Below are 288,358 nucleotides of genomic sequence, written 5' to 3'. Positions count from 1 at the left end.
TATTTAAATTCAATTAATTAACATAAAGTATATTATTGTGATTCATCAGTTGTGTATAACACCCAGTGCTCATTATATCATGTGCCCTCCTTAATGCCCCTCACCCAGTTACCCCTACTCATTTATACCAAGGAGAGAGAGAGAGAGAGCACATGAGTGGGGGAAGGGTTGGAGGGAAAGAGAGGGAGAGAGAGGGACAGGGAACAAAGTAGATTCCCCACTGAGCACAGAGCCTGATGCAGGGCTTGCTCTCATGACCCTGAGATCAAAACCTGAGCCGAAATCAAGAGTTGGACACACTTAACTGCCTGAGACCCAGATGCCCCTCAGATATATAATTTATAAATATTTTCTCCAATTCAATAGAGCAAGTCTATCTATAATAAACTTATGATCCCCATAGAAACAACATTAATAAATAGCTCCTTACCTGAAGATAACCAATAAAGATACTTCAAATGTGAAAACAGCAATATAGTAACACAAGGAATTTCAAACTAAGAAAATGTGCCATAGTCGAAAGCTATCAGTGTTTCTCTGGCAACTGGAAAAACAACAAATCTGTGATCCAGCTGATAAAAAAAATTCAAAAGAGCGACTGAAGAAACTCAACAAGCTACAAGTAAACTCAGAAAGACAGTTAATAAAATTCATAAGAAAGTATATGAATAGGGGCGCCTGGGTGGCTCAGTGGGTTAAGCCTCTGCCTTCGGCTCAGGTCATGATCTCAGGGTCCTGGGATCGAGGCCTGCATCGGGCTCTCTGCTCAGCAGGGAGCCTGCTTCTTCTTCTCTTTCTGCCTGCCTCTCTGTCTACTTGTGATCTCTGTCTGTCAAATAAATAAATAAACAAAATCTTTAAAAAAAAAAAAAAAAGAAGGTATATGAACATGTATTTTGAAGTTGTAAATCTTGTGACATCTTTGAAATGTAAATGCCCCAGCAGATAATCACAACATTGCGCACTGAGACTGAAGAAAATAAAAGTGGGTTAGAGGAAGTCTCGTTAACACTGTGCCTTGTCAATTGCATTATAACTATGTCTCATAAGATCTTTAACTCTGGCCATTTTTAAGTCTTCCCTGAAATGTTTGCTGTTGCTATTCTGATGCTTTGGTAAAAAAAAAAAAAAAAAAAAAAAAAAAAATTCTCTGCAAAACTGCTTCATCTTTTAGGACATCCATAGAAAAGACTGGTGAGTACAGGTCTGATAGCTAAGATCAGTCTGCCTTCATGTGGAAGGGACCATGATGAGCTTTCAAATCCCCTCTCTCCCCACACCAAGGAACCTGAATAGCAAACTGCATATGTCGTGGATGGTGTCTGGGGTTCTATCTCTGTTCTCCTTTCCCACATCGGGGAGATGGGACCATTATGTTTATGATATAATTCTAACATGCAAAGATTTACCTCTCCTCCAGGACACCTTGCAGTGGACTGAAACATCTGCAAGAGAAAGGATGTAAAATAAATCCATGGAAAATTCAAGGCACAGCCCCTACATTAGGGTTTTAGCTAGACAAGACTCATATTATTTCAGAAGATGTAATTAATAAGATGCAAGCCTACCCAAACTCTAAGAGGTATGAGCTTTTGTAGGGATTTGGGGGTTTTGGATGAGTTTTATTCATCACCTGGCACAGTGCCTCCATATTTTATATCACCCGACTTTAAAAAAAAAAAAAATTATGGGATGGGGAATCAGTCCAGCAAGCCACATTTCAGAAAGTAAAAATAATAGTAAAGCTCTGGGTTCTGTCAAGCAATGCTTCTATTTGAGTTAGATATTTCTTTGACTCCAGAAGGCATGGGTTGGGCGTTGTGGCGGGGACGAATAAGGAAGGAGTACCTTTAGGACTTTGGTCAAAATCCTACATACCACCATAGAGCAACAGTTTCTAGCAGTGTTCACAGCACTCCTCCAGATGGAGTCTCTCACTAAAAAATGCATTGGGATGAGAATTTCCATGACTTTCAAGGAGAGGACTAAAAATATGTTCCACCAATCCATATTTTGACTAAGTGGCACGCCCATTCTCAGCAGAGGAGCACCCTGTCCCACAGCCCACTCTCTCTAGACATACAGGCACCACCAGGCCCTATGGAGTATATAGAACCTCCAAGTGTTCCCGCACCTAGACCTTTACTAGCCTGTAAAGAGTGGGTAGGGGAAAGTTCCACTGATCCTTGGTAGACTGATGGATCTAGTCAAGGGAAGCCACCTACAAGGCCTGCAACCACTACTCAGCCCACTACTGACACCATCTGGATGGAAACAGGAAAAAACCATAATGCACAGGGTGGACAGCAGCCCTCTGGCTGTTAACCCTTTGCGCTGATAGTTGGGCTTTCCTAAAGAGATGAACGATATGGCTCAGACAATGGAAAGCTGTTCCGATGATTATTAATAAACACGTATGGAATCGAGATATGTGGAAAGATATCTGGGTCTGTCTGCAGGAGCCTAAGGCAGTCTTCGCTGTTTTTATTTCATTATAAGACACTGACATCTCCTGACAATCAGAAAGGTAATGCCCTAGCTTGGCTACAAGCTTTAACTACTGGCCCTTCAGTAGTACATCGGATTGGGTACATAGAAGGAATGGCCACTCCAATACCCAGATGAAATGGCATTTTGCCAGGCATGCTGAATTACCCTTGAAGTACATGGACTTGCTTAATGCAGTAACAGTCTGTCCGGCCTATCCCCTGAGTTCTAAACAATGCCCAAAGAAACTGCTGAAAACATCTGGAGCCATTCCCTGAAATTCCTAACAGGTAAGAGATTGCAGTGCAGACTGATCGTCCTCTGAGTGAGTGTTCTAAATGGGCCCTGGTTTCTGGGGTTACTGCATCTGGCCGAACCCAAGCTTTCCCTTGCTGTCGTGCAATCCAGGTGACCACCATTAGGGAATTAGAGAAACTGAATGCTATATATCGATACCTTCACAAAATAGACAGTGATGGGGGAGGGTCACATTTCAAAGGTATAATATAAGAATGGGCAAAAGAACATGGCATTGAATGGATGTTGTACCTCCCCTATAACCCACAAATGGCAGGGTTGGTAGAAAATTAAAAAAAAAAAAAAGAATATTAAGGTAAGAAATTAAATTACTAATGAGAACACTGATCTTGGCTGGTGTGCTAAAGCACCATTTTGGGCTTTAATACATTTGGAGAATGAATCAGGAAGGCATACTGCTCCATAGACCAAACTTCCCCCCTCCCATGAAATATCCAGCAAATAAAGGAGTAAAAATTGTGGGAAACAGCCTTTACCCTGACTCTCACTTATGATCAACATGTTATGCTGTTGAGAATACCCAGCCCTATCACACCTGGAAAAGGAATTATCTGTTGAAATTTACAATGGGACATCTCTCTGGGATGGATAAGCTACTTTGCACCCTTGGGTAGAGGAGAACTACTCAACTTCCGCTTGGATCTCATCACCCATCAGCAAGCTGGACTTGTTGAAATAACCTATGCTTGAAAAGGAAGAAACACCTTGAAAGAAAGAGGGGAGAACATGGGCATCTCAGACTGGCAGAGCCCATCCCTCTTATCTTGTTAAGCTTGCCAATCTTCACTAGCCTGGCCAGCACGCATTGTAAGAGAGAGAGCAGATGAGATGGTAAGAGCCAGTCGTGAGGACTGGCGTTCTGGGGAACATAACAAAACTGACCGGTGAGCCAGACCCAGGCTTCTCATTCCATCTCCTCTCCCTAAGTGTGGCTTCCATCTACTTTTACCACTCCTAGAGACCACTCCAAGAACATAGCCATGAAACGGTGATGCAGTGTTGAAAATACCTGCGTGGGATATGGACTGAGGTTTAGGAGGGCCTCTTTTTAACTTCTAAAATTTGGTAGACAGGTGTGGGGATTCGTTCTTCTTGTTGCCACTGGAGACAAGCCTTATATATATGTTCACTTTGCTTACTGAAACAGCCACCTACCAACCTGGAGTGGCCTGTCTCTTCCTTTGACCTCTTCCTGCCCTCTGCTAATGGTGGCCATTCTCATATTGCAAATGGGACACTCTTGAAAGGTTCTCAAGGATAGGCCATATGCCACGTCACAAATTAAATCTTAATAGATTTAGAAAGATGCTATCATGATATCTTTGACATTTATGGGGTGAGTTAGAAATGAATAACAACAACAACAACAAAACCAACCATGGAATGTTCACAAAATTTTGGAAATTAGACAAGAAACTTTTAAATAATTGAAGGAATGAAGAAGAAATCACAAGGGAAATTTGAATAGACTTAGAGATAAATGAAAAGGAAAACAGAACATTACCAGAACTTATGGTTGCAGCAGTGTTGCTGACAAGGGGAACTTTATAGCCATAAGGCTTATATTAATAAATAAGAACTGACAATGAATTATATGTCGGCTAATTGAATTTAAATTAAAAAAATAAATCTATATAAAATAAGTAAATAAGGAAGATTTCAAGAAACAACAAGTGTTGGCGAGGTTGTGGAGAAAAGGAAGCCCTCTCACACTGTTGATGGGAATGCAAGCTGGTGTAGCCACTTTGGAAAACAGTGAGGAAGTCCCTCAAAAAGTTGAAAATAGAGATACCCTACAACCCAGCAACTGTACTCCTGGGTATTTACCCCTAAGATACAGATATAGAGCCAAGAAGGGCCATATGCACCCCAGTGTTCATAGCAGCAATGTCCACAATAGCCAAACTGTGGAAAGAGCCGAGATGCCCTTCAGCAGACGAATGGATAAAGAAGACGTGGTCCATACGCACAATGGAATATTACTCAGCCATCAGAAAGGGTGAATACTGACCATCTGCTTCAACATGGATGGAACTAGAGGAGATTATGCTGAGTGAAGTAAGTCAAGCAGAGAAAGACAATTATCATACCGTTTCACTCATATGTGGAACAAAAGGAATAGCATGGAAGACACTAGGAGAAGGAAGGGAAAACTGAAGGAGGGGGATCAGAAGGGGAGACCAACCATGAGAGACTATGGACTCTGGGAAACAAACTCAGGGCTTCAGAGGGGAGGGTGGTGGGGTGATGGGTGAGCCCAGAGATGCGTATTAAGGAGGGCACGTACTGTATGGAGCACTGGGTATTATATGTAAGCAACGAATCATGGAACACCTCATCAAAAATTAACGACATACTGTATGGTGGCTAACATAACATAGTAAAATTTTTAAAAAATGAAAGATTTCAAATTAATTATTACTTTACAATGTACTTTTTTTAAGTTTTAATTTAAATTGTAGTTACTTAACATATACTGTAATATTGGTTTCAGGAGTAAAATTCTGTGATTCATCACATATATATAAAAACAAGTGTTCATCACCAGTACCCGCCTTAATACCCATAGTCCATTTATTTTTTCCAGTTTTTAAAATTTAACTTCAATTTACTTTACCTACACTGTGTTATTATTTTCAGAGGTAGAATTTAGTTGCATACTGATGCTATAAACATTGGGTTTAGTTGAAAAATGCTTTCAACACAATGTTGTTTCATTGAGTATAAGGCATTTTCCTTATGAATCCACACATACCTTTGAACACTTGGTCGTCATGAAAGAAGATGTTAGTTGAAAGATGCTTTTACACAGTATTGTTTCACTAAGTATAGGGCATTTTCCTTTAGTTTCCATGCATACATTAGAAAACACCTGTATCTTCATATAAGAACGTGTGTGAAAACATACCTATATCATGAGAGAACAGGTTAGTTGAAAGATCCTTCCTACACAGTGTTGTTTCACTGAGTATAGAGCATTTTTCTTCTGCATACACATAAACTTTTGAAAAACACATCTATCATCATAACATCAAGATGTTAGTTGAGAGATACTTTGTAAACAATGTTCTTTCATTGAGTTAATTATAGGGAGTCCCAGTTTTGAACCCCGCATCCAGGGGTTCAGCTGGGAGTCTGCTCCTCCCTCTGCCCTTCACCTGGCTTGTTTTGTGTTCTCTCTATCTCTCTCTCAAATAAATAAATAAATAAGGGGCACCTGGGTGGCTCCGTGGATTAAAGTCTCTGCCTTCAGCTCAGGTCGTGATCTCAGGGTCCTGGGATTGAGCCCCACATCGGGCTCTCTGCTCAGCACAGACCCTGCTTCCCCCTCTCTCTCTGCCTGCCTCTCTTGCCTACTTGTGACTTCTGTCTGTCAAATAAATAAATAAATAAAATCTTTAAATATAAATAAATAAATAAAATCCATATGTATATTAGAAATCACTTCCATCATTTTTTAAAAATTTTAACATATGTATTTTTGTTTATTAATACATAATACATTTTATTTATTAATACATAAAATGTATTATTTGTTTCAGGGGTACAGGTCTGTGATTCATCAGTCTTACACAATTCACAGCACTCGTCATAGCACATACCCTCCCCAAAGTCCATCATGAAGCCACCCTATCCCTCCCATCCCTCTCCCTTTCAGCCACCCTCGGTTTCCTGAGATTAAGAGTCTCTTATGGTTTGTCTCCCTCTCTGGTTCCATCTTGTTTCATTTTCCCCTCCCTTCCCCTATGATCCTCTGTCTTGTTGCTTGAATACCTCATATCAATGAGATTATATGATAATTGTCTTTCTTTGATTTATTTCACTCCAGTTCCATCCACTTCATTGCAAAACCACAATTGCAAGGTTGTGGTTTTTTGATGGCTTTATAGTATTCCATTGTATGTATGTATATATATATATATATATATATATATATATATATATATATATATATATATATATATATATATACCACATATTTATCCATTCATTTGTTGATGAACATCTAGGCTCTTTCCATAGTTTGGCTATTGTGGACATAGCTGCTATAAACATTCAGGTGCCCATGCCCCTTCGGATCATTAGGGTATCTTAAGGGTAAATACCAAATAGTGCAATTGCTGGGTTGTAGGGTAGCTCTATTTTCAACTCTTTGAGGAACCTTCATACTGTTTTCCAGAGTGGCTGCACCAGCTTGCATTCCCACCAACAGTGTAGGAGTGTTTCCCTTTCTCCATATCCTCGCCAACACCTGTCGTTTCCTGCCTGGTTAATTTTATCCATTCTGACTGGTGAGAGGTGGTATCTCACTGGTTTTGATTTGTATTTCCCTGATGCTGAGTGATGTTGAGCACTTTTTCATGTCTCTGTTGGCCATTTGGATGTTTTCTTTTGCAGAAATGTCTGTTCATGTCCTCTATCCATTTCTTCACTGGAGCTTCGTTTTTGGTGTTGAGTTTGAAAAGTTCTTTATAGATGCTGAGTACTATCCCTTTATCTGATAAGATATTTGCAACTATCTTATCCCATTGCTGCCTTTTAGTTTTGTTGACTTTTTCCTTTGCTGTACAAAAGCTGTTTCTCTTGCTGAAGTCCAAATAGTTCAATTTTGCTTTTGTTTCTCTTCCTTTGGAAACGTGTCTTGCAAGAAGTTGCTGCAGGTCTCTGCAGGTCAGAGGCTCTGCTTGTGTTCATCCCAGGGAATTTGATAGATTCCTGTGACACATTTAGCTCTGCCATCCATTTTGAGTTTGTTTCTGTGTATGGTGTAAGAAAGTGGACTATTTTCATTCTTTATTTTTATAATTTTAAAATCCAATTAGCCAACACATAGTACATAGTTTCAGATGTAGTGTTAATAATGTATCAGTTCTGTATAACATCCAGTGTTCAACACACAACATACCCTCTCTAATGCCCATTACTCAGTTACCCCATTCCTCCACCAACCTCACCTACAGCAACCCTTGTTTTGTTCCCTATATTTGAGTCTCTCATGGTTTTTTCCCCTTCCAATAACTTTCCATTCAGTCCTCCCTCCTTTCCCCTATTGTCCTCTGAGCTGTTTCTTATATTCCACATATGAGTGAAACCATATGGTAATTGTCTTTCTCTGATTGACTTATTGTGTTCAGCACAATACCCTCTAGTTCCATCCATGTTGGTATAAATATTTGTCTTTTTTATTGGCTGAGTAACAATCCACTGTATGTATGTGTGCATGTGTGTATATATATATATATATATATATATGTATATATATATGTGTGTGTGTGTATATATATGTGTGTGTGTGTGTGTATATATACATACATACGCACACATACATACCACCTTCATCTGTCAAAGGACAGATTAATTCTTCTGCATGTGGCTTTCCAATTTTCCCAGCACCATTTATTGAAGAGACTGTCTTTTTTCCTCTGGATATTTTTCCTGCTTTGTTGAAGATTAGTTGACCATAGCATTGAGGGTCCATTTCTGGGTTCTCTACTCTGTTCTTTTCCTCTACGTGTCTGTTTTTGTGCCATTACCATATTCTCTTGATGATTATAGCTTGTAATATACATTGAAGTCTGAAATTCTGATGCCACCAGTTTTGGTTTTCTTTTTCAACATTCCTTTGGCTATTCAGGGTCTTTTCTGGTTGCCTACAAATTTTAGGATTATTTGTACTAGCTCTGTGAAAAAGTTGTTGGTATTTTGTTGGTATTTTGATGGGTATTGCACTGAATGTGTAGATTGTCTAGGGAGCATAGATATTTTAGCATTGTTTGTTCTTCCAATTCATGAACATGGAATGTTTTTTTTCCATTTCCTTGTGTCTTCCTCATTCTCTATAGTGTTCTATAGTCTTTAGAGTATGGACCCTTTACCTCTTTGGTTAGGTTTATTCCTAGGTATCTTATGGTTTTTGTTGCAATTGTAAACAGGATTGATTCCTTAATTCCTCTTTCTTCAGTCACACTGTTAGTGTATAGAAGTGTAACTGATTTCTGTGCATTGATTTTATATCCTGACACTTTGCTGAATTCCTGTATGAGTTCTAGCAATTTTGGGATGGAGTATTTAGGGTTTTCAGCATAGTATCATGTCATCTGTCATTCACTTTGATAGCAAATAAGTGAGAGTTTGATTTCTTCTTTACTGATTTGGATGCCTCTGTCACAGTGGACATTCCTGTCATGTTCCTGATCTTAGGGGAAAAGTTCTCAGGTTTTCCCCATTGAGAGTGATATTGGCTGTGGGCTTTTCATAGATGGCTTTTATGATATTGAAGTATGTTCCCTGTATCCCTACACTGTGGAGAATTAGTCAAGAAAGAAGGATGTATTTTGTCAAATGCTTTTTCTACATCAGTTGAGAGGGTATTATGGTTCTAGTCCTTTTTAGGTTATTTTACACTTTTAATTCAACTAGCCAACATCTACTATATCATAATTTTTTTTGTAGTGTTCAATGATTCATTAGTTGGGTATAATACCCAGTGCTCATCACATCATGTGCCTCCTTTTTTTTTTTTTTTTTAAGATTTTATTTATTTATTTGACAGACAGAGATCACAAGTAGGCAGAGAGAGAGAGGAGGAAGCAGGGTCCCTGCTGAGCAGAGAGCCTGATGCGGGGCTCGATCCTGGGACCCTGGGATCATGACCTGAGCCGAAGGTGGAGGCTTTAATGCCCTGAACCACCCAGGCGCTCCCATCATGTGCCTCCTTAATGCTCATCACCAGTTACACCACTTTTGTCAATTTGGTGTATCACATTGGTTGATTTGTGGATGTTGAACCACTCTTGCATCACAAGGATAAATCCCACTTGGTCATGATGAATAATCCTTTTAATGTACTGTTGGATCTTATTTAAGAGTTTATCTATTTGTTCCAGATTGCTTAATTTCTTTGGTGTTGGTTGTGATCTCTCCTCTTTTGTTCATGATTTTATTTATTTGGGTCCTTTCCCTTTTCTTTTTGATAAGTCCAGCTAGGGACTTAGGGATCTTATTAATTCTTTCAAAGAATCAGTTCCTAGTTTCATTGATCTGTTCTATTGTTCTTTTGGCTTCTATTTCATTAATTTCTGCTTTAATCTTTATTTCTCTTCTCCTCTAAGACTGAGGCTTTATTTGCTGTTCTTTCTGAAGCTCCCTGACCTCTAAGGTCAGGTTATGTTTTGAGACTCTTCCTGGTTCTTAAGAAAGGCTTGTATTGCTATATGCTTTGTTGCATCCCAGTGGTTGAATTGTCATGTTTCCACTTTCATTTGTTTCCATGAATTTAATTCTTCCTTGATTTCCTGGTTGACCCATTCATCCTTTAGCAGGGTGTTGTTTAACCTCCAAGTGTTTGAGTTCCTTCTGAATTTCCTCTTGTGATTAAGTTCAAGTTTTAAAGCATTGTGATCTGCAAATATGCAGGGGATAATCCACTCTTTTAGTACCAACTGAGACCTGATTTGTGATCCAATATATGATCTCCTATCCTGGAGAATGTTCCATGTGCACTCAAGAAGAATGTATATTCTGTTGCTTTAGGATGAAATGCTCTGAATATATCTGGGAGTCCATCTGGTCTAGTGTGTTATTCAAAGCCCTTGTCTCCTTGTTCATCTTCAGCTTAGATCATTTGTCCATTGCTGTGCATGTATATTACAGTCTTCTACTATTGCTATATTATTATCAATGTGTTTCTTTAATTTTATTATTAATTAGTGGATGTAATTGGCTACTCCTAAGTTCGGCATAAGTATTTACAGTTCTTAGATCTTCTAATTGGATAGACCCAGTATGATATGCTGTCCCTCTTCATCCCTTACTACACTCTTTGGCTTAATATCTAATTTGTCTGATATGAGGATTGTTACCCTAGCTTTCTTTTGAGGTCCATCAGTATGGTAAACTGGTTCTTTATCCCCTCACTTTCGATCTGGAGGTGTCTTTAGGTCTAAAATGAGTCTCTTCTCGACAGCATATGGATGGGTCTTGCTTTTTATCCAGTCCGAAACCCTGTGTCTTTTGATAGGAAGATTAAGCCCATGTAAATGAGCTGAATGTAAATTCAGAGTAACATTGAGAGTAATGACTTTAGTGCCATTGTATTGCCTATAAAGTCCCTGTTCCTATAGATTGTCTCTGTTTCTTTCTGGTCTATGTGACTCTTGGACTCTTTCTTCACTTACAGGATCCTCCTTAGTATTTCTTACAGGGCTTTGTTGTCCTATATTCTTTCAATTTCTGTCTGTCCTGGAAGCTCTTTATCTCTGAATGTCAGCCTTTCTGGATAAAGTATTATTGGATGCATGTTCTTCTCATAGAATACCCTGAAAATATCATGTCAGCACTTTCTGGCCTGCAGGTTTCTTTGGATAGGTCTGATGTTAGTCTGATGTTCCTCCCTCTGTAGGTAAGGAGCCTCCTGTCTTGAGCTGCTCTCAGTATTATCTTGTTTTCTCTAAAATTTACAAGCTTCACTATTATATATTTGCCTGTTGTTGATCTATTTTTGTTGATTTGGGGAGGGGTGTTAGACAGGAATGCTTGTTTCTTTCCCCAGATTAGGGAAGTTCTCAACCATGATTTGCTCAAATACACCTTCTAGCCCCCTCTCTCTCCACTCCCTTTAGGATCCCAATAATTCTGACATTGTTTCATTTTAATTGTTTCATTTAATTTCATCATTAAACTCTCAAAGCCTTTCTTCATGGGCTCTGAGTTGTCTTTCTCTCTTTTCCTCAGCTTCCTTCCTTTACATCAGCCTGTACTCTAGATCATTAATTCTTTCTTCTGCCTATTGACCCTAGCTGTTAGAGAACCCAATTTAGACTTCATCTCATCCATAGCCTTTTTAAGTTCAGCCTGAGTAGATCTTATTTCCACCCTTAGAGATTCTCTACTATCACTTATGTTTTTTCAAGCCCAGCTATTAACTTTATAATTGCTATCCTGAATTCCATCTCTGACATCATACTTCTATCCATATAGATTAGCTCTGTGGCAAAGAACATCGCCTCTGGTTCTTTCCTTTGTTGTGAATTCCTCCTTCTAGTCATTCTGCCCAGAGAATGATGTGTGAGTGGGTGAGCAGAGTCCAAAATATCAATCATAAACCAAGCAAAATACACCCCATACAATCTGAAGCAGTTGGAAACTACAACAGAAAAGCACACCAAACCAAACCAAAAAACAAAAACAAAACAACAACAACAACAACAAAAAAAAAACAAAATAAAAGGGGTTGGGAAAGAGAGATTATAATCTCACAAAGCAGAGTGATCCATTTGTTCCTGATTGAATTTTGGTCTCTGTGTTAAAAGACACTATATCTGAAAATTGCAAAGAAAGCAAAACTTACCTATCTATCTATAAAATTAAATAGAGTGAAAAAGAAAAAGACTAGGATGAAGCATAAATCTATAAAATGTAGATGTGAAAAAATGAAAGTTAAAAAGCAACAAAATCACAAGTTGGTAAAATAAGAATTCAGTTGAAATGGGGAAAAGCTTTAAAAAAAAAGAAATGGAAAATTTGAGACTGAAGGAAAATGAGTCATGAGGTAACATCTGGAGCTCAATATACTATTTTCCCCTGGTGCTGGAGTTTTGCAGTCTTGTGGGATGCCTAAGTTTGTCATTCACCTGTTCTTCCAGTCTGTCTTCTGAGGGAGGGGTCTGCTCTGCTGCTTCTCAGTGTCTCTGCCTGGGCAGAGTTGCTTCACCCCTTGTTAGGGGGATGGGCCCAAGGTAAGTGGTTCCTCTGTGTGGCTTTTGCTCTGGAGGCTTTCCATGCCACTTCGGAGGGTCAGAGCAAACACTCTGAGGGTTTGTGTCTGTATCTCTAGCGCAGAGGCTCAAGATCACAGTTCCCCTCTGCAATACACCCTCCAGGTCAAACAGTCTCTATTTCTGTGTGCACCAAACCCTGCAGACTCCCGTGGTTCATGTCCACAGCAATCCTCCTGGGGGAGTCCCAGAGACCAGCAAAGGTCACTGTGCTTTGGGTCTTTGAGATTGTGTGCAGTTGTGGGTTCGCACTTGCACCCTTCTCCACTGCTCCCAGGTCCTGGCTAGGTGCCACCCTACTGTCATTTCCAGGGCTACTGCCACCCTGAGTGTTGCTGCCCAGTAGTGGGTGCAGCCATTTCATCCCTCTCAGTGGATGGTAAATGGCCTGCATGTTCAAGTCCTTTTCAGGGTGCTGAGGCAAAGAGCAGTCTCCCTACTGGCCTGGCTCATGGTTTATGGCAACCCAAGCAGAGTGTCCCCTCCTGGGCTTGCTGAACATAACCGGTTTCCCCACTCCACTGCTTGGGCACTACACCGGTTCAGGCATCCCCATTTGTTCTGTGTCTCCCAGAATCCTGAGACCACAATAACCCACCAAGAATTCTGCCCTTTTCATCCCCTGAACCTTTTTCAGAAAGGGACGACTCTCACTGGAGCAGATTTCTAAGGGTTCCAAAATTGCACTCTGGTGTTATATCACTTTCTGGTAGCCAGCTTATGGACGGCCACTCCCACCTCCATTTATCTTCCAATATCTCCCCGCTGATTTATGATTCTGCACCTCTTACCTTGCAAAAAGCAGTCATTTTTCTGCTTGTAGAGTTTCAGATATATTTTCTTACAACTCAGGGTGAATCCGTGGATATTCAGAATGGTTTTATAGATAACCAGCCAAATTTGAGGGACCAGATGAATGAGGTTCCCTTATCTGCCATTGCACCTTCCTCAGATCTGTATTTTTTAATTATTAAACTTATCTTTGTCACATTAAAAAGCAGGGCAGTATGTTATTATTTGAAAATAACAGTAATTTTTCTGTGTAAGGCAGTTTATGCCAAAACATTTTTATATGTTCGCAAGTATAATTTGCAGTGTTATCAGGTCTATATGCAGCTGAAGAAAGAAGAGAAATGTTATAAGATTTCAAAGGAATTTAGGAAGTTGAGTTCATATTAATGTCTTGCATTTGATTAGTCTTTTAAAGTTCAGAAGCCCTTTCACAAACCTGTAGATCAGGCCTTCAGTGCATTCTTTAGGGAAGGCTTTCCGAACTTCTTGCCTAGAAAAACTCTCCCTAGCACAAGATTTTAAAATCCACTTTTTAGCATTCTTCATTGTTGTGCTTTAACATTTATTATCTGAGTCACATTTTTCTTCCTTACTTGTCCACAAGCGCCAAGAGACTGATATGCACATGAATCACTATTAAAATTGAATCCTATTAAAATGAAGATTCTGGTTCAGTAGGTCTGAGGTGGGTGGGCCTGAGATTTGCATTTCTAACAAGTTTCTAGGCCAAGCCAAAGCCAAGGGTGCTGGTCAGCATCCCACATTTTGAGTATCAAGGAGTCAGTTGCCTTGGGCCTTATTCCCCTCTTCCCATTAAATTCCTGTTAATTACTTTTGCAGAGAGATGTGTCTATTTTTTTCTTTTCCTTTCTACCCATCAACCTAGGTCCCCAAGGCTTTCTCTTCTATTACAGTCTCTCCTTCTATCCCCCTCCATCTGCAAAATCAACATTCTTAATAGACTGGCTTAGCGCACTTTTCCAAAAGAAGCCTCCTCTTGAGGAACTCTAGTGTCATTGACTAAGATGTTTTCTTTTTTTCTTTTTCCTTTTCCCACTTGATTCCTTCAGGCAATGGACCATGGGATTTAAGGGACCAGCAAGGAACATTCCTTATTCTCCCTTGCAGTTCTGGGGACCAATTCAGTTACAAATGCAGAACAAAGATGCTGTTGTAATTTTTTTTCCAGTTTTATTATGATAAAGCTGGTTGGGCAATGTGGCTGGGATCTATAGCCAGAAAAGTTTGCTACTCTGCCCTCTCTTAGAGTAACTTCAGTTTCTTTTAAAGCATCAGGCCACCCCACTGCAGAGGAAGAGCCTACCCCTGTCATCTACCACATGGACAAACAAGACTCAGGGGCACCTAGAGGGTGACTGGGTTTTGCTGCCTAGTCTTTTTCTCAGCTTTACCACTAAGGCAGATTGCTCCTACCACAGAACTGGGTCAGGAGCAGAGAGGGCTTGAGGGCACTACTGTTATTTTCTTCCTGGAAGACCCCCTAACACTTACAAACACAGTGGGATCAAGTACAGGTACAGTACAAGACCTCCTAGCACATACAAGTACAGTGGTATAAAGGGCTTTTTCTAGTTGGACAGAAAGCCAAATGTGTTCTGAAATCTCAGACCCCAAAACCCCTTTTTCCCACTAACCTTCCAAGGAAGTCAAGATACCCTTAAAGCAAAGGAGAAAGCGAAGGTCACCAACTTTTGGGTCCTTTATACAAATGGAACAGATGCTTGTGGCTTCTTCAGTGAAACCCTGGAAGAGAGTTAGGCTTGGAGATGTGGTGGGGGGGCGGTGACCGGAGGAAGGAGTATTCGGAGTAGAGCCAGGATGGCCCAGTAGCCCCAAAGGAAGACGAAGGCAGTTGTAAACAGCAGAGTACGAAGGCCTGCTGATCCCCAACATGGATGGAACTAGAGGGTATTAGGCTGAGCAAAATATGTCGGAGAAAGCCAAGTACCATATTTCACTTATATGTGGAATGTGAGAAACAAAACAGGTAAACATAGGGGAAGGGAAGGAAAAAGAAAATAAGATTAAAATAGAGAGGGAGGCAAACCTGAAGAGACTTTTAAATATAAGGAACAAATTGAGGGTTGCTGGAGGGGAGACGGTGGGCAAATAGACAAAATGGAGGGCCCTTGATGTGATGAGCACTGGGTGTTAGATGCAACCAGTGAGTCACTAAATTCTACCCCTGAAACTATAATACAGTAGATGTTAACTAAGTTGAATTTAAATTAAAAAAAAATTTTTTTAAGGGACGGCTGCACCATCTCTCTGGCGTTCTCCTCTCTCCCCTCCCTTCTCCTTCTGCCATCCTTGCCAATTCGTAACACTGATGGTTGTTTCCATTTTCAATCTCTTGACCATGCATGAAACGAGCTTGAGATGAGTTGTCATCAACTGGTAACCACATATCCCGTGACAAAGACTATGAGCAAACTTCCGTCAGGCTTCTCCGAACCCTCTTCTCAACGAGGCCTTGACCTTCGGACTTCCATGTCTGTCTTTGTAGTGCCTAATGTAGCAGAAATCCTACTAAGTCAGTTCTGTAAGAATCCCTCATTCTCCCCCCCTGCAATCCGATCATGCTGGCCGGCCTTTAGCAAGAGCCTTATCAAGCTCATTTAGACAGAATCCCCCTACCCCTGATGTTTCCTCTTAGTAATTTTCCATCCTGACCCCCACCCTGCCCCTTGGCTATGTTATGGCCCACTTGCCCATGTTGCATTTGGAACTGAGCCTGGTTCTGTACTGGGGTCTGTTTTCCGCTACTGCAGGAGTCTTGAATAAACCCAGCTTGTACCACTCTCCTGTAAGCTCTGGTTTTGACACCCATCCCCACCTCTAGTATCAAATATGGCCAACATTTTTGAAGCAGCAGAATTATCAGGCCCAAAGGGGAGTTGCTATTGCACTACATTTTAATCATATTTGATGTTTACCTCATGCTAGATGCTATATAGCACACAAAAATAGATATAGTATTTCCTGGCCTCAAGGAATATTTGATGTGAATAATAAAACAAGAGAACTAATTGGCCAATAGTCATCAAATTATTTTACATGGCAAAGAAAGGAATACCATAAAGGATTTTTGGTTTTTTACATTTAAATTAATATATATATATATATATATATATATATATATGTATATGTCTGCTTTATCTTATGGTATATGGTGAGAATAATGGAGATCGAGGTAGAAAATCAATGACTGCCTAGCTCTAGAACCAGTCAAACCTCACAATGGGGTGGTAGTAGGCAAAAAGCAAGAGGGAGACACTTACAAAGGCAAGAAATCTAACACAACCTTTGAAGGAAATGCAACAGGACCACCACTGAAAGGAAAAGGCAGCCTCTTGGGAATCAGCTCTGCCTCAAGGTCAGCAGTCTCACAACAGGAGCAATGAGTGTAGACAAGCCAAGGACTGCAAATATGAACACGTTTGTTGGGTATCTACTGGCTGCCTCCTCCTTGGTCTCAACTTCATTTCCTCCTGGCAGCCTTCTGAGTGCTTTACCTACATTGGAAACCTGACCCACCACTCGCCTTTTAAACAGCACTCTTCAGTGCCTCTGCACAAGACCCCAGCTCCTTCTGCTGGCTTCCTGGGATCCCACGATCAGACTGACCCCTCTGGACTCCCTCCTCCAGACACAATGCTCTGGCAACACTGCTCCAGGGACTCACCAGGCCGCCTCTCATATCCTTTACTTTGCTCGGGTCAGTCCTCTGCCGGAAAAGCCCTCCTACGCGTAATCTAGTTGTCAAGATCGATTTGGAGGCTTTCCCTGAACCTTCCTGCAGATGACGGGGGGCGTATCTCCTTTCCTAGACCCATGACTTTACAGTGACTGGTTGGCATGACTTGTTTCCTTTAGACACTGTGAGTTATCGAGGGCAGCGTCTAGCTCTTACTCATTTTCAGGATCCCCAGCACCTACCTTACTGACCCAGTGAAAGTTTGTTGGGGGAAATAAAATTCCTTCAAGCAGGGAGGCTCCAACACACTCCTCTGCAGTGGTTTCCAGGCATGAGTGGGGTTGAAAGGCTGGTTCTGCTTTTTCCTGTCTGGGTGACTTCAGACAAGGTTTTCCAAGGTACTACTGAAAACAAACCTGGCCACACCCATCTGGCAGGGCTGTCGGGAAGAGTGAATGAAATTAGGTGAAGCATTTAGCCCAGTTTGACCAAGCATGGTTCCTTCTTCACCCCTCCAACACGTGCCCCCAACTTGCAAATCTCCCTCCCAACACAGCTCGGGACAGTAAACAAAAAGCCTGTTTACCCAAGACACGTTTAATTGTCAGACTCGAGATGAAGGCCAGCTCTTTGTAAAGAGGAAACTGTGGTCCCGCGTGTGTCCTCGGCTCACTTCTTGGAGGAGCAGTGCTTCTGGATTTCTTCTGCGAGCCAGAGGCAGTGCAGGATGCGCTTCTGCTCAGCCGCCAGCTCCTTTTCAGAGAACTGGCCCAAGAGTTTCTGGACAAATATATTTTGATCTTTCAGAAAAATATTCTTATTGACTCCGACATTCGGCATATTCTCCAGAGACCCAGATTTAAAATGGAAGCTCAAGTGTCGGTTTCGTTTTAGACCAGGCCCTTTCTCCTCGATCCAGGTGAGTGGACTGTGAAGAAAAAAGAATCACAAACGTCAGGTCACAAGGGAGAGCCAGCGGATGCTCACGGGCACCTGAGGCCCTGGTGACAGGCTTTCATTTTGCTCCCATCTACCTGGGAGCTGCTGCTCGACAGAGTGGCCCCAGGGGGCATCTGGACCTCCACCGGCCTCCCCAAGGCCTCAGGCGATTGTTCCCAACTTTGCTGCCCAACGTCCTCCGCTGAATTTTGCCACCAGGCAAGGGAATTCGTTCAGTGATTTCTGTGTGAACATCACTTTGGCTTTTCCTTTTGTGACTGGCTTATCCGTAACTCTTTAAGGCAGTTTTTAACTCCAGTTAGCTAATCGACAGTATTAGATTAGCTTCCGTGTACAATATAGTGATTCAACAATTCTGCACATCACCCCGTGCCCGTCACAGGTTCGCGCCTTCATCCCCATCACCTGTTTCACCCATCCCCCGCCCACCTCCCCTTCGCTCGCTCTCCCTTCCTTTCTCTCTTTCTCATTTGTCTTTATCCTGAATCTCATACATAAAGGGATCCAGATAAGGGCTACAGGAAATGTATATACCACCTGAGATGGTGTGCAAAACTGTTTTCTCCCTTTGTGCATTTTAATGGAAAGCAGTGCTTTGGTCACATTCTCAAAGAAGTCTATGAGCCCAGCGCACACTCCAGAAAGCACCTGCCTGCTGACTAACAAAGCACCTGTTTCTGTTTCAAATCTGCCTCCCCCCAGCTTCCTGCTACGGTCAGCAGTCACAAAACCTAAAATCCAAATAGGACAGACTCCACTTCTCCAAAGTCCCTCCTTTCTCTAGGATTAACCTTTCTGTCTTTGTAGTAGATTAAAGCTGTGTTATCTGCTTAATGAAACACAGAGAAATCTCCTAGGTAGGCTCTGACCTAAAGTAGTTCCACTGAATAAAATGACAGTAAAAGACACAAAATCTGCTTTTTAAAAATATATTCTAGGGGCACCTGGATGGCTCAGTGGGTTAAGCCTCTGCCTTCGACTCGGGTTATGATCCCAGAGTTCTGGGATCGAGCCCTACATCGGGCTCTCTGCTCAGCAGGGAGTCTGTTTCCCCCTCTCTCTCTGCCTGCCTCTCTGCCTACTTGTGATCTCTGCCAAATAAATAAATAAAGTTTAAAATATATATATATATATATGTATATATATATATATATATTCTAAAAACAATATGGTACTGATTTAGGGATATTTTGAATGGGAAAAAAAATTCATGGTTCTTTCACCTAAATAAAACAATCTTCAACTTGAGATAATCCTTCCAAATCTTTGCCTATATGCAGATGGCATACAAATCATCAAGTGAAAATACTTTTTGATTATGCTGCTTCTACTTGTTTTACAATATTTGTATGATCCTATGGTGGTGTTTTGATTATTTTTTCGACACATCATGCACAACTGATAATATTTTAATACTGCCAAATATTTAAGCCTCTTCAATTTTAAATTAACACGAACGCTCTGCATTCAACATCGTCGCACATATACATGCATATATAGTTTTCCCTTCTTTTTCTTAAAACAAAGTTCTGGGAATGAGATGGCTTGTGGTTGGCCTCTGGCTACTTCTTTTTGCTTTCCCCTCCCTTTTCTTTTCCTAAAGCAATGAGTCAGGGTGAAGGACAAAGCAATTTTGTTGGACAACTGTGCTGACAGTTTTCAGTGTGAATAGGGAAGGTGTTAAATCTTGAGTACACTTCAAGTTCTCTAGCCTTTTCCTCTCCTGTCACCATTCCCCAGATGTCCTCTCTCTCCTTCCTTTGCGCTGCAATAGGTCAGGCCTGGGGTGGGCAGATTAGACCAGTGTCACTAAGGAAGAAGGGAAGCTACCTTTTGGGTTTTTCTGCCTCCAGACTGATGGTCCCTGGTACAGTTTAAGATTTAGGTGTGAGGTTATAGGAAAAGGAAAAGGACCCAAGCAGGTCACTCAAGAATGTTTTGGGTGTTGGACAGAACTCAAGGCCGCCTTTGAGCTGGGAAAAGGGGCCCTCCCCTTCAGCTAACCTAGCTGCCCAAGGCCTACACTACAGTGTGGAGGTGTGTGTTTAAGAGGAAGTACATAAAGGGGGAGCCAAGCCAATACCTATGTATGTAGGGAGACATCAGGAGAGATGTTGACAGAAAAACTTCCTTATTCTGTGGTCCTGTCCGTGAAGAACTTGAAAAGTCCTGGTTTCCTAATCTCCTACTCACGTTTAAGTGAGAATACTGAATGTTGGCACTTTACTGCCAGCTGAGGATGGGACGTGGTCCGCTCAAGCTCTGAGCCCAGACAACAGTTAGCTCCAGACATCCCAAACAAAAACGCAAGCTTTAAACTCACAGACAGCTTCTCCATGCTTCCTCTCGGTGAAACCTTCATTTGCAAATATCTGCATTTGTCAACGTGGGCATGGACTCCCTACAAAAATGCTTCCTACTTCTCACCCTCTCCAGGAAGGTGTTCAACCACATCCACATCCCCAGTATCAGCACAGGTCTGCCGGCCCAGCAGAGGTGGTGATTTTTAACGGTGCTCTCCCCCAAGGCCCGGAAGGACGAGCAGGCAGGGAAATGCACAGCTTCCATAGCACTCCTGCCGGCTGGTCTCGACAGGACAGATGAAACCTGTAACTGCTGTACGCTGACTATCCACATAGGGTTTGGATTAAAGAAGTATTTTGTGTCTTTTTACAAAGTGTGAAAACCACTGGCAAGATGGAAAGAACATGGGCTTGAGAATCAGCTGCACTGGGGGTTCCTGGATGACCTTGGGATCTAAGACGGTGACATCTGCCCCGCTGCTGGGTGAGGACTGCCATAAGGGAAAGACAAGGTCTGATGACGTTTTGTAGGGTGTAACTTTCTTGTGCCCTTCCCATGCATTTTTGGGGAGAAGGTGTGACAACTTGGGGACAGGAGATAGGCTGCCTAAGTGTGACTCTCACACAATCACTTAGTTCTGTGCCCTTAGCAAGTTTCTTAACCGCTCTGAGACTCAGTTTCCCAGGTGTGAGTAATAAGGCCACTTCAGAGAGTTGGTATAAAGATTATATGAGAAACTCTTTGTTAAAGGGCCATGTGCCTCACACATATAGTAACTGCTGTAAACAGTAAACATCCACTAGCACTGGCACAATGGGGATTCAAGTAATGATCTGTCTTGCTTGTCTGTCCTTTTACTTTAATTTTTCAAGATCATGCCTCGTCTCCTAATGTGTAGTAACAACCCTGGAAGGACATTTTTTGCAGCTTTAGGAAGCTCTGGCCTGCAGACTGGGACAAGCTTACTTGACAAGGTACGGTCAGCAGCCAAGACCGCATTCACGGGATAAGCCGGCTTCTCTTTGTCACAGGGCACGCTCTACCAAGGGCCATGTAAGCTGAGCAGAAACCCATGTGCTTTGAAGAGCTGCAGGTCAGCCGAGATTTCTATTCTGAAAGTTACTGAAATGATTCACGTATGAATCAATGATAGCCTATAAATCAAAAATTCATATTCAGGTCAGACAGAGAATCTAAGAGACAGAAGTTAAATTAAGGTGTTAAGTTAAAACTAAGGTGTTGAACCGCTCACCTAAAAAAAATTTGGTTATGGGGCGCCTGGGTGGCTCAGTGGGTTAAGCCGCTGCCTTCGGCTCGGGTCATGATCTCGGGGTCCTAGGATCAAGTCCCGCATCAGGCTCTCTGCTCAGCGGGAAGCCTGCTTCCTTCTCTCTCTCTCTGCCTGCCTCTCTGCCTACTTGTGATCTCTCTCTGTCAAATAAATAAATAAAATCTTAAAAAAAAAATTTGGTTATGCCTCAGACTTTTAAAAATAAATAATTCTTATAAACTCTTACAAAAAGTTGGTCTCCCTTTTTAAACATTAATTTCCATGGCCAGTTTTGTTGGTTTTAACTGAGGTTGACATTTAACATGATATGAGTTTCAGCCCCCAGCTAGTTCTTGTTTTTTTTGTTTTGTTTTGTTTTTAAGAGTTTTATTTATTGATTTGAGAGAGAGTGTGTGTGAGCAGGGGAGAGACAGAGGGAAAGGGAGAAGCAGGTTCCCCACTGAGCAGGGAGCCCAATCCGGGTCTCCATCCCAGGACCCTGGAATCACAACCTGAGCCAAAGGCAGACACTTAACCCACTGACGCCCAGCCCATGGCTAGTTTTAAAAGCACACAGGCTTTAAAACATTTCATAGTGTGATGACAAAAATTAACATTAATGCTGTTTATTTACTGCTTTAACACTGGATACAAACAAATTAGAGATATTCAAACCATTCTGATCCACCTACAAAAACTTATGTCCTTCCATATAACGTGAAGTTTAAGGAAATACAAAACCTCAGATGTTACCTCCACCATAATTTCCTAATCAGTGAACATGAATATGGAGTATTCATGGATTGTAAAATATTTAAAACAGCACGTGTTTTGTACTGTTTCTAGTATGTGTTTCCAGGTAGCTGGGTCTCTTGGTAATAAGAGTATCACTCTACCTCCGCAGTTGTGGTGGTGTGAGATTAAAAGTACAGTCCATGAAGTACAAAGTATTCTACGAAACTAAGAATTTATTATAATACGGCGTTTGCCATCTGCCCCAGGCCCTCGCATGATGCTTGCCTCCCTTTGCAATAATGACATCTTATTCCCTGACTCCTACTCAGATTTCGAGGCTGAGCAAAGCAACTTTTCCTCTGAGAAGCGTCCCCTGGCCTCTCCAGGTTCCCCTTTCCTGAGTTCTTGCAGCACCCATGTGACCTCTAGCTCTTGCTACACTTGCTGCGGGGACGCTCAGACCACAGCCACCATTCTAACACTCACAACGTCGGCGTCAGGGCCAGGCCCCACCAGTGTGATTACCCCAAATGTGGTACTTCGAAGCTCTGCCTACTTTACTTGCATCTATGACCTCTGCCTTTCCCTTCCTTGCCAAGAGGAAACTCCTCAAACGGACACAGACCAGACTTCATTCAGGAACTCAAATACTTTTCTCATTTTGTCAAAACCCACCTGTTTCTCTTATTACCAAGAGACCCAGCTACCTGGAAACACATACTAGAAACAGTACAAAACACGTGCTGTTTTAAATATTTTACAAAGCCTCAATGCTTTTCAAGGAAAACTATGAATGTGCTTTTTTTAAAAAAAAAAAAACAAAAACACTTGGTATAAAAAAAATAAAGAATTAGAACATTTTGGGAACAGTATGGCAGTATGATATAAAGCTGAGAAACAAAACTTTAAATTTTGGTCACACTGAGGGATGCCATAGGAAGCAAGCAGGGTAAAATGTCAAGGGCAAGATCTAGGTTGTAGTTTTGGGAATTCACTGCAAAATTCGTCCAACTTCACCATATGTCTGAAACTTTCACAATAAGATGTTGGAAAAAAAAGTTCAGGTCACAGAGGTCACTGGATTTCTGCCACTGGCTGTGTGTGGCAAGTACTGCTTACTTGTGTGGCTTACACAACCTGCCCGAACTCTGTAAGCCTCTAGTTCCTTCCTGGCAAAGGGGCTCACGTCTGTCTTACTTACCTTACTTACAAGGCTGCTGTGAGGATGAAAGGAGGCAACCGAAGTGAAACCCCAGCACCTGTTCTACCTACAAATGCAGACAGCCCTTCTGGAGTCGGGGGTCGGGGGCTTAGGCCCGCCCAGGCTTTGTCTAGATTCACCTTTGTGGACACACAACAAGTTTCCTGCCCCTCAGTTTCCCACAACCTACCGTTTGTTCTCTGTCTCCAAGCACACAGTCATTTTCATATACTGATCTTCCTTTCGTTCTTCCAAAGTGGCAGAGACGAGAGAAAGCTCCCCGAAGAGGGAGACCAGCCAGGTCAGGCGAGAAATGCCACTGAACGCAGGGAAGCCAAACCGCTCTTCTTCCAACGGGCTAGCTGTGGGGAACGACAGGTACCGTGGGACTGGGAAGGAAGGTGGACAGCAAAGTGGGCTTGTGGGCAGGGGCCGCAGTGGGGCAAAGCAACCTCACCTCCCGGAGTGCTGCACAACGTGACCACTGATATTTAGTGCCCAAATGAAAACTCTTTCCTAGAAGCGTCTCTCTTCTGCCTTCTTTACTCAACTCCATTGTGTTAGGAGGAGAAGACATTTTATTGGAAACAGTCATTCATCTAGCCCACGGGATAATAAAAATATTTCAGGCTTCTAATATATATATGTGTGTGTGTGTATATATATATATATATATATATATTCGATATCTCCAGATATGGATATGGATGTATAGCTTGCAGACAGAACATATACACACTTACATTTACAAACATCTACACCCTCTTCAGTTAGTGACTTAAAGGTTTGTAAAAGAAGAGGAATCAAGGTATTTTAGCCCAGGTCTATATTCCTATAAATACCATATAACTACCAGTATAAATGACAATAGGGTAAAGGCACCAAGATACCTATGAAGAAAACAGCAATACTTATAAATATGTCAAAAATCAAGAAAATTGATATAATGTTAAGTGTTTCCTTAGTCTTCATAATCTCCTATATAAAAGTACATTCAAAAGAATATTTGTGTGAGGGGCGCCTGGGTGGCTCAGTGGGTTAAATCCTCTGCTTTCGGCTCAGGTCATGATCCCAGGGTCCTCGGATCGAGTCCCACATTGGGCTTTCTGCTCAGCAAGGAGCCTGCTTCCCTTCTTCTCTCTCTGCCTGCCTCTCTGCTTGCTTGTGACCTCTGTCTGTCAAATAAATAAAATCTTTAAAAAAAAAAAAAGAATATTTGTGTTAGAAATATGTGTGGCCAAGATAGTGTTCCTGACTATCCCTGGCCCAAATTTTAAACATAATCCAAAGCTAAAAGGCTACAGACCTGCTATAATGCTTACAAACCACTGATTTCTTATAAATTTGAAACTGACTTGAAATCTCTAATTATGACTATGCTTTAAAAAAGGTAAGTTATAAGTAAAAGCCAACAAATTTATCTGTTTCATAGACAACACAGTTTGAAAACATGAGGACGTAAGCATCAAACTCATAAAAGCAAGACTTCCCCTCCTCAGTGGGTCACTCTCTGGTCTTATGCTTTGGAAAGGATGAGAGCAGCCGTCAGATGTCTGAGCCATGAAGTCAGAGGCCTGAGCCCTGGTCTGGCTCCACCACTAGGCTCCCCTTGTCAACTCTGTGAAGCTACTCACATCTCTGATCTTCCTTTTTTCCTGTATAATGCAGGTATTAATACCCCCTTTATAGGATTTTCATATGAATTAACATGAACTAATGCATATCACATACTTAGCACAGTGCCTTGTATAGATGAATGGTTATTATTTGTTACGACTCTATTGTTAGTTAAACAATGAAGGTGGATTTCGAAATGATGTCCCACTGTTATTTTCTGGACGTGGACGTTCATAAGGAGATGAATGGTTTTACCACTTAACGCCTGGCCACATCAGGGTTTTGCTTCCATAAGGAGAGCCCTCAGGAGAGGTGGCCCTGTTACCTTAGGGTAGAGCCAGATAAGGAGTCCATACAAAGGAGCCTCAAGGATGCTCATTTCCTATTGCTAATGGAGCTACTCAAGTAATGACCAACTTTATGTAATCAAATATACAGTGGATCACATAGTCTGGCTGCAGCCAATGTCCTTGTAACTTTAAATTAGAGGCAGAAAGGGGCCATGCATATTCTAATTGCTCTGCAGAGAGAATAAAAATGTTCTCCTCCCCAAGAACCTGTCTCAGTCCCTTTTGAACCTCCTATGGAAAAATCACCTCCAATTCGTTAGGATTTAACAAGGAAAATTCTACACCTAATAGATTCGGACGGTAGCATTGGTCAGTTTAAGATTTCTAACATACTTTTTCACCTAAGGCCTACCAAGCACTTCAGTCTCATTTGAAGAAAGAAGAAAAACAGGTATTTCTATTGTTTGTGGCCACGTGGGCAGATAACATTAAGTGGCCTTCAGTCAGAGAGTCTTTAGCGAAAATGAATCCAAACACGAGAGAGAACTAGGTAAGAGCCCAGTTAGCCTGCGGGCCTCACCGGTTCCACATGACCTGTGACCCCACCTTGAACTGACCTGTGAAGAGAAGAGACCCTTTCAGCAGATCCTTCCCCACCACTTCTTTTTTCAGGAACGCAAACTCCTCCATCAAGAGTTCAACGTGCTCCTCATGCAAGACCTTCCCTGTCATGACAAGAACGGGCGTAAAAAAGGCAGTCATCATCAGCTGTCGTACGTGCATCCCAGATTCTAGGTCTGTCTTTCCCCAGCGCAGGACACAGAGACCGCAGAACCAGCCGGGGGACCCCGGTACCCTTACATACCCCAGCTGAAGGCGGTGCAAGTTCTAGGCTTGCCACAGAAATGGCAACCTAAGAAACCAAGATGGTACCCACCTGTCCCAAAGGCAAGATTAAGATCCGGGAAGCACTAACTTCACTTCTAGCCAGAAGGGGGCAGCACAGCATAAAAATATAAGAAACACAGAGCCAACTAGGATCTGGCTTATTTACTACTTGTTGCAACTTCGTACACTGAAACTTGAATATTACCCCACACACATCCTATCCCTTGTTAATCACCATTTCACTGGGTCTTTTTACAGGTTTGCCTCTCTGGGCTCCACAAAATAGTGATATCATATAGTGCTTATCTTCCTCTAACTTATCTTATGTAGCATATTTTGCTCAAATATTGTAAATGGCAGGACATCCTTCTTTCCCGTAACTGAATATTCCATTTCGTGCACGGACCACACCTTTGTAAAATATTCATCTGTTACTGGGCATTTGAGCTGTTGCTATTGGGAATAATGTGATAAATACGGGAGGGCAGAGACTATCTATAGAAACAATGACTTCACTGGCAACATGATGGCAATAAAATCATATTTTTCAAAGTGAATGACCTAAATGCTTCCATGAAAAGGTAAGGGTTAGCAGCCTGAATAAAAGGACATGACCCATCTATATGCTGTCTACAACAGACTCATTTTGAACCTAATGATATATCAAGACTGAAAGTGAGGGGATGGAGAACCATTTTTCATGACAACAGACCTCAAAAGAAAGCTGTGGTAGCAATTCTCATATCAGACATCTTAGATTTTAAGCTAATCACTGTAGTAAGAGATACAGAAAGACACTATGTCATTCTTAAAGAGATCCAACAAGAAGATATAACAATTATAAATATCTATGCCCCCAACATGGGAGCAGCCAAACTACATAAGCCAACTGTTAACCAAAATAAAGAAACATATTGAGAATACTACCTTCACAGAAGGAAACCACAACACTCACTCTCAGCAATGGGCAGATCATCTAAGCAGAAGATCAACAAAGAAACAAGAGCTTTGAATGACACACTGGACGAGATGGACTTCATAGATATATAGAGAGAGAATATTCCTCCCTAAAACAATAGAATAGTCATTCTTCTCAAATGGACATGGAACTTTCTTCAGAATAGACCACATACTGAGTCACAAATCAGGTCTCAATTGATACCAAAAGACTGAGATTATTCCCTGCCTATTTTCAGACCACAATGCTTTGAAACTGGAACTCAATCACAAGAAAAAATATGGAAAGAATTCAAATACTTGGAAGCTAAAGACCATCTGCTAAAGAATGTCTGGGTCAACTAGGAAATTAAAGAAGAACTGAAACATTCATGAAAACCAATGAGAATGAAAACACATCGGTCCATAACCTGTGAGATACAGCAAAGGCAGTACTAAAGGGGAAATACATAGCCATCCAAGCCTCACTCAAAAAAGCAGAAAAGGGGGTATAGCTCAGTGGTAGAGCATTTGACTGCAAAAAAGCAGAAAAATCCTGAATATACAAGCTAACCTTACATTTAAAGGAACTGGAGAAAGAACAACAAATAAAACCTAAACTATGCAGGATGAGAGAAATAATAAAGATTAGAGCAGAAATCAATGAATTAGAAACCAGAAATACAGTAGAGCAGATCAACAAAACTAGAAGCTGGTTTTCTGAAAGAATTAAGAAGATTGATAAACCACTGGCCAGACTTATCCAAAAGAAAAGAGAAAGGACCCAAATTAATATAATTATGAATGAAAGGGGGACTATGACTAACCACAACTAACACCAAGGAAATAGAACAATTATTAGAAATTATTATCAACAACTATATGCCAATAAATTAAGCAACCTGGAAGAAATGGATGCCTTCCCGGAAACCTATAAACTACCAAGACTGAAACAGGAAGAAATTGACAATCTGAATAGACCAATAACCAGCAAGGAAACTGAAGCAATGATCAAAAACCTCCTAAAAAACAAGAGTCCAGGATCTGATGGATTTCCCAGGGGAATTCTACCAAACATTTAAAAAATAAATAATACCTATCCTCCTGAAGCTGTTTCAAAAAACAGAAAGAGAAAGAAAATTTACAAATTTGTGCTAGGAGGCCAGCAGTACCCTGATACCAAACCAGCTAAAGACCCCATCAAAAAGGAGAATTTCAGACCAATATCCCTCATGAATATGGATGCCAAAATTCTCAACAAGATCCTAGCTAACAGGATCCAACACACAGGATTTCCCATCACGACCAGGTGGGATTTATTCCTGGGATGCAAGGGTGGTTCAACATTCACAAATCAATGTGACAAAAAACATTATTAAAAGAAGAGACAAGAACCATATGATCCTCTCAATTGATGCAGAAAAGGCATTTGACAAAATACAACATCCTTTCCTCATTAAAACTCTTCCGAGTGTAGGGATAGAGGGAACATTACTCAATTTCATAAAAACCATCTATGAAAAGCTCACAGTGAATGTCATTCTCAACAGGGAAAAGCTGAGAGCATTTTCCTTAAGATCAGAAACCTGACAAGGATGTCCACTCTGGCCATTATTGTCCAACATAGTATACCATAAGACACCTAGGAATAAACCTAACCAAAGAGGTAAAGAATCTATACTCTAGAAACTACAGAATATTTATGAAAGAAATCGAAGAAGACACAAAAATTTGGAAAAAAATTCCATGCTCACGGAGTAGAAGAAAAAACATTGTTAAAATGTCAATGCTACCCAGAGCAATGTATACTTTCAATGCCATCCCGATCAAAATACCAATGGGATTTTTCAATCTCATTGGAACAACTGGAACAGCTGGATCAAACAATCCTAAAATTTGTATTGAACTGGAAAAGACACTGTATTGTTAGGGAAATGTTGAAAAAGAAAACCAAAGCTGGGGGCATCACAATGCCTGACTTCAAGCTATAATAAAAAGTTGTGATCATCAAGAGAGCTTGGTACTGGCACAAAAACAAACTCATAGATCAATGAAACAGAATAGAGAGCCCAGATGTGGAACCTCAATTTTATTGTCAACTACTCTTCGACAAAGCAGGAAAAAATATCCAATGGAAAAAAGACAGTCTCTTCAATAAATAGTGCTGGGCAAACTGGACAGCTATGTACAGAAGAATGAAATCGACCATTCTCTTATTCCATATAAAAAGATAAACTCTAAATGGGTGAAAGATCCAAATGTGAGATGGGAATCCATCAGAATCCTAGAGGAGAACATAGGCAGTAACTTTTTCAACACTGGCCACAGCAACTTCTTTCAAGGCATGTCTTCAAAGGCAAAGGAAACAAAAGCGAAAATGAGCTTTTGGGACTTTGTGAAGATCAAATACTTCTGCACAGCAAAGTAAAGGTCAACAACACAAAGAGGCAACCCACAGAATGGGAGAAGATCTTCACAAAGGACATTACAGATAAAGTGCTGGTATCTAAGATTTATAAAGAACTCAATCTCAACACTCAAAAAACATAATCACATCAAAAATGGGCAGAAGACATGAACAGACACTTATCCAAAGAAGACATACAAATGGCTAACAGACACATGAAAAAATGTTCAACATCATCAGCCATCAGGGTTTCAAACCACTTTACACAGTGATTCGAACCACTTTACACTGGTTAGAATGGTAAAAATTAACAAGGCAGGAAACAACAAATGTTGGAGAGGATGTGGAGAGAGGGGAACCTTCTTACACTGTTGGTGGGAATGCAAGTTGGTGCAGCCACTTTGGAAAATGGTATGGAGGTTCCTCAAAAAGTTGAAAACAGAGCTACCCTATGACCCTGCAATTACACTACTGGGTATTTACACTAAAGATACAAATTTACCTAAGGAATTATGTAACATTCCTTTACATAAGCTTGAGAAAATACCTACCTCCAAGGGTTTCTAGGAAAATTAAATAAAATGACTTATAAAGTGCCTAGCAGAGTGCCAAGTTGCTGGGATATAGTAAGTATTTAATAAATGACACTCCTCTTGAGAAACAGCACAAACTACAAAGTATGCAGATAAGACAATCACTCTGATTTGGACATTTTTCCATTAGCAATGTAAATATCGCATGAATAACAGTGGAATAATATGACACTAGCGTAAGTCGAAGCTAATTCATGCTTCTCATTAGAGTAAAAGCTGTAAGTCTCTGACAAAAGTTTGCAAATCCCCACTCATCTCTCCACCTTCTTAGCCCTCCACACACATCCATTATGTCCACAGGACAGGGGATGGCTAGGGGACTGGGAGCCCATGGGACATAGCTGGCATAGGGTTGAGTTTTGAAGGCATAATAAAGATGGTACCAAAGACATTTTACCTGCAGAAACTCTAAAAGAGGGTCCATGTTCCACAGACTATACATTACCTTTCTGCTCTGCCAGCTTCCACAGGTCCCGAGCTGCTGCCCAAGACAGCGTCATGGGATATTCCACAAGGACATGCTTGCCAGCATTGAGGAACTGCCTTTGGAAAAAAGAGAGAGACAGAGAGAAAATACACTGCAAGTAAGCGTCAATAAAACACCCTGCATGACAGAGAACGGGCTGTGAAAAATACATGTAAGTCTCTGGGTCACGAAGGAATGCAGATGAGAGTGGGGGCCAGAGCCTAACCTGTACTTCCTGTCCCTTTCTCCTAAGCTGGAAGAGGCGTTCCGGTTATGTGTTCATTTGAACATTCATTCGTTCACTGACTATACTCATCATTCATGACTACACTCATATAGTCAACTAGGTACTATTTGCCAGTGTAAGGAGAAACAAATGACATTAACCTGTAAATTGCCTATTATCCCGTGGGAGCCATACACACAGCCTACCACACCCATGAACAGCCAGCGCTGCCTTGGTCAGTATGAAAAGGCTTCAATCATCTGACATGTAAGGAGGGATTTTCCAGGTGTGACCTACAAGATGAGGGTACGGAGATTTGTCCACTGGGGTCATGGCATGAGTTTCAGCACAGCTGGGGAGTAGACTACTGGCGGGAGAGGGAAACAAAGTCATAAAAGTAGCTGAGAGCCTGACTGTGCAGAACCTAGAATGCTCTGCTCAGAAGTTTGGATTTTATTCTCCAGATACTCCTAAGGTGCAAACATTTATAAACTACAAAATCACCTTTTTAAGGAAATACACTCTGGTGCCAAAGTAGGGTAAAGGGAACCAAGGAAAGGTATTTCTTTCTACACTGGAGCTGAAGCGGCCAGGAGGGAGCAGCCTATCCTGGGGAACAGCACGCTGGCAGCTGTGATTTAATGTAAGGACCGAAAAGGGAAGTGAGACTCAGGGGCGTGGCTGTCAGGTCGTGCGTGGGGCTCCCCCTTCCAGGCGCATTCCCCCCAAAGGCTCGAAGGGCTCTAGGCTTCACATCTGAAGGTACGGCAGGGGGACGTGTCACTTCTCTTGCTTTATAATGTCATCTGCCCTCTCCGATGTCACCACTACCTTCTTTCTGTCCCTCTCTCATGGCAAAAGCCGTTCCTGTTAAAGGAATTCTTGGAGATACTTAAAATGTTAAAAGCAACAAAGGATACAATGGTGACAGCTGATCCAAACTTAGAAAGGATTACGACAATTTGCCAAAGTGCCATGAAGATACTGGCTCCACTTCCCAGTATGACAAGAGGAAGCACTATTCAATCTGCTGTCAATGAATTCTTTTATAAAGAACACCCTTCGATTCTTTGTATTGTTTTAAATTATAGTATACCAAATAAATATTAGTTTGACGTAGTTTTCATTTTCTTCCACATTTGTAACTCATAGTTAGAGTTTTTAGCATTTTGACCATTTTTTTAAATGGATTTTATATATTTATTTGACAGACAGAGATCACAAGTAGGCAGAGAGGCAGGCAGAGAGAGAGGAGGAAGCAGGCTCCCTGATGAGCAGAGAGTCCAATGTGGGGCTCGATCCCAGGACCCTGAGACCATGACCTGAGCCAAAGGAAGAGGCTTTAACCTACTGAGCCACCCAGGTGCCCCTAGCATTTTGACAATTTTTAAAGGTGATGGCTCCACTGTGAATTTCCCCTTCAGTTATTAAAATTTCTTTAAGAGATTTCAGTTTGCCCCGTCATTTTTATGCTCCTGCTCTGCTGTGCAAGGTAAGGACCACCGACATTGAAAACCCACCTGATATAGTCTTCGTGGCTAGAGCTCTCACTGCAGATAAAAGCAACCTCAACCTCTTCACTGGAAAGAGCATCTTCCAAGGAAATCTGCCGGACTTCGTCAATGTTCCCAAGCTCTCGTCTATTTGAGAATAACAAAAATGCTACCCAAAAGTCCACAGCATATCCGATAAGTGAGCACCATCCTTTTCCTTGCCTCCCAACTATGTCCTGGTAACCAGCTTTTGGAAATGAAGAAATTAATTCCCTCCCTCCCTCCCACTTCCAGGACATTACCCGCCACAGAGTGAGAAATACAGGTTTAAGTCAAGACACCTGGCATTGAGTGCCGACACTACTGCTAACAGCTTGTAGGACCTGGCAGTCTTTGAATTAGTCCGTCTCTAAAATGAAAACAACTGCTCTCCTTTTATCACAGGAGAAGTGGTCTCGAGGACCACTAAGCATTAGGACTACCAGACTTCACTCACAGTCTAAGAGAAGAAGGAAGACACACATGTAAATATGTAAGCTCAACACTACACGAACATGAGAGCTGTCGTGCTTGGCGGTTCAGGTGGGAAGTTCAATTAAGGTGAGGAACATCTAATCTAGGGTTTTGGAGGAGGCTTCCTGGGGGGATGGTAGGACTTAGCAGGTAGCATGTGAGAAACAGAGCATGTGAGAAGGGGAACAGTGTGATAAAGGTAGGGGTGCAGTAAAGCAGGGGGTGTGAGCTGGCCATCTTCCCATATGACTTGAGTAGCTTAGAAGTCGTCACTATATCAGGCACGGCAGCCAGCTAGCAGAGGACTGGGGTTTCAGGGACAAGGAGAGGCCCCACTTCAGCCTTGAACCCAACTATTGTGTTCAATCCAGCTTTATGTAGGGCTGTAATGGGAGTACAGCGCTGGTGAATAGTCATTTTGATCTCCCGTTTATGTGCAAGTCCCTTCGACTCTTACTGAGGGGAGAAGACTGACCAAGGGCAGATTCCTACCACTTCCAGGTCTCTCTAGTGCCCTGGATGGTCTGTGTGGACCATCACAGCAGTTAACCACGCTTTGTTCGATTTCTCTAAAGCATTAAAAAGCAGAGAGAGGTATCTAGGTTGCTCCCCATCCTCTCTCCTCAGCCAACACAGTGTCTACATCTTGTTCACAATTAACACGCATAAATGACCTTATACCGTGTGAGTTCGGTGACTGGCGTATGTAAGGAAGTGGTGAGTGGTGGAGGAAGGGACTGCGTGAGTGTGGGTCAGAGAAGAAACACAGTGAGAAGTTTGGTTTTGACTGAGTTACAGGGGATAAAAGTGAGGCTCAAAATTACCAAAGGGAAAAAAATACATGTTGCTTAGATGATGGGCTTTGGAATCAAACAGACGTGTATTCAAAGTTAGGCCTTAGACTTTCTAGCTGTGTGTCCATAGGCAAATTACATAACCTCTCTGTGGCTCAGTTTCTTTATCTGTAAAGCGGGGTTCATAATGCTATCTGTATCAAATAGCTGGTAAGGCTTGTAAAGCCCAGGGCCACTGCATGGATGGCTATGACGATAACTGATACAATGATTAAATGGCACACACCGATGGCCTTCTTTCAGGCCAAGCCACCATGTGTTCACTGTGCCCCTTGTGTCACCATCAGGCCCTACTCTCATCTTCCCTGCCTTTGTCTTCGCTGTATATCCTCACTGCAGGTCCAGGACTCCGGCTCCCAGACTCATCCCAACTTGCGATCTAGTGGGGTTGACCCTGAGCACGGTTCCCTGGAATGACCCCAGAGCTGGCTCTCTCTCTTCCTGGGTCTGGAGAATCTCTATGTCCCAAGCCCTAATTCACCTCATTGGTTTTGCCACGAATTACAAGGCACAGGATAAATGCCAGCCACCTGGACACGAAGCCAATCAGGTTCAGGAATGCTGAGGAAGGATGCGGATTCCGCAAGTCCCTGATCCGCACAGAGCCGGCTCTGCCAACGCCAACCACCACCACTCCGAACTTCCTCTCAGGCTGAAACACAAGGACCAAGGAAGGATTTTTAAAAACAGTCAAAGCCTCCAGCAGAGAGCAGCAAAACAAAGACACATCAGCAGGACCAGTAGAGTCCAGACAAGGGAGAAAAGGAGCCGACCCAGAACACACATGAAGCCATAGCATATGAGGGGGGGGGACTAAGACACTCCCTGAGCCGAGAGCCTGGGGAGCAGTGAGCTCCACCCAGCATATATTTCTTTCCTTTTTTTTTTTTTTTTAAGATTTTATTTATTTATTTGACAGACAAAGATCACAAGTAGGCAGAGAGGCAGGCAGAGAGAGAGGAGGAAGCAGGCTCCCTGCTGAGCAGAGAGCCCAACGCGGGGCTCCATCCCTGGACCCTGAGATCATGACCTGAGCCGAAGGCAGAGGCTTTAATCCACTGAGCCACCAGGCATCCCCCAGCACATATTTCTAGAGACGCTCTGACGGTGTCATCCGCAGAGAAGGCTCCTCACGCTTGGCGTTCCATTTCCACCACCTCCTCTCCAACGATGAGAGATTTCCCTCTTTAAGACGTACCTCTGTACTCCCTGAATCCTTCCTCCAGGGGGCATGCAATCTGATACAGGAGGGCTCATTCTTAGAGAGATGCAGCCACCCAGGACACGGGGCAAGCCATGAGCGGTCGGTCACCTTATTCAGATGCCCCACTACAGCTTCTGACTTCCAGACAATTTCACTCCCACTCTCCGGGGAAAGCTTCCCCAGTATTCGGGTGGACTGTGAAGGGCGGTATGCAAATAGTACCAGAGTGAAAAATCAAGTCGATTCTTAAAGTTACAGAGCCTCTCAATTTATCCAAACTGATAGAAATGACCTCTACCTCGAACCCAGTCCTCCTAGGGTGTCTCCGAGTGTAGAAATGGGAATGTCATCTTGGATTCACCCATTCCTGCCACCCGTGATATGTGTCTGTCACCATTTCCCACTGATTCTGCCCCTCCCTGTGTCCGCAGCTCTAGGGCTGGCCCAGGATTTCTTGGCCTAAGTCACCTGGTCTCACTCCTTCCAAGCCCATCCTTCCCACGCATCGCCCACAGGCTTCCCAGAGCAGCTGCTTAAGATAAAACTGCAGTCCCTCCCCTGATTAAAGCCCTTCATTTCCCAGCTGTTACTGGCTGATGGTGTCCTCCCAAAATTCATATATTGAAACCCTAATCCCTAGTATGATGGTATTAGGAGATGGGGCTTTTGGGGAGGTAACTGGGTTTAAATGGGGTCACGAGGCAGAAGCCCTCATGAATGGGATTAGTGCCCTTAGACGAGTCACAAGAGACCTTGCTGCTTCTCTCTATGCTCTGCCCAGGTGTCAGCAGTCTGTAACCAGAAGAGAGCCCTCAACCAGAACTTGACCATGGAACCTGATCTCAGACTTCCAGCCTCTGGAACTGGAAGAAATAAATTTCTGTTTTTTATAAGCCATCCGGTCTATGGTACTTTATCGGCTTTGATAGCAGCCCAAACTAAGATACCGGCTAAAGACAGAAAAATACTTAAGTCCAAGTTCTTTAAAAAAAAAAAAAAAAATGCTGAATCATTATGCTGTATACCTGAAACTAATATATTATTCTATGTCAATTAAATCACAATTAAAAACATACTTTAAGATAGAAAAAAAAAAAACCCTCTGCCCCTGGGTGTTCATGGAACAAAAACATTAAAAATATTTCATTCTCTACTCCAGCCCCTCACCCAAGGTGTAGTTCCCTCAGATTCTCCCATCTCGGTAAATGCCACACCATTCACTTAGCTGCTCGGGTCCCTAAACTTGGGAATTATCCTTGCTTTTTTCCTCTGTCCCCCATTCCATACCCAATTCATCAACAAGTTGTCAAGATCCATCCATAAGCCTTCTATCTACTTCTGTCCATCTTCATTGCTACTCCCTCTCCCAAGTCACAATCTCATCCATTCGACGTTCCAGCAAACTTTCTAACTGGTTCCTTTGCTTTACTCTTTGCCCTATTCTGTCTACTCTTCATACAGGAGCAAAATGATCTTTAGACTAAATATAATCAGTTAATTATCTGCCCCTCCCCACCCAGGTTTCAACTCTCAGGAAGCCACCTGTTATACTCAGAATTAAGCCCAAACCACTTGCTGTGGTCTACAAAGGCCTTTGTGATCTGGCCCCTGCCTATTTCTCTAAGCTCATCTCCTAGCCCTCTCCTTCTTGTCACATTGGCCGTCTTAAGTAAACCATACATGCAAAGGCCCTCTTTTAGCATGTCACCGTCATTTTGCACCTCAGGGCCTTTGCATGTATGGTTTACTTTGAAAAAGTATCAGACTCCAGGGATGTATTGTGGACAGACCCTGCTCTTTTTTTTTTTTTTTTTAAAGATTTTATTTATTTATTTGACAGAGAGAGATCACAAGCAGGCAGAGAGGCAGGCAGAGAGGAGGAAGCAGGCTCCCTGCTGAGCAGAGAGCCCGATGTGGGACTCAATCCCAGGACTCCGAGATCATGACCTGAGCGGAAAGCAGCGGCTTAACCCACTGAGCCACCCAGGCGCCCCGACAGACCCTGCTCTTAACAGAGATCTTAAAGAAGGAAGAGAGCAAACAAGTCAACACATGAATAAATGTCAAGTGATAGTGTGCACTGCCAAGATAATGAAGTGGGGTAAAGGGCATAGAGGGAGATTATAGGAGGGGGTGCTTTGGTTTTGAAGGGGTGGTGAAGGAAGGCCTCTCTGAGGAGGCAGCTTTGAACAAAGACCTGTATATACTGAGTAAATGACCCACACAGTTACATGGGGGCAAATGAGGCAGAAGGAGGCATTCTTTCAAAGGCTTCAAGGGAGGCAGATACCTGCAGGGCTTGGAAATAGTGGATATAATCATAAAACATGCAACAACATATGTCTTGTACTTAAATATGAAAGTCTTAGGGTAACTGGGTGATGGACATTAAGGAGGACAGGGGATGTAATGAGCACTGGGTGTTATAAGACTGATGAATCACTGAACTCCACCTCTGAAACTAATAATACATTATATGTTAATTAATTGAATTTAAATTTTTTTAAAAAGGCAATTTAAAAACAAGCAAGCAGAAAGGCCCGAGTATTAAAATGAAAACAACCATTTTGGTTGACTGCATTAAAAAAAAGAAGAAAACATAAAGCTGTCTGGTATCTCCCATCTCTCTCTTCTCTTAAAACTTTTCTTCTTTATATAATACTTATCACTTAAATATTTTAAAACCACTTTTGTCTATAAAATTTAAAAACAGATATTTAATAAATAAATAAATAAGAGGGTAGGAAAATCTTTACCAAAGACTTCTTTACCAAACATTGAGGACTTCCAAACTTGGCTCTACTTCTGGTCACCTCTCCCACTGCGTACCTTTAGACTTCTAACTTTCCAAACAACTGGAAAGTACGTAAAACTTTGTACGTTTGCTACCTTTAAGCCTTTGCAAATCCTGTGTCCCTTGAGCTCCTCCCTACTGCCCACCTGTAAGTCTTCAAAGCTTTGAAGACCTGGGCATCTTATGAAGTCCTTTCTGATGCTATTGGTTAGATTATTTATTTTTTTGCATCCTTTAAAATTCACCCATTTTAGTAAATGTCTATGAGTTTTGACCAACATACAGTCATATTACCACCACAAATCAAGATATAAAATAGCTCTATCATCCTCCTCCAAAATTACTTATGCTCCTTTGTAGTCAAACCTGACTCCCACTCCAGGCAACCGCTGTTTGCTTACTCTCTCAATAGTTTTGGCTTTTCCAGAAAGTCATATAAATGAAGTCATACAATATGTAGTGCATAAAAAATGCATTTTTTATCTACGTTGTTACATGTACCAGTAATTTCTTTCTTTCTTCTTCTTCTTCTTCTTTTTTTACTAAGTAGCAGTACTTTACTGTATGAATATACAGATATGTTTATCCATTTGACAAATGAAGAGCATTTCTCCTGCTCCCAGTTTGAATGAATTCATAATTTATTCTATTATGAATAAAGCTGCTATAGTCGTCATTGACTAGTTTTTGTGTAAATTAAACATGGTTCTTATTTAACTTGGGTAAATACCTGGGTATGAGTGCTGGGTCATATATTTAAGAGATTTGTTTGAGACTTACAGTAAATCATATGTTATGTTTGCTGGGTTTTATGTCACGCGTAGATTTAACTTTATGAGAAATTGCCAAACTGTTTACCACAGTGAATCCTGGAATGACTCTATGTACTATTGTGCATTCTCATGGCATTCCACCAACATCTAGTTCTATCAGGTTTTCTTCTCACCAACATCTAGTACTATCAGGTTTTTCTCCTCCTTTTCATTCTAGCCATTTTAACTGGTATGTTGTGGTATCTGTGGCTTCTACTTACATTTCCATAATGACTAGTGATGTTAAGGGCTGTTTCATGTGCTTATCTGCCATCTGTATATCTACACTGGCGCTGTGTCTATCCAAATCATTTGCGAACCTCTATTCGGTTGTTTTCTTATAGTGAGTTTTTAGAGTTCTTCATATATTTTTGATACTGAATTCATTTGTCAAATTTGTAATTTCCAGTCTGTAGCACGTCTTTTCATTTTCTTAAGAATGTCTTTCTAGGAGCTTGAAGTCTTAATTTTGATGAAGTCCAAATTATCAAAAAAATTTAATGTATCATTCTTCTGGCTAACACAAAGACACAAAGACTTTCTCCTATGCGTTCTCTCAGAGATTTAACAGTTGAAGGCTTAAAGTTTCAGTTACTTTATGTTCTCATTCGAATTAGTTTTTGTATATGGTGTAAGGTATGAATCAAGGTTCTTCTAAAAACATTTTTAGGTAGAGAGGCAGCCTCTCGAATGTGTATTCCACAGGCTGAATCAATTGCCCACAGTGAGGCAGAGGTATGCCAGGCTTGTATGTAAATATACCCAGACTTCACGCCCAGCTAATGTACCATCTGCTCTGGAAGCCATAATGAGCTTTTCCCCCTCTTTGCATATGATATCCAATTGTTCCAACAAAAATTTATTGAGAATAACTTTTTTTCCCACTGAAATCCCTTTGTACCTTTGTGATATTGTCTCAATTGTTGCAGTTTTATAGTAAGTTTTAAAATCAGCTACTGTCAACCTTCCAATTTTTTTCCCTTCTTTTCCAAAACTGTAGTTCTGCCTTTACATAAAAGTTTTACCATAAACTTGTCAATTTCTAACAAAAAGAAAAAATCTGCCAGGATTTTGAATGGGATTACATTGACTCTATAGATTAGTTTGGGAAAAAAAAGAAACAACTTGGGATAGTGAATCTTCACATTCATGAACATGATATATATCTTCATGTGTTATTCTTTGATTTCTTTTATTCTGTCATTTTCAGTGTATGAATCTTGTTTTGTTAAATTTATACCTAAGTATTTTGTGATTTTTAGTGCTGCTGTAAATAGTATTTATTTTTTAGCTTCCACTTTTAAACTGTTTATTGCAAATATATAATTGATTTTTGTATATTGAGTCAGATTTTCTACATAGACCATAAGTCAAACATAAATAGAGATGGTTTCAATTCTTCCTTCTCAATCTAAAGTGCTTTATTCAACTTCCTTGCCTTATTGCACTGGTAGGTCTTCTGCTATGATTCTGACTTAGATTAGTGGGAACAGACATTCTTGCCTCATTTTTAATCTCAGGGAGAAAACACTGGGTCTTTAATATGAAAAATGATGTTAAATGTAGATTTTTTTTTGCAGATACCCTTTATCGGGATGTGAATATTTTCTCCTATTCATATTTTGCTGAGATTTTTAAAAAATTATAAATGGTCTAGTTTTATCAAATGCCTTTTCTGAGTCTACTGATGTGATCATTTAAACTTTTCTTAAACTCTATTAATACAGTAATACCTTTCATTCCTAGGATAAACCTCACTTGGCCTTGCATTATCTTTTTTATATACTGATGATTCTAGTTGCTAAAATCTTATTAAAAATGTTTGCATTTATGCTCATGAAAGTTATTGGTAATTTTCTTATAATATGAAATGATTCCTAGCATAACTAATTTTATAAAAGTATTGTCTTTTTTTTTTTAAGATTTTTATTGCTAGAGAGAGCGCATGCACGCAGGCTCAAGCAGTGGGGAGAGGCAGAGGGAGGAGACTCCCCACTAAGCAGGGAGTCTGATACAGGACTTGATCCCAGGACCCTGAGAGCATGAACCAAGCTGAAATCAGACCCTTAACTGACTGAGCCACCCTGGCACTACATTGAGTATTCCATGCTCATGGATTGGAAGAATAAATATTGTTAAAATGTGTATACAGCCCAGAACAATCTATACTTTCAATGCCATCCTGATCAAAATTCCACCGGCATTTTTCTAAGTGCTAGAACAAACAATCCTAAAATTTGTGTGGAATCAGAAAGGACCCCAAATTGCTAAGGAAATGTTGAAAAAGAAAAACAAAACTGGGGCATCACATTGCCTAATTTCAAGCTTTACTACAAAGTTGTGATCACCAAGACAGCATGGTACTGGCACAAAAACACACACATAGACCAGTGGAACAGAGTAGAGAGCCCAGATATGGACCTGCAACTCTATGGTAAAATAATGTTCGATAAAGCAGGAAAAAATATCCAACAGAAAAAAGACAGTCTCTTCAATAAATGATGCTGGGAAAAATTGGACTCAACCATTCTCTTACACCATGCACAAAGATAAACTCAAACTGGAAGAAACACCTCAACATGAGGCAGGAATCTATCAAAACCCTAGAGAAGAACATACGCAGTAACCTCTTCTACATCAGCCACAGCAACTTCTTTCAAGATGTGTCTCCAAAGGCAAAGGAAACAAAAGCTAGAATGAACTTTTGGGACTTCATCAAGATCAAAAGCTTTTGCACAGCAAAGGAAATAGTCAACAACACAAAGAGACAATCCACATAATGGGAGAAGATATTCGCAAATGACACTAAAGACAAAGGGCTGATATCCAAGATCTATAAAGAACTCCTCAAACTCAACACTCAAAAAACAGATAAATCACGTCAAAAAATGGGCAGAAGACAGGAACAGACACTTCTCCAAAGAAGACATACAAATGGCTAACAGACACATGAAAAAATGTTCATCATCACTAGCCATCAGGGAGATTAAAATCAAAACCACATTGAGATACCACCTTACACCAGTCAGAATCGCCAAAATCAACAAGACAGTAAACAGCAAGTGTGGTAGAGGATGTGGAGAAAGGGGAACCCTTTTACACTGTTGGTGGGAATGCAAGTTGGTGCAGCCATTTTGGAAAACAGTGTGGAGATTCCTTAAGAAATTAAAAATAGAGCTACCCTGTGACCCTGCAATTGCACTACTGGGTATTTACCCCAAAGAAACAGATGTAGTAAAAAGAAAGGCCATCTTTCTTACCCCAATGTTCATAGCACCAACGGCCACAGTCACCAAACTGTGGATAGAAACAAGATGCCCTTCAACAGATGAATCGATAAAGAAGATATGGTCCATATATACAATGGAGTATTATGCCTCCATCAGAAAGGATGAATACCCAACTTTTTGTATCAACATGGACAGGACTGAAGGAGATTATGCTGAGTGAAATAAGTCAAGCAGAGAGAGTCAATTATCACACGGTTTCACTTACTTATGGAACATAAGGAATAACATGGAAGACATTAGGAGAAGGAAAGGAAAAGTGAAGTGGGGGAAATGGGAGAGGGAGACAAACCATGAGAGACTGTGGACTCTGAGAAACAAACTGAGGATTTTGGAGGGCAGAGACATGGGGAGTTAGGTGAGCCTGGTGGTGAATATTAAGGAAGGCACGTATTGCATGGAGCACTGGGTGTGGTGCATAAACAATGAATCTTGGAACACTGAAAAAATAAAATTAAATTTAAAAATAAAAATAAATAAATTAAGTAAAGTAAACATAAAATAAGTTAAATAAACTAAAAAATAAAATAAAATAATTTTGGAGGAACTTCAGGGGGTAAGGACATGAGGACGAGTGATGGACCACCACTCTGGGAGGGGAAAAGGAGATTCCAAATAGGAAGAATAACCTAATGTTTTTTAACCACTGTTTACAAGGATCAAAAAATTTAACAACACATTGGTGAGTATGGAAAAACAGGTGTATTCATACAATGCAAGAGGGAGAGAAAAACGGGCAACTTTTGTGGAGAACAACTTGGAAAGTATTTATGCAAATACTCTGTGGTCTAGTAAATCTGTTTCTAAGAATGCATCCTACATAAATACACAATGAAAAGACTTAGGTTTACTGCAGCCTTACCTGTAATAGCAGAAAACCGCAAATAAGATACATATTGTTAATGCCTGGCTATGTACACTATGGTATGTCCTTACAATGAAATATCACACCACTATAGAAAAGAATAAGGAAGTTCTTTATGTATTTAAAGGGACTGAGCTCCAAGATAGATTTGTTAGGTGAGAAAAGCAAGACACAGATCAGTGTAACACAGTTTGTGCAAAAGAAGGAGGGGACAGCTGGAGAGAAAAGAAATATTTGTGGTATACATTTAGAATCTCTCTAAAAGGACAGCCAATAAACTAGTTAACTCTGTTTGCCTGGGAGCATGAGAACCGGAATAGCTGGGAGGGAAGAGGACTTTTCAGAAATCTTCTCCCCTACCACCAAATTCTTTAAAATTTTGAATCATGTGGATATATTAGTTATCCAAAATAAAAACACTTAAACTAGATACATATATCCAAGGGATGCTCCAAGCAGACTGGAACTCTACAGCTTGTGGACTCTTTGCTTACTCCTATCTCCGTACCTGGGGGTCTCTCTACAGTGCCCAGAATCTTCTGCTGCCCCACCCTGAGGACCTCCTGCCCCTGACTGTCCAGTCCACTGACCCTAATCGTTTGACTCCTCACCCCTCCAGGCTACAACTCCTGCTTCCACTCCCACTTTCTGGCCAAGCTATAATCCGGTTTCCACTGCCACGACTCTCTGCTTCATCACAGACCATCTTTTCATTGATAAATTCAAGGCCTTTTTCCCAGCCGCATTCCCCTGGACCTCAGACATATTTAAAACTTAATTGGACTTTCCCTCCTTTCTTGGCTTCTCTCATCTCATACTGAGGTTTTCTTTCTTTCTTTCTTTTAATTAAAAGATTTTATTTATTTATTTGACAGAGAGGTCACAAGTAGGCAGAGAGACAGGCAGAGAGAGAGGGGGAAGCAGGCTCCCTGCTGAGCAGAGAGCCCAATGCAGGGCTCGATCTCAGGGTCCTGGGATCATGACCTGAGCTGACAGATGTTTAACCCACTGAGCCACCCAGGCGCCCAAGGTTTTCTTTTCACACTTCACCACTTTCCTTCTTCACTCTGCCCTCTGGATGTACGTACTTCCCAGGATCAATCCTTGTCCCTCTGTTCTTTTCTCTTCCCCATATCCCTGGATTTCAGGGAAAGGGGATCCCTTCATTCCTAAGGTTTCCATGACCACCTTTATGCTGAGGACTCCAAAATCCCGAGCTGTGAGCCATCCTTTCCTCCAAGCTCCAGCTAAGAAGAAATGCCAGCTGGTCATTTTCAATTGCCACCTGGCCATCTCACTGTGACCTGGATCACAATCTTCTGTGCCAGGTGCCAACCATCCACCCCACCTGGCTGGCTCTGCTTTGATCTTCTGGGCAAAGGCCAGTGGCTCCACGAATTCCCTAAGGGACCCAGCTTGAAAGGCTAGAAGTCCTTGGAGTTGTTCATGTATTCAACAGACTTCCTCTGAGATCAGACTAGCTGAGGCTGAAAATCCCTCCCCACCCTTCTACTCCAGCTAGACTCTGACCCACAGCAAGTCTTCCCTGAAATTTTCTGGTGTGTGATTTCCTTCCTCTGTATTTTAACTAGTCCGTCTAAGTTCTGGATTGCATGACAAGACTACTAAACAGTTTCTGAACCATCCGCTCACTTCACTAAATGATGACCACCATTTGCTGAGTACAAACAAGGTATGAGGCATCACACCAGGTGCTGCGGGTATGCTAAGATGAGTAAGATACAGAGAGAGCTATATTAGATGTCAGAGAATGGCAAGTAACAAAAAAAGAGGAGTTAATGAGAAGGAGGTATCACTTCCAGAAAGAAAGACCTGAGAAACTTTTCATGTCTTAGAAATGAACTGCATTGACAACATTAGCTGAGCTGGGCACCTGGGTGGCTCCATTGGTTAAGCCATTGCCTTTGGCTCAGGTCATGATCCTGGAGTCCTGGGATTGAGTCCCGCATTGGGCTTCCAGTTCTGTGGGGAGTCTGCTTCTCCCTCTGACCGTCTCCCCTCTCATGCTCTCTCTCTCACTCTCTCTCTTTAATAAATAAAGTCTTAAAAAAAAAAAAAAAAGATTGGCTGAACTTCTTATGCACAAGAAGACGGGCATTAAGAGAGTCAGACATCAGCGCTCACACAACCATTCTGCCCCCAATACCCCATGCCTTGAACAAGCTACTTAACCCTCATTTCCTTCACCTACAAAACAGAGGTGATAATAGCATCTTGCTCATAGGTGTCTTGTGAGGATTCAATTATGCACAGCGTGGGGTACTGTGCAGCAGATTAACTCTATGTTTTATCTTGAAAATGTAGTCCTGAGTGGAAAAAATAAGAACGAGAACAAGCTAAAACCATAACACAGTAATACAATTAGTGAATTTAAAAGTATACTACACTGTGGTTGCCAGGGGCTCACGGTGAGGAGCAACAAAAGCAAGGAGTATTTCGGAGTGAGGGTCTAAATGCTGATTGTGGTAATGGCTATGCAAACTGATACATGTGCTTTAATTCACACAACTTGTGCACCAAAAAAAAACCAAAAACAAAAACAAAAAACACATTTTATGAAATGTAAATGTAAAGAGTATTTGTACAAAAACAGTAACATATACTTTCATGAATACACGGAAACAAGAAGGTAATCATTTAATCCAATAGGACAATAGCATAGTTGTCTTGGGAAGGGGAGAACAAGGATAAAGACCACAAGGAAATCAGAAAATAAATACAAGAGAGGAGCCCTGCACACACCAGCAAGGACCTCACGTCACAAATCGGGGCTGAGGAGTACCTTCTATGCTTGAGGTGTCCTCCTCTGCCCCCCAAGAGGGAGAGAGAATGACCTAGAGGAGGGTAAGGAAAGGAAAGGAGAGTAAGTACTACAAGTGAAGAAGGGACAAGGAGGCAGGAAGTCAAGCAAGAAAAAGAAAAATTTGGAAGGTATTATGGTCTCACTTACCGGTAAATCCCATGAGTACAAGTACCGTATCTATAATTTTTTTTGCCATTAAAGCCATCAAGCTGAGTCTAAAGTCTGGTACAGTGTACTGTTACACTTCCACTTTAGTGATTAAATCAAGAAAACAGGATTTACAGCTTGGAGCTTGGGAAAGGAGGGAGGAGGAGGTCAAGCTTCCAGGCCACACACACAGGTGACTGTGGTGCCATTCCTGAGAAGCCTATTTGGGGCAGCCGAAAAATAGCAGGTCTACTTGTTTTGGAAAGAGTTGGAGCACCTGGAGAACCTCTCAGTGGAGACGAGCAATCCAGGCTTCTCATGTGCAGATCTGGAGGTGGGGAGTAGGATGTGGTCGAACAAATCCACTGGGGACATTCCTGAGCATACGACTAACAAAAACTGTGGGATCAGATGAGCAGCCCGGGACGATGGGCGGGAGGAGGAGTATCCTGGGAAACACAAAGTTTTCAAAAGCAGACAGAACACAAGCCTAAAAGTCTGAGAAGTGAGTAGAGAGCTAGGCAGAAACCCTGGGACGACATGGGAACTACTTGAAGAACACGGCCAACAGGGTCAAATGCTTCAAAAGGGAACTTTCCACCAAATATGGCAATAGGGATGCTACTGGTGACCCTTCCTTGCAAAGTTTTGGTGGAACAGTGAGAACCAAGTCGGACTGCAATGAAGCTGACATAAAAGGGAAGTGAGAAAGTGGTCTCAGACACTGAAGGATGGGTGTATAAGGCAGAAGAGGAGTCGGGACAGTTAAAGGGGAACCCAAGGCCTAGCGACGTTTTCAAAGGTTGAGAGGAAAAAGCCATCCAAGAAGGAAGGGTCAAAGTGACAGGAAAGAAGGGGTAACTGATGAGTGGGGGGACTGTTACCAGGCCAGGCTGTATAAGCTTCTATCAATGCAAAGTTTCTAATTTTTCTTCAGAACTCCTAAGACCATGAGAATTTGAGTGAGTCACAAGGCCCTTCACATAAGGGGTCAGAGGCACCAGAAAGTGCTTAAAAGAAGTCAGCCCTAAAGTGGGGAAGGCCAGTAGGCTAGTTGGATCAGTCAGTAGGAGACTCACTTTGGACTTTTACCATTTTGTGGCTTTTGAGCTTTGTACTATGTATGTGTATTGAGATTATTACAAAAATAATTTTTTAAAAAATTATTATTTAAGATGAATTTCACTAAGAAAGATACCTGACTGCAGTAGTTTGAGAATGACTTGGAGAGAGGAAGATATGGAGAAATTACCTACGGACATCTCTTTCAAGAAGCCTCCCTTTGAAAGACACGAGAAAAACAGGATTATAGTAGCTTGACAAAATGTCACGTGTGGTTTTTTCTGAAGAAAGTAAGAACTAAAGCATTTTGAGGGGAGCCTGCATGGCTCAGTTGGTTAAGCAGCCGACTCTTGGTTTTAGCTCAGGTCAGGATCTCAGGGTCCGGGGATCAAGCCCCACGTCCGGCTCTGTGCTCAGTGGGGAGTCTGCTCGAGAATTCTCCCTCTCCCTCTTCCCCCACCTGTGCTCTCTCTCTATAAATAAATAAATCTTTAAAAAAAAGAAAATAAAGCCTTTGGAAATAAGAGTCAGAATGAGTCCGCAAAAATGAGGCTAACAATGCAGCTGGTAAAGGAGATAATTAGGGAGGCAGGGTGAGGTCTGCAGAGGCAACAGAATTTGCCATTCAGAGTATGGACAGGGGTTTCTAGGGACACTGGATACGACAGGCCTACTCTCCTTTCTTCTTCCTCTATCCAGCCCAGGCATGGGGGTAAGGTGCTTCAAGGGCGACCTGATTAGTCCAAGCCAATTGGTAAAATCTTAGCTCCTCTAACCCAATAACTAGTCCAGGAGTGGGCATGTGGCATAATTCTTGCCCCTAAGACCTATGCCACTAAGACCTAAGGAGGCAGTAGGTGTTACTTCACAAAACAGAGGTCCCTGCTTATCTAGGAGAGCTGCAGGAAGCTGTCTTCTTCTCCTGCTCAAAGTGAATGAGGAAGCACGTTGCCTCAACTGTGGCTGGCAGCCATCCTATAGCCATCAGGGGCATCGTCTCCAGAGGAAAGCTAACATCTGGCCGAAGAGCAGAGAGATGACATGATCCTAGATCATGAGGATCGCCGGGCCAGTGGATCAGCCGGCCCTGAAGCCTGCCCTCCACTGGGACTTCCCAGATGAAAAACACATGATGTTGGGTTTTTCTACACTCACATCCTGGAGCTCTCTCACTAATAAACATCCCTTTCACTGTGACAAGAGGAGTAAGGCGAATGGGAAGGCAGGAATTGAGAGAGATGATGTCTGATGGTTCTCATTTTTCTCTGTAAAGTAGGAAGTGGTCCAGGTACTAAGAGTGAGGAAGGAGCAGGGAGGAATGAGAAGACGGGAGCTGGCCGTTCAGGGCAATGGGAAAGGGGGCCGCCTGCAGCTCCGCGGAGGCCGGGGATGCTGTGCTGAGCACCCCACGAGGGTCTGGACACATTCGCCAGCTGTCAACAGCATGAAGCTGTGCCACTCACCCAAGACCCCTGTCCTGGGTCCGCCATGTGGCTCAACAGAAGAGGAAAAGCAGTTGGGGACATCAGACCAAGGGTGATCCTCTCCTCTTGGAGAGGAGTAAAGGCAAGAAGGAGCTGATCAGTCAGGGAAAAACAGAAGGGCAAAGTGACTGGAAATCTCAGCAGATCAAAGAACAGGGATAGTACAACTGAGAGCCCCTAGGAGACAATGCAGAGAAATGTCGTAGTAAGCAGACGTTAAATGTCCCCAGAATAACACAAAGTAAGGCTCTAGGCCCAGCACCCTTACACCCTGCTGCCCACTCAAGCCCCAGCCCTTCAGTGTTATTTCAGCTTGAGGTACAATCAGTAAATTCCAATCTAACTGAAGCCGGTCAGACACAGATAAGAACGCAGAAGGGCCCAATTTTTCCATATCGCCCAGAGCCATGTACATGTTGGCAGGCGGGAAGGGAAACGTTTTCAAGTCTGTGCCAATGTTTTTGAAAGTTGTGTAGGGAGAGAAGAAACTCAGTGAAGGAAGAGGAAAAATGCAAGAAAAGCATTCCGTACACCGGTCCTTTGAAAGCACTCACCTCTGCATTCATCTTGTTCTCCTACTTCCGTGGCTGTGAAGACAAAAGCAGAGGTTAGGACACCTGCCCCAGACTCCATGCAGACACTCCCTTTGCCATCCCACTTTCTCCCACACCTTGTTTTTTTTTTTTTTTTTAAAGATTTCATTTATTTTAGAGAGAAAAAGAGCGCACGAGTGGGAGGGGGAGGGGGAAAGAGAGGGAGAGAAGGAGAATCTCAAGCAGACTCACAACTGAGTACAAAGCCTACCATAGAGCTTGATCCCATGACCCTGAGATCATGACCCCAGCCAAAACAAAGAGCTGGACGCTTAACCCACTGAGCCACTCAGGCGCCCATCTCCCACACTACCTATCATCCCACTGGCCCTATCGTCCCCAAATGCCTCCACCACGTTTACCCCGCCAGTAATGGTACCCAGGCCAGTGTCTGATTCTGAGGCTGGTGGAGGCTGGGATGTCATATGCCAATGATGTTTCTAAAGAAGGACATTTCCAACCCTGAAGGTCTGTCCCCTATATTGGAAGAGTGACTGTAACTATAATGCCTATGTGTACTTAAAAGAATGGTGCTTGTCCCAAAGTTGGTGCTTGGAAGGGATAGCTTTGGATCTGCCTTTCTTTTTTTTTTTTCCCCCCCATGAGGCTCAAACTCATGACCTCCTGAGATCAAGAGTTGAATGTTTAACTGACTGAGCCACCCAGGAGCCCCAGATCTGCCTTTCTTGTATAGAGACAAGCAAGGCAGTAGGAAAAACATCTTTTTCTTCCTCCTAGCTGACTTTCCAGAGGACTTAAATGTATTATGTTAAAAGAACAGTTTAACAGGCTACTTTGAACCCACAGCATGAAGGAGGAGGAAAGAAGGAGCAAACAGGCACATAGGAGAGACATGAGAACTCAGAGTAGAACTGAGAGGCCTATAAAAATGAGCCTTCTCATTCACTTGTCAGCGCTGTTAGAACTGCCCCTTTATTTCAACTAAGACTCGGGCAGGCAATGGCAGGGTGACTGCATGACTAGAGGTGACAGAGAAAGAACTAAAGCTTCTCCAGCCCCTCCATCAGAGTGGGATGTCTAGGAAGCCGACACACAGGATGCCCAGAGCTGGAGGGGAGGGAAGAGGGCCCTCCAGGTCCTCTGGGAAGGGAAGGCAGTGGTGGCCTCGGTCCTTGGACCTATCCTTGCATTTGATCTTATTCTGCTTCAAAATATAGAAAGGGTTGGACATCCTGATGATAACCACAAATGAGAAGAATAAAATCAAGAACACCCTTTATTAAAAATAACAAACACAAACAAACAAAGAAATTGACTCCTGACAGCCCTAGGAACATTTGGGATGGTCACCTGGGCTGTGTGTTGAAAATAACCCATTTTCAGTTATTCCCTTCCCTTCCCTCTTCTCGTTCCTCCTTTGTGCTTTGAGATGGGGCCTCATGACCTAACCGACCCGGCACGCATGCCGTCTTTCCGTTAATAACCTAGAGCCTTTTCATGATTCCTGAAAAACATGAAAAGGGAACCTGTAGAAGACAGACCTAAAAAGGAGGGAGTTACAAAGCAGGTAAGCTTTCCTCTCAGATCTCAGGAAGTCAGGATGCATGTAATGTCTTCCTATGCATTAAATATCTCAGAAGGACAATGAAGACACTAATAGCAAAGTTGGGGGGGGGGGGGCTAGAACTAGGTGAGGATGTGTGTTAAGCAGCAGCCTGGACTATAGGGTGTCCCCAAAAAACACCCCCCTGGTTGCTCTCTCCTGCAGATGCCCTACCCAAAAGTCTATAGTGTTTTACTCATATTCTTAAGAACTTAAAGCTTCCCTTAGAGCTTACATGTGGGTGGTAAAGTCAGGTAACAAAATGCACAAATCCAAGGAGGATAATAACAGCTGTGAGCCTACTTGTATCAAACTACTTGATATCAACACTAACCCACAGACCCTCTGCAAAAAAGCTAACACCAATTCTATTTTCCAGATGGGATCCCTGAAGTTCAGCGTGGGTAAAAGCATTTGGTCTTCCAGTCTCAGCACTGCAGCACTGCACTGTAATTTTTCAGACTTTCTGGTTCTAGAGCCAAACCGCCGAGTACTCCAGAGACCTCTACAGACAGGTCTTACACTCCCTCAGACAGTGACTATGACAAACAGGAGAACTGGTGTTGGTCCTGCTAAGGGACCAGTCCAAACAGCTTCCTCATCTGTAGGCTGAATGACTGGATTTTGTCCCTAAGGTCCGTTTCAGCTCTAAAATGTTCTCTGATTTCCACAAAAGGGAATTCAGGAGACTCTTAAAACAAGAACAACGCTCAACCTCATTTATGATCGCAGAATGCAAATTATTATTTCACAAAGACGCTCCCATCAGACTTCCAGAGATCGAAATGTTAGCCACGGTGCGGCGGTGGTGAAAGGGTGGGGAAGAACACGCTCTCTGACATTATTGGGAGCCTACAGATGGAGATCGGCTCTGTAAGAGGGCAGTCTGCATCTATGACAATTCCAAATGCACACAACCCCTGACCCAGCAATTCTGCTGCTTCCAATTATCTCCAGTGCCCGCATCACATTCAAGAGAAATCATTAAATTGTCCTGAGTCCTTTGTCCTTGTTGAAACATTGCTACTTGCCTTTCCTTTGAAATGAGAACTTCCAGGAGAGTTTTCCTATCAAAAACGTCTACAAAACACTGTTTATAAACTGCTTCCCCACAGAATCCGGGAAAGCGAAACAAAAGAAGACATAGAATGACCTGGAGAAATGCGCGTGAGACAGAAGCTCACTGAGAAATCCTATCTCACAATCATCATATGATCTCTCTGATATGAGGAATTTGAGAGGTGGGTGGGGGGTTGTGGGGGGTAGGGAAGGGAAAAATGAAACAAGATGGGATTGGGAGGGAGACGAACCATAAGAGACTTAATCTCACAAAACAAACTGAGGGTTGCTGGGGGGTGGGGGGTAGGGATGGGGTGGCTGGGTGGTGGGACATTGGGGAGGGTATGTGCTATGGTGAGTGCTGTGAAATGTGTAAGCCTGATGATTCACAGACCTGTTTCCCTGGGGCAAATAACACATTATATGTTAATAAAAATAATTTTTAAAAGTAAATTAAAAAAAAAAAAAGAAATCCTATCTCATTAGGCATCAGTGGTCTACTACCTAGGATCAATTACTCTCATGTATAAAGCACATTCAACTGAGGTATCCTGGCCAGATCCTTCAGCTGGGGTATCCTTCCCATGCTCCTTCCCCTCCAGCTTTCAATTCCCCTTATAATAAGATGGCACTGCCAAGAGGTACAACCCCCCCCACCTCACCCCCCCACCCCCGCCAGGAAAGAGCTGGCTCTGCCTTTCTACACTCTCCCAGCTCATCACACCGTTCTCCTCCTCCCCACTGTCCTGCCAAGACTAATTAAAGTTTGAAAAGAACCCAGGGAGAATTTTATTCTATATTTTAATATATTCTTAAATATCTAAGACCTGGGGCGCCTGGGTGGCTCAGTGGTTTAAAGCCTCTGCCTTCAGCTCAGTTCATGATCCCAGAGTCCTGGGATTGAGCCTCGAGTCGGGGTCTCTGCTTAGCAGGGAGCCTGCTTCCTCCTCTCTCTCTCTCTGCCTGCTTGTGATCTCCATCAAAAAATAAATAAAATCTTTTTAAAAAATTAATTTAAATATTTAAGACCTAATCCTATAGCAAGAAATTTAGGTTTGTTTGTTTCAAGGGTTTAATATTTAAATGGTCAAACACTAAAAACCTTTACGTTTCTGACTGTTGATATTATGTTTAGAAACATTTATAGATACACTTTTATTTTTTAGATTTTTAACCTTTTTATTTTTGTATTTTAATCCATCTAAGTTGTATTTTGGTGTATGGCATGAGATAAGACTTCATCTGTATTTTTTTCCCTTTTCCCTCAAATAGTTGAGTTGTTCCCAAATTATTAATGGACTATTTCACCATTTCCCCCATGACTCATTCATAAGATCTTATGATCTTATTCTTTTTTTTTTTTTTTTTCACTTTTTCTGCTGTGTCATTGACCTTTAGTCCCATGCCTATAATACATTGTTTATATGACTATGGCTTAACAATGTGTTTTTGTTTTCCGGTAGCTCAAGTTCTCTCATTAACTTGTGGAGTATTCCTATCTATTCTTGCTTGCTCGGGCTTCCAGATTAATTTTAGAACATCTTTGTCAAGTTAAAAAAAAATAAAAGCAAAAAAATCCAGTTTTACTGGGACTGTGCCTATAACTGTATCAAACTTGTATATTAATGTGAATTCATTGGTCTTCCCATCCAGAAATATATGGTATTTCTGTCTAGGATCAAGTACGTAAAAAAATGAAAAACAAAAAACAAAAAACCAGAATAATCTTGAGTGAGTTCCTGAATTACCACATAATGACAAATGATAGTTCAGGCTGCAGTGGTTCACTAGACAGCTAAAGAAAAAGAATCAACACTTTTGCATAAAAACCCTGCTTAAAGCAATTTAAAGTAGGTTTCTCCTTTCCCCACATCTACTGCAGCAGATCTACCAAACAGTACTGGAGTTTGAGCTTTGACCCCAAAATATGATGCACTAAGGTCTCTTCAGACAAGCTATCATTCTGGGAGATAACAGCCTGCCCATGACTCAAGAACCCAGAATCCTATACCTGGCATGGGCACCCACCACCAACCTGACCAAGGCCAAGGTACATGCGTTGGTTTCTGCACCACAAAAAGAAAAAAAAGAAAGGGCACAGATGAACTTAGACATAGTTAGATGACCCCTAGGCTCTTTTTTGGTGCTGACATGCTGTAATTCTAACCCACTTTACTTCTCCTTTTTTGTTCTCCTTTGGTTTAGCTTTCTCAGTGTTTATCTTGGTTCACTGGAGGTTATTAACTTTTCTGGTTCTCTCAGGGGCACCGACACAAGGAAACTGGGACAAGGCTGGAGTTGTCAGAGCCAGGGAAGCAGCTGCCATTGAAACTAAAACATACAAAAGGGCTGAAGAGGGAAAGCTTTCCTGGATACTCTCTCCAAATCTAAGCTACTCTCTTCCCCTCCCAACCTTCCTGCCACTACTACTTGCTCTGTTCCTCTTTATCAGCATTTTGAAACATTCTCCCTTTTCTTGAAAGTACCACTTTTCAACATTGTAGTCATGATGACTAATACAGATTATTTGTGGTGTTTTAAGATTTTATTTTTAAGTCATCTTTACACCCAACATGAAGCTTGGGCTCACAATCCCAAGATCAAGTCACATGTTCCACTGACCAGACCAGCAAGGAGCCCTTATTTGTGGTTTTCTATGATCCGCAATTCTGTTTTCTATTGGAATTCATGATAAATGATAAAGCATTAATTACCGAAAAAAAAAAAAAGAAAGTGATCTTGATGTTGATAGATATGATAGGAAAAAATGAGATAACAGGAGTCAAAAATATTCTTATTAAGGAACAAATCTCTAGTGTACTCAAATTTATAAGGGTATGCTTCTGGGTTTTTTTAAAGCAACTTAATTAATTCAAATAATTACAAACAGTATGCAACTCCGCTTCAAAACTGGGTTGAGATCAGAACATTCTGGGGCCCATAGGTGTTGTTAGACATTGATCTCCCAGAAAGACCAGAACCGTGGTTCCCTGTTACTGAAAGACTGGTTCTTCCTGCTGGAGAGCTACAGGAACCCATGAACTCCACAGCATGACTAACAAGTCAGGGAGGAGAACTGAACACAAACCTTCCACACAAGAAGAATGTGTAGGAGTAACCTGTGTTTCTAACATGTTAAAAGCTCTTATAAACAGAGAATAAAGTGATGGTAGCCAGAGGGGAGGTGGGGAGAAGTCTCTAGCATGCCCTACTTTCCAGATGACCAAACTATGTAACTAACCAAGTTTACCTTCCTAAAAACAAATATGAGACCCATAGAAACCTGTGCTGTGCTGTCAGATAGCCACAGACACATATGGTTATGGATGCTAGTTAATTAAATATAGAACGTTTCCACTATCACAGAAAGTTCTGTCGGACAGCACTGACACACTCTTTTTTGCGCCCAGACTTATTTTCTGTTCTTACATTCTCTGTTCCCAGTAACTAGACAGGTATATGTATATGTATATGTATGTATTTCTGACTATTCTACGCGGTTTTGTTGTGAACTTAATTCCTTCGTCCAACAACTCAGGGTTATCAGCACCTGGAAAGATCTTTGTATATATTTAACCTTGCTGTTGCTGGGAGCTCAGCCTTAGTTTTTTAGTGTCCTTAATTCATGCAACTCTCACAAGGGTCTATGAAATACCCGTACTTTCCGGCTTCCCAAGAGGAAAGCGCGGCCAGGAGAGGTTCAGGGTCTTGCGCATGATTCGTACTCAAGGAGCAGAACCCCGGCCACGCCGAGTCGCGTGGACCGAGCTGTCAGCCCACGTTCGCGCTACCGCGACAGAACCACGGGCTCAGCCCTGGCCCTTTAGACTACGCTGTGCACTTACACAGCTCCGGCCGACGTACGTCTACATTGCAACTGAAACCATAAACACTTTTAAAATAAAATAGATTTAATTTTTTTGAACAGTCTGCTTTTTGGCTATTTGAGGGAGGCCCTTCCCGGGAGGGCTTGCCCCGATGCCCGGCCAGCCAAGCCTCGGGACGGCCCGCTCCCCTCCGGACCCAGTGGAGCTGGAGAGGAGGCGCCCAGGAGGCGCCTGGGGGTTTGGGCCTTAGGCCTTGGGCCCGAGACCGCAGGGCGGAGCCCGATCTCTCGCTGGCCAAGTTTTCCAAGCTCCTGCTCAAAGGTTTTCTTAAAAGCTGCCCGCGACCCCCATTCCCTCCTCCGCCGCGCGCCTTACCTGCCGCTGGGCACAACGCTTGGCTCCCCGCAGTCTCCGAGCTGCCGCCAGCCCGGCCCCTGAGGCAGGCGCGCGCTCCGATTGGGCGAGGCGCGCGAGGCAGGAAGAATCGCAGAGGGGCGGGGAGAGCGCAGGTGGGGGGTGGAGAGAGGAGAGCCCCGCCCCAGAGCCCGGCGCCGCAGGGCTGGCTGTGAAGCGGCCTGGCGGCGGAGGGACTCTTCTTGCTCCCCCATGGGGAATCTGGGAAAGACTGTACACCCAGATTTGTGAGGCCTCCGCGCTGGGGTCCGGGGAGGCGGGGTGGTTGGGCCCTCTGTGCTCTGCGCCTTTTCTGGGCCGCACCCCCAACAGGCGAATCCGCGCGGTCCTCTTTGGCTCCAGATCAAAGAGCAGGCAAAACATTTTTTTGTTTTTGTTTTTAATTTCTTTTTCTGTCGGTGTGGTAATACACATAACATAAAATTTACCATCTTAATAATTTTAAGCGCACAGTTCAGTGATATCAAGTACATTCACATTGTTGTGCACTGATCACCACGATCCCTCCATCGTGTTCATTTTGTGAAACTGAAACTCTCCACTCGTTAAACAGTAAGTGCCCCTTATCCCCTGGCAAAGTATAGTTTTTTCCTTTACGATCCCATTGCTCTTAAGGACCTCCTATAAGTGGAATCACACAGTATATGTCTTTTAATGACTGGTTAATTTTAATGACTGGCAAAATTCATCCATATCACCTAGTTGCAGAATTTCCTCCCTTTTAAAGGCTAAACATTTAAGGTTTATCCGTTCATCCACTGATGGACACTTGAATTGCTTCCACAGTTTAGCTGTTGTGAATAATATTGCTATGAAAAGGGGTGTGCAAACACCTGAGACCCTACTGTTTTCCATGACTCTACCACTTGACATTTCCACCAGTAACGCACAAAGAGTTCCCATTTCCCCGAGAAAACACTCCTTACACTCATTTTCCCTTTTCTTGATGGTAACCATCCCGATGGGTATGAGGTTGCATCTCACAATAGCTTTAATTTGCATTTCCCTGATAATGTTGGACACCTTTTTGTGACCATGTTGGTTATTTGTATCTCTTTTGGAGAATCTTCAAGTCATTTTGAATCAAATTGGATGGTGTTGAGTTCTAGGAGTTCTCTATATATTCTGGATATTAATCCGCTATTAGATATATGATTTGCAATATTTTGTCCCATTCTGTGAGTTACGTTTTTACCCTGATAATAGTGTCTTTTTTTTTTTTTTAAGATTTTATTTATTTATTTGACAGAGAGAGATCACAAGTAGGCAGAGAGGCAGGCAGAGAAAGAGAGGGAGAAGCAGGCTCTCTGCTGAGCAGAGAGCCCGATGCGGGACTCGATCCCAGGACTCTGAGATCATAACCTGAGCGAAGGCAGCAGCTTAACCCACTGAGCCACCCAGGCACCCGATAATAGTGTCTTCTGAAACAAAATATTTTTACATTTTCATGGAGTCGATTTCTCTAATTTTCCTTTTGTTACCTTTACCTGTAATGTCATATCAGAAATCATTGCCAAATCTGATATCACAAAACTTCTCTCCTATTTTCTTCTAGAAATTTTATTGTATTAGGTCTTGGTCCTTGACCCATTTTGAGTTAATGTGGATATCCCATTTTCCCAGCACCATTTGTTGAACAGACTATCCTTTCTCCATGGAATGGACTTGGCATTTTTGCCAAAAATCATTTGACCATATATGTGAGGGTTTATTTCTGGGGTTCCTATTTTATTCCATCAGTCGATATATCTGTCTTTTGGCCAGTACCACAGTTTCAGTTGCCTATAGCTTTGTAATTGAGTTTTGAAATCAGGAAGTGTTAGTCCATCTCCTCTCTTATTCTTATTGTTTTGGCAATTCATGGTCCCTTGAAAATCTATGAATTTTAGGATGAGTTTTGTTATTTCCCTAAAAAAAAAAAAAAAAAGCCATTGGAATTTTTGTGGGGACCGAATTGAATCTGTATATTAGTTTGGGTGGTATATAATGATATTAGGTCTTCTAATACATGAACATGGGATGCATTTTTATTTATTTATGTCTTCATTAATTTCTTTTGGCAAGGTTTTAAAGTATTCACTGTGCAAGTTTTTCACCTCCGTAGTTAAGTTAAAGTCTAAGTATTTTATTCTATTTAATGCTGCTGTAAAATTACATTTTTTGTCATTCTTTGCAGATTATCCATTGTTAGTGTATAGAAAGTGATTTTTTTGTGTGTGTATAGAAAGTGATTTTATCCTGCTACCTTCCTGAATTCACTTATTAGTTCTCATAGTTTTCTGTAGGATTTAAAATTTTCTACATATTTAATCATATCATCCATGAACAGAGATAATTTTACTTCTTCTTTTCCAATTTGGATTTTTATTTCTTTTCCTTGTCTAAATGCATTGGCTGCCACTTTGGACTCTGTGCTGGATATGGAACCTGCTTGGGATTTCCTCTCCCTCTGTTTCTCTCTCTCTCTCTCTACAATAAATTTTAAAATAATAATAATAATAAATAAATAAATAAATAAAATATAAATAAATGCACTGGCTAGATCTTCCAGTACTATTTCAAAGAGAAGTGGTGAAAGTAGGCATCATTTCCTTGCTCCTGATCTTACAAGAAAAGCTTTCAGTCTTTCACCATTGAGTATGATGTTTGCTATGAATTTTTCATGTATGACCTTTATGAAGACGAGGTAGTTTCCTTCTGTTCCTAGTTTTTATCATGAAAATGTTTTGAATTTTGTCAAATGCTTTTCCTACATTAATTTGAAGTGATCATATAGTTTTTTTCCTTTAATCTCTTAATTTGGTACATTAAATTTACCAATTTTTATGTTGAACCATCCTACTTGATCATGGTGTATATGCTTTCAGTATGCTGCTGAATTATTTTCTAGTGTTTGGGTGAGTATTTTTTCATCAAGGCTAATGGGGATTTTCATCTGTATTTTCCTTTCTTATAGTGTCTATGTGTGGCTTTGGCATCAGGGTAATATAGGCCTCAAAATGACTCAGGAAACATTCCCTCCTCTTCAATTTTTTGAAAAATTTGAGGATTGGTACTAGTCCTCTTTTAATGTTTGGTAGAATTCACAAAGTGTAGCCAGCAAGTCCATGGTTTTTCTTTCTGTGGGGATTTTTGATTATTGGTTCAATTCAATCTCCTTACTAGTTATAGTTCGCTTCAGATTTTCTATTTTTCCATGATTTAGTCTTTTTAGCTTTTGTGTTTCTAAGAATCCGTCCATTTCATCCAGGTTATCCAATTTGTTACTGTACAGCTGTCCCTTAGTCTTAGAGTCCTTTTTATTTCTGCAGAATAGATAGTAATGTCCCTACTTTCATTTCTGATTTTAGTTATTTGCATCTTTTTTATTTTTTTCCTTAGTTCATCTACCTAAAGGTTTGTCACTTTGCTGATGTTTTTAAAGAATAAACTTTAGGTATTCATTTCCTTTATTATTTTTCCTCTCTCTCATTTATTTCTGCTCTAATCTTTTATTATCTCCTTCTTTCTTCTAGCTTTGAATTTAGTTTGTTGTTTTTTTCTATTTCCTTAGGTTGTAAAGTTAGGTTGTTGACTTAAAATCTTTCTTTTTTAAATTTTTATATATTATTTATTTATTAGAGAGATGCAAAGTATGCAAGCAGAACAAGCAGGGAAAGCAGCAGGCAGAAGGAAAGAGAGAGGCAGGATCCCCACTGAGCAGGGGACCCGATGTGGGGCTGAATCCCTGGATCCTGGGATCATGACCTAAGCCAAAGCCACACACTTAAAACAACTGAGCCACCAGGTGCCCCTCTTTCCTTTTTTAAAATATAAGTTTCTTTAGCTATAAATTTCCACCTTAGTACCATTTTTTGTTGTGTACCATAAATGTTTTGTTTTTGTTTTCATTAATCTTTGAGTATTTTCTAATTCCCCTTCTATTTTCTTCTTTAATCCATTGGGTATTTAAAACATGCATTGTTTAATTTCCATAATTTTGTGAATATTCCAGTTTTGTTTTTGTTACTGACTTTTAATTTCATCCCATTGTAGTCAAAGAAAATACACTGTATGATATCTATCCTTTTAAATATATTGAGACTGAATTTGTGACCTAACATGGTCTGAGAATTGTCCAGTGTGCACCCAAGAAGAATGTGTAATGTTATTGTTGAGTATTCTGTGTATGCCTATTATATCTAATTGGTTTACTGTGTTCTTGAAATTCTCTAGTTCATTATTTATATTTTGTTAGGATGTCCTATCCATTATTGTCATTGGGATATTAAAGTCTTCAATAATTATTGTAGAATTGTTTGTTTTCCCCTTCAATTCTCTGAGTTTTTGGTTCATATATTTTCATGGTCTATCACTAGGAAATTTTTATAATTATTCTATATTCTTGCTGTATTGAAACTTTCATTAATATATAATGTCATCTTTGCCTCTTGTAAACTCTCTTGACTTAAAGTCTCTTTTGTCTGATATTAGTACACCTACCTCTGCTTTCTTTTCTTTTTTTTTTTAAGATTTTATTTATTTATTTGTCAGAGAGAGAGCGAGCACAGGCAGAGTGGCAGGCAGAGTCAGAGGGAGAGGCAGGCTCCCCGTGGGGCAAGGAGCCCGATGTGGGACTCGATCCCAGGACGCTGGGATCATGACCTGAGCCTAAGGCAGCTGCTTAACCAACTGAGCCACCCAGGCTTTCTTTTGATTACTGTTTGCATGGAATATCTTTTCCCAACCATTTACTTTCAACCTGTTTGTGTCTTTGGATCTCCTGTGAGTCTTAATAGAAATCCTGTGTTTTTGTTTTTGTTTTTGTTTTTTTTAAAGATTTTATTTATTTATTTTACAGAGAGAGATCACAAGTAGACAGAGAGGTAGGCAGAGAGAGAGAGAGAGGGAAGCAGGCTCCCCGCTGAGCAGAGAGCCAGATGCACGACTCGATCCCAGGACCCTGGGATCATGACCTGAGCCAAAGGCAGCGGCTTAACCCACTGAGCCACCCAGGCGCCCCGAAATCATGTGTTTTTATCCATTCTTCTAATCTCTGTCTTTTGATTGGAGAGTTTAATCCATTTACATTTAAAGTAATTACTGATGTGGACTTACTTCTGTCACTTGCTATTTGTTTTCTACATGCCCACTAACTTTTTTATGGCCCCTCATCTCTGCTGTCTTTTATTAGTTGACTTTTTGTAGTGCAAAGTTCAAGTTCCATTCTCATTTCTTTTGTAGATATTCTATAGCTATTTTCTTTGTAGTTACCATGGGAATCACATTTAATATCCTAAAATTATAACACTTTAATTTGAGTTAAGCTATCAGCTTAAGTTTGATAACACACAAAAAGCTCTTCTCCTTTACCGTTCTGTCCCCTTTCCTTTTGGTTGATGTCACAAAATTATTTCTTTATACTTTGTGTGCCCTAAAACATAAACTAATGATTTTTAAAATCCACTAGTCTTAAATTATCTGGAAAATGTAATTTGGACTTAAAAACCAATGTTAGATGGTTAGATGAAGGATGTTCATTGCTATTCAACATGGTACTAGAAGTCCTAGCCTTAGCAATCAGACAACAAAAAGAAATAAAAGACATCCAAATTGGCAAAGAAGTCAAACTATCACTCTTTGCAGATGTTATGATACTTTATGTGGAAAACCCAAAAGATTCCACTCCAAATCTGCTAGAACTTGTACAGGAATTCAGTTAAGTGTCAGGATATAAAATCAATGCACAGAAGTCAGTTGCATTTCTGTACACCAACAACAAGACAGAAGAAAGAGAAATTAAGGATCCCATATACAATTGCAACCAAAACTGGAAGATACCTAGGAATAAACCTAACCAAAGAGGCTAAGAATCTATACTCAGAAAACTATAAAGTACTCATGAAAGAAATTGAGGAAGACGCAAAGAAATGGAAAAGTGTTCCATGCTCCTGGATTGGAAGAACAAATATTGTGAAAATGTCTATGCTGCCTAAAGCAATCTACACATTTAATGCAATCCCTATCAAAATCCCATCCATTTTTTTCAAGAAATGGAACAAATAATCCTAAAATTTATATGGGACCAGAAAAGACCCTGAATAGCCAGAGGAATGTTGAAAAAGAAAGCCAAAGTTGGTGGCATCACAATTCCAAACTTCAAGCTCTATTACAAAGCTGTCATCATCAAGACAGCATGGTACTGGCACAAAAACAGACACACAGATCAATGGAACAGGATAGAGAGCCCGGAAATCAACCCTCAACTCTAAGGTTAACTAATCTTCAACAAATCAGAAAAGAAATGTCCAATGGGAAAAAGACAGTCTCTTCAACAAATGGTGTTGGGAAAATTAGAAAGTCACATGCAGAAAAATGAAATTGGACCATTTTCTGACACCACACAAAAAATAGACTCAAAATGGATGAACAACCACAATGTGAGAAAGGAATCCATCAAAATCCTTGAGGAGAGAACAGGTAGCAACCTCTTTGACCTCAGCAGCAGCAACTTCTTCCTAGGAACATCGCCAAAGGCAAGGGAAGCAAGGGCAAAAATGAACTATTGGGATTTCATCAGATCAAAAAGCTTTTGCACAGCAAAGGAAACAGTTAACAAAGCCAAAAGATAACTGTCAGAATGGGAGAAGATATTTCAGATAAAGGGCAAGTATCCAAGATCTATAAAGAACTTATCAAACTCAACAAAGAACAGATAATCCAATCAAGAAATGGGCAGAGGACATGAACAGACATTTCTGCAAAGAAGACATCCAGATGGCCAACAGACACGTGACAAAGTGCTCCACGTCACTCGGCATCAGGGAAATACAAATCAAAACCAAAATGAGATACCACCTCACACCAGTAAGAATGGCTAAAATTAACAAATTAGGAAATGACAAATGCTGACAAGGATGCAGAGAAAGGGGAACCCTCCTACACTGTTGGTGGGAATGCAAGCTGTTGCAGCCACTCTGGAAAACAGCATGGAGGTTCCTCAAAAAGTTGAAAATAGAGCTACCCTATGACCTAGCAATTGCACTACTGGGTATTTACCCTAAAGATACAAATGTAGTGATCCAAAGGGGCACGTGCACCTGAATGTTCATAGCAGTAATGTCCTCAATAGCCAAACTATGCAAGAAACCTAGATGTTTGTTGATGGATAAGATGTGGTACATATATACAATGGAATACTATGCAGCCATCAAAAGAAATGAACTCTTGCCATTTTCAATGATGTGGATGGAACTAGAGAGTATTATCCTGAGTGAAATAAGTCAGTCAGAGAAAGATAATTATCATATGATCTCCCTGATAGGAGGAATTTGAGAGCCAAGGTGGGGGTTTGGGGGATAGGGAAGGAAAAAATGAAACAAGATGGGATCAGAGGGAGACAAACCATAAGAGACTCTTAATCTCACAAAACAAACTGAGGATTTCTGGGAGTGGGGGGGTAGGGAGAGGGTGGCTGGATTATGGACACTGGGGAGGGTATGTGCTATGGTGAGTGTGTAAGCCTGATGATTCACAGACCTGTTTCCATGGGGCAAAAAATACATTACAAGTTAATTTAAAAAAAGGACCCAATGTTAGAATAATACTAATTTTCACAATAATATTTTCTTTAAATATCTTAGTCTCTTAAATCATATAGAAAACAAAGTACAATTATAATCCATTGTTATAATAATAGTAACTTCTATAATTTTGCATGTATATACCATTATTGATCATTATATCTCTCTAAGGCTTCATGTTACTATATAGTGTCCTTTTATTTCACTTTGCAGGGCTCCCTTAACCATTCCTTGCTGAGTTCGTTTGGTGGTTACAACCTCCCTCAGCTTTTGTTAATATGGCAGGCACGTGTGCTCCACTCCGAGGAAGGAGTCTGGGCAAAAGGCAGGCCTGCCCTGTGCCTCTGGGCCCAAGGGGACAGCAGCTCCTTGGCCACCTGTCCATAGGGCAGACATGGGCTTCCAACCAGGCACCCGACCCTGACGTCGCTGAAACAGCTCCGAGAGAAACGGGCAGTCAAATGCCGTTTTCCTCCAGGATGTGGCAGCGTTGGCGGAGGCAGGGGGTGTCCTGGGGAAGGAGGGACAGTTACCAATTACTCTCCATCCCAGGACGCGGGCAGTGTTCACTGATCCTGTCGCGTCTCCTCTGAGCTGGGGGAGGCACTGGCCTAGTCCCCTGTCCACTTGAACGCCAGAGCAAAAGGGCAGGCCTTGCCTATGCCAGGAGATGGCATTGTGAACAGAGTGCCATCCTATGCCACGCACGCTACTGCAGGATCGAGGCCATGTCTGCTTATTTCGTCTTGGCAGGGTGAACCCAGGGCATGAACATGGAGCCTGGGAAAGAAAGGCCCAAGAGGCAAGAGCTCTCCCACAGCTCTTCTTCCGTGACACGACACCGAATGCCCAAAGCCTTGCTGAGGAAGCAGCAGCAGAGTGCGGTTCACTCCAAGCCCAAAGCCTCTGCAAAAGCACAACATTCCCGGAGAAATCAGAGTCGGTTTGCGGGCTGCTGCTGCTGCTTCCTGAGCCCAGTCTCACAGTGGGAGAAACCCGCATACAGCGAAAGGCTCTTTGCTCGGGTATCTCCTCTGGGAAAGCACGGCATTCGTTGGGAAATCAGAGTCGGGTTTGTGGGATGCTGCTGCTGCTTGCCTGAGCTAGTCTCCGCAGCACGGTGGAAGAGACCCGCATGGAGCGAAATTCTCTTTGCCCTAGCATCCCCTCTGCCTGACAGAGATGCGTGGTTGTACATCTGGAAAGGGCCTTAAGGAAAGGGACTCGTCTGTCACCTCACTCCCCAGACGCAGCACGCCACCCCGCGAGACGAGGAGCCGTTGGCCTTGCTGTCGGGAAACGGACGCGAAGCAGGAGACCCTTCCATGGCAGGCACAGCAGGCGGGTGGCAAGCCAAGTGTCCCCCGCTCCCTGTGCGGAGAGATGGAAGTCTGGCTTCTAAGGAGACACGAACAGAGGACTAGCGCAGGGGTGCGTACTCTACTCTGAAGAAGGAATCTGGGCAGAAGGCAGGCCTGTCCTGGGCCTCTGGGTCCAAGGTGACAGCAGCTCCTTGGCCACCTGTCCATAGGGCAGACGTGGGCTTGCCACCAGGCACCCGACCTTGAACTTGCAGAAACAGCTCCTGGAGGAACAGGCAGTCAGATGCCGTCTTCCTCCAGGATGTGGCAGCGTTCACGGAGGCATGGGGTTTCCGGGGAAAGAGTGGGGACAGTCTCCCACAGCTCCCCATCCCAGTGCATGGGTGGTGTGCAGGGATCCTGTCGCCTCTCCTCTCCTGTGGGGAAAGCACTGGCCTAGTCCGCGAGTCCGCCTGAGCGCCAGAGCAAAAGGCCAAGTGTTGCCTATACCGGAAGATGGTAGTGTGCCTAGAGGGCCATCCTAGGCTATGCATGCTGTTGCAGGGTTCTGGTTGTGTTTCCTTAGTTCGCCTGGCAGGGTGAACCCAGGGCGCGAACATGGAGACCGGGATAGCAAGGCCCAAGAGGCACCAGCTCTCCCCCAAGCTTTTCTTCCCTGACGCCACAGAGCGAATGCCCAAAACCTGGCTGAGGAAGCAGCGGTGAAGTGCGGATTGCGGCAAGACCAAATCCTCTGCATAAGCATAGCAGGCCCTGGGATATCAGAGTCGGTTCTGCGGGCTGTTGCTGCTGCTTGCCTGAGCCCAGTCTCACGGTGGGAGAAACCCGCATACAGCAAAAGGATCTTTGCCCGGGCATCTCCTCTGGGAAAGCACAGCATTAGTTAGGAAATCAGAGTCGGGTTTGTGGGATGCTGATGCTGCTTGCCTGAGCTAGTCTCCCCAGCACGGTGGAAGAGACCCGCATGGAGCGAAATTCTCTTTGCCCTAGCATCCCCTCTGCCTGAGAGAGAAGCATGGTTGCACATCTGGAAAGGGCCTTAAGGAAAGGGACTCTTCTGTCACCACGCTCCCCAGGGGCAGCACGCCGCCCAGGGAGAGGAGAAGGAGCCCTTGGCCTTGCTGTCGGGAAACGGTCGTGAAGCAGGAGAGCCTTCCATTGCAGGAACAGCGGGCAGGTGGCAAGCCAAGTGTCACCCTCTCCCTGTGCAGAGAGAATGAAGCCTGGCTGCTAAGGAGACACGAGCGGACGACTAGCGCAGGGGCGCGTACTCCACTCTGAGGAAGGAGTTTGGGCAGAAGGCAGGCCTGTCTTGGTCCTCTGGGTCTAAGGGGACAGCAGCTCCTTGGCCACCTGTCCAGATGGCAGACGAGGGCTTGCCACCAGGCACCCGAACCTGAATTCACAGAAACAGCTCCTGGAGGAACGGGCAGTCAGATGCCGTCCTCCTTCAGGATGTGGAAGAGTTCCAGAGGCACAGGGTTTTCGAGGAAGGAGTGGGGACCGTCCCCCACAGCTCCCAATCCCAGTGCACGGGTGGTGTGCAGGGATCCTGTCGCCTCTCCTCTCCTGTGGGGAACGCACTGAGCTAGTCCCCGAGTCCGCCTGAGCGCCAAGCAAAAGGCTAAGTGTTGCCTACACCGGGAGATGGTAGTGTGCAGAGAGTGTAATCCTAAGCCACGCACGCTGCTGCAGGGTTGTGGCTGTGTCTGCTTAGTTCGGCCTGGCAGGGTGAACCCAGGGCGCGAACATAGATCCCGGGATAGCAAGACCCAAGAGGAACCAGCTCTCCCCCAGCTCTTCTTCCCTGACACGACAGAGGGAACGCCCAAACCCTGACTGAGGAAGCAGCGAAGTTGTGGTTCGCGCCAAGCCCAAAGCCTCTGCAGAAGCGTAGCAGGAACTGGGAAATCACAGTCGGTTCTGCCAGCTGCTGCTGCTGCTTGCCTTAGCCAAGTCGCACGGTGGGAGAAACCCGCATACATCGAAAGGATCTTTGCCCAGGCATCTCCTCTGGGAAAACACAGCATTCGTTGGGAAATCAGAGTCGGGTTTGTGGGATGCTGATGCTGCTTACCTGAGCTAGTCTCCGCAGCACGGTGGAAAAGACCCGCATGGAGTGAAATTCTCTTTGCCCTAGCATCCCCTCTGCCTGAGAGAGAAGTGTGGTTGCACAACTGGAAAGGGCCTTAAGGAAAGGGAATCGTCTGTCACCTCGCTCCCCAGATGCAGCACGCTGCCCCGGGAGAGGAGAAGGAGCCGTTGACTTTGTTGTCGGGAAATAGTTGAGAAGCAGGAGAGCTTGCCATGGCAGGCACAGCGGGCGGGTGGCAAGCCAAGTGTCACCTTCTCCCTGTGCAGAGAGAATGAAGCCAGGCTGCTAAGGAGACAGGAGTGGACGACTAGCGCAGGGGCGCACTCCACTCTGCGGAAGGAGTTTGGGCAGGAGACAGGCCTGTCCTGGGCCTCAGGGTCCAAGGGGACAGAGGCTCCTTGGCCAACTGTCCATAGGGCAGACGTGGGCTTGCCAACAAGCACCCGACCCTGAACTTGCAGAAACAGCTCCTGGAGGAATGGGCAGTTAGATGCCGTTGTCCTCCACGATGTGGCAGCGTTCGCGGAGACACGGGGTTTCCGGGGAAAGAGTGGGGACATTCCACCACAGCTCTCCATCCCAGTGCACGGGTGGTGTGCAGGGATCCTGTCGCCTCTCCTCTCCTGTGGGGAATGCACCTGCCTAGATTGCGAGTCCGCCTGAGCGCCAGAGCAAAAGGCCCAGTGTTGCCTACACCGGGAGATGGTAGTGTGCATAGGGGGCCATCCTAGGCCATGCACGCTGCTGCAGGGTTGTGGCTGTGTCTGCTTAGTTCGGACTGGCAGGGTGAATCCAGGGCGCGCACAGGGAGCCCGGAAAGCAAGACTGAAGAGGCACCAGCTCTCCCCAGCTCTTCTTCCCTGAGCTGACAGAGTGAACGCCCAAAGCCTAGCTGAGGAAGCAGCAGCGAAGTGCGTTTCGCGCCAAGCCCAAAGCCTCCTCGAAAGCATAGCAGGCTCTGGGAAATCAGAGTCGTTTCTGTGGGCTGCTGTTGCTGCTTGCCTTCACCTAGTATTCACAGCCGTTGGAAGAAACCCGCATAATGCAAAAGCCTCTTTGTACGTGCCATCCCCTCTGGGAAAGCACAGCATTCGCTGGGAAATCAGTGTCGGTTCTGTGGGATGCTGATGCCGCTTGCCTGAACATAGTCTCCGAAGCACGGTGGGAGAAACCCGTATGCAGCGAAATCCTCTTAGCCCGGGCATCCCCTCTGCCTGAGAGAGAAGCGTGGTTGTGCCTGTGCAAAGAGCCTTAAGGGAAGGGACACGTCTGTCACTGCGCTCCCCAGGAGCATATCTGGGGAAGACACACCACGCCGCTCCGGGAGAAGAGAAGGAGCTGTTGGCTTTGCTGTCGCGAAACGGTCATGAAGCAGGAGAGCCTGCCATGGCCGGCACAGCGGGCGGGAGGCAAGCCAAGTGTTACCCTCTCCCTGTGCAGAGAGAATGAAGCCTGGCTGCTAAAGAGACAGGAGCAGACGACTAGCACAGGGGCGCGTGCACCACTCTAAGGAAGGAGTCTGGGCAGAAAGCAGGCCTGTCCTGTGCGTCTGGGCCCAAGGGGACACCAGCTCTTTGGCCGCTTGTCCATAGGGCAGACGTGGGCTTGCCACCAGGCACCCGACCCTGAACTCGTTGAAAAAAGAATGGGCAGTCAGATGCCGTCTTCCTCCAGGATGTGGCAGCGTTGGCGGAGGCAGTGGTTGTCCTGGGGAAGGAGGGGCAGTTACTCATTACACCCCATCCCAGGAAGCGGGCGATGTTCACTGATCCCATCGCGTCTCCTCTGAGCTGGGTTAGGCACTGGCCTAGTCCCCTGTCCACCTGCAAGCCAGAGCAAAAGGGCAGGCCTTGCCTACGCCAGGAGATGGCATTGTGAGCAGAGTGCCATCCTATGCAACACATGCTGCTGCAGGATCGAGGCTGTGTCTGCTTATTTCGTCTTGGCAGGGTGAACCCAGGGCGCGAACATGGAGCCCGGGAAAGCAAGGACCAAGATGCACCAGCTCTCCCGGAACTCTTCTTCCCTGACGCGATAGAGTGAACGCCCAAAGCCTTGTTGAGGAAGCAGCAGCAGAGTGCGGGTGGTGCCAAGCCCAAAGCCTCTGCGAAAGCACAGCATTATCGGAGAAATCAGTCGGTTCTGCGGGCTGCTGCTGCAGCTGCTTGGCTGAGCCCAGTCTCACGGTGGGAGTAACCCGCATACAGCGAAAGGATCTTTGCCCGGGCATCTCCTCTGGGAAAGCAAAGCATTCGTTGGGAAATCAGAGTCGGGTTTGTTGGATGCTGCCGCTGCTTGCCTGAGCTAGTCTCCGCAGCTTGGTGGAAGATACCCGCATGGAGTGAAATGCTCTTTGCCCTAGCATCCCCTCTGCCTGAGAGAGAAGCGTACTTGCACGTCTGCAAAGAGCCTTGAGGAAAGGGACTCGTCTGTCACCGCGCTCCACAGGCGCCCGGTGGCCTTGTCGGGAAACGGTTGCAAAGCAGGAGAGCCTGCCATGGCAGGAAAAGCAGGCAGGTGGAAAGAGAAGTGTCACCCTCTCCCAGTGCCGAGAGATGGAAGCATGGCTGCTAAGGAGACACGAGCTGACCACTAGCGCAGGGGCATGTGCTCCACTCTGAGGAAGGAGTCAGGGAAGAAGGCAGGACTGTCCTGGCCTTTGGGCCCAAGGGGACAGCAGCTCCTTGGCCACCTGCAAGCCAGAGCAAAAGGGCAGGCCTTGCCTACGCCAGGAGATGGCATTGTGAGCAGAGTGCCATCCTATGCCGTGCACGCTGCTGCAGGGTCGAGGCCGTGTCTGCTTATTTCGTCTTGGCAGGGTGAACCCAGGGCACGAACATGGAGCCCGGGAAAGCAAGGCCCAAGAGGCACCAGCTCTCCCCCGCAGCTCTTCTTCCAACACGCGACAGAGCGAACGCCCAAAGCCTGCTGAGGAAGCAGCAGCAGAGTGCGGTTCGCTACAAGCCCAAAGCCTCTGCAAAAGCACAGTATTCGCGGAGAAATCAGAGTCGGTTTGCGGGCTGCTGCTGCTGCTTGCCTGAGCTAGTCTCCGCAGCACGGTGGAAGAGACCCGCATGGAGCGAAATTCTCTTTGCTCTAGCATCCCCTCGGTCTGACAGAGATGCGTGGTTGTACATCTGGAAAGGGCCTTAAGGAAAGGGACTCGTCTGTCACCTCGCTCCCCAGACGCAGCACGCCACCCCGCGAGACGAGAAGCCGTTGGCCTTGCTGTCGGGAAACGGACGCGAAGCAGGAGACCCTTCCGTGGCAGGCACAGCAGGCAGGTGGCAAGCCAAGTGTCCCCCGCTCCCTGTGCGGAGAAATGGAAGCCTGGCTGCTAAGGAGACACGAGCGGACGACTAGCGCAGGGAAGCCTTGCTCCACTCTGAGGAAGGAGTCTGTGCAGAAGGCAGGCCTGTCCTTTGCCTCTGGGCCCAAGGTGACAGCAGCTCCTTGGCCACCTGTCCATAGGGCAGACGTGGGCTTGCCACCAGGCGCCCGACCCTGAACTCGCAGAAACAGCTCCTGGAGGAACGGGCAGTCAGATGCAGTTTTCATCCAGGATGTTGCAGCGTTGGCGGAGGGAGAGGGTGTCCCGGGGAAGGAGGGACAGTTACCCATTACTCCCTATCCCAGAGCGCGGGCGGTGTTCAGTGATCCTTTTGCGTCTCCTCTCAGCTGGGGAAGGCACTGGCCAGTCCCCTGTCCACATGAACGCCAGAGCAAAAGGGCAGGCCTTGCCTACGCCAGGAGATGGCATTGTGAGCAGAGTGCCATCCTATGTCATGCACGCTGCTGCAGGGTCGAGGCCGTGTCTGCTTATTTCGTCTTTGCAGGGTGAACCCAGGGCACGAACATGGAGCCCGGGAAAGCAAGGCCCAAGAGGCACCAGCTCTCCCCCGCAGCTCTTCTTCCAACACGCGACAGAGCTTACGCCCAAAGCCTAGCTGAGGAAGCAGCAGCGGAGTGCGGTTCGCTACAAGCCCAAAGCCTCTGCAAAAGCACAGTATTCGCGGAGATATCAGAGTCGGTTTGCGGGCTGCTGCTGCTGCTTGCCTGAGCCCAGTCTCAAGGTGAGAGAAACCCGCATACAGCGAAAGGCTCTTTGCCCGGGCATCTCCTCTGGGAAAGCACAGCATTGGTTGGGAAATCAGAGTCGGTTGCGGGCTGCTGCTGCTGCTGATTGCCTGAGCTAGTCTCCGCAGCACGGTGGAAGAGACCCGCATGGAGCGAAATTCTCTTTGCCCTAGCATCCCCTCTGCCTGACAGAGATGCGTGGTTGTACATCTGGAAAGGGCCTTAAGGAAAGGGACTCATCTGTCACCTCACTCCCCAGACGCAGCACGCCACCCCGCGAGATGAGCAGCCGTTGGCCTTGCTGTCGGGAAACGGACGCGAAGCAGGAGACCCTTCCGTGGCAGGCACAGCAGGCGGGTGGCAAGCCAAGTGTCCCCCGCTCCCTGTGCGGAGAAATGGAAGCCTGGCTGCTAAGGAGACACGGGCGGACAACTAGCGCAGGGAAGCCTTGCTCCACTCTGAGGAAGGAGTCTGTGCAGAAGGCAGGCCTGTCCTTTGCCTCTGGGCCCAAGGTGACAGCAGCTCCTTGGCCACCTGTCCATAGGGCAGACGTGGGCTTGCCACCAGGCGCCCGACCCTGAACTCGCAGAAACAGCTCCTGGAGGAACGGGCAGGCAGATGCAGTTTCCATCCAGGATGTTGCAGCGTTGGCGGAGGGAGAGGGTGTCCCGGGGAAGGAGGGACAGTTACCCATTACTCCTTATCCCAGAGCGCGGGCGGTGTTCAGTGATCCTTTTGCGTCTCCTCTCAGCTGGGGAAGGCACTGGCCAGTCCCCTGTCCACCTGAACGCCAGAGCAAAAGGGCAGGCCTTGCCTACGCCAGGAGATGGCATTGTGAGCAGAGTGCCATCCTATGCCATGCACGCCGCTGCAGGGTCGAGGCCGTGTCTGCTTATTTCGTCTTGGCAGGGTGAACCCAGGGCACGAACGCGACAGAGCGAACGCCCAAAGCCTTGCTGAGGAAGCAGCAGCAGAGTGCGGTTCGCTACAAGCCCAAAGCCTCTGCAAAAGCACAGTATTCGCGGAGAAATCAGAGTCGGTTTGCGGGCTGCTGCTGCTGCTTGCCTGAGCTAGTCTCCGCAGCACGGTGGAAGAGACCCGCATGGAGCGAAATTCTCTTTGCCCTAGCATCCCCTCTGCCTGACAGAGATGCGTGGTTGTACATCTGGAAAAGGCCTTAAGGAAAGGGACTCGTCTGTCACCTCGCTCCCCAGACGCAGCACGCCACCCTGCGAGATGAGGAGCCGTTGGCCTTGCTGTCGGGAAACGGACGCGAAGCAGGAGACCCTTCCGTGGCAGGCACAGCAGGCGGGTGGCAAGCCAAGTGTCCCCCGTTCCCTGTGTGGTGAGATGGAAGCCTGGCTGCTAAGGAGACAGGAGCGGACGACTAGCTCAGGGACGCCTTGCTCCACTCTGAGGAAGGAGTCTGTGCAGAAGGCAGGCCTGTCCTTTGCCTCTGGGCCCAAGGTGACAGCAGCTCCTTGGCCACCTGTCCATAGGGCAGACGTGGGCTTGCCACCAGACGCCCGACCCTGAACTCGCAGAAACAGCTCCTGGAGGAACGGGCAGTCAGATGCAGTTTTCATCCAGGATGTTGCAGCGTTGGCGGAGGGAGAGGGTATCCCGGGGAAGGAGGGACAGTTACCCATTACTCCCCATCCCAGGGCGCGGGCGCTGTTCAGTGATCCTTTTGCGTCTCCTCTCAGCTGGGGAAGGCACCGGCCTAGTCCCCTGTCATCCTGAACGCAAGAGCAAAAGGGCAGGCCTTGCCTACGCCAGGAGATGGCATTGTGAGCAGAGTGCCATCCTATGCCATGCACGCTGCTGCAGGGTCGAGGCCGTGTCTGCTTATTTCGTCTTGGCAGGGTGAACCCAGGGCACGAACATGGAGCCCGGGAAAGCAAGGCCCAAGAGGCACCAGCTCTCCCCCGCAGCTCTTCTTCCAACACGCGACAGAGCGAACGCCCAAAGCCTGCTGAGGAAGCAGCAGCAGAGTGCGGTTCGCTACAAGCCCAAAGCCTCCGCAAAAACTGTGCTTTTTGCGGAGAAATCAGAGTCGGTTTGCGGGCTGCTGCTGCTGCTTGCCTGAGCCCAGTCTCAAGGTGGGAGAAACCCGCATACAGCGAAAGGCTCTTTGCCCGGGCATCTCCTCTGGGAAAGCACAGCATTGGTTGGGAAATCAGAGTCGGGCTGCTGCTGCTGCTTGCCTGAGCTAGTCTCCGCAGCACGGTGGAAGAGACCCGCATGGAGCGAAATTCTCTTTGCCCTAGCATCCCCTCTGCCTGACAGAGATGCGTGGTTGTACATCTGGAAAGGGATTTAAGGAAAGGGACTCGTCTGTCACCGAGTTTCCCAGGCGCAGCACGCCGCCTCGATAGATGAGAAGGAGCCATTTTCCTTGTTGTCCGGAAACGGTCGCGAAGCAGCAGAGCCTGCCATGGAAGGAACAATGGGCAGGTGGCAAGAGAAGTGTCAACCTCTACCTGTGCAGAGGGAATGAAGCCTGGCTGCTAAGGAGACACGAGCGGACGACTAGCGCAGGGGTACATGCTCTACTCTGAGGAAGGAGTCAGGGAAGAAGGCAGGCCTGTCCTTTGCCTCTGGGCCCAAGGTGACAGCAGCAAGGTGACAGTTACCCATTACTCCCCATCCCAGAGCGTGGGCGCTGTTCAGTGATCCTTTTGCGTCTCCTCTCAGCTGGGGAAGGCACCGGCCTAGTCCCCTGTCCACCTGAACGCCAGAGCAAAAGGGCAGGCCTTGCCTACGCCAGGAGATGGCATTGTGAGCAGAGTGCCATCCTATGCCGTGCACGCTGCTGCAGGGTCGAGGCCGTGTCTGCTTATTTCGTCTTGGCAGGGTGAACCCAGGGCACGAACATGGAGCCCGGGAAAGCAAGGCCCAAGAGGCACCAGCTCTCCCCCGCAGCTCTTCTTCCAACACGGGACAGAGCTTACGCCCAAAGCCTTGCTGAGGAAGCAGCAGCAGAGTGCGGTTCGCTACAAGCCCAAAGCCTCTGCAAAAGCACAGTATTCGCGGAGATATCAGAGTCGGTTTGCGGGCTGCTGCTGCTGCTTGCCTGAGCCCAGTCTCAAGGTGAGAGAAACCCGCATACAGCGAAAGGCTCTTTGCCCGGGCATCTCCTCTGGGAAAGCACAGCATTGGTTGGGAAATCAGAGTCGGTTTGCGGGCTGCTGCTGCTGCTGATTGCCTGAGCTAGTCTCCGCAGCACGGTGGAAGAGACCCGCATGGAGCGAAATTCTCTTTGCCCTAGCATCCCCTCTGCCTGACAGAGATGCGTGGTTGTACATCTGGAAAGGGCCTTAAGGAAAGGGACTCGTCTGTCACCTCACTCCCCAGACGCAGCACGCCACCCCGCGAGATGAGCAGCCGTTGGCCTTGCTGTCGGGAAACGGACGCGAAGCAGGAGACCCTTCCGTGGCAGGCACAGCAGGCGGGTGGCAAGCCAAGTGTCCCCCGCTCCCTGTGCGGAGAAATGGAAGCCTGGCTGCTAAGGAGACACGAGCGGACGACTAGCGCAGGGAAGCCTTGCTCCACTCTGAGGAAGGAGTCTGTGCAGAAGGCAGGCCTGTCCTTTGCCTCTGGGCCCAAGGTGACAGCAGCTCCTTGGCCACCTGAGACGTGGGCTTGCCACCAGGCGCCCGACCCTGAACTCGCAGAAACAGCTCCTGGAGGAACGGGCAGTCAGATGCAGTTTCCATCCAGGATGTTGCAGCGTTGGCGGAGGGAGAGGGTGTCCCGGGGAAGGAGGGACAGTTACCCATTACTCCCTATCCCAGAGCGCGGGCGGTGTTCAGTGATCCTTTTGCATCTCCTCTCAGCTGGGGAAGGCACTGGCCAGTCCCCTGTCCACCTGAACCCCAGAGCAAAAGGGCAGGCCTTGCCTACGCCAGGAGATGGCATTGTGAGCAGAGTGCCATCCTATGCCATGCACGCTGCTGCAGGGTCGAGGCCGTGTCTGCTTATTTCGTCTTTGCAGGGTGAACCCAGGGCACGAACATGGAGCCCAGGAAAGCAAGGCCCAAGAGGCACCAGCTCTCCCCCGCAGCTCTTCTTCCAACACGTGACAGAGCGAACGCCCAGGCCTTGCTGAGGAAGCAGCAGCGGAGTGCGGTTCGCTACAAGCCCAAAGCCTCTGCAAAAGCACAACATTCCCGGAGAAATCAGAGTCGGTTTGCGGGCTGCTGCTGCTGCTTCCTGAGCCCAGTCTCACAGTGGGAGAAACCCGCATACAGCGAAAGGCTCTTTGCTCGGGTATCTCCTCTGGGAAAGCACGGCATTCGTTGGGAAATCAGAGTCGGGTTTGTGGGATGCTGCTGCTGCTTGCCTGAGCTAGTCTCCGCAGCAAGGTGGAAGAGACCCACATGGGGCGAAATTCTCTTTGCCCTAGCATCCCCTCTGCCTGAGAGAGAAGCATGGTTGCATATCTGGAAAGGGCCTTAAGGAAAGGGACTCTTCTGTCACCGCGCTCCCCAGGCGCAGCATGCCGCGCCGGGAGAAGAGAAGGAGCCGTTGGCCTTGTTGTCGGGAAACGGTCGCGAAGCAGGAGAGCCTGCCATGGAAGGAACAGCGGGGGAGATGGCAAGACAAGTGTCACCTTCTCCGTGTGCAGAGAGAATGAAGCCTGGCTGCTAAGGAGACAGGAGAGGACGTCTAGCGCAGGGGCGCGTACTCCACTCTGAGGAACGAGTCTGGGCAGAAGGCAGGCCTGTCCTGGGCCTCTGGGTCCAAGGGGAGAGAGGCTCCTTAGCCACCTGTCCAAAGGGCAGACGTGGGCTTGCCACCAGGCGCCCAACCCTAAACTTGCAGAATCTGCTCCTAGAGGAACGTGCAGTCAGGATGTAGCAGCGTTCATGGAGGCACGGGGTTTCCGGGGAAGGAAACCATCCCAGCGCAGGGGTGGTGTGCAGGGATCCTGTTGCCTCTCCTCTCCTGTGGGGAACGCACTGGACTAGTCCGCGATTCCGCCTGAGTGCCAGAGGAAATGGCCAAGTGTTGCCTACACCGGGAGATGGTAGTGTACCTAGAGGGCCATCCTAGGCCACGCATGCTGCTGCAGGGTTGTGGCTGTGTCTGCTTAGTTCGGCCTGGCAGGGTGAACCCAGGGCGCGAACTTAGAGCCCGGGAAAGCAAGGCCCAAGAGGCACCAGCTCTCCCCCAGCTCTTCTTCCCTGACGCGTCAGAGCGAACGCCCAAAGCCTAGCTGTGGAAGCAGCGGCGGAGTGCCGTTCGCGCCAAGCCCAAAGCCTCTGCAAAAGCATAGCAGGCTCTGGGAAATCAGAGTCGGTTCTGTGGGCCGCTGTTGCTGCTGGCCTTAACCTAGTATGCACAGCACGTTGAGAGAAACCCGCATAATGCAAAAGCCTCTTTGTACGTGCATCCCCACTGGGAAAGCACAGCATTCGCTGGGAAATCAGTGTCGGTTCTTTGGGATGCTGATGCCGCTTGCCTGAACATAGTCTCCGAAGCACGGTGGGAGAAACCCGTATGCAGCGAAATCCTCTTAGCCCGGGCATCCCATCTGCCTGAGAGACAAGCGTTGTTGCTCCTGTGGAATGAGCCTTAAGGGAAGGGACACGTCTGTCACTGCGCTCCCCAGGAGCATTTCTGGGGTAGGCACACCACGCCGCTCCGGGAGAATAGAAGGAGCCGTTGGCTTTACTGTCGGGAAACGGTCGTGAAGCAGGAGAGCCTGCCATGGCCGGCACAGCGGGCGGGTGGCAAGCCAAGTGTCACCGTCTCCCTGTGCAGAGAGAATGAAGCCTGGCTGCTAAGGAGACACTAGCGGACGACTAAAGTATTAATTCCTCTTTCATATTTTTTTCTCTCTCACTTTTTACGGACAATTTTTCAGTATTCTTGGTTGAGTTTCTTTTCTTTTAGCATTTTGTATATAGCCACCCACTACCTTCTGGCTTCCAAAGTTCTTGATGCGAAATATGCTTGTAATTTTATTGAGGATTCCTTGTATATGAAGGTTCATTTCTATCTTGCTTCTTTCAAGATTCTCTTATTGCCTTTTGAAAGTTCGATTACAATGTTTCTTGGTGTGATCTCATACTTAGAGTTCATTGACTTTCTTGGAAATTTATATTTATGTCTTTCATCAAATTTGGAGTTTTCAAACTGAAAGCTAGAGTTTCTTATTGGTTTCTTTTTAGATTTTCTATCTTTTTATTGGTGTTTCCATTTTGTTCACATCTCATTTCATTTACTGTATCTATTGCCTTTAGTTCTCTGAACATATTTAAGACAATTGTTTTAAAGATTTGTCTAGTGTATCGACCTTTTTTAAGGACAATTCTGTTATTTTTTTCCTTTGAGTGACCCATACTTTCCAATTTCTTTGTATGCCTTATGTGTTTTTGTTGTTGTTGTTGTTTGTGCAACACTGATCATTTGGATCTAATAGTGTGGTAATGCTGGAAATCAGATCCTCCTCCTTGCCTAGGGTTTGCTTAATTTAGTTGTTTAGTTGCTGATTTTAGTTGCTTTGTGGTGAAGATCAGCCTGAGGTGTAAATGTAAGGTCTTCTCAGATCTTTTTTGAGCCTTTTCATAGAAATGTGCAACCGTGTTCTAATTTTTCCCATAGATGCTGTTGTTTATGTCCTAGTATTTAATGTCTGCCCCCTCAAAGGGAAAAGGCAAAAAAGGAATGGGGGGTGTAGGGGCCTGGTTAGCCAGAGGGAGCCATTTTGTTGTAAACTTGGATTGACCCTGCCCCTCCCAGAGGAACTTACTTGCAGGGCCCAGATACAAGGGTGGGCCAGGCCGGGTGGAGATATCCAATCAGTAGTCCACACATATATTTACTATGGTAAATTGAAATTCAATTGGCCACCCATATTGCCACCCTAGCATGACTGTGCAGTTTTCCCTGTGTACTGCAATCTCATTGGCCACCTGTGTATATGCCAGGCTCAACCACCACTATAAAAGTTATTCTGTGAGGCTGGGGTAGGGTCGTCATCGTTGGGGTCATCGTTGTCGGGGTCGTCGTCGTCATTGTCGCATCATTGTAAGAGATGGCCCTGACTGGTCAGTTTGATTCTCGATACTTGGTGCGAAATAAAGCTTTGCTTGACCTTTGCTTTGTATCAGTCTCGTTCCTTTGATCGCAGACCTTAACATTGGTGCTCATCTGGGATCAAACGATGAGAACTGAGCCAGCATCAGAATTTCTGGGAAAAGCCTCCAGAGGTAAGATCTAGGGATCCTGTCTGTCTGTCTGTCTGGTTGTGGAGCTCCAGGGTATAGCCCACCAGGGAGAAGCTGGACGCAGCCATGCTCCCCAGGGCTGGAGTGTATGGGGGGATGTCCCATCCCTCTGCTGGTAGATCCATGGGGGGTTCGAGCCCCCTGGGCAGTCGGGGGTTTGAGTCCCCCTAGGCAGTTACCAGGGGCTCGAGTCCCCCTGGGTGGCCAGGGGGTTCAAGTGCCCCTGAGTGGCTAGGTGGTTCGAGTCCCCCTAGGTGGTCACTGGGGACCGAGAAAAATTCCCACTGGTGGCAGGTTCTGGGTAAGGACTGCTGGGTCTGCGGTTGTCTTTGTATTGTCTTTTTGTTGTCTGTTGTGTTGTTTGTTGTGATTGAAGGAATGGGGCAGAGAGTAAGAGGACTCTGACTTTTGTCTCTCCATTCCTTATAATAGATGTGGGGCTTCTCCCTCATTTCGTGTGTTAAGAGCTATACCTGGAGCCAACTGGGGTTAGTCTAACTCGGGACAGAGACTTTAAGGAATATTCCCAAGCAGCTGCCGAAACTCCCTTTGTTTTGGAGAATCCCTTGCCTTCTCTGGCCCGATGTGACTGCCTAGCCCCTCCCCCTTGCAGGCGGGAAAGCATGGCTTCTGAAGTGGAGTGGTCCCATGTGGAACGTGAAATCTGTTAGCAAAGAGATAACTGAACTGATGGTTAATTGTCCATCTCAGGGTTTTAATGGGTAATTGTTAAAGTAGCTTTCAGAGTCTTTGGTAACCTGAAGCTTTGAAGTTTTGCTTGGATGACAAATGGGATGAAAGGCTATGGCGCTGGTTGCTGGAACTGGGTTTATGCTTTTGAAATCTGTTGGTAAACATAGTTTGTGCTTAACTGCTGTTGCAACAGTTCACAATTGGTTAATATTTAGTCTTCACTAGGGATTGAGATGTTTCTAAGAAAATGTAAATGGTTTTCTCTTTGCCCACCCAGAACTGTAAATGCTGTAACTACTTCAGAGGTTTTATACATTTCCTAAAGTTTTGATGTTTTGATAAGGGTCATCACTTGATATTTAACCATATCTATTCTGAGTTGTTGTCATTTGTAATTGTTTTAATTCTCTTGTAAGATGGATTCTGCCTTAAAGGAAATTCATATGGGAGACTTTCAGAACAAATACAGGTCTTTGATATGTTAAAATCCTGGAACTGAAATGGGTGAGAATTTCCAGAAGTAAAAGCTGCACCTGGACTAAACCAGAATTAGTATGGTGACCCAAGGTAAGAATGAGTCTCCAGGAGCTTTCCTAGAAAGGCTTATTGAAGCCTATAAAATGCATAGCCCGATCGACCCTGAGGCACCCGAAAATCAGGGGGCAGTGAATCTTGCTTTTGCCATTCAGTCAGCCCCAGATATAAGGAGGAAACTTCAGAAAATTGAAGGATTTGAAGGGAAGAATCTGACTGAGTTAGTGGGAATAGCAGAAAAGGTATTTTACCAACAGGAATGCACAGGAGGATAAAAAACAGACCAAAAAAACTGGTTAAGGTTTTGGCATTGCATGAGGCAGGTAGGGGGTGATAAATGGAAGGAAAAGCCTAAGCACAGAGAAGGCAGACAGGAAGACTTAGATTCAGATCAGTGCACTTACTGTAAGGAAAAAGGACATTGGGCCAGGGAGTGCCCCAAAAGGAAGATGGCAATGTTGGCCACCAGAGTAAAAATTAAAGTGGAGGGGAGGGGTGCCTGGGTGGTTCAGTGGATTGGGGCCTCTGTCTTCAGCTCAGGTCATGATTCCAGGGTTCTGGGATTGAGCCCCACATTGGGCTCTCTGATCGGCAGGGAGCCTGCTTCCCCCGCTCTCTCTCTGCCTGCCTCTCTGCCTACTTGTGTTCTCTGTCAAGTAAATAGATAAAATCTTAAAAAAAAAAAGTGGAGGGGAAATCAATTGATTTTTTGGTGGACGCTGGAGCCCAATTTTCATCCTGCATATCTTTAGCAAGGGAGTTTCAGCCCCTCTTTGCTTTTGAGTGGCCCAACCCACAGGAAGGATTCCAAGGCCAGCTCACCTGGACAAGACTTCCCCAAGGGTTCAAGATTTCATCCACTCTCTTCGATGAGGCCCTACACGAGGATTTGAGTGAGTACAGAACCTCCATCCTGGGAGTCACCCATGTTACAGTATGTTGATGACTTGCTAATAGCCTCTGAGGACTATGAATCATGTTTGCAGGGGACAAGAACTCTCCTACAGACTCTTCAGGAAAAAGGGTATCGCTTGTCAGCAAAGAAACCACAGCTCTGTCAGAGCCAGATCTAGGCTTTGATTTCCACAAGGGAGTGCGTTCACAGTCCGAGTCCAGGAATTGGTGATCACCCGATACTCCCACCCCACCATGTCCTAACAAGTGAGGGAGTTTCTTGGGATAGTGGGCTACTGTAGGCTGTGGATACAGTGGTTTGTGGAGATTGCCTGACCTCTCTACGAACTGGCAAAAGGGGGGCTTCACTATGATAGAGTGGATAGCTGAGGCAGAAGGAGAATTTTGGGAATTATCAACAGCGTTACTGAGTGCCCCAGCCTTGGCCATCCCAGAAGCCCTTCCACTTGTATGTGGATGAAAAACCAGGGGTGGCCAAAGGAGTTTTGACTCAGACTCTGGGGCCTTGGCAAAGGCCAGTAGCCTATCTTAGCAAGAAACTAGATCCAGTAGCAGCTGGGTTCCCCCCTTGCCTCCGCATAATTGCTGCCACAGCCCTCCTGGTCAAGGATGCAAGTAAATTGACTTTGGGTCAAAATCTCTCATCTTGACCACCACCCATGCTATCGAGGGCCTTCTCCAGACTCCACCAGACTGATGGATGATGAACGCCTGAGTGACGGGGTATCAGGCCCTCCTCCTCAGTAAACCAAGAGTGACCTTTTCATTCTGGTTAGAGGCTTTTTCCACCAAACTTGAGACGGCAGGAGTGGTAACCAAAAAGCTACTAGAAGAAATAATCCTAGGTTTGAGCTGCCTCTTGCGATCGGGTCAGACAATGACCCTGCATTTGTGAGTTCAGTCTCACAGGCATTGGCCAAGGCCGTGGGCACTAATTGGAAACTACATTGTGCCTACTGGCCCCAGAGTTCCGGGCAAGTAGAGAGAATGAAATTCATGCTCTCTTAAAGAGACCTTGACAAAGCTAATTCTGGAGACTGGTGGTGCATGAGTGGACCTCCTTCCTTTTGCTCTCCTCAGCGCACGGTGTACACCCTACTTAAACAAGGTGACCCAATTTGAAATAATGTTTGGGAGACCCCCCCACCCTGCTCTGCCCTCAGCTTGTACAAGAGGTTGCCCTAGCAAAAATGACTGATCAGCCTGTACTCCAGTCACTGCAGGCATTACAGTCTGTCTTAAAAAGAGCCCACACAGGGATCCGAACTGCCCACACTGAGACGGAGACAGAGGTGGAACCACATCCTTACCAACCCGGGGACTTGGTTTGGATATGTCACCATCAAGTGGGAAATTTGGAGCCTCGCTGGAAGGGACCATTTACTGTCATCCTGACCACCCCCATGGCAATAAAAGTAGAAGGTATCAGGGCCTGGATTCACACAGGTCATATCAAATGAGCCGAGGATGAGGACACCCCCCAGAGATGGAAGCTACAGCCAATGGACCCCACTGACTCTGGATTAAAGCTAAGACTCAAAAGACTGAGTTCATTGTTGTTCTTATTGTTACCTGTTTGTGTAAGAGCTTCTGAGTCACCTCATAAGACAAAAAAGTATAGGTGGGAAATTAGACAAATGGAATTAAGAAAAATGAAAAAGTTATACAAAGCAGAGAATGGCTAATGCATCAGCCAACTGTGCACTAATGTTACTTTTTGGCCCCTGCATTATAAACGCCGTAATGTCATTTGTACAAAAGAAAATTAGAGCGATAAAAATGTTAGTCTTACATGCTCAATATAACCCCTTACAACAGGAGAACATAGAACTGTCTGAAAAGTAAAGGATTTGACTAATTTCCAAAGGAAAGGGGGGAATGTAGGGGCCTGGTTAGCCAGAGGGAGCCATTTCATTGTAAACTTGGATTGACCCTGCCCCTCCCAGAGGAACTTACTTGCAGGGCCCAGATACAAGGGCAGGCCAGGCCAGGAGATAGCTAATCAGTAGGGCACACATATATTTACTATGGTACATTGAAATTCAATTGGCCACCCATATTGCCGACCTAGCATGACTGTGCAGTTTTCCCTGTGTACTGCAATCTCATTGGCCACCTATGTATAAGCCAGGCTCAACCACCTCTTTAAAAGTTATTCTGTGGGGCTGGGGTAGGGTCGTTGTTGTTGGGGTCGTCATCGTCATTGGGGTCATCGTCGTCATTGGGGTTGTCATCGTCATCGCGTCTTTGTAAGAGACGGCTCTGACCAGTCAGTTTGATTCTCAATGCTTGGTGCGAAATAAAGCTTTGCTTGACCTTCATTTGTATCAGTCTCGCTCCTTTGATTACAAACCCTAATGGGGGAGGAAGGCATTGGCCCTATAATTCCCCTGAAAGTCAATTCAGTTGAGGTGGACAGGGCTTGCAACAACAAAGGGAACTGCAACAGTAATGGCTACCCACTTCTTAGACTAGACTTACTTGATTTTAATTAGCAATCAGTGATCAGGGTATGGATATTTTGTAGAAAGACTCCTGGTTTCTGCAAGCTGCATGTAAGCTGCTACAGAAACACATGCCTAGCTGCCTGCCACGTGGGCTGGAGATAGGGGATGGGGAGCTTCTACTATGCTAAGAGCTGAAATTAGAGCAATTTACCAAATCCTCCTCTTCCCCTGTATGTTACAAGCTTTCATCAGACTCAGGAATTCCAAAAATAGTTGCCTCAGACTGATTTTGCCAGTGCACTTATTGTCCGAGAAACTGATTTCTGATTTTTCAGACTCTACAGTCTTCCAAGAATCAGGACTCTGGCCTAAGGTTGACTGTTTTTTTCCCTCAGCAAAGAATTCTTATCCTTTTTCCTATGACCTAATAAGCCTGCTTAACTAAATGAGGCTTTTGTCCAGCATGGGAAGAGAAGGCAAGCTTTTTAATCGGCTTTAAATATTTATCCCTAGCCCATACCTGTCTCCTGAACTCCATACTCTTCTCTCCAGCTCTCCACTTAATATCACTTCTTGGTGTCAATTATATAACATGTGTGACATATAACACATAACATAGCATATAACACAAATATGTGTCAATAATATAACATGTCCTAATCTGTGCCCTGAATTTTTCTCCTAAATTTATCCTTCCCATATTATCACCACATCAATGGCAACTTCAGCCTTCCAGTCATTCAGTTCAAAAACTTTGATGTTATCCTTGACTAACCTTTCCTTTTTTTTCTACATCCATGTGTGAGGAAATTCTGTTGCCTGGATCTTCCTAGCATATTTAGAATCTGATTACCTTTCTCTCGCTTGAGTCACTGAGATCTCTTCTCTGGCCTTCCTGCAGTTTATCGCCATGCGAGACAAGAATGACCTTGAAAAGGGCGCCTTGGTGGCTCAATGGGTTAAGCCTCTGCTTTCAGATCAGGTCATGATCTCAGGGTCCTGGGATCAAGGCCCGAATTGGGCTCTCTGCTCAGTAGGGAACCTGCATCCCCCCATCCTCACCCCTCAGCTGCTGCTCTGCCTACTTTCTTTCAAATAAATAAATAAATTTTTAAAGAATGACCTTGAAAAAATGAAAGATCATGTCTCTTCTTTGCTCAAACCCTCCAGTGGTTTCCCATTTAATTCAGAATAGAAGCCAAAACACTTAAGAGGCCCTACAAGGCCCTACACGATCTGCTTCTCTATTGCGTCTGCAGCCTCATCTACTGACTATGACCCTCCCCTTGGGTTACTCTGGTTCAGTCACTCTGGACTTCATGCTCTTCCTTGAACATGAAATGCAGGCTTCTGCCATGAGGCCTTTGCACTGGCTGATCCCTCTCTGGAATGCATGGCTGATTCCCACTCTTTCTGATCTTTGCTTAAATTCCACTTCAGTGACAACTAGTCTGACCACTCTATTCAAAATTATCACCTGCCCTGCTCCTGATTTTCTTGGTTTGCTGTATTTCTTCCCATAGCACTTACACCTTCTAGTGTCTTCTATTATTTATTATGCCTATCTCTATCTCTTCTATCTACCTTAATACTTCCTCTTGTGTCATGATATGCCCTTTCTTAAAAAAAAAATAACTGCACAAAAAGGATGCCATATTTTCACCAGCAAAGCCTAGGTTATAAGCTAACCTCAGGGATCTGAATGCAAGATCACTTCAAGTAAACTATTAGGGAAGAGGTGGTTTCCCAAAATAGAATGTTGAACTCCGTTACTGGAAAGAGAGAAGCTGGCTAAGCAAAACCCACAGATACTCACTGCTGAGTCATAGTAGCATACCCAGAGGAACTTTGAAAAAGCCTGTGAGAGGTGTCACATGTGTCCTTGAATATAGAGTGTAAGGATGGAACCACTCACACTCTAACTTTCTGGAAATGATGTGTTGCAAATGTGTTAGCTTACTTAATCCTTGTGAAGTCTGATTTTATGTTCAGTTTCTAATCCTTTTTTTAAGAACTTCCCATTGTACAAAGTAGTAACTGTCTTTGGCCTGAAGGACTCTGTGGTAGGTTGTGGGGACAAGTAATAGACTGTCTTCATCCACAAGTAACAGAAAAACCCCACTCAAAAATCATTAAACAAATAAGGGGCTATGGTAAAGCTCCAGTGCCATTTCTCTATCATTCTCTGCACATTTCCCCCCATTTATGAGTAACAGATTTTATATAGATTTTTATTAAAACAACAGGATACACTAAGTGTAAAATTCTAGGATCAGAGCTCCAAGGATACAAGAAAAAACAAAAATGGAAAGAAGATTTGGTGAAGAAATCTCTGATGAGTCCTTGTGCTGTGACTTCCCCTTCTTTCCATTTGAGAAATGCTGCAGCAGGCCTATTTCCCTCATATCACACTTATGGGCTACCAGAGTCAGGCTGCAGAACCAGAGTACCAGAGTCAGTACAGCTAGGGGACTCTCTGGACAGTTATCTATCTCCCACCAGGGAGAGACAGGTCTCAGACAGCTGGGGTAGACAATCTAGCCATGTGCTGCTGTGCTGGAGTTGGTCAGCATGCACGAAGGGTCAGTAGTTCATAGGACACATTTGTGTTTTCCCATGGGTCAGCTGTGGGTCATGCAGGAGAGACAGTTCTCTTGGGTCCAGTCCAATAAAGCTTCCTGAAGGGACAAATGGGTCCCCTCAGCAAGAAGCTGGAGGTGAATGTCAGATTTGACTCTCCCAATAAAAAATTTCCTCTAGACTTAACCCCACCTTTGATAACTTCATTTTAGAGCTGATTGAAACACATTAACTCCAAGCTCCAGCTCTCTCCCTTCAAAGTCATCTGAATGCAATTTTAAGGCTCTGTAGCCCATTGGTTAAAACTGGTGCCATGGTTCCATCTAACTGCAGGATAGACTGGAGAATAAAGGGGACCAAAAGCAATGGCTAGTAGGTCATACTTACTCTGACATCTAAGGCTATAATGTAGTCCAGCATTCTACAAATATTGACTGGGCATATACTATGAGCACTGGTGTAAGGCACTGGGAAAATATGTTAAAGAAATAGTTCTGGATGACAGAGCTTTGAGAGTGTTGTAGTTTTGGAAGCATGTCAGGCAAAGTCTGGAGAGTGCAGTATCCAGTGTATACTGGCCTGATTATGAACCTTCTGAGATACCACCTGAGGAGGGGGGCACTGCATAAGGACCTGCATATGTGGGTAGGCATGATCATCTTGAAAAACATGGGGAATAAATAAAAATGTGACTTTATTTATAGAAGGAAGCAGAAAAAATTTGGAGTTATAAAAAACATATCTGTATGTTCTAAAAATGTTGAATGTGAGGAACACACAGCTGGGAAGGGATTACCACATTGTCCACTGTAACAGTAAAACCCTTGTGTCTTTCAAAGAGTTACATAGGGATCCCCTTTAAGATTTGGAGGGATTCCTCCTTTCCTGGGAATATTTCTTATGAAGACTGCCCCATTTTATGCTGTTTAAATTGCCTACCCAGAAAAAATGGCTTCACTCCCTGTCTCATCATTCACCTCTCTACCCCTTTAGTTTCTTCCACAACTGACAGTGGGCTTTCTGTAGTGACTCCTTGTATTAGCCTATATTTTCTTTACTCTCTGCAAAACGGATTGACGAATGCTAAATACTCATAGCCCCAGTATGACATGCCCACTTTTGTACCCACCACCTGGGTAATGCTTGCCAAGTAGCGAGAGAACTGTTATGGGTCTCAACCCCTAAAAAGGGGGTGTATGTTATGTCCCCTAAAAAAGATCTGTTAAAAGTCCTAACTCCCAGCAGCTCAGAATGTGACCTAATTTGGAGATAGAGTCTTTAAAGGTATTCAAGTTAAAACAAGGTCATTAGGGTAGGCTCTAATCCAATATTTCTGGTGTTCTTATGAAAAGGAGAAATTTGGACACAGAAATAGACATACACAGGAAGAAAACAGCCATGTGGAGACAAAGAATTGGAGTAATGCATCTATAAGCCAAGGAACATCAACAATTTCCAGAAAACTATCTGAAACTAGGAAGGGACAAGGAAAAATATACCCTTTACAGGTTTCGTAGAAAACATGGCCCACTTATACCTGATTTCAGACTTCTAGCCACCAGAGCAGTGAGATAATAACTTTTTGTGGTTCTACGTCACCTAGTTTGTGGAAGTTTGTTATGTCAGCCATACAAAGCTAATACAGTCCATGTATGCCAATGCCAGTAGTAGTTATTATAATTATGTCCTTTAAGTAAATATATAAATATAACAAAGAATTAATATAAAAAGAAGCTACTGTTTCTAAGATTTAAGTTGAATGCCTTAGAAAAACTTGATAGAAGTGAACATATGTGAGGGGCACCTGGATTGCTCAGTTGGTAGAACACATAACTCTTGATCTCAGGGTCATGAGTTCAAGCCCCATGTTGGGTGTGGAGCCTTACTTAATTTAAAGAAGAAGAACAAGAACAAGATCAAGAACAAGAACAAGAAGAAGGGGAGGGAGGAGGAGGAGAAGGAGAAGAAGAAGGAGGAGGAGAAGAAGAAGAAGGTCTATGTGAGGCTTGGCACTCTTATTGCTTTGCAAGTATCTTAAAGTCCTCCTTTAAAGAAATAAAAACTAGAAATCTTTCACGATTTTTGGTGTCATTTATGCAATAAAGATGATATGAAATGCTATACACTAACAAATGTCTTGAATCTACAGAAAAGATTGGCAAACAAATGCACATTTATGTTTTTTAAGTTAAAGTATCTGAAATATGTGTGTATCATTTTAAAGTAATTCTCCATCTCGGCTCTTTGGGTTAATGAATCATTTATATGCAGAATACATGAGTAAGAGGGCTTCTACTGTATTGTGGGTGGTTTAAACTAGATATGAACTTGAACTTGGTTCAATGAGTCATGCATCTTGTGCAAGCTACAAAATATTTCTAAGTTTTAGTTACCTCATTTAAAATGAAAATAATAGTATAATGAGATGCATTGTAGTGAAAATAAATGATAGTTGTGATTTTGTGAAATTAAATGATACAACTTATTTAAAGTGTCTAAAAGTATTAGATATTTTTCTTTTGAAAGTGAGGAAAACCCAAACTACTATGGCTTAAACAAAAAATAGTATATAGGAGGAGGAGTTAAGATGGCGGAGGAGCAGGGCACCCCTAAATGTGTCTCATCCCTGGAATACAACTAGTTAGTTATCAAATCATCTTGAACAGTGGAGAAATCAATCGGAGATCTGAAAAAGACAAATGCTGTAAAGTCTACCAGTAGAAAAACAAATACCATTTGGAAGGTAAGAGGTACAGAGACTTGAATCCAGTGTGATATAGCTGAAGTTATGGTGGAGAGGAGGGAGCTTGCTTAAGGAGAGTGCCACGAAGTATTAGAAGCAGCAGAGTGAAAAACTGGAACTTTTGGAAGCCTGCCTCAGTGGGGGATGTGCCTGGCTTAAAGGTGCTCAGATGGTGAAGCAGGGTGGAATCTGGGGTGGGACAGCATGGTTGGAGGATCTTTGGGGTTCCAAGAACAGGTGGTGCCTGAGTGGGGCAGAATTCCCAGTCATAGGCGCAAGGAAGCTCTGAGAACAGCAAGTCTGGCTGCCAGCTTTCTTCTCTGTGAAGGCATAAACTGAACCGCTGCACGGTCATGTGACTGCTTTCCTAGGAGGGGACAGCAAAAGGCATAAGTATGACAAGATCCCCGTCCTTCCCCAAGGGGAACAGCATGGGTCCCTGACATGAGAGTACCTAAGATTTAGAATTTTGAAACTCACTGGAGCATCTGAAAAAAAAAAAAAACAAAAACAAAACAAACGCTTGGTCACAGGCTCGGTAAATAGAGTTCTGGTGGAAACCAGGGAAATAAGAATGATTGCTTTTTTCTGAGGGTTCACTGAGGAGTGGGGGGAGTGTGTTTTCAGCTCTAGGGGTGAGGGGGGAAGGCGTGAGGGTGGGGGATGGGGGTGGAGCAGCCATATTTATCCCGCCCATCAGAGCTGAAGCCTTTGGGAAAAAAACAGCATCACCAAAGCGGGTCTGGAGCCACTTATATAGAACCCTGCCTCCCTGTACACTTCGTCAAGTTCACGGGGGAATCAGCAGCAACAGGCCACTCCCCCAGAAGACCAGCACATACAGCCCACTCTGGCAAAGACTACTGATCATAAAGGGGTACAAAGTTTCAGCTCTTGGGGAGAACAGTATATAGCAATCCTTATATTTTTAATCTTCAGTGTTTCGTGGTTTATTTTTAGTTATTTTATTTTAAAATTCTTTTTGAAATTTTATTTTTGTATATACTTAATATAATTTTTAATTTTTGTTTCCTTTCATTATATTTTATTTTACTTATATATGTGCTATTCTTTCCTTTTTACTTTGGGATCTAGTTTCTTTTTAACAAGCAAACCAAAACACACCCAGGATCTAGTTTTTTGTTTTAGTTTTGTTTTTGTGGGGTTTTTTGTTTGTTTGTTTTGTTTTATGTGTTTTTTTTTTCTGTTATTTTGTTATTGTAGTTATTTGACTTTCTTTCTTCTTTTCTTTTATGGACAAAAATGATGAGATGGAGAAATTCACACCAAAAGAAAGGAGGTAGTACTCACCACCAAGGATTTCATCAATACAGATATTGTTAGGGTCCATAATCAAAGGAGTGAGACTGATACAAAGCAAAGGTCAAGCAAAGCTTTATTTTGTGCCAAGCATTGAGAATCATACGGACCAGTCAGGTCCATCTCTTGCAAAGAGGCGACCCCTCCCCGCCTCACATACTAACTTTTATAGAGGTAGTTTAGCTGGGTTATACACAGGTGGCCAATGAGATTGCAATACGCAGAGAACACTGCACAGTCATGCTAAGTCTGCCACACACAGAAAAAAACTGCTAGGTAACACACGGGTGGCCAATTGAATTTCAATTTACCCTAGTAGATATATGTGTGCCCCAATGATTGGATATCTTCACCTGGCCTGACCTGCCCTTGTATCTAGGCTTTGCAAGTAAGTTCCTCTGGGAGGGGTGGAGTCAATCTAAGTTTACTGCATAGGGTCAATCTAAGTTCACTACATAAACACAAAATGACTCCCTCTGGCCAACCAGGCCCTTACAATATAAGTAAGTGTCTGAACTAGAATATGAAAGAGTGATTTTAAAGAGAGTCACTGGGCTTAAAAAAGCATAGGAGAAACTAGAAAATCCTTTAGTGAAGAAATGAACTAAACTCTAGTCAGGCCAAAATTTAAAATGCTATTACGAAGATGCAGTCCCAAGTGGAGACTATAAAAACACGATGAATGAAGCAAATCATAGATGAAGAAGATAAAATGATAGAGAAGAAGGAAGCTGAAAAGAAGAGAGAAAGAAATGTATTGGATCACAAAGGGAAACATACAGAATTCGGTGATTCCATAAAGAGAAATAATATGTGGATAAAAGGGGTCACAGAAGATGAGGAATAGGAGAAAGGATCAGAAGATTTATTTGAACAAAATGTAGTTGAGAATTTCCCAGGCATTCAATCCAGGAGGCACAGAGAAACTCCCTCAAAATCAATTTTAAAAGGGAGGGGCAACAACTCAACATAAAATAATGAAGATTGTAAATAGCAAAGTTAAAGAGAAATTCCTGAAAGTGGCTCAGGACAAGAGGTCCTTAAGCTACAAGGTAAGAAACATAAGGCTGGCAGCAACCTGCCCATAGAGACCTGGCATGCAAGAACGGTACAATATATTCTTTATGCTAAATGGGAACAATATGCAGCCTTGAATACTTTATCCAGACAGACTGTCATTTAGAATAGAAGGAGAGAGAGTTTCCAGGACAAACAAAAACTAAAGGATTTTGTGAACACTAAACCAACCCTGCAATAAATATTAAAGGCGATCTTTTAATCAAAGAGAGAGCCCAGAAGTAACAAAGACCAGAAAGGAAAAGAGACAATCTACAGGAACAGTGACTTTACAGGTAATACAATGACACTAATGTCAGATCTTTCAATAGTTATTATAAATGTGAAGGGCCCCAATGCTCTAATCAAAAGACATAGTGTATGGGGTGTCTGGGTGGCTCAGTGGGTTGAGCCTCTGTCTTCAGCTCGAGTTGTGATCTCAGGGTCCTGGGATCGAGCCTAGCATCAGGCTCTCTGCTCAGCAGAAAGCCTTCTTCCCCGCCTTTCTCTGCCTGTCTCTATCTACTTGTGATCTCTCTCTCTCTCTCTCTGTGTCAAATAAATAAATAAAATCTTCTTTAAAAAATTTTTAAAAAGACATAGATTATCAGAATGGATTAAAAAACAAGACTCATTGATATGCTGTTTACAAGAGACTTGTTTTAGATCCAAAGACACCCTCAGATTGAAAGGGGGTGAGAAATGATTTATCATGACAAGGGACATTGAAAGAATCTTGGAGTAGCCATTCTTTTTTTTTTTTTTTTTTTTTTTTTTCATTTTAAACAAGAAGTTTATTTAAACAACAAGACGCTTGACTTGAAGGGAAAACTATCTAGGATTCATTTCTTTTAGAGTAATTTATCCCTACTTAAAGACAGATTGCCCTACATGTAACAGCTACGTACAAAAAAGTTATAAAATTGTCCTTGGTTTTACAATGATAAATGAAAAACATTAAAATTCTCCAATCGAACAAGGTATGCAAGGATTTTTATGTTGTTCTTTTTTTTTTGTTAAACAGTGAGAGCAAAATAACTTACTGGAATATAAAGATAAGAGCCGACTGAGCATGCCACTAATGGAGAGGGGGGGATTTTCACAGAAGCAGTATTTTCCCCCATCCCATCTCCATTTGATGTCGATCAAAACATACCATTGGCCATTTAGTTAAAAAAAAAAATGCAATATGCTTGTGCACATACACAGTTACTTTATGTACAATAAAGGAATGGGGAAGGGGAAATGAAAGAATAGAGAAAACTATACTGTAGTAGTCGGGATGTGGCGGAACCAAATTGCGGCTTTCTAATTGAGAATGTCTTCTTGGTCTGAAGGAACAGAGTTCTGGAGTAAAGTAGCAGGTTCCCTTTTTAGTAGACACCTCCTGTCTGCTGCTGGAACACATCAATTGTATCTTCATCCTCCATTTCCAACTGTGCAGGTGTGTCTGTTTCATTGATTGGCTGACCATCAAATCGGAATCTGATCTGCCTCATTGACAAACCCTGTCGTTCACAATAGGCTTTCATTAGTTTACTAAGTGGTGTATGCCTCTTAATCTTAAACTGCACCACAGAACCATCCTGCCCCGCCACCTTCAAATTAATATGATCGTTGTTCTCAGTCTTGACTCCTTCCTTGGGCTTTTCGTCGGCCATGGCGAGCGCCGGAGTCTCCTCAGCTGCCGCTTCACAAAAGAGGTACCAGGTCCGCACCGAACGAGCACACAAGCAGCACCAGGAGCGGCAGAAGAAGGAGGCGGCAGCGGTGGAGGAGGGAGAGCATGGAGTAGCCATTCTTACTTCAGACAAACTAGATTTTTAAAACAAAGACAGTAATAAGAAATGAAGAAAGACATTATATCATAATAAAGGGGCCTAACCAACAAGAAAATCTAACAGTTGTATTTATGTCCCTAACTTGGGAGCAAATATATAAATCAATTAATAACAAAATCAAAGAAACATATTGACAATAATAGAATAATAGTAGGAAATTTTAACACTCAGTAAAAACAATGGATAGATAATCTAAGCAGAAGATCAATAAGGAAACAAGAGCTTTGATGCCACTTGGGCCAGATGGACCTCACAGACCAGAGCATTCCATCCTAAAGCTGCAGAATACACATTCTTTTCAAGTGCACATGGAATATTCTCCAGAAGAGATCACATACTGAGTCACAAATCAGGTCTCAACCAGTACAAAAAGACTGAGATTATACCATGCCTATCATCAGATCACAATGGTTTAAATTTGAAGTTAACTACAAGAAAAAATTGGGAATGATCACAAATACATGGAGGTTGAAGAACATCCTACTGAAGAATGACTGGGTCAACCAGGAAATTAAAGAATAATTTAAAAAACACATGGAACAAAGTGAAGATGAAAACACAACAGTTCAAAACATCTAGGATGTAGTGATGGTTGTCCTAAGAGGAAAATACCTAGCAATACAGGCCTTTCTCAATAAACAAGAAAAGTCTCAAATAAACAAACTTACACTTAAAGGAGCAGGAAAATGAATAGCAAAGAAAGCCTAAATCAAGCAGGAGAAGAGAAAGAGTAAAGATTAGAGCAGAAAACAATGATATAGAAATTAAAAAGAAAAAATCAGTAGAACAGATCAACGAAACTAGGAACTAGTTCTTTGAAAGAATTGGTAAGATTGACAAACCCCAACCAGAGTTATCAAAAAGAAGAAAAGATCTAAACAAATAAAATCATGAATGAAAGAGGAGGGATCACAACGAACACTGCAGAGATATAAATAATTATAAGAGAATATTACGAGCAATTATATGCCAACAAAGGAGGTATTCTGGAAGAAATAGATGCATTCCTAGAAACATATAAACTACCAAAATGGAAACAGGAAGCAATAGAAAACCTGAATAGATGCATAACCAGCAAAGAAATTGAATCAATAATCAAAAATTTCCCAAAAAACAAGAGTCCAGGGTGAGATGGCCTCCCAGTAGAATTCTAAACTCATTCTACAAGGCCAACATTATCTTGAGGACCCAAACCAGACAAAGACCCCAGCAAAAAGGAGAATTACAGACCAACATTGCTGATGAACATGGATACAAAAGTTTTGCCAAGATTCTAGTACTAGATACAACAGTACATTAAAAGAATTATTTACCATGACCAAGTGGGGTTTATTCCTGGTCTACAAGGGTGTTTCAACATCTGCAAATTAGTCATTGTGATACACTACATTAATACAAGAAAGGACAGGAACCATATGATCCTCTCAATAGTTGAAGAAAGAGCACTTGACAAAATACAACATCGACCTTGTAGGGAGAGGGGGGATATATCTCAATATCATAAAAGCCATATATAAAAGACCGACGGCAAATATCCTCAACAGGGAAAAGCAGAGCTTTTCCCCCAAGGTCAGGGATATGATGGGGATGTCAATTCTCACCAATGTTGGTCAGCATAAAACTGGAAGTCCTAGCCTCAACAATTAGACCACAAAAAGAAATTAAAGGTATCCAAATTGGCAAAAAAGTCAATCTCTCACTCTTCACAAACAAGATACTTTACATGGAAAACCTAAAAAGACACTACCCAAAATTGCTAGAACTCATACAGGAATTCAGCAAATTTGCAGGATATAAAATCAATGCACAGAATTCAGTTGCATTTCTGTATACTCACAATGAGGCAGAAGAAAGAAATCAAGCCATCAATTCCATTAACAGTTGCACCAAAACCCAGAAAATACCTAGGAATAAATCTAATCAAAGAGGTAAAGGATCTGTGCTCTAAAAATTATAGAACACTTATGCAAGAAACTGAGGAAAAGACACACAAAAAAAGAAAAACATTCCATGCTTAAGAATTTGAAGAACAAATATTGTTAAAACATCTATGCTACCCAAAGCAAGCTACACAATCAATGTAATCCTTATCAGAATACCCCTTCGATATTTTCCACAGAGCTGGAACAAATAATCCTAAAATTTGTATGGAAAAAGAAAAGATGCCGAATAGCCAAAGGAATGTTGAAAAAGAAAAATCAAAGCTGATGGCATCACAATTCTGGACCTCAAGCTGTATTACAAAGCTGTATCATCAATATAGTATGGTACTAGCATAAAAACAGACACATAGATCGATGGAACAGAATAGAGAAGCTGGAAATTAACCCTCGATTCTATGGTCAACTAATCTTCATCAAAGAAGGAAAAAATATCTGGTGAAGGGGTGCATGTGTGGCTCAGGCAGTTAAGCCTCCAACTTTTAGTTTCAGCTCATGTCACAATCCCGGGGTCATGAGATCGAGCCCTATGTTGGGCTCCATGCTCAGTGTGGACTCTGCTTCAGATTTTCTCTTTCTCTGAAATAAATAAATAAAATCTTTTAAAAAAGGAAATCCATTGGAAAAAAGACAGTCTCTTCAACAAATGGTGTTGGTACTATTGGACAGCCACATGCAGAAAAATGAAACTGGACCACTTTCCTACACCACACAAAAAATAAATCCAAAATGATTGAAAGACATAAATGTGTGACAGGAAGCCATCAGAATCTGAAAGGAGAACTTAGTCAGCAATATCTTTAACCTCAGTTGTAGTGATTTCTTACTAGACACATCTCCAAAGACAAGGGAAACAAAAGAAAAAAATGAACTATTGAGACTTCATCAAGATAAAATCTTCTACACAGCAGAGGAAACAGTCAACAAAACTAAAAGTTGACTGTAAAGAACTTATCAAACTCAATATAAAAATAAATAAATAATCCAGTTACAAAGAGACATACAAATGGCTAATAGACAAATGAAAAAAATGCTCACCATCACTCCACATCAGGAAAATACAAATCTAAAGCACAGTGAGGTACCACCTCACATCCAGTCAGAATGGCTGTGTTTAACAACTGAGGAAACAACAGATGTTGGCGAGGATGCAGAGAAAGGGGAATCGTCTTACATTGTTGGTAGAAATGCAAACTAGTGCAGCCACTCTGGAAACAGTATGGAGGTTCCTCAAAAAGTTAAAAATAGAGCTCTCTTATAATCCAGCAATTGTGCTACTAGGTATTTATCCAAAGGACACAAAAATACTAATTCAAAGGGGGCATATATACACCCCCAATGTTTATAGAAGCACTATTCACATTAGCCAAATTATGGAAAGAGCCCTAATATCCATTGATTGATGAATGGATTAAGAAGATGTGGTATGCATATGCGTGTGTGTGTGTGTGTAATAAAATATTACTAAGCCATCAAAAAGAATGAAATCTTGCCATTTGCAATGATGCTGTTGGGATTAGACTGTATTAGGCTAAGTGAAATAAATCCGAGAAAGATAAATATCATATGATTTCACTCTTCTGCAAAATTTAAGAAACAAAACAGATGGGGGTACTTGGATGGCTCAGTTGGTTAAGCATCTGACTCATGATTTCAGCTCAGGTCATGATCTTAGGGTCGTGAGATCAAGCCTATCATCAGTCTCCAACCTGAGCATGGAATCCGCTTAATATTCTCTCTCTCCTCACATACTGCATCACAAATCAGGTCTCAACCAATACCAAAAAGACTGAGATTATTCCCTATGTATTTTCAAACCATGATGCTTTGAAACTGGAACTCAATCACAAGAGGAAATTTGGAAGGAACTCAAACCCTTGGAGGTTAAAGAGCATCCTACTAATGAACAAATGGGTCAACTAGGAAACTAAAGAAGAATTAAAATAATTCATTGAAACTAATGGGAATGAAAACAAATCAGTTCAAACCTCTGGGATACAGCAAAGACGGTCCTAAGAGGGAAGGACATAGCAATCCAAGCCTCCCTCAAAAAGTTAGAAAAATTCCAATTACACAAGCTAAACATACATCTAAAGAACCGGGAGAAAGAACTGCAAATAAAGCTTAAACCCAGCAAAGAAGAGAAATAATAAAGATTAGAACAGAAATCAGTGAAATGGAAACTGGAACAGCTGAAAATATCAACAAACCTAGAAGCCGGTTCTTTGAAAGAACTGATAAGATCAATAAATCTTGACACTTTACTGAATTCCTGTATAAGTTCTAGCAGTTTTGGAGTGGAGTCTTTTGGGTTTTCCACATATAGTATCATATCATCTGCGAAGAGTGATAATTTAACTTCTTCTTTGCCGATTTGGATGCCTTTAATTTCCTTTTGTTGTCTGATTGCTGAAGCTAGGACCTCTACTACTATGTTGAATAGCAGTGGTGATAATGGACATCCCTGCCATGTCCCTGACCTTAGTGGAAAAGCTTTCAGTTTTTCTCCATTGAGAATGATATTTGCGGTGGGTTTTTCATAGATGGCTTTGATGATATTGAGGTATGTGCCCTCTATCCCTACACTTTGAAGAGTTTTGATCAGGAAGGGATGCTGTACTTTGTCAAATGCTTTTTCAGCATCTATTGAGAGTATCATATGGTTCTTGTTCTTACTTTTATTGATGTGTTGTATCACATTGACTGATTTGCGGATGTTGAACCAACCTTGCAGCCCTGGAATAAATCCCACTTGGTTGTGGTGAATAATCTTTTTAATGTACTGTTGAATCCTATTGGCTAGTATTTTGTTGAGTATTTTCGCATCTGTGTTCATCAAGGATATTGGTCTATAGCTCTCTTTTTTGGTGGGATCCTTGTCTGGTTTTGGGATCAAGGTGATGCTGGCCTCATAAAATGAGTTTGGAAGTTTTCCTTCCATTTCTATTTTTTGGAACAGTTTTAGGAGAATAGGAATTAGTTCTTCTTTAAATGTTTGGTAGAATTCCCCCGGGAAGCCGTCTGTCCCTGGGATTTTGTTTGTTTGGAGATTTTTAATGACTGTTTCAATCTCCTTACTGGTTATGGGTCTGTTCAGGCTTTCTATTTCTTCCTGGTTCAGTTGTGGTAGTTTATATGTTTCTAGGAATGCATCCATTTCTTCCAGATTGTCAAATTTATTGGCGTAGAGTTGCTCATAGTATGTTCTTATAATAGTTTGTATTTCTTTGGTGTTAGTTGTGATCTCTCCTCTTTCATTCATGATTTTATTTATTTGGGTCCTTTCTCTTTTCTTTTTGATAAGTCGGGCCAGGGGTTTATCAATTTTATTAATTCTTTCAAAGAACCAGCTCTTACTTTCGTTGATTTGTTCTATTGTTTTTTGGTTTCTATTTCATTGATTTCTGCTCTGATCTTTATGATTTCTCTTCTCCTGCTGGGCTTAGGGTTTCTTTCTTGTTCTTTCTCCAGCTCCTTTAGTTGTAGGGTTAGATTGTGTACCTGAGACCTTTCTTGTTTCTTGAGAAAGGCTTGTACCGCTATATATTTTCCTCTCAGGACTGCCTTTGTTGTGTCCCACAGATTTTGAACCGTTGTATTTTCATTATCATTTGTTTCCATGATTTTTTTCAATTCTTCTTTAATTTCCCGGTTGACCCATTCATTCTTTAGAAGGATGCTGTTTAGTCTCCATGTATTTTGGTTCTTTTCAAACTTCCTTTTGTGGTTGAGTTCTAGCTTTAGAGCATTGTGGTCTGAAAATATGCAGGGAATGATCCCAATCTTTTGATACCAGTTGAGTCCTGATTTAGGACCGAGGATGTGATCTATTCTGGAGAATGTTCCATGTGCACTAGAGAAGAATGTGTATTCTGTTGCTTTGGGATGAAATGTTCTGAATATATCTGTGATGTCCATCTGGTCCAGTGTGTCATTTAAGGCCTTTATTTCCTTGCTGATCTTTTGCTTGGATGATCTGTCCATTTCAGTGAGGGGAGTGTTAAAGTCCCCTACTATTATTGTATTATTGTTGATGTGTTTCTTTGATTTTGTTATTAATTGGTTTATATAGTTGGCTGCTCCCACGTTGGGGGCATAGATATTTAAAATTGTTAAATCTTCTTGTTGGACACACCCTTTGAGTATGATATAGTGTCCTTCCTCATCTCTTATTATAGTCTTTGGCTTAAAATCTAATTGATCTGATATAAGGATTGCCACTCCTGCTTTCTTCTGATGTCCATTAGCATGGTAAATTCTTTTCCACCCTCTCACTTTAAATCTGGAGGTGTCTTCGGGCTTAAAATGAGTTTCTTGGAGGCAACATATAGATGGGTTTTGTTTTTTTATCCATTCTGATACCCTGTGTCTTTTGACAGGGGCATTTAGCCCATTAACATTCAGGGTAACTATTGAGAGATATGAATTTAGTGCCATTGTATTGCCTGAAAGGTGACTGTTACTGTATATGGTCTCTGTTCCTTTCTGATCTACCACTTGTAGGCTCTCTCTTTGCTTAGAGGACCCCTTTCAAGATTTCCTGTAGAGCTGGTTTGGTGTTTGCAAATTCTTTCAGTTGTTGTTTGTCCTGGAAGCTTTTAATCTCTCCTTCTATTTTCAATGATAGCCTAGCTGGATATAGTATTCTGGGCTGCATGTTTTTCTCATTTAGTGCTCTGAAAATATCATGCCAGCTCTTTCTGGCCTGCCAGGTCTCTGTGGACAAGTCAGCTGCCAATCTAATATTTTTACCATTGTATGTTACAGACTTCTTTTCCCGGGCTGCTTTCAGGATTTTCTCTTTGTCACTGAGACTTATAAATTTTACTATTAGGTGACGGGGTGTGGGCCTATTCTTATTGATTTTGAGGGGCATTCTCTGAACCTCCTGAATTTTGATGCTCGTTCCCTTTGCCATATTGGGGAAATTCTCCCCAATAATTCTCTCTAGTATACCTTCTGCTCCCCTCTCTCTTTCTTCTTCTTCTGGAATCCCAATTATTCTAATGTTGTTTCGTCTTATGGTGTCACTTATCTCTTGAATTCTCCCCTCGTGGTCCAGTAGCTGTTTGTCCCTCTTTTGCTCAGCTTCTTTATTCTCTGTCATTTGGTCTTCTATATCACTAATTCTTTCTTCTGCCTCATTTATCCTAGCAGTGAGAGCCTCCATTTTTGATTGCACCTCATTAATAGCTTTTTTGATTTCAACTTGGTTAGATTTTAGTTCTTTTATTTCTCCAGAAAGGGCTTTTATATTTCTCAAGAGGGTTTCTCTAATATCTTCCATGCCTTTTTCGAGCCCGGCTAGAACCTTGAGAATTGTCATTCTGAACTCTAGATCTGACATATTACCAATGTCTGTATTGATTAGGTCCCTAGCCTTCGGTACTGCCTCTTGTTCTTTTTTTTGTGTTGAATTTTTCTGTCTTGTCATTTTGTCCAGATAAGAGTATATGAAGGGGCCAGTAAAATACTAAAAGGGTGGCAACAACCTCAGGAAAATATGCTTTAACCAAATTAGAAGAGATCCAAAATCATGAGGGGGGAGAAAGGGGATAAAAAGAGGTTCAAAAAGGAAGAAAGAAAAAAAAAAGAAAAAAGAAAAAATAAAGAAAAGAATTTTAAAAAAAAGAAAACACATAAGAAAAATATAAAAAAGAAAAAATATATATAAATCTCTTGCCAGACTTATTCAAAAGAAAAGAGAAAGGACCCAAATTAAATAAAATCATGAATGAAAGGGGAGAGATCACAACAAACACCAAAGAAATACAGACAATTTTAAGAACATATTATGAGCAACTGTATGCCAACAAATTAGGCAATCTGGAAGAAATGGGTGCATTTCTGGAAACTTATAAACTACCAAGACTGAAACAGGAAGAGGTAGAACATCTGAATAGACCCATAACCTGCAAGGAAATTCAAGCAGTAATCAAAAACCTCCCAAAAAACAAGAGTCCAGGGCCACCTGGCTTCCCAGGGGGAATTCTATCTAACATTAAAGAAGAAATAACACCTATTCTACTTAAGCTGTTTCAAAAAATAGAAATGGAAGGAAAACTTTCAACTTCATTCTATGAGGTCAGCATTACCTTGATCCCAAGACCAAAGACCCCATCAAAAAAATTACAGACCTATATCCCTGATGAACATGGGTGCCAAAATACTCACCAAGATAGTAACCAATAGGATCCAAGAGTACATTAAAAAGATTATTCACCACGACAAGGCGGAATTTATTCCTGGGATGCAAGGATGGTTCAACCTTCACAAATCAATCAACATAATAGGTCACATTAATAAAACAAAGGATAGGAAACATATGATCCTCTCAATTGATGTAGAAAAAGCTTTGACAAAATATAGCATCGTTCTTGATTAAAAGTTTTCAAAGCATTGGATTGGAGGGAACGTATCTCAATATCATAAAAGCCATCTATGAAAAGCCAACAGAGAATATCATTCTCAATGGGAAAAAACTGAGAGCTTTCCCCCTAAGGTCAGGAACATGACAGGGATGCCCACTCTCACCACTATTGCTCAAATAGTGCCAGAAATCCTAGCCTCAGCAATCAGATAACAAAAATAAAAGGCATTCAAATTGGCAAAGAAGAGTTCAAACTCTCCCTCTTCACAGATGGCATGATACTTTATGTGGAAAATCCAAAAGTCTCCACCCCAAAATTGCTATACCTCATACAGGAATTCGGCAATGTGGCAGGATATAAAATAGATGCACAGAAATCAGTTGCCTTTCTCTACACTAACAATGTGTCTGAAGAAAGAGAAATTAAGTAATTGATCCCATTTACAATTGCACCAAAGCCCATAAGACACCTTGGAATAATCCCAACCCAAAGAGGTAAAGGATCTGTATTTTAGAAATTAAAAAATACTTATGAAAGAAATTGAGGAAGACACAAAGAGATGGAAAAACATTCCATGCTCATGGATTAGAAGAATAAACATTGTTAAAATGTCTGTGCTGCCAGAGAAATCTACACATTCAATGAAAACCCTACCAAAATATTACCAACATAGTTCATAGAACTGAAACAAACAATCCTAAAATTCGTAGGGAACCGGGAAAGACTCCCGAAATCGCCAGGGGAATGTTGAAAAAGAAAACCAAAGCCGGGAAGATCACAATGCCTGACTTCAAGCTATATTACAATGTTGTGATCATCATGATAGCCTGGTACTGGCACAAAAACAAACACAGAGATCAATGGAAGAGAATAGAGAGCACAGAAATGGACCCTCAACTCTATGGTCAACTAATTGTTGACAAATCAGGAAAGAATATACAATGGAAAAAAGACAGTTTCTTTACCAAATGGTGCTGGGAAAATTGGACAGCCACATGCAGTATGAAACTGGATCATTCTCTGGGAAAAGATATTTGCAAATGACATTACAGATAATGGATTTGGATTTGGTAACCAAGATCTATAAAGAACTTATCAAACTCCACACCCAACAAACAGAGAATCCAGTCAAGAAATGGGAAGAAGACATACAAATGGCTAACAGACACATGAAAAAACGTTCAACATCATTAGCCATAAGGGAAATACAAATCAAAACCACAATGAGATACTACCTTGCACCAGTTAGAATGGCCAAAATTAACAAGACAGGAAACAACGGTGTTGGTGAAGATGTGGGGAAAGGGGAACACTCTTACCCTATTGGTGGGAATGCAAGCTGGTGCAGCCACTCTGGAAAACATTGTGGATATTCCTCAGGATGTTATAAACAGAGCCACCCTATGATCCACCAATTGCACTACTGGGTATTTACCCCAACAATACAGATTTAGTGAAAAGAAGGGACACCCGTACCCCAATGTTCATAGTAACAATGTCAATAAGAGCCAAACTGTGGAAGGAGTCCAGATGTCCTTCAACAGATGAATGGATAAAGAAGATGTGGTTCAGTGATGCCTCGGTGGCTCAGTTAGTTAAGTAGCTGCCTTTAGCTCAGGTCTTGATCCCAGGGTCCTGCATCTGGCTCCTGGCTCAGCGAGGAACCTGTTTCTCCCTCTGCTTGCTGCTCTCCCTGCTTGTTCTCACTTTCTCTCTCTTTGATGAATAAATGAATAAAATCTTAAAAAGAAAATATGTTTCATATCTATAATGGAATATTATTCAGCCATCAAAAGGGATGAATACCAACCATTTGCATTGACATGGATGGAACTGGAGGGAATTATGCTAAGTGAAATAAGTCAATCAGAGAAAGCCATTATCATATGGTTTGACTAATATGCAGAATATAAGGAATAGCACTGAGGGTCATAGAGGAAGGAAGGGAAAACTGAATGGGAAGAAATCAGGGAGGGAGAGAAAGAATGAGCGACTCTGGATTCAAGGAAACAGATTGTGGATTGCAGAAGGGAGATGGGGGTGGGGCGATGGGCATTAAGGAGGGCACATGATCTGATGAGCAGCGGGTGTTACACACAACTAATGAATTACTAAATACTATGTCAAAAACTAATGATGTCCTATATGTTGGCTAATTGAACTTAATAAAAAACAAAGCAAAATAAAATAAAGGAAGAACTAGGGTTTGCCCTCAAGCAAAAAGCCATATAAATGGGAAACTCCCGTGTCCCATTCCTTCCTTCCTTTTTTTTTTCTTTCTTTCTTTCTTTCTTTTTTTTACAAAAACATTAACTCTTCTGCAATATATACTTTCTTGTGCTGTTCTCCCATTATCTTCAAGTAGTTATTTTTTCTACTTGGCCCAGAGTTTGCAGTTTTTACCTGTAGAAGGGTTGCTCCATGGATGTACTCAGCTATTACTAGCAGAAGAATTCCTTCTTTTTTTACTAATATCTACAGGATCTGCACTGATTTCTTTTCTCTCATTCCTGATATTGGTTAATTTGTGTCCCCACTTCTTTTTTTGATTGATCAGATCTTTAGCTAAATGTTAACTAATTTTATTTATCCCTTAAAAGAAGCACGTTTTCTATTCAATTAATTTCCAGAAGTATCTTTATTTCATTTGTTACTACTCTTCTTTTCCCTTAATTTCTTAAAGTGGAAGCTTAAATAATTTAGATTTTCCTTTTTTTCTGATATAAACATACAAAGCAATGATTTTTCCTTCTAAGTACCATTGCTCTGTGTTCTACACTTTTCTATGCATTTTTATTTGTATTCAGTTTTAGATATTTATCACGTCATTATGATTTCGTCTTTGACCCATAGGCTATTTAAAAATATGTTGTTTAATTACAAAATATTTGGAGTTTTCCCTGATATTTTTCTGTTAGTAATTTCTAGTTCAATTATGTTATATGTTCTATATATTATAAATGTAATTTGTTATTCTAATATAATTGTTATATTATATAATTGTACAATAGCCACATAACATATTGCATGAATTCAATCTATTTAAATTTATTGAGATTTGTTTTATGAATCAGCATAAAAGTGAATATTCTATGCACTTAAAGATACATTTTGCTTTTTACAAAGTGTTCTATAAATATCAATAGGTCAAGTTGGTTGATAATGTTCTCCAGTCTTCTATACACTTACTGTTTTATTTGCCTAGTTGTTTTATTCATTCCTGAGAGAGGAAGGTTAAAATAACCCACTATAATTGTTGATCTTTCTTTTTCTTTTTTTTTTTTATTGTTGGTTTTTCTAATTCACTGTTTAGTTTGTTTCACAGGTATCAAAATTCTTGCTATAAGTGCATGCAAATTTAGGATTGTTATATCTCTTGATGACTTAATCTCTTTATCATTGTAAAAATGTTCCTATTTTCTACAACCAGCATATTTGAACAGACACAACTTTTATAACCAGACTATAGTAGATCCATGCAATTTCCTGTAACAAAAGTGAAGAGCTAGCATAGACTTTGGAGTAAATAAAAAATAAAAGATATCTGTAAAAAGATATCTTTTCCAGGGTTAAAGATCAGAATGTCACAGGGGAATTACTTGTAAATAACCTAGTAAGGATTCAATTTCATGATGATATTATGTAAGATTAGGTAAGAAAGGACATTGATTCCAACTTAGCCAATGTTAATTTTATTAGTGTCTTTGAGACAAATATTGTCTAGTTTATAGGTACTTTTATGACAAGATGTAGTGGGATGCTCAATGCTTTGTGTCAAAATTTTGCCTATTCTCTAAATAGCTGGATACTTCCTTAACATGATACAAGATTTATCCCAGTGTCCCAAAACAGCAGCATATTTTTGAAAAAATTTATTTTATATTTTAAAGATTTTATTTATTTATTTGACTGAGAGAGACAGAGAAGGAACTCAAGCAGGGAGCCTGACTCAGGGCTTGATCCTAGGACTCTGGGATCATTACCTGAACCAAAGGCAGACACTCAACCAACTAAGCCACCCAGGTGCCCCCAAGCAGCATTCTTAATGGGAGCATTCTGGAGAAAGCCCATTAAAAGTAAAATAAGACAAAGAAGCCTACTGTCTTCACTATTATTAAATATTTTTATTGGAAATAACTAGTCAATACAATTAGATATGAGAAATTAGAGTTATAAAATTTGGAAAGGATTAAGGTAAAACTTTATCTCAATGACATGATCGTTATCATAGAAAATCCAAAAGAAGGGGTGCCTGGGTGGCTCAGTGGGTTAAAGCCTCTGCCTTCGGCTCAGGATATGATCCCAGGGTCCTGGGATCCGAGCCCCACATCGGGCTCTCTGCTCAGCAGGGAGCCTGCTTCCTCCTCTCTCTCTGCCTGTCTCTCTGTCTACTTGTGATCTCTGTTTGTCAAACAAATAAATAAATTCTTAAAAAAAAAAAAAAGAAAAAGAAAATCTAAAAGAATCAGCTCCAAACAATAAAACAATTTAGTAAAGTAGTAGAATATTAATATGCATAAAATGATTCTTCCATGTACATGAACAACTACCATATGTAGTAATTCTATTCTGATTTGGTAGTTCTAGGCAGCTGCTGAGATAGACTAGATATGCTGGAATTTCTTTTTAAGACTTTATTTATTTATTTGACACAGAGAGAGAGAGAGATCACAAGTAGGCAGAGAGGCATGCAGAGAGAAGGGTAAAAGGCTCCTCGCTGAGCAGAGAGCCCAATGCAGGGCTCGATCCTAGGACCCTGAGACCATGACCTGGGCTGAAGGCAGAGACTTAACCCACTGAGCCACCCAGGTGCCCCTAGATTTGGTGGATTTGACTCTGTTGCTGTTGAGTGAATTTCTCGAAGTTGTCATTTCACCACTTACTATTACCCCCTCATTGACAGGACTACAGTCAGCCCCTCCTCATCTCTCTACCTCCTACCCCTGCCCTGGCTCCTTGGAAGTTAAGAGGCAGCAAAGCAGATCCTGTCCTTAAATATATAGGGGAGAGAGAAAGTATCAGACAGGATACTTGTGGCGGTGAGAGGTAGAATCCCTGTCTCAAGCAGACTTAAAAGTAATAAACAATATTTTTGAGCACTTACATCATCAGTGCTATCTAATCTCATTTAATCTTCATATTAGCTCTATCAGAAAACAAGGAAACTTATTAGATATCCCCACAAGACCTTCAGAAACACAGGGAACTCCAGGTTTGAAATGACATTGAACTTGACTAGTCTGGTTATGGAACATATCAAATTTAGATTACCCACAAATACTGAGACTCTACTTTTTGGAGGAAAGGTACTTGAACTTAAAATTTGACATTAAAAAAGTAAATAATGATAGTAATAGTGGTGATGATGACGTGGGAAACAAAGGCAGAAGAAAAATTTCCTTACTGCTTGCTGCCCATTGACAAAACAGGCAGAGTGACATTCCTCTAGGGACTCAGCTGCCTCGATGTTGACACTTTGCTAAGGGCCAAATGCAATCTTAGCCTAACCCCCAGGACCCCGTAGGTCTTCTATAACATATAGAAATTCCTTTGGAAACCTCCTTTATCTTTACTCCCCAAGAAACCTGTTAGCGATCATCCCCCAAGCATATGACTCACGGATATACATCTGGAGGGTCTCATGACTGAGGTTTTATAAGATCTTTTAAATGACCTTTTCCCAACAATGAGTAACTCCCTCAATCTTCTGGAAACCTTGTTTCCAAAATTCCTTAGAGACTTAGGCTAACCCTAACCCCTTACCGACTTGAAGGTATTTAATCACCACCCTTTAACAACCCCATTGCAGTTTTCTGCGCACAGGTTCTCTCCCTGAACTTTCATAAAACCAGCTTTTTGCACTAAAGACCGCTCAAGAATTCTTTCTTGGCCGCTGACTTCCAGCTCTAACATCCTTCCTAAATCAATGACTGCAGGGTTATGATCAAAATGAAAATAAGGATAGCTAACATTCATTGATGACTTACACGGGGCCAGACCCTACTTAACTAAGCACTTTAGATCTTCATAACAAATGTACCAGATAAATTGTTATTATTCATTTTATTACTTAATTTTTTTTTAAATTTTATTTATTTATTTGACACAGAGAGAGATCACAAGTAGGCAGAGAGAGAGAGAAGCAGGCTCCGCTGAGCAGAGAGCCCGATGCGGGGCTCGATCCCAGGATCCTGGGATCATGACCTGAGCCGAAGGCAGAGGCTTTAACCCACTGAGCCACCCAAGCGCCCCTCATTGTATTACTTAACTTAGGTTACATTGTTTTTTCTTACCCCCTTGTATTCCCTGGAGCACAGTAGGCATTTAATAAAAATTTGGTGAATAAAAGGAAATTTAATGTTGCCAAATTTCTCAGCAGAATGGGGCAAGATGGACTTTACAGCCAGAGCGGGACCCCGATGGTCAGTGGTTTCATGTCCTTGGAGGTCAGCCAAAGCGCCAGACCCTGCAGGAGGCAAATAAACCGGTGGTTTAAATTCCCTCCACTAGCGCTGCGGGCTGAATGTACGCTGAGGGCTAATGAGACGCTGAAAGCGGAAAGAGAGGTTCTGACATGCGGGTGCGAGTAGGAGCGTCTGAGAAGCTGAGGCGCACCCCCTCCCCTCACCTCCACCTGGGAATCCCGGCCTGGGGCTGTGTTTGATAGACCGGAGTACGGAGCCCAGCCCAGCCGGCGCGACCTGACGCTCTACACCTGCGAGGATGCCGCACCGGAAGTCTCGACTGCTCTTTGCCGGCGTGCCGGCGTGCCGGGGTGGGGCTTTTTCCGCCCACTCTACCGCGTCCGGAAGGAGGGCGCTTGCGTTCCGCTGCGTGCTGCTCCGAAGCCCGGCAGGTTAGGTTCCGCGTCGCTCCAAGCGTCACGGTCTCTTTGGAAATGTTTGTTCCCGCGGTGTGGGAGGCTGCGTTTGCGCTTCCTGTGGGCTGCTGCCCGGGGAATGCCCTCAGGGGTCACCTCCCGGCGGCTCGCCCCTTCGCTCGGTCGCGACCTTCCCGCTGTATGGTTGGCGTCGGGGGCCCTTGGTGGGTTCCGCGCCTTGGGTCGCTGCGAGGTGCTTCCTCCCTCCGTCCCGGGGGTTGTGGGGCGGTGGGCAGCAGCTAGCCGTGACCTTGCCCTGCCGTCCGCGTCCAGCGTTTGTAAGAGCGCGTTTGTGAGGAGCTGGGGGTCCCCTCTGAGGGGCGGAACTGGGCGCCTTGCGGGCGGTGCTGAGTTACCCCAGCGTGAGGGAGACTCTGTCAGGACGACTGGGAAAGGGTTTCCTGATAACGGTCGTCGTGATTTTTGTCGCCGTCGCCCCTGCACTCGCTGCAGGGCTCTGGCAGTAGAAATCATTTTTCGTGTTAGGGACAGGGCATCTGTGCGTGTGTGCGTGTCAGTCGGTGCGATGTGTATAATAGTAAAAATCCACAAAAATTCTTGTATTTTAATACTTGGTTCTTCTTGAATCCCCCTCTTATCTGTGGGGTGTTGCTATACGTTTAAGGTATTTTATTGCTCGTTTCGCCTTTGTACAGAAGTGACGAGTCCGCTTGAATTTTGCACGTACGAAACGCAGATCTGATTGTGTTATTCCCATGCTCAGAAGCTTCCTGACCTGCGACGATGATACAAATTCTTCTGCCAGGCTTCCAGCCCTTTCAGGGTCTTGCTAATGCTGAGTTTCTCAGTCAGTTCTGCTTAGGTATATACCTAAGAGTAGAATTGCTGGGTCATAGGGTAATTGTATGTTTCCCATTTTGAGGAACTGCCAGATTGTTTCCCAAGGCAACTGGACCATGTTATATTCCCATCAGCAGGACATGAAGGTTCTGATTTCATATCGTTGCTAATACTTTTCATTGCCTTTTTTTTTTTTTTTTTTTTTAAGATTTCTTTGACAGATCACAAGTAGGCAGAGAGAGAGAGAAGGAGGCTCCTCACTGAGCAGAGAGCCCGTTGGGGGGCGCGATCCCAGGACCCTGAGATCATGACCTGGGCTGAAGGTGGAGGCTTAACTCACTGAGCCACCCAGGCGCCCCTCATTGCCTGTTTTTTGTTTTGTTTTGTTTTTAATTCTAGCCATCCTATGTGACATAACCTTGGGTGTTGTACACAACTAATAAATTATTGAACACTACATCTGAAACTAAATATGTACTATATATTGGCTAATTGAGTTTAAATTAAAAAAAAAAATTCCAGTGGTTAAGAAAAAAATTCTAGCCCTCCTAGTGGGTGTGAATGGTGTCTCGTTTTGATTTGCATTTTCTTGATGGGTAATGATGTTGAGCAAGGTCTTCTCATGTGCTCAGCTATTTGTATATATTTGGAGAAATGTCTATTCATATCCTTTGCCCATTTTTAAAATTAGATTATTTGTTTTTTCATCATGGAATTGGTAGAGTTCCTTTTTTTTAAGATTAAAAAAATTTTTTTAGAGAAGATTTTTTTTAAGGATTTATTTATTTATTTGAGAGGTAGAGTACAAGCAGAAGAGACAGAGGGAGAGGAGAGAGAATTTTTTTTTTTAAACGATTTTATTTATTTATATGAGAGACGGTGAGAGAGAGCATGAGAGGGGAGAAAGTCAGAGGGAGCAGCAGACTCCGGGGGACCTGGGAGCCCAATGCAGAACTTGATCCTGGGACTCGGGGATCATGACCTGAGCGGAAGGCAGTGGCTTAATCAACGGAGCCACCCAGGTGCCCTAAGGTTTTATTTTTAAGTAATCTCTACAACTAATGCTGAGGCTCGAACTCCTAACCCTAAAATGAAGAGTCGCATGCTTCAACGACTGAGCCAGCCAGGTGCCCCTGTAAGAGTTCTTTATATATTGCAGGTCAAGTCCTATAACAGCCTTGTAGGTCATGACGTAATTTTTTTTTTTTTTAAGATTTTATTTATTTGTTCAACAGAGAGATCACAAGTAGGCAGAGAGGAAGGGAAGCAGGCTCCCTGCTAAGCAGAAAGCCCGATGTGAGGCTCAATCCCAGGACCCTGAGATCATGACCTGAGCCGAAGGCAGAGGCTTTAACCCACTGAGCCACCCAGGTGCCCCGATGTAATTTCTTTAAATGAAAAGTTCATGAGGTTAATTTTCACTCTTCCTGAAGACCATGTTACAGGTATGTGGGGGGTAATTAAAGAGTCATTTGAACAACAACTTTAATGTGTAGAACACCAGACCCAGGAAAACATGATGCCGAGAACCTGTGAGCACCATCTTAAGAGTTGAAAACTGAAGCAGGGGGAAACAGTTTACATAATTTGCCCATTCCTTATTGAGTTTTGTCTTTTCCTTATTGATTGATAGGAATTCTTTCTGTAGAGAATTGACTGTTCTTACTGACGTTTAGATATGTGGCAGGTGTTTTTGGTCTGTTTGCCTGTTAATTCTGTTTTATACCTTCTTACTCTTAATAAATGATTTTTTAAAAGGATTTTATTTATTTGACAGACAGAGATCACAATACTAATACAAATACTATACTAATGTTTTGCATTTTTGTGTTGTCAGGATTGTCAGTCTTTTCCTTTAAAAGGCCTCTAGGTGGCAGTTTGGGATACTCTTCTCTTAAATTATGGGGATTTTATAAACTGACACTGGTTAATTTGATGTCTGACCCCCTGGTACTGTATTTAATGTTATAACTTTCATTCTTTTAGACACTGGTGCCTCTCTATCTCTCTGCCATGAAAAATACACTATAATCTGTTTTAGTTTTATTCGTTCATTTAATTTTGTATTTCAAACATACTCCTAGAAGCTATTCCCATATTCTCTTATTCATGTTAAAATACTGCATTAGATTTGTGAGAACCATATTGGACACTTGGTCATCAAATAGTAGGTACTTCATCTTAGCAGAAGTATTTTTAAAGATTTTGTGTATGCAGAGCTTGAATGTAACTATGCTGATTCTATATTGATTGGGGCATGCTGGTGATTGTAGTTTTATAAAATCCTATTAAATTGTTTTCATATTTTTCTCATTTCATTGGATTAAAGGTAGTGGTAAAAAAGTATTTTTAGGATCTCTGAACATTTTGAGAAACTGAGTAAAGCTATATAACAAAGTTCCATAGAAAAAGTTGTATCTCAATTTTACATACACTGTCCATGGCATAATTATTAACCTTTGGCCTGATTTGTTAGGAGGACTCTTTTATTTTTTGACTCAGTGTTTGCCTCAGGTTTTTTTTTTTAAATTTATTTTTTATTAACTTATAATGTATTACTAGCCCCAGGGGTATAGGTCTGTGAATTGCCAGGTTTATACACTTCATAGCACTCACCATAGCACATACCCTCCCCAATGTCCATAACCCTCTCTCTCCCTCCCTCCCCCCAGCAACCCTCCCTTTGTTTTGTGAGATTAAGGGTCTCTTATGGTTTGTCTCCCTTCCGATCCCATCTTGTTTCCTTTATTCTTTTCCTACCCCTCAAGCCCCCCACGTTGCATCTCCACTTCCCTCATATCAGGGAGATCATGATAGTTGTCTTTCTCCGACTGACTTATTGCGCTAAGCATAATACCCTCTAGTTCCATCCACCTTGTCGCAAATGGCAAGATTTCATTTCTTTTGATGGCTGCATAGTATTCCATTGGGTATATATACCACATCTTCTTTATCTGTTCATCTGTTGTTGGACATCTAGGTTCTTTCCATAGTTTGGCTATTGAGGACATTACTGCTATAAACATTTGGGTGCACGTGCCCCTTTGGATCACCACATTTGTATCTTTAGGGTATATACCCAGTACTGCAATTGCTGGGTCATAGGGTAGCTCTATTTTCAACTTTTTGAGGAACCTCCACACTGTTTTCCAGAGTGGCTGCACAAGCTTGCATTCCCACCAGCAGTGTAGGAGGGTTCCCCTTTCTCCACATCCTCGCCAGCATCTGTCATTTCCTGACTTGTAAAGTTTAGCCATTCTGACTGGTGTGAGGTAGTATCTCATTTTGGTTTTGATTTGTATTTCCCTGCCTCAGGTTTTTTTTTTTTTTTTTTTTTAATGGTGGTAATATATACGTATCATGAAATCTAGCATTCTAAACGTTTTTACATGTACAATTCAGTGACCTTAGGTACATTTATGTTATTGTGCGACCATCACCACCATCCTCTCCAGAACTTTCATCTTCAAACTGAAATCCTGTTCTCATTAAATAACTCTATATTGCCCCCTCTCCAGTTGTTGGCAATCACTTTTTGGTCTGAGTTTATTCCAAGTACCTCATATAAATGGAATCATACAGTATTTGTCCTTTTATATCTGGGTTATTTCATATAGTGTAATGTCTTTAAGGTTCATCCATGTTGTTGTATATTGCAGAATTTCCTTCCGTTTAATGGCTGAATAATGTTCCACTGTATGTGTATATCACATCTTGTTTATCTATTAGTTGATAGACATTTGGGTTGTTTCTGTCTTTTGGCTTTTGTGAATAGTGGTGTTATTAGCACAGGTACATAGATATCTGTGGAATTACTGGATCATAGAATGATTCTCTGTTTAGTTTTTTTGAGCAACTGCACATTTCAGTGGTTTTTGTCATTCACAGAAAATACGAAATTTAAAGAATGGTATAATTTAGGCATATGTGATCATGTTTACTTTTCTATAAATATAAATTCAAAGAGCCATCTCTTAATCGAAGGGATAGAAGTTTTTGTCTTATGACATGGGACCTGTGAGCTTATTAAAATTATTAGAATTCAGACTAAATGAAAGGTTTACCTCAGTTTCTCAAATTCAAAACTTCTTTATAGTTCATGCTCTTTTTTTTTTCTTTATTCTGTTTTTAATGTTTGGGAGCATAATGTTATCCATCATGTCAGACTCTAAAATGGAGGTGATTTTGTGTACTTGTATAGTTCCAAAGATCTGGATTATTCTGTTATTACTCTGTTGCTCTAGGTGCATACTTCGGTAATTACTCTGGTATGCTGTGAATACTGCTGCTTTTGATATGTCCAAGAGTATCTGTGATATTTATTAGCATAGTATGGGAAGTTACTGTTTACTGTGGGGTATGGGCTGTAACAATGATGAGAGAATATTAAGGAGTTTGTGAAAGACATTGCAATTGAGGAGATATTAGGGAGGGTCTAGCAGGCAGCAGGTAATTTCAGTTCTCTAGGGTTTGGTTGAACTATACTGTTGTCTTTTTTTCTACATTTCCCCATTGGTCCCAGGGAGGCCAGTTATTCAGAGGGATCTCAATACCCACAAAATGTACAGTTTCAGCATTAGGGGAATACTTGAAAAAATAATGGTACATTGATACATATAATTTATTTCATTCTTTTCCATGTGACTGTCCAATTTTCCCAGCACCACTTTCCTCTCTGTTGAAGAGACTTCTTTCTGCATGGTGTGTTCTTGCCTCCTTTGTCATACACTAATTTACCATGTAAGTATGGCTTCATTTCTGCACTCATTTCTGTTCCAGTGACCCGTGTCTCTGTTTTTGTGCAAGTACCATACTGTTTTGATTACTCTAGCTGTGTAATATAGTTTGAAATCTGAGATTGTGATACCTCCTGCTTTATTCTTAATAAATGATTTTTAAAAAGATTTTATTTATTTATTTGATAGAGATCACAAATAGGCAGAGAGGCAGGCAGGGGGTGGGGGGAGCAGATTTCCACTGAGCAGAGAGCCTAATGTGGGGCTCAATCCCAGGACCCTGAGACCTTGACCTGAGCCAAAGGCAGAGGGTTAACTCACTGGAGCCACACAGGTGCCGCTCCAGCTTTATTCTTTATCCAGATTTCTGTGGATATTCAGGGTCTTTTGTGGTTCCATACAACTTTTGGGATTATTTGTTCTGGTTCTGTGAAAAATATAATTGGTATTTTGATGACATTGCGTTGAATCTGTGGATTGCTTTAGGTAGTATGGACATTTTAACAATATTAATTTTTCCAGTCCATGAGCATGGAATATCTTTTCATTTATTTGTGTCATATTCAGTTTCATTCACCTGTTTCTTATAGTATATTTCTTATAGAATACAGGTCTTTCACTCCTTTGGACAAATTTATTCCTTGACCTTGGTATTTTATCTTTATGATGAATTGTAAGTGGGATATTTTTCTTAATTTCTCTTTGTGCTTGTTTATTAATGCACAGAAATGCAACAGATTTTTGTATATTTTGTGTTCTGAAATTTTACTGAATTACTTTATTCTAATAGTTTTTTTTTTTTGGCATAGTCGTTAGGGTTTTCTATATGTAATATCATGTCCATTGCAAATAGTGACAGTTTTACTTCTTTACCAATTTGCATACCTTTTATGGATTTTTCTTGTCTAATTGCTGTGGCTAGGACTTCTAATACTATGTTATATAAAAATGGCATCCATTGGAGTAGGCATCCATGGAGTAGGCATCCTTGTCTTGTTCTCAATCTTAGAGAAAGAACTTTCAGCTTTCACCATGGAGTATGGTGTTAGTGGTGTGTGTTTTGTAGAAATGGACTTTATTATGTTAAGGCATGTTCCCTTTTGTACCCACTTTGTTAGGTTTTTATCATGAATGGATGTCACATTCTTTTTCTTTCTTTTTTTTTTTTTTTTTTGCTTCTATTGAGGTGACTGTATGATTTTTGCCTCTTATTTTCTTAATGTGATTTATCATTTTTGATTTATTTGTGAATATTGGACCATCCTTAAATCCCTGGCATAAATCCCATTTGATCATGGTGAATAATCCTTTTAATGTGTTGTTGAATTCAGTATACTAATACTTTGTTGAGGATGTTTTTGTCATGTTCATTAAGGATATTATTTGTAATTTCTTTCTTTTTTTTTTCTTTTTGTGCTGCCTTTGGTTTTGGTATAAGGGTAATGCTGGCCTTAAAAAATGAATTTGGAACCATTTCTTTGAATTTTTGGAATAATTTGATCTTTAAATGTTTAGTGGAATTCACAGAGAAGCCATCTTGTCCGGGACACTTGTTGGGAGTTTTTGAGTCTTGATTCAATTTCATTACTAATAATCAGTCTGTTTAGATTTTCTATTTCTTCCTGATTCCATTTTGGAAAAACACATGTTTTTTCTAGGTTGTCCAGTTTTTTGGCACATTATTATTTATAGTAATTTCATAATCCTTTGTGTTTCTGTGGTGTGGTTTATAACTTTTTTTATTTCTGATTTTATTTTAGTTCTTTTTTCTTGATGAGTCTGGCTAAAGGTGTATCAATCTCATTAGTATTTTTTAAACTCTTTTCTTCATTTATTTCAACCTGATCTTTATTATTTCCTTCTTTTTATTAATTTTGGGCTTTTTTTTTCTGTTCTTTATGTGTACAGTTGAAATTTTTCTTGTTTCTTGAGATGGGCCAGACCTATGTTGCTATAAACTTTCCTCTTGGTACTGCTTTTGCTGCATTCCTGAGATTTTGAACCATTGTGTTTCCATTTTCATTTGCCTCAGGACCTATTGGTTGTTTCATGCCATGTTTAGCCTTCATGTGTTTGTGTTTTTTCCAGTTTTCTTCTTATAACTGGTTTCTATTTTCATACAGTTGTGGTCAAGAAAGATACTGAGTTATCTCAGTCTTCTTAAATATTGAGGTTTGTTTTGTGGTATAACGCGTGATCTATCCTGGAAAATGTGGCTCTTGTTTTTTATCCATTCAGTCACCCTTTGTGTTTTAATGGAAAATTTAGACCATTTACATTTAAAGTGATGATTGATAGGTATGTACTTCTTGCTATTTTAATTGTTTTCTGGCTGTTTTATAGTTCTTCTGCTCCTTTCTTCTCTGCTCTCTTTTATGATTTGGTAAGTTTTGTTAGTGGTATGCTTTGATGCTTATCTTCTTTTTTTTTTTAAAGATTTTATTTATTTGACAGAGAGAGACCACAAGTAGGCAGAGAGGCAGGCAGAGAGAGAGAGGAGGAAGCAGGCTCCCTGCTGAGCTGAGAGCCCGATGCGGGACTCGATCCCAGGACCCTGAGATCATGACCTGAGCCGAAGGCAGCGGCGTAACCCACTGAGCCACCCAGGTGCCCCTTTGATGCTTATCTTCTGTGTGTCTACTATTTTTGCTTGGTGGTTACCATGAAGCTTACATGAAAAAATTTCTATTTATGACCATCTATTTTAAGTTGATTAAAAAGTTTAAATGCATTCTACAGCTCCACATTTTTTACTCTTTCTGCTGTGATTTATTTTTTTTGATTATACATTTTACATCTGTTAATCTTGTGTACTCCTTAACTATTTAGTTATGGCTATTTTTACTATTTTTCCTTTTAGCTTTCATACTAGCTTTATAAATAATCTTCTACCTTTACTACATATTACTTTTCTCAGTGAGATTAATCCTTTCATGTGTTTTCTTTTTAAATTAATGCTCTTTGTTTTCAACTTAAATCTTTTTAATGTTTGTTGTAAAGCCAGCTTAGTGGCAGTAGATTATTTTAGCTTTTGCTTGCCTGGAAGACTTTTTATCTTTCCTTCAATTCTGAATGATGACTTTGCTGGGTAGAGTATTCTTGATTGGAAGTGTTTTTCTTTTAGCACTTTGAACATATTGTGTCATTTTTTGCTGGCCTACAAAGTTCCCGCTGCAAAATCTGCTGATAACCTTATGTGGGGGGTGTTCCTTATTATATAATGAATTGTTTTTCTTCCTTTTATATTCTCTTCTTGTTAACTTTTGACATTTAATTATATTTTGATGTGTATCTCTTTGGGTTTATTTTATTTGAAACTCTCTGCTTCATGGATCTGAATGTTTCTTTTCTCCGCTTATATAGGTTTTCCCTTATTTCTTCAAGTAAGTTTTCTGCCCCTTTCACTTTGTTTTCTCTCTGGGACTCTTAAAATGCAAATGCTAGTCTACTTGATGTTGTCTGATAAATCCCTTAATTCCTTTTTTTCATTTATTTTTTTCTTTTTGCTTCTTTTAGTGTGTGAGTTCCTCTGCCCTGTCTGCAAGTTGACTGGTCCTCTCTCCTGCTTCATTTAGTTTGCTGTTAAACTCCTGTAGGTTATGTTTCAGTTTAATTATTGTATTTTTTAAGTCTTTGATTTCTTTTTGGGATTTTCCTATATTTTCTACCTCTGAGTTGAAATCTCACTGTGTTTGTCCATTCTTCTGAATTTGATTAGCATCTTTATGACATTTATGAGCCTTACTTTGAACCCTTTATCAGGTGAATTACTTATCTGTTTTATTAAGTTTTGTTTTCTGCAGTCATGTTCTTTCATTTGGAGCATATTCCTCTGTTTCTTCCTTCTGCTTGCTTAACTCTGATTAGTTTCTATACATTAGGTGAACCACCTACTTTTCTCAGTTTTGAAGTGTCAGCCTTGTGTATGAGATGAACCTTGTTGTTCAGCCTTTACCCTAGGTCATAGTTGTCTCAAACCATTGTGATTGCCCAAGTAGCCCTTTTTATTCTTAGTAGCTCCCAATAGTTGAGAGTGTCTAAGACCAGTGTGGGCAAAGGGGAGGACCTCAGTTAGTACCTAGACAGGTGATTGTTTTGAAGCCAGACTTTCAGGCAACAGCTTTAAAAGTATGCAGATATAGATACATAGAGTTGTGGGACCACTAATCTAAGCCCTGCTGGCTACCAGAGCCAGCCAGTCTGGAGGTGTCCCCTTGCGTCAGATGAATGTAAACTTTCTGGGAAATACTAGTGAGCTGTAGCAAGGCATAGGGAGAGTGTAGAAATGGTGTTCTCCAGCTTGTTTCTTAAGAGTACTGGGGCGCCTGGGTGGCTCAGTGGGTTAAAGCCTCTGCCTTCAGCTCAGGTCATGATCCCAGGGTTCTGGGATCGAGCCCCGCATTGGGCTCTCTGCTCAGTGGGGAGCCTGCTTCTTCCTCTCTCTCTCTCTGCCCGCCTCTCTGCCTACTTGTGATCTCTGTCAAATAAATAAATAATATCTTTAAAAAGAAAAAAAAAGGAGTAATTGTGTCGCCCTCAGATGTGTGCCAGATCTGAAGCCAAGTAGGCCTTTTGTGAAAAGGCAAGGGACATGTTTCAGTTTACTCTCTAGGTAGTTTCCTGGGGTTGGTGGCCTGCCAAGATATGTTTCCAATTATTATGGTACTAATAATAATTAGTATGGGACCCAGGAAATGCAAGCTCCCATTGCCACTGGAGCTAGGCAATCAACAGGTATCTCTGGGAGTCAGATACAAAATCAAGGAACAGACTCTTTACTAATAGTTTTTATCAAGTGTGGTGGGCAAGAAAGTGTAAAATCAACATGGTTACTTTTCATATTCTTTCAGAAATTCACAAATTTTCTCACAAACTTTATTAGGAATAAAAACATTTTCTTAGTGATATTTTCCAACAGGTGGCAGTGTGGTACTATAGTACGGCATAATAATAAAGATTGTGATGCTTTTTTATTTTAAGGTTTTGTTTATTTGAGAAAGACATACAGGGGGAGAGAGAGCACGAGTGGTGAGTAGAGGGAGAAGCAGACCCTCTGCTGAGTTTATTTTTGCTTTTGTTTCCCTTGCCTCAGGAGACCTATCTAGAAAGAAATTGCTATAAACCTGTGTCAAAGAATTTACTACTGTGAACACTACTGTGTTCTCTTCTAGGATTTTTATGGTTTCAGGTCTCACATTTAGGTCATTAATCCACTTTGAATTTACTTTTGTGTAGGGTTTAAGAAAGTGGTCCAGTTTCATTCTTTTGCATGTTGCTGTCCAGTTTTCACAACAAAAGAGACTCTTTCCCACTGGACATTCTTTTCTGCATTGTTGAAGATTAATTGACATATACTTGTGGGTTATTTCTGGATTTTCTTTTCTGTTGATCTGTGCATATTTTTTTTGTGTGTGTGCCAGTACCATACTGTTTTGATTGCTTACAGCTTTGAAGTATACCTTGAAGTCCAGAGTTGTAATGCTTCCAGTTTTTCTTAAGATTACTTTGCTTTGGCTGTTTGAGGTCTTTTGTGGTTCCATAAAAATTTTAGGATTGTTTGTTCTAATTCTGTGAAAAATGCTTTTGGTATTTTGATAGGGATTGTGTTAAATATGTAGATTGCTTTGGATAGTATAGACATTTTAACAATATTTGTTCTTCCAATCCATGAGCATAGAATGTCTTTCCATTTTTTTTTGTCATCTTGAAATTTTTTCATCAGCATTTTATAGTTTTCAGACCACAGATCTCTTTATCTCTTTGGCTAGGTTTATTCCTAGGTTATCTTATTATTTTTGATGCAATTGTTAAATGAGATTGTTAGTTTTTCTTCTGCTGTTTCATTATTGGTGTATAGAAAAGCAACGGGTTTCTGTACGTTGATTTTGTATCCTGCAGCTTTACTGAGTTCGTTTATCAGTTCTCGCACTTTTTTGGGTAGAGTCTTTAGAGTTTTCTCTGTATGGTATCATGTCATCTGCAAAGATTGGAAATTTGATTTCTTATTGATTTGAATTCCTTTTATTTATTGATTAATTTGTGTTTTGATTGCTGTGGCAAGGATTTCCACTACTAGGTTGAATAACAGTGGTGAGAGTGGACATCCTTGTCTTCTTCCTAACCTTAGAGGAAAAGCTCTTAGTTACTCCCCATTAAGGATGATGTTTGCTGTAGGTTTTTCATATGTGGGCTTTATTATGTTGAGGTATGTTCCCTCTAAACCTACTTTGTTGAAAGTTTTTGTCATGAATGGAGGTTGTTTTTTATCAAATTTTTTTCTGCGTCTATTGAAATGATCATGTTTCTTATCCTTTGTCTTAATGATATGATATGTCACATTTATTGATTTGTTTATATTGAATCATTCTTGTAGGGCAGGAATAAATCCCACTTGATCGTGGTGCATAATGATATCTTTATTTTTTAAAAGCTTTTATTTATTTATTTAAGAGAGAGAGTGAGTGAGGGAGAGGGAGCCCAAGGGAGAGGGAGAAGCAGGCTCCCCGCTGAGCAAGGAACCCATTGTGGGGCTTGATCCCAGGACCCTGGGATCACGTCCTAAGCTGAAGGCAGACGCTTAACCAACTGAGCCTCCCAGGTGCCCCCATAATGACATCTTTTAATGTATTTTTTAATTCAGTTTGCTAGTATTTTGTTGAGAATTTTTGCATCTTTGTTCATCAGGGATATTGGCCTCTGGTTCTCCTTTTTAGTGGATTCTTTATCTGGCTTTGGTATCCGGGTAATGCTGGGTTCATAGAATGAATTTGGAAGTAGGAAAACTTTAGAATTAAAATTTAACTCTAAAAAAATTTTTTTGGATCGGTTTTAGAACTTACCTTACTCTTATAATATCCCTTGCAAAACAGTCTGTGAATAAAAGTATTCCTCCATACTTTTATATTTATTTTCAAATGTTTAAAATGTTTGCAGAGTTGTGAGTTAAATTTTAAAAAATAATTTAAGCTTTTATTCAGTTTTACAGATTTAAAAGGTATTAAATTAAACATTTCTAAGGTTACTAAAAATGTCTAAATTATGTCTTCACTTAAAACAGTCAATATTTAAATTACAGTCATTTCTATGTTCACAATTTTTTCTTCAAAAGTAGAATAAATTTTAATTAAAAAAAATCATTTCAGCGAGTATAGCTCTGTCATAGTTCATGAGATTTATACTTACTAAGTTAACATATAGTAAACAGATTCATTTGTATCAAACATAAACCAAAAAACCCTATATAATATGATATAGTTTCAATATTCATGGTGAGTGTAGGACTTGAGACAGTCTTCCTTCCAAAGATCAGTGCATCTGGAATGTTTAACCTAAAATTATCATCCTTGATTATCAAAAACCAAAACAAAAAATGGCATTTTTAAAAGATGAGTTTCAAAGTCAAAATGACTCTTCCCCTTCTTTCAAAAATAAAATAAAACAGAATTTTTCCAAAATACCAAGTAGAAAGATTATGTACATAGAAGAAACGTGCTCACATTAATGAAACAAACTTGAAAAAAGCCTTTATCTACAGACCTAAAAATTACAACTATTCTACCTCCTTGTCTTCTTCATTATATGTATTTCCTAACGTATATTTAACAAAAATTATGACGCTTTCAAGATCCAGAACATATAAAGCAAGATCATTTTTATCAGTAACTTAAAGGAGGTAGAAAAAATCCCAAGGTATAACTCAAAGAGAGGCAAAGCAAACTGTAAATTGAAGAGTGATCATGATGTTCTCAACGTAGAAATGTGATTTTTTTGAAAAAAGATTTTATTTATTTGACAGAGAGATCACAAATAGGCAGAGACAGAGGGGAAGCAGGCTCCCTGCTAAGCAGAGAGCCTAATGGGGGACTCCATCCCAGGACCCTGAGATCATGACCTGAACCGAAGGCAGAGGCTTAACTTACTGAGCCACCCAGGTGCCCCGAATTGTGTGACTTTCATTTAAACTTTAAAATAGCAGGCTGCCAGGGTGCCAGCTGGCTCAGTCAGAAGAGCATGCATCTCTTGATCTTGGTGTCATGAGTTGGAGACCCATGAGTTAACTTTTTTTTATTTTTTAAACATCAGTCTTTTGTTGCAGGAATAACTCCAGTGTTATGAATGAACCTGTAATGTGTGTGTGTGTGTGTGTGTGTGTGTGTGTGTATACACATAACATTCCAGTGTTGAATCATTCATGTAGGGTAGGAATAAACACTCCAGTGTTGTGAATGAACCTGTAATATGTATCTGTATATATAAAAATATGTGTATATATGTATATAAAACATCCACAGCTTCTGCTTCTTCAGTTATTTATAGTGTGTTCACTATTCTGGGCACTTTCTACTGATTATTCTCTAAGTCAGTGTTTGCAAGTTTGACTTGGGGTTCATGTGCTTCAAAATCACTTAAGATACTTGTTAATAATGGAGCTTTCTATGGGATTTTGATGGTAGATTGACCTTTTCATCTTGTTCCTCATTACAATCCCACTAAAACTGTAGTAAAGCCCCAAAGCACAAGAACATTAGGGAAGGAGGCAGTAATAATACAATTTGGAAAAGTGAAAAGCCCAAGAATAGGTGGAAATTAACATAGACACCAAGGACTCATGAATTCTAAGTTAGCAGAAGGAAAAACTGAAACCTATCATAAATATCCTATAAATCCACAGACACCTCAAGAACTGGTAATGCCAGGTATGTCTGGAAATGGTAATACAAGGGAGGCAAAATAAGGAAGATTGGGTGACTGTTTCTGAGAGGTAATTCTCCCAAGGGGTGATGTTTACCTTGGGACAAATTCTGGAGGTTCAAAGCAGATGACCTCTGGATAAAATAGCATTTCCATATGAGAAGGCATTTCTAATGTTTGTCAGGAAATTTGTATATTTATTCAATCTCAGATCCTGAGGAAGTCTTTAAAAAATCAGGAAAACAGAAAAGACTTTAGATTTGCCTGAGAATCAAAGCTCAGCAAGCAGTATTATTGGATACTACTGATTCTAGAAGCTCTGTTAATATCAAGTGGAGAGGAAAAGCAGGATATGTGACAAAATGAGTACAAAGTAAAGGTACGTGTTTCTGGGAATTGAGACTGGAACTTCTAGCAGGAAAGCGTCATGATCTAATCTGTCAGCTTTACTCGTAGTATAAATCTTTTTTTTCATCGTATAAATCCTATAAATATGTTTTCATGCTCTCTTACTAACAATTACTCCTTCCAAGAAAATAAATATTAAGAAGTTTATATGTATAGTATACTTCATGTAAAGCCTACGAGCAGTGTTCCAAGAATAACAAGTTAGGGAGCGAAAGAAATCTGTAAATTGGCAGTTACAATATGTTTTTCTGGGTAGTACTGTTAACCTTGTTTTCAATTTTAGACCATTCATAGCATATAGATTTTTTTTTTTTTTTTTTTTTTGGGTAAATACAAAGGAGTTGCAAAGCAAAGGAGATATGAATTTTTTGTGGAATACTCTAATATGAAATGAGAACTTAACCTAAAGTCTGAATTAGTAAAAGCAATATTGATTTCAAAGGCAAAACCAAAATCAGAGTAAGCAGACAAAATAGTTTATCATTTAAAAAAGTGAAGGAGTTTATATTTAGGAACATGTACCCTAACACTCAATTTGATGCTTTTTGATACACTCTGAATTTCACCAATGTCAAAATGAAAAACTTTTGGCATCTGGGAAAAAATTTTTTTTGGACAACTGAAATATTTATCATGAAAGACTACTGAACAGGACAGTAATGCATGGTATGTTTTAAAATTGCACTTGAAGAATGTTAACTTCTAAAAATTCATAGTATTTCAATTTTTACAAGGGTTTTTTTATTTGGCATTTATTTTATTTCTTTTTTAAGGTCTTTGACTTTTTTCCTCAAGGTTTATTGAAATATAGTTGACAGGTAACATTTTGTAAGTTTAAGATAATGTGATGTGATGTATACAACATATGTCTTTAAGGTATATATTAAGTTCATGATATGGAACACATATATTTTGAAATGATTACTAAGATAAGATTAATACCTCCATCATCTAATATAATTACCAATTATGTATGGGTGTGTGGTAAGAACACTTGAGATCCACTCTCTTAGCCACTTCCAAGTATATAATACAGTATTATTAACTGTAGTCACCGTTCTGTACGTAAGATCTCCAGAATTTATTTATAACTGGAAGTTTGTACCCCTTGACTAACCTCTCCCCATTTCACCCACTCCCCAGCCCCTGGCAAACAACATTCTACTCTGTTTCTATGAGTTTGATTCTTTTAGATTCCACATTTAGTGATGCAGTGCAGTGTTTTTCTCTAGCTTGTTTCACTTCATAATACTTTCAAGGTCCATTGAGAATTTGGTACATACATATGATAGGTATGTGACACATCAGAAATATGTGTAATATATATAGCATCACATGTATACACCACACATATGTCACATGTATGTATAATATATATCACATTTTCCTTATCCACCTTATCCGTTCATTCATTTGATAGACACATAAGTTATTTGTATGTCTTGGCTATTGTGAATAATACTTTAATGAACATGGGAGTGTGGGTATCTCTTCGACATGGTTATTTTATTTCCATTGGGTATACACCCAGAAGTAAGATTGCTATATTGTATGGTAGTCCTATTTTTAATTTTCTGAGGAACCTCCATATTGTTTCCCATAGTTCTGTACCAGTTTGTATTTCTAATGAAAGTACCTGAAGGTTCCCTTTCTCCACATCCTACCCAGCACTTGCCTCTTTATTTTTTGATAATAGCTATCCTAACAGATGTGAGCTTATATTTCATTGTGGTTTTGATTTCCATTTCTTTATGATTAGAGATGGTGAGTATCTTTTCATGTACTAGTTAACCATTTGTGTTTTCTTTGGAACAATGTCTATTCGGGTCCTTTGCCCAGCTTTTAATCAGATTACTTGCTTTTTGCTATTGAGTTTTATGAGTTCCTTATATATTTTGGATATTAATTCTTATCCGATGTATCATTTGCAAATATTTTCTGCCATTCTGTAGATTTCCTTTTGATTCTGTTTCATGTTTCGTTTGCTGTGCAGATGCTTTTTAGTTTGATATAGCCCCATTTAGTGATCTTTTTTTCTTTTGTTGCTTTTGATGTCATATTTTCAATGTGATTGCCAAGATGAATGTTAAGGAGCTTTTTGCCTTATGGTTTCTTCTAGGAGTTAAATGGCTTACAGTCTTACATTTAAGTCTTTACTCCATTTCTGGGTTAATTTTTGTGAGTGATGTAAGGTAATGTTCAGATTTCATTCTTTTGCTCATGAATATGATTTTCCAACAACATTTATTAAAGAGATTGTCTTTTCCTCATTGTTTATTCTTGGCTCCCTTGTCAGATGTTAATTGGCCAAAAATGCATGGGTTTATTCCTGGGCTCTCTATTTTGTTCCACTGGTCTATGCCAGTATTCTGTTGTTTTGATTACTATAACTTTGTAGATAATTAGACATCAGGAAATTTGATGCCTCCAGATTTGGTTTTCCTTCTGAGGATGGTTTGTGATTTTATATGATTTTTAGAATTTTTTGGTTCTGAAGATTTTTTTGGTTCTTTTGTGGTTTAATACGATTTTTATAAGTTTTTCCATTTCTGTACAAAATGCTATTGGAATTTTTATAGGGATTGCATTAAAACTATAGAAGGCATTAGGTAATGTGGTTGTTTTAACAATAATAGATCTTTCAGTTCATGAACTTGGTATATTTCTATTTATTTGTGTCTTCTGTATTCTCCATTAGAGCCTTATAGTTTTTAGAATACATATCTTTTAGCTTCTTGTTTAAATGTAGCTCTGAGTTTTTAATTTCATCCTGTAAAGGAGATTGTTTTCATTAATTCTTTTTTAGATATTTCATTGTGAGTGTGTAGACATGCAATTGACCTCTATATGTTGATTTTGTATTTTGTAACTTTACTGAATTTGTTGATTAGTTTTAACAGTTTTTTGGTATAGTTTTAGGATATATATATATAGATATATAGATATATCACATCATCTGCAGAGAGTCAGTTAGCTTCCTCCTTGCTGACTTTAATACCTTTTGTTTCTTTTTCTTGCCTAATTGCTCTGGGTAGGATTTCCAGTATTACATGGAATATAAATGATGAAAGTGAGCTGCTTGTCTTGTTACTGATCTTAGAGGAAAACTTTCAGTATTTCACTGTTAGTATGTTATTAGCTCTTGCATAGTCTAATATAGCCTTTATTATGTTGCGTACATTCCTTCTGTACCTCATTTATTAGATGTTTTTGTCTTGAAAGGATGTGGAATTTTTGTCATATGCTTTTTCTACATTTATTGTGATGATCATATGATTTTAAACTCTCATTCTGTTAAATCACAGTTATTGATTAAGCCATCCGTGCATCTCATAACTCGCACTTGGTCATGGTATATGATCTTTTACTGAGCTATTGAATTTGATTTACTGGTATTGTTTTGAGAGTTTTTGCATCCATATTTATCAGGTATACTGGCCTGTAGTCTTCTTTTCTTAAAGTGTCCTTAGCTGGCTTTGTTGTCAGGATAATGCTAGCCTCCCCAGATGAGCAGGATAATGCTGGTCTCCTAAAATAAAGTGGCCTTTTCTGTTGTTTGCAAGACTTTAAGAAGGAGTGGTCATTCTTTTTCAGATGTTTGGCAGAATTCATTAGTGAAATCAGCTGATCCTGGCTTCTTGTTAGGAGTTTTTTGGTTAATGATTCAATCTCTATTACTCATTTTCAGTTTGTTGAGATTTTCTTTCTGCTCATGATTCAGGCTTAGTAGGTTTTATGGTTCTAGGAATTTGTCCATTTCATCCAAGTTATTCAATTTGATGGCATATAATTTGTTGGTTGTATACTTTGTTGCTTTTGTAGTTTCTTGTGGTCATTTATATTTATGTGGTGTCAGATTTAATATCTCCCGTTTAATTTCTGATTTTATTTAAGGTGTTTTTTTTTTCCCCCTGAGTCTGCTCAAGAATTGTGGATTTTGTTTATATTTTAAAAAAACTAACTCAGTTTTGTTGGTCTTTTCTTTGTTTCTCTGGTCTCAGTTCTGTCTTATCTTTGTTATTTCTTTCCTTCTGCCAACTTTAGGCTTAGTTTGATCTCATTCTGGTTTCTTGAGGTATAAGGTTAGGTTGTTTATTTTTGAGATCTTTATTTTTTATTAAGGTAGGCCTTTATTGCTATAACCTCCATTTATAAATGCATTTATCACATCTCATGAATTTGGTATGTTGTGTTTCCCTTTTCATTTGTTTCAAGATACTTTATGGTTTCCCTTTTGACTTCTTTTGGGACTCTTTTGTTGTTTAGGGGAATGTGTTATTTAGGGGGTACCTGGGTGGCTCAGTGGGTTAAACCTCATCCTTCAGCTCAGGTCATGATCTCAAGGTCCTGGGATTGAGCCCAACATCAGGCTTTCTGCTCAGCAGGGAGCCTGCTTCCATCCCCCCATTCCCCGCCTGCCTCTCTGCCTATTTGTGCTCTCTCTTTGTCAAATAAATAAAATCTTAAAAAAAAAAAAAAAAAGAATGTGTTGTTTAATTCCCCCACATTTGTGAGTTTTCCAATTTTTCTCCTGTAATTGATTTCTGGTTTCATGCCATTTTGGTCAGAAAAGATATTTGGTGTGATTTCAGTCTTGTTAAATTTTCTAAGACTTGCTTTTTGACCAATTGTATGATCTGGCTTGGAGTATATTTTGTACGTATTTGAAAATAATATGTATTCTGATGCCTTTTAATGGAATGTTCTGGCAATAAATGTTAGGTCCATTTAGTCTAATGTATAGTTCAAAGCCAAGGTTTCCTAACCGATTTCTCTGAGTAATCTATCCATTTTTGAAAGTGAGGTATTGAAGTTCCCAGCTATTACTGTATTTTTATTCTCCCTTCATATGTGTTAGTATTTGCTTGGTATATGTAGATGCTTCAGTGTTGGGCATATCTATCTATATATATATAGGTAGATAGATACAGATCTATATATAGATAGATATCTATCTATATATAGATAGATAGATACAGATCTATATATAGATAGATACAGATATAGGCATGTTTGTGATTGATGTATTATCTGGTGAATTAATCCCTTTATTATTATAAGCTTTTGTCTCTTGTTTGAACTTTTATTTTTTCTAACATTTTATTTGACACAGATCACAAGTAGGTGGAGAGGCGGGTAGAGAGATGGGGGGAAGCAGGCTCCCTGCTGAGCAGAGAGCCCAAAGTGGGGCTTGGTCCCAGGACCCTGGGATCATGACCTGAGCCGAAGGCAGAGGCTTAACCCACTGAGCCACCCAGGTGCCCCTCTTGTTTGAACTTTTGAGTGAAAATCCACTTCTCTGAAATAAATATAGCTACTCTTGCTCTCTTGATTTCTATTTGCAAGGAATATCTTTTTTTATTCCTTAATTTTTTGCCTATGTAAGTACCAAAATCTGAAGTCTGTCTTTTGTATATATCACATATTTGGGTCTTGTTTTATCTGCTCTGCTATGCTATGCTTTTTGGATGGAGAATTTAATCTAAGTACATTCCAAGTAATTATTAATAAGTAAGGAATATTAATGTGATCTTGTTTTTTGGCTGTTTTACAGTGTTCTCATTCTTCTCTTGCTATCTTCCTTTGGGAATTGATGATTTTCTGTAGCTTTGATTTCCATTTATATTTTGTCTTTCTACTAAAAGATTTTGCTTCTTGGTTACCATGAGATGTACATAAAACATCTTATAGCTATAACAGTCTATTTTGTGCTGATAACTTAATTTCGAACACATACAAAAACTAGCATTTTATCCCTTTGTCTTTTGTTTCTGATGTCATCATTTATAACCAACTTAAAAATTATTATAATTGTAGTTATTTTTAATATTTTTGTCCTTTAGCCTTTATTTAACCTTTATTACATCCACATATTACAGCGTTACAATATTCTGAGTTTGAGTTATGTTCACTTTATCAGCAAATGTTTTCATTTTACTAATTAGTATCCTTTCATTTCAATTTGTAGAATTCCTTTCAACATTTTTGTAAGGCGGGTGTGGTGGTGTTGAACTCTCCCAGCTTTTGTTTGTCTGGAAATGTCTTTATTTCCTCCATTTCTGAAGGACAGTTTTGCTGGATAACATATTTTTGATTGTAAGTTTTTTCCTTTTAGCACTTTGAATACATCATACTTCTTTTTCATGGCCTGTAAGATTTCTGCTGAAAAATTTGCTGATAGCCTTTTAAAGTTTCCCTTGTAAGTGAGGATTTTTTTCCCCTCCTTTTGCTTTTACAGTTCTTTCTCTTCAATTTGAGAGATATTTATTTTAAGGTATCCTGCAGAAGGTCATTTAGGATTGAATTTGGATGTCTAATTTTTTTTCTCAGATTTGGGAAATTCTCAGCTATTATTTCTTTAAGCTTTCTGACCTTTCCCCCACTCTCATCTCCTTTTGGGTCTATAGTAGTACCTAGATAATTTCTCTTATTGGTATCCTGTAGTTCACATGGGTGGTCTCACTCTCATTCTTTTTGTTTATTTATTGTACTTCTACTCATAATTTTAAAAGTCCTGCTTACTCTTTCACAGATTCTTTCTTCTGTTTGAGTCATTCTCCTGTTGATGTTCTGTGTTGTACTTTTCATTGCATTTACTGTATTCTTCAGCTCCAGAATTTGGTTCTTTTTTAATTTGGTTCTTTTTTACCTTTCTATAAAGTTTTCATTTGTTTGTCCATTTCCTTGTTTCATTGTGTTTTCTTGTAGTTCACTGAGCTTCTTTCAAAACAACTATATTCTTATTAGGTAAATTGCTGATCTCAGTTTCTTTGGGTTCAGGTACTGGAGAATTAGTGTATTTCTTTTTGTATTTTTATGTTTTATGTTGATATTCATATTTCTTCATGTCTTGCTTTGCTTCTCCAGTCTTTATTCACTGGTTTGGGGAGAGAAATATCTGTAAGGGATTTAGTTTTTCTTAGAGTTCTTCTGTGAGTACATTTGCTCCACACTTCTTGTTCCTTTTGTGGCAGAATTCTTTTTTTTTTTTTTTTTTTTTAAGATTTTATTTATTTATTTGACAGAGATCACAAGTAGGCAGAGGCAGGCAGAGAGAGCGAGAGGAGGAAGCAGGCTCCCTGCTGAGCAGAGAGCCCTGATGCGGGGCTCGATCAGGACCCTAGGATCATGACCTGAGCCGAAAGCAGAGGCTTAACCCACTGAGCCACCCAGGCGCCCTGTGGCAGAATTCTTAAGCTTTTATGCCTTCTCTCAATCCTGCAAAGCTGGATTAGAAGATGACAGGTTCCCTTTTACTTTCTCTAGGGTGATGTTGAATGTTTAAATTTGTGATTTCTCCAGGACTGGCTTTCTTGGCATGCTCACCTGCAAAAGCTTGTTTTCACTGCCATAGGGAGCATGCAGGGTGCTTTCCATGGTGGTGTGTTTCTATATGTGAGGTATGTGGAGCACTGCAGATGCCCCTGGATTAGTTGCAGGGATCTATAGGTGAAGCAGTCCCAGAAGTTCGAGAACATGCTTCTTTTTTTTTTAATTGAAGAACAATTAGTATATAATATCCTTTTACTTTCACATGTACATAATAGTGATTTGATACTTTCATGTTACAAAATAATCCCCCCTAAAAACCCCAGTTACTGTCTGTCAATGTACAAAGTTATTGCAGTGTCATAGACTGTATCCCTATGCTATACTTTTCATCCTCTTTGCTTGTTTTATAACTAGAAGTTTGTACCTTTTTAATCGCCTTCATTTATTTTGTCCTCCCTACTCTGGTTACCAATAGTATGTTTTCTGTTATCTATCAGTCTTTTCATTTGTTGTGGGTTTTATATATGTGTAAACTCATACAGTATTTGTCTTTGGCCTACTTCACTGAGTATCATAGGTCCATCCATGTTGTCGCAAATAGCGAGATTTTGTCCCTTCTTGTGACTGAGTAATATTCCATTGTATGTATATTTTCCAACTTTTAATCCACTTATTAATGGGGATTTAAGTTACTTCCATATCTTGACAATTTCAGAATATGTTTAATGGCCATAAGGATGTGTATATATGTGTACATATTTATGTATATGTGTGCATATATAATATACACAATATGTAATATATGGTATACTTCTCTATCTATTTTTCTTTGGGTTGTGTTTTCTTTGAACAAATATCCAGAAGTGGAGTTGCTGGATTGTGTGGTAGTTCTGTTTTTAATTTTTTTGAGGAAACCGCATACCGTGATCCATAATGGCTTCATGAATTACATTCCAACAGTGTATGAGGGTTCTCCTTTATTGTTATTTTCAACGACACTTGTTTTTCTTTTTTTGAAAAGAAAGGGTGAAACCATAGTGACTATTTCATTATGGTTTTGATTTGCATTTGATTGCTAGGTTGATCATCTGTTCATGTGCCTATTAGCTATTTGTGCATTTTCTTTGGAAAAATGTCTATTCAAGTCCCCTGCCCTTTTAAAAATTGGATTATTTGGGGGTTTTTTGGTGTTTAGTTATATAAGATCTTTATATATTTGGATATTAATCCTTCATCAGACATATCATTTGCCAATATTTCCTCCCATTTGATAGATTATCCTTTACTTGTGTTGATTTTTTCCTTTGCTATGCAGAAGCTTTTTATTTTGAGGTAGTCCCATAATTTTATTTTTACTTTTGTTTTCCTTGTGTCCCTCAGAAGACACACATTGAAAAATTTTGTTACAACTGATATCAGAAATTAATGCCTGTGCTCTTTTCTAGGACTTTTATGTTTTCAGATCTCACATTTATGTCCTTATGAGTCCATTTTGAATTTATTTTTGTGTATGATGTAAGGAAGCGGCCCAATTTCATTCTTTTGCATGTAGCTGTCAAGTTTCCCCAACACAGTTTGCCTTTTCCCCATTGTGTATTCTTGCCTTCTTTGTCAAAAATTAAGTGAAAATGTGATTGTGGGTTTATTTCTGGTTTTCTGTTCTGTTGAACTGTGTGTCTGTTTTTGTGCCAGTACCAGACTCTTTTTTGATTACTATAATTGTGTAATATAACTTGAGGTCTGGAATTGTGATAACCTCCATTTTGTTCATCTCCCCCCCCCCCCCCCAAGATTGCTTTGGCTATTCAGTCTTTTATGTTTCCATACAGAGTTTAAGATTGTTTTCTTTATGTGAAAATACCATTGGTATTTTGATAGGGATTGCATTGAATCAGTAGATTGCTTTGGGAGTATGGACATTTTAACAATATTCTTCTAGCGCAGAGCATGGAATAACTTTCCATTTATTTGTGTCATCTTCACTTCCTTTCATCAATATCTTACAGTTTTTTGTGTACAGGTTTATCTCCCCTATGGTTAAATGTGCTTCTAATTATTTTATTCTTATTTATAGAATTGTAAATTGGATTGTTTTATTTTCTTTTCCTCATTGTTTGATATTTGCATATAGATATGCAATACATTTTTGTGTATTGATTTTGTATCCTGCAGCTTTACTGAATTTGTTTACTTGCTTTAACAATTTTTTTAGTAGAGTTTTTAGGGTTTTCTTCTATAGTATCATGCCAAGTATCATGCGAAATAGTGACAGTTTTAGTTCTTCCTTTCTCATTTGGATGCCTTTTACTTTTTTCTTTTGCCTAATTGCTCTGGCTAGTACTTCCAATACTATGTTGAATTAAAGTGGCTATGGTAGATATCCTCATCTTGTTCCTGATGTTAGGAGGAAAACTTTCAGTGTTTCACTGAGTATAACGTTAGCTGTGGGCTTGCCATATATGGTGTTTTTTATATTGAGGTACATTTTTCTGTTCCTACTTTGTTGAGAGTTTTTATCATGAATGGATGCTGAATTTTGTTAAATGCCTTTTCTTCATCTATTGTTGTTACATCAACAAAATGAAAGATAAAAATGATATGATGTATCATATTGTTTGATTTGTGGATGTTAAACCCCCTTTGCATCCCTGAACTAAATCCCACTTGATCACCGTGTCTGATATTTTTAATGTATTGTTGAATTCAGTTTTTAATATCTTGTTGAATATATATGCATCTGTGTTCATGAAGGATTTGGGCCTCTTTCTTTTCTTGTGGTATCCTTGTCTGCTTTTTACAGCAGGGCAATTTTGGCCTCATAAAATGAGTTTGGAAGTGTGCTCTCCTCTTCTGTTTTTTTAGAAAACTTTAAGAAGGTTTGGGTATTATTTTTTTCTTAAGCATGTTGTAAAATTCACCAATGAAGCCATCAAGTCCTACTCTTCTGTTTGTTGGAAGTTTTAGTTGACTGATTAATCTCTTGACTAGTAATTTATTTTAGTTTTCTGTTTCTTCATCTTTCAGTCTTACTGGATTATATATTTATTGGAATTTATCTATTTTTTCTTGGTTGTCCAGTTCGTTGGTGTGTAACTGTTCATAGAATTCTCTTATGACCTTTTGGTATTTCTGTGGTATTGTGTCATCTTCTCTTTCATTTTTTAATTTTATTTGATTCCTCTCTCTTTTTCCTTGAGTCTGGTTTAATGTTCATCAAATTTGTATATCTTATTAGATAAGCTTTTTATTTATCATTTCTGCTACTTTTTAATACCTAATGCACTTACTTTTGTTATGATTTTTAAAATTTCTTTCTTCCTAACTTTGGGCTTCCTTTTTTTCTTTTTCTAGTGGTTTGAGGTGAATTTTTAGTTTTTGAGATTTTTCTGATTTCTTGATGCAGACATTTATTGCTATGAATTTCCCATTTAGAACCGTTTTTGCTGCATCCCATTAATTTAAGCTGTATTTCCATTTTCATTTTTGTCTCCATACATTTTTTGAATTCTCTCTTGGGTTTTTTTTGACACTTTGATTTTTTTTTTAAGATTTTATTTATTTACTTGACATAGAGAGAGATAGAGAGAGAGAGAACACAAGCAGGGAGATTAGCGGAGGGAGAGAAGAAGCAGGGCCCTCGCCAAGCAGGGAGCCCCATATGGGGCTCAGTCCCAGACCCCGGGATCATGACCCAAGCCGAAGGCAGACACTCAAACCAACTGAGCCACCCAGACACCCTGATACGTTGGTTATTAAGTAACATCTTGTTTTCTCTCTACGTACCTGCGAATTTTGCAGTTTTCTTGTTACTGACTTCTACTTAGCTTCTTACCATTGTGGCTGGAAAAGATGCTTGGTAGGATTTCAGTCTTCTTAAATTTCCAAAGACCTGGTTGTGGCCTAAAATATGATTTATCCTGGAGAAGGATTTCTTTTCCAATATTCTTTTGGCTGTTCCAGGTCTTCTCTGGTTTCATACAAATTTTAGAATTGTTTGTTCCAGCTCTGTGAAAAAAGTTGGTGATATTTTGATATGGATTGCAATGAATGTGTAGATTGCTCTAGATAGCATGGACATTTTAACATTTGTTCTTCCAATCCATGAGCATGGAACATTTTTCCATCTTTGTGTCTTCCTTAGTTTCTTTCATGAGTATTCTGTAGTTTTCTGAGTACAGATACTCTGCCTCTTTGGTTAAATTTATTCCTAGGTGTCTTATGGTTTACCACAGTTATAAATGGGAGTGACTCCTTAATTTCTCTGTCTTTTGTCTCATTGTTGGTGTATAGAAATGCAACTGATTTCTGTGCATTGATTTTATATACTGCCACTTTACTGAATTCCTGTATGAGTTCTAGCAGTTTGGGTTTTCCACAAAGTATCATATCATCTGCAAAGAGTGAGAGTTTGACTTCTTCTTTGCCAATTTGGATGTCTTTTATTTCTTTTTGCTATCTGATTGCTGAGACTAGGACTTCTATTACTATGTTGAACAGCAGTAGTGAGAGCGAACATGCCTACTGTGTTCTTGAACTTAAGGGAAAAGCTCTCAGTTTTTCCCCATTGAGAATGATGTTTTCTGTGGGTTTTTCATAGGTAGCTTTGATGATACTGAGGTATGTTCCCTCTATCCCTATATTTTGAGGAGTTTTAATCAAAGAAGGATGCTGTACTTTGTCAAATGATTTTTGTGCATCTGTTGAGAAGATAATTTGGTTCTTGTCCTTTTACTAATGCAGTATATCACATTGATTGATTTGCATATGTTGAACCAACCTTGCAGCCCAGGAATAAATCCCACTTGGTCCTGGTAAATAATCCTTTTAAAGTACTGTTGGATCCTATTGGCTAGTATTTTTGGTGAGAATATTTGTATTTGTGTGAATCAGGTATATTTGTCTGTAATTCTCCTTTTCAATGGGGTCTTTGTGTAGTTTGGGGATCAAGGTAATGCTGGCCTCATAGTGCGAGTTTGGAAGTTTTCCTTCTATTTCTGTTTTTTTGGAACAGTTTCAGAAGAATAGGTATTAGTTCCTCTTTAAATGTTTGGTAGAATTCCCCTGGGAAGCTGTCTGGCCCTGGGCTCTTATTTGTTGGGAGATTTTTTAAAAGATTTTATTTATTTATTTGACAGACAGAGATTACAAGTAGGCAGAGAAGCAGGCAGAGAGAGAGGAAGAAAAGCAGGCCCCCTGCTGAGCCGAGAGAGCCCAATGTGGGACTTGATCCCAGGACCCTGAGATCATGACCTGAGCCGAAGGCAGCGGTTTAACCCACTGAACCACCAAGGCACCCTGTTGGGAGATTTTTGATGATTGTTTCAATTTCCTTTCTAGTGATGGGTCTGTTCAGGTTTTCTATTTCTTCCTGGTTCAGTTTCTTTTGATGTCCATTAGCATGGTAAATGGTTTTCCTCTCCCTCCTAAAATGAGTCTCTTGCAGATAGTATATCGATGGGTCTTGTTTTTTAATCCAGTCTGATACCCTGTGTCTTTTTTTAAAAAAAGATTTTATTATTTGACAGCGAGAGAGGGAACACAAGCAGGAAGAGTGGGAGAGGGAGAAGCAGGCTTCCTGCTGAGCAGGGAGTCCAATGTGGGGCTCGATCCTCGGACCTTGGGATCATGACCCGAGCCAAAGGCAGACAATTAATGACTGAGCCACCCAGGTACCCCTACCCTGTGTCTCTTGATTGGGGCATTTAGCCAATTTACATTCAGGGTAACTATTGAAAGATATGAATTTAGTGCCATTGTATTAATCTATAGGTCGACTATTACTGTGTCTTGTCTCTGTTCCTTTATGGTCTGTTAATTTCAGGCTCTCTCTTTGCTTAGTGGACTCCTTTCAATATTTCCTATAGGGCTGGTTTGGTGTTCATAAATTCTTTTAGTTTTTGTCCTGGAAGCTTTTTATCTCTCCTTCTATTTTCAGTGACAGCCTAGCTGGATATAGTATTCTTGGCTGCAGATTTTTCTTGTTTAGTGCTCTGAATATATCATGCAAGTCCTTTCTGGCCTGCCACGTCTCTGTGTATAGGTCTGCTTCCAATCTAATGTTTCTACCATTGTAGGTTACAGACCTCTTGTTCTGAGCTGCTTTTAGGATTTTCTCTTTATCTCTGCGATTTGTAAGCTTTACTGTTAGATGTTGGCGTGTTGACCTTTTTTTATTGATTTTTGAAGGGGGGGTCTCTGTGCCTCCTGGATTTTGATGACCATTTTCTTTGCCAAATTAGGGAAGTTCTCTGCTTTAATTTGCTCCAGTATACATTTTGCCCCTCTCTTCATCTGGGATCCCAATTCTAGTATTATCACTTGTCTCTCATATTCTTCTTGTGATCTTTTATTCTCTATTATTTGGTCTTCTATATCACTAATTCACACTTCTGCCTCATTTATCCTAGTAGTTAGAGCCTCCACTTTTGATTGCATCTCATTAATAACCTTTTTGATTTTGACTTGTTTAGACTTTAGTTCTTTTATTTCTTCAGAAAGGTATTCTCAGGTATGCTCTGTGCTTTTTTAAAAGCCCAGCTAATATATTTATAATCATTATTCTGATCTCTAGTTCTCACATCCTACTTATGTCCATATTGATTAGGTCTCTGGCAATCAATACTGTCTCTTGTTCTTTTTTTTTTTTTTTTTTCAGATGAGTCTTTCCATCTTGTCATTCTGTCCAGAGAAGAATAGGTGAAAAGAGAACAAAATACTAAAATGGCAACAATGACCCCACAGAAATATACACTAAACAAATCAGAAGAGACCTGAAATCTGGGGAGTGGGGGATGGGAAGAAAGAATATGATCAGGTGGGTGAATAGAATAGAGCCATATACTAGGTTTTGGTTGTATTTTGGTCTATTAGAAGAAACTGCATCTCAAAAAATTTTTAAAAAGAAAAACTTATGTATATACAAAAAATGAGTTTAAATACAGTGAAGGGATAAAATATTACTATAAAAATGAAAATGAAAAAGTTTAAAAAAAAGAATTGATATGATTAGAAGTTGCTTGAAAAAGGAAAGAAGAAAACTTTTTAAAAAAAGGAAAAAGTAAAGAAAATTTTAAAAATTAAAGTTGGAAGACTAAAGAATCATGGGGGAAAAGCCATGAATTCTATGTGCTGTATTCCCTTAGTGCTGAAGTTTTGCAGTTCTCATCAGTTGGTAAACTTGATCTAGGCTAGATGTTCTTGCTGATCTTCTTGGGGAGGGGCCTGTTGCAGTGATTCTCAAATGTCTTTGCACCAAGCAGAAATGCATCACTCTTGCCTGAGGGCCAGGCTAAGTAATCTGTGCCAGTTTGCCCTCACTAGCATTTGTTCCCTGAAGGCTTTCTGCATAGCTTTAGAGGATGAGAATTAAAATGGTGACCTCCTGGTCTCTGGCCCTGGATCCAAAAGCCTGGGGGCCTCCACTACTCAGTGAGCTCTTAGAGAAAAGCAGCCAGTCACTTCTTTCTCCCACATATCCCACCATAGTCCATGCTTACCTCGCCTATGACCAAGGGTTTCTATCTCTGGCACATGATTTCCTTTGGAGTCTCCAAACCCAGCACATTTTTGTGGTGTGCTCCCTTGCTGCTCTTACTGGAGGAGGAAGGGGAGTCTCCTTGGTTTTGCTGCCTGTTGGGCCCCTGCCCAAGGAGCAATGACCCAACTGTGCTGTGAATGATAGCTTATGGCAATCCTGAGTCGAGAGCCCACTCTTGGGCTTACTCTTTGCAGTCAGCTTCCCTGCTCTGATACCTGGAAACTTTGCCACACTAAGTCACCCCCAGTCTTCCTGTGACCCCAAGGATTTTGAGACCACACTGTCCCAGCGAGGGTTCTACCCAACTTAGCTGCCAGAGTGATGTCCCTCACTGGAGCAGACTTTTTTTTTCTTTTTAAGATTATTTATTTATTTGACAGAGAGAGAGATCAATCACAAGTAGGCAGGGAGGCAGACAGAGAGAAAGGGGGAAGCAGGCTCCCTGCTGAGCGTAGAGCCCGATTCGGGGCTCAATCCCAGGACTCTGGGATCATGACCTGAGCCGAAGGCGGAGGCTTAACCCACTGAGTCACCCAGGTGCCTTGGAGCAGACTTCTTAAAGTTCTGATTTTGTGTTCCTCTGCTCTGTCACTTGCTGGTAGCCGGCTTCTCCCCCCTCGTCTGTCTTCCTATATGTCACCTGAGATTCACTTCTCCACACCTCCTACCTTGCAGAAAGTGGCCACTTCTCTGTTCATAGAATTGTAGCTATTCCTTTGATCTCCAGTTGAGTTCACAGGTGTTCAGAATGGTTTGATAGGTATCTAGCCAAATTCCTGGTACCAGATGAAATTAAGGTCTTCTACTCCTCTGCCATCTTGGACTCTCTCTAAAAACTTGTAAAAAAGTAGAGTCCTGTCTGCAACCCATTTAATTTGTAATTTCCAGGAATTCACAGTAAAATTGTACTCATGGGTAAAAAATCATTAGTCTGGTTGATCTGTTGTTATTGCCTGGTATTACTGATGTGGCCTGAAGAGAACGGAATGAAGTTGATCTATGTCTTCCATGAATGTAGTTCCCATGCTCTCATGTATATAAGAAAGTTGTTTTTCTTTGTCCAGTTACACCACCATCATAATAACTCCTTATCTTTCCATGATCCTATAATACTTAGTTTTACTTTGTGTCTATTCGTGTTAAAAACCTAATCCCAGGGTTTCTGCTGTCACTGAAATTGAATTGTAAAAAGCATATTGTGAGATTTTATATGGTCTTCTTCACATATTAAAGATCTAAACATCTTTTTCCCCACCTTTAAGCATAAAGGTGCCAAAATTCAAGGGAGAAAAAAGGCAAAAAGCAAAACAAAGCGAAAAATCCCCAAAACAAAAACCAAGGCCAAGGTGGGTTAGGAGGGGGAACCACCAAAAAACCAAAACACATAAAGAAACAAAGGAAACCAAACAAACAAATCTAGTATTGTTTTCAAAGGTGACTTTGCTGGGGCAGTAATGTCAAAAGTCTCCTGTGTGACTTACTGCATTCATTTACAGGGAAAACCTGACAGTTGACTGGCTGTTGTTTTAGTGTCACTTACATATTCCCAAGTAGAAAATCTGGTCTTTCAGCTCAGTTGTGAAGCAAACACCACATGAATATTAGCAGTTTGCAATGATAGAAAAGGCTATTAGCATGTGAAGGTCTTAAGATCTGGTATCTGGTGCTTTCTTTCCCATTCGTGATTTGAGGCAGCACTAATAATCTGTTAGAGTTAGAAATATCAAATGAGATCATTTATGTCGAGCACTTACCACATTGCCTAGTTGCTAAAGAAAGATTTGTTCATAGTATACTAGTTCTGTGAGCAGGCTTTGCTCGAGCCAAATATTTAAGATTCGTCCATGAATCTTTTCTGTCCTTTACCTACCAAAGATCTGTTTCATCTTAATAGGCCTTCAAATGGGTGTTAGTCATAACCCATGATTGGACATTAGCAGGTAGTAACTAAATCTTTCAGGACACTAAGTTCTCTTGCACCTAGTTAGTAGTAAACATTATTCATTTTCCGGAATTCTAAAAGGATTGTACTAATTTTCACTTCTACTGGCAAAATTGGTACTGTTCCAATTTCATCGTAAATTTGTTATCATACAGGACTAATTATCTTAACATTACCCTTAGTAAGTTAAGTAGGTATTAAAATAGTAATTTGTTCTTTTTGTTTGTATGTATTTTATTTTTAGACAACATTTTCTGTATGTGTGAGTTTATAGGCATGAAGGATCTTGTATTGTAAAGTGTACACTTTTCACACAGACACTCCAGGGTTCATATCTAGACTTTGCAGTTTTATAGCCTCAGACAAGTTGTATAATTCTTGTAGGGTTGCTGTACCATAGTTTTAAAGTAGGTTAGTAAGATTTAGTTACACACGGGGTTGTCACAATCATTGAAATAGGTGAATTTATATGGAAAATGTAAAAGGGTAAGAAGAGTCAAGACATTCTTCAAGGACAAAGTAGAATAGTTTGTTTGACTAGCTATTAAGATTTTAATAAATGTAGATTAATAAAGATGGTGTTCTTAGTTCAGTAGATCAAACAAAATAACTATAGAAACAAGCACATGTGTATATATAGACACTTGATTTAGGAGAAAGTTGGAACTGTGGAAACATGGTATTTCAGCAAATGGTGTTAGAGTATCATATTTATATGGAACAAACTGAATCAAGTTTTACATCACACCATACCTAAGATAAATTCCCAATCTATTGTGGATGTACAAGGCAAAACAAATATTTTAGGAGATAATATAGTTAAATATTCATGTGACATTAGAATATGAAAGGTTCTCTTAAATGGGATTCAAAAAGGATTTTAACCCTAAAAGGAAAAAATAAAAAATTGGATTTTATTAAAATGAAGGATTTCTATTTACCCAAAGTCACCTTAAGAAAGTGAAAGACAAGCTACTCCTACAGAGTAGGAAAAAATATTTGTAACTCTCTGACAAGAAGCTTATGAACAGGATATAAGTAAAACTACAGATTGATGAGAAAAAGACAGCCTAATAGAAAAATGAGAAAGAGGCTTGAATAGGTACTTCACCAAAAGGATGTCCAAATATCCAGTAAAAATAAGAAAAGTTACTTGAGACCACAAGTCATTAAAGGAATACAGACTAAAACCATCATGGCATACAGCTACTACACATCTACTAGACTAATAATAATTTGTGGGAATATGGAGCATGTAGAATACATATTAGTGTACCACTTTGGTAAACTGGCATTGTAGAAGCTAAATGTATATATACTCTGTGACCCTGCAGTTCTACTCCCCACAGATATGCTATATATGTGTATAACCAAGTGGTATGTATATAAATGTTATGGCAGCATAATTTGGCCTAGCTCCGTTGGGGGGGGCGGTGAGCATCAATATTATAATCGGTAGTAAGTCATTATATGTACTACCTTGGGATATTGTACTGTCATGAAAATGAACAAACTCTATTCATAGGACAAAATGTGTGTATTTAAAAAACAATGTTGTGCAAAAGAACCCATGTGCAAATGAATGCATACTGTATGATTCCAGTGTTTAGAAGTCATGGTAGTTGCCCTTGAAGAGGAGGAAATGGTTAATGATTAGGCAGAAACAAGAAGGGTCTGCTGGGGTACTGGTAGTGCTCTATTTCTAGCCCTTCATGTTGGTTATAGATACTTGCTTTGTCATAATGTAGTAAACTGAATATTTATTTATATTTTGTGTTCTTTGAGTCTTAAACTTCAATAGAAAAATAAGGAAAGAACCACCAAGCTTTCAGTGGGTTAAGCCTCTGCTTTTGGCTTAGGTCATGATCTCTGTGTCCTGGGATCTAGTCCCGCATTGGGCTTCTCCGCTCTGCAGGGAGCCTGCTTCCCCCTCCAACTCCCGCCTGCCTCTCTGCCTACTTGTGATCTCTCTCTGTCAAATAAATAAATAAAATATTTAAAAAAAAGAAAAAAGAACCACCCAGCTTTATAATACCCAGCAAATATTCACTGTGAGATTTTCCTTCTGAACTCTCAATCAAATTTGTGAATACTAGCCTATGTCCTTTAATTAATGATTACTTTTGGCTTGATATTATACTTAAAAATTTAACCATAAGTGACTCTTAATCTCACAAAACAAACTGAGGGTTGCTGGGGGGAGGGGTGTTGGGAGAAGGGGGGTGGGGCTATGGACATTGGGGAGGGGTATGTGCTTCAGTGAGTGCTGTGAAGTGTGTAAAACTGATGATTCACAGACCTTTACCCCTGGGGATAAAAATACATGTTTTTAAAAGATAAAAAATTACAAAAAATAATAAAATAAGATAAAATAAAATATTTTAAAAAATTTAAACTCTTTTTAAAGATTAGATAGGAGCAGTGTTAGCCAGCACACATACAAAAGATAACTTTGCCCTTGAAAATTCAGCTGCTCCAACTTTTTGTGTGAAGACACAAAGAGTATTTTTTTTTTAAAACAGTGTAATTTTTTTAAGGATGATAGAAGTGTAATGAAACACTATTGTCCCACGTTTGTTGTTGTAAATTTTTATTGATGGAAAGTCCTAATTGTAAGTAGTTAAAGCTATCATTTTGGGGGTACTTTTTTCCTTTTTTTTTTTTTTTAAAGATTTTATTTATTTATTTTGACAGAGATCACAAGTAGGCAGAGATGCAGGTAGAGAGAGAAAGAGAGGAGGAAGCAGGCTCCCTGCTGAGCAGAGAGCCCGATGCGGGTCTCCATCCCAGGACCCTGTGATCATGACCTGAGCCAAAGGCAGAGGCTTAACCCACTGAGCCACCCAGGCGCCCTTTTCCTGTTGTTTTAAACCTCAGTTTACCCAGGGGGTTTATGCTTTTATAAAAGTTACATATATTCTCTGTTAAATTAAAAAAAATTTAGTATATATATTATTCTCACTGCAAATGGAAATTGTCTTGAATTTTATATTTTCTAATTGTTAAGTATTTGCAAGAGCATTGTTGATTTTTATGGTTATCATTTACACCACACTTGATTCAACCAGTATTCCTAGTTATGATTAAAAGGTGATTGAAGTCATCTTTATTGAGTCCTTCTTCCACACACATTTTTTTTTTAAAGATTTTATTTATTTATTTACAGAGAGAAATCACAAGTAGATGGAGAGGCAGGCAGAGAGAGAGAGAGAAGGAAGCAGGCTCCCCGCAGAGCAGAGAGCCCGATGCGGGACTCGATCCCAGGACCCTGAGATCATGACCCGAGCCGAAGGCAGTGGCTTAACCCACTGAGCCACCCAGGCGCCCACACACACACTTTTTAAAAAATAAGTAAAATTTCTCTGTATTTTCTCCACTAAATTTAAGTGACATTCTTTTCTAGACTATGCATAAACCTTTGAATGTTAATAAAGCTCATAGAAAAAATAAAAGGCCCAAACCAGAATTTAAACAGATTCAAGGCATAAACCAGAAAGGAAAATCACTAAAGATTCTAATAATAGTGCATAGCTTTTTAGCTTTTGAATTGAAATACTCTAGGCATTTATAAAAGAGATTTTTTTCCCTAGTAAAAGATATAAAAGATGAATTTCTTCTTGATTTTGATTAGTTACTAAAAGAGCTTTTTATATTTTATTCTTTAAAAATAATTTAGAGAAGTGGGTTTTTTTTAATAAAAAAGTGTTTTTCAAAGTAATATAATTGATCTAAGTCTCCATAAACTTTTGGATTTGTAGCTTTCTTTCGTGGGAATGAAAGCAGGCAAGATAGGCTGTTGTCAGCATAAACTCATTATTGCTATCGATAAAAAGATATCTTAGTCCATATTACAATTTCTGTGAGGCAAAGGACTCATTTAAGCTTTTGATGGCCTGAGATACCTAACTTTTTTCCAGAGCATCTAGTAAGAAGCTCTGTGGTCTGGGTACAGAGGCCAGGCTTGCTATGGCTTCATTTTTCCTAACTAACTTTATTTGTAAATGTAAAGAATATTTCCATCTCTTTTTTAAAAATTGAACTATTGTTACAAAATGCAGCAAGTCAATGTGAACTTGAGTATTAGAGGATAAATTTAAAGTTGAAGTTACATATATACATGTATATATATTGGATATATATATACACACACATGTGTATATGCATACATATATATGTGTAGGGATGTTCCTATATTTTTAGGAAGCTGTTCAGTGCTGCTTTGCCAGTTTTTGTGTGTGCGTGTGTGTGATAAATTACCAAAAATTGAGTCCAAAATTAGATAAAATGTGGGTCTAAAGAATTTTCTGTGAGACAAATCTGCTTACTTCCAGAGCCTTGCTTTTTTCATTCCTTATGGGAAATTTCATATATACAGAAAATTGGAGAGCATAGGGTTAACAGAAACCCATGTATTTATGACCCAAATTCAACAGTTACCAAAAGCTTTAATTTGTAGTGATGGTGGAATATTATTACTGATTGAAGTTTTACATTATTTTTTTGTGATCCATACTTTATTCTCCAGTTTAAAGGATAAATTTGCCCCCAAATGATACTAAATATTTAGAGCCTAATTTGGATAAGATCCATCAAAATCACAGAGCATCCTGGATTTGCTGGCATAGTCTGGATTTTTGTTTCATGAGGACCACTAAAGAGGTAGAAATTAAGGCTTCCCTTGTCCTTTACATGCTTATAAAGCCGTGTTAAATATATATGTATATATATATATATATATACATTATATATATACTTAACTCTATTTATATACTTAACATAGATATACTATGTGAAAAATCAAATGGAGACTGAAAATGTACCCAAAATAGTCCCAAGCCCGGGAAGTAGTGTATTTGAAAAGTTAAGCTGACTCTAGTCTTGCCCCAAGAATTTTCCTCCTCCTGCCCAATTTTTCTTTCAACATATTTCTCAGATGCCTGTGCCTATAACCTCTAAAGTAGCTCTCATTCTGAAACGATAGTGTCTATGATATGCTAATTACCCTTTGGTACATTAATACCATTCTAAATATATGTGGTATTATTTATTTATAAGTATCAAATAAGCTTCTATAGAGGTAGAGGACATATTGAATGAATTAAATCATTTCCTAACAGAATTGTTTAACATTTCCTTTTTTGTGTCTATGTGACAGTGCCTGTAGTAAGAGAGTCAAGAGAAAGTCCAGACAGTCTTTTAAGATTGGACTGTGTTAGAGTGAATATAAAATACATCCATGCTGATTAGTACTTAGAAAAAAGTGTTCACTTGTTTGTTTGTTTGTTTTTAAACAAATAACAGATTGACTCTGCAAATCCCGTGGCTCACTTTAAACAGGTATAATTAACTCTGTAATTAATAAAGTGAATAAGAACTTGTAATTAAATCATAATAACTACTTTGGTTATAGCCAAAAGCATGAATTTCTCTTCTTAGAGACATATGAACTAAGCACTCCTCATTGTTGTACTTCCTGTAAAATTCGCCAAGTGATGGGTATATCCCTTTTTCCTGCATTGATCCTTGTTTATCAGAATGCAAGATTCACCTTTAAGGGTGTGTTCTTTTAGTAGTTTTCTCCATTAATGTCTTCACCTCCCACTCCTATAATTTGATGAAGGCAGTCAAGGTATAATTGTAGCTTCCCTAACCCACCCTGTTCTGGGTTTTCCCAAGCTCTAGATGTCTCTGTAGTGCTAAAACAAAGCCCTGGGGAATTACAAACTTTCTGGTTGACCATCGCAAAACTGTTTATGCTAATATAAAGTGGTAGTGGTAAGGACTGTGGCTTTCAAATGTGCAGATGCTTTTTAAGAGTGGATATATCTGTCCTTTTGCAGATGGACCGTATGTGTGATAGAAGTAGATGCTTGGTATGCCCTCCTAGTCATATTTAATTGTAAAGTTTATTTAATCAGTAACAACTGGTAATGAGCCTTTAAAGCACATTGAAACATTGATTAATGTCCTTGGAAACGAGGTACCCAAGGTCATGTGCGAGTATGACACACTACTGATGATTCACACCTTACAGCCACTAACACAATTTATACAAATAGCATAATAGAATTGGTCTGCTCCTATTTGGATGTCATCATTTTTGGTTCATGGCTACCTCCTGCATTAACTCTTTTAACCTTCGCTATGGTTATAAAGTAGGTTTTCCATTGCTTTTTGTCATGAGATTCTCAAAGTTTTTATATAAATATTAGTGGTTGGCAAGTATTAAGTATTTTTCCATTGTATTAAAGTAAGGAAACCACACCATTGAAAGGTTTGTCATTTTTACCAGTCAGCTGGGTTTATGCTTCAGCATTTGTGAATTGTATCTCAGTTTTCATATTTGAGATTTTTAAAAACAATCTTTTTTTAAATTTTAAATTCAATAGCCAACATATAGTACATCATTAGTTTTTTGATGTAATGTTCAGTGTTTCTTTAGTTGCATAAAATACCCAGTCACAAACTGCAAGGAAACCAGGACAGCTGCAAGTAAGGGGGAAAAACGAGATGAGGTGAGAGAATTAATAGGCTCATAGACTATTGTCAGGACTTTGTCTTTTACCTTGAGTGTGACTACTATATGAAAAGTGAAGGTTTTTAATAGAGGAGTGATGTAGTCTTATTTAGATTTTAAAAGGTTCACTCTAGTTAAGAGAGGCTAAAGGAGGGAGCAAGGAGACTAATTAGGAGGCTGCTAAAATTCAGGCAAGAGGTGATGATGACTTAGTCCAGGGTGTAATGAAAGTGGTGAAGAGCGTTCACAGTGTATATAAATTGTGAAAGAGAATGAACGAAATATGCTGATATATTAGATGTGGAGTGTGAGAGAAAAAAATAACAGCGTTTTGGGCCGGGCAATTGGAAGGCTAGAGTTGCCATTCATTGAAAGGGTACTGTGGGAGAAGCAAGTTTAGGGAGGAAAGAGAAATCAGGAATTTGATTTTGAGAAGCAGGTTGTCGATACTTCCTTAGCATTCTGGTTAAGATGTTGACTAGGCAGGTAGATCTAAGAGTCTGCAATACAAAGAAATCTAAGCAATAAGTATGGATGTCAGCATAGTATTAGCTATGAGATTGGATAAAGAAATGAGTGCAGAGATAGAAGTCCAAGAAGATCCCTGGGCCAGTCCAGCATTTACAGGTTGGAAGGATGAGGTTTACTAATGAGAGAGTGCTCAGTAAGGAGGAGGAGAACCTCAGTAAGGAGGAGGAGTGAGTAGTGTCCTGGAAGCTTAGTGTAGAAACTGTTTCAAAGAAGAATTGGTTGGTGATATTGAATATACTCAGATCAAGTAATGTAAGTGCTGAGACTTGACTTTTGGTTTTAACAATATGGAAGGCTTTAATGACTTTTATAGGAGCTGTCTCTGTGGAGTAGTAAGGAGGTAAAGGATAGGATGGAGTGTTTTCAAGAAGGAATGGGAAGACAGGAATGGAAGATAACAAAAATAGATATCTCTGCTGAGGAATTTCTTCCTAAAGGGAGTAGAAAAAGGAGACCATTGCCTGAAGATGTGGGGTTAAGAGTTTTTTCAAAGATAAGGAGCTATTATAGTGTGTTGGATGCTGATATGAATAGTATAATAAAATAGTATAATAAAGGAACATTGCATAAGAGAGAGGGGTGAATTTCTGGAATGAGATTGAGTAGGTTAAAGGAGATGGATGGATACAGTGGAGGAATTGGTTTTAGTAGGAACACAGACCATTCATCCATAATGGCAAAGGGAAGGCAAGAGTACTTCGACTCAAATGTAGATAAATGGATAGATTCTGATTGTTTTTATTTTTTCAATGAATTGGAAAGCAAGGTTATCTGCTGAGCCCAAGGAGGGAGATGGAGATCTAGAAGGAAAATATATGACCTAATCATTCAGGAGACTAGAGAACTGGTCAGTGATTACAGGGCCACACCAACTGTGCTGATAAGGTAGAGAATAGGATGTATCTAGGATTGGGATTTGCCTGGTGATCATGATATGGGAAGTGGGGCAAGACAGTTGAGAGTGTATCCAAAAGAGGGAGATTATAATAGTGGATCATGGACTCTAAGTTGGGTGAAGGACAGTGCAAAAGTGATAGGATCAATGGATTATAGAGCTGAGGTTTAAAAATGTTAAAGATACTTGAAGAAGTGAGTTGAAAAGATAGAGTTTGGCTGGGTAGTGGGACGCTAGAAATCGAGATTGTGCATGGGGTCGTTATTGGTGAGAAATTCTAGAGTATGACTAAGAAGAAGTAGCTGAGGTCAAGTGAAGGAGTGGACCCTGAGAGGAGAGAGGATGTCAAGGATCATTTATGTGTGGACCTTTAAATCATCGTGCATTTTGTTTCTAGGAATTTATCCATTTTTTCTAGGTTGTCAGATTTGTTGACATATAATTGTGCAGAGTAGTCACTTACGATTCTTTGTTTTTTCTGTGGCATCAGTTGTAATGTTTCTTTTGTTTCTGATTTTATGTGAGTCCTCTTGTTTTTATTCTTGATGAGTTTAGCTAAAGGTTTGTCAGTTTTGTTGATCTTTTCGAAGAACCAACTCTTACTAGTTCCTTGGTCTTTTCCATTTTCTTTTTAGTTTCTCATTTATTTGTGCTCGGATCTTTGTCATATCCTTCCATCTCCTAAATTTGGGATTCATTTGTTTTCTTTTTCTAGTTTTTTGAGGTGTGTCACTTGCTTGTTTATTTATTTATTTATTTATTGGTTTATTTATTTATTTATTTTGAGCACAGTGTTTATTGCTATGAACATCCCTCTTAGAACTGCTTTTGCTGCTTCCCATAAATTTTTTTTTCAAAGATTTATATATTTTGGAGAGAGAGAGGGAGAGGGAGGGCATGAACAGGTGGGGGGGGGCAAAGAGAGAGGGAGACAAGCATACTTCCTGCTGAGCAGGGAGCCCGGCATGAAGCTTGATTCTAGGACTCTGAGATCATAACATGAGCTGAAACCAAGAGTCAGACACTTAACCAACTAAGCCACACAGGCACCCTGCATCCCACAAATTTTAGCATGTCATTTTTCTATTTTCATTTGTCTCAAGGCATTTTTTTTGACTTCTTAGATCATCATGCATTTGATAAGAACAGAGTCATGGCCAGGGACTAAAATATTTAAGGAATGATGTTGGGATGTCTGGGTGGCTCAGTTGTTAGGCATCTGCCTTCTGCTCAGGTCATGATCCTGGGGTCCTGGGATCAAGCTCACATCAGACTCCCTCCTAGGCAGGAAGCCAGCTTCTCCTCTCAGTCTCCCTGCTTGTGTTCCCTTTCTCGCTGTGTCTCTTTCTGTCAAATAAATCAATAAAATCTTAAAAAAAAAAAAGGAATGATGTTAGAAGTGTTCTGTCGATGACTGCAGGCAGCATTAGGGATGGTGATGATAATTAGGTCTGATAATTTGAGACTGAAAGCTAGAATTTTAGAGAGGCAGGTGAGAGAGTAATTTGGAAGTAGCAAAAAGAAATAAGAACACCTACACTGTCTCCAGACATAATGGGAAGAGGAGTATGAGAATGTAGACAGTCAGGACTGGAGGGGGTTACAGGGAGAGCCAGGTTTCAGTTGGCAGAGGCTTTAAACCCTGACTGTGCATTAAAATCACCAGGGAGAGCTTATAATCATACCATTTCCTTGGTCCCAGCACCCAGAGATCCTGACTCAGCCAGTCTGGGGTGGAGCTCAGGCTTAAGTACATTTTTTTAACTTCCAGGTGATTGTATGTACAGCCAGGGTTGTGTCCTAAGCAGGAATGTTCTGAGAAAAGGATGAGTAATTGAGGATGATAGGTCTGTTTCTGAGGGCATAGGGAAAGGGTTTGGGGGTTCAAGAGGGGTGGTTTTGGGGGGGGCATTTAAAAAAGTTTATTGGCCCTTTGAATTTCTGTGAATTACTTGTTCATACCCGGAATCTTTTTTTCTGTTGGTAAATGTTTTGATTTTTGTTTCGGTTCGAGCTTTATATTGAAGTATCACGTGAATACTGAAAAGTAGCCAGCACCCAAATAAGAAACAGAACATTACTAGCATCTAGAAGCCATACTTCTACTCCTATTATATTAATCATCTCTCCACTGGGGGAGATTTATTTATTACAAAGGATCTTATGCTGCCTGTCTTAAGTAGTAAAGAAGATTTCATATGAAAGTATACTGGCCTGGGGTACCTGTTTGGCTCAGATGTTAAGCTTCTGCCTTCTGCTCAGGCTGGGATCAAGCCCCTGCTCTGCGGGAAGTCCGCCTGTCCCACTCCCCTTGTCTGCATTCCCTCTCTCGCTGTCTCTCTCAAATAAGTAAGTAAAATTTAAAAAAAAAAAAAAAAAAAAAAGAAAGAAAGAAAGAAAGAAAGAAAGAAAGAAAGAAACTAGGAAAAAAAAGTGTACTGCCCTTAGTTTATAGAGTAAACCAAAATAGTCCCAGCCACGATCTTTTTCTCTTTGCTTCTTAAAGTGCAGAGAATATGTAGAAGAGGACTTGCAAAAATCCAAGAAAACATTTTCTTTCTCTTTTTCATCTGAAAACCTCCGGGCTATGCATTGTAGTTGGAGATACTGTCGTCTTTTGTGCTGGTTCTTCATCGGCTCTTTTCCTCTGACTGGAAATGAGTAGTTTTGGCAAGTGGAAACATGCTCTAAGTGATAGGGCCTCTCTCAGGTGGCCCAGACAGTTTGGGTCTTCCATACCTACCTGATTGTTCTGAGTGTAGAGTTCAGGGTTTGCAAAACAGCTGTATGTCAGGTTTGAGTCAGGGAAGACCTATGAGGAGTGGTCACTATGGTTTTTCTTAGCTGTAAAACATACTGAATAAATGTAAATGACCAGAGTCTGCTTTTCGCATTTGCAACTATTCATTTCCAGTATTTTGACCCTTGCTGCAAGAAGAAAGAAAGAAGAAAGGAAGAAAAACTGGACATTTGATCTGTAGAATTTGCAACACAATGAACTTAATTTTTCATTTCTTAACAGAAAGCTAGGAAACAAAAAGCTGGATATTATGATGAAGACTTTTTATTACTGCCAGGAGCAGGAAATACCAGTTTCTTTTATTTTAGTTATTCCTTTAGCATCTGTTGAAGAATAAAGTTAATTGAAAGCAACGTTGCAAATATTAAAGACTACTGGAAAAAATGGTGATGACAAAATACTCCTTGCTTGAGATGCTTGGCTGGCGCAGTCGGTAGAGCATGTAACTCTTGATCTTGTAGTTATGAGTTCGAGTCCCACGCTGGCTGTAGAGATTACTTTAAAATAGGTTTAAAAATACTGCTTTCTTGATTTTTACATTGCATCACATTCTCTAAAATTCTTTGAAGTTTATGGGGCGCCTGGGTGGCTCAGTGGGTTAAGCTGCTGCCTTCGGCTCAGGTCATGATCTCAGGGTCCTGGGATCGAGTCCCACATCGGGCTCTCTGCTCAGCAGGGGGCCTGCTTCCCTTCCTCTCTGTGATCTCTTCCCTTCCTCTCTCCTACTGTGATCTCTCTCTCTGTCAAATAAATAAATAAAATATTAAAAATAAAATAAAATTCTTTGAAGTTTAGAAGAGTACAGTATCAGATTATTGTTACAAAGAAATATATCAGTATTTTATTAAGTTTCATAGGTGGAATATTTTCTTACCCTTTTCAGTTTTTTTTATCCTGTACTACTTCTGTAATAGTGACAGTTCAAATGCCCTGTGATGTTGTATGACAGTGAGTGGAGATGGCCTAGGACATTGAGTGGTCCGTTAACTGGTCTTCCCAACTCTGGGCTACACTGTCCTAGGTAAGCATTTGGCCTTTAAAAAAAAAAGTCATTTGAATAAAAAGATCAGTGTTTGCCAGGTGTTAGTGAGAAGTAAGGATGAAGAGGCAAAGCTCAGAGGACTTCTACAGTAGTGAAATATAATGTAATGGTGGATACACATTGTCATACATTTGTTAAAACCCATAGAGTGTATAACATCAAGATTGTAAACAGTTTAACTATGGACTTTAGATGATGATGATTTGTCACTGTAGCTGTATTGATTGTAATAAATGGCCCACTGTGGTGCAGGATGTTGATAGTAGGGAAGGGTATATGTGGAGGGGGTTATCCAGGGACATATGGGATCTTCCTATACTTTTTGCTCAATTTTTCTGTGAAACTAAAACTTCTCTAAAAACAAAGTTTACTATTAAACAAACAAATAATTTGCAGAATTTTTGTGATGTTATAATATTTAACAATACTTTTAAACATAAATCTATTTCCTTATCCATCATAAGGCTTTTATTTGATAGTATATGCCTTTTTTTTCATATTTGCCATCAATGAGTATGAAAAATAATTGTCATCCTCTCAAATGTTAGCCTCTTTTATTTTACAGGTGAGCAAATCTAGGCTTTCAAAGATTGTGGGGATTTAGGGCTCCAGTTTCTAAATGTTTCATTCACTGTCACCAGAACCATAACTTTTATGCCATGATCGTTCTATAAATAGTCAGTTCCTAAATTCTTGCTATAATGTCCTTAAAGTTTGGCTCCACATAGTTTTCTTTTACATATTCACTATTTAGAACATAAAATCATTTATAAGAAAACTGTAGCTCTCTTCTTAATGTATAAATTACTCAGATAAACCTATTTCTGCATTCTCAAAGCTACTTTATTAATTTTTAAGTGTTAATTGAGGCCCAAAAGTAGACATGTAGATAATTACTTTAGAGGGGATTTCCTTTTGTTTTTAGGTTGACTGTAATCTTTTATACTTTTCAGTGTTTATGTAGGATGGTTAATAATTATACTGAATTCTTTCTGGGAAAAAAAAGTCTAGGTACTATCTCTATGGATTTAATAATATTAAATAAATTGCCACAATCAATAAACTTCACATATTATGGGCAAGATTCTTGTGTAATAAGGATTAACTGTATAATATATTTCAGTACTTTATCATTTTAAATTTATTATTCTGAGATCATTTGAAATTGCTGTTCATTTGATTAATTTTGTTTGTTTTTAGGGTTGTGTTCTGAGGTATTTATTGATCAATTGGTTACGATTTCATTACTCATAAGTTATTCTTCCTGAATGACACTTTCTACTTCCTAGAAACTAGTTTATCCACTTTTCTCATTTCTCCCTGCCCAACATTAAAGAATGGCTAACCTTCTGAAATTTTCTTTCCTTTCTTAATGGCATAATATTATTTTATATATTTTGATTATCGGACTCATCCAAATATGTCATCTGTTGGCTGTTTTACTTAAGTGGATTAAATTGAAAAGTCATAAAGGTGCTTTGGAGAGTCAGATTTTTCCACATTCTTACTGTTTTCAAGGTATCATTTGTTTGGCCTCAAAATCTGAAAATCTACTTTTCTATTCTTCATTCCTTGTGGAAGATGAAGTGTTACACAGCCCTGGTTTCAAATTTAAGGAAAGTAAACTTCTGGTCTTTTTATCCTTTCTCCCCTATTTCATTACATCATAGTATTTTGACTTGAAAGAGATTTTAGAGGATAATTTAGATCAACGTTTTCATTTTATAAATGAGGAAAATAAAACATGGAAGTTAAGTGGCTTGTCTAAGTAGGTTCTTATAGCTAATTCCAGACTTTGGACTCTAGTATTGAACCTTGACCCTTATTCTGCTTCCCCTCCCCCCCCCCCCTTTTCTGTTTCTGATAGCTGGTGCTAATGTTTCCCAGCCACTCTATTTTGGGCCAATCCATTGTGCAGTAATGTTGATGTTTCCTTGGCAAGTGTGAACTTGGAACCACAGTGGTTACCCATATTTTCCTCAATCTGTGCTGTTTCCCCCTGTTAACCAATATTGCTTTATCCTTACAAACCAGTGAAGAAAAGGAAGCTGCCAGGGGCACTGTGGTATGCAGAATAATGCCTCCTTCCCCAAAGATATCCATGTCCTAATCCTTGGAACCTCTGAATGTTTGGTTACATGGTAAAAAGGAATTAAGGTTGCTAGTCTGCTGACTGTAAAATGTGGAGATTATCTTGGATTAACTTGGTGAATCCAGTGTAACCACAGGGTTGTCTGGGAAAGGAAAGCAGAAGAGAGAACTACAGTGATGGTAGCACAAAGACTAGACCTGGTGTCACTAGCTTTGAAGATAGAGGAAGGGACCATGAGTCAAGGAAAGTGGACAACCTCTATGAGGCAAAACAAACTCTCCTATAGAGCCCTCAGAAGAGAATGCATCCTACAGATATCTTGATCTTAACCCAGCAATATTTATGTTAGACTTCTGATTAACAGAACTGTAAGATAATGAATTTGTGTTGTTTTACATCACTAAGTTTGTGATAATTTGTTATATCAGCCATAGATAACTAATACTGCTCCTTAGAAAAAGTCACTCACTTTGGCTCTCCCTCTTCCTGCATCATCTGATTATTTCATTAGCTACCTTGATTTCCCTTACACATCCTGGCTTCATGTTTCCCATCTAGATACTTGGATAAAACAATCCGTTATAAGACTGTTCACTCTGAATCAACTGTAAAGGTCCTTAGGACACACCTTCTCGGTATTTGAACGTTAGCTTACAAAACACAACCAGTGGGAAGAGGCTATTTAAAATTGTGAAACTGTTTTGCTATTGACTGCTGCTTTTCAGGAATTCAAGGTCAGATACTGATCCAGTACTTCTAACCACCGTGACCTAACTCTTAAGAGATTAATTTTGTCACCTTGTGATGTTTATTAGTGAAACTACCTTTACGGCTATAAATGAAACTGCTTATGGCTTTGCTATATATGAAGGAGATTCAGTGAGATGCATATTTTCTTACTTGACAGAGGAGGAAGATGCTGGGCCATAGCCTGGTTACCTGTTTTATTAGGCTGACATGAGTAGATCCAAGTGCACATTTGACAGCCTGACTTGCCAAGATGTGGCCAACACATGTGTTAACTCCTGCAAAATCCTTGACTTGATGCAGCACCAGGTTTTCTCATTGCCCAGTGGGGGTTGTAAAATTAACTGGTGTTGGGGGCTCAATTTTGCAAAAGCCTCAGTGGGTCAGTGTGATATGAATTAGTTTGGACAACTGAATCCCCCAGCCTTTTCGAATTAATGTAATTCTTTATGTGGCTGGGAGGCTTGAATTCACCCAAATGTTCTGTATTTTCAGGAAATCCCATTCTATGTTAGCACTACCAGAAGGGTAGAATTCATAATTCCGACTTTCTGCATTTGTTCACTCTATGGCAAGGAAATTTTTAACTGATGAAAAATTTCTTGACCTATTGCAAAATGAGAACCTTACTGAGCCATCCTTTTTGCACGAAGTCATTTCTCAGGCAGAAAGAGGGGAGGATATTCTATATTTTTGTAAACCTGAAGGACAGTAGCCATTGTCATGGACCAATTAATTTTTTCAGATGGTATATCATTGAATCTTGTTTTCTTTTTTAATCCGTTATTGTAATGTTTGTCTTCTAATAATATTCCTTAAACAATTTTTATCAATATGATCAAATTTAAATCTGCCGTTGTGCTCTTTATTTTCTGCATTTCACCCTATTCCCCATTTCCTGCTTTCTTTTGGATTAATAGAGTATTTTTTTGTGATTCCATTTATCTGTATTATCGGCATATTAGCAATCATTTTAGTTTTTAGCAGTAACTCTAAAGTTTACAATATATATTTAATTCTAGCAGCTTATTATTAAATAATATTTTGTATAAGAGCCTTAAAACAATATACTTCTGTCTATATTTTTTATTTCTTTCAATGTATTTTTATTTTATTTTTATATATATTTAAGTTTTTTTTTTTCTTATTTGGGGATCCAGTTTCTTTTATCAAGCAGACCAAAACACACCCAGGATCCAGTTTTTTGTTTTGTTCTGTTTTGATTTTTGTTTCTTTCTGTTATGTTTTCTTTTTTCTGTTGTCATTGTTATTGTTGCTTTCTCTTTTTCACTTTTCGTTTCTGGAAAAATAACAAACTGGAGAAATTCACCCCCCCCAAAAAAGAACAAAATGTATTATTCACTGCCAGAGATTTAATCAATACAGATATAAGTAAGATGTCTGAACTAGAATTTTATTTATTTTTAAAGATTTTATGTTTTTGACAGAGAGATAGACAGAATGCCCAAGCAGGGTGGGCTGCAGGCAGAGGGAGAGGGAGAAGCAGTCTCCCCACTGAGCAAGGAGACGGACAGGGTATTCGATCGCAGGACTCTGGGATTGTGACCTGAGCTGAAGGCATATGCTTAACCAGCTGAGCCACTCAGGTGCCTCTGAACTAGAATTTTAGAACAATGAGTATAAAGATACTAACTAAGCTTAAAAAAAAAAAAAAAAGCATAGAAGACACTAGAGAATCCCTTATTGGAGAAATAAAAATCCCTTATTGGAGAAATAAAAGTACTAAAATCTAGCCAGGCCAAAACTTGAAATGCTATTATGAAGATGCAATCCCAAGTGGAGGCTTTAAAAACAGAGATGATTGAAGCAGAAGAGCGAGTCATACGTATAGAAGATAAAGTGATAGAAAATAAGCTGAAAAAAGGGAGAAAGAAAATCACTGGATCACAAAGGGGTACATAGAGACCCCAGCGATTCCATAAAGCAAAATAACATGTGGATAATAGGGATCCCAGAAGATGAGACATGGGTGAGAGGGGCAAAAAGTTTATTTGAAAAAATGATAGCTGAGAACTTCCTTTTTCTGGGGAAAGAAACAGGCATTCAAGTCCAGGAGGCACAAAGAAGCCCCCTCAAAATCAATAAAAATAGGTCAGCAACTCGAACTATAATAGTGAAGCTTACACATTTCAAAGATAAAGAGAAATCCTGAAAGCAGCTTGGGACAAGGGGGCCTTAATCTACAAGGGTAGACATATAAGGCTGGCAACAGACCTATACACAGAGACTGGCAGGCCAGAAAGGACTGGCATGTTACATTCAGTGTGTTGAATGGGAAAATAATGCAGCCAAGACTAATTTATCCAGGAAGGCTGTCTTTCAGAATGGAAGAAGAAATAGTTTCCAGGACAAACAAAAACTAAAGGAACTTGTGAGCACTAAACCAGCCCTGCAAGAATATTAAAGGGGATCCTTTGAGCAGAGAAAGAGGTCAAAGTAACAAAGACTAGAAAGGAACAAGAAACAAGCTACAGGAACAGTGACTTTACTGGTAATACAATGACACTAACTTCATATCTTGCAGTTATTAATCTGAATGTAAAGGGACTAAATGCTCCAATCAAAAGATAAAGGGTATCAGTATGGGGGGGGGAATCAATATGCTGTTTATAAGAGACTCATTTTAGACCCAAAGACCCCTCCGGATTGGAAGGGAGGGGGTAGAAAATGATTTATCATGCTAACAGGCATCAAAAGAAAGCTGGAGTGGCCATCCGTATAACAGACAAACTAGACTTTAAACCAAAGGCAGTAATAAGAGATGAAGAAGGACACTATATCACAATAAAAGGGTCTATGCTACAAGATCAAACAACTAAATATTTATGCCTCCAACTTGGAAGCAGTCAAATATATAAACCAATTAATAACAAAATTAAACTGACTGGTAATAATACAATAATAGTAGGGGACTTTAACACTCATGGCAATGGACAGATCATCTAAGCAGAACATCAGTAAGGAAACACAAGGGCTTTGACTAGACTGGAGCAGACGGGCTTCACAGATATATTTAGAGCATTTCATCCTGAAGCAGCAGAATACACATTCTCCTTGAGTACACATAGAACATTCTCCAGAACAGATCATGAACTAGGTTACAAATCGGGTCTCAACTGGTACAGCAAGACTGAGATCATACCACGCATATTGTCAGATTACAGTGGTATAAAACGAAGTGAACCACAAGAAGAAATTTGGAAGGACCACAGATAAATGGAGGTTAAAGGACATCCTACTGAAGAATGAATGGGTCAGTCAGGACATTAATGAAGAATTTTAAAAATACATGGAAACAAATGCAAATAAAATCACAACAGTTCAAAACCTTTGGGATGCAACAAAGGAGGTCTTAAGAGGGAATATATAGCAATACAGGCCTTCCTCCAGACCCAAGAAAAGTGTCAAATACATAACCTAACCTATACCTAAAGGAGCTAGAGAAATAACAGCAAATAAAGCCTAAATCTAGCAGGAGAAGAGAAGTAGTAAAGATCAGAGCAGAAATCAGTGATAGAGAAATAAGGGAAAAAACAAAAACAGTAGAATGATCAAAGAAACTTGGACCTGATTCTTTTAAAGAATTAATAAGATTGATAAACCACTAGCCAGACTTATCAAAAAGAAAAGAGAAAGGACCCAAATAAATAAAAAATGATAGTGGAGAGATCACAATCAACACTAATATAGAAAAGAGTATAAGAGAGTATTTTGAGTAATTATATGTCAATAAATTAGGCAATATAGAAGAAATGGATACATTCCTAGAAAAGCAAACTACCAGAATTGAAACAGGAAATAATAGAATACCTGAGTAGACACATAACCAGGAAAGAAATTGAATCAGTAATCAAAAATCTCCCAGCAAACAGTCCAGAGACAGATGACTTACCAGCAGAATTCTACCAAACATTTGAAGAAAAATTAATACCTATTCTTCTGAAATGTTCCCCCAAAAACCCAGAGAAGTAAGGAAAACTTCCCAACTCATTATATGAGGCCAGCATTACCCTGATCCCCAAACCAGACAAAGACCCCACTAAAAAGAATTACAGACCACTATCCCTGATGAACATGGATGCAAAAGTTCTCACTAAGCTGCTAGCTAATAGGATGCAACATTAAAAGGATTATTCACCTTGACCAAGTGGGATTTATTCCTGGGCTGCAAGGGTGATTCAGCATTCACAAATCAGTGTGTTATACAACATTATTAAAAGGAAGAACAAGAACCATATGATTTTCTCAATAGATGCAGAAAAAGCATTTGACAAAATACAGCATCCTTTTTTTTTTTTTTTAAAGATTTTATTTATTTGACAGAGAGAAATCATAAGTAGATGGAGAGGCAGACAGAGAGATAGAGGGAAGCAGGCTCCCTGCTGAGCAGAGAGCCCGATGCGGGGCTTGATCCCAGGACCCTGAGATCATGACCGGAGCCGAAGGCAGCGGCTTAACCCACTGAGCCACCCAGGTGCCCCTACAGCATCCTTTCTTGATTAAAATTCTCTGCCAGGGCGCCTGGGTGGCTCAGTCGGTTAAGTGTCTGCCTTCGGCTCCGGTCACAATCTCCAGGTCCTGGGATCGAGCCCCATGTTGGGTTCCCAGTTCAGTGGGGAGTCTGCTTCTCTCTCTCTCTCTGCCTCTCCCCGTGCTTGTGGTGTCTCTCTCATATGAATAAAAAAAAAAAATCTTAAAAAAAAAAGAAAGAAAAAACTCTCTGCCATGTAGGGCTAGAAGGAACATCCCTCAATACCATAAAAGCCATGTATGAAAAGCCCACAGGGAATTTCATCCTCAATGGGGAAAAACTGAGAGCTCTTTTCCTAGGGTCAGGAACGTGACAGGGATGTCCACTTTGACCACTGTTGTTTAACAAAGTATTAGAAGTTCTACCCTTGGCAGTCAGCCTACAAAAAGAAATAAATGTATCCATATTGGCAAGGAAAAAGTAAAACTTTCACTCTTGATAGATGACATGATACTCAATGTAGAAAGTCCAAAAGACTCCAGCAAAAAAAAATTGCTGGAATTGATAACAGGAATTCAGCAAAGTGGCAGGATATAACATTAATTCACAAAAATCAGTTGCATTTCTATATACTAACAATGTGACTGAAGAAAGAAAAATTAAGGGCTTGATCCTGTTTACAATTGAACCCCAAACTGTAAGATACCTAGGAATAAACCTAACCAAAGAGGTGATGTATCCATACTCTAAAGACTATAGAACACTTAAAGAAATTTAGGAAGACACAAAGAAGTGGAAAAACATTCCATGCTTATGGATTGGAAGAACAAATATTTTTAAACTGTGCTACCCAAAGCAATCAGCACATTCAAAGCAATCCCTATCAACCATCAACATTTTTCACAGAACTGGAACAAACAATTCTAAAATTCGTATGGAACCAAAAAAGACCCCGAATAGCCAAAGGAATGTTGAAAGAGAAAAACAGAGCTGTTGGCATCACAGTTCTGGACATCAAGCTTTATTAATCTGTAATCATCAAGACAGTATGGTACTGGCAGAAATACAGACACATAGATGAATGGCACAGAATATATGACCCAAAAATGGACCCTCAATGTTATGGTCAACTAATCCTCAAAAAGTAGGAAAAGACTATACAGTGGAAAAAAAAAAAAGAGTCTCTTCAGTAAAGACTGTTGAGATTATTTGACAACCACATGCAGAAGAATGAAACTGGAGCACTTTCTTATACCATGCACAAAATTAAACTCCAAATGGATGAAAGACCTAAATGTGAGACAGGAAACTGTGAAAATCCTAGAGGATAACACAGGCAGCAACCTTTTTAACCTCGGTAATTTCTTACTAGACACGTCTCCAAAGGCATGGGAAACAAAAGCAACAATGAACTGTTGGGACTTCATCAGGATAAAAAAAGCTTTTGCACAGCATGTGTGAGACAATCCTTAAAATATATTCCTTAGTAAATTTCAGCTATGGAATATACAATATAGTCACCATACTATACATTTTGCTATATATGTTATAGTCACCATGGAGTATGTAGATCTCAAAACTTTAACTGAAAACTTGTAGCCTCTGGCTAGTCTCTCCCCATTTCCTTACCCAAACCCCTGGCATCCACCATTCTATACTTTTCTATGAGTTAGACTTACTCCTCTTCTTCTTCTTCTTCTTTTACTTTTATTTTTATTTATTTGTTTGCTTGTTTAAGATTTTATTTGCCAGAGAGAGTTCACAGGTAGACAGAAAGGCAGGCAGAGAGAGAGAGAGGGAAGCAGGCTCCCTGATGAGCAGAAAGCTTGATGTGGGGCTCGATCCCAGGACTCTGAGATCATGACCTGAGCTGAAGGCAGCGACTTAACCCACTGAGTCACCCAGGCACCCTTCTTTTTTTTTTTTTTTTTTTAAAGATTCCAGATATAAGGAAGATCATACAGAATTCACATTTCTCTGGCTTTTTTAACTTAACATAATGTCCTTTAGGTTTGTTCATGTTCTTGCAAATAGAGGATTTCCATTTCATTTAAGTAGCTCAATAATATTTCATTGTATATACTTAAGGATGCATCTCTTTAAACACAGTTCCATCCATTCACTCTAAGTGTGGGTCAGGTGATGGGCTGGGAGTCTGCCAGAGGTAGGGGTATGTATGAGTGAGGCATGTGGGGTGTTGGGAGCCAGTTGGAGGAATTGCAGTCAAGGCCACCCCAGCACGTCAGGTATGGGTTTCCTGATTCAGTACATGAAATGGTTAGTAGGATCCATGTCTTTGATACATTTTTAGCTCTCTTTTTATTCTCTTTACTTTTTTTTATTGTGTTATGTTAGTTACCATATAGTACATCACTAATTTTTGATGTAGTGTTGCATGGTTGTTGGCATATAACACCTAGTGCTCCATGCAAACTGTTCCCTCCTTAATACCCATCACCAGGCTTACCCATCCCTTCATCCCTCTCTTCTAAAACCCTCAGTTTGTTTCCTGGAATCTCATGGTTCGACTCCCACTCCGATTTCTCCCCTTTGGTTTTTCCCTTCTCTTATTGTCCTCCATGCTATTCCTTATGTTCCACAAATAAGTGAAACCATATGCTAATTGACTTTCTCTGTTTGCCTTATTTCACTCAGCATAATCTCTTCTAGTTCCATCCATGTTGATGCAAAAGTTGGGTATTCATCCTTTCTGATGGCTGAGTAATACTCTATTGTGTATATGGACCACATCTTCTTTATCCATTTGTCTGTTGAAGGGCATCTTGGCTCTTTCCATATTTTTGGCAATTGTGGACATTGCTGTAATGAACATTGGGGTTCATATGGCCCTTCTTTTCACTACATCTGTATCTTTGGGGTAAATACCGAGTAGTGCAATTGCTGGGTCACAGGGTAGCTCTATTTTTAATTTTTTGAGGAATGCATTTTTAGCTCTTTCTGCTGTCAGCCCCTCCTTACCCCTCAGTTATGCAGTTCATCTCCGTATTCTCAGAGGGGAAAGAAAGAAGTGGGCCTTTAGGAAGATTACAATACAGTTGGGAAAGCTGGGCACACACTTAAATGCTCTCTCTCCCCCTTGTGGGAAAAACTGCTGGTGAGAGAGTCTTCTGGCTCTGAGCTGTGTCATGTTGGAGGAATAGTAATGTGGGTCAAGTGAAACTGTTCCTCTTACTCTCTTCAGTAATTCAGATATGAGATTTTTTTAAAAATTAAAGTGGAAATAACATATTAGTTTCAGGTGTACTTTGTATGATTTGACAATTGACAATTATGTAGATTATGATATGCTCACCACAATAATGTGGTTATTATCTGTCACCATTACAGAATTATTACAGTACTATTGACTATATTTTCTATCCTGTACTTTTCATCTCTGACTTATTTATCACCTATATCCCCATCCCTTTCCCCTCTGGTAACCACTAGTTTGTTCTCTATGAAACTCCTTTTCTTTGTTGTTGTTTGTTTATCCTTTTTTTTTTTTTTTTTAGATTCCACATATAAGTGAAATCATATGGTATTTTTCTTTCTCTATCTGACTTAAATTACCATAATACCCTTGAGGTCATCCATGTTATCACAAATGGCAAGATTTGACCCATTTTTATGGCTAATATTCCATTGTAGACACACACACACACACACTCACTCACTCCACATCTTCTTTATCCATTCATCTATTAGTGGACATTCAAGTTGTTTCCCTATCTTGGCTATTGTAAATAATGCTTCCATAAGCATGAGGGTACATGTATCTTTTCAAATTAGTGTTTTTGTGTTCTTGGAGTAAATACCCAGAAACCGAATGACGAGGTTGTATGGTATTTCTATTTTTAGTTTTTTGAGGAACCTCCATACTGTTTTCCAGAGTGTCTGTACCAATTTACATTCCCCACCAACGATGCATAAAGGTTCCCTTTTCTCCACATCCTCATCAACACTTGTTATTTCTTCAATAATAGTGATTCCGACTGGTGTGAGGTGTCATCTTACTATGGTTTTGATTTGAATTACTCCAGTGATTAGTGAGGTTGAGCATCTTTTTGTCTCTTGACCATCTGTGATGTCTTTTTTGGAAAAGTATCTTTTCAGGTCCTCTGCCCATTTAAAAATCCGATTATTTGGAATTTTGGTGGTGTTACAGGAGTTCTTTATATATTTTGGATATTAATCCCTTATAAAATATATCATTTGTAGATATCTTCTTTTACCTCTTTGGCTAATTTTATTCCTAGGTATTTTATTCTTTTTGATGCCATTGTAAATTGGATTGTTTTCAGTTTTCCTTTCTGGTTATTAGTGTACAGAAATGCAGTATCTCTGCATATTGGTTTTGTATTCTGCAACTTTACTGAATTCGTTTGTTCTTTTTTTTTCTTTTTCTTTTTCTGTAGAAAAGAGTCTTTAAGGTTTTCTGATTATAATTACACATCATCTGTGCATGGTAATATCTGCAGATTTACTTCTTCCTTACCAGTTTAGATGCCTTTTATTTATTTATTCACTTTTTTTGTCTAATAGCTGTAGCTACGACTTCCAGTACTATGTGGAATAAAAGTAAGGGTGGACTGCCTTGTCTTGTTCCTGATCTTGGAGGAAAAGCTTTCAAATTTTCACTGTTGTATATGCTGTTAACTGTGGTTTTGATATAGGGCCGTCACCATGTTGTATGTTCCTTCTGTAGCTACTTTGTTGTGTGTTTTTATTATGATTGGATGTTGAACTTCGTCAGATGCTTCTACGTCTGTTGAGATGATCATATGTTTTTTGTCCTTCATTTTGTTAATTTATTCACATTTATTAATTTGTGTATATTGAACCATCTTTGTGTCCCTGGAAGAAATCCCACTTATTTGAGGCAAATGATCCTTTTAATGTGTTTTTAAATTCAATATGCTAATATTTTGTTGAGATTTTTGCATCTGTGTTCATCAGGGATGTTGGCCTGTAATTTAATTTAATTTTCTTTTTTTCTTTTCTTTCTTTCTTCTTTTCTTTCTTCTTTTTTTGCTAGTGTCTTTGTTTTTGGTATTCCATAATGCTGGTATCATAGAATGAATTGGAAAGCATTCCTGCCTCTTGAATTTTTTGGAATAATTTTTGAAAGAGAGGCATTAACTCTTCTTTAAATGTTTGGTAGACTTTACCTGTGAATCCGTTTCATGGACTTTAGTTTCTTGGGAATGTTTTTCTTTTTGAGAGAGAGTGCATGTGCAAGAGACGGGAGAGTGGGGGCGGGGAGAGAGATTACAAGGAGGCTCCACACTTAGCATGGAGTCCAATATGAGGCCTGATCTCACAACCTGAGCTAAAACCAAGAGTCTGACGCTCAATCGAGCCATCCAGACGCCCTGGGAATTTTTTGATTAATGATTCAATTTCATTAGTAGTAATTGGTCTGTTCAGATTTTCTATTTCTTCCTGATTCCGTCTTGGAAGTTTTTTTGTTTTTAGGAAGTTATTCATTTCTTCTAGGTAGTCCAATTTATTGGCATGTAATTTTTCATTGTTATCTCTTATAATCCTTTGTATGTCCCTGGTGTCAGTTGTAATTTCTCCTCTTTCATTTCTGATTTTATTTATTGAGTCTTTTTTTCTTGCTGAGTCTGGCTAAATGTTTATCAGTTTTGTTTTTAGTCTTATTGATCTTTTCTGTTGTTTTTTTTTTAAGTCTCTGTTCCACTCTGATCTTTTAAGTCTCTGTTCCACTCTGATCTTTATTATTTTCTTCCTTCTACTAAATTTGGGCTTTGTTTTTTCTTTTTTAGTTATTCAGGTGTGAGGTTAGATGGTTTATTTGAGATTTTTATTTCTTGGGGTAGGCCTATTTTGCTGTAAACTTCCTTCCTCCCACTCAGAGAGCTTTTCTCATACTTATGATAGTTGGTATTGTTCTTTAGTTTCTGTGTCCAAATGGAATAGCTGATTTCCACCTGGCTGAAGGAGATCACTTAGGGTGTTGCAGTTCAAGCAAAGGCAATGATGAGATGAATTAAAACCAGGCTGATTAGGCTGACTTAACTAAATAAAGAACTGAGGGGACTTGGACATAAAATCAGAGAGCAGTATCAGAGACTGTGACTGTGCCAGTCCCAGCTTTCAGTTTCTTTCTCTTTTGTGTAAGAGAACCCTAAATTTTAGCTGGATATATTTTTCCTCAGTGTAAAGAATTCATTTTCCAGTTAGTAAGTAGATAGGACCATATACTAAATCACTAAATCCAGAGTAATGAGATGAAAGTAGAAGTACTGTATGCAACTTCTAGAAGAATCTTAGTATTGACTCCTGCTTCCCATCTTTGCTATTGGCTATTACGTACATGTGATAGCAAGAGCTCAAGCAGCCAACCATCTTGATGTCCTGGACCCTGAAGTGGAAGGCACATGCTGAGAATGGCACATCATCACATGGGAAAGAGTCCAGCACTCTGAACTACTATATGCTTAACTGACTACATCAGGGCTTCTCTTTTGTGTATGTAGGAATAAAGTCAATTTCTATCTTATGTAAGCCATTAGTTTTGTCTGTATATCTGTTTTTTTTTTTTTTTAAGATTTTATTTATTTATTTGACAGATTTCAAGTAGACAGAGAGGCAGGCAGAGAGAGGGGGAAGCAGGCTCCCTGCTGAGCAGAGAACCCAATGTGGGGCTCGACCCCAGAACCCTGAGATCATGACCTGAGCTGAAGGCAGAGGCTCAACCCACTGAGCCACCCAGGTGCCCCTGGATATCTCTTTTTGTTCTTGTTGTAGATGATTATATGCAGCTGTACCTAGTCCTGACTAATGAAAGCAGGGTGCTAGAAGAGGCCCAGGTTTTTATCCTGGATGACCAAACAAGGGGAGGTGCATTGGGTCAAGAACAAATAAGCTAGGAACTTTTGGAAATAGATAATCCTATAAAACAATTACACACTGACATGGATAAGTCTCTGCAATTAAATTTTTTTTAACTTTTCTAATTTTTTATTAACATATAATGTATTATTAGCTCCAGGGGTATGGGTCTGTGAATTGCCAGGTTTATATACTTCACAGCACTCACCATAGCACATGCCCTCCTCCCCAATGTCCACAACCCAACCACCTTCTCCCTAAATTTTTTTTAAAATCATGAAACCATTCATCCTGTATTTGAATCTTTTTTCTTTTGTTTTCTTAAGCATAAACATTGATCTCCTGCTTTAATGACTATAGGGATTTGATGACTAATCCTACATCGTAGTGGAGTTCTGAAATATCAAGGCTCTTTCTGCTTCATTTTCTTGTTAATGGAGGTATAGTCCTCAATCACATTCTTGAATTACAAAGAAATTTTTAAATTTAGGTATCCTCACAAGATAAATTGAAATAAAACATGTTGGAATGCATCATATGTTCGAACTATTTATAAAGTGCTATTTTTACTTCTGATTAGGTCTTTTCCCTCCATTGCTAATTGTTAACCTTTATCACATGTTTTGAACTTTCATGTCAAAATTATTGTTGAGCACACCTAAGGAAAATTAAATTCAATTTACATTTTTGGCATTATTATCAAAACTTTTAAATGATAATAATTTTGGAATGTAGAATTCACTTTGCTTTTTAATTCTTCAGGCTAGTCAAGGAATTTTTAAGATGCAGGTATGTTTTTAATCTATTTTTAATCAATTTTCTCCCTCTGATCTTTCTCCCTCCATAAAAATTTGATGGATTCTTGGTGATAGTTTTAAGCTTATAGCCATCAACGAAGCATTTAAAATATCTTTAGGCAAGCTTGTTTTCCCTGTCTTCTTGTCGGGTTGTGATAAAAGCTGAGTGTCTCTTTATATAACTTTTTAAAAATGTGTCTTCTTTAGATGCTGGCAAACAAGTTGGAATTTGAATGACCTGTGAAATCTTTCATGGAGATGACTGTCTGTGGGAAAAGGAAACACTAGGATAGATTTTGAGCTAGAGCTGATGTAATGAATCCCAGGGAAGCAGGGCTTGGAACTCAGGTAGCTTTAAGCAGGTAAGTTAATAGCAGAGTAAACTTGCCAGAAACAAGCATGTATAAAAGAATAAAAGAAAAGGAAACAGTAAGACCATTGATAACAAAATACAGGGAGCAGGATTCAGGGCCTTTGTGGAAATCCATAAAGGCCAAAGGCTCTAAAAGCTGAGACTGCTTCATTTTTCTTTTGATTTAACAGTCTTAAAAAAATAATAATAAGACTCAGGCTGGGACCAACATGGAAACTCAACTTATATCAGTGGGTTTGTTTTTTTTTAATTTAATATTTGTATATAGTGTAGAGTGGTGTCATATACACAAGGCCTTTTTTTTGGTGCAAACTGTGCATTTCATTGAAAACAAAGACAGGCTTGCTTCAAACTGAATTGACAGCTTTGTGGCTGTAAAGATAAATATAGCACTTTTCAGGTAGTGAATTCATGAATAATTAATGAACCAGCAAGGGACAAAAAGTGACATATGGCAGCCTGGTGTGATTGTCACATTCCCTTCCCCTTTTTCCCTTTTCTAATTTATTGAAAGGAACAAAGCCAGTCTCATGTAGCCAGAACACAATATCTCTGGAAAAAGTCTACTTACGCAAAGTGTTAACAGGGAAGTTTATTCATTAAATGTCTCCATACTGTTTTGTTGTTTTAATAGTCTAGCCCAAGTTGTTTGTGTTACTGAAATTTTATTCAGAATGAAAATTTGACTTGAATTCTTAAAGTATTTTTTGTTTTTTAAAATCCCTATTATATCAGTATTTCTAAATAAGTAACACTTAGCTGTGTTAATTTACCAGAATATTTCTCTAAATAAATCATAAATACATTATAGCTCTGTTTTCATGCCTCCACCTAGTGTATAAAACAAAATAGAAAGTATTCTTAATTTCCCTTCGTATCAGCCAACACTTCTTTGAAGATACTGATTTTATTTATTTTTTAAACAAGAAATAACCAGTTTTAATGGAAATTCTTTGGTTAAACTAGAAGTTTTTACAAGTATTCTAAGGAGCTGTTAATGGGGAGGTATTTGTGTATAACCCAAGTAATAACTCTACCACTTTGAAACATCAGTCTTCCTTGGTGTCTGATGAAGGGTGAGGTGTTTAGTCCACTGAGTCTCTTTGCACCTTGTGTTTGTCTGGCTTTGTGCCAAGGAGCTGATTCTGAAAGATTTAATATTGGTGGGTCTCTAGATTAGCCTGATTCTCTAGTCCCCTCAATTCCACTCTAGTCTTTCCAAACTCTTTGAAATCAGCAGAGGAATTAGTAGTAAGTTTTGATAAAGTACATGTGATAGAAAGAATTACTATCTGTTTTGAATGGCTCCTCCCAGCCCCCACACAAAAAAGGCTCTGGAAACTTGTTCTTAGAATTGTAGGTTCCAATATGAATATGAAATATTAATGGGTAGCAATTTTTAGAAATCTGTTAAAGGGCTTTTAATGGTAAAGGAATCAACAGAGCAGTACATTATTTTATTCCAGTTGTACAAGTGAGCCACTGATTAGCATCTGGCTTTATTCAGATTCATTGTAAGATTCCTTGATAAGATTTTTCATGTAAATTCTCTTGAACTATGTACCAGTAGCACTCCTGTCCCCTCCCGCCCCCCACCACAATGTGTAATTAACTTTCCCTATTTGCCGTCATCCCCTTATAATTCAGAGTAGTGAATGATCATGAGGTATTCAGCAGGTAATTTGTTAAATCTAGGAATTGGATTAAGTTTGTCATTAATTTACTTTTTCAATACAAATTAAGGTAGACTTACACTTAATTTTATAATAGTTTTTGACTCATTTCCTTGAGTGTGGGAGAAGGAGATGGTGTTACTGTGAATGCACTTATTCTATAGCCTGGCATGTATTTGTGAATTTAAATATCATGTGGCATGTGTGTTGAGAAGAAAAAAAAACATGAAGGGCTACCCTTGTATTAATGGTATCTAAGGAAAACAAAGTGTAGTATCTGTTGAAAAATAAACTTGGCTAATAACCTTTAACCTTTAAAATTGCCTTCAACCACGCAACTCTATCTATGTGTAATTAACTTTCTATCAGTTTATCAGCAGTTTTAAAAATGCGTAATACTTATGCCATGGTTCAGCATGGAAAGCACACACTGGGTTGGGATGAGAGTGGTCATGGGAAGCCTGCCCTTAAAATCCTGAAGATAAGCCCTATTACTGAATTGTGTATATTTACTGCCTCTGTGACTAACTCAGTAAAGCCTATTCATCAAGGAAATCTTGTCCTTGACTCAGGTCCATTGGTCACAAATCCTGCACTTCAACTTTTGCATTACATCAGGCTGAAATTATGAATAAAGCATGTTGCTATGTTCATTCTTTTATAACACAAAGAGTGGCTTATCATCAGATTTGCCTACGGTAGTATCACCAGCAGTTTTATGTGTTTAGGGTAATTTCTCCCAACTCCTGAAAGCTATTGAGATTTTACTTTTGGAACAAGAAAGAAAGATTCCCTTTTGTGTATTAAAATGCTTAATTTGTCAAACATTGTATTATGCTGAACCCAGACAAGTTCATACAGTTTCTACTTGTGGGTAAACACAGAGTATTTGTTAGGAACATACAACACACAAAGGACAGAAGAAAAGCTTACCCAGAGATGAATTTTTTTTTTTTTAAAGATTTTATTTATTTATCAGAGAGAGAGAGGGGGAGAGAGCGAACACAGGCAGACAGAATGGCAGGCAGAGGCAGAGGGAGAAGCAGGCTCCCTGCTGAGCAAGGAGCCCGATGTGGGACTCGATCCCAGGACGCTGGGATCATGACCTGAGCCGAAGGCAGCTGCTCAACCAACTGAGCCACCCAGGCGTCCCCAGAGATGAATTTTAAGAATAGTTTTGATTTTTATCAAAGACCATCTTAGTCATTGGAGGTTTATAATCTATAAAACAGAAGTGTTAGAGCTACTATTGGGTGGTGGAGGAAGAAGACACATTAAGAAATTCTATTTAAGAAGCCATTATTGAACCTCTTTTTTGATTCAGCAACTCTTTGATAGTCACTGGGGTTACAAACCTGATTATACCCCCCAAGATGAAGAAATATAGGATGATACAGGCAACTCTCAATTGCCTTAACCTTTACAGATTACAGATTGTTTTTATAATATCTCCATTGTTCTTTACAGCAGAACTGCAGGGGCTTTATGGTTCATAGGCCCAGAGAGATTAAATGAAGAATGGAGTAGATATTTAGTCCCACTGCTATGTTTCTGCACTATCTTCATGATACGCTAACTAACCAAGAAGTTAGCTAACCTATTATTAAGCCATGCAGGGGAGCACAAGGTTCCTTTAGAATATATCCTGTCTTGGTCTTCAGATGACTTTGCGAGGATAAAATGGTGCAGCAAAGCCATTTAGCAGTTTGATAACATTTATTTATTATTTTTTTAGGTTTTATTTTATTTTTACAGTGTTCCAAGATTCATTGTTTATTGATAATATTTTTTTAAATGAGATATTTTTCTTTATATTATGACAGATACTTAAGTGCATAATGTGCATGAGACATTGTATTCATTGGTCCATTTATTTCTGTTGGTACTCTTTGTGATTTAAGCATGCTTAATGAGAAGATTTGAAAGTACAGACAAATACGGAGATCCAGAAAAAATTAACTGCGTCTCATCACCTAGAAGTTGTGAACATTTTTATCTATTTCATCGAGTTCTTTTTTATCCTAAAAAATAGGTTCTATTTTATAGAGACCATGATTGAATTCTACTATTAAGTAGGAACTTTCCCCTCACATTGAAAATAGTTAATATTTCTTGGATATTTACTGTATGTTTGGCACAGAGCTAATATTATTTTATATTTTAAAGATATTTTTTCATATACATTAAAATACATGCAAAAGAACCTATGAATCACATATGTAAATTGTGGATTTCTATGAATGGATCACCTAATGTAAGAACAATATGAGAACCTAGAATACTATCGAAGAGTAGCAGAATATGTCACCTAAGAATATGCCACTTTGACATAAGGATTATTTTTAGCTAAAGGCACTTGAAAAACAGGAGGTACAAAGGAGGGTGCTCTGACCTCCCAAGTGAAAGATGCCCTCCCTATGCAGGGAGGAAACATTCTTATCACCAGAGTCAGAAGTTGAGACTGAGTATTCTGTACAAAGAGACCTTGTTAAAGTAATTCCTATTTTCCTTTATGTTTGCAGTATATCTTACTTTTTCCACAATTGTCCTTGTTCAATCTACTATAGAAACACTTGGGTTTTGCCAGTTTTTAGGCCTTCATTTCCTTTTGAAGACTTCCGCGTACATGTAACAAGATTTATATGCTTTTCTTCTGTTAGTATGTTCTAAGTCAGTTTAGTTCTCAGGTCCAGCTGGATACTCTAATGTTGGGGTTCCCTCGGAGGGGTGGAGGCGACCGGACCAGCCGGAGGCCCCTTCCCGGGGCTGAGCGGGATGGCGTGTGTCGCGAACCTGGACGCACCAACGGACGACACCAGGCTCGGGGGATCTGTCGAAGCAGGATCTCACTTTATTGAGCGGGATTGCAGCTTATATTGGGTAGGGGATGGGAAATGAGGTCAGTGGGGAGAGAGCCTATGGGGTTTGGTTACGTAGTCAGTAACTGGGTAGGGTGTGTTGGGCGGGAGGAGGAAATATCAGAGATATGCGGAACCGAAACCGCCACGTTGGCGCCAATACTGCCACGGTGGCGCCTTTTCTAGCCGGAAGAGAAGGCAGGCCAGCGCCATCTTTGCTGTGCCCAACACTCTAAGATGGCAGAGGTAAAATTTTACCTCCCCATTAGAAATACTACTGTCCTCAATTTTATCTTTTTTTTTTTTTTTTTGCCTTCTAAATTTTTAATATTTTACCTTATTTTTTAAAATTTAATTTTTTAGGATTTTTTAATTGAAGAATAGTTGATGTACAATATTATACTAGTTCAAGTGTATAACAGTGATTCAGTATTTATATACATTACAAAATGGTCACTACAATGTCTAATTACCATTGGTCACTATACAGAATTCTTATGATACTAATAACTGTATTTCCTGTGCTGTGCATTACATCCTATGTTTAACTTATTTTATAACTGGAATATTATACCACTTAATGTTCTTTATCTATTTGGTCTGTCACCACAGAATCCCTCCCCCTTTAATTTAATATAGTCCCTAAGATCAATGTCAGTTAACTGCCTGTATTTTCTTCTAAGAGTTTTATGACATCAGGCCTTTAATCCATTTGGTGTTTATTTATGTATATAGTGTAAGAAACCAGTCCAGTTTCATTCTTCCGCATTTAGCAGTCCAGTTTTCCTAATGCTATTTATTGAGGAGACTTCCCCATTGTATATTCTTGCCTCCTTTTGCATAAATTGATGGTATATATGTAGGTTTATTCCTGAGTTACTTGTTCACTTTAGTTGATCCATTTGTCTGTTTTGTGCCTGTAACATACCATTTTGATTATTGTAGCTTTGTAGTAGAATCTGATTCCTCTAGGGACTGTGATACCGAAAGCTGTTTTCTTTCTCAAGATTGCTTTGGCTTTTTGGGATCTTTTGTGGCTCCATAGAAATTTTAGGATGGTTTTTATTTTCTTAATTTCTCTTTCTGATTGTTATTAGTGTATAAAAATGTAACATTAATTTTTGTATCCTGCAACTTTACTAAATTTGTTCATTTTAACACTTTTTTGGTGGGGACTTTAGGGTCTTAGTATCATGTCATCTGGATATAGTGAAATTTTGCTTCTTTCAAATGAGGATGCTCTTTCTTCTTTTTAAACTTTTTTTTGCTTAATTGCTATTAAATAAAAGTGAAAATGGGTCCTTGTCTTATACCTCATCTTATAGGAAGAGCGTTTAGATTTTCACTGAGGAGTATGATGTTTGCTGTGTGTTTGACATATATTGTCTTTATTATGTTGAGGCATGTTTCCTCTATACCCACATTGTGGAGAGTTTTTATCACAAATATATGTGGAATTTTGTCAGATTCTATTTTGTCTCCATCTGTTAAGATGTTTGTATGGTTTTTGTCTTTCATTTTGTTAATGTGGTGAATCACGTTGATTTGTGGATATTGAACCATCCTTGCATCCCTGGAATAAATCCCACTTGATCATGGTGTATAATCCGTTTGATGTATTTTTTAAAATTCATTTTGCTTATGTTTAGTTGAGGATTTTTGCATCTATGTTCATCAGGGATATTGGTCTGTAATTTTCTTTTTTTGTAGTGTCTTTGTGTTAGTAGCAAGGTAATGCTGGCCTCATTAAATGTATTTAGAAGCATTCCTTCTTAAATTTTTTGGAATAGTTTGAAAAGGATAGTCATAACTTTTCTTCAAAAGTTTGGTAGAATTTACCTGTGGAGCTGTCTGGTTCTAGACTTCTGTTTGCTAGGAGGTTTTTGGTTTTTTTGTTTTGTTTTGTTTTTTAATTACTGATTCAATTTAGTTACTGGTATATTCATATTTTCTAATTCTTAATGATTCAGACATTTTGTCTAGGTTTTCCAAATTGTTGGCATATAACTTTTCGTAGTAGTCTCTTTTGATCCTTTGTATTTCTGTGGTATCAATTATAATTTTCTTTTCTAATGTTATTTATTTGGAACCACTCATTTTCTTGATGAGTTGACTAAAGGGTTATCAGTTTTGTTTCTTTTCACAAAATCAGTTCTTGGTTTCAGCAATCTTCTCTGTTGTATTTTAGTCTCTATTTAATTTATTTACACTCTAATCTTTATTATTTCTTTCCCTCTACTAACTTTGTGCTTCCCCCCTCCTTTTTTTTCATTCTCTAGGTATAAATTTAATTATTAAGAGATTTTCTTGTTACTTTAGTTGAGTAAGGCCTGTATCATTATAAATTTCATCATTAGAACTGCTTTTTTCTGTTCCATAGATTTTGAAATGTGTTTTAATTTTCATTTGTCTCAATATATTTTTTTTATTTCCTGTTTGATTTCATTGACCTGTTGGTTGTTTTGTAGCATGTTGTTTAGCCTCCACATGTTTTTGTTTTTTCTTTGCAGTTGATTTCTAGTTTCAGATCATTGTTGGAAAAGATATATGATTTCAATCAATCTTCTTAAATTTATTGAGACTCATTTTGGCCTCACATACAGTCCTTGAGAATGTTCCATGTGCTCTTGAGAATAATGTGTATTCTGCTATTTGCAAAAATATCCTAGCGTTCTGTAGGTTTCCTTTTCACTTTATTGATTGTATCTTTGGCTGTCCAAAAGCTTTCAAGTTTGCTATTGTTAAACTTGTTGATTTTGGTTTTGTTGCTTTGCTATTGGTATCATATGCAAAAAACCATTTCCAAGACTCACACCAAGGAGCTATTTCCCTATGTTTTCTTCTGGGTGTTTTGTGGTGTCAAGCCTTATGTTTCAGTCTTTGATATATTTTGAGTTAATTTTTTTTTTGAGTTTTATAAATTAGGAGTCCAGTTTCATTGTTCTGTTTGTGTTTATCCAGTTTTCTTAGCAGCATTTATTGAAGAGACTATGCTTTCCCCGTAGAGTGTTCTTGGCTCCCTTACAGTATATTAGTTGATTCTATATGTTGGGCATTAATTCTGGGCACTCTATTTTGTTGTCTTGGTCTATGTGTCTATTTTTATGCCAAACCATATTGTTGTAGTTACTATAAATCTGTAGTACAGTTTGAAATCGGGAAATACAATTTCTCCATTTTTTTGTACTTTCTCAGGATTGCTTTGGCTATTCAGGGTCTTCTGCATTTCCACACAAATTTTAAGATTGTTTTTTTTGCTTCTGTGCAAAATGCCATTGGGATTTTCATAGTGATTAAGTAGTATGGACAGCTGATGATATTATTTTAGTTCATGAACATGGAATGTCTTTCCATTTGTTTCTATTTTGATTTCTTTTAAGAAAGTCTTACACTTTTTATTTTTAGCTCTTTTCCTTTCTTTTCTTTCTTTCTATTTTTTTTTTTTTTTTTTTTTGGTATTTGGGTTTTTTTTTTTTAAGCTATTGTTAATGGGATAGGAGTTTCTTTCTTTACTTTTTTGTTGTTGTTGTTTCAGTATTAGTGCAAAATGTAACTGGTTTTCTATGTTGATTTTATACCCTGAAACTACTGAATTTTTAACTAGTTCCAGCGTTGAATCTTTGCAGTTTTCTATATAAAAAAAATCATGTTACCTGAAAATAACAATAATTTTTCTTCCTTTTTTTATTTTATTTTTTTAAAGATTTTATTTATTTATTTGACAGAAATCACAAGTAGTCAGAGAGGCAGGCAGAGAGAGAGAGAGGGAAGCAGGCTCCCTGCTGAGCAGAGAGCCCAATGTGGGACTTGATCCCAGGACCCTGAGATCATGACCTGAGCCGAAGGCAGCGGCTTAACCCACTGAGCCACCCAGGCGCCCAATTTTTCTTCTTTTTTGATTTGGTTGTTTTTTATTTACTTTTCTTGACTGATTGTCCATCTGGGTCTCCTAGTAATATGTGGAATATGACTGGTTATAGTGGGCATCCTTGTGTTATTCCTGATGTTAGAAGAAAAGCTTTCCAGTTTTCACTTTTGAATATGATGTTAGCTGTGGGTTTGTTGTATCTGGCCTTTATTATATTGAGGTGTGTTCTTTGTATAACCAATCTGTTGAACATTTTTAATCATGAAAGGATGTTGTATTTTGTGAAATGCTTCTTCTGCATCTCTTGTTATGATCATGTGAGTTTTATCTGTCATCCATTAATGTGATTTATTACACTTACTGATTTTTCATATGCCGAACCATCCTTGCATCCAGGAATAAATCCTTCTTCGTCATAGAAAAGACACTTAACGTGCTCTTAAATTCAGTTTGCTAATATTTTGTTGAGAATTTTTGCATCTATATTCATTGGATCATTGGTCTATAATTTTCTTGTAGTACACTTATATAGCTTTGGAATCACAGTACTACTGTGGCTTTATAGAATGAGATTTGAAGTGTTCCCTCCTTTTCAGTTTTTTGGAAGAGTTTGAGAGGGATTGGCATTAAATTTTCTTTCATTCTGATAGAACTAGCCAGTTAAGCCATCTGGTCCTGGGGCTTTCTGTGTTGGGAGATATTTGATTGCTAATTCAGTCTCTTTACTCATAATGGGTCTGTTCAGTTTTTGTTGTTGTTGTTGTTGTTGTTGTTTTTTTAGATTTTAATTATTTGACAGACACAGTGAGAGAGGGAACACAAGCAGAGGGAGTGGGAGCGGGAGAAGCAGGCTTTGCTCTGAGCAGGGAGCCAATGTGGGGCTTGATTCTAGGACCTTGGTATCATGACCCGAACCAAAGGCAGACACTTAACGACTCAGCCACCGAGGTGCCTGGGTCAGTTCAGTTTTGTTTTTTCCTGATTCATTCTTGGTAGAATATGTGTTTCTAGGAAATTTTATTTCTTTTATAGTATCTATTCTTTCGTATATATAACTGTTAACAGAAGTCTTTATTATATATATTTCTGTAGTATCAGTTGTAATGTTTCCTCTTGCATTTCTATTTTATTTTTTGCATTTCTATTTTATTTATTTGAATTTCTCTTTTTGTTGGTTATTCTAGCTAAAGTTTTATCAATTTTGTTTACCTCTTAGAGAAACCAGCTTATAGTTTTCTTGTGCTTTTCTGTTGTTATATTTGTTTCAGTTTCATTTATTTCTGCTCTGTTCTTTGTTATTTCTTTCCATCTGCTAACATGGACTTTGTTCTTGTCATTCCTTGAGGTATGCAGTTAGGTTGTTTATTTGGGAGCTTTTTCTTAATATAATGTTTATTGCTATAAACCTCCAAGTTACAACTGTTTTTGCTACATTACATAAATTTAGTATGTTATGTTTACTTTTTCATTTGTTTCAAGTTAATCTTTTATTTCTTTGACACATTTGTTCTGCAGGTGTGTGTCATTTAATTTCCACACATTTGTGAATTTTCTAGGTTTCCTCCTTTTATTAACTTCCAGTTTCATAGCATTATGGTCAGATTGGTATGATTTAAATATTTTTAAAATACAAGATTTGTGATCTAATATATGATCCATTTTTGAGAATGTCCTATGTGCCTATGAAAAGAAGGTATATGCTGCTGCTGTTGAATGTATGTTCTGTATGTCTGGTAGGTCCATTTGGTATAAAGTACAGTTTGAGTCCCGTTTCCCAATTAATTTACTGTCTGGATCATCTGTGTATTGTAAAGTGGGATTTTAAAGTCCTCTACTATTACTGCACTGTTGTCTACTTCATCCTTCAAATCTGTTTTATATGTATTCTATATTAGGTACTCCTGTCGAGTGCGTATATATTTACAATTGTTACATCCTCTTGATTAAATGACCCCTTTATAATTATATAATGACCTTTGTTTCTTGTTAAGTTTTGACTTAAAGTTAATTTTGTGTGATAATAAGGTTAGCTATCTGTTCTTTTTTGGTTTCCATTTGCGTCTTTAAGTATTAAAGAGTGTATTATAGGCAGCATATAGTTGTGTCTTATTTTTATGCATATAGCCACTCTTTTCCTTTGATTGGGGAATTTAACCCATTTATATTTAAAGTAATATTTGTAGATGGCTACTTAATAATACCATCTTATAATTTTTTTTCTGGTTTGTAGTACCTTTGTTCTTTTCTTTCTTGCTGTTTTTTTTTTTTTTTTTTTTTTTTGTAATAACTTTCTGTAGTGGTACACCTTGGCTTCCTTTATTAAGTCTTTTATGTACCTATGTAGATTTTTGGTTGTTATTTCCATGAGCCTTCTGTAATTCTTTAGAAATTGAACTTAGTTAACATATAGTGTATTATTAATTTCAGGGGGTGAGTTTAGTGATTCATCAGTTGTGTATAACACCCAGTGCTCATTGCATCACATGCCCTCCTTAAAGCCCATCACCAGTTACCCCATCCCCCACTCCCCTCCCCTCCAGCAACCCTGTTTCTTCCCTGTAGTTAAGGGTTTTATGGTTTGCCTCCCTGTTTTTATCTTATTTTTCTTTCCATTCCCCTATGTTCATCTGTTTTGTTTCTTAAATTCCACATATGAGTGAAATCATATGGTATTTGTCTTTCTCTGACTGACTTATTTCGCTTAGTGTAATACCCTCTAGTTCCATCCACATTATTGTAAATGTCAAGGTTTCATTCTTTTGGAAGGCTGAGTCATATTCCATTATGTGTGTATATATATATATGTATGTATATGTGTGTGTGTGTGTGTGTGTGTGTGTGTGTATACACACATACAACCTCTTCTTTATTCATCTGTTGATGGACATCTGGGCTTCCATAAAATATTTTACAGATATTTAAGTCTATTTTAAACATTGCAACATACAGAAAGCTCTACCCTTTTACTCCCCCTGCATTTTATTTTTTCATAGTGTATATCAATTATTATACCTATAGTTATTTTTAATACTTCTGTCTTTTATACTGGAATTAAGTGATTTACTAACCACTATATTACACTTTGGGAGTTTTCTGCATTTGACTGTGAACTTAACTTTACCTTGTGTTTCATGTTACTACTACTCAGCATCCTGATTTTTTAGCTTGAAAATATTATTCAACATTATTGGTAACGTAGATCTCTGGATGCATAACTCCCCCAGCTTTTCTTTTGTCTGAGAATATCTTTACCTCTTCTTTATTTCTGAAGGAGGGCTTTGCTGGATACAGTGTTCTTGGTTGGCAGTTTTTTTTTTTCTTTCAACAATTAGAATATATCATCCTATTCTCTCTCTCACAGTTTCAAAGCTGAAACTATAAAATTTCGGCTTAGAAAGCCACTGATATCCCATGGGGTTGATGATCAGCATCTTTTTTCTGCTGGCCTCAAGATTCTCTCTGTCTCCAAATTTTGAACAGTGTATTATAGTGTCTTCCAGAAGATAATCTTGGCATTGAATTGTATAGAGATCTATGAGCTTTAAGAACTTAGATGTTCAAATGTCTCTCCATTTTGGAAAGTTTTCAGCTATTATATCTTTAAAAAAAACTTTCTGCCCTTTCTTCCTCTCTTCTTTTTTGAACTTTCATATGCATCATTTATTTATGTCTTTATTTGAGAGAGGCAGCATGTGAGCATGAGTGGGGGTCAGGGGAGAGGGAGAGGGAGAAGCCGACTCCCTGCTGAGCAGGGAGCCTGATATGGGGACCCTGGGGTCATGACCTGAGCCAAAGGGACGTGCTTAACACACTGAGCCACCCAGGAGTCCCCTTGTGCATCATTTATTTACCATAATGGTGTCCCATAAATTTTGCATGCTTTCTTCATTCTTTCTTACTTCCTTTTCTTTTTAGTCCTCTGAGTAATTTCAAATGATTTGTCATTGAGTTAACTGATTCTTCTCTCTGAGTCTGTTGCTGAAAGTATTAAATTTGTCAGTTCAGCACTTCTTAAGCTCCAAAATTTTTGTTTGGTTCTCTTATATTTTTCATCTCTCTGTTCTCATTTTGTTCTTGTATTGTTTTCCTGATTTTATTAAACTGTTTATCTGTATCTCCTTTCAGCTCTCTGACTATAACAGTTTTTAAAAAGGTTTTGTAAAACAATTTCTTTATCTTCATTTTGAGGAGGTCAGTTACTGGAAGTTAATTGTGATTTCAATAATCATGGTGTCATGTCTCCTTTTTTTTTTTTTTTTTAATTTTAATAGTTTTAATTTAAATTCCAGTGAGTTAACATACAGTGTAATATTAGTTTTAGTTTAATTTAAATTAAATTTTAACTAATTTTAAATTAGTTTAGTCTAATTTAGTGATTCAACACTTCCATACAACACCTAGTGTTCATAACAAATACACTCCTAAATTCCCATCAGCTATTTAAACCATCCCCTCCCCACCTCCTCTCTGGTAACCATCAGTTTGTTCTCTGTAGTTACGAATCTGTTTCTTGGGGCACCTGGGTTGTTCAGTTGGTTAAGTGTCTGCCTTCAGGTCAGGTCATGATCTTAGGGTCATGAGATCAAGCCCCGTATTGGGCGCTCTGCTCAGCCGCAAGTCTGCTTCTCCTAGCTGCAAGTCTGCTTCTCCTTCTCCCCTTGTGCTTTTCTTGCTTTTGCTCTCTCTCTCAAAAAAATGAGTATTTTTATATCCTTTGGGTAAATACCTAGTAGTGTAATTTCTGGGTCATAGTGTAGTTCTATTTTTAACTTTTTGAGGAATCTCCATGCTGTTTTCCAAAGTGGCCACAGCAGTTTGCGTTCCCAGCAGTGTAAGATGGTTCCCCTTTCTCCACATCCCTGCCAACACCTGTTGTTTCCTGTGTTCTTAGTTTTAGCCATTCTGATAGGTAGGAAGTGATACCTCATTGTAGTTTTGACTTGTAGTTCCCTGATGATGGCTGATACTGAGCATCTGTTCATGTATCTGTTGGTCATCTGTATGTTTTTTTTGAAAAATGTCTGTTCATGTCCTTTGCCCATTTTTAACTAATTTCTTTGTTTCTTTGTGATCACTGTAGCTGTCTGTGTATTTGAAGCAGCAGTCACTTCTTCCACATTTTATGGACTAACTGCAGAAGGGAAGACCTTCACCTGCAGTTGGTGGCACATTGGAGTGTGCTGTGAACCTGGGTCTCGTGGTGCAGGGGTGTGTGGCAGCGCTGGGTTTGGGAGTCTCTGGTGACTGCTGAACAGTCTATGGTGCTTTTACTAACTTACATTCCACCAGAAGTATATAAAAGTTCTAGTTGTTTTAAGATGTATGTAAAGCTCTTACATGTTTAATAAATACATGGTAGCCTTTTCTTTTTTTTCCCTCTTGTTTTTGTAAAGATGTTTCCCAGGTAGCTTGCTTGGGCACCTGGGTTGGTTCCACCCACCACAGTAGGGAATGCAGGAAGGGGAGAGCTGGCATAAAGCAGAGAAAGATGGGGGAAGGAGATTACTTGGGCACATATGTAAGTATTTAATAGAGATTTAGTTTAAAGCACAGAAGGGATGCCTGACCAACATATAGAGATTTGAGAATCATCTTGATTGGTCCAAATTCAAGCCTTTGAGTATATGATCTTAGTTGAAGATCAGAGTGGGGGCAGAAGAGAGTATATGGAGTGCATTAGGACTAGTCATAGTCTAGGACTGTCATAACAAAGTGCAAGAGACTGGATGGCTTGAGCAACAACAACAACATATATATATATGTGTATATGTATACACACACACACACACACACACACACACATATATATATATATATATATATATATATATATATATATATTCCCTCACAATCTCAGAGGGTAGATATGTAGATATCCAAGATCAGGGTGTTATCAGGTTTGGTTTCCTTTGAGTCCTCTTCTCTGCTTGTAAATGGAACACCTTCTCTGTTTGTCTTTGCATGGTATTTACTGTTTGCATGTCTGCCCAAATTTCCTCTTACAAGGGAGTCCTTATCTGATTAGAGCCTACCATAAAGACCTTATTGTAACATAATTACCTCTTTATTTTTTGGTAAGATATATTTATTTGACAGAGATCACAAGTAGGCAGAGATGCAGGCAGAGGGTGGAAGGGAAACAGACTCCCTGCCAAGCAAAGAGCCCAATGCGGGGCTCGATCCCAGGACCCTGAGACCATGCATGACCCGAGCTGAAGGCAGAGGCTTAACCCACTGAATGACCCAGGTGCCCCCATAATTACCTCTTTAAAGACCTTCAAATATGGTTATATTCTGAGGTACTGGACATTAGGGCTTCAACATATGACTGGGGGGCAGAGCACACAATTCGTCCTATAACACAGACTGAGAAACAATATAGAACAGATAGAGGGTATGGATTTCAATAAAAAACTTAAGAGGGCAGGCCAGGGAGGTAAAAGGAAAACAGGTAGAGAGTTGTCTGTGAAAATGATGGGAGAGTTTCAGGGAAGGACGTTCAACCACAGTTATCCCAGATTCCATTTCTAATCACTGGTACCAAATTGTTTTAGTTTTCTATATACTTTCTTTTTCTAAAATGGAGGCTTTTGATAGAAATGCTGAAGTAAACGTTTAATAGGGTTTGCTTTACATATTCACTTGCACAATGGTTATGAATCAGAGTCCATTGCCAGAAAATACTATTTTGTGTTTTGTTTTCAAATCTGTAAGAGAATGACCTTGAAACTTTTTTTTTTCCTTTTTCAGACAGATGAGACCTCATGAGTAATCAAATTTAGAAATCATGGTTTACTATTTAAAGCTTTCTACCACGACTCTTTATCATTTCTAAAGCTAACTGCATGGAAATTTTGAATGCTCAAAGTATTTATAAGGAGGTTTAAGGATCGTAGTGATAAATTCTGTGAAATCACTCTGCCTTGTCCTTCTCTGACCTCCAATATCCAGTTTATCAGCAAATCCTGTTAGTTCTGCTTCATACTTCGTGTCTTTTCACTTCTTTGCATCATCACTGCTACAGCTAGTCCAAGGGGCTGTCATCGTCAGCACGGACTACCACAGGAGCTTTTTAACTGGGTTTCATGCTTCTGTTCCTACCCCTTTTGGAGAAATCTTTAAAAAGGAAAGAAAAGGCCAGCCAGACTATAGCATCCCCTAATTGAAGTCTTTAGAAGCATCTTACTACACTTGGAACAAAATCCGTTCTCTAGGATACCCTAAAAAGACCTATATGGTGAAGACCCTGCCGACCGCCCGCCCTCATTTAACACAATAGCCTGCTTTCTGCTTCTTGAACATACCAAATTGGTGGCTGCCTCAGGGCCTTAGCCACCTTTACTCGTCCCTCCTCTGGTGTTCACATCACACCTTCCGTCTTAGCTCAGATGTTGCCGTGGCAGAGAGGCCTTCCGTCAGTGCACAGCTAGTATTAATTACTCTTTCTTTCGTTTATATTATAGCATGTGTTCATCTTAAAAAGAAACTGCCAGGGGCGCCTGGGTGGCTCAGTGGGTTAAGCCGCTGCCTTCGGCTCAGGTCATGATCTCAGGGTTCTGGGATTGAGTCCCGCGTCAGGCTCTCTGCTCAGCAGGGAGCCTGCTTCCCTCTCTCTCTCTCTGCCTGCCTCTCTGTGTACTGTGATCTCTCTCTGTCAAATAAATAAATAAAATCTTAAAAAAAAGAAAGAAAGAAAGAAACTGCCAGTTTTTTTTACCAACAATAGATAGTTTTTCGGGGGAATAGCAAAGTATTTAAGTCTGCGTCCGGGTAAGCTCTGTCAAAACCATAGGGAAGCTGGGAGAACAAAGGAGAGGTGTACTCTTTTATAGCAGGAACCGGTGGATGGGAACTGGGGCAGGCAGTTACAAACAAGGAGTGCTTGCAGCAAGGGGGTGGGTGGGGCTGGAAGTCCGGCGGCTCCTCACTGGCTGAGTGGTGATTGTCTCATTGGCTGGGCTGTTGTGGGCGGGGACGGGTGGTGGTGTGGTGAGGGAAACCTTCTTCCTGCTGGGATGGTAAAGTAGTCTCCACCTGTGAAGTCCTCCACTTCCGGTTGGATTTGCATTTGAGGATGATTGATAGGACAGAAGAGCTTTCGCTGATTTTTCACGCGTGTCACCTACGTTTGTTTGTTTGTTTGTTTGTTTAGGTGGGTTAGTTTTGCAAGCCACTGCCAAGCTTTTTTCAAAGTGTTTGTACCACTTTGCGTTCTGACCATTGGTGGTTGCTCCACATCCAGCATTTGGTGGTGGTCGTGTTTTGGATTTTTGTAGTTGTAGTTAGTAGTTAGTGTAGGTGCATAATGATATCTCATTGTTTTATCTCATTTGTAGTTCCCTGATGACAGATGACATTATCTTTGCATATGCTTATATGCTATCTGTACATCTTCTTTGGAGAGATATTTGTTCACATTTTTTTCCTAGCTTTTAATTAGGATTATTTTCCTATTGTTGATTTTTAGGAGTTCTTTGTGTATTTTGAGTAGCAGTCCTTTATCAGATATGGTTTTTGCAAATACTCTCTCCCAGTCTTTGGCTTGTCTTCCTATTCTCATGACACTCTTATTTTTCCCAATGTATTTACCACTAACTAAAATAATCTTATTATTATTATTATGATTTATCTCCTCCCACTACAATGTAAAGTCAACAAACCACCTTTCTATGTTGTTCTCTGCTGTATCCGCATAGCCTGGTGCCTGGTATTTTGAGTGCAGTTGGGAAATATATGTTGATTAAGTTATTGGACAACAACCTAACGTTTTTAATTTATTTTATTCTTTTTAAAAAAGATTTTAGGAGCACCTGGGTGGCTTAGTGGGTTAAGCCTCTGCCTTCGGCTCAGGTCATGATCTCAGGGTTCTGGGATGGAGTCCCGCATCAGGCTCTCTGCTCAGCAGGGAGCCCCCCCCCCCCACCCCCACCTGCCTCTCTGGCTACTTGTGATCTCTGTCAAATAAGTAAATAAAATCTTAAAAAAAAAAAGATTTTATTTATTTATTGAGAGAGAGAGAAGGAGCAGAGGGGTAGAGCAGAGGAAAAGAAAGAAGCAGATGCCCTGTCGACCAGGGGTCGCCCATGCAGCACTTGATCCCAGGACCGTGGGATCATAAACTGAGCCAAAGACAGACACTTAACTGACTGAGCCACCCAGGTCCCCCCAGTTAGTTTTATTCTTATTAAAAATGGCATTAAGCTAATTTTAAGTTCATCCATCTTATTTGAAACCCAGTTCAAATTTTACCATCTCAGTCTTCAAAATTAAGGATAATAGCCACTTACAATAGCGTAGGGTGAATTTCTGCTGTGGTTCATATGAATTGGTTTAAGATACATGATTGCTGATCTATACTTGCTTTGTCCTCTCAAGAGTTGTACAGATTTATTCTCCAGGAGATAGTCACTGGCCTGGACAGTGGAAACAGAAAAACATTTATGTCAGTCTCATGAAGCCTTATGAAATGCATGCCACTTGCTAGACACTGAAAAATATCGGTATGTTCAAATATATATTCACAGATATGTGTGGACACACCCTGAACCTTGTAAGGTAAGAAGTTATTAAAATTCTTGGTTCTTGATGGCTTTTTAAAAAAATTTTTTTAAACATTTTATTATTTGACAGAGAGATCACAACATTTTATTATTTGACAGAGAGAGGCAGGCAGGCAGAGAGAGAGCGGGAAGCAGACTCCCTGTTGAGGGGAGAGCCTGATGTTGGGCTCGATCCCAGGACCCTGAGATCATGACCTGAGCCGAAGGCAGTGTCTTAACCCAATGAGCCACCCAAGTGCCCCAGTTCTTGATTGCCTTTTTTTTCCCCATTGGATTTGCTAAAGATGGAAAGTGACATTTTGATTTCATATTGTACTTTTTAATTTAATTTTATTTTTTAGTAGTTATTGGCTTTATATATTTTAGTGTTAGTTATTTGCTACTACTAATCATAGCTGTTATGTTTTTTGTCTATCTTTGAGTCCGTTAAAGTCTTTTTGCCTTAAATCTACGCTTTAAATATTTCCACTCTGCTTTGTCTTTGTTTGAATATGCCATTTCTTCTATTTTTAGGCCTTTTATTGCTTTTTAAATTGTTGTCCTTAAAAATAAGGTATATTTTGTAGAGTTTTAAAAATACTTTTAGAAAAGTTTTTAAAGGATGTTTTGGTTTTCTGTTGGTGCATAACACAGCATCTCAAACTAGTGGCTTCAAACTGGAACCGTTCATTGTCCTTCTTGATTCAGGGGTGGTCCCTCCGCTCCATGGTGTTCTGCTGGTACTGCGGCCGTCTGGTGGCTCGCCTAGACGAGAAGGTCTGTGGTTGCTCATTCACGTGCCTAGTGTGTTGGTAGGGACAGCTGGGCTCAAATGGGATGTCGGGACAATGGGGCATCTATGTCTTTCTGTCTCCCTGTCTATCTCCATCTAGTCTCAGACCTCTCCTTCACCGAGTGGTTACTTCACCTGGTGGTTTTATGAGGTCTCCCCAGCGGGTAACCATACTTCTGATTCGGCAGCATCAGGCTCCCCAGAGTGCTAAACTGAAAGCTGGGGCGTGTAACTGCCCCCGCATGAGTTCTGCCTCATTGGGCGGGTTCAAAAGTGTCACAGGGCCAGCCTGGATTCAAGGGACATGTCTGTGAAAATGTGGAGGGGTGTTTTACTGAGGGCCATCTTTGGAGCCCGCCTACCACAATGAGAGTCTAAACCCTTCACATTTATTGTGTTAGTTGATATGTTGTTGTTCCTTTGGCAAAGGTTTTTTGCATGTACTTAGTGAATTTGATTCATGCGTTTAATTCTACAGATTTCTCTCAACATCAAGACAAAAAACAGTATCTTTACCTCAGTTATGATGAGTGAGTCCCTCTGCTTGGTTTTATACACATTTAAGGTTTAGTTTTCTGGAATTTTAGTCCATATTATAAATTTAAATATTTTATATATATACACATTTTTAAGATTTTATTTATTTATTTGATAGACAGAAATCACAAGTAGGCAGAGAGGCAGATAGCGGGAAGCAGGCTCCTGCTGAGCAGAGAGCCCGATGCGAGGCTCGACCCCAGGACCCTGAGATCGTGACCTGAGCCGAAGGCAGAGGCTTTAACCCCCTGAGCCACCCAGGCGCCCTTATATATTCTTTTAAAAAAAGACTAGATGAAAAAAAAAAAAAAAGACTAGATGTTTCCATTCTTTCGGTAACTGTATAAATAATAGTTACTTAGATGTAACTAATTTAATTGATCTCCATGCATGCTGTCAGTCCAAATATACCATTATTTCTAGGGAATTTGGGTTTATTTTTTGATAAGGTGTAATGTATCTTCAAATAATGTTTCAGGAATGCTGTGTAGGTCATGTAATATAATAATACTTAATCTCCAAACTTACAGTGCCTCCTCCTGCGTTTATACAGTTTGGCTGTTCATGGATTTCTTGAAGCACAGTCTTTGTTTCTCACGAAGTCATTGTAGCTGTTCCATTGTCTTTGGGAATTCATTGTTCTTTATAGGTATAATTTTGGGGAACTGATTTCTATTTGCTTTTCTTTCTTGTAATATAAAATTTTTGCCAGTAAGTCTGGTGAATGGAACTGGAGCATGACCTGCATTTTGGTCTGTCCCACTCTTGTCAAGTCTTAACTGTAACTTCCTCATTATGAATTCAGCTTTTCCACCGTGTAAATTCTGCTCTTTTTCTCATGGGCTACATGTCACTTCTGCTATTGCATTTTCAGGTTTTCTTGAAATCTCTCCTTATCTAAATTTCTTCCATTTCTTTCTCAGAACAATGTCTCCTTATTCCCGTTGCTCTCGGTTTTCAGAGGTAGTAAGTTACTCCTATAAACTGAAATTGTCCAAATCATTTTTCTCCACGTTATTTTACTTTTTGGAGTCACTTATTGCCGCTGCCAGTCTTGCGTCTAATTATTGCAGGGTGGTACTTACTAGGACAGGAGTCTCCAAATGGATGCAGAAAAAGAGCTTCTGGATGGGGAAGGGAGAGTGGCTCAGGACTTACCTAGCATGAGACAGGCTGGCCTATTTCCTGATTGCTGCCAACCTAGCAGATCTGGAGTGGTGGAGAGAGGTGGGGAGCTGAAACCTCTTCCCACATATTTCCTGGTTCTTCCCCTTCAGAGGCCATGAGTGTGTTTTTCGATCTGCATTTACATTGTGCTTATTAGAAATTTCTCCCAGACTCTAGCAAATTGTTAATGCTCAAAGCAGGCTCTACCTTCTCTCATTTCCTTTGTATTTCTTTACAGATGTTTTGGCTTTTTATTTTTATTTTTTTTATAATAGTATCTCTTGTAAAGTTCTTTATTCTTTCATTTATTTATTTATTTCACACGCACGTGCACACACACACACACAGGGGGAAAGGGAACACAAGCAGGGGTAGTGGGAGAGGGAGAAGCAGGCTTCCCACTGAGCAGGGAGCCCAATGAGGGACTCGATCCCAGGACCCTGGGATCTGAGCTGAAGTCAGAGGCTTAGCGACTGAGCCACCCAAGTGCCCCTTTACAGATGTTTGAAATGGGATTTGTAAATTCAGGTCAGGAAGTGGTAACCTGGTGCTCTCTTAAACTAGTTGTTGTCTTTTTTATCTTACATTTTACTAATATTTTTCAAATGTTAATTATTTTTATTGGTACTGGGCCCTCTCTCCAGGTAATCATGGTCTCCCTCTGATCACTAACAGATACTTATGATAGAAAGAATATGGACAGCCTCTTATTAACATGCTTAACTCATGCCAGGGTCCTTGCCTGTTGATCAGCCTGTTACAAATAAGAGGTTATGGGAACAGTATGGGGGTTTCTCAAAAAGTTAAAAATAGAGCTACCCTATGACCCAGCAATTGCACTAGTAGGTATTTACCCCAAAGATACAAAGGTAGTGATTTGAAGGAGCACGTGTACCCCATTGTTTATAGCAGCAGTGTCCACAATAGCCAAACTGTGGAAAGAACCCAGATATCCATTGACAGAGGAATGGATAAAGAAGATGTGGTTCATATATACACAGTGGAATATTACTCAGCCATCAGAAATGATGAAATCTTACCATTTATATCGACACGGATGGAACTGGAGCTGAGTAAAATAAGTCAGTCAGAGAAAGACAATTATTATATGGTTTCACTCAAGGTTGAATATAAGAAACAGCACAGAGCCATAGGGGAAGGGAGGGATGACTGAATGGGAAGAAATCAGAGAAGGAGGCAAACCATGAGAGACTCTTAACTCTGGGAAACAAACAGGGTTGCTGGAGGGGAGGTGGGTGGGGGGAGGGGGGTAACTGGGTGATGGACATTAAGGAGGGCACGTGGTGGAATGGGCATTGGGTGTTCTACACTAACGGCCACATGTCAACATCATGACCTCTTTTTGTTGAGGTATGATTGACAAAATTACAAGATACTTACAAGGTACATTATGATTTTATATGCATATATACTGTGAAAGGATTCCTCCATCAAGTTAATTAATAAATGTATCACCTCACTTTGTGTGTGTGTGTGTGTGTGTGTGTGTGTGTGTGTGAAACATTTAAGTTCATTTTTTCTTAATCTTATGTATGTACTCCCGTGCTTTTGTCTTTTTGTTCTTTGGTATTAGCCATTTTGTCTCCTTTATCTCAAATATAATACGTTTTTTAAAAGTTTACCTTCTTTTATTTCTTAATTTTGCTATTCCTACTTTTTTCTTAAAATCTTTTCTTTTTCTGTATTTTTGTCTTTTTGTTTGTTATCCTTTCATTCTAATTTAAGTTCCTATTGACTTAGTTTTTTTCATCTCTCGTTTCTTAGGCATTGATTCCCATATGCCTCATGGTTTTGATTTTATAAAGGCTGAGGGATATGTAATCCTCAGGGGGTAGTAGCAATGGACAGTGTCATTCAACAAACGGGGAAGATCTCTCTCTCCTCCACTGCCTCTTGTCTCTAAATAGATCTTTTACATCTTTGTTTTGTCTTGAGCCCTAAAATGATCACTTGGGGATATATTGATTAAACTCTTTCCCAGGATAGGGGTGATTTGCTTGCTTCCTGCAGGGATCACCTGGGAACTTGTGGAGTGGCTTTTGGACAGCATGTATCACCCACATGGGAAACTGACTGTTCTGAAACCTCTGGTCTGTAACACGGGTTTTGTTACTTAGTGGAAAAAAAACCGTGGCCTCTGGGATCAGATAGAGGCCTGTAATAGCTCTGCTGTGGAACAGATGAGCTGTTTCAGAACCTTTCCTGAGGCTTTTTGTCTAGCTCCAAAAAGGCAAAAATATCTGTCCTTCACAGATATTATATTAGTAGCGCGTATAAAATGTTCATTGTGCCTGGCCCATAGTAGTCACTAGATGTGGGACAAGCCAGGCCGGCCGTATGTGATCTGGAGGAAAGTAAGTGAGCAGGCAGATGATTCCTGAAGTGGGGCTCCCCTAGCAAAGCCCGGAGTTAGAGCCCATGGAACGTGAATAGTCTTGCTGGGAAGGTCACATGACTCTGGGTTCATGTGTCGGCTTCTGGCCTTTCTCCACTTCCGCTGCCTTACGTTATGCACACAGATTAAGGTAGTCATGGTTTTAACAATTTGGGGATGGTGGTATAGAGGAAAGAATCATTTTACTACAGAGATTCAGTTGGTAAGACATAACTGGACTTTCAGAAATATACAATGTGAGAAAAATGCCTGTTAAAAATCAAGGATTTTTATCTGTAGATTGGTCCGTCTTCCTCAGCTGGGTTTTGGGATGATTGTCTCAATGTGAGGGCCTCCTGAGCTCAACTTTAATTAAGCTTGGGATTTTATCTCATGGACTGGCAAATCTCTGCTTGAGGTTCTCACCATCTGACCTGGCCCCCTAGCTTGGTTTGCCTCTTGTCCGGTCTTGCCAGAATGTTTGGCAAGAGGAGTCCATTCCATTTACTGCCGTAGGCTCTAAGTCTCTCAAGATGTGACGGGGGTAGGCGGGGTTTGTGGCCTGAAGAGAAGAGCTGTTTCCAGTCTCTAACTTCCCAGGAGCACGTGACCAGCCGTTGAACTTCAGGCCATTGCTGACTTTCTGTGCTTTGGTCCTGCAGACCCCTGGTTCCTAAGTGTGGCTACATATTAGCATCCCCTGAGGAGGTAAAAAATGCCTGTGCCTAGAACCCTTTCCCATGGATTCTGTTTTAATTGATCTGGGAGGTGGCCTGGACATCTGTTTTTTATTTTGGGGGATTTGGGGGAAGCTTTTCAGATGATTCTGATGTGCAGCCCAGGTTGAGGTTGTACCAGCAGACTGCTTTCATGCTTCCCTGGTCAGATCCTGCCTGTGGCTTGAACCCTCTGGCTGCTTCTGTTTATCCCTCTAATGGTACTTCCTGCAGACCTTCATCTGGCTGGGGGTTCGGGGAAGGCAGACCGGAGCGCCCTCCAGCCCTGTGCTGGCTTGAGCAGCTCTGCCAGCATCTGTTTCACAGATTGCCATTTGCTTCTAGAAAGTTTGCAAGCTGTTGGCCTTCAGGGACTCAAGTCACCCTTTGTGTGTCAGAGCAGAGCTACTAGGACTGCTTTCTGAAGAGAGCTTGCCTGTACTTTGTTCTACCTTGTGGCTAACCAACTTAATTTTCAAAATGTGCCGCAAGCCTTGCCTCTTACTTAGCTGTAAAGCAAAAAGTCTTCCCTTAACTGTGTATTAGTAACAGAATTTGAGTTTCTTGCAGATTTTCACATCAAATTTTAAAAATTTCAGTTCTCAAGGGGTGCCTGGGTGGCTCAGTGGGTTAAAGCCTCTGCCTTCGGCTCAGGTCATGATCTCAGGGTCCTGAGATCGAGCCCCACATCGGGCTCTCTGCTCGGCGGGGGGCCTGCTTCCTCCTCTCTCTCTGCCTACTTGTGATCTCTGTCAAATAAATAAATAAAATCTTTGGAAAAAAAAAATTTCAGTTCTCAAAAGCTTAGTTCTAAAATGAACAATCCCGGGGTTAGCCTAACATCTATCTCTAGTTCTCTACCAAGGCTTTTTCTATTTTCTGTGTGTGAGGTTGGGGGTTGCTGAGTTCTTTCTTCAAAACAGCTGATGAGACAGGTGAACCGAAGTGGACTGAAAAGGAGCAGGTTCTGAGTCCCTGTTCTCTGCCCCTAACCCTGCTTCCAGACCCTCCCCTCACTTTCACGCACAGGGAGCAGGTCAGTCATGACCACCTCATGTCTCCTTCGAGTCAAGGTGGCCCATCGGAGCTTCCCGCTCAGGCCTCCCTGTCTGGCCACTTGGTTATGCTTTTCCGTGGACTGTGATTGTGGCTTTTATTTGGGATATTGAAAAAAAAAAAAAAGTACTTTGGAAGTTGTGAAATTTTAAAAAAAGATTGTATTTATTTATTTGAGAGTGAGAGAGAGAGTGAGAGAGAGCATGAGAGGGGAGAAGGTCAGAGGGAGAAGCAAACTCCCCAAGGAGCTGGGAGCCCGACGTGGGACTCTAGGATCATGACCTGAGCCAAAGGCAGAGGCTTAGCCAACTGAGCCACCCAGGCGCCCGGAAGCTGTGAACTTCTAGGAAGGAATTCTGGGGATGTCATTTGCAGGGCTGGCCACTTCAGAGACTCCAGTGCTGGGCGCGTATGGGAGAGCTTTCTCGGGCTTTGTGTGTTGGGACGTGTGTTCCTCCCCCGCTGCTGGTCCGCGGACACTCTGGCGCTTGCAACTGCCCAGACTTCCCTTTCTGCCGAGCACATGGGAAACTCAGTGTCAGATCTTTGGCTTCCTTAGAGAAATATCTAGTGCATGAGAGCATGTACTTTCGTGCACTGACTTTACCTCAGCTCTGTTTCTTTTCTTAAAATTATTTTCTGTTTGGCTTCATGTCCTCTTTCAGTTTGTTTCTTTTCTTCTAAAATATGCAGCCTTTTATTTATTTATTTTTTAAAAGATTTTATTTATTTATTTGACAGAGAGAGATCACAAGTAGATGGAGAGACAGGCAGAGAGAGAGAGAGAGAGGGAAGCAGGCTCCCTGCTGAGCAGAGAGCCCGATGCGGGACTCAATCCCAGGACCCTGAGATCATGACCTGAGCCGAAGGCAGCGGCTTAACCCACTGAGCCACCCAGGCGCCCCAAAAATACGCAGCCTTTTTAGCTCTGTCATCCTTTTGAGAATAAGCTCTTGTACCAATTAGTAAGTAAATATTTTAAGAAACTGCCTTTTTGATATACTCTTCCTACCTCGGTGTTAGCTCTTGGTCTCACTCTCTGTCATAGGTCATCTGACTGGTCCTGCTGTGTGGCTGCCCCCCCCGCCCCCTGTCTGCAGCCCCTCATCTGCGGAGTAGAGCCCAGCAGCTCAGGGTGGATGGCCTCCCTTAGCAGGAACTGCCTCAGTTTCCCTACCACTGTCCTGTGGCCCTAGCTCCACCCACTCCCCTGTACTTCTGTAGCTGGGGGTGGTGGGTGGAGGTTGCTGCTAGGCCTTTGCTCCCCGTTTCCACCGATGGAAGCCTGTCTCGCTGCTTTCTCTGCTGAGTCCATTTCCTCTGTGAAACCTCTGCTGACGCCCTCCAGGCAGAGTCCACGGCTCCTGGGTGTCACTTCCTCTCCTGGTGCACACGTCTGGTTGACTCACCAGGCTGCGGCTGGCCTGTAGGCGCCTTTGTGGAAATTAGGAAAAGGCACCCACCCCTTCCTCCGTCACTTTCTAGCACTTCCAACTATTGGAAAACCGTCTTAATGAACAGGAGTCTAGGGCGTGTAACCTGGAAACAGCAGCCTGCGAGGATCGTGCTGCGCCAAACTGCGCAGTTTACTTGATGGCCCTTTTGTGGATCCGCAGCGCTGCTTGTCCGACCAGAACAGGCCCTCAGCAACCATTCGCCAAACAGAAGAGTGGAAGTCCCAGTACCTGCCACTTTCTTACCACGAAAGATAGCAGGAAAGGCATATATGATAAGACCTTCTTGCACTGAACATTATTATGGCTATATTCAGACATATTTATTTTTTTAATGTTTCAGTATTTCTGAAATCAGCAGGTATCTTACAGTCAGCGTGACAGGGTGGTTAAGAGCACAGATCCTGGGCCTGCCGGGGTCTGAATCTTAGTGCTACCACATGGACGCATGTCTGTGACTTTGGGCACTCTGCTTCACCTCTCTGTGCCTCAGTTACTCGTCTGTAAAATGGGGATGATAACAGTAGTTCCTGCTTCATGGGGTGATTGGGAGAGTTAAATGCATTATTCTGTGTGCAGTGCTCAGAATATAGGTGCCAAGCACCTAACAGGGAGAGAGATATGTGTTACTTATTATATTAATGCCTATGCATACACTCACTACACTGTTGTTTTTTAACCCTGAGAAACTGTCTTTAGTTACGGTGTACAGCTTCCATTACTAGCGTCTCATTTTGATGGGCGGCTGCCTGGCCCCGGGCTTACTCAAACTGGTCAGACACCTGCTGCGGGTCCTGCCCGCCCACGCGGGTTTTCTGATCACGGCAAGAGATACAGAGCCCACACACAGGAAACCAGCAGGTTTTGTTGTCTCGCCTTAGTAGGGCAGAAGAGAAAGGGGGGATCTGGGGCCCTTTATAGACCAGGCTTGTTTTGAAATTTAAACCTAACTTCTTATTCATGTTGCAAGGCTTGGACTGGTAATAAATTTTGGCTGTCTAAAACTGGAAATTAGAGAGAATTGGGTTTGAAAAGTGATTTTAATGTAAAATCTTTATCTAATTGCAGCGCACCTTTCCTTTGATCTTCAAGAAAGCTGTGCTGTGAACTGGCGAAGGTAATGAACGCTCTGGGGCCGCATTCCCCATCAGAACTGTGGAGTACTGTCAAGTTAGACAGTATGTGTAAATTACTCCCGTAAGAGTTGCGGGTTTTTCCTGGTCTCTAGTGTCCACTTGGGACCGTACCTTCCCGTGAGAGATGGGTGGCTCTTCTCCGCATTGTTTCAGGACGGTTTCCACCGCGGGCCTCCTGCCAGCTTTAGAAACTACAGCCTTGTGGGGAGTTCCCTGGGATTCATACTCACTGCCCCACCCTCCTGACTGCCCTTGGCATTAGGCAAGATCTGATTCATGCATTTTTCGGAGATGCTCTGACCATTTGCATTATGAGACTAAATGGCTTTTCCCAGATGGCATCGCTGTAACTGACCTACACTCAGCTCTGGGGAATGTTCTTACAGGCTACCCAGCACCGGCCAGTACTGGCACAGCAATCCTGCTACGTGGGTCTGGGGTTTTAGTGGCTTTCTCTTAGTTGAATAAAACTGGATGTAAGTAAATGAATACCAGGATGATCTACAGTTTCTTCCTCCCTAATTTGATATGTTGATGAAAATCCTTTCCGTATATAAACCTCAATTTAATGTTATTTTAGTGTTGAACTGGTCAACTTTAGCCCTACCTGGGGGTGTGTTTAGTTCTCGGTTCCCAAAAAGAATATCCACATGGGGAACTTTCTCCAACAGGCCTTTTCGTGGATTCATGTACCTGCAGGTTTCAGAAATGTTAAGCAGACTGTTGTTACTATGCTCTGTATTCTAGAAGGTCAAAGAGGGGTGGTGAGGATATAGATACCCTGACTCACAGGTCCAGCCGGCGGAGGAACTGGCATTCTGGTCAGTTCTCTTGCACAACAATGCCTTGGACCCCTTTATGTCACATCAATGGCTTTGTCCCAAAGAAGCGCATAAATTCTAAGGTTAAATCTTCAAATGGGGACATAAACACTTTTCCTCTTTCCCTTTATATACACTGGGATTTCCATCTCTGTCCAAAAATCTCATTTCTTTTTGGAGAAATATCAAGATAAAGGAATTTACCTAAATCTCACAGAGGATGAGGATATGGCCCCTGCAGCGTGCGTGGTCGCAGCCTACTGGAAGCCGGCACAGAGAATCTGACTCACAGGGGTCTTGTTGGCTGGAGCCAGGGGGAAGGTGTCCCTTGGCTGCGCCCGCCTCACTTGTCAGTGTCTGTCCTCGTTTGTGTGACTTGTGTAGTCCTGTGGGCAATTGAGTGGTGGCCTGGATCGAAGCCAGTGGCCTCCTCTGTTTTACGGCCGGGTATCTCGCAGCCTCGCAGAAAGGCCCAGGCCAGGTGTGGGCAGTGGTTAAATGGCTGCGGGGACGCAGGCCAGCGGCGCTAGCAGGCCCCGCCAGGGCTTCAGGAGCCGGAGCTAGGGCCAGGGTGGGGGTGCGCGCTGAAGTGGCCGAGCAGGCCCCTCTCCATCTGCTCATGCATCATCCAGGCAGTGGGACATTTTTCAAAATATGAAAGAAAGCAGCCGGTGACCACGCCAGCCCGTTCGCAAGCTCATCAGACCGGCTCTCGGACAAAAGGACCCGCTTCCTGTTTACCACCCTGCCAGGGACAAAGCGGCTGTGCTTCCTGGCCAGGCAGGGAGCCGGCGGCGCTGAATGCTTGCTCTGTGCTCTGCGGCGCCCCCGTGGCCTGGGGCCTGGATGCGGGCCACTCTCGGGAGGGTGCCCCAGCTTTGCTCCCGGGCCAGCCGGGCTTTCTGAGAGGACGCAAGAGGGCATGGTGGCCTCGCCGCCTCACTTCCTTTTCAGCTTTCCTTTCTCTGCGGGCCCCCACCCAGGCGAAGGCCTTGGCATAAACCTGAATGTAACAATAAACCCGTGTCTCTTGTTTTTGCGTCTCCAGGAAGCAGCATGCCATGGGCATTGGGCCGAATGGTCCTGTCCTCGGGCGCGCTGGCCGCTGGCAGCTGCGCCCTCATCTATTACCTGACGCAGAGTGAGTACTGCCAGGCCTCCGCCCGCTCCCTGCCCCTCTCCCACCCGAGGGAAAAGCTTCAGAGTTTCCGGCAGGTCAGAGAGAGGGGGAGGGAGCTATTTTTAGAAGCCAGGCCGCCATTCCCATGGGCTGTAGCTTCCTGCTCATCCCGTGATTGGTTTCCCTGGACCTGCAAGTGAAGATAAAGGCCCAGCACCGTGGGCAGCTGAGGCCATGGAGAAAGCCAGCCCCTCGGCTCGCAAGTGCGTGCGCCAGAGAGCCCTTCCGATTCCCGAGGCTCTGTAAAGAGGGGAGGGAGGGAGAGGCAGTACCAGCTGGTTCACAGGTGGTGAAACCGGCTGTTTCTCAAGTGCCATCGGCCTCTCTGCTGCTGACTTAGTGGAGGAGGGAACTCTGGGGAGAGCAGAAAATAAAAGCAGAGTCCAGGATGCAAAATCAGGACAGAAACCGCTTCCGGCCCCACTGCCCCCAAATTTGAATTTGTAAAGACAGGCCGCGGTGACTCTGGCGGCCAAGGCAGTTACCGTCATTCCTGTGCTGCTGGTTGCAAAGCAGCCGCGGTTTTTCTCTAGACTGACTTTCTTTGAAGACCCTTTATGCCCGCCCAGCTTGGCTTCTCACCCTGACTCTGTGCCATTTTCGGGACGCGAGTGTCACCAGCAGACGGCAAAGGGAGCTCAGTGTCCTCGGTGTCCACTCTGCCCCGCTTCCCTTCAGAGCTGGCCCTCAGGCCTCTGAGTCTCGAGGTGGCCTGAGAGGAGCACCACCTGGGATAGAGAAGTCAGACAGGAATTCCTCAGTCTCCACTGCCCCTGCGTAAGGGATGGGGCCAGGACGCAACAGGAATGGATGCATTTTATAGGCCGGGAGCCTGCCGGCCTTTCCCCCTTCGCAGGCCAGGGTCTGCCAGTAGAGACAGCTGAGACTCCGCACTGGGGTCTCTCCCCACAGTTACCTGTGTGATGAGGGATGATAGAAGTGCTGGTGCCTGAGGTCGTTGTACAAGATATCGAGGATTGGAAGCTTTCTGAAATATTGAAGACAGTGTCTGACCATGGAAATCGGAGCCAGCTTCTGCTCCCTCTTTTCCTGCCTTGGCTGGCACCTGTTCTGCTCTCAGCCCCCTGCAGGCCTAGTCCTGGGAAACGGCCCAGGAGGAGCACTGTCCCTGACTTCTCCGGGCTCAGGCTCGCTTTCCCGTCCGTTACCAGGATTGGGCCTACAGGAGCAAAGCTCTTTCTCAGTGCCAGACTGAAGAAGTGCTTGGGAGGCTGACCTTTACCCCTTCCCAAGGGCAGCTTGTCTGCCTGGCACCGCCAGGGCGACGCTTCCTGGAGTTACCAGCAGCCTTTGGGCCAGGAATGCACCTGACACTGAAAGAAGTTTAAAAGCTTAACCTATGGGAACTGTTGCCTTAAACCTATAGACTTTGACAAATGAACACTTTCAGTGTCTGTTTCTTGGCCTAAGGGTTTTGCTATTGAAGTTGTGGTCTTGTTTTTTGGTTGATCAGAACCTTCATCTCATTGGAAGGGACAGCGTGTAGGAGTCCCGAGTCACAGATCTGGGCCCCAGCTCCGCCCCAGATTAGCCATGTCACTTGGAGCAGGTCATGGAGTTGTAGGACTTTAGAACCGAGAGGGAAGCTAGAGATGATCCAAGCCAACCCTGTAGATGAGGAAACGAGGTGATGCATGAGGCAGGAAATGAGAGAGGGAGAAACGGAGTCACAGAAGGATCCAGTGCCTCGCCCAAGTTCATCTGCCGTGTTCCCCCAGGTGCCTTCTCTGAAATGGACCGCTTGGAGTCAGTGGTCCCTCATTATTTTTCCATCCAGAAATTTCACATTTGTTCTGTTTCTGTGCTGTACGTGAATTGTATCCTCTAACTTTCTATAGAGAGTCTATGTGACCAAATCTCAAAAAGAAAAGTAAATGTGACAACTGTCTTTCCCCTCTAGAGGCCTTCTCCAAGGCTTCCTATTACCAGCTGGCCCTGGAGCAGCTGCACAGCCGCCCCGAGGCCCTGGAAGCCCTGGGCGCTCCTCTCAGCGTGCACCACCTCCACCTCACCGACAGGGACAACTTCGTGGACATCGCCAGCGCCCGGGTAACGGCTTCCCCCACGGGCTGCAGCCTGGACACCTGGGAGGCCGGGAGAGGCCACTGCCGCCGGGGGGGAGGGGGTGTCTTGGAGAAGGCTGAAGTAAGGGATCGGGGTGAGAAAATCACTAAATCTAGCCATGACTGGGCATTGTGGAGAACCTTCTGTAAGAGTGATATGGATCTATTCATTGTCCTATGTCCGGCTTCCTTTCTGAGGGACCAGGGGGGCGGGGAGGGTGTTGTTCTGGTTCGGGTCGCCACCTTGGACTGAGCGTTGTCGGGAAGGGACCATGGTGGCGGACCACGGCTTCAGCTGGGGTCGCGAAGTGCGTCCGCAGCCAGTGGGTGCTCCTGCGAGCCCGAGCAGCTCCTTAAACGGTAGTTTTCTCCCTTTCTCGCATTGCCTCCATGGAATGCTGGCCGCTTTCTTCATGGCTCGTCCTTTCTGGTTCCCCTGATGAACCCACCTGAGTGCAAAGTGCGCTCCTCTGTCTGTCCAACAAACGCGTTAGAGTCCGCGGCGAGTGAAGGACCGATTCTAGCTGCATGCGGAATGCAGAGACGATGGCGCTCAAGGTCCACAGTGTCAAATTTACCAGGAAGACGGGGAAGCACAGGCCGGCGGTGCGGGAGGGAGCAGCTGGTGGGCTGGGGGCTGCACGCAGAGGAGGGGCTGCCGGGCCAGGGCCCAGCGCACGCAGTTCTTTCTTGGTGGCAGTTTGGAGCGGGTGAGATGTGCCATTGCTTAGCTCCTGAGAGGTCAGAGTGTGAACCAAAAGATTTGCTGGTAATAGCTCTTCCTTTTAAACCAGGGATTTTTTTTTTCTTTTATTATGAAAACTTTCAAACATACAGAAAAGATAAAAGAATGTACACTGTGGCACCCAGGTAACTGCTATCTGGATTCCACGCGTGGAGCTGATCCTTGCCTGACACTGTCCGACACCCACCACTTAACACCGCATTTCAGTGCAGCGCGGCACCGCAGATGCATTTGCTCTTCTGTGTGCTTTTCTTGGCTTTTTTTCCCTCTTACTTTATTGTAAGACTAGAGTGTAGAATACATGTAACACACAAAGTATGTGTTAATCGACTGTCGTGTTCTCAGTAAGGCTTCTAGGCAACAGTAGGCTATGAGTCGTTAAGTTTTGGGGAAGTCAGAAGTTAAGATGCAGATTTTGAAATTTTCAAGGGTAAACTGTTAATATTTTACTTGATTTGCTTTATCCCATAGCTGTTCATCTAGTCCGATATCTGTCCATGAACTCGTTATTTTCAGACATCCATACGCTTCATCTAAACTCATAAGCAACATATCATTAAGCAGAGGGTTTTTTTTTTTTTTTTTTTTGAGGGAAAACTTACCTTTAGGGAAGGATATAAATCTGTCTTATTTGATGAATTTTAATAAGTGCATACACCTGTGCAGCACAGGCCCCCACCTAGATGTAGCCTGTTCCCTTTGCTTCAGCGTATGCACGCTCTTCCCAGCAGGTCCTCTCACATCCCTCAGCCCCGCTAGTGACAGTCACTTTTCTGATACTTTTTCCAACATAGTTTAGCCTGTTCCAGAACCGGAAATCGTGCATTCCGTACTTCTGGGCCTTTGACATCCGTGTTGCCGCATGGAGCTGCGGTTTGTTCTCTTGTAGCAGTGGCTTTCCGAGTATCACTGGAAGTGCCCAGAGCCTTGGGTTTGCCAGCGAGAGGCCTGCCACTGACCTCACCAAACTGTTCGGAGAGGGGTAGGATGTTTGGATGGAGCCAGATGAAAAATCAGGGGAAATTCTGCAGCTAGGCTCAGTCAGAAAACAGCCGATTCTGTGAACGATCATTGGACTTCTTAGGGTTCACTCTAAAAACATTTTTTCACTTCCTTAGAGGACAACAATCCAATTGTATCTCACATTTTTCACCCCCAGCTGAAGATTCCGGTCTCTGGCTCCAAGTCCCAGGGTCTTCTCCACGTCCACTCATCCCGAGACGGCCCCTTTCAGAGGTGTGTGGGAAGGTGGGTGGGAATGGGGGAGCAGGAGAACTTTCTGACGGAAACAATCCTGATTCCTATTTTCATTTGTAGCAAAGTGATTGCCGTAATAGGAATTTGTTTTTCAAAGCTTGGAAAGTTTGACAGCCTGGACCCCAAGCCAGGGTGCTGGTTCTTAGCTGAGTCCAAACATTTTATCCAATACAATCTCCCAAAGAGCCTCTCCTTGAAAAACTTCACAGTTACAGTATCTAGATCTCTGGTAATTGCTGCTGTGCAATAGCTTCTCACACGCCAGCCTCGGTCACTGCAGATGAATAAAATCATGGGTTCCTATTCCAGAACTATTCATCCCATCCCTTATATTAAATCTCCACCCCATTAATTGGCTTTTCTTGTCTGGTTGCCAGTAGCTACATTTGCTCATTTCCCCCTCGGGAAGCTTCCCTCCATGAAGCTTTCCATTGAGCCAAGATGGGTTTGAATTCCCGAGGACGAGAGAGCAGGCAGCCCTCGGGCAGCCCCCACCTGGTGCCCCCTGGGCTCATGGACCCCTGAGTCTGGGATTAATGAAGGAGCTGGCGGAGCCCCAGCGCAGCATTGAAGGTGGATGTGAACTAGGAAACGGGGAATAAGCCGCCCCATCTCTTCCCTGGTGTGTGCCCCTTCCATTCACCCGTCATTAGTTCTTTGCTGAACTTCCTTAACAGCGATGCTGGTTAAACAATCAGAGTCCGTCAGACAATGTTCAAGTGTTATGGTAACATAGCTGCAGTATACAATAATGTTTAAAACTTTTAAGATATTATTCAAAAAACTTTTTTTTCCTTTCCTGCCCAGGTCTTTTGCCTTGGTGTGCGTGAGTAGAGACTTTTCTTTTGGTTTTTCTCAGGTGGCGCCTTCAGGAGGTCTTCTTAAAGCTTCAGGATGGGCAGCAGATTCCCGTGTTCAAGCTCAGTGAGAACACGGGTCATGAAGTAGAAAATGAGTAGAGATGATCGAAAAGACTTGGCTCCCTCCAGACAGTCTTACCTCATCACCGCGTGCCCTCGTGGCTGTGAGCCAGGTGTCCTGCCGCCGGGGTGCTTGTGTGTGCCGGCAAATTGGGATTCTGGTAGGATTCTAATTCGTCCACAAGTAGTGTGGATTTTTTAATTTAGTTAGAAATGAAAATTGTACTCTAAATATGTAAGAGTCTGTTTGAAAGTTTGTGGTCTAAAAACAAAGTACTGAATGCCAGGAATCTGTACTAAAAAGATGTTAATTTCAGCTGGTTCTCATCTCTCTTTTCTCCTCTCCCACCCGCCCCCCCATGGTTTTCAGTTCCGTCAGTGAGACCAGGACTTACTGGCAACGAGGAGGTCTTTAATTGTTAACACTAGAATGCCCTACCCTGAATTCATGTTGCTAAGTAGCTTGTGAACATTCTCAATCCCTTAGGCATTTTTTTTTTTTTTTGGCTTCACTGCTGTTGTTTTTATCTTATTTCTCTTTTAGTTACCAACTGTGTGCCTGATTGAAGATTTGCAAAATAACTGCTTTAATCCAGACATTTTGGAAGCTTAAACTATTTATGTGTACATAGCACATGCAAAACTAAGTTAGGAATGGGTAGTTTAAAGCTAGCAGGTCCTTATCCTTCTGTTTCATACACAACCCCCTATTCGAGAAGCACACCTTTAGGTTTTACTTGTTTTATAAGGGAACAGTATTAGGAAGTCAAAGATCTTCCTTCCCTCTGAGCACCGGAGCTGATGAAAACCAGAAATCTGATACCTTTGCTTTGAAAAGGCCAGTTTTACCCCCTTGGTGTTGTTAGGCTTAATGTGGTTATAATTGCCTACAATAAAGGACATTCATGAGCTCTTTTCCTACATTCTTAATATTCCTTGAGGGAAGCCTTTCAGAATATTGAGCTTAAACACGCTGGTGGACCATGAGGCCTTTAATCGTTGGAAGTTAGGTCTATTCTGGAGCTTGTTTCTTTAAAAATACACAGTCTTTGAATAGATTTTAGAGTGAAAAGTGAGTCTTTCCCTGAGAGCGCTTTTGCCCTGTGTTTATTGATAAACATCACAATCTATACAATCTTTCAAAGTAAATGGTAACATTGGATACACAGTTTTATGCTGCTTTTATTCTTTAAAAGTTAATACTGTGGATTGGCTATGGGTCGGTGTGTGTTGCTTAGTATCTGACTGTTCTCTGACTTTGGTTCCTTTCAGTGTTTGCTTGTTTTTCATGCTGTTGCCAAATCACAGGAAACCCGGGCCTGGGTGGACCATCTGTTCTGAAGTCAAAGCAAGTGCCAGTTGTTGTTTGTGTAGAGCTTGAATTAAGAGACTTTCTAAGCTAACTGACAGGAAATATTATCATAGCAGGAGAAGATCCTTGATTTCTATTCAAAGTCACCATCTTGGGTGCTTTTCCCAGTTAAGTTTGTTTCCACGTATGCACTTCTTACCTTCTTGTATGATAGTGAACAGGCCAGAACTTGGGTCTTTGCAGTAGACAGACCTTGTCTTCCCTTGCTTTGAGCAGAGCAGTGATGTGTAGCCGCAGCCCATGACACCCTGTGTATCCAGTCCTCACCGTGCCTCAGCCGTTGCCTCCCATGAGGACATCTCGTAATCCATATTGTCATCAGAGGAAAAAGCAACTCTTCCCCATAAGCAGTTTGAGGAAGTGCCCCTTGCATACCCTGTAATGGACAGGACAGCCTGGGGACTGGAAAAGGGGCTTCACTAGAATCACAAGAATCCTAAGGACCGTGCAAGAGAGCGCACACAGCCAACAAAGTCACGGCCAGCAAATGGTAGTGCGAACTCCCCTGAGCCTCTCCTCTATAAGATGTGGCTTGTTCTCGCCCCTGTAAGTCGCTGACCAGGTGGCGTGCTGCATGTGTGGGGAGGGACTGGAGAGCTACAGAGTATTAGGATACTGTGCCAAGAGCGTTTCCAGCAGTGGTGTCAAAATGATGTAAAAGTGTGAGTTACTGTTCAGGAGGAAATCTAGGCGCGGTGCTCTGATGGGCCTGGAGATCTGAGATTTCACACAAGTGGAGAGAGCAACTCAGGGCAAGGCCTCAGCAAGACGAGTATGAACTGTGCCCCAGAAATAAGATACCCAGTTGGCCAGGGTGTAGCTTAGCTTAAGACCTCGTAAAAGAAAGCCCTGGAAAGGTAAGCTAGCTAGAGCATGTGTCTGCGTTGGCATTTTGCAGGTGGCCATTAGAGATTTTGGCGTAAGCACTGGATTCTACAGTTAATGAAGGTTTAAGCGACCATGATGAATGTGTCCTGACAGGGCTGGTAGTCCTGTCCCTTATGGCATTGTGTGAGAATTGACTTCCTTCTGCCTATCTTCCCTTCAAACATCCCCCCGTCTGGAGATTCAACACCACCTGAGCAAACAAGGTGTGACTACTCCTGGTTTTGGTAAAGTTGCTTACAGCAAAGGTGAAGCTGAAATAAATTTTCTGTACATGAAACAGCCAGAACTTGGCAAATAGTGAGCTGCGGCCTCCGCTGTAGTGGAAAGGGCGAGGTAATGCTCAGTAGGCAGCAGCGCCAGCATTTTCTGAAGGCAACCGGTCTTAGGCCGCTTGACTCTGCTGTTTTCAGTTTGTCTGTATGAAAAATAGGACTCCGTCTTTCCCAAGCACCTGCCTTACAAGTGAGACAGTGTTTACACTGCTTGTCAGGCTGCTTAGGCAAAAGCTGCTGGTCCACACAGGACACCTGATGACTGCAGGGGTCATGGAGATGGCGGAAGGATGTTGGGAAGACCTCCAGTGCCCACCCACAGGATTCTCACCTCCTTAATAACCTGTTCATGGTCCTGACTTTGGCCGACTGCAGTCATTCATTTGAAAGTACCGTAAGGAACATGTACCGATGATACTTCATGTGGAAAACCCAAAATCTTTTGGAAACCCAAAAGATTCCACCCCAAAGGACTAGAACCATACAGCAATTCAGTAATGTGGTAGGCTGCACAATCAATGCACAGTTGCTTTCTTTTATACTAACAGTGAAACTGTGGAAAGGGAAATTAGAGAATTGATTCCTTTTACAATAGCACCAAGAACTGTAAGATACCTAGGAATAAACCTAACCAAAGAGGTAAAGGATCTGTACTTGAGAACTACAGAAGCACTCATGAAGGAAACTGAAGATGACAGAAAAAGATGGAAGAACATTCCATGCTCATGGATCGGAAGAATAAATATTGGTAAAATGTCTGTGCTGCCCAGAGCACTCTATACTTTCAATGCCATCCTGATCAAAATACTATCGGCATTTTTCAAGGTACTGGAACAGTCCTAAAGTTTGTATGGAACCAGAAAAGACCCTGAATCACCAAGGAAATGTTGAAAAAAAAAAAAGCTGGGAGTGTCATGTTGCCTGACTTCAAGCTTTATTACAAAGCTGTGATCACCAAGACAGCACGGTACTGACAAAAGCAGACACACAAGCCAGTGGAACAGAGTAGAGAGCCCAGATATGGTCCCGCAACTGTATGGTCAACTCATCTGCAACAAAGCAGAAAAAATATCCAATGGGAAAAGAGTCTTTTCAGTAAAGAGTGCTGGAAGAATTGGACAGCTATATACAGAAAACACTAGCCACAGCAGCTTCTTTCAAGACAGGTCTCCAAAGGCAAAGGAAGCAAACACAAAAATGAACTTTTGGGACTTCATCAAGATCAAAAGCTTCTGCACAGCCAAGGAAACAGTCAACAAGACAAAGAGGCAACCCACGGAATGGGAGAAGATATTCAAAAATGACACTACAGACAAAGGGCTGATATCCAAGATCTATAAAGAACTCCTCAAACTCAACACTTAAAAAACAGATAATTATATCAGAAAATGGGCAGAAGACATGAACAGACACTTCTCCAAATAAGAAATGCAAATGGCTAACAGACACATGAAAAAATGTTCATCACTAGCCATTAGGGAGACACAAATCAAAACCACACTGAGATACCACATTACACCAGTTAGAATGGCCAAAATCAACAGGCAGGAAACAAGTGTTGGAGAGGATGTGGAGAAAGGGGAAACTGCCTACACGGTTGGTGGGAATGCCAAGTTGGTGCAGCCACTTTGGAAAACAGTGTGGAGATTCCTTAAGAAATTACAAATAGAGCTTCCCTGTGACCCTGCAATTGCACTACTAGGTATTTACCCCAAAGATACAGATGGAGTGAAAAGAAGGGCCATCTATATACCCTAATGTTCATAGGAGCAATGGCCCCAGTCTCCAAACTGGAAAGAACCAAGATGCCCTTCAACAGATGAATGGATAAAGAAGATGTGGTCCACCTATACAATGGAATATTACTCAGCCATCAGAAAGGAGGGATGCTCAACTTTTGCATCAACCTGGGTGGGACTGGAGGGGATTATGCTGAGTGAAATCAGAGAAAGTTAGTTATATGGTTTCACTTACTTGTGGAACATAAGGAATAGCATGGAGGACAGGAGAAGGAAGGGAAATCAGAGGGGGAGACGAACCATGAGAGACTGTGGGCTCTGAGAAACAAACTGAGGGTTTTAGAGGGGAGGGAGTGGGGGTTTGGGTGAGCCTGGTGATGGGTATTGAGGAGGGCACGTACTGCATGGAGCACTGGGGGTTATATGTAAACAATGGATCTTGGGATACTCCATCAAAAACTAATGATGTACTATATGGTGGCTAACATAACATTTTAAAAAATCAGGAAAAGAAAAAATAGCATTTTACAGTCCAGGGTAGGAAAGTGGGAGATGAAAAAAACAGGCCTCTCAGATACAGGTCTATATCACAGATCACATACAGTGTAGTGTCTTTTATCACTAAATAATAAGCCTTAGAGGCAGAAATTACTTTTCCTCCACCACATAATACTTTTAAAAAATAGCTTTTAAAATTAGCTACCATGTTAGTGTCAGTTACATTGCAGTCTTACTTTACTTGCAAGTTAGTTTTATAAAGTGAGAAACTATAAACCAATCTCTCCCATGAATGTTGCTGCAAAATTCTAAATTTTAGCAACTGAATCCAGCAACATATAGTTAGTGGTATATTGTATTTCGCAAAATATTGTGCTGCCTATTCCTTTGCAGTGCCCCCCTCCATGGGAAGACTCTATAGCCCTGCTTTGAACTTAGGTGTCACCCCGTGGCTTGTTTTGGCCAGTGAATTTGTGAGTGGAAGTGATAGGGAAGACTTCTGAGTAGACGTTTTAAGGGCCAGGGAACCAAGGTCTGGTTCCCCATGTCCTCTTTTCTCCCTTCCCTAAAATCAGTAATATTCTAGATGGTAGCTACCCCGGGGACTCAGGTTCTGGAACGAAGTTGATATGTGACAGAGCTTACCACTGAAGCACGATGGGCCATGTAGCACATTTGAGAAATAACAGCAATAAGCCCCGAAGATCAGCGGCCAGTTTTACATCAGCCTAGTCTAGCCTCTGGTAATTGTTCACATCGACTGAGAGAGGTTTATTTCAGGAGTGCTCGGTGGCTCAATCATTAATAGATCTAAGGAGGCGAAATTAGGATACTTTCATACAGGATCCACAGTTCCCCTTACAGGAGAGGAGTGTGTGCACATGCCTGTATTCCCCAAAGCCAGCAGCTCACTCAATGAGGAAACTACCAGAGATTTTTCCCACTCAGGTCAGAAACAAGATGAGTTATATCCAGTGTAGTTAGGCAAGAGGCCTAAAACCTAGGAAGAGGAAAGCAGTTACTGTTTAGGTAGATTATATGACTACGTATCAGCAAAACCCAAAAGAATCTGTGGCAAACTACAGAGTACTTAGTGGAGAGTATAAGATCAATATAGAAAAATCTTCACGTATACAAGTAGTAACCAGTTTGAAGAAATAACGGAGACCAGACTCCATCTATAGCAGCAGAAAACAAATTATTTAGGAAAAAAACTTAGCAAAAAATCTGCCAAACTTGTATGAGAAGTGCTAAAACACTACCAACAGATACAAAGTACGACTGGACAACTACAAAGATTTCCACATTCATGGATAGCAAGATTCTTCTTCGGAAAGATGCCAGTCCTCCTGGAGTTCAATTTAATGTATACCAATAAAGAGAACATTAGGGATTTTTAAAAGTTAGATCAGCTAATTAGTTTGGAAGAGTAAGCAAAGGCAGCCAGGAAATCCCAGCAAAGCAAGGTCAAGGAGGGAGGGCTTGTCTTGCCAGACATTAAAATATAAATAATGCAGCACTGACCCATGAAGAGACGCCACAGCAACACCGCACAGAGAATACAGACGCATGTCCAAGTGCACACGGAAACCTGGTTATGGTAACCGCTAGTATCTGAGTCGGGAGGGAGTGGGGGACATCTGAACAATGACAACAGCTGATAGCTAGATGCAGAAAGACAGCATCGGATCCACTGTCAACCATACAAATAACAATTAGATCAAAGATCTAAATGTAAAAATGAAACCATCTATATACTAGCAAAATTATAGGTAACTCTTAGAACCTGGAAGTAGAGAGATCTTCCCAACGAGTCACCATCTACAAGTGATAAGGCAAATTAATAAACTTGACTGTATAAAAACAAATTTCTGCATGTCTAGAAATAACAAAAACAAAGCAAAAGCAAATGCTAAAGTGGAAATATTTACCTTTTTTTACAAGACGTATTTATTTGAAAGAGTCAGGAGGGGCAAAAGGAGAAGAGATCATCTCAGACAGACTCCCCAGCAAGTCCAGAACCTGAAATGGGTCTCCATCCCACAACCCCACATGATCTGAGGGGAAACCAAGAGCCAGACCCTCAACCAACTGAGCCACTCGGGTGCCCCAACATTTATAATTTAAATCGCAAAAGTTAACATTCATAATTTGTAAGGAGCAAAAGTAGAGAAAAACCATAACCTGGAAGAAAACTGAGCAAAAGATACTAATGAATGAATTCACAGGAAAAAAATGCAAATGAATTATATTTTTAAAAAAAAGTTCAACCTCATTCTTAAAAAGAATGCAAATTAAAACTAGTGATACCATTTTTCTTCAAGCAAATTGGCAATAATCCCTCAGTGTGAGAACCTACTTGAAAAGCCGTGAGGAAACAGGCTCTCTTAAATTGCAGATGGGATGAGAACAGCGATACAACCTCTGCAGAGGGGAACTGGACAGACAGTATCTGGAAAAATGTTACGTACCTTCACCATTTGACCCACCGATCCCATTTCTGACACTGTGTTCTAAAAAGCAGCTAACAAAAATAAAAAATGCCATTTACATAGTATTACTTAAGGAACTCTATTTGTAATAGCAAAAACTGGAGACATACAACCAAAATATCCATCGACAGACTTTGAAACCTTGGATACTTTCAGATCAATGAATCTATATTATAAAATTGTGATTATTGAATGTTGTTGGTTGAGTACATAGAAGAAAATGGTAAAATAAATCCCTATTTTGTGAATTTCTGAAATTGGCAATTTTTATGTTAAGTAGCATTTCACTGTTTTTCAGGGTTAGTTCCTTTCCTGAATATTAAGGCCACTGAAACCTCTTTTTACGCTCTTTCATGAATTCTTTTACCATAAACCAGGAGTTTTCAGAGTGAGTGAAAAATTAGACAGGGATCATAACATTTCAGGCAAAACAACCTCTCTTCTCCCTAGTATTTTTTTAAATTCTGCAACTAAATGAAGGTACTAGGGTGGTAAATAACCTTGAAAATTTTTGACTATTTTAGTCTCATCAATGCAATTTAATTCTTTCAGGTGTGTGTGAGTTTAAAGTGTATTTAGGGTTAGTTTGTTAATACCCGGCTAATGACCTTTCCCCCTACATAGGACCATCTATGTTGGTGCCAAGATCAATCCTGCTTTGGTTTCTGTGGCCTGAGCTATAGACCACGCGTTACATTACTAGGAGTGTAACTCACCTCTTGTCCAACGTTCTCTGAGCAGCCTTTATGACTTTTTCTCTATTAAATTTTCTTCCAAACTGAGGTCAGTTGTAAAAGTTTAGGAGTTTGTGGTTCTCACCTGACCTTCCTCTATAAGAGTGTGGCATTTTCTCCTACTTTTCATGTGAAAACAACAAAATAAAACATTAAAACACAATTTCTAAACTGACTAAAACCACTTATACATTTTGCCTATTTTTTCATAAACTTCTCAAGCTAAAATATGACAGTATGGAATTTTATTATTATTAAAAATGGACTTGCAGATTCTTTGAACAAATTCAATAATACTGGTTTGGTTCTTCATAAGCTTGTTAAAAGAAAAAATTAACATTAGGTGAGTATAAAGCTAATTGATAAATCACTAACGGAAAGATTTTATTTGGCCCACTTTCATGAAGGCTCTTCATGTTCTGTATAAGTCAAAAAAATGTCAGTATATCTTTACATGTGTTTACAAAAGCCACTAAAGATGCAGCACACTGCAAACAGCAAAGTGGCTGGCTAAAAGAAAACAGATTTTTTTTTTTTTTAACAAATACAGCAACTATATTAAATGTATTTATTTGAAATGTAATGTAAAGTGGTTTTCAAAAAAATCTAAATGTTACCTAAATGTTCTGGTTTTAAAACTGGACAAATCTTATCAAGTATAAAAATGTGTCACTCAATAGTGGACATTTTTCTAACCTCCGTTCTATTTTTGTCAGAGAGAGGTTTAAAAAAATGTGCCTAAACTTGTGTTTTTCCTCTTCCAAGAGGAAAGGAACTTACCTGCGGCTTCACATAGTGGTCACGGGTTTTCACAGAAAACCCTGCCATGGTGGTAGCATTTCCTCCTCTTCCTCCTATAGCTCGATTAGAAACGCTGGTTTTGAAGAAACTGTAAATGCGGCCGATTTAGTGAGAAACTGCAACCTGCCGGTTGGAACTGCCTAATCAGCTTCAGCTGATGCTGTATGAAGGTCGCGGGGCTCTGACACCTGCAGGCAGGGGGTGGTTACAGACCGTGGGGCAGAGTCCTGTACAGTACACCGCACACACTTCACAACACAACACGTGGTTAGGTGCTGCCACCAGCTCATGACCCTGACATTTAAGAACTCATGCAGAGGAGAGCATCGAGTGAGCCCCAAAGAGCAACTGTGAAGGGACTGGTCGGGCGACAGACCAGTTATATTCCCAAGTCTCCTGACGCCCTGAGCCTAATAAAAGATAAATAAGGACACGACTCAGACTTTGTGTGAGAAAGATGTTTAGTTGCTTTAAGTTATACGGCATACACTTTTACATTTCCACTTTTTCATAAGAATTTATTACTTACTATGGGGCCTACTTCCAACTGAAGTGTTGATCCTAATCAAATTAAATTCTACTGAGTATATTCATGTAAGTTCTGGGAATGGCTTCTTCCCTGATGACAAAGTATCCAATGTTTTTCATGAACAAAGTATCCAGGTTTTTCATGAACAAAATAAAGTTTATAAATATTTTGTTTTTTTATAACATTTCTTAGTACAGTCAGAGGGCACAGAAGTAGAGGCTCAATGGCTAGGATGAATATGCTTCATCTCTACCCTCTCGGGGGTTTTATTAACAAAAACAATGTAATAGCATCTTTTCACTGACCAAAGCAACCCCATGTTGATCAGATCACACTGACACTTGCAAGTGACAAGCACATGAGAAGGCGGCACGGGTGCCATCTCCTTAAAGACAGTAGACAAGTAACCTGTGGTGGGGGACTGAGAAGTCAGCACTGGTTTACATTACAGGATTACTTAACCTTGACCTTAAAACCAGAATAGTCTGAGGTGAAAAATCATCACCACTCCTATATTATGACACTGAAGAAAAAAAAAAAATGAGCCAGGGCTTTTTCACTGATAAGTTATAAGCATTAGGCAAAAGCAAAGACAATAGAAGTCAAATCAAATCTATAAAGCAGTAATAAAATATAAAAATATTATCAAACTCTAGTGGATGTTATTCTAAATTTGGAAGATACATAATTAAAAAGCTTACTCCCCCCTCCAAAAAATCCAAAGTGAAAAAGTCAATTTTAGCAAAGATATCTATATCTATTTCTATATATTCATATATATATGCAGATATAGATGCACACGAATAATGCTAAATAGATTTACAAAGATGTTAATTTGGCACTTTTACTTGGATTTTTAAAGAAAGGAAATACAGATATCGTTGCATAGCAAATTCTCATTCTGGAGAAACAAGATTTAGAAACAAAAGGTTCAAACATCTCCCTTCTTAAAAAAATAACATGGACACAGATAACTTTACCCGTTAAAACTCCTGGTTGGCATCTTTATAAATCTGTCTTGATATAACTAACTCCACAAGTTTGACAAAGTTATTTTAGTTTCTATCAGCGATACCTGGTTTATCCACTTTCAGTACATGTACCATGTGGCCAGAAGTCCATAAATAATAATAATGTTTTCAATGCAGAAATCTTTTTTAAAGTTTTAAAGGGAAGTATTGCTCAGTAGATAAATTCTCCTGGAATTTCTTGTAGCAAAGGTTCCTCAAACTTAAATCGTTTGGAAATGGCCTTTTGCTCCATTTTCTCTTTTTCAGACTGTCTGCATTGTCCTAAAGTATATGAAGTAAATACAATTAACTCTTCTGTTGCACCTAATTCCTCAGTTTCCGGCTTCTGAGTATCTGAATTAATTTCAGGCACAGCATCACCTTCTTGGAGTGCATTTGCTGCTTCTAATGCCCCTTTCACTTTGAAAGAAGGATCGTGAACACTGCTCTCCGTCAACCACCGATGCTTTAGACATTCTTCGGCTGTGGCTCGATCTCTGTAAAATGAAACACATTTCACACTTAAGACAGTTTAAAACCTCAATTAGAGGGGCACCTGGCAGTTCAGTTAAGCCTCTGCCTTCGGCTCAGGTCCGTGATCTCAGGGTCCTGGAATCGAGCCCCGCATTGTGCTCCCCACTCATCAGGGAGTCTGCTTCTCCCTCTCCCTCTGCCCTCAACTCGTTCTTTTTCAAATAAATAATCTTTAAAAAAAAATAAATAAAACTTCAATTATAAATTAGAGCATACCGGGAGGGCCCCGGCTTGTTCAATCGGTAGAGCAAGTGACTCCTGATCTCAGGGTTGAGTATGCACTCCATACTGGGTATAGAGATTACTCAAAAAATAAAATCTTAAAAATACATAGAGCATAAGGTGTATTTATTGTATTATATATGGGGAGGTATGAAGAGCTGACAAGAATCTTACTGTGATTCCTGAGTAAGACTGGGAGTTTTGGCATCTGTGCAAATGCCACTCCCACAGTGTTGGAAAACACTTGAAGGAAGAGATCTCTGAAAAGCCCTTTTGGAAGACCAGACAGACAGACAATAGCTGTTTCACTGAGATGCAGCTCATGTTTTCTAAGAAACTTCATTTTTGACATATTCTTTCAACAAATACAAATAAGCTCAAGGTTTCATCTAGTTTAATGTCTACATTGTCCTGCCTCCCATTTGGTGTTTCAGGTTAGCCTGCTTTTGTTGAGAGCAGATCACTCAAAAATGGACAAAGATCAATATTCACTAATACTTACTCAGGTTTCTTAACTAAAAGGGTCTTGATGAAGTCAATAGCAGACTCAGACACGACATCAAATTCTTCCTCAGAATAACTTAAACTCATTTGAGAGATGTTTAGGAATGTTTCTTGTTTATTGTCACCTAAGAAAGGTGAGACTCCTGTGAGCATGACATACGTTAACACTCCAATGCTCCTAAAGCAGAATGAAAATGCAAGAAAAATTAATATCCTACTCATTTCTTGAAACCAATTTGATCAAGTTTTCAGAAATAACTCTTACCACATATCCGTCGCCATGCTGATAGGATCGTAACTAAGAATTTCAGGAGCTAGTATCAGAAACAAGAAAACATTTAGCTGTGTGAAAAAAAATTCCCAATTTGCACTTTGAAATAAAAAATTTTTTAAAATACTCATCAAAAACTCTAAGACACCACCAGTATTTGTGCTAACATGAAATAGCATTATATAAATTAACATGAATTACTGTAAAGCCTAACTAGATGTAATTAACTTATTTTCCCACCAGTACCCTCCATTGTTTGGTCTTAATATTTTTAAAATACCCGAATGCATGAGTACTGTAACAGGAACTGACAACTCTGACACCTTTCTCCTCCCATACCCACGATAATCGAGTGTCCTGACAGATGACTGCTTTACAATCTTAATGCCATCCGCGGTGCTGCTTCCCCATGGCCCGCACCCTAGACCACGGCACTTTCCCCTGACCTGCCTGATCTCTTCTCCATGCTGTGGCCGGAGGGGGTTTTAAGATGTCCACCCACTGACAAAAAGTCAATCAACATGGTTAAAGAAAAAACTGGGCCTTCTCAGATGACATGCACCACACACACAGACAACAAAGTTGCCTCTGTAGAGTCCTGGAAAACAGCATGCTTTGATAACATTTAACTAAACTGTCCCAGCAAGCAATACAAAAGACATTCTCAAATGTGCAAGGACTTAGGAGAAATTTATGAAAATCCTCCGTGAAAGGCAAACTCACTCACTGATACAATCCAGTCAACCACAAGATGAGTTTTTTTCAAAAGTGGTAAGAACTCAAGACAGGCAATCAAGTATTGAATCCATTTATAAACAGATCAAAAACTAACAACTGTGGTAATTACAATTTTAACAAGTGGGGGGTGAAGATATCTAATCCTAGGAAAAAAACGAAACACTCAAGTCACATACTCATCACTGGTAGGGGATGGGGGCACACACCCCCCCCAATATTAGGGAGGAAGAAAAGGTTGGGAGAAAATGTTAGGTAGGGTATATTTCCTCAACTTCACCTTCTGATGCTGAGTCGTGAAACAGAGGTTATGAATATTATTTTAAAGTTTTAAAAGAAACTATTGGGAAATTTAAAATGAAATGCACAGCATCCAAACTACTGGAGGGGAAAAGGAGACCAAAGAAGCTGCTGGGAGGAGGGAGCAGGAAATAGTAGCTTCCTTTCTCATGTTAATGATAAGCTGAACACGGATGTAAGAGTTGATAGAGCCAATCCGATGGATTGTGTTAGGGTAGCCCCATTTTAGGGACAGAGGCATGGGGGGTCTAAAGAGATTTCAGGACCGAGGTCACGTGTACAGCCCTCTGCCCAGACAGGATTCTATAAAGAGAACAAGCTGGGAGGCTTACACTCACCTTGAAATTGCAGGAAGGAAAGAGAGGAGAGGCCCCCTTGTTTTTCTCTATTACATAGTTCTGAATTATTTTTAGTCTTCTTGGATTGGGATTTACTTTTATAATAAAGATAGTTCTGGTTTTTTGGAGGGGGAAAAAAAAGTTCTTGGTAGAAAACTGAGAATATACCCAAAGAACAGCATAAAACAAAACACAAGAGAACTCCCTTCAGGGCAGTAACCACCACAAGGTTCTCCTCTCACAGCCCTGCGTTCCTCGTTTGCTCTAGTCTGCAAGGCTTTCGACCGGCTGAGGGATCTGGGCTGCTGCTTCCCAAGAGGAGGCCTGCGAAGCCCCATCCTTAAACCTTCCTGAGTGGTCACGACGCACACTGGAATTTAAGTGTTCTAGCCCACAAAGAACACATCAACATTCTGAAGGTTGTCTGCCAGTGATACCTTTCATTACCTAATTAAGGAGGTTTCAAATCGTAGGACTTTAAAGCATTGGGTTATATATTTTGCATTATCATTGCCCAACAGCTTTGTTTTCCTCAACCCTATCTGTCCTCTGGAATTGACGCTTCTTGTAAACTAAGTCCCACTACCCTCGGCTCCTCTCCGGAAAGAGGCCTCGGCTGCCCAGGCCCTCTAGAAATGCAGCCAGCCTGTCCCCTTAACAACTCCAACCTCCGCCTTCTCCCCTGCCTCTGGCTGTTGTCATCGGACACAAAACCACCCCCTGACTCGCCTGCCACCACCCTGGACAGCGTCTGCGCTCCTGTCTGCCCCAGGCAGCTTGGCATCCAGCTTCTCCACCTATAGGTCTAGAGCGCCGCGGTCCACAGCCGCCCCTCGGCCCTAGTAATGATGGAGAACTGTTCCACCTCTGAAATTGTAGATATAGTAAACTCTTGGTCACCACCTTGACACTCTTTCACTGCCCTTGCTCTGCTTCCGGGTATCTTTTTTAACCTCATTCAGGCCATAACTCCCTTTGCATCCTGTAGTTCTGCCAGTCTGTCCAAAAAGTCAGAATTCACTTATTTTTGAACAAAACTGAAAAGCCACGGTTCATCCCTTCAGCTGCTCTTGCACCTTCAAGGCTTAACACTTCTTTCTTTCTGCCAGAAGCTCGACCCTGCATTAATCCAACAACAACGAAATGCCACATGCCAACTGTTTCACAGGGCTTGCAATTACCCAACAGTGTTTGTTATGAACTTAAAGTTCTTTAAAGGTCCTTACTTGTTAAACATCCTCCTACCTTCAAGTAACTTGGTATCCTATACTTTGTTAAGAGAATCCTTTTTGATTCCTTTTAGAAGCAAGCCCTTAAATTCTCTTGATTCCCTTCAGGAAAGCAATCATCAGTTTGGTAACTTACCGTTTAATGTTTACCATTTTTAAATCTTTACACAAAAGAAGGACTCTGATGGTAGAATTTTAATATAGCAGATGGCCTGCCCCACTGTTAACCACACTGCATGTGAGCTCCCTAACGAAGACGATGCCTGACCCCAAATGCAGAACATAACCCCCTCTCAGAGGAGTACTTACCCACATATTCAGGAGTACCCATAATTTCTCGGAGCTCTTCGCTGTTCTTCATTATTCTTGAAAGACCAAAATCAACTATCTTAATGTCACCCAGCGGTGATGCACTTGTCAGCAGAATATTCTGAGGCTAAAAAATACAGAAAGAGCAAGTAGCCCATAAAGCCTACACAGCTCGCCGGTGAAACCGAGATCGACCAAAAAAAAAAAAAAAAAAAAACCAGAAGCAGTCATTCACGAAATACTTCTACAATATATTTACAATACATAAGGCAACAGGCCTCATACAATCTCTTCCCCTTATACTGGCTCCCGCTCAGCACATAAATGTGCATCTACCCCATCTTTTTTTTTTTTTTTTTAAAGATTTTATTTACTTATTTGACACAGAGAGAGAGATCCCAAGTAGGCAGAGAGGCAGGCAGAGAGAAAGGGGGAAGCAGGCTCCCTGCCGAGCAGAGAGCCCGATGCAGGGCTCGATCCCAGGTCCCTGAGACCATGACCCGAGCCAAAGGCAGAGGCCTTAACCTACTGAGCCACCCAGGTGCCCCTCATCTACCCCATCTTAAAAACAAAACCAAGCCACTCATAAATATCCTATAAAACTCTCCATTTTTTTCTAGCCAACGCACTCACTCCAGGCTACTCCCTCAAAGCTCAGCTAGAAAGCACGGCTGTGTACACTTGCTGTCACTTCTCAGTGCACTGAGTCTGGATTTTGCCCCCTCTCCTAGGTCTAGCTGTTCTTACTAAGATCGCAAAATCTTAAATAATCAAAGACAACCCCCCCCACCCAGATCGAATAAATGTCTTTCAAGGCACCATTGTGGCTGTATGATTTGGCCTGCCAACCACCCTTTTACACACTCTTGGATGTTTTCCTCCTTAATCTCTCACCATTTTCTAAAGATTTCTTCCTTGTTCTCTCCTTTTAAATACTGGTGTTGCCCCAGATCCCTCATTGGCTGGCCCTCCACTATGTCATCTACTACTGAAGCTTCAACCACCACTTACAGGCTGGTGACCTCTATCCTAAGTCCTTCTCTGACTCATAGATCCAATTAAAATCAGATCTTTTCATTTGGCTGAAATGGGCCACACCTTCCAACTCCCACTACTGAGCAAGGCCATCAATCCAGTAAACAGCTCAGGCAAGAGTTCTTCCTTCAGCCCCATCAACCCCATGCCTCTCCTCCTCCTCCTCCTTTTTTTTTTTTTTTTTTTTTAAGATTTTATTTATTTGACACACAGAGAGAGATCACAAATAGGCAGAAAGGCAGGCAGAGAGAGGAGGAAGCAGGCTCCCCGCCAAGCAGGGAGCCCAATGTGGGACTCAATCCCAGGACCCTGAGATCATGACCTGAGCTGAAGGCAGAGGCTTTAACCCACTGAGCCACCCAGGCGCCCCATGCCTCTCCTTATCTACACCCAGTGTCAATGCCCGGGTCAGGCACTGGGGGGAATCAACCTAAAGTGCTCTGTCTCCTTCATTTTCAACCATGTCTCACACCTAGTGAAGTCATGGACAGTACCATGTCCCAAATCTCAAAACCCCCAACTACTTCAAGTTTGGGCTTTCATTATTTCTCACCTGGACCACTACCCTCCTGCCTCTAGTTTTCCCCACCCACCTTCAACCCATCCTTCACTGAACAATAAATATTCTTGCCATAAAGTAAGTCTGATCATGATACTGGTTGCTAGTCCTCACCCACGAACACATTCTCAGAGGGAATGTATTTGACAATGGGCAACAGAGCTACCCAAGGCCAAGGCCACAGAATCAATAAGGTTCATATTCCTGGAGTCTTTTTTTTTTTTTTTTAACCCAAATAACCTCAGATACTTTTACATAAAAATTCAAACATATATACTATAAAATAAAATTCACTTCAATTTTTAAAATAAAATGATTTTTTAAAAAGGTTTTATTTATTTATCTGATATAGATGACAAGTAGGCAGAGAGACAGGCAGAGAGAGAAGGAAGCAGGCTCCCTCCTGAGCAGAGAGCCCGATGCGGGGCTCCATCCCAGGACCCTGGGATCATGACCTGGGTCGAAGGCAGAGGCTTAACCACTGAGCCACCCAGGTGCCCCAAAATAAAATGACTTTTGAAAGAAAAGTTTATGTTGCTTCAGAAAAGGGCTGCACTTCCTGACTTCTGCCATTAAGAATATTTCCAAAGAGAAACTGAGAACCATACGTACCAATAAAGTATAAATACCTCACTACAGCACCCCAAGTGTTTCATGATCTGGCTTCTGCCTCCTCTTCACGATTCATCTCCTGCCACCCTCCCGCAGGCAATCTGTGTTCCAAATCCAACAAGCTGTAATCCCTAAACAAGATGTGCACACCCCCATCTCATGCCCTTGCCTTCTGTGCTCCCTTTGCTCAGGAAGCCCTCTCCCCTTCTCTGCTTGCAAATTTAGTTCCATCACTCACTCCATGCGTGGCGGGTCTCAGCAAGGCACCGGTGCCTCAAGAAAGCCAACTCTGACGCCCCCTCTGGCCCTCCAGGGAGGGCTCGATGCCTGCCCCCCTCTACTCCACAACACCTTGTACGTGACAGATGTATGCCCCTGCTCGGTTTGTTGTATTTTCCTCTCCCCTCTGTCACACTGTGGTTCTCCAGAGGTTTGTAATGAACGGTAACATCTCCCTTCCTTCCATGCATATGCAGCCACTCCATCTGACTTGTCTCCTTCTTCCTCTCCCGTAGGTCACTACAATCCAATGACCTAATCCCACGCTTTCTGAACATCGCTGACATCGCTGCTGCTCCTTCCTTGTTTACAGATTCTTTTACTCTTGGCTTCCACAGGAAAGCACTATCCTGCTTTTCCTCCTCTCTGGCTGCTGCTTCTGTCTCCTTTGTTGGCTCATCGTCCTTTAACTGGCCCATTCAATGGGTTTCTCACAGCCTGGTCTTGAGGCTCCCTGCTCTCACCTGACACAGTGCATCTGTACCCAGGGCCTAAGCATAGCCTAGACATTATGAGTCACAGATTTTTATCTCTGGCTCAGACCACTTCAACCAACTGCTCACCTACTCTCTTCCCTTTGATGTCTCACAGCTACCTCAAATTCAGCATGCTCAAACCAGACTATTTTCCCTCCCAAATCAGATTCCCCATATGCCAGTGACTGTCACCTCAGGGAATGACACTCTCACCTAGCAAGGTAGAAGAAAACACTAAGAATCACCTTGGCCATTCCTCTCTCCCCACTTTCTCCTCATTTAGCTGACGTTTCACTACACCCTATGGAGTTTAAGTCATAAATTTAAGCATTTCTAGACTTTATTTCTCTCCAACTACAGAACACTCATTCAAGGTACCATCAAGTTTTTGCTCAATTGCAACAGCCTCTGAACACTTTGCTAGGGTCTATTTTGCCCAGCCTTCTGTAGACAGAAGGATCTTTTGCTCCATGCAAACCTGATCTGTCACCCCCTGCGAAAACCTGTCAGTAGCTTCCCGCTAGCCTTAACCTCCAAACTCCTTAACGTGCATGCAAACCCCTGCTAGTCCGAGCTCCTCCCAGGCTCTCCAGACTCATCAGTAACCTGTTCCCCTTGGCTCGGCGACAGTGGAGACTGTCTCAGCAGACACTGTCCAGTGTATCCTACTTGCCATGCTCGCGCTCACAACAATATCTTTGTGTACTTTTTCTCCATTCTTCTGTGCATCATGTCAGCTTGCTGAGAAGACCTCTAGGATGGCAGCAAAGAGATTCTAACAACGTTCAACAAGCAAGAACATATGAAACAGGAAGTTGAGGTCTAGGTGGTTCCTCTCTTGTAAAGGGGTTACTATCTACCCAACCGTCCCTCCTGCCCTTCTCTATTAGGAAAATGCTTATAGATTGACCCAAGTCTGGATTCAGGGGCAGAGAAGGAAGAATCCCCAGCTCCAGGAGTCATGCAGTGGGCTGGCACCCAGGGGCACACATTAGCTGCTGCTTGAATGAAAGGAAGAGACAGAACTATACAAAAGAACCTAACAGGTGTCCACTTTGTGTCAGGAATGGAGGCACTGCAAATACCAGTGATCCCAAGTCTCCAGTGACAGTTCCCCATCAGAAGAAAAATCACAGGGAAGCACCCAGCAGGCTCGACCAGCTCTGCTGTGCGTTTCAAGTGCGCTCGTGGACAAAGCGCTCAGGCCATCCATCGGCAAGAATAATTCAGCCTTGGAGAACTGTACAGGAGAGAAGTGAGCAGACCTTGGAGGAGAAAAAGGATACTGTCGTTTATTCAAAAAAATTTTATTGACGGCCTACTGGGAAAACAGAAAATAAGACCTAAATCCCACGTTCTTTTGGAGGCTTACATTCCAATGGAGACAAAGAAGCAAGAGTAAATAGTTAACACCTTGGGTGCTTTTAAGCACTCAGGAGAACTCAGCAGGGAAATGGATGGGAGTGTCTGCGGGGTGTGTCTGTTGCGCATGAGTGTGCTGGTTCCGGGTAGTCAGGCAAGGTTTCTCTGAGAAAGCAGTAGTGAGCTACGAAGGAGCCAGTCCCGGCACAGTACTCAGGGGCCTGGTGTTGGCAGGGGGCATTCCGGGAGAAGAAAGACCCCGCCAGACGCAAGGACAAGCTACCAGTGGAGGAACCACAAACCGGAGAACAGCGCAAAGGCAGAAGGGATGAGTGTGGTGGCAAGCAAAGCCTAGTGAGCAGATGGGGGCGGAGGAACAGGAATCAGGCTTTGTGAGGCCTTCTGCAAGAACTGGTCGAAGACAGACTAGAGGGGAGGACAAGAGGACATCCCAGGGAAAGAAAAGGCCACACGCCGAAGCATATACAGGTGAGCTAATCTACAGTGTGATGCGTGCAAGGGATTCTCAAATACAAGAATATGTCTTCAAAGAATGTGCCTCTACTCTGTTTTTGCAGTCCTAAAAGGGAGACAGAGACAGAGTGAGGAAGATATGATGAAGCACAGAATAAAACAAAACAAAACAAAAATAGAAGAAACTTTACACATTCTACTAACCAAATCCACAGCCCATTGGGACCGACGCTGTGGAGGAACAAGGTGCTTAGATCATTCACTGATTAATACAGCCAAGGTCAGCAAGAGAGGACAACTGGTTCCATTCTGATTCTCAGACCCAGAAGGAGAGGTGCCTGCAAAAACACCACAGACTGCTGGCAGTTCAGTCTGGAAAGAGTCCAGGGCTGAGGATATGGCTCCGGAGGACAAGGACATAGTGGCAAGACTAACACCATGGAAGTAAATGAGAGGAAGAGAAAACGGCAAGAAAAAAAGTGGCCAAGATGAGTTTGGGCCAATAACTATATCAAATGGAAAGCCACAAGAGTGACAAGCATGTTCAGAAATAGCAGTCTGAGGGCGCCTGGGGGGGGGGGGGGCGGGGCTCAGTTGGTTGCACAACTCCCTTCAGCTCAGGTCATGATCCAGAGGTCCTGGGATCAAGTCCGAAATTGGGCTCCCTGCTCAGCCGGGAGTCTGCTTCTCCCTCTTCCCCTCCCCTGCTTCGTCCACCCCCCACACCATCAAATAAATAAAATCTTTTAAAAAAAGAAGAAAAGAAAGAAAGAGAAAAAAGAAAAGAAATAGCAGTCTGAGAAGTGAGGCTAGGAACCCAGGCACCATGTTGTAGTAAGAAAATCAGGAAGGTGAGAGTCAAAGGTCCTCTTTGACACAAGAAAGAGTGAGGACCAAGAAAAGGCCACTGAATATAGCAAATAAACAACCTCTGAAAGACTTTTGAAGAAGTAATTTTTAGTAAAACCCTGGAAGAAAAACCCAGATTATAGGAGGTTGAAAAATAAGCCAAAAGGCTAAGTGATCTTTATATTACAGGTCATTCTGGCTTAATTATCTGTGGCTGTCCTCTGAACCAGTGCTGTCCTAAGGGAAGGTAATGCAAGTCACAGAATGTAACTTAAAATCTTCTATGGAGATATTATAAAAGGTAAAATGAAACAGGTGAAAATAATTTTAATATTTCTTTAATTTAATATATCTAAAATGTTATCCCTTCAACAGGTAATAATATAAAATTTTTGAGCTATTTTACTTTATTCCCCCCCATACTAAGTCCTTGAAATCTGGCAAAAAGTTCACACTTGGGGCACATCTCTGCTCTCAAGTGCTTGACAGCCACAAATGGCCAGTGTTACTGGATTGAACAGTGTAGCTATAAACACCTTTAATTAAAAATAAAAAATCCAAATGATACCCCAATAAATGTTCAGAGAATTCTTAACATCTCTTGTATAATGTCCTAATCTATTACCACTACACAATTACAGAATAGCAGTTCATCTTGAAAACTTATTCATAAAAACTAAGACTTTCTGTCTATAGTGAAAACAACTGGCTCAGTGTAATCTGTCATTTTGTACAAAAGATTGTTTTCTGAATCAAAAAAAAGTTTTGGCTACAGTAAAAACTTAAAACAGAAAGACAAAAACCACGAATTGCTGTCACTACAGAAGTCTGGACTATAGAGGCAAGCTAACTGTTATAAATTAATCCAAACCAGATAAAGCATCCCTCCTGTCACATACACAAAAGGACAGAAAATGTGCAACTGATCACTGTTAGAATCAGTTTCTCTCTCTCTCTCTCTTTTTTTTTTTTTTTTTTTAAAGATTTTATTTATTTATTTGACAGATAGAGATCAGAAGTCAGAGAGGCAGGCAGGGACAGAGGATGAAGAAGGCTCCCCACTGAGCAGAGAGCCTGACTCGGGGCTCGATCCCAGGACCCTGAGACCACGACCCGAGCCGAAGGCAGAGGCTTTAACCCACTGAGACACCCAGGTGCCCCAAGTTTCTCTTTTTAATCATAAAACAACAAGAGGTTTTGGCAAACCACCTTCATTAAGTTGGAAACAAACTCCATTAAAAAGCTATTTTCTCTTTGTTAATTAGCTTCTAGCTATTTCTTCAGGGAAAAAACTAGGATTACGAGTCCCAAGACTTCTCAAGGCAATTTTTATATTATTACACTAATGAAATACTCCAGTAAAATAAAATGTCATTATTCAAGCAAATTAGATAAGAGAAGTTGCCTCTGTTACATATATTCATCATTGAACATGTTTTGCCCTTTCCAGTACATAAAAAATTCCAAGAGAAATATTGTGAAGTGGAAATCTTTACCATATCGTAAGGGCCATCTGTGATTACTAAAACATGCACAGTCTGTAAATGTTCTAAGAACATTAATACCATTTGTTCCTTTAAAATAGCTTAAATGTTTGTCCCTTAAATTTTATTTATACTTTACATTCCCTCGGAAATGCTTTCTTTGGTAATCATGTAAAAATTAGTTGGAGTGGTGGTAATGAAGTAAATTCTAAATTAATGTGATCAGATTATTAAAAACATTACTGTATTTGAAATCTAGGCCCAGTCACATGCATCCATCATCTACCAAAGTGAGAGACATTAAACGGTTGACAGAGGGATTGCTAGGAAAAAACACGTTTTATAATCAGAGCTCTTTCAGGGAATTTCAGTTAATGCTTACTGTGTAGTTTCTGCCAACTGCCCTGGTTTGACCACAGATACATTTCAGAAACAGACCTTACTCTTCTAAATAAAACCTAAGTACAGTTACAGGACTATAATCTGCCCATCTGTGATGGCAAAATATACCCACTTCCAGGAAGTGAGACAGCTGTGCTGCAAACAAAGAGAAGTACATTAGCATTTACAGCTCAGCCAGACCTTCCTTCTAGAGAGTCCAGTTCGTGTTAACAAGTGGTGGCTCATGGCACCTAACTCTATTTAAGACGCATGAATCCCAGGTGGTAAAAGAAAACAAGAAGGTCGCTGGAGAAGCAATGACAATGGAAGAAACAGGAAACACACAAACTGTCCTCAAACAGACAAAGGCAGTCAGGAGATCTTTGGATTATCTTATTTCTCTGCTTCACAGCCGGCGGGGGGGGGGGGGGGGGGGGATGGATATTTTATTTATCTTGGTATCGTCATCTTCTCCTATATATAGCTCATTTAACAGTTACTGAATCATCACCCAGGAATAAGAGCACTATAAAGTTGAGATTGACTTGCTTAATTAGCCTTAAGTTACCATGAACAAAATTTTGAGGAACATTTTTATCAGGCAACGAAAATTCAAGCTTTTTATTTATTAACACCCAGTCATAGTACAGAAAGAAGTTAATACTAGTGTCTGAATCAGTTTGGGAGACTGTTTAAAAATGTTACCCCTGGGTGCCCGGGTTGGCTAACTTGGTTAAGCAACTGCCTTTGGCTCAGGTCATGATCCTGGAGTTCCAGGATCAAGTCCCACCTGCATCAGGGTTCCCTGCTCAGCGGGGAGTCTGCTTCTCCCTCTGACCCTCTCTCCCTTCTCTCTCATTCTTGCTCTCTCAAATAAATAAATAAATAAAAATTAAAAAAAGAAATGTTACCCCTCTTTCAAGTAATACACTGATGTTCAAACTGTCAGTGACCAACTTAAATCTCAAAACGGAAAGTTCCAGCTTCTAGTTCCTGGCCGGCTCCTCTGCTTGTCACATACATGTAACAGTGTGGACGAGCTCATGACCGAAGACCGGGTATAGAACTGTTGAGAGATCTATCCAGCAAAGACCATTCAAACAAAAAGAGCACCAGGTTTTAAGACTGGATTTCTCTGTGTTCTTTCTGGTCAAGTCCATCCCGTGACTGAAGTAGGCCACTATCCCACTATCCCACTAATTCACCAAATCGAGGTCATTTTGAGGCTTTTAGCTTTGTCCTGACTTTGGCAGAGTTGTTGTTTCTCAGATTTTGTCAATCCTGCCACAATTTACGTGAAATGAGTGGGCTTTCCCTTCATCGCAGTTTAGCGTCTTTTCTATTTTTGCAGTCGTATAAACAGTCAAAAATCTGCATCTGCTACCCCTTAAAGCATTTGCCATGTTCAATTTAAGATATCTGGCTGAGAGTCATCAGTGAATCAGTCTTTTGGCAAACTGCCCATCTGGGGTCTGATCTGAAGCCAAGTAGCATATTTCCCATTGTGACAATTATCTCTTTTATAGGAGAACTACAATAGTTATTCTAGTTTCTAACTACTTGTCTCTGGGACAAGAATGTCCCATTTTAACCATAATGGAACATAAACAGTCTACTAACTCATAGTTGCCCTAGACATGGGGACTGTCAATTTGAACAGAATTAAAAGTTCAGAAAACATATTAGCTTTGTAGCTTTCCAGCCCTTAGACTCAGAGTCAAAATTATAAGCATAAATTGTCATGGCACAGATGGTTCTTAAAAGGTATGGGACAGCAGACTCTCTGTCCAGACTCACAGAGGTCACAGAAAGTCAACTGGAGAGGACCTTTTGGTAGAAATCATTCCCATCAGCACGGCTGCGGCACCAACTCTGTCTCCGACCCTCCCCCTTCAGCAGTTCACATAGGGACATATCTGACTGCACCTGTGACACTGTGAGACAGAGGGATGGCTGAGAACCCCCCAGGCCACCCAGTCTTCTAGTTCCTCTGGGCCTACGAAACATGAAGAGTCCAGTTCCCAACATCAAAGGCCCATCATCAAAGCCTCTATTAAATCCAGAAAGAATTCTACACCAAGTGTACTGGGAGAAAGGAATATGATTTATACTGAGCCGTATTAGGGAGAAAGGGATATAATTTCCTTGAGTAAATACACAGTTAAACCTGGTATTCAAGAACTTAATTTTCACCTTCGGCTGCTTTGCTTTCAAGTAACATCAAAGACCCATGACACACAGTGTTGGCAACCTGTCTGACCTGCTACTTAATTAGTTCCTGAATAATAGTTAAAGGTTGAGCTGTCATAAATCGAAAGCGTATTTCCTATAGGTGCAATGTTATTTAAATTAGGGTTCATTCCTGGAAGTTCTTTTCACATCATAAAACCAGCAAAACATCATAAAAAATAAACATAGGACTTTCCAAAGTTAAGTGTGTAAAACCAAACATGAAAAAAGGAAAAAAAATAAGCTTAGTGCAAACATTACTTGTAGGAATTCTTCTGCATGCCTGACACTAACTGAGGCTTCCTGAAGTCCGAGTCTACTGAAGTCTGGGCTGCAGAGACCATCTTTTCCGGCTAAGTGTTCCCGAGGGAGGCAGTAGTGTGTATTACTTCCAGCAAATTTCCAAGCATATGACAGACTAAAGGGAAAAAACAAAGCCCTAGTTCCCTCAGCCATGCTAGGAGGGTTTTACCCAGGCCATTTCAGCTTTACCATCCTGGAACTCCATGTGGGTACACCTGCCTTCCAAAAAATGCCACTTTACCTACCATAATCTACAGTGTCATAACCATGCATTTTAGCCGCTGTAGTAAAAAATTAACATCCCTGAGAAAAGTATGTTTACAGAATGAAGGTAAATTGGCATTTTTCAGAAAAGAACAAGAAAGTTTCCAAATTGTTTTCTTTCCTCTGTATTTTCTGTAGGAAACTAGCATTTGAAGGAATATCTATTGCCCTTCCACCTTATTTCAGACAGAGTTTTATCAAGTTTACTTAAGAAGTCAACCTCCAGAGCACACACCGTACCCTCCTGTACTCCTCCGTTCCTTCACGCACTGAAACACTGGTATTTAAACCGGAGGACATCTACCACGCCCCACAGCAGCAGTTCCCAAAATGGCGCCTGTACTGGTATCAGTAACCCATGGGAACTCTGCAACTGGGGCCTAGCAATTTGCTTTGACAAGCCTTTCCTGACGGTCCTGATCCCTGTTGTGGTAGGAGAACCACTGCCATAAGCAGCTCCTTTCGCTAGAAGGCCAACTACAGCAGAAGTCAAGCGAGATCGGCAGATGAGGAGTAAAACGAGGCTGCAGAAGTCCAGAAGAGGAAAGCCTTTTTGGGGTTCAGGGGTTCAGTCTCCTCAGGTTACCTTCCTCCTTAACCCTGTCTCCTCTGGCTAATAAAGAATTGGAGTCACTGGTGTGTTCCTTGAGGAATGTTTCCTTTCCCACAGTCACACCGGGACTGGATATGGGGGTCTTAGACTCTTCTACCCTGGATGCCTGAAGGGATGCGCTAAGGATACCTGTAGCGGACCCTCACGGTCTCCTGAGCATCCACCCGCCCTCTGTTCTTTTAGAAAAAGAACTGATCTGAGAATCCAGCTCTTCCCCACTCTTGGCCCCAATGAAACTTCGGATGGGAGGAGGACTTTACCCCTCCAGGGTTGGAGCAGATAACACTGGTAATGCTGGCCTGGCCAGTCAAAACCCTGCACCATGCCCCCAGCCCCCACTCCCACATGCTTATTAGTTCCAGATCGATCTAAGTTGGTTTGGTGAGAGTGCATCCCCGCACTTCAGAAAGAGCTAATTAGTAGAACCTGGCTCTTTCCTGCTACACCTCTGGACAATTCTAAGGCTTAAATGGCAGCAGCTAGCTTACCATCTTTTTGCCATTTTGAGAAGGCAGAGCTGGGGATTGAAGAAAAACCAACTACTCGTAATATTTGAATTAATGAATAGTGTCATACCTTAAGTTAAAATTATGCCTGGTCTTTCTAGCCAATAAAATTTCCCTTTATGCGTCCCCTACTTTCAGCTGGCATTCTGATTACTTCATATGCTGCCCTTTGTGTATTCTTTCTTCCCTCCTCTTCCTTCGATAATTTTCAATTCTAAATCTACCTGCCTTGAATCTCTTTAGTTCTCTATTTTATTGACTGCTGCCTGCCTAATTTTCTACAACACTATCTTTCAGATATTCCTGCTAAAAAGTCATCTCCCTCTCCATAATGAAACCCCTGGAATCTGGTCTTTTCTCAATTGTCAATATCTCCTATTTCATCTCTCAATTCCAGTGATGCTATTCATTTATGTTTGCCCCACAAGTTTTCCTAACTCGTGACAAAATTTAATCTTCTATTTTCTGAATTTTCCCATATTTTTTCCTATATTTTCTCTATCTATTTAAATCCTTTTTTTTTTTTTTTTTTTTTTTAAGGTCTAGCTCAAACCCTATCTTTTATCAGGAAGAGTTTACCTATCCTACCAATATCCTCTAAAATTGCTCCCTTTTCTGGAGCAATTTATTTACCTTTCTATGTACACACCTGTACATTACTTCCTTGATAAAACTGGCTAGAGGATAAGAAGAGACTCGACCTTTATTTCCTTATTACCTTATAAAGCATACACACTTAATAAATGTTTGAATAAATCATGTTAAACACTTTACACCTGGAGTGTCATCATTCTTTAACCATCTCAAACTTATAAAGTAATTTAGATCTTACCTTCAAATCGAGATGAACTACATCATGAGCGTGTAAAAAGCGGACACCTTCTAATATCTGCCTCATGAGTCTTTGAACATCTTTTTCTTTAAAGGCTTCTTCTCTGTCTGCAACACACTGGTCAAAGATTTCACCCCCAGCAGCACTGGAGAAAGACAGAAACACACTTCAGTTTTAAAGCAAAAGGGCTCATTAAAAATGAGCCTTTTTTTGTTCTTAACATTTTATGCATTAAGTATCTTCATTTGAAGTATAAGTTGAGGGGCGCCTGGGTGGCTCAGTGGGTTAAAGCCTCTGCCTTCGGCTCATGTCATGATCCCAGGGTCCTGGGATCGAGCCCTGCATCGGGTTCTTTGCTCCGCAGAGAACCTGCTTCCCCCTCTCTCTGCCTACTTGTAATCTCTGTCAAATAAGTAAATAAAATCTTAAAATAAATAAATAAATAAAACCAATTAAAGTATAAGTTGAGTGTCTGTGAACTTCTACTTGCCTAAATCCATTTTTCTTTTTCAAGTAAAAATATGAAGCTTCTAGTATGATCTAAGATTAACATTTCCAAAGCTAAAGAAAAACATCAGTTTAAGAACTTCAAGAATTAAACATTAATAGTGAAATATACTAACACATTTTCAAGTGAAAATTTCTCTCTTTTTAAGATTTTACTTATTTGAGAGCATGCATGAGCAGGAAGGAGAGAGAGAAGCAGAATCTCCACTGAGCAGAGAGCCAGATGTGGGGGCTCCATCCCAAGACCCTGGGATCATGACCTAAGCTGAAGGCAGACTCTTAACCCACTGAGCCACCCAGGTACCCCCAAGTGAAAATTTCTCAAGATTTTTGATTACAGAATACATAGAAATATTTTTATAAAAAATACAAATAATGAAAATAAAGCAAACAACCTCCAATTAATTAAAGGTCCCTTCTCCAATCCTCCAAAGGGCCACATCTCCTTTTGGTGTACTATTTCTTTCCAGATTAAAAAAAAAATTTATATATATATATACACATACACACACACACACATACATACATACATGAAAATATATACTTATTAAATGTACACAAAATATTAGTTGTGTCGATTTTTTCAAAAAACATAAATGGTAAATAAGACACATTCTACTGATGCTGTTCTACAATTTTTTCTTACTTAAACATGTCTTAAGAATCTTTCCTTGATGGTTTTATATTTATCTACCTACCTCATAATTTTGAACTCTTATATCCCTGTGAATAAACCATACCCCTTTGAAGGACATTTACTTTCTTCCTAATTATTCACAATTACAAACAATGTTGTGATGAGAAGGCACATTAGAGTTTCTCCCATGTTTCCTCATGTGCCAAGAGCTCTCAAGTGTAGATACCTAGAACAAAACAGCTGGAGTGAAGGGACCGTGCATTTTAAATTTTAATAGGAAGAGCCTCTCCTCACCAGAAGTTTAATACTGATTTAAATTTTCTTCTAACCTCTAGGCAAAGCATCTCGGTTTGTTTTCCTCCAAATAATTTTGCCATTAAGAGGGAAAAAAATAATCAACATTTAAAAATTTTATTGCTCTTAGGCTGAAAGTCCATACTTAAACATTTTGCTCATACCAAAAATGGCAGTTCATGTCTTATCTTAAAATGTCCTTTATGTGTGGAAAAAAGAAAAAGACTAGGTTGTTTTCATAAAGTTGCTATAAATTATCATGAAATATAAAACTCCAAACAGCCATGCTGCTGTCAGACCAGAGCTACTTATTAATTGCCTTTCAGTATGGTAACTTAGTTCCTTTTTTTCTTTCCTTTTCTGTTACAGCAACCTATTTCCAAATTCTGCCCATATAAGGAAAGACCAGAATTAGATAAAAACATACTTAAGTTTAGCGGAACAGTTGCAGGTGATGAAAGTGAAAGCAAATAATTCACTGGCTGATAAGGTTTTCATTTTGGCTAAACCTATACAACTGATATTTTATTTTGATTTTAGTATTAAAAATATGAAAGCATCAAAGTAATTTTTATGTATTTAATTGTAAAATGCCCATATATAGGCATGGTTAAAGTAATATACAAGTCATAAGAAAAGAAATGAACAGTCACAACATCATTACAGAGTACATTAACTGCAGCCTTGCTCTACCGTACTCTGTGAAGATGGACTTGATGACCTAAAGCAAGAGTCAGTATGAGCTACTCGGTCCCAAGCAGCTAGAGTTACACCATGACGGAACATATGGCCCTCTGCACGCGTACACCACCATTTGCCAGTTACAACTCAGAACTGTCCATGTTCCTCAACTAAAACAGAGAACAGTATTTTGGTTGAAAAAGTTTCCCAAACACAATGGAGTCTCCCAGCTCATTACTACCATTCACAATAAAATTCAATAAAGGTCAATTTACATAAGTGAAAAGATTTAAGAGCAATTTCTTATTACTTCATTCCACTATAAGGGGTACCAATCCTTGCTATAACCCAGGGGTTTCCTTTGTTTTCCCAACAATTTAAGGAGTTTACATAAGCACAGCATACGAAGTACAAAACTGCAGTTTTCTGAAAATTTTCAGAGATGTATTTCAAACGCAGACTATCAAAGCCATAAAGGTTAGCCTTCACTGACAGCAAGACTTGGACACCCTTCTGATACAATGTGCAATCATCCCGGTTTATATCTGCTGAAATGCAGTTGTATTAGTGAATGGAACTGAACAAAATTATACTAAAGAACAATCTGCAACCCTTAAAAGCATCTGTTATGTAGGGCTACCAGGACATAGAAGACTATTTACCAGCCACTTCACAGGAAGTATCTGCCTTCACTTAGAAGCCAGAGAAACACTACAAGTTTTGTTGTGCCCTATCTTTTAACCACAGCAACACTTCCACAACTATGTTATGGTATATTTACTTTAGTAGTGCTTATTTTCCACTACTTTAAAATTACCCAGAAACTGAGAAATTAACTTTATGATGAATTACATATAATTTTTTATCAAAAAAGCTTTTACAAAAACATTAATTCAGGAACTTTGCCCAAAAAATTTTACACAGAAACTATTTTTATAAAACAGATAAAGAACTTTTCATTTCAACGTTCTAGTGGCCCTTAGAAAGTTAAGTATCTTTTGATCAACATTTTGCAAATCCATGTATGTACACGATGTTTGCAGGCTAAAAGCAACTGTTTGCCTGGCTGCCTGCACCTAGGCTAGACTCTGACACCAAACATTCCTTTTTCTATCGAAACTAGCATATCCATTTGTACCTGCTTCAAGGCTCAGTTCAGATCTTTCCTCCCTCACTCTTCAAAATTAACAAATACCAATCAAATATGTTAGGTGCTGTGCAATGTGCTATGGATATAAAGATAAATTACAAATAAGTATGGGGACGCCTAGATGGCTCAGTTGGTTAAGTCTCAGGTCATGATCGCAGGGTCCTGCGATCGAGCCCCACATGGGGCTGAGCAGGGCGCCTGCTTCTCCTTCTGCCTGCTACTCCCCCTGCTTGTGCATGCTTACGCTGATACATAAATAAATAAAATCTTTAAAATAAAGAAAGTATGGCTTATAACTTCAGGTACTAGTGGGAGAGAAAAAAATGAAACATTTTTAAAAATACATATGTATAAATATATGTGCATGTGAAATTATATATCAAGTGATTTGATAATTCAGCAACTGAGCAATTCATTGGAAAGGAGAAAATAAAGCTTATTAAAAAATGACATTTATTCTAAGACTTGTAGAAGGAAAAGGAATCCACTAGCTGAAATGGTTAAGAGCACATCCCAGGCAGAGTGTACAAAGTATAAGGGCATGATGGTGTAAAAAATACAGGACATGACTCACTAAAGGTTAAGTACCTACTTCCCCTTTGAGCCAAATGGCAGAGAACTTACCCTTTATCTATAAACAACTAGAAAATGAGCAAAGTATATGAGCCAACTGTTTTCAGACATGAGAACGTAAGCAGTTTGGACCATGATCCCAAAGAAAAGGGACACCAATAAGTAGCCCTACTGTCTGTCTTCCTATTTGGAAATAATTTATGGACTGTGATACAGGGTGGTAGAGAAGCTTAAGCAGAATATGGCAGCCTTGCTAAAATGAAGACACAGACCAGGAGTTTGATGAAGCTAATGAAGTTGGATTTCAAGAGGAGTGACCTATAGAGAAAGATTTCCAGACATGTGCTTAGCTGTATCTTGAAGTCTTAGATAAAATACTAATAAGGGCAAGCATAAGGTGAAACTCTGTAAGGTCAAGCAAAGAATTGCTGGGAAGTTAGAAGCTGAATAATTCCTAGCATTCACAGAGAACAGTATAAGATATTTCAATCCTGTCCAGTTGAAGTAGACAAATCATGTGAACCACTTGGCAGTTAGCAGGCCCCCCATCCCAGAAGGGCCATACCTTAGTAGTAAGATTAAGTAGCCTCTGAACTGCCCCCAAGAAAGCGGATTTACAAGTGATTTAACTGCCTGTCAAAACAAACGTCATCATTTTTAATGAAAGATCATAAAATCCACTCAACACTGTGGCAATCTTAATGTATGGCATCATTCCAAAAATTAAGACACTGAAAGTGCCACAAATTACAATCCATTCGGGGCACCTGGATGGCTCGGTGGGTTAAACCCTCTGCCTTTGGTTCAGGTCATGATACTGGGGTCCTGGGATCAAGCCCTGCATCAGGCTCTCTGCTCAGCAGGGAACCTGCTTCTCTCTCTCTCTCTCTCTCTGCCTATCTGCCTACTTGTGATCTCTGTCTGTCAAATAAATAAATAAAATCTTAGAAATTACAATCCACAACTTACAGGAAAACAATAAAAACAGACCCAGAAATAACAGATTATGGAATTGGCAGATAAGGCATTATAAATATACTCAAGGATTTAGAGTAAAATATGACCATAACAAGAGAGATGATGGGTACGAAAAAGGACCAAATGGAACTTCTAAAGATAAAGTATCTAAAATGAAAACTGCTCTGGATGGGCTTTATAGCACTGCAAAGAATCAGTGAATTTTAAGATATAGCAACGGAATTTTAAGACCTAGCAATTCAATCTTTAGAAAGGGGGAAAAAAAACAAAAACAAAAACAATAGGATCCCAGGGACCTGAGTGACAATATCAAGCAGTTTAACAGATGGTAATTGAAGGAACAAGAGAAGAGAGTTGGGGGGGGACACAAATATTTTTTTCAATAATGGCTGAAAAACTCCCAAACTGATAAAAACTATAATCCCAAAGATCCAACCAAGAAGCTCAAAGTAAACCCCAAGCAGAATAAACACAAAGAAAACCCAAGGCTCATCATGCTCAAATTTCTGAATTAATGTCTTTAAAAGAGACATTTATAAAGGAACGGAGAATCAATGCAGACTTCTTGTCATAAACAAAAGGCAAATGACAACTCAATGACATCTTTAAGTGCTGAGAAAAGACAGTGTGTCTAAAATGCACACTGTGGCTGGAAAAGGACTAGCAGGAGAGGAGGTGTAAGTCAGACAGAAAAATAGGAGAGAAGGTCAAAACAATCTGAAACATTCTAGGTAAGGCAATGAGTTAGTATAAAACCCTAAATATCTATCTCCTAGATGCATAAAGCAGCACAACTCATGGGTAAAAGCTCTGGAATCACACACTCCCAGATTGAATCTTGGCTGTTATTTAGTGTGACTTTAGGTTGATTAGTCCTCTGAAATTTTTTCTCATATAAAATCTTGTCCTAAAATTTACAAATAAATCAAGTTGCAGGATACAAAATCAATATACCAAAATCATTGTGTTTTTATACACTAACAATGAACTTTCAGAAAGAGAAATTAAGAAAACAACCCCATTTTCAATGGCATCAGAAAGAATAAAATACTTAGGAATAAATTTAACCAAGAATGTGAAAGATCTACACAATGAAAACTGTAAGATACTGATGAAAAAAATCAAAGAGGACATAAGTAAGTGGAAAGATATACCATGATCATGGGTTGGAAGAATTAATCCTGTTGAATAGTTCATACTATCCAAGTAATCTACAAATTCAACACAATTCATATCAAAATTCCAATGGCATTTTTCAGAGACACAGAAAAAAAAAATCCTAAAATTTGCATGGAACCACAAAAGACCCTGAATAACAAAGGCAATCTTGAGAAACAACAAATCTGGATTTCAAAATATATTTCCAATTTCAAAATAAGTTACTACTCAACCATTAAAAAGAATGAAATCTTACCTTTGTGACAACACAGATAGACCCTGATATGCTAAGTGAAATGATAAACACCATATAATTTCACTCATATGTGGAATCTTTAAAAAAATGAACAAAACAAAATTCATAGATATAGAGAACATACTGGTAGTAACCAGAGGCTAAGTGGGGAGAGAGGTAGGCAAAAGTGAGTGAAGAGGGCCAATTATATGAAGATGGATAGTAACTAGACTTTCAGTATTGATCACTTTGTAGTACACACACGTCAAGTCAAATTTTGTACGCCTGAAGTTTACATAATGTTATAAACCAATTTTACCTCTAATACAAAAAGTTTCTTGTGAAAAAACTGTGGGTGTGTATGTGTGTATTAAAGCTACAGCAATAAAAACAGTATGGTATTGGCATAAAAAGATAGATTAATGGAACAGAAATAGAAAGCCCAGAAATAAAACTATGCATAGATGGTCAATTAACTAATGAAAAAGGATATACAATATCCAAGAATATACAATAAAGGACAGTCCCTTCAATGAACTTCAATGAATGTTTTTTTTTTTTTTTTAAACTGGATAGCTACATGTAAAAGAATGAAACAGGATGCTTACCTCATATCATGCACAAAAGTCAACTCAAAATAAAGATTTGAATATAAGACATGAACATAAAACTCCTATGAAAAAACATAAGCTGTAAGCTGCTTGACATCAGTCTTGGCAATTTTCTTGGTTTGACAACAAAAGCAAAGATAAACAAGTGGGATTACATCAAATTAAAAAGCTTCTGCTCAGCAAAGGAAACCATCAACAAAATGGAAAGCAATGTATGGAATGGAAGAAAATATTTGCAAATCATGTATCTGATAAGGGCTTAATATCCAAAGTATATAAAGAATTTATACAACCAATGTGATTTTAAAAATGGGTTGAGAAACTAAACAGACCATTTTTCCAAAGAAGACATATAAATGTTCAACAGGTGCATGAAAATGTTCTCAATATCACTAATCATCCAGGGAATGGCAAATCAAAACCACAACTGGGTATAATCTCATACCTGTTAGGATGGCTATCATCACAGAGACAAGTGTTGGCAAAGATGCAGAGAAAAGGGAATCCATGGGCACTGCTAATGGGAATGTAAATTGGTGCGGCCACTATGAAAACAGTATGGGGGGGTGCCAGGGTGGCTCAGATGCTTAAGAGCCTGCCTTTGGCTCCGGTCATGATCCCAGAGTCCTGGGATCAAGCCCTGCATCTGGCTCCCTGCTCAGCAGGGACCCAGCTTCTCCCTCTCCTTCTATTGCTCCCCCCTGCTTGTGCTCTCTCGCTCTGTCAAATAAATAAAATCTTAAAAAAAGAAAAAAGAAAAGGAAAGGAAAGAAAAGACAGTATGGAGTTCATCAAAAGAACTTCCATATGACCTAGCAATCCCACTTCTGGGTATATATACAAAAGAAATGAAAACAGAATCTCAAAAAGATTAACACTCCCCTGTTAACTGAAGTATCGATGAATGGAAGAATGGACAAAGAAGATGTGATATACATAAAATGGAATATTATTCAACCATTTTAATATATTCCACAATTATATGGAATCTAAAAAAGCAAAGCTCCTAGAAACAGAGACTAGACTGGTGGTTACCAGTGGGTGGGGAGGTGGAGGAAAAGGAGATATTGGTCAAAGGGCACTTACTGGTCTTGCAGTTACAAGACAAGTAAGTTCTGGAAATTTAATGTATAGCATGGTGGTGATAGTTACTAATATTATATACTCGAAAGTTGCTGAGAAAGTAAATCTTAAATGTTCTTACCCACCCCCCCTCCCCCCCAAAAGGTAATTATATACCTTGATGCAGGTGTTAACTAATGCTGTAATGGTAATCATCACACAATACATAAGGGTATCGAATCAACACATTCTACACCTCAGACTTACAAAATGTTTTATGTAATTATATCTCAATAAACCTGAAAATTAAAAAAAAAAATAGAACAGAGAATGTATATACAGCACGTGAATACTTTCTATAAAGCTGGCTGAAAGACTTAGCATAGTGCCTGGCACACACAGTCACTTCTTACACGACCAGGACACTTTGTTCCCACAGCAACTAGCAAGCATTTCTGGTTAAACACCAACATCACTGTAATCATTTATATTTCCTTCACTAAGCCTGTAGCATGGAGAGGGCAGAGGCTGTGCTGTTCTTACTTTCATACTTTTTTACTTTTATACTATTAGCACCTGGTGCATATGGCAGGTACTTAAGTGTATGCGAAATGTATTAGTGACGTGGGGATCATAAACCTGCCCGTTTCCCTCAAAACAATCTACTGATGTGGCTGAGAATTTTGATACCTCAATATCCAAAAGCATATTTCTAAGACTTTCTCTTCATACAAAAAGTAGAATACAAATATTTTTAGACAGATCATATTGATGTGTGGTCCTGAAACCATGATCACTAAATCAACAGAAGCCACCGAAGATTTCTAAGCAAGGGAATGATATTACCACATCTATGTCTTAGTAACCTACCAGAAATCTGTGGAACATCCTGGAATTGAAGCCAGAGTGATCAACCAAGAAGCTACTCAGAGTCCATCAGAGACCCAACAGAGAGGAGAAACAGCAGGTACCAAGAAAAAGGAACACAAGGATGAGGTTTAAGTGAAAAACTTGGTAATTTATTATTTACAAGCTTTTAAAGGAGATAAGGGAAGGGAGGAGAGTCAAGGTTTCAGTCCTGAGCTATGAAATAAATGGGGAATAACAATGGAAATGGGGAACAGAAGAAAAACAGGCATTATCTGGGCAATGCAGGGGAGCCCACATATTCGTATCCTGAATTGATAACGATGTGTGGCTGGATACAGAGAGACGCAGTCAGAACTTAGAAGGCCCAGGGCTGGAGACAAAGATTTGGAAATAATCACTATAAATAATAGCTGAAGCCACACAGGTTGTTATCAGTCAGAGTAAATGCACAGAATATAAATGCACGACAAGAACACCGCTAACGAACTCTGGGGAGCACTTGTATTCACACGGCAGAAGCAGGGTGAAAGGCTGTGACAGATTTAAAAGAAAAAAGAAGAAAAAAGAGAGAGACCCTGAAAGCCAAGAAAGAAGACATTTCAAGAAAGAAGGTATAATACAACAAAGGGTTTACAGAGAGTAAGAAGTGGAGTGAGCGCTGAAAAGAGGAGACAGATTTTGGCAAACGGTTTGGGAAGAGCAGGTGCGGCAGCTGAGAGTCATGGTGCAATGGCCCGTGACACATGCAAGGATTGGCGGAGAGCGACACACGGACGAGGTGAGGAAAGCTGTAAACGCAGCCTGCTCCTTTAGAGAGTACGGCAGGAAAGGACAAAGCAAGCCAGGACCATGGTTTAAAGACAGTCAAAACTGAGGAAAAGGAATTTTAGGATAAGAGAGGCAGCCACACTGGAAGACAAGGGCAGAGCACCGCCTTGGAAGAGGGGCTGAAAAGCTGAGAGAGGTCAGTGAACTCACCTTAAAGCAAAACTACGGCCCTAGAAAAGAAGAGAGTTAAAAAGCACAAATTAAGGTCTTAGCCTCAGAGTTAAGCAGTGGAAGCTTCAGATAGAAGCGAAGGGGTGAGGGATGCTGCGGGAGAGTGCCTGCCAGCCTTTATTCTCTCCAGAGAGGGGACAAAGGGCCAGGTGTCTCAGAAAAGATGGGAAGCAGGTGATGTAGTGAGTGTGTTAAAGGTTTTGAATAGATCCTGAGATCCTGGCGGGGGCGAGGGGGGGGGGCACATTAAAAGAACGAGAGATTAGGTAAAGAACTACCCAAGGACAGCGAAAGCTCATCTGAGACTGGGAGAAAGAAGGAAATAACGTGAGGTGCTGGCGAGAGACTAGCAGAACTAGCCACGGAAGAAAAGGGAATCACAAAAAGGAAGTGAGTTTGGAGCCAGCAGAAAGACCGGGAGACCTGGGAAGAGCCCAGGATTAAAGGCGGAAGAGCAGGTTTGGTGGGAACAGGAGAGGAATGAGATCTGGTGGGAGAGTAGCATTTCACAGTCTTTTCTAGATCAAATTCCAGTCATGCCTTGATCCTCTCCAAAACAAACTGGAAACCAAAATCTAGGTAGGCAGGGGATTTATAAATGAGATTCCTAGACCAACTTTTTTTTAAGTTAGAAAACTTTATTCAGATATGATCCACATATACTACATTTGTTAACCATCCCGTCATTTTAAATATTTTTATTAAAAATACCCTGTGTGAAACACATTTTATAATTTCTCTAGAAGGGATTCCTATAAGTGAAATTACTGAATTAAAATTTATAAACACAATGCTCTTGAATTACATTATCAAGAGGAAGCCACTATTTTAGCCATCTAGAATTTGCTTTCTACAAACTTCCAAATTTTTTAAGAATACTACACATTTGTAATGTTTTTTTAACAATATTTTTTAAAAAATCTATGTTGAAACATTTATATCCACCTTAGCTTTTTAAATGATTGCACAGTAATTCACTTTGTGACATTATCACTTATTTAACCAACTGAGCCCTTTCTATTAAACAATTAGGTTTCTTTTTTTGTTACATTAAAAAAACCTTCACTGAATATTTTCTAACACATCTTTGCTCAACTGCCCCATTATTTCCTTGTGGAAAAATATGTAAGTGAAATTGCTGGATTAAAGACTGTTCATCATCATCGTTGTTTTCAGTTTTTGATACACAACTCCAGTCTGTCCTCCAGAAAAGTTGCACCTGTAGCATAAATCAGATGTTTCAACCCACGAACATCAACTTTTTCGTTATGATCTCTGCCACTCTTGTAAGGGGAAATATTTTTAAATTTACATTATATAATTTCTAAGAATCAATATTTTTCATATACATATAGGCCATTTATATATATGTACATCTATGTGGAATTTCCCTTCATATCTGTTAAAAAGAAAAGCACAGGCCCAACCTGGTGTCACCAAATCAACAAATCACCAAACTAGGGCTTCATATCTAACCTAATTACAGTTTCAACCTCCCCTAAAAGTATAAGTCTTTTTTTTTTTTTAAGATTTTTTATTTATTTATTTGACAGAAATCACAAGTAGGCAGAGAGTAAGGCAGAGAGAGAGAGAGAGAAAGAGAGGAAAGCAGCCTCCCCACCGAGCAGAGAGCCCGATGCAAGGCCCAATCCCAGGACCTTGAGATCATGACCTGACCTGAAGGCAGAGGCTTAACCCACTGAGCCACCCAGGTGCCCCTAGAAGTAGAAGTCTTAACCAGTCAATCAGAAAATTTCTGACCAGCATCAGCAAGGAATCTCACATGGGCCCTATCCATCCCCCCAAAAGAAGATGAGGTAATCCACCTAATAAGACTCCCTGCCCTCCCCTTAAGGGAAGGTGATGTTGCCTGAAACAATCCTTTTTCCCCCTCTTTTGCTAATAACTTCTTGCCACACGCTCCTTCCTAGAAAACCTGTCCACTTTGTACAACTCCTTGGAGCTGCCCTCCACTTGCTAGAATCGCTTAATAAAGCTGATCAGATTTTCAATTTTACTTGGTTGAAATTTTAACATATCCTTTGTCCATTATTTTTAAACTGGGAGGTTCACATTTTTGTGTAATTTGTACTATCTAGTTACAGAGTAAATAAATTTTAAGCATTTTGGATGAACAGATAAAACTATTCTCCCTGAGCTTATCTTTTCATTTTGTATTTCTTGATGTAGTTACGACTTTTATATGTATTCAAATCTATCAATCATTTCCTTTAGTAGGAGAAGCAGAGAGGGAAAATGGATTTAAGAAGAAAAAACTGTCCATTTTCTGAAGCTGTTTCCTATACAGTCCCTACTTACTCAAATGAAAACATGGTATGAATCAAACAATTGTTTCTGAAAGGAAGGAGAATATTAACTCAGACTATATGAACATGTAAGAGACTGTGAAATGTCTCTTATTTTAATATTACCTTGGTATCACTTAGTTTCTGAAGAGTGCCTTTAATAAGAACACAAGAGAACTTTACTATCAGAAGAATTTCATTAAAGAATGAAAATAAAAAATCTAATATACATGCATTCTTATTAATTTGGTATTTTCCAAATTAACAAGAGAAACACATGAAAAAGTTCTGGAAAATCTTCAGATTTCCAGGGCTAGGCTACAATACATATAACAGATGACTAGCATCCTATGAAGTATGGACTGTCTAACAAACTCTAAGGAAAATAATACTTACTATTCGAGAACTAAGATCATTTCTGATGGCGTTTCATAGACTTCATGTAAATTAATGACCCAAGGATTGTCCTGTGCCAGTTCAAGAACAGCAATCTCATGAATTATTTCCATCCGACAATCTTGACCTTTTCTTCTTTTTCTCATGAACTTTGCTGCAAATTCTTTTCCAGAATCTTTCTTTATGCATTTCCTCACCACTGCAAATTTCCCCCTAGAATTAAACAAAAACATTCCCTGTTAAACTTGACAACTTTCTAGAGATGGTAAATTTTCATAAAATTTCCAAATATTCATCAGTGGATAATCAAATTCAGACCATATTCAATCACAAATGCAGGACTACCACTTAGGAATTTAATAGGTACAGCTCTAATCAAATAAAATGTAACTGGTAAACCTGCAAAATTACTTCTGAATAGAGAATAACCGTATATTAAAGTAAATATTTTTTGCAGTTATACAATTTATTTTTTTACATTTATACATAAGAATGATTTGAATCTTGAAAAAAGGTATTAGGCTTATTAAGAGAAACTGGTTATCAGAATTTCTGAAAGAACTGAATTGACTAATACTATATTGCCTTTCAAAACTACAAAAGTTATGGATATCATTTATATATTTCAACTACAGCATCAGTTGGAACTGTCTCGTTTTCCTATAAAGAGAGATACAACAAGCATCATTTTGATACACTACACTATCATCTGTTATTAAACTAATAAGGAAGTCACAGGGGAGTGAGTGTTAACAAACTAAGCAAATTAAGGCTATGAGTTCTGGAATCAGATGTGGGTTTGAATCCCAGAAACAGCTCTGCAGCCCACTTGGGCAATTCATTATACCTTTTAAATCTCATCTTCCTTATCTGTAAAAGAGGACACACCAGAATCCACTTGACAGGGTTGTGTAAGAATTCAACCATATAATACATAGCAATTGCTCAACAAGGGATTTGTCACAAAGTGAGTGCTAAATAAAAAGCTATTAGTCAAACAAATCATTAATTTGTGATAGTCATCACCCAAAATACCCAATCTTTAAGTTGGAAGGCAGCTTAGGAATCAGTTTTTGTTTCTGGGTTGTTGGTTTTTTTTTCCTTTTTTTAACCTACTGCCAGTATCAGTGTCTTCTTTCAAACTGTGAGGTTGTTTCTTCCACTCTTGGGTGCATATTATTTTAAAAAGATTTTCATCACAAGCCTAAAGTGAAGGGCTGTTGAGTCTGGGCTTTTTGCTGAGCAGTACAGAAAGACCTTTCTCTTCCAAATGCAAATCTATTGGGTATTGATGGAAGCTGGGATCTGTTAACTGCCACTCCCTTTTCCCATTTTTTTTTTTTTTAAGATTTTATTTATTTGAAAGAGATGGAGAGAGAAAGAGTACAAGTGGGGTGGGGCAGGAGCAGAGGGAGCAGGAGAAGCTGGCTCCCCACTGAGCAGAGAGCTCCATCCCAGGACCCTGGGATCACAACCTGAGCTCTCACATGTCCCTTCTTTTTCCAATTTTCAATCATTCCTTATCCCCATAAAGGTTCTGAAGACTTTCTCATTATTCTAGATTTGGACCCAGAATTCTAGACTATTGATGTAATTTTGAGTACTAATTTTTCCTTCCTAGCTGCTGTTAACCACAAATATATTTTTCATGCACTTTATACTTTTGTAACCCCCACTAATAAAAATGTTAAAGGATATATGCTTACGTATAACTGTGAACTTAGTTGCTCACATAAGTAACAATCTACCTAACAGCACCCTTGTTCAGATCAAAGTTCTTTCTGTTCACAAAGATGTGAAAGACGTTTATAGATGCTTAGAGGGATTAAATCATAAACCTATTCATCACAGACTAATGCCTTTTATTTTACTCCGCAAAATCATTAGACTAACATCTCTATCAAGTTTTAAAAGATTCCTGATGACTTATGAGTTCTTTTGAGAAAAAAAATCATAGATATTAAAAGAATCAGGGGCGTCTGGGTAGCTCAGTTGGTTAAGCATCTGCCTTCAGCTCAGGTCATGGTCTCAGGGTTCTGGGATCAAGCCCCACATTGGGCTCCCTGATCAGTGGGGGGGTCTGCTTCTCCCTCTCCCTCTGCCCCTCACTTGTGCTCTCTCTCTAATAAATAAAATCTTTAAGAAAAAAATAAGAAGAATCAAATTATTACTATGTCAGAAGTTTCAAAAGAGAAAAAGAGATAAAGTTTCATTTATAAAAAACAGGCCAACATATATAATTGACAGGAAGTATGTTCCTGGTAATTTAGAAATGACTCTGCTGAACTGCTTTACATACTCTTCCATCAAATACACAAATGTTCACTGTTCACACACTTAACATTCCAGGCAATACAGTACTCTGCATTAAGTAAAATACGACTTCATATCTAGCCTGAATGTGTATTTTTGAATAGATGGGAAGACAGATGACTCAAAAGAGAAAGGGATTCAGACACATGCAAACCTACAAACTCTGGGAGCCCTTTTACAGAAAAGTTATTGCTAAATTCCAGAACCAGAGGCAAATACAGGAAAGGGACCCATATTCAATTCGACATCTGGAGCCACACAACCACTTCTTAGGGTTGCCAGCACAGTTCCCATGGCTCTCCACCCCCACCAGTGCCTAGTCTGGACACCGCCTTTGTTTTTTTGGAAGCACTCTTCACAGTTTTAGGTTTATTCTTTTCTTTCCACTGTGTCATGCACTATATTGGAAGTCAGCACATTTTTCTGTAAAGGGGCAGATAGCAAATATTTTCGGTCTTGCTGGTCTCTGTTGCCACTATGCAAGTCCGCTATTGTAAAATGAAATCACAGACAAAAGGTAAATGAATGGGTGGCTCTGGGTTAAAACAAAACAGAACAAAACAAAAGCACTTTATGGACTTTGAAATGTGAATTTCATATAATTATCAAATATTACTGATTTTTTTCAACTATATAAAAATGTAAAAGTCATTCTATATAGCTCAGGAGCCTTACAAAAATAGGCGGCTGGCAATTGTCAACCAAGCCCTGCATTATCCCACACTGAAGAAACTCGTCCATCATTCTGATACTAAAACTGACAGCAAGAACAGCAGATCATGAGGGTTTTGAGGAAACCTGTACGGCCTTCACCTCTAGATGACTGGTGCAATGGGAGGGGAACCCTTGAAACTACTCAAGGAAGAGTACAAAGGAGATAAAAAGACTTCTGAGACTGTTCTTTCTGTAGAGCAACACAGTACCCAGAAATGGGAGATTCAGCATTCAAGGTGCTGAGTCCTAGTGAACACATTAAGAATTATATCATCACAGTGTTTAAATGTTACACCCCTCAAGGATTAAAATATGCACGTTTTACCACAGCTTCATGGTAAAAACCATGATTGTATCTAAATCCTGAATTTCAGGTTACTTGGGCAGAAAGATAAAGTGTTCTCCGGAAACTAGTGGCCACAGTTAATCTACAGACTTGAAGCTGATGAGGTTCAAAGGGCATAAGATGTTTGTTTCACATCTGCTTTCTTTATTGATTTAGCCAAAATTCTTCCTGGACTACACAGTTCTCACAATTTACTGAGTTCGCCATGCATTTCACAAAAATCTGTGGTTCACTATTACACACCAAACTGACAACTCAGGTTTGTATTAAATAGTTTTTGGTGGGGGGAATATAAAAAAATCAATATATTTCAGAACCACTGAATGATAATACATTGCAGAGAGGTGGGAAAGTAAAGATACATCAACAAATAATTAGAAGAAGGACATCGAGTTAGATCCACCAGTCTAAGCCTCCTTGGTTTTGTCATCTTGGCATTGCTGAGGCCTAACTTAGGAAGGTGTGGTGCACATCTTTAAGAAGTGCTAAGGAGTTTGGACTCTCTCAAGGTAAAAATGGGTACTTGTTAGAATTTTTAAAATAAATTTTTTAAAGATAATTCTGATAGTGTTATTAACAGTTTATTACAAAATGTTAACTAGAGACTAGGGAAACCAATAAAATAATTTAAGGCAGTAGGTCTCCAGTAAAACAGCAGCGTAGAGGCTAGGAAAAGACGAAGCATTTAAAAGAGGGTCAAAGTTCATAAGCATTCCTTGGCAGATGGAACTGCAGGCAGAGCTGAGGGGAAAAGGGAAAAGTGGAAGCATTTTTTTGTTCCACAAAAATCTGGAAGATTTTTACCTGAGCACTGGATAAACGTGGTACCATCAATTGACAGACTGATTATAAGAATGGTAACAGGTTTGGATGGGTTTGCACATGTTATTTAAATTGGTCTGACATAGTACCATTTGTTGCACCATGCCTGTTTCCCAAGCTAGGCTAGGACGTCCCTAGTTAGACCTCACTTATCATTCATCTTTGTATCTCCATAGTGCCCTGAAGATGGCAGGTGCTCAAATAGGGTATCAGATAAGCACCCTGAATATACACAGCTATTCCTGTTTTTATTAAATAAAAGTTCTCTGGCAACTTAATCTTATGAAGTTTAATATTTTAACCACATCAGACTGCTTGTTATTCCCTCTTTCACTGAATTTTTCTGCCACTGTGCTTATTTATTTTATTGCCAATGGTCGGAGGAGTATCTTCCATCACTACTACTGGAATTCCATCCATTCATTAAGGCTGAGCTCAAAAGTTATTTTCCCCATAAAATTTTCCCAGGTGACAGGTCTTCTTGTTGATAAAGGGAATAGTGACTGATTTGTTACATTTGAGAATAATTGCCAGATGCTAGCAAAGTGCCTTATGTGCTTAATACAGAACATTTACTTAATAGCACTGGAGTGCTATTAAATGTAAGAAGTTCCACTCCAGAAAGATCTAGGACAGATTCTACCTGTCTCCTTACCTCAGAAAGGAAACCAGCAGAACCCAAAATATCTATGGATCCTAAGTGTAAAAGTCAGTGAGTCCTTCAGATCAGCTATCAGCATGAGTGACAAGAACAGCCAGGGCTTTAAAAGACAAACTATTTTCCATTCTGGCTTGTAACTACATAATCTTGGGCAATTTACTCAACTATTTCTGAGCCTGAATTCCTCATCTGTAAGATTAGGTTGATAGCACTTAACCTTGCAAGATAGTAAAGACTACACAAAATTACATCTCTACAGTGTATAGCATTCAACAAATGATCAGTAATCAGTAACTATTTTTAGTGTTTGGGGCACAAACTTCAGATCTATAATGATAGTAATTTGTAAAGAAGAATCCTAGAACAGAGAAATTTTGAAGGTGGCTAACTTGAACTCTCTACTTGATGTAAAATTTCCCTCATTAAGTGTAGTTCCTTCTTCTTTACCTGAATAGGTGAATTAATGACAATAGCTACTTAGCTTTCTAATGCACTTGGTTCAATAATCTGATTTTATAAAATTTTGTTACATATAGCTTTATGAAGAGGCTGAAATTCTTCAATCCTTAAGTTAATGTATTTTTTTACACTTGATCTTAGCCAAAAAGTCTAAGAAGTGACTATATTTTATTTTTAAAAGATTTTATTTATTTTGAGAGCCGGTGTGGGAGGAGGGGCTGAGGGAGAGGGTAATGAAGATTCCCTGCTAAGTGGAGAGCCTGATGTAGTCTCCATCCCAGAACCCTGGGATCATGACCTGGACTGAAGGCAGACACTTAACCAACTGAGCGACCCAGGCACACCAAGTTTATGGACATTTTAAGTTAAGATTTTAACATTTTAAGTCCCAACTTTTCAAAAATTAGAACAGCTGACTCAATGAAGTATCTGCCTTAGAACTTGCTAAGTAACCCTGCTGCTGAACCACAAACATAGCCAATTTTTTTAATCCTTCCAAAAATACCAAATTACACACAACTATTGGTAAATACTCTTCAAACTAATCACTAGTGGCCAAGGAATCTTAAATAATATCCATCCTAAAACAAGGCAACTTCTACATGGACAATATTACTTACCAAGGGTCTTAATTTCTTTTTTCAAAGATTTATTTATTTATTTGCGAGACAGAGAGAGAGAGAGATGGGGGTGGGGGGGCAGGGAAGGTGGGCAGAGGAAGAGAGAATCCTCAAGCAGACTCTCCAGTGAGCGTGCGGCCCTATGTAGGGGTGGATCTCAGGACCCTGAGATCATGACCTGGGCAGAAATCAAGAATCAACAGCTCAACTGACTGAGCCAGTCACATGCCCCAGAAAGGTTTTAATTTCTAAAGAAATTATGAATTATAATTTATGACACATACTCAAGTAGTTATAAGGTACAAAAGCCTGAAGCCATTATCTACAGCCATGAATCCAGGTAAAGAACACACAGTTCCTGAATTATACCCGCCCTCCTTCAGCTTGAATATTCTCTTATTTTCTGATAATAATCCTTTCTTATTCTAGTTACTCTCAACTGCTCTGAAGAGAAAGATACACAACATCCCTATCTACCACAAAGACCAACTGAAGAGGAAACTATATGACACAGAAGCTTAAATAGAGTTCGTCCCAACATGGAACTCATGTCCTCTCATAAAAACTATGAGAAACTGCTTCAGCTACAAGACAGGCTGCAGATTATTCTTTGAGAAATATCTGACTTATATAACAGAAGGGATTTCAAAGAGTGCCAGCTCAGCAGTCTTTCATAAGACTCCATCAATCTCTGCCTTGGTTTTCTCATTGAAAATGGGACTTTCCGGGGGTGCCTGGGTGGCTCAGTCAGTTAAGCATCTGCCTGCCTTAGGCTCAGGTCAGGATTCCAGGTTCCTGGGATAGAGCCTCATATCCAGCTCCCTGATCAGCAGCGAGCCTGCTTCTCCCTCTCCCTCTGCAGTTCCCCCTGCTTGAGCTCTCTCTCTTTCTCTCAATACGTGCATGTGAGAATTAAGTAAGATAATACAACTGAAAGCACCTGTATAACCATAAAGTATTTATGAAATACTCATTCAGCAGAGAATTCATATTTTTTCTCATAGGGAAGTTCAACTATCAGTATGTAATAATTTAGTAAAAGATATTCTTTTGGCTTTAAAATCCTTTTTTTCTTAAGATAAAATTTATCAATGCATAAAAAGTGTTAAAGTTGAGGACTAAATAATGAAAACACATGTAAGGCAAATCATTCAATGTGAAATTTGTACTATTTTAAATTTCTAGAAACTTATTTTTGTTCCTATACTTTCAAGCTCAAGGGGAATCAATATTATGAAAAAATTCTCAGAACTCAAGGTCATGTCTCCTGTACCTATAATCATTTATGTGGTTTACACTGGCACATATCCTGACTGAAAGAAAGGTAACAAGCTTTACAAATAAGAAGTCAAGCTTCAAGAAACAAAATTTTATATCCTATATTTACCCACATTTAGGTTGCTATGGACTCTGTTGGAACATCAAAGAATATGACCTTACATTTCTTAAAAATAATCAAAATCACATCCTCTCATTACTATAGAACCAAAATTGACCACTTCAAAAATTCTCTTCAACCATTTCACTGAAAGCTTTAATTTTGTGTAAGATAAAAAATGGTAACTTCTTAAAGAACTCAGTTTCTTTGAACATTTATCTCTTCTCATCTCTTCAATATTTTTTACTAAATGAAAGGCCATAGAATGTAGCAAATAGATCTTCGCTTTTTCCTACTACATCATTAAAATATAACAGATAATTTTGTGAATTCTGTATCAGAATGAGATCAATTAGTTATACCAAAAATGCAACCACAGTTCATAGCTGGAAAAAAAGACGCCTTTCTTATTACAGAAAAGATTATGAATAATTATGTCAGAACCATAATACACATGCAAAATTTATAAATCTTAAACAGAGACTGCTAATAACAGAAAACAGAACTTTTGCTTCCTGAGAGTTCTAAACAGTTCCTGTCTGTTTTGCAATGAGATTTCACTACTTTCACCACAGACAGAAGCATAAAATTGTGCATTTTGCTTTCTGGTTATATGTAAAAGAACACTTATTGTTACACAATGAATTATATTTATTGGGTGTTCCCCTTAAGAAAGGCACAGCCTTAATGCTATAGATGTGTTCTATTTAATTCTCTCTACAACTGTGAGGCAATAAATGGTTAAGTTGTTCGAGTTCATATAAGTGGTAAGTAAAGAGCTAAGATTCAACCACAGCCTGACTCCAAAGACCATGGTCTTTATCACTGCATTAAACCTCTCCGTGACAAAAAGAAAAAAGAAAAAAAAATTAAAGGAATCAAAAAGAAACAAATACATTAATTTGGTTTTTCTGTTTTAGGTTCTTATATTAAGTAGCTATCTAATTGCACTGTTCTGCTGCTTCAGGAGTTGTAACTTTTGTAAACAAACTTATGTGAGCATACAAATATATGTAATATATTTGCAAAAGATAAATACCTGTAGGCAAGTGAATTTTACAATACAGACAAAAATAAGAACTGAAAAGAACATTCCTGGAGGACTTAGTATCAACACCTGGTAGGGTGCAAATCAATTTTTTCAGATTAAGTCATTTATTATAAACTCTACAAGACAGTGCTTGCCACCTAAAGATATTTCAGCTTTGTAATGCCAGTTTTCCTTCTGTGGAAGGAAGCCAGACAACCAAATAATAGAAAGTCTTAGTTTTCCCTTCTCAGGAGACAGGGCTACTTCACAATGTCTAGAATTTGGATGAGTTAGAATACCTAGCTGAGTCAGTACAGATCCAGTTAATTAGTTCGCACCATGGGGAGCCTGGGTGGCTCTGCCTTCGGCTTAAGTCATGGTCTCAGGGTCCTGGGATCCAGCCCCCCACATCGGGCTCTCTGCTCAGCGGGGAGCCTGCTTCCCCCCCACACACACCCCCCGCTGCTTCTCTGCCTACTTGTGATCTCTGTCAAATAAATAAATAAAATCTTAAAAAAAAAAAAAATAGTGCGCACCATAGCGAAGTGTATCTTGCTCTGAAAGGTATTCTTCCTTTTGTGAACATTTGAAATAAGGATGACATGTTTAAGGTAGATTCCCCTCCAAAAAAATAAACCAAAAAACCCCCAACCCCTATTTATAAAAGCCAGCTTAATATATGCAAAATTGAGCTTTTAAAATATTGCTTGTGAGCAATGTTACAAGACCTTCCTTTCCCAAGACCCCAGATGAAGGCAGTCACCACCGTCAGGCCCTTGCCCCATCCTACCGTGGCGCTGTCTGGCAAGCGGGACAGACGTCTGCAGCAACGGCGGACGTTTACGGAGTCTCTGTGCCAGGACCTGCAGCATGTGCTTTACAGGCCTGTCACCCGCACAGCACCCCCGCGAGGGAGGCGGGCACGGTCAAGATACTGATTTTATGGGTGAGAAAGCAGGAGTCGAAGTGACCCAGTCGAAGGCACACGGAGCGGGCCGGCCAGGCTGAACGCGCTCAGGTCTGACTCCAACACCGACGCCTCGGACTTCTCCAAACTGTTCGTAAGGAAAAGGGGAGTCGGTCCCCCGACCCCTGGCCCTCACCCCTCATCAACACGCACAGTGTAAGGTCTCCAAGCAAGCCTTCGCCTTTCACAGTTTTCACGAAGAGCCGAAAGAAGAGCGGCGGCGGGAGGAGAGGACAAGGGCCGGCTGGAGCAGAGGGGAAAGCGCGAAGCGAGGGCCAAGAGCCTGGGAGTAAAACCGATGGGACCTGGGCCACAGAGACCCAAATACTTCACAACTAAAGTCGCACGAAACCAAGAAACCGAAAACGAAGTCGGCGCGAGGCTGAGACGGCCGGCCGGCGCGGGGGCAGCGGAAGCCGTCCCGCCCCGCTTCGCCTTCGCACGGCCATGGAGGGGACCGAGCACACACGCGCGAGCTGAAGCGCGAAGCCAGCGCCGACGCCGCAGCTGCGGCTCCCGGGGAAGTGCACGCAGCTCCCACGCCCCCCTCGCCGCCTCGCATGGAAAACGCCTCAGACGCCGGAAGGGCCTGCGCAGAGACGGGGCTGACGGCCCCGGTCCCCGCCGTCGGGGGACTCGGTCACACCCGCTCCCGGGTGAGAGCCGCGCGCCAGGGAGCGCCTCGCCGGCTGCGGGGACAAGCCGTGGCGCGCGGAGGGCTGGCTGCTGCGACTCGACCGCCCCGCCCGCTGCCCGCCGCCCGCACCCAAGTTTGTGCCAAGTCACGGCGCGCGCTATCGGCCCCGGGCCCGCCACCCCCACGGCGCTCGCCCGCCGGCTTCTGGCACTGATCGGCCGCCGGGCCCCGCCCGCCTCACCTGCCCAGCTCCCGGCCTGGGCTCAGGCTGTAGCCGTCCTGGAAGGGCTCGGTGCGCACGGCGGTGCGGATCTCCGTCAGCAGCCCGCGGGCCTGAGGTGGGAGCGGCGGCCGGCGCGGCGCACCCAGACTCCCGCCCGCCCGGCCCGACCCGGAGGCGGCGGCCGAGGGGGAGCCGCGGCTGCCGGGCTTCTCCAGGGGGATCATGGTGGACCGGCACGCTTCCTTTCCGGCCGCCCCGCTCGCTCCCGGCTGCCTGCGGGTAACGGTCCCACCTGCTGCCACCTCACGCGGACCCAAGAGCCTCCAGGAAGCCGCTCTCCACCCCCCCCCCCCGCCCCAGGTCAGCGCGCTTTAACTGCGGCGGGCGGACTCCCGGCGTCCTGCCCACGTCCCGCCCCGCCCCTCGCCCTGCCCCTCGCCCCGCCCCTCGCCTGCCGGCTCGGAGTCGGGAGTGCAGGGTATCTCACGCGCTCCCTCTGCAGCGGAGAGGGAGAGAGTGCAGCCTGTGGGGCCGCTCTGGCCTGGAGGAGAAGAGCAGCACTACCCTTCCGAAGCCAGGGCGCCCGGCCCCAGCCAGTTACACACCTGTTGAACATCTGAGTGCTCCAAAACTTGGTCCCTCCGTCAGTGAAAGGCATAAGTGTTGCCAGCTGGCGCTTTACCTTGGGCGTGGGGCGTGGTGGGGGGGCGGGTTGTTATGAGACTGAGCCGGGCTGCTGTACAGCACGGGGAGTTGACCAGGGCACCTCGTTCCTTCACACACTGGGAGGAAATCTGGAAGCAGAAGTTGAGTAAATATTATTAACCCCTTACTCTAGCCCTATGCAATACGCAGTATTATATGTCTGATGTCTTCTCTGTATTTAACATGGTGCTCTCGTCTGGTATTTTTTTTCTAAATATTCGGGGGTTTTTTTTGTTTGTTTTTTTGTTTTGTTTTGTTTTGTTTTTTAAATGGACTTTAGGGAAGTCTGGGTGGCTCAGTGGGTTAAAACCTCTGCCTTGGGCTCAGGTCATGATCTCAGGGTCCTGGAATCGAGCTTGGCGGGGAGCCTGCTTCCTCCTCTCTCTCTGCCTGTCTCTCTGCCTACTTGTGATCTCTGTCTGTCAAATAAGTATATAAGAAAAAAATAATTTAAAAAATAAAAAAATTTAAAATGGACTTTATTTTTTATTTTAGAGAAATTTTATGTTCACAGCAAAACTACCTGAAAGGTACAGAGATTTCCCACATACCTTCTCCCTCCTCATCTGGTCTGTTTTGAATTGAATTAAAATAGACACACAATATTGTATTAGTTTCAGGTGTACAGGATAGTTAAGTATGTTTTTATACATTATGAAATGATCAGCATCATAGGTCTAGTTGCCATCTATCACTATACAAAGTTATTACAATATTATTCACTATATTCCCTATGTTGTACATTACATCCTCATGACTTACTTATTTTTATCTAGAACTTAGTCCCTCTTAATCCCCTACACCTATTTTGGCCCTCTTCTATCTGCCTCCTCTCTGGAAACCACCTGTTAGTTCTCTGTATCTATATATCTATAAGGCTGTTTATGTTTTGTTTTGTCTTGTTTTTAGATTTCATATATAAGTGACATTAAATGGTATTTGCCTTTCTCTGACCTATTTCACTTAACATAATACCCTCTAGGTCCATCCATGTTCTTGAAAATGGCTAGATTTCATTCTTTTTAAGGGATGAGTAATATTCCATATATATATATTCTCTTAATCTTCTGCATGAATTTACATTCCAACCAATAGTGCACGCCCTCACCAACACTTGTTATTTCTTGTCTTTTTGGTAATAGCTATCCTAACAGCTGTGGGTGGCTATCTCCTGATCATTTGGACTCCCATCTCACTGATGACTAGTGATGCTGAACATCTTTCATATGTATGTTGACCATCAGTGTGTCTTCTTTGAAAAAATGTCTATTCAGGATTTTTTAATATAGGGTTGTATACTTTTTGTTATTGAGTTGTATGAGTTCTTTATATATTTTGGATATCAACCCTTTATCAGGTATATGATTTGCAAGTATCTTCTCCCATTTGGTAGGTTATATTTTGTTTTATTGGTGGTTTCCTTCACTGTGCCAAAACTTTAGTCTGAGGCAGGCCCATTTGTTTATTTTGGAGTTTTTGTGCCCTTGCCTGAAGAGACATCAAAAAAATATTGAGTGATAAAGAGCTTACTGCCTGGTTTTTCTTCTAGGATTTTTATGGTTTCAGGTCTACATTTAAATTTTTAATCCTCTTTGAGCTTATTTTTGAATATGGTATAAGAATGTGGTCCACTTTTATTCTTTTGTATGTAGCTGCCCAGTTTTCCCAGACTGCTTTTTATTTTATTTTATTTTTTTAGATTTTATTTATGGGACACACAGAGAGAGAAAACAAGCAGGCAGAGCAGCAGGCAGAGGGAGAGGGAAAAGCAGGCTCCTCTGAGCAGAGAGTCTGAGGTGGGGCTCAATTCCAGGACCCTGAGATCATGACCTGAGCCAAAGGCAGTTGCTTAACCAGCAGAGCCTCCCAGGTGCCCCTCCCAAACTGCTTTTAAAAGATACTGTCTTTTCCACAGTGTATGTTCTTGCCTCCTTTGTTACAGATTGGCCATGTAAGCATGGGTTTATTTCTAGACTCCCTGTTCTGTTCTACTGATCTGTGTGTCTGTTTTTGTGCAAGCAAAGACTGTATTGATTACTATAGCATGATACCTGCAACTTTGTTCTTTCTCAAGATTTCTTTGCTGTTCCGGGTCTCTGGCAGTTCCATAAAAATGTTAGGATTATTTGTTTTGTTCCCATTCTGTGAAAAATACTATTGGTATTTTGGTAGGGATTGCATTAAATCTGTAGATTACTTTGAGCAGTGTGGGCATTGAAATAATACTAATTCTTCCATCTTGTGAGTATGGAATGTCTTTTCATTTATTTGTGCCATCATCAGTTTCTTTTAGCAACGTCTCATAATTTTCAGCATATAGATCTTTCACTTCATTTGTTAAACTTACTCATAGGTTGGGGCACCTGGGAGGCTCAGTTGGTTGAGCATCTGGTTTCAGCTCAGGGCATATTCTTAAGGTCATGAGATCAAACCCCCAAGATCAAACCCCATGTCTGACTCCATGGTCAGCACAGAGTCTTCTTGTCCCTCTCACTGTGCTCCTTCCCCCACTCATGCTCTCTCTCTCTGTCAAATAAGTAAGTAAGTAAATAAATAAAGAAATAAGTAAAATCTTTTAAAAAATTTTTCCGAAGTATTTCATTCTGTTTCATGCAATTGTAAGTGAAATTTTTTCTTAATTTCTTTTCCTGATAATTTGTTATTTGTGTACAGAAATGCAACATATTTCTGCATATTAATTTTGTATTCTGCAACATTACTGAATTCATTTGTTCTAATAGCTCTTTGGTGAAAGCTTTAGGGTTTTCTATATATAATATCATGTTGTCTGTAAATAGTGACAGTTTTACTTCTTCCTTTCCAGTTTGGATGTTTTTATTTGTTTTTCTTGCCTAATTGCTGTGGTGAGGACTTCCAATACTATTGTTGACTAAAAGTGGGGAGAGTGGCCATCCTTGTCTTCTTCCTGATCTAAGAGGAAACCTTTTAGCTTTTTGTGTCGATTATGATGTCAGCTGTGGGTATGTCGTATATGGCCTTTGTTACATTGAAGTACATTTCCTCTATACAGACTTTGTTCAGAATTTTTATTGTCAAATACCTTTTCCTGACTCTATTATGATAATCATGTAATTTTTTTTTCTCCTTCATTTTGTTGATGTAGTATATCACATTTGTTTGCAGATATTGAACTATCCTTGCCTCCCTGGATGAATCCCATTTGATGATGGTGTATGATCCTTTTAATGCATTGTTAATTTGGTGTGCTATTCTGGGTGTTCTCTGGTTCCATACAAATAGTAGGATTATTTGTTCCAGTTCTGTGAAGAATGCTGATAGTACTCTGACAGGGAATGCATTGAGTGTGTAAATTGCTTTGGGTAGCATGGACATTTTACCAATATTTGTTCTTCCAATCCATGAGAATTGAGTGTTTTTCCATTTCTTGTGTCTTCTTCCATTTCTTTCATAAGTGTTCTATAGTTTTCAGAGTATAGAACTTTTACTTTGGTTAGGTTTATTTCTAGGTATCTTATGGTTTTTGGTGCAATTGTAAATGGGATCAATTACTTGATTTTTCTTTTTTTCTGCCTCATTGTTATTGTACAGAAATGCAACTGACTTCTGTGCATTGATTTTATATCCTGTGCCTTCACTGAATTCCTGTATCAGTTCTAGCGATTTTTTTGCTGGAGTCTTTTGGGTTTTCGACACAGAGTTTCAAGTCGTTTATGAAGATTAGGGAAGTTCTCAGCTATAACTTGTTCAAATAAGCCTTCCTCCCCTCTGTTACCACGGTATTATTTCGCTTTCTGGCACAGCTGATTTCTCAAGTCTCCCTTGGTGATCTAGTAGCTGTCTTCCTTTTTCCTGGCTTCCTTCTTTTCTATCCTTTTATCTTTTACATCACTGACTCTCTCTTCTGCCTCATGTATCCTTTCTGCTAGAGCTTCCATTTGTGACTACATCTCAGTAATAGCCCTGCCCTGCCTGTTCCCCAAAAGTAGGACACGGAGCTCCACACAGAGCCCACGTGGTTCCTGCCCCGTGGTGAGGATGAGGAGACTGGAGGGGCAGGCCTGGTCCACCAGACGTCCTTGGCCCGGTGCCTCCCTGCCAGGCTCGTTTCAGTTGTTCTGGATTGCACTGTGTGGTGCTGTTTTGCTCCCTCAATGCTTTCAGCACCAAGAGGGGGGATAAATATGGCGGCGCCCAGACCTCTAGCCCCGGAGCTGAAAGCTCGCATCCCCCATTCTTCAGTGATCTCTGACAGAAAAGCAGTCAACCCCTCTTGTCCCTCTATTTTCCATTAGAACTCTGTGTTCATTCAGCTCATAACCAAGTGTTTTCATCTCAGGCATGGGACCCAGTTTTGAGTCTCAAGACTTTACAGACTCCTGAGGTGTGCACCCACACTGCTCCTCCCCAGCAAGGGAGGGAGGTCTCCCCACCCTGTCTTTTGTTGGGCCCCTGTCAGAAAAGTAGTTGCGTGGCCATACAGTGGTTATCAGTTTATGGAAACATTGAGCAAAAAGTGGGTGCGTAGCCTGGCTACAGACAGCTTCCCCGCTCCGATGCCCGGGAACCCTACCACACTCAGGCACCCCCATTCTTTTAGTGGCCCCAGGGATCCTGAGACTATACTGTCCCACCTGGGATTCTGGCCTGCTTCACCACCTGAACACCTTTAAGCCAGGGACATCCTCTACCGTGGCAGGCTTCTAAAAGTTCTGATTTGGGGCTGCTTATAATACTTGGCAGTGACTCCTTAAGCAGGTGCCCTCCCTCTGCCATATCCTCTGATAGATCACCCCGACTCATGTCTCTGCACCACCTACCTTCCAAAAATGGTGGCTTTTCTATTTGTGGAATTGCAGCATTTCTTTTCTTAGATCTCTGATTGATTTCACAGGTGTTCAGAATGATTTGATTGTTATCTTGCTGAATTCTAGGGATCAGAGGAAATCAGGGTCCCCTGTTCCTCCACCATCTTAACTCAAGAAGCAGACTCTTAATTATGGAAAACAGACTGACGGTTACCAGAGGGGAGAGGGTTGGAGGGTGGTTTCTGATGATATATCCAGGCAATGAGAGGAGAATAAAGGTCAGTTTTTTTTTTTAAGATTTTATTTTTTTTATTTGTCAGAGAGAGAGAGTGAGCACGAGCAAGGGGAGTGGCAGGCAGAGGGAGAAGCAGACTCCCTGCTGAGCAAGGAGCCCAATGCAGGTCTCGATCCTAATGCCGTATGGTACTATACACGTATTTTTTCTTAGGATTTTCTTAAAAACATGTTCCTGTCTCTAGTTTATTTTATTGTGAGAATAGAGTATGTAATACATATACAAAATATGTGTTAATTGGCTGTTTATATTATTGGTAAGGTTTTTGGTCTGTAGCGGGCTATTAGTAGTGAAGTTTTGGGGGCATCAGAAGTTATATATAGATGTTCAACTGCGTGGGGAGTCAGCACCCCAAGCCTGGTATTGTTCAAGGGTCAACTGTACAAAACAATGTCTGTAGAGATAAGTAGTATGAAAAAACATGAAGCAAAAATAGGATGTAGGGAGGAACTGGGGGCCATATTTCAGAAGGATTGGCAAGGAGATATCTTTGTGAGAAGGTGACAATAGAGAGAGAGACCTAAATAAAGCCCGGAAGGGAATCTTGGTGACATGCAGAAGAAGAGCATTTCAAGCAGAGGAAATCATGACTGCAAATGCTCTCAGGGGAAAAGGAGTCTGGGGTGTGTGGCTAGGAGAGAGAGGTAAGAGATAAGAGAGGTAACTCATGGCAAATCATGCAGGGTTTAAAAACTGATGGGAAACCACTGAAGGATTGAAACTGAAGAGTGACATGCTTTAACACATGTCTTATAATGATGATTTGGCTGCGGTGTAGAGGACACACTGTGACCTGGATACAGGACAGCCAGCTAGGAGACTGTGACAGTCACATCGGTGCACAATTACTGTGGCTCAGACAGGGACATGGCGACAGGATTGATGAAAAGTTCCAACGGGAATCGCTGGCGGATTGGATGAAGAGTTTAGGAGAAGGATCTCTTTCTGCAGTTTCTTTGAGTCGGGGTCGGAAACGGATGTGGCTCCATGATGGAAGGAACCATTGCTTTCAGAAGGTCACTGAACTGAGGAGGCTTCTAGTTTGTTCTCATGCATTTCAGTTTATCTCAGCTCCTTATTCTAGTTCCCTCCTTCTTAATATCTGGCTTTTCTTCTGATTCAGGTCAACCACTAGCTGCACAGCTTCCACAGATTTATTCCCCAGCTCCCACAACTGTGCAAGGTCCGTCTCTATAATAAATTTCTTGTTCTGGATCAGAGTGACTGTACTTTCCTGAGTGATACACATGATTTATTAGCCCACTGAATAGAGATGTTCATTGGCCAGTTGAACATGTAAGTATAAGAGATGTTTTTGCTATTTCCATGAGTTAGGGATGACTCGTGTTCTGTTATTATCCTATGGTAAATAATTTTTTTAAGCATTGGCTTTTAATTATGTTGCATTGTGGCCAGAGAATGTGGGGCTATAATTTCTTTGGCATTTATTCAGACATTGTAGTCTTTTTTTTCTTTTAATGTTTCATGTTCTTGGGAGGAGTGCATATTCTCTGTGTGTTGGGTAAAAGATCTTATGGGTATCCACATAGTAGGTGAATGTAGATATTCATAGAACCCTTAATAACTCTTAATAACCAAGAGAGTAGAATTTTAGGTGAATATTGATGGGCACTAAGAAGTTCATTACATATTTGTAAAAGAAACAAGCCACTAAGAAGACCTAACAGTCATAAACTTATATACACATCACACATAGTCTCAAAATAAGTGAACTATAAATTCAAAGAGTTTTGGCTTATAATTTATGCAAATAAGTAACAAGAAGTAATTTAAACCCAAATCATATTTATGTATATGTATGTGTTGCTATGCCACTGAAACAAATTATATTTACTATGACAAACAAATTTTAAAAACATTTATTAAACACCTATGGGTCTGTTTTTTTGAAAGTTCAAGTTCAACATTCTTAGGGTAGAAGTTCAGCATTTGTGTATTCTTATCTCAACCTGAACTTGAATTTATAAAATGAAACTAACAGAGCATTTATTTATTTTTACTATGCAATTATGATAAAGGTACATTTTGTAAACACATATATATGGAGAAATATAGATTCACTTATTTTAGAAGGTATGTCTTTCAAGTGTTGTGAGCTGCTATGCATTTTCATACAAGTCAAATACCTAAAGAATTCAAGAGGCTTGTTCCAGAAAATAAATAAATAAATAAATAAAAGGAAAAGAATCTCAGTATTGTCCTTTTCAAGCCTGCCTTTCTAGGCCCTATAATCTCTGTTTCTGATTTATGTATTTTATCATTTCCTTATCTGTTTGAACATTTCAAAGTACTTACCTTAGACTTCTCTTAGATTGTAGTATATTTCAAGTTTCTCCCCTTCATTCTATCTGTGGATTCTCTTTCCTGGCACTGGAGTTCTTCATGCATTTTATAATTTTTTGTTGATGAGCTCATGTAAATATGCTAATTTCTCTTCTGTCTTCAGTCTCATTATTAATTTAAACAGTGGCTATCATGCATAGTGGATGCATTCATACCATTAAACTAAACTTTCTGTCCTTGGTTTCAAAAGTTATCCCACAAAGGAAAAGATGGTCTTTGAACTGGTTATGCACTTGCCACAATAATAGTGTACAACAATCACAAAATATCACTGGCATATAACTATGAACTTATATTTCATGTTTCTGGGATCAGCTGGAATTTGGCTTACGTGGCTTTCATAATCTTGGCTGCATTTACTCAAATACCTGGGGGGTCATCTGGCTGTTGATTGACTGAGCCTGGTCTCATCACTGCTCCCCATATGCTCATCCTCTTCTTATACCAGGACTCTGCTTTCATGACAGTTGAGTATAAAGAGAGAGAGAGGTTAAGCTCAACTGTGCAAGTAATTTACATGCCTCTGGGCTTGGCTCCCTGTAAGAGGTGACTGGGTATGGCTAATAGGAGGGGATGAAGAATTAAAGCCATTTAATGCGATCTATCTCAATCTAAGAAAAGAGACACTCTCTATTATCATTTAATTTTTCCTACTAAAGTAATAAACTTAAGAGTGGTTCTTTTTATAAATAACAAATATAAAAGTTTGGATATGATAAAAGTCATGATCCCATTTTTATTACATTAAAAAATTAATAGGGACTACATAAGTATAAAGGAAAAAAGAAACCTGTAAGATATACCCTTTGGGAAAAGATGGAAAGAAATACAAATTCTTGAGTATTTATAAGATGATTAATTTCAACACATTTTGACACTAATTCACTCAGCAATTCCAGGCATTAAAATAAATCTCTTTCTAGCACTCATCTCCCAGGTCCTCAATGTATGAAGTTTGTTTGTTTGTTTGTTTCTTTCTTTCTTTCTTTCAAAAGATTTTATTTATTTATTTGACAGAGAGACACAAAGGGAGAGGAAACACAAGCAGGGCAAGTGGGGAGGGAGAAACAGGCCACCTGCCAAGCAGGGAGCCCGATGTCAGGCTCGATCCCAGGACCCTGGGACCACAACCTGAACCAAAGGCAGATACTTAACCACTAAGCTACCCAGGCGCCCTAGGTATGAAGGTTCTTAGGCTGATTTGGTTATTTCTCATCCCTTCTCTGTTACTATTTCATTCCTCTTCAATGGACCCAATGGCTCTTGTTTTCTTTTCCCCGTAGCATTTTGCTTATTTATTATTGTTTTTTAAATGACATCATACCTTACTCATGTGGGTAAGGAGCTGTGGTGAGGTTGCAGCGGGAGGGACTTTTCATATCAAAAACAGGGGTCAAATCTCACATGAAGCAGAAGAATGAATTGCGTATTGCTAGACCATGAACTCCTTGAGGTAAATATTACCATTTTCCCCTGTACCCAGGACAGTATTCAATAAATGGTTAATTCAAGGAAGGTAGTGTGTGGTGGTGGTTGAGTGTTTGGCCTCTGGAAGGAGCCCAGCCTCTCATTCAGATTTTGGCTATATCAAGATAATCCACTGATTAAATAGATGCCACAGGGGCACCTGGGTGGCTCAGTGGTTTAAAACCTCTGCCTTCAGCTCAGGTCATGATCCTGAGGTCCTGGGATTGAACCCCGAATCAGGCTGTCTGCTCAGCAGGGAGCCTGCTTCCCTCTCTCTCTGCTTCCCTCTCTGCCTGCTTGTGATCTCTGTCAAATAAATAAATAAAATCTTTAAAAAAAATAGATGCCACAATATTAATTATTGATTTATATAGTAAACTATTTTAAAAACCAGTAAACTTACAGGCAATGTTTTTTATTCCTTTTGTGATTTTTGTAAAAGCAATAAAAGAGCCTGGTGAACAGTGTGGTTCTAAATATAAGTTAGCTTTTATTATTACTACTACTACTGTCGGGGCTGATGACATGTGGCAGGAAGGAGGATAGCATGGGATTGAATTGTGTCCCCCATAAATAATACTTTGGAGTCCTAACTCCCAGTACCTCAGAACATGGACTTATTTGAAGTTAGGGTCTTTACAGAGGTAACCAAGTTAAAATGAGGCCATAGAGCGGGCCCTAATCCACTATGACTTGCTGTCCTTATAAAAAGGAGAAATTTGGACACACACGCACACACATACACAAACACACACACACACAATGTCACACGAAAATGAAGGCTGGGGTCTCTAAGCCTAGGAAGGCCAAGGACGGCCAGCAAATCCCTGCAAGCTAGGAGAGCGGGATGGAACGGATCCTCTCTCAGAGGGAGTTAACTCCACCATCACCTTGATCTTAGACTTTCAGGCCAGGTGAAGCCAGTTTGTGGTCCTTTGTTACAGCAGCCCCAGCAAAGTCATGTGGAGGGTCTGTAGCCATAGGCAGCCCATATCCTTCTTTGGTGAGTTCACCCTGACTGGATTCCTGGCCATACCCCATGGCTCGCCAGATGGATAATTGCCTCCCTCTCTCACCCTCCTGGCCAATTTCTTCATGGTTATACCAGGTCCAGGAGCTCAGGACCCCAAGGGATATTTTGCGACAGGATATACCTTTAGCCCTCAAGATAAAGCCTGGTGGCCTTGAGCAAATCATCTCTCCTGGCCCCCAGATTCTTTACCTCCAAGAGAAAATTCGTCAGACAGGAGTATCCAAGTGTCTCTCCTTAGCCAAAATTGTAATGATTTCTGCAGCAGTGATAAAGGTTAGCCTGAGCTTCCATAACTTTCTCTTCATTAATTGTTAGAGAACTGTCCTCTACAAACATACCTAAATTGTGTCTGGGCTTTAAGACACATGTGCCTTTTTTTTTCCTCCCACAGTTGTCAGCACTGTGTTGGAAAAGCATGGCCACAGAACTGGGGAGATCTGAAATCTAATCTTGATTTCAGAATAATGATCAGATTAAAATATCAAATAATATCATCTACTGTCTGCAAATTATGGTTTAGGCTAATTTTTTTCTTATGCCTTAAGAGAAAAATTATTTTCAGTTAGAATGAATCTAAAGTAACCCAGAATGTGCATAAAAGTGCAATATTGAGGCTTCTCAGGACTTTTGGTCTCTCAGTCCTACCCACACTATCTGATATTTTTTTCCTCCTCAAAGAATAACTCAGCTTCTGACTGCCCAGTGACAGCCACACAGTTTGTCTTTTACGGACTCCCAAGACCATGATGATATTGGGAGCTCCGGTACGAGCCACTGGACACAACATTTTTGCCTACTGCTCTTTTCTGGGGGGTCACCCTAGGTGTTGGGCTGTAGCCTGGAGTCTTTGTGGAAGCATCGCGACAGGTAGGGATGTAATAAACCCATGTGTGCCTGGTTCAACATGAAGGACACTCACAGGCACAGCCCACGTGGCTTGTGTGCTGTCCTAACAGGCATACAGAAGGAACTCGTTACAAAACCTGTTCCATTATTCATGGATTTGTGAACACGTACTCTGCTCTTTTGGTAAATAATTTTTCCAGGGATGGTTTATCCCAGCAGCTGACCGCCTTCCGTGCTGTTTTACTGCTTACATCCAGTGAGAGCGTGGGCATGACACAAGCTGTTACGCGTTGCCCTAGACTTCTGCTTGCAATAAGGAGGACACACGATGCCATACCAAAGTGAGTTTATTGACATTCCTTGAAGGTGGTATGATGGAAGAGAAAGCTCGGCCTGAGTATCACGTGACATTTTTCTTGTTGATGGAAGCAAAAGCAGCCCAACTCTGTGGACTTCTCCTGCTACTGACTAGAACAAAGACTTTGAACAAAACCGTTATAGACATTTCCTTAGGTAAGTTGGAAGCTGCAGGAAGTAGGCTAATGGAACAAGATTTACTCTATACACTACCTCTAGGCACCTTTTTTTCTACGAGAACAAAGGGACTACATGTCACTAACAGGAAAATAACATTTTCTCTTTTCAACCGTATGATGGGTAGAATATCCATCCCAGATTTTTATGATATAGTATTGCAGTAGTTTTAATACTGGACACTGAAGTACATAATAATAATAATAATAATAATAATAAAGCACCACATTTTTTATGTAAAGTTCTAACTACTTTCATTTGAAAGTGTTTCATCTTGACTGGGAAAACATTTGTGGCAACTGAGAAATTTTTTGAACCCAAATTTTGGACACATGGTTTGACACATGGACTGACAAATATCATAGTTGGAACATTAGAATTGTTCTGGAAATTCTGGCTTATCAACTTGCCACACAAAGATACTTACCATTAATAGACATATGGTCATGTATTAAAAGAGAAAAAAGATTTAAAAATCTGCCAAAGGATCCCTTTTCTCTTTTTCTCAATTTCCTCATTGCCCTTTAAACAATTGTGCTACGATGGTAGTAAAAAAAGTTCTCATAACTGCTGCCAACTTCCATACACAGGAAGCTATGAAGAACTCCTGACCCAGCAGAGGCAGTTTCTGTCTTTGTATGATACAATAAAATGTCCTATCCATGAAATTATAATACTTCATAGCATTTTACAAGTATTTTTCTACTTGAAATATATGTTTTCTCTTATTAATTGTTGTTTGTTCCCCAATTAAGCTTAATACACTCTTACCAGAACTAGCTCTAAAAGGTCGTGTTTTAGGGGAATGGTGGTTTGTTAAGTGATTGATATTATTATATGTCTCCATGGAGAAAACTCATACTTTAAATGAAAAAAGAAAATATAGTGGTAACAAAACAGATCTGCCTCGCTGGTTGTATCATATGATTGGGGGATGCTCACACCTCCAGTTGGTGGAATTAATGGCATAATTAGACACACACGATTTTCATGTATTCTAGCCTCATATATTAGTGAGTAATAGCTAAAGAAGCATCACTTGGAACATAGAGAAATCATAGGATCTTTCCATAACAACTGTATGTACTGCTTTTCTCTTTGTTTACCTTCCTTCAGGATTCTACGCGAGGCTGTCACAGAATCTGGGACCCTGTTAAGCAAACTTTGCATCCTTTCAGCTGACTTTGACATCGGTACTTCTTCTTGGAATTTTATATTTTTACGAAATACTGATCCTGCAAAGCTTTGTGGGATACATTTAGAGTCAGGGCATCCAGTGGGAGGAGGGGGAACAGGAAGAAGGAAAACTTAGTTGACAAACCATTCATGTCCAAGATATCTACCTCTGTATATTTCCTAGGATACCTCGTTCCTTCTGTGTATGGGTAGAATGGGTATCAAGGAATCTAATTAATATGTTAATTAGATATTTGTGTAAATTGCAAAGCTCCCCAGGAGCCTGTTCCGTCTTTTGAACACCTTCCTCCCTTGCCAATGCCTAACAAATAAGGTAAGTACTAAAAAAGGAATCAAGTGATTGAATTAAGAGTATTTACACATGGATAACACCAAGTTCTAAAAATGAAAGATGCCCCCTATGCTAGAGATGCTGTTCAAAGAGGTAAAATGGTGAGATGATGTGCATTATTCTATAAATAATAGCTCCCTTGGAACCCATAACTTTTCAGATACGGAAATGTGTACTGAATTTTATAGATCCCCCAAATTTATGTTATGTGACTTACACATTCCATCTTATCTTGGTAAATATTCTTTTCAGACAACAACAGAAAGCTCAACTTCTGTAACATATTATTTCCTGATTGACTATGGATACACAGCAGCCAGGGGTGCATTATAAAGAATTCTTACTAGAAGAAGTTTCCTTTTGGAGCCCAGGAAACATAATGTAGTGCCTGGACACACACTGATACCATGAGCACAAGGCATGGCTTCCTGTGGGATTAACTCTGTCTTACATTTCATTTCTCACACTTCTCCCTTGTTTAATATATTAGAAGTAACAATGTGACATCTCAACAGTGGGGGAGGGGCCTTTAGCTCTTCTTTTCCCAGTAAAGAAAAACACTTTCACTTATGACATATTTCAGACAACACGGATAACAAGGTTAGAAAAATAGAAATGACCATTAAGTTTAGGCTTATTCCAAATGTAATCAAGAGGTTAGTCTGTCTCTGGAGCCGGCAACTGTTTTTCTGAAAACACTTGAGTTTTCTGAGCTATCTCCTCACTGAGCGGTGAAAGAAACTGGATATTTATTTTGACAAAACTACGTGCCTTTGGGGTGTTAGGTGTCCGCTCCAGGAGGATTGCTGCGGACGAAGGAGGAATATTATATTGCCCTTGACCCCGAACAAGCACCATCACTCTCTGCAGCTTCTCGTTTAACGTGTCCCCGTGGACAATCCGATGTGAAGGAATTCGAACACCACAGCAAAGAAAAGTTAAAAAAAAAAAGCAGCATGAAAATAACAACATCAAAGTTAAAACAAAAGTCTGTTTGCCATTTCCCTTTAACAAAAGCCATGAGATGATCTTTACGTTTTCTTTTCCCTTTGCGAAGGAGAACCATAGCTTGGCCAAACAGAGCAAAGCAAAGGAAAACAGAATAGAACCCCGGTATTCAAACCAACCTAACGTGGCCTTCTTCCCTCTCTCCTGCTCGCTCTGTCACGTTCTACTGCACATCACCATGGGGGTGGAAGCCTCGGGCTTCAGGCTACGTAATGAGATCTCCTTCATGTGCACAAGCTTCTGCTTCTTGGTGGTGAGTGTTCACGGGGGCTGTGCCCCTCCTGGACTTCTCTAAACTCAGGCTAAGCCACAATCCCCACAACCAACGAGATACACTATGTTGCATCAGCAGGGGGCGTTTTTCCCATTGTTGTTACTTGTTGGAAAGTGTGGTATTTGCACCATATGTCTAAGGCCAGTTCCAGCTGATGGGACTGATGCCACACAGGACTCATGAGTTGAACGTATAAAAATTTCAGCTTTGCCACTGCTGTTTCTGGATGGATGGTATGCGTGGGGCAAAAGGAGAGTGGGAGGAAAAGAAATTGTTGATTGGCTCCTAGACCTGGAGTTGGTTGTTAGAAATTATAAAAAAATGGTGGCTCTGCTCAGAAGAAGACATGGGCGTATAAAAGCTCGGAATGCTTAATGCTCAAATTTCCCTAAAATTATATAAATGGAAGTAAACTTTGATTACCATTTGGTCAAGTGTAGCATAGTTTGCATTCCTATTTCACTGTTAGTAATGGAGGTATGTGGAGATACACACAGACCTTGAGATGGCTGCTGTTTAATATTGCATACAGGCTAGCAGTTCATCGAGAATAGAGGAGATAAGCCTGAAGGTTGGATCTCAGAAGAAGGCAGTTCTTCATGCACAGCTTTTGTCAATCCTGATTTGGTCTGAAAATAAAAATCATGGGATACCAAAAATCAAAGGAGAGTTGATTTAGGGAAAGGGCACGGGGATCATCCCAGGAAAATGTCAGGTGAGTTTCCAGGTCCTCATTCAAGTCCAAAGGTGCTGGTTTCTTCTACTGCCGTGAGCAGCTTTTCATACAACATGGAGTATGAGGGATACGGTGGAAGATCCAGTCGGTTGAAGCACGTGTGTGCCCTGAATGGGGAAAAAAGATTGGTGAAGGCGTTTGCATGTATCTGTGATCAGAAGCTATGAAGCAAAAGGGAGTACAAAGTGAGCGAAACCACGATTTCGGACCACCATGAAGTAACTAGTTTTAATCTTGCAACTAAGAACAACAGCCTTCCAGACACACATAAACCAGTTGAGGGAGGAGAGTAATGGTAACAGACGGTTTGCCTTCATAAGCAAACCATACTAATGCAGGGCTGTACTAGAGGATCGGTCGGCTTCTCTGTGGGTCCGCTCTATTCTGCATCTGAGCGGTGAACTTGGATGTGACCAGTGAAGGCGGCCGAAGCATGATCGTTATTAGAGGATCACAGTTCCACGTCTCCTTGTCCAGCTCTGATTTCTGGGCCACAGTAAACTACGTGCATCAGTGCACGGCTGCCACGAGATGCCCTGGAGTCTTGACATCCAAAGCTCCATCAAGTCCGGTGAGCCCTGGAGACGGTCAGACTCCCCCACTTGCAGTGCGACACAGCTAACCTGACACGGGCACGTGGATTTCCAAGGACAGCTGAGCTCATGGACTAGTTTTTCCTGGTTGCCCGGATCATGCCTGCGCCCTGGGTTCTGCCTTACTTGTCCTATCCTATATTCATCCTCAGGGCCCACGCACGACAGCACCTGGTTTGGACAAGGAATGGTTTCCCCCACCAGGACCAGATCCTGTGTCATCTGTATGGGGTTCAGTGGAGAGCCCAAGAGACCACAACAGGTGCCTCCTGTGGAACTTCAAGTCACCTGACTAGTTTCTCCCTGTCAGATGGGCTCTGTTTTCATGGACTCTCTGGTTGAGGCCATGGCCTGCATTAGGTAGGGAGGAAGGTGGGTGGGTGCCGCTCGGTTAACTGAATGCCTTTTGCTCCCTCGAAGGGGCGGTGTGTTGCAGCGGTGTTTTGAGAAGCCAACCAGCACAAAAAGGGGCACATTTAGAGGAAATGAAATAAAATAAAAAATAAAAGAGAAGAAGATAACATATCACAACTATATATATATAAACAAATAAACAAAATTCTAACTGAAGAGACCATTCTCCCTTCATCTGAATTTCATTTGGGATATGGAATTCTTCTAATTACAAGATCCCCAAGGAAGTTGTGTATTGTTTATACCTTTGTTTTCAGAGTTCCAGATGGAGGCTCAGGGGAAGGAGACTGTTGTGTTTGCCTCTCAACATCCATTCCTCCTTCGCCTGGTCATAGCTCCCTCACTGTCCTTGGGAAACTACCCCCCAAACTCCTCCCCTCACAAGCACCAATGGTGAGTAGAGGATAATAGTGCATCTGGCCTTAGGCCTCAAGGACTTAACTGGGAAGAAGCATAAAAACAGACCAAGATTAGTAGAGGTCTCAGATTATGATCTAATATTTCAGTAGGCCTAGGTTGACTTCACAAGAGAATAATTAAAATATTTTACCTAAACTAATTTGAGTAAAAGTGAAAAAGCACTCAGGAAAATGAGCAGGATGACAATGTCAGCGGCTTCTCTATGTTTAGAAAGATTAAAACTACTTTGGGCTCTGGCTAGCTATGTTAAGTGGGGCAGGAACATCCCAGGTATGCTTTTGAACCTAGCTGAATTAGTGAGGTGTGAGATGTGAGCAGACATCATCATCTTGGTTTTTATTTATTTATTTTTTAAGTGGCACTCATCAGTGGAAATGTTACAGCAAAAAAATCCCTATTTGCAAACCAAATGAATTCTATATAAGGTAATTTCTGGGAATAATCTGAAAGCATTAGCAAATGGTACTCTTTAAGACCTTGTGTGAACACCCAGAGTTTCTCTGAATGGCTTTTACTGTTTTTATGACCAGCTTTGGTTAACACTCTTAAACAGATTCTAGTTTGTGAACTAGGATGAACATACACAATCCAGTCACGGTTCAGTTTTGCATTCTTAGATGCTCGCCGTCCTCCTGGAGTGGTTCTGCCCGCTCAGAGCTCCTGCTCACTTTCCCCCCTGGGCACTGGGCCCCATGCTCTGGGGTGCATTGGGGTGCTGGGGAAAGCCAAAACCAGGGCTGGAAGACGTCTCTTTCGACTGCAGTCTAGCCGCTTATTAGCTTTATCCCCTTGGGAAAGTCAATTAGTCTTTCTGAGCCTTAGTCTTCTCCCTTGTGAAATGGGGGTAATAACATGTTCTGTGTGCCTCGGGGATCTGTTGTGAGGAGCAATGTTAGAATACACGTAAATGCCTCTTATAATCCGTGATTCATCATTTAGACACAAGGTTCTCTCAATGTGGCCACAACTGCGGATGACTGCAGGAAGCATGTCGCACCTGTGGGGACTCAAGCCCCTTGGCCTTCCGCACATGAACTCCTGGCAGATGAGTCACCCGGATTTCCCATTTGTGCGGTTGCTATTTTGGAACTCCACACGGATCTTTCCAATCCTGCCAGGTCAATTTTCACTCGGTTGGTGTTAATCTAGGATTCCAGCATTTTGCGGTTAATTCAGGATTTAAATTGTGTCAATCACTGTATTATTTGCTCTTTAATTTGTATCATCTGCACTACTGATCGCCCTGTCTCCTCTTGTATCATCTGCACTACTGATCGCCCTGTCTCCTCTATTTCTTTTTTTCAAGTTACTGATGAAGATGGTAACCAAGGCCAAGGACAGTATGCTTCTCCCCCCAAGAGACCACTTTGAGGCTGGTCAAAAGTAAACACTACTAACATCAGGCAAATCCCTGCCCCCCGCGGCTGCTTGTTCAGCAAGCTGTGAGGCCAGTGTTCCAAGTCCGGTCTTCCTACGTGCCGTCTTCTTCCCCACCCAACCACAGCCTCACTCTGTGATGCTTCTCACTCTTGCCACTACTGAACCCACTCTTTCTCATCCTCTTTGAGAACCTCTTGGTTCCCAATCCAGGGACCCATTTCTCTACCCTCACTTCCTCGGGCACTATAAGAGCCTTCTTGAACATCTCTCTCCCCTTGGCTTCTCTGGTTTCTCAGTGGTTGGCAATTTCTTTTCTGAACTCCCAATGGCTCCCTGAAGCCTTATGGTCCGCAGAGCAGGGTTTCTCAGCTTGGTACCACTAACATTTTAAACGAATTCTCTGTTGGGAGGGGCTGTCCAGTGAACCAGAAAATGCTTAGAAAGATCTTTGGCCTCTACTTGCCAGATGCCAGTAGCACCTCCCCCTACAACCAGAAACGTCTCCAGACTTTGCTGAATGTCCTGTAGGGGGGCAAAATTACATCTCCTAGCCGGCTTGAGAGCCATCCCGGCCCACCTTAACCAGGCCTCCCCCTCCCCCGTGCTTGTGCTCAGTGAAGCCTGTGGTTAGAATTCCATTTGCAACTTTTATGCTAATCTGCCCCTGACCCACAGTTCTGTAATCCCTGGTCCCTACTCCAAATGTAAACCCTGAAGTTTGTCTCCTTTCCTTTATTCCATCTCCATGCTGTCTTGTGCAGCGTCTACTCTAAATTCCCTGCTTTTCCTTTCTTTGGCGCCTCCCCAGTCCTTGCTCCATAGTAAGGAAACTCTCCCACTCTTCCTTTCTGGACATGACTTACAAGTCCTAGCATCGCTTCCCAGTGCTCCTGAGGGAGACAGCCGGCGATCACTCTGCCACATTCTGGGATGTGGGTGAGCCCTGCTCACTCCCCACTGCCAGTTCTAGATTGTTATTTCAAATCCTCAATCAAAAATTTCTGTTCTTTTTACTCAGCCATAGCCAAAGGATGGGATCTTGCCATTTGTGACACCAGGGATGGACCTGGAGGGTATTCTGTTAAGTGAAATAAAGCCAGACCAAGAAAGACAAATCCTAAATGGTCTCACATATACATGTAATCTAGAAAATAAAGTAACAATTTTCTAGAAAATCTAGAAAATAAAGTAACAAAGCAGAAACAGACTCATAGATACAGAAAATAAGCTGGTGGTGGCCAGAGGCACGGGGGTGGGAGGATGGGGAAGATGCGGAGAGGGGAGCAGGAGGTACAGACTTCCAGTTATGGAATGGAAATGTCACAATAATAAAAGGCACGATCCAGGGAATACGGTCAATGGCATCGTCATACTGTTGTAAGGTGACAGAGGGTAGCCACACTCATGGTGAGCACAGCATAACTTACAGACGTGCACACAATGCTTACACCTGAAACTAATGGAACACGCTGTGTCAAGTACACTTCAATAAATATGAATAAATAAATTAAAAAAGGGAATCAAATGTTCAAAAAATTCTGTTCCTTTGACTCTCTTAGATTCCGCCCCCCCATAACTACAGTTTTTTTTTTTTTAAGATTTTATTTATTTATTTGACACAGAGAGAGAGAGTCACAAGTAGGCAGAGAGGCAGGCAGAGGGGGAGGGGGAAGCAGGCTCCCCGTTGAGCGGAGAGCCTGATACAGGGCTCCATCCCAGGACCCTGGGATCATGACCTGAGCTGAAGGCAGAGGCTTAACCCACTGAGCCACCCAGGTGCCCTAACTACAGGTTTTATCTTGCATTTTATTTCAATTCAACAGGATAGATTAGAAGATACAGCATGTTATCTGCCGGCAAGAAGGTAAAGTGTCATCTTGAGGAACTTGTATGTCAGACACACACACACACACACACACATACACAAAGCAAATATGCACAGACTGGGTTGTAATGTTATGTAAAAAAGGTATTTCTTTCTGTGGCCTATGGTTAAAAAGTTTGAAAATCAGTGATCTCGAACTATCTTCCATACCTTCTGACCTGCCAGCTAATTATATTTATTAAAACCTCTGGTTCTTTGCTTAAATCCTTCCCATTTCAAGTTTTCCCGCCAAACTATGTGGTACCTGAGTCCACATGGTGACCGGCCTGTTCAATGCCCTAACCTGCCAGCTCCTTGACCTCAACCCCAGTGACTATCCCGCCCATCTGGTATGGAAGTTTCTTCACCAGACACTGTAAAATGACTCCCTGGAAACCACTGCTCTCATAGTCCTCCTTCCTAACCCTCCTACGGTTTTTAGGAGGCAAGGACTCGAATTGATGTAAGGTTTTATTTAGCCTGGGCTATGATTCGGGTTTGGTTGTGACGCTATTTGGCACTCTGGTCTGGGAAGCCAGCTGCCTCTCTATGGGGGGAAAATCTAAGAACAATGTAGTTTCAGACCACCTTTCCTCCCAGTCTGGGCAGTGTGCGTTGGGCTTCTGTTCCCTGGGAAGTCCCGGGTTGTCCTTTGCCTGGTGCTCTGCTAGCTCTGGGCTTCTTGCCATCTACCATGTGGTCTGGCTAGTCTACCCAAACTACTGTTCTTGGAAGTCAGAAGTTATTTCTTTCTTTGAACACATTGGTGAGCTTTTTCGGTTCTTGGATCTTCAGAAAATGTACAGGGAAGACTAGTCAGGGGTTACTATCCAGGGGGTCATTTTTACTGTCCTCCCTGAGGCATCTCAGCACTTGCTTCTTGGGACCCTCTTGGCCCAAGGTAAAGTCTCTGTCTCCCAAAGGAATCCTCTCTGCAGTTTGCAGAACGGCAGCTTTTTCAGGCATGCCTTGGCCTGGATGTGAATAGCTCAATGATAAGCCCGATGTCCATCTTACAGCCTCCTTGTGTAGGTTAATAGTATTAATGTATATTTCAAAGCTTCTCAAAGAAAATATGTATTTAGGCTCAATCTGTGACCTCCAAATGACAAAAGCAATTCCTATTCCCTTTCCTAAAGAGTAAAACAGAGCCTCCTCAGCACAGCCCTCTCCCTGTGACCCACCAAACTATCTTTCTCAATCACATCCCTTGTGAGCATCACTTTGGATATCTTGACCTCCACGCTGGTTCAGCGATCCTTCCTGCTTCAGCTTGGAACTCTGCTCTACTCATTTATTGCCCCCTCAGTGCTCACCAAAGTGCCATCTTCTTGTGGCATGTCCCCTTCCCAACTCAATCGGGATTTGGTCTGTATTCTACATTACAGACCTTCCCGGTACCTTCCATTTACCCTCCTTCTCAGTGCTTCTCCGATTCCACTTCGTATTGTAACTTACTATTACTGGGCTGTGCTCCTTCCTAGACTATAAGCTCTTCTGGGAAGGTAGACGGTTGTGTCTTAGCCACTCTTCAGGGTACACACGATGCTGGTGGGGCGCGGGGGGGGGGGGGTGCGTGTGCTATCATCAAATAGTGAGGCAAACCAATTCCTCTAAAAACAGACTGTTTCCAAATAACCTCATCTACCGAATCTGTCATTAAACTACATAAATGGAAACCTTGCCTTTTTATGCCTTATTTTCTTGCCAGATTTAATTCAGTATGCTCAGCTCTCAGCAGACCCATGCGAATGAGCACCAAGGGTCTGCTGAACAAGTGCATGAAGCCAGGGCTGGAAACTGTGCCAAGATGGTAGGCTGTCATTGACCAGGTGGGCATGTACTCTGTTTCCTGGGCCTCCTGACACTCACTGACATCAGCTGATGAGTCTTCAGGACATGGGAAGGTCTGGGAGGTCTGGATGCCAATCATAGTTCAGTAGATCCTTCCACTAGGATTTAGCAGTAGTGTCCAGGAGGCCATGTGGAATGAGCTGAATTAAATGTGGATCATCTTTTATAATCAGAAAATATCATAGCAGAAGCAAACAATATGGATCAGTCTTTTCTTCTGTCGTTGAACAGTATTTATTACTGTGGTACCTATGCAGAGGTGCCCTTTTATTTCACTGAGCAGGAAAAGACTGCTCAAGGTGGTCGAGGAAGGATCCAGGAAGTGTTAGAACTCGTGGTGGAGGGAATTCCTTCTGTTACATTGCCTGGATCCCTAGTGTCTCCCTTAGTGTGTTTATCTCACCATCATCTCCTTGACAGCTTGCTATACTGAAGTCACTACAGAGACTTGAGATAAACATGGTCTTGTCCTCTCATGTTTCAAAACACAGTAGGAAAAATGTGACACGTACGAGCATAACCATCCTTCCGAGTACAAGTCATGTGCCGGAGAAGGACAGATACAGAGCTGGAAGGCTTCTTTTGGGCTTCCAGCCTCTCCTCCCTCCCTTACTTGCTGAGACATTCCTCCTCAAGTTAAACTGGGCTACAGACAGCTGGGAAGGCTTCCCACAACAGACACACAGGCCATGACACTACAGCCTAAATGCTCTCAGTCATCAAAAAAACAACCAAGAATATGGTCTAAATTCACCTCCCAGAGACTCCTCACGGGTGCCTTTCGCCAATAAGTCATATAAGAGTAACTTGGGTCGCAGGAAAGAATTCCATCCTGAAGGACCATCCCCCAAACCCCAATATCAAAGTGTGTGGCCCTCTTTGGTGGGTTCGTGAGGGCCGGCAGGAGCGCCTACCTGGGGAGAGAGGTAATCTTCCCCCACTTCTCTATGCAGAAGCGCCGGAGCCCATTGCTTCCCCGGAGGGCTGCAAAGCCTTCATAGGGCACACTCGACGTTCCCGTGACGAACTGAAGTAACCTCAGCCTCTGCTCGTTATTGAAGCGCTCCACGGCGGCCCAGAACCAGCGGATCACAAGATGCCCGTCGTGGTAACCTGAGGGGAGCAGAGGGAGGGGGCAGGGAGGATGTGCAGAGAGGAGAGGAGGAAGGGAGAGAGGCGACATGTACCGCAGGGGTGAGGAGGACCGAACTGCTCCTGTTGGTCTGCCAGGTTCTCTAACGTGGGCCTTCACACAGGTCGAAGGCAATCTGTGCACCCAGGTCAGGTTTTATAGCAAAAGCTGATTTACAAAATGGCCATTTTATAAGATTTTATGCTCTGAGGGATGTCCTCAGAGATGTCTGCTTCCCACGTGAACAACTGGGACCCCACCAACCGTTTTCCGGCCTGGTGAGCGTGAGACAAGGAGTGGCTACGTTAATTTCACCGCAGTCTACGTTTTCTTAAAAACAGACAACTGCATCTGGGCCAGCCCTTCGGCTCACCTCCCCGGTACTCCGTGTTATTCCGCCAGTCGTTCAGGTCGATCTCCGCCGTGCCAGCTATCACCAGCTCCAGCTCCCTGGCGTCGAACACGGAGACAAGCCTCGAGTCTACAACCTGAAATACACATTTAGGCTTCAGGTCCAACCACGCTGAAGTTCTAGTCGTTATTATCACTTCTGTGGTTTTACACTAGGAAACGGACCATCACTTCCAACTTTATTCTTTTTTAAACCAATGTACTTTCGTGTTCAAGTTCGAAGTCATGACTTAAACATTCTGAAACACAACCATCAATGAGCTGGGAACTCAAAAAAGGCTCCAGGGTTTTCACTACCTCTGAAAGTCCCTCTCAGAACGCTTTCATGAGCAAATCTGACTTGACTTTCTCTGGTGGCACTGAAGTTGCCAAGTATCATTGCATTTTAAAGGCAAAAGGTCCCCCCAACATGTTGAAGTGAACTGAGGGCTCCTACTATGATCATTTCACTTACAAGGTATCCTCTCTTCCATATAAAACTATGACTTATTTCCTAGAAAGGGCATTCTATATTAAAACAACTGTATTTCCCTTCCTTTCTCCCTTCAGTTCCTTCCTCCTGCCTTCAAAGATCTGGAAGGACCTCCTTAGCTAGGGCTCTGAGCTCTGATTTTACGCTTTGTTTTCAAATAGATCAGACACAAGTCACAGCTCCTCCAATCAGGCTCCTGGTAGACAAGCCAGTGAGCCATGTTGTCCTCCATCACGGGCAGGGAAAGAAAACCTTCCAAGACCCGAACCCCGAGAAAACATTTACAGCGTCTTGTTTCTAAACTGCAAAAGGTTAAGGATATCAACATTTGGTGCACGGGAAGTTGGCAGCTGTCCCTGTCCTCTTGACTTACCACCTTGGTCATGGCACAAAGTAACACTATAACACAAGAAATCTAGCAGGAATGGATAGTGCCCTCCAATGCCTTCAGGTCACTTATTTTCATTTCACTGAATGAAAGGAAACACACAGCATGCACATACCTTGACAGGAGATACTGAGTGTTTTCCTAACTGCCACACCGGGGCCACAGCAACACCATTTTTGTGAAGACATTTTTCACCTACCACAAGAGCTAGGTCTCCCAGAGAACTCTGACCCCTCTGTCCTCTGTCCCAAGGGTGTCCTCTTTGCAATGTGGTGACTGGAGCCGAGCCCTTTGCCTGACTTGGTTCTTCTTCTTTCCCCCTACAAGCTGTGCTGGTGACGAGGGAGGGCCCTGACCGCAGCCTGTCTTCCTCAGCTGGGCCTGGGCCTCACCTCACAGAAGCCCCGTACCAGGGCCTCGGTCTGCTGTACCACACCACGTTCCACCCGCCACTTCACCATCCTCTCGATGTACTCCTTCTTGTTCTTCTCCGTCACCTGGGTGTTGGCCCCTCCGGATTTTAACTCCCTCTCCGTTACCTTGTGAGCAAACAGAAAGATGGCGTTGCTTATCAACTCAGCTCATCTGGCCGTGACACATGTCAATTCTAGGAGGACGAACGATTTATAAAAAGTCTTCCTCACATGGGTTCAGCATTATTGCCTCCTTCAGTCTTTTTCCTTTTCTGGAAGTTACTAAAAAAAGCTCTGGTTCTTTTCAGATGATGGTTTGAGCTGGAAGCTGGAAAGCTGCATTTTTGTTTGTTTTATTAAAGGGAAGCATATTTCCTTAACTCAAGAGGCATAACAGAAATAAAAGGAAAATGCCCCTCGTTGTCCCAGGGAAAGAGATGGACTGGAAAGTCCTTATACTCAATTCCCCCAAATCCCACTTAGATCACATCCTCAAAAGCCACCAGCCTCTCCACCCAGAGCAGGTCATTGGCAGGAAAACAGCAGAGGGTGGGAAGATGGTTTTATAGCCGGTGTAATATTGACTGAAGAATGACAGACTGACCTTGAGAAAGGAAACAGAGAATGACCTTGCCACTTTGTATAGTGGTGCTTGTAGGACAAATGAATCGTTAAGAAAAGCTATGATCTGTGTTCTATCTTTTGAAAGGCAAGAGGGTAGATAACCTGTTAGCCGTTTTTATCAGGAAGTGTTGGGGTGCCTGGGTGGCTCAGTCAGTTAAATGGCTGCCTTCAGCTCAGGTCATGATCTTGGAGTCTCGGGATTAAGCCCCACATTGGGTTCTCTGCTCAGTGGGGAGTCTGCTTCTCCTTCTGACTCTCCCCTGCTCATCGTCTCTCTCTCTCAAATCAATAAATAAAATCTTAAAAAAAAGTGTTGGTGTTTTAAGGAGTTGTCAATCACTTAAGGGGCTCAGCTCACCACTCGAAGCTGTAAGAAATGAGGCATAACTCTATTTAGCCATGGGTTTAAGAAATGTAGATATGTATATTTGGCATTCATTGACTTAGGTACCTAAACAAGCAGTCCACAGAAATCTGATGGTTATTTTTATTTTTATCACATAGGTGACTAGTGCTAGTTACAAAATACTGGCTAATTCTAACATCTTAATTGCTACTCAGTATCCACATTCCATGGAACCTCTGATTTTCAGCTGCCCAGTTAAAAACTAATTGCTAACCCCACTTGCAGCTACGTGTGCCAGGTAACTAAATCTTGGCAGGTACGGTGTAAGCAGCAGTATTGTATGGCCCTCCTTGAAGGGAGGGGCTGTCATTCCTTTGTCCTGCGGCTTCAGGTCCCACCATGATGGCTGGGCCACGAGTGCAGATGCCCACGGTAGGCACTGTAGCCGTGGCTTGTCTGCCTCTATACTTGGATGCGAGAGAAAAATAAACTGTTAATTTCAGCAGGGTCATTTTGGGTTTCCTCACAGACAGCTGACCCTAATCCCAACTAACACACCCAGGAAAAGCCTATGATGTCCTTTACCGGCAGCTGTTCGTCTGCTCTTCAGGATCTCATAACTTGCTAAAAGAAGGGCTAGGACTCAGTTCTCTAGAACCAAAGTCATTGTTCTTAGCGACCTCGTTTGAAGAAGAATGAGATCTGTTTACACTGTGCACAGAGAGACATTTTTCTAGATCTACACCACATCCTTATTATTTTTCATTGGGAACATCATGAACTTCTGAGTTGTTCCTGTGCCCCACACACAAGAGGAGTATGCTTTTGTATTTTCAGTGTTATTTTTTCCCTCTAATTTTGTGTATTCAGTTATGTGTAGCTTACTTCATTTTTCTCTGAGTAGGTAATATGGGTCCAGGGAATAACATTCAAGCGGTATAAAAAGTCATGAGTGAAAAGCAAGCTTTTCTCCCGTCTCATCTCCCAGCCGTGTAGTCTCCCTACCCGGAGAAAACTGCCCTCACTTCTCTTCCAGGGAGAACTGACCAATATAGCAGGGAACATGTATAAATCATCTCCTTTCCCCCATAAATAGCATATTTTATACACTATTCATCACCATACTTTTTTCACTTAAAAATGGACCCTGACAGTTGTCATGAACCAATTCAGAACTGACTTACTCTGTTCTGTTGTTGTTGTTGCAATATCCTGTTCACGATCTATGATTTACAAGGAAGCTGATGGGCTGGGATGTCTTGCACTTTTCAGCCCCGCATCCCGCTGGCTCACTATTCCATTGTGTGAATGCATCAGACTTTATTTAGCCAGTGCTCTATTTCTGGACATTCAGAGTACTCAGATCTTTTGCAACTATCAACAAGGGTGTGGTGAAGATCATAGTACATTACTCATTTGAATCAGGTGTGAATCCGTAGGACAAACTCCTAGACATGGGTGCTGACTCAAGGGCAGGTGCATTTGTTTTTTTATTTTTTTATTTAAATTCCAGTTAGTTAACATACAAGGTAATACTAGTTTCAGGTGCAGAAATTAGTGATTAATCACTTACATACAATACCCAGAAGGGCGGGTGCATTTAGAATGAGGGTAGATATCATAAGGGTGCCTTTCACAGGGAGTGAACCAAACTTCCACTTACTCCCACCTACACTCCTGTGCAGCCATGTCTGCTCCCTACACCACCTCCCAAATGGAATATTGCTAACCATTCCGATTCTTGACAATCGTGTAAGGGAAAACGGCATTTCACTATACTTTAATTTACATTTTTACAACTTGTGAAGGAGATTATTTCCTTTTCTGAGAATCACTTATGTTTTGCTAATGATCTACTTGTTGATCATTGCCTATTGGTCTGTGGAATCTCTTTCTATGTTGAAAGACTAGCTTTAGTCTATTCAATATTATGACGCTCTTACTGTGTTTATGCTGTATTTTTGCCACACAGAATTAAATAGTAATTTTAGCTCACTATGTCAGTCTCTTCTTTAATGACTTTGAAAGTTGTGTCACATCTATAGTAGCATTCCTTACTGGAAGACTAAAAATAAAAATTCTATCATTCTTATTTATTTATTTATTTTTAATAGTCAGCTTTCTAATCTAGGTGGTATTTATTGTGATATAATGAGTTAGGTTAGAAATCTAACTTAAAGAGGAAAGAAGGGCTATATGCTCATATGTTCATAGCAGCAATGTCCACAACAGCCAAACTCTGGAAGGAGCTGAGATGTCCTTCAACAGACAAATGGATAAAGAAGATGTGGTTCATATATACAAAGGAATATTCCTCAGCCATCAGAAAGGATAAATGTCTGTCATCTGCATCGACATAGATGGAACTGGAGGGTATTAAGAAGAGTGAAATAAGTCAAGCAGAGAAAGACAATTATCATATGGTTTCACTTATATGTGGAACATAGGAATAGCAAGGAGGGCATTAGGAGAAAGAAGGGAAAAATGAAGGGAGGGCGGGAATCAGAGGGGGAGATGAACCAAGAGAGACTATGGACTCTGGGAAACAAACTGAGGGTTTCAGATGGGAGGGGATGGGGGATGGGTGAGCCTGGTGATGGGTATTAAGGAGGGAAGAGATTGCATGGAGCACTGGGTGTTATACGCAAACAATGAATCTTGGAACACTGCATCAAAAACTAATAATGTACTGTATGGTGACGAACATAACATAAAATTTTAAAAAAAGGAATCTAACTTAAAATTTTTTTAACTTAAAATTTTTTAAGATGGCTACTCCATTGTCTTAATAAAACTTGCTAAATGATTGAGCTTATTTTACAAATTTACCCTCTACTACAAGGCAAATGTAAAGAATGGGCTAAAAGAAGTCATGCACAGGGAAGTGTACTTCATACTTTCACCTAGTACATGGCAGGAGAGTCCAGTGAACTGTATATTCTTTTTGTTTTTGGGGGGAAGATTTTATTTCTAAGTAATCTCTATACCCAAGATGGGGTTCAGACTTACAACTCCAAGATCAAGAGTTACATGCTCTACCAACTGAGCCAGTCAGGGGCCCAAAAAATCATATATTTTTGAACACATTTAAATGTGCCCTATACAGTTGTAAAAAGAAAAAAAAATTCTCAAATATGGAAGAGGGTATTCTTCAGAGGTATGTTTACACAGAGGAAATTCAACAGAATGTTGACATCTTCCAGGACCTGTCCAAAATTCTTGACTATGGTATGGGTGCCGCCAAGTTCAGTGGGTGCCTCTCACACTTGGACTAAGCAGGCTGCCCATATTTGTGCTTATACTTGTGCTCATAGGTACTTCCAAAGCCTACCAACTCCACTCTCACAACGACCCATTACAAGTTATCACATGTCACAGGCTTTTGAAATCTCTTGTAAATGACTCAGGTTATGGTTAACCTGATAAAACTATAACCCAGAAGATTAAAAAATATATAAATACTGATGGAAAAAATAAGAAGCTTTATCTTATTAAATAATATTTATATACATGCATTTTGGAGGAGCAAATATCTAGATGTGATAAAAAGAAGTATTTTGTAGTGGCACAGATCACATAAATACCTTCCAAATGTATTTCACATTTCATAAAAATGTTTTCTAATCCATTATCACTTTGTTTTTCAAAATATCTATAAAGTAGATCCACGTCATGAAAAGGAAAAGAAGGAAGAAGACATGGGCAGCTTTACTAAAGAAAGTAGTCCTCAATGAATTATATTTTAAATGAATGAGATTCTTTCTTTTCTAGATTAAAAACAAAAGAATGAAAAGCAAGGGCTTGAACAGATAAACGCACACCTATGTACACAGCAGCATTATTCACAATAGCCAAAATGTGGAAGAAACCAAAGCGTTCATCAATAGGTGAATGGGTAAATAAATTTTTTATATAAATAAATAAATAAATGTCACACACACACACGGTGGAATACTATTCAGCCCTAAAAATAAGGAAATCCTATCATGTGCTATAATGTAGGCAAATCTTGAGGACAATGTGTTAAGTGAAATAAGCCAGTCACAAAAAGACAAATCCTGTATGAGGTAGCTAGAGCAGCCGAATTCACGGAAAGAGAAAGTAGAATGGCTGTTGCCAGGGACTGGGGAGAAGGAAATATGAGGAATTATTATTTAATGGCTATAGTTCCAGTTGTGCAAAATAAACGAGTCCTAGAGATTGTACAGCAGTGTGACTATATTCAACAATGCTGGACTACAGAGTTAAAAACAATTAAGGTGGTAAACCTTGTGTCATGTGAATGTTCAACAGTAAAAACAAATGCTCTTTCCAAGCCCCGCATCTCACAAACCTGTCCAAAAACTTCTTCGTTAACAGTGAACGTGAGGTCTAGGATATCTGTGATATTGTTGTCCTTCATCCACTGCAAACTCTGGTGGAACTCCTCATCCAGATATTCCAGGTCGCTCAGATCACAGGGCCTGGATGCATTCCAAGGGTAAAACGTAACCAGTTTGTTAACCGAACAGATGCCCAGTCTGGCTAAAACAACACAGACTGATTCCAACAATTTGATACTCTGGAATATACTGATGAGTCTTTTCAGTGCATTCAATGCTTGTTTTTGAAAATTTGTTTTTCAAATTGAAATCTGAAATTCAATTGTGAAATTGAATGCAATTATTCCAGTAAAAAACATGGGATGATTATTAACTCATGGATTCTTGATGGCAACTGGAGAAATGTTTTTTAAAAAATATTTTAAAACAACGAAGTTTTAGACAGATTAATTCTACTTAATGTAATGCAAAGTTTGCAATATGACTGTAATTATTTATATAAACTGATTCATTCCATTATATGAAGTTTTAATAGTCTTCTCCTATGCTTACATAAAAACTCCAAATGCCCTTATATTGTATTAAAAAGTTTATGTGATGTCTAAGCACTCAGAAAAGTCAACGAACAGGAATGGTTAGGGTAAACCAGGGACAGAGTCCGAGGTACCAGGGAAACCAGGCCTTTGTGTGTGGACCACGGCCTACAGTAATACACTTACAGTCTCAGAAGTGCCTTGTAGAAGGGCCTTGTGAAGAAGGCATCAAGAAGGTACTGATGGATCAAAGCCAGGCCTAGGATACGACCACTAAACCTAAACCTGAAACACAGACAAGGCAGAAAAATTGAAGGGCAGGTGGAAATTCACATTGTTAAAAAATTTAACTTGTACTTGTATTTGATGTGTTTCTTGACAGTATCTGTTTACAGAATTTGCCAATTGATGACACAAGGGAAGTGCCCATTCTCCTCCTTCTTACGCTTTACTGTAAACCACACCTGCGTGCTTGGTATGTACTAAAGGAACTTTCCTCTCCCCCAAGGACCAGAAGACAGTCCTTCTGCTGGAGTCCTCTTCTCAGAGCTGACAGTATAAGGACACAAGAGAAGAAATGCACTGGTAAAGGGGAAGTCTGGAAGCCCAGATAAACAGTCCACACTGAACCTGAGGAGGACCGGAACCCAAGGACATAGAAAGCTTTCTGGACCATGTCTCCTTATCCATTCAAGATTCCAGAGATATCACCTGAAGGTCTAATGTGTGCCCAATATACTCCAGGAGGTAGAAGACTTGAGTATGAGTCCTTCATGGCAGCTGTGCTCAGAGTCAGGAGGAAGAGTTCCGTGGAATCCTGCTGTGGTAAGCATAAGCTGAGACTACACGGCTATTTACTATTGCCACACACAAGCAAAGAACAGGTCTCCGCTGGGAAGAACTGGTCCTGTAGGTCTGGCTACCTCCAGATACATGGGCCTTTAATGATTTAAATCCTTATTGGGGAAAATCCTGGGATTTTTTAATAATATTCTAGAATTTTTGCTAATAACCTGCTTGGCTGATTGCTGGAGCTTGATCCCACGGCTGCCCTGCTCCTAAACCAGAAGCTCGTCTGCTTGGTCTAGCACACAGTTTCCTCAGCATGTGGGCCTTGCCCATCTCTGGCTCCTGCCTCCGAGACTTGGGGTCTCCCTGGTCTCTTTCCATCTAAGCAGACTTTCACCTAACTGTAGACTCTGCTGTGACTTTTTTTTCATATCCCCCCAGTTGGAATTTTCAACTAACCCACCTCCACTACCTTTCATGAGACTTTTTTCAGACTCAGAAGGTTTTCTACCCTACAACTACTATAAACATTGTTACAATGAATACATCCTCTGATCCCATAGAATGAGCATAATTCTAAATAACACTTCATACTGGCATATTTCAAGTGGTCAATTCTTTTCGCAGGAGATAACATGCAAACATCAACGTACAAGTACGATCGACTGGGAAGAGAGTGGAGGTAAAGGGAACCTCAGCGGAGAGGCACTGTGGATGGGGAAGCTTGCAGGGTAATCAGACATCTTGAAGTCCCTGAGGCCAGTGTGCTCCACTAGTGCTTTGTCCCAGGGCTGTCTCCTGACCCGCTTAATAACTGACCAGTCCCCAACATGATGACCACAATCCTGTATATACAAACACAGCTTACTTCTATCCCAATACAGGCTTGCCCCAAAGGCCTGGTAAGGAAGAACTGTAATCTCAGCAGGCAGTAAGTATCCACAGATAGGGAGTAGATGAAAATATTACACAAGAACACAATTTTCAGCTCAATGTTTAAAAAAATGGAATATTCCAGGAAATTGTAAATGTTCTAACAGACTATTAATTATTCAAATCTGTTCAGGAAGAAGCAGAAAACTTAAATAGGCAAAGAACCACAGTATGAACTAGAAAATTATAAGGAGAAAAAACTATAAACAAAATTGATGCTGGGACTGGATACACACACACACACACACACACACACGCACTCACACGTATTTAAAGACATTCTTTCAAATCCTCCATGGATAGATAGAAAACCCTTCTGCTATTTATGTAGTTCCAGAAATCAGAAAAGGACAGAAAACTTCTTAATTCATCATTATGAGCTACCATCACCACAAAATGGAATCTGGAAAAAAGCAAAAGAAAGAACACTAAAGACGTTTCACGTATATATTTAAAAATATTAAAAATTATAGTTAAAACATGAGAACCTACCAACCCATTCCCAGAACAATGCAAAATGATTAAAGATATTTGATTTTAGGAAACTGAGGACAGTTTAATATTCAGTATTCTATTAACAACACTATTGTTAAAATGAATTATGGGGGCACCTGGGTGGCTCATTTGGGTAAGCCACTGCCTTTGGCTCAGGTCGTGATCCAGGAGTCCTGGGATGGAGTCCTACATTGGGCTCCCAGCTCTGCAGGGAGTCTGCTTCTCCCTCTGACCTTCTCCCCTCTGATGCTCTCTCTCACCCTCTTTCTCTCTCTCAAATAAATAAAATCTGTAGAAAAATGAATTATGAAATCAAAAGACAAAAATCGTATGGCTTTTGCTGTTGTTAGAAGCTGAAGTTACCAGATAGTATCTGCCATCCATTTCTGGTCTCAGTCGTCTACAAAAATCTTTGTAGTAAACCAGGAATAGAAGAATGGTCCCTTACCACAATGAGGAAGGTCGATCTCAGCACCCTATTTAACAGTAAAAACGCAGAAGAATGCTGGTTACCACTGCCCTTTACAATGTGCCAGGAGCTCCAGTGACTGCAATTACTTCTGAGTGAAAAATTGGAAACAGATTGGAAATAACTTTCACTGAATGCCTACTGAACATATTACTGATATCAGTAACATATTACTGATATTATCTCCCTAACCCTTGCAACAACTCTATTTTCACAATTTTTCTAACTTCATTTCACAGATTAAGAAACTGAAGGCCAATATTTAGCCCCAAGCAAGTGGTATGGTGAAAACACAGATGCGTATCTGTCAGGACTTTCCCTCTGTGTCCCTTTGGAGAAGCCAAACAATAGAGAAGTTAATCCTCTGGTCCAGGGGCCAGGCAGCCTGGTGTGTGATCTCCTGCAAGGACTTAACTACCTTCTCTCTGTTTCCTCTTCTGGAAAACGGCAGTTTTTACATGATATTATTATCTTATTTTATGTTGACTTCCAACACCAACTTGTGTCAAGTAAACTTCAACTAACTTGAGTCAAGGGGGGAATTCCTTGCAAGTTCTTGGTGATATCTCATGGAATCCAGGGTCAGGAAGGCAGCTGGGAGCCAGCCAGATGAGGCACTGGAGTGACTTCACTGTCCCTCATTTACCTTCTCCCCTTGACTTCTCTTTATGCACCTCTGCTCTTTCTTCTCTCTTGCTGTCAAAACTTCTGTGGTTTTCATCCTAGAGAGGCCAACTTGACTCTTTCTGACTTAGTCCAAATTTCCAACACGATTCCCTGCTTGTTGCGACTCAGGTTGGCTGCCCATCCTGGACCAATCATAAGTGATCAGGAAAGCAAGTTCTGGGGAGCAGACTCAGACTCAGGGTTTGGTGTCTTGTCCAGCATCGTGTAGCAAGGATCACCACCACCTACCTCTCAACAAGGGGCTGTGACCCGATGGGAGTGTGGCAAATGGCCTGGTTTCCGGCATAGGACACTTGCAATGCAGACCACCAACAGACAGCTGTTGATTGACTTTGAATGGGTAGACTGTAAGATGGAATTTCTAAAGACAAAATTATACCAGTTTCACAGGCTGATGTGGGCCACTAGTAAGCTCTAGATATTTTTTTGTAGGTGTGCAAGCAATCTATGATAATGTGGTTTGCTTTACATAAACACAGGATGGCTCATAGCCAGACCAATATATATAGTAAAATATTTTCCAGAGCAATGAACTATGATCTGGGATGTGTCTGTATGAAGCACAATACAATTGTACAACTCAAATCCAAAAGAACAGCTTAAAAAGCAGGGATTGAAATGGAAAGCCTTAACAGCTGGTGAATTGCCATGGTGTATAATTTCATTTATAAGAAAACATCTTCTAGTAATTGTGCACTTCCTTGGTTTATCTCACTTAGCTTGAACAACTACTTGCTGAGAAACTGACTATCCTTTTTGTTACACATGTGTAGGAATTATGAAATGGAAAGAAATTATCTCTTTAGTCTCTGTATTGATAATCTAAGAAGCAATATACATAATTTAAGCAAAAAAGTTTATGTTTTGGCCTAAATTACTTGGCACAAACAAATAGTACTTTTGAAGATTTTATTTATTTATTTATGAGAGAGAGAAAAAGAAAGAAAGAATGCACAAGCGGGAGTGTGCGGAAGGGTAGAGGAGGAGGGAGAGGGACAAACAGACTCTATGCTGAGCGCAGAGACCAATGCGGGGCTCTATCTCAGGACCCCGCGATCATGACCTGAGCTGAAACCAAGAACTGGACACTCAACTGAATGAGCCACTCAGGCGCCCCACAAATAAAAAGTCTTAAGGACAAATAAAAGTCCCCATGGAAGTAGCAGACCGTGCTTTCCCTGCCTGTGGATATTCCTGTGTCACTTCAACATCCAGGCCACAGGGTCCCCAGCTGCATGTTCCCATGTGTGAACTTGCAGGACCTCCAGCCCTCCTTCCTCAGCAGGGACCTCACAAGGAGTCTCAGCTGATACTGCCGGTCAGCCTGGCTCCCAGGGTGTGGCACTGTTCCTCCTTTCCCGGGCTGCCATTTTTGAAAGCGTACTGATCTCAGCCCATACCAGTGATGGCTAATGTGCTGCCTGATCTAGTGTGGTGCCACTGCCATTGACCCCCAGGCCGCTGCTGCCCAAGACCTGCTCTTCGGAGTGGACTGTGCTCATTTCTGTTTTGCTGGTAGGGCACAGCTCCTCTGTGTCAACCTGCTCTGTTGGACAGACTTCACAGCAGAGCTGCTAGGGACCTGAGAGTTTACTGGAACTACTTTTCAAGTTTACTCACTGTCCTTCAACCCCTAGGCTGGCAAAGTCATGGTGGACCTAGGGAGCAGCCGCCCCATCTCGGCCTCAGGCTTGTGGACCACTCTGGCTTGCTGTGCCATTCTGCTTCTCTTATGTTATTTCCAGGACCCCAGACTCCCTGCTCACACTTACTTCCTGTTGGGCTCCCATATCAGACATGCCCACATGGGTCCAATTCCAGAGGGGGGCATCATTCAACTTCTCTTCACAGGTGGGGCCTCAAGCCCCAGGTACATCAGCAGGTACAAGTGCAGACAGCACGGAGGTGTCTGAGGACATGGGAAGACAAGGCATGTCCCCAATTGCATGTACCAGACATGACAGCTACACCACGCAGGTCTCTCTGGAACCTGCCCCTGGCACTAGATGGTGGGTCTCAATCTTTACTCCATTCCAGCCACCTGAAGGATACAGTACTCTGATGGGTCAGGAATGGGGCCTTCCTTCATCAGTAATCCTCAAGTCTGGAGACGAAAGAGTTTCCCTCTAGCTCCACCTTGGGTATAATATGAAAACTCCTAGGATATTGTGATATGCCGTCCCCTTAAGATGTATTCCTGACTCTTTAAAAACACATAAGCCATTTTTTCCTATTTATTTCCTGATCAGAGATTAATCCACAGAAATCCATTTGGACCTAAGATGCCACAAAAATATGATCAATATACCAAAATACTAAGAACCCCAGGATAGGAAATAAAAATCCCTTAATAGGAAAAAAAAAAAAAACAAAAAACCCTTCTATTGAGTTAGTCACCTATGGGTTTCATCATTACAAAGACATGGTCTGTCTTCCTTCAGGGAAAGAAAGTGGACAGCTCACAGTGACATTTCTCAACCTAGCCCCACCAACCCTGTGATTTATAGAAAAAAATCCTTGGACTCTATGTTCTTTTCATATCCTTGGTTTTCCATGTGTTACGTTTTTGGTTTTTGTTATCATCAACCCTTATCTTCCTGCCAAGTGAAACAGAATTGGGTATTTTTTAGTGTAAAGAAAAATACACACAGCATTGAAGGTATCAAATAAAAGAACATCAACTTTGTCTCATGAGGTAACGTCTTTGACCTTGATGGGTCTTTCCCCTACATGTCAGCTGCTGAGCACAGACACACTTGTGTGAATGGGACCACTTGTGTGAATGCCACTCCTGCTTCTCTGCAGCTTCCTCTTTTCATACCACAGGACAACACAGACCCCCTCACATATCTGCAAATACAGGTTTTCATCATGCAGTTTAAATAAAATCACAAAACATTTCATTTCATAAATGTTCTTCACTTGGTTTGGCCCTTCCCACTCTGATGGAAACCCAAGTGGTCTTCATCTTTAACCATCTGCTCATCAGTATTGGGGGAGGCAACATGCAGCCAGTTAACTCTGGGACCATCAGAGGACTTCTGAAACAGGCCGATGGCACTCTTCAAGCATCCTTCTGAACACCTCACCAGGTATCTGGAGATGAACTGAGTCTGCCTCTGATGAAAGCAACTGCAGCCACTCTGAGCTTTTGTAAACACATGGAGGGAGATGATGGCAGGAGATATGAAAGGAACTGATGTTACTGGCGAGGATTTATCTCAGTACTATCTGGGTTTTGTGCATTTTAGTGAGTTCAGAAGGTAATGGAGTTTTACACATTTCTGGCACATCTTTCCATGTGGGATGAAAGTCCAACAAAGACTCGACTCTCCCCTTGAGTATATAACCATTTGCTGACTCATCATTCTTCGGGCTGTTAGCCAATAATCCAAAGAAGGCAGCGTGGTGGGAAGAACAAAACTGTAAGTTCTGATGTCAGGCTGCCTCAGTTTAACTCTTCTGACTCGTGTGACTTTGGGCAAGCTGTTAAACAACCACAGTCCTCAGTTTACTCATCTGCACAATGGGGGTCAAAATGTTGTAGAGGGCAACTGCGAAGACACTACAAGACTTTGCCTAGGGACTAGAGGAGGTCAGTCCACCTGGGTGTTTAATAAACACCACTGCACACTGGCACGTCTGATCCCTCAGGACCCCAGGGCCATACACACCCATGCTGGACTGAGAGGTGCGAATGAATGTGGACTGAGTCCGTGGCTGCTATAGAACTAAGGCTTTTGCTCTGCTCACACACAACATTCATGCATCACAATGCCTGGCACAGGTTAAGGACCCCATTAAGCTTTGCTGAATTGAATTAAATTAAAAATCATCATCGGATTTTATCCCAGTGGAGCATGACTAGACAAGCCTACTGAACATTTCTGAGACATCATTTACCACTGGATGCCCATTTCCAATATCCACAGGAGGTCCCCATTCAGGAAGACAGACAGAAAGACGGAACCACGGAGGAGACTGGGTGACTTGAGTCAACGGATGGAAAGATGTGGTGAATGTTTCACACCAAGAAGCCAACATAGCAGGCTTCTCTCTCCCTTCCTCTCCCTCTTTAGTCTTTCAGGTGGAACTTTGGATGGGAACATGCTTTAGCAGGAGATAGCACGTAATGATTTCACGGTGTATTTTTCAACTGATTCTTGAAACAAAAGCAGTTTGCACAATGGCGAAAACGTTCAGTCAGGAAGTTTGGGAGAGGACTTTCTTGTTCACAGGCTGGATTTATGGAAGGGAAAGCAGATGGCTTGACAAAGAAGAAAATAAGACCTAATGATACCCTGGAGGACACTTCGGATAGTGAAACAAAATACTCTTAAAAGGCTTCCAATTAATGTCTTTATATGAAAGTGATATAAAAATGTAATAAAACCCTCAGTGCAGTATCCAGGTAATATGCCAAGTCAAAAAGATTCTGCGGTGGTGTATCTGG

General features: G+C 41.0%; 5 protein-coding genes across 9 annotated transcripts in view; 1 reads left to right on the top strand and 4 right to left on the bottom strand.

The window, feature by feature from the left end:
* Positions 1-17,672: 17,672 nt before the first annotated feature.
* BLVRA (biliverdin reductase A) lies at positions 17,673-55,878 on the bottom strand. 2 transcript variants are annotated; one of them, XM_059170599.1, is made up of 9 exons: positions 55,742-55,817; positions 48,878-48,910; positions 45,610-45,661; positions 34,326-34,496; positions 32,505-32,624; positions 30,738-30,835; positions 26,086-26,193; positions 23,752-23,923; positions 17,678-18,019 (listed from the first exon to the last, which is right to left on the bottom strand). In XM_059170599.1, the coding sequence occupies exons 4-9, from the start codon at positions 34,328-34,330 to the stop codon at positions 17,761-17,763; spliced, it is 762 nt and encodes a 253-aa protein (XP_059026582.1). In that variant the 5' UTR covers positions 34,331-34,496; positions 45,610-45,661; positions 48,878-48,910; positions 55,742-55,817; the 3' UTR covers positions 17,678-17,760. The 2 variants fall into 2 exon arrangements, with proteins under 2 accessions (XP_059026581.1, XP_059026582.1); XM_059170598.1 differs by lacking the exon at positions 45,610-45,661 and having other exon boundaries at positions 17,673-18,019; positions 34,375-34,496; positions 55,742-55,878.
* Positions 55,879-91,555: 35,677 nt separating this feature from the next.
* LOC131829146 (small ubiquitin-related modifier 2) lies at positions 91,556-92,143 on the bottom strand. The gene has a single exon (XM_059170596.1). It carries the CDS (start codon positions 92,021-92,023, stop codon positions 91,736-91,738), a length of 288 nt encoding a protein of 95 aa, XP_059026579.1. The 5' UTR covers positions 92,024-92,143; the 3' UTR covers positions 91,556-91,735.
* A 15,238-nt stretch (positions 92,144-107,381) lies between these two features.
* Positions 107,382-200,443, top strand: LOC131829145 (uncharacterized). Its single transcript, XM_059170595.1, has 6 exons — positions 107,382-107,587; positions 193,053-193,101; positions 194,990-195,082; positions 197,043-197,191; positions 199,110-199,186; positions 200,067-200,443. The coding sequence occupies exons 1-6, from the start codon at positions 107,413-107,415 to the stop codon at positions 200,133-200,135; spliced, it is 612 nt and encodes a 203-aa protein (XP_059026578.1). The 5' UTR covers positions 107,382-107,412; the 3' UTR covers positions 200,136-200,443.
* An 8,923-nt stretch (positions 200,444-209,366) lies between these two features.
* Positions 209,367-250,156, bottom strand: STK17A (serine/threonine kinase 17a). The gene is made up of 7 exons (XM_059170594.1): positions 249,808-250,156; positions 239,620-239,832; positions 227,163-227,307; positions 214,905-215,031; positions 211,988-212,036; positions 211,721-211,900; positions 209,367-210,959 (listed from the first exon to the last, which is right to left on the bottom strand). Exons 1-7 carry the CDS (start codon positions 250,011-250,013, stop codon positions 210,635-210,637), a joined length of 1,245 nt encoding a protein of 414 aa, XP_059026577.1. The 5' UTR covers positions 250,014-250,156; the 3' UTR covers positions 209,367-210,634.
* Positions 250,157-262,029: 11,873 nt separating this feature from the next.
* Positions 262,030-288,358, bottom strand: part of HECW1 (HECT, C2 and WW domain containing E3 ubiquitin protein ligase 1) — a 467,220-nt gene continuing 440,891 nt past the window's right edge. For all 4 annotated transcript variants that reach the window (XM_059170590.1, XM_059170593.1, XM_059170591.1 and 1 more), the window contains 6 exons: positions 280,719-280,817; positions 280,011-280,140; positions 274,687-274,833; positions 273,397-273,511; positions 272,806-273,004; positions 262,030-265,473 (listed from right to left, as the gene is read on the bottom strand). In XM_059170590.1, the coding sequence (XP_059026573.1) occupies positions 265,362-265,473; positions 272,806-273,004; positions 273,397-273,511; positions 274,687-274,833; positions 280,011-280,140; positions 280,719-280,817 (802 nt within the window). In that variant the 3' untranslated portion in view covers positions 262,030-265,361. The remainder of the gene's footprint in view (positions 265,474-272,805; positions 273,005-273,396; positions 273,512-274,686; positions 274,834-280,010; positions 280,141-280,718; positions 280,818-288,358) is intronic.

The sequence above is a fragment of the Mustela lutreola genome, chromosome 4, assembly GCF_030435805.1.
Source record: "Mustela lutreola isolate mMusLut2 chromosome 4, mMusLut2.pri, whole genome shotgun sequence".
In the NCBI taxonomy this organism is placed as follows: Eukaryota; Metazoa; Chordata; class Mammalia; order Carnivora; family Mustelidae; genus Mustela; species Mustela lutreola.
Note: the sequence above shows the minus strand (reverse complement) of the source record. Positions and strands in the feature narration are given on the sequence as shown.

Bases quoted from the DNA above. Each gene is read 5' to 3' on its own strand.
- BLVRA (XM_059170598.1), bottom strand. The intron at 30,836-32,504 runs GTGGGTTTTCAA...TTTTTTCCAAAG, and splicing joins AGCCACGAAGACTATATCAG to GCAGTTCCTCAATGCTGGCA. The intron at 26,194-30,737 runs GTAATGTATAGT...TTGTCATGACAG, and splicing joins GAAGCTGGCAGAGCAGAAAG to GGAAGGTCTTGCATGAGGAG.
- LOC131829146 (XM_059170596.1), bottom strand. From the start codon at position 92,023: ATGGCCGACGAAAAGCCCAAGGAAGGAGTCAAGACTGAGAACAACGAT.
- LOC131829145 (XM_059170595.1), top strand. From the start codon at position 107,413: ATGTTTGTTCCCGCGGTGTGGGAGGCTGCGTTTGCGCTTCCTGTGGGC. The intron at 193,102-194,989 runs GTAATGAACGCT...TTGCGTCTCCAG, and splicing joins TGTGCTGTGAACTGGCGAAG to GAAGCAGCATGCCATGGGCA. The intron at 195,083-197,042 runs GTGAGTACTGCC...TTTCCCCTCTAG, and splicing joins CATCTATTACCTGACGCAGA to AGGCCTTCTCCAAGGCTTCC.
- STK17A (XM_059170594.1), bottom strand. From the start codon at position 250,013: ATGATCCCCCTGGAGAAGCCCGGCAGCCGCGGCTCCCCCTCGGCCGCC. The intron at 227,308-239,619 runs GTAAGTATTATT...GTCTTTCTCCAG, and splicing joins ATGATCTTAGTTCTCGAATA to TGCTGCTGGGGGTGAAATCT. The intron at 211,901-211,987 runs GTAAGAGTTATT...ATTCTGCTTTAG, and splicing joins AGCATGGCGACGGATATGTG to GAGCATTGGAGTGTTAACGT.